The 248819-nt window shown below is 49.1% G+C and overlaps 15 protein-coding genes and 1 long non-coding RNA gene across 38 annotated transcripts; 11 read left to right on the top strand and 5 right to left on the bottom strand.

Annotated features, from left to right (window-relative positions):
• The first annotated feature begins 5723 nt into the window (after nucleotides 1-5723).
• On the top strand, nucleotides 5724-17257 carry BSDC1 (BSD domain containing 1). Of its 3 annotated transcripts, none has more exons than XM_050932677.1 (11): nucleotides 5724-5749; nucleotides 6786-6846; nucleotides 8393-8509; nucleotides 9524-9691; nucleotides 10214-10268; nucleotides 11045-11160; nucleotides 12217-12285; nucleotides 12573-12654; nucleotides 13436-13990; nucleotides 16079-16182; nucleotides 17149-17257. In XM_050932677.1, exons 1-11 carry the CDS (start codon nucleotides 5739-5741, stop codon nucleotides 17179-17181), a joined length of 1371 nt encoding a protein of 456 aa, XP_050788634.1. In that variant the 5' UTR covers nucleotides 5724-5738; the 3' UTR covers nucleotides 17182-17257. The 3 variants fall into 3 exon arrangements, with proteins under 3 accessions (XP_050788634.1, XP_050788633.1, XP_050788635.1); XM_050932676.1 differs by having other exon boundaries at nucleotides 6762-6846; XM_050932678.1 differs by lacking the exon at nucleotides 5724-5749 and adding an exon at nucleotides 6138-6697.
• A 3358-nt stretch (nucleotides 17258-20615) lies between these two features.
• TSSK3 (testis specific serine kinase 3) lies at nucleotides 20616-24298 on the bottom strand. The gene is made up of 2 exons (XM_050932674.1): nucleotides 24127-24298; nucleotides 20616-21892 (listed from the first exon to the last, which is right to left on the bottom strand). Exons 1-2 carry the CDS (start codon nucleotides 24296-24298, stop codon nucleotides 21231-21233), a joined length of 834 nt encoding a protein of 277 aa, XP_050788631.1. The 3' UTR covers nucleotides 20616-21230.
• Nucleotides 24193-28987, top strand: FAM229A (family with sequence similarity 229 member A). 3 transcript variants are annotated; one of them, XM_050932673.1, is made up of 3 exons: nucleotides 24193-24910; nucleotides 26033-26170; nucleotides 28748-28987. In XM_050932673.1, exons 2-3 carry the CDS (start codon nucleotides 26052-26054, stop codon nucleotides 28848-28850), a joined length of 222 nt encoding a protein of 73 aa, XP_050788630.1. In that variant the 5' UTR covers nucleotides 24193-24910; nucleotides 26033-26051; the 3' UTR covers nucleotides 28851-28987. The 3 variants fall into 3 exon arrangements, with proteins under 3 accessions (XP_050788630.1, XP_050788629.1, XP_050788628.1); XM_050932672.1 differs by having other exon boundaries at nucleotides 24193-25489; nucleotides 26037-26170; XM_050932671.1 differs by having other exon boundaries at nucleotides 24193-25489.
• A 5589-nt stretch (nucleotides 28988-34576) lies between these two features.
• On the top strand, nucleotides 34577-78263 carry KPNA6 (karyopherin subunit alpha 6). Its single transcript, XM_050932437.1, has 14 exons — nucleotides 34577-34658; nucleotides 55960-56099; nucleotides 57956-58051; nucleotides 58405-58504; nucleotides 58935-59029; nucleotides 59996-60127; nucleotides 60360-60448; nucleotides 62204-62303; nucleotides 64071-64234; nucleotides 66201-66279; nucleotides 67021-67146; nucleotides 67738-67865; nucleotides 69216-69394; nucleotides 71142-78263. The coding sequence occupies exons 1-14, from the start codon at nucleotides 34655-34657 to the stop codon at nucleotides 71327-71329; spliced, it is 1620 nt and encodes a 539-aa protein (XP_050788394.1). The 5' UTR covers nucleotides 34577-34654; the 3' UTR covers nucleotides 71330-78263.
• Nucleotides 71225-81327, bottom strand: LOC127039192 (uncharacterized). Of its 2 annotated transcripts, XR_007770915.1 has the most exons (4): nucleotides 81310-81327; nucleotides 80592-81041; nucleotides 75272-75393; nucleotides 71225-71323 (listed from the first exon to the last, which is right to left on the bottom strand). It is a non-coding gene; the product is annotated as an uncharacterized LOC127039192 (long non-coding RNA). The 2 variants fall into 2 exon arrangements; XR_007770914.1 differs by lacking the exon at nucleotides 81310-81327 and having other exon boundaries at nucleotides 80592-81077.
• A 549-nt stretch (nucleotides 81328-81876) lies between these two features.
• Nucleotides 81877-94511, top strand: TXLNA (taxilin alpha). 5 transcript variants are annotated; one of them, XM_050932435.1, is made up of 11 exons: nucleotides 81877-81999; nucleotides 83501-83751; nucleotides 84516-84854; nucleotides 86452-86543; nucleotides 87551-87721; nucleotides 88588-88782; nucleotides 89332-89451; nucleotides 89804-89878; nucleotides 90502-90594; nucleotides 91225-91320; nucleotides 91878-94511. In XM_050932435.1, the coding sequence occupies exons 2-11, from the start codon at nucleotides 83535-83537 to the stop codon at nucleotides 92193-92195; spliced, it is 1716 nt and encodes a 571-aa protein (XP_050788392.1). In that variant the 5' UTR covers nucleotides 81877-81999; nucleotides 83501-83534; the 3' UTR covers nucleotides 92196-94511. The 5 variants fall into 5 exon arrangements, with proteins under 5 accessions (XP_050788392.1, XP_050788388.1, XP_050788391.1 ...); XM_050932431.1 differs by having other exon boundaries at nucleotides 81877-82057; XM_050932434.1 differs by having other exon boundaries at nucleotides 81877-82098.
• A 1272-nt stretch (nucleotides 94512-95783) lies between these two features.
• CCDC28B (coiled-coil domain containing 28B) lies at nucleotides 95784-107180 on the top strand. 5 transcript variants are annotated; one of them, XM_050932461.1, is made up of 6 exons: nucleotides 95784-96018; nucleotides 103383-103616; nucleotides 104017-104186; nucleotides 104478-104632; nucleotides 104890-104912; nucleotides 106202-107180. In XM_050932461.1, exons 2-6 carry the CDS (start codon nucleotides 103456-103458, stop codon nucleotides 106254-106256), a joined length of 564 nt encoding a protein of 187 aa, XP_050788418.1. In that variant the 5' UTR covers nucleotides 95784-96018; nucleotides 103383-103455; the 3' UTR covers nucleotides 106257-107180. The 5 variants fall into 5 exon arrangements, with proteins under 5 accessions (XP_050788418.1, XP_050788417.1, XP_050788416.1 ...); XM_050932460.1 differs by lacking the exon at nucleotides 95784-96018 and adding an exon at nucleotides 99426-100687; XM_050932459.1 differs by lacking the exon at nucleotides 95784-96018 and adding an exon at nucleotides 99426-100687 and having other exon boundaries at nucleotides 103278-103616.
• A 728-nt stretch (nucleotides 107181-107908) lies between these two features.
• On the top strand, nucleotides 107909-115735 carry IQCC (IQ motif containing C). Of its 2 annotated transcripts, none has more exons than XM_050932456.1 (5): nucleotides 107909-108093; nucleotides 110336-110479; nucleotides 111174-111516; nucleotides 113070-113191; nucleotides 114706-115735. In XM_050932456.1, the coding sequence occupies exons 1-5, from the start codon at nucleotides 108040-108042 to the stop codon at nucleotides 114745-114747; spliced, it is 705 nt and encodes a 234-aa protein (XP_050788413.1). In that variant the 5' UTR covers nucleotides 107909-108039; the 3' UTR covers nucleotides 114748-115735. The 2 variants fall into 2 exon arrangements, with proteins under 2 accessions (XP_050788413.1, XP_050788412.1); XM_050932455.1 differs by having other exon boundaries at nucleotides 111171-111516.
• On the bottom strand, nucleotides 109668-135867 carry TMEM234 (transmembrane protein 234). Of its 3 annotated transcripts, none has more exons than XM_050932468.1 (6): nucleotides 135779-135867; nucleotides 134035-134186; nucleotides 133127-133193; nucleotides 132469-132561; nucleotides 131182-131292; nucleotides 109668-109750 (listed from the first exon to the last, which is right to left on the bottom strand). In XM_050932468.1, the coding sequence occupies exons 1-5, from the start codon at nucleotides 135789-135791 to the stop codon at nucleotides 131222-131224; spliced, it is 396 nt and encodes a 131-aa protein (XP_050788425.1). In that variant the 5' UTR covers nucleotides 135792-135867; the 3' UTR covers nucleotides 109668-109750; nucleotides 131182-131221. The 3 variants fall into 3 exon arrangements, with proteins under 3 accessions (XP_050788425.1, XP_050788426.1, XP_050788424.1); XM_050932469.1 differs by lacking the exon at nucleotides 109668-109750 and adding an exon at nucleotides 129835-129920; XM_050932467.1 differs by lacking the exon at nucleotides 109668-109750 and having other exon boundaries at nucleotides 130518-131292.
• DCDC2B (doublecortin domain containing 2B) lies at nucleotides 115832-129948 on the top strand. 4 transcript variants are annotated; one of them, XM_050932445.1, is made up of 11 exons: nucleotides 115832-117406; nucleotides 119027-119084; nucleotides 119917-119993; nucleotides 122328-122459; nucleotides 123002-123148; nucleotides 124466-124505; nucleotides 125730-125798; nucleotides 126048-126237; nucleotides 127534-127637; nucleotides 128427-128486; nucleotides 129794-129948. In XM_050932445.1, the coding sequence occupies exons 1-11, from the start codon at nucleotides 117129-117131 to the stop codon at nucleotides 129869-129871; spliced, it is 1233 nt and encodes a 410-aa protein (XP_050788402.1). In that variant the 5' UTR covers nucleotides 115832-117128; the 3' UTR covers nucleotides 129872-129948. The 4 variants fall into 4 exon arrangements, with proteins under 4 accessions (XP_050788402.1, XP_050788401.1, XP_050788403.1 ...); XM_050932444.1 differs by lacking the exons at nucleotides 115832-117406; nucleotides 119027-119084; nucleotides 119917-119993 and adding an exon at nucleotides 120807-121609; XM_050932446.1 differs by lacking the exons at nucleotides 115832-117406; nucleotides 119027-119084; nucleotides 119917-119993; nucleotides 125730-125798 and adding an exon at nucleotides 120807-121609.
• On the top strand, nucleotides 135840-145854 carry EIF3I (eukaryotic translation initiation factor 3 subunit I). The gene is made up of 11 exons (XM_050932450.1): nucleotides 135840-135907; nucleotides 137917-138009; nucleotides 139196-139283; nucleotides 139909-139974; nucleotides 140915-141064; nucleotides 141168-141295; nucleotides 141744-141854; nucleotides 142364-142453; nucleotides 143939-144012; nucleotides 144216-144308; nucleotides 145418-145854. Exons 1-11 carry the CDS (start codon nucleotides 135905-135907, stop codon nucleotides 145497-145499), a joined length of 978 nt encoding a protein of 325 aa, XP_050788407.1. The 5' UTR covers nucleotides 135840-135904; the 3' UTR covers nucleotides 145500-145854.
• Nucleotides 145829-158125, bottom strand: LOC127039170 (myotubularin-related protein 9-like). Of its 4 annotated transcripts, none has more exons than XM_050932428.1 (12): nucleotides 157790-158125; nucleotides 156454-156678; nucleotides 155868-155927; nucleotides 154987-155095; nucleotides 152469-152594; nucleotides 151219-151392; nucleotides 150532-150749; nucleotides 150001-150162; nucleotides 149089-149230; nucleotides 148547-148767; nucleotides 146990-147141; nucleotides 145829-146748 (listed from the first exon to the last, which is right to left on the bottom strand). In XM_050932428.1, the coding sequence occupies exons 2-12, from the start codon at nucleotides 156648-156650 to the stop codon at nucleotides 146570-146572; spliced, it is 1740 nt and encodes a 579-aa protein (XP_050788385.1). In that variant the 5' UTR covers nucleotides 156651-156678; nucleotides 157790-158125; the 3' UTR covers nucleotides 145829-146569. The 4 variants fall into 4 exon arrangements, with proteins under 4 accessions (XP_050788385.1, XP_050788383.1, XP_050788386.1 ...); XM_050932426.1 differs by having other exon boundaries at nucleotides 156454-156780; nucleotides 157790-158124; XM_050932429.1 differs by lacking the exon at nucleotides 155868-155927 and having other exon boundaries at nucleotides 156454-156780; nucleotides 157790-158120.
• Nucleotides 158126-160137: 2012 nt separating this feature from the next.
• FAM167B (family with sequence similarity 167 member B) lies at nucleotides 160138-165369 on the top strand. The gene is given in 2 exon segments (XM_050932457.1): nucleotides 160138-160684; nucleotides 162991-165369. Coding segments are annotated over 2 exon segments (576 nt in total). The 5' UTR covers nucleotides 160138-160369; the 3' UTR covers nucleotides 163252-165369.
• A 3194-nt stretch (nucleotides 165370-168563) lies between these two features.
• LCK (LCK proto-oncogene, Src family tyrosine kinase) lies at nucleotides 168564-198463 on the top strand. Its single transcript, XM_050932438.1, has 13 exons — nucleotides 168564-168987; nucleotides 181537-181643; nucleotides 182021-182102; nucleotides 183261-183351; nucleotides 183853-183951; nucleotides 184247-184350; nucleotides 185075-185224; nucleotides 185641-185793; nucleotides 189597-189776; nucleotides 192192-192268; nucleotides 192938-193091; nucleotides 196040-196171; nucleotides 196626-198463. The coding sequence occupies exons 2-13, from the start codon at nucleotides 181542-181544 to the stop codon at nucleotides 196826-196828; spliced, it is 1527 nt and encodes a 508-aa protein (XP_050788395.1). The 5' UTR covers nucleotides 168564-168987; nucleotides 181537-181541; the 3' UTR covers nucleotides 196829-198463.
• Nucleotides 198464-201059: 2596 nt separating this feature from the next.
• On the top strand, nucleotides 201060-221788 carry HDAC1 (histone deacetylase 1). The gene is made up of 14 exons (XM_050932442.1): nucleotides 201060-201174; nucleotides 205328-205440; nucleotides 206627-206744; nucleotides 210348-210422; nucleotides 213162-213300; nucleotides 213941-214082; nucleotides 215677-215769; nucleotides 216065-216173; nucleotides 216357-216497; nucleotides 216978-217086; nucleotides 217208-217338; nucleotides 217955-218101; nucleotides 219724-219772; nucleotides 220192-221788. Exons 1-14 carry the CDS (start codon nucleotides 201126-201128, stop codon nucleotides 220217-220219), a joined length of 1443 nt encoding a protein of 480 aa, XP_050788399.1. The 5' UTR covers nucleotides 201060-201125; the 3' UTR covers nucleotides 220220-221788.
• A 1879-nt stretch (nucleotides 221789-223667) lies between these two features.
• Nucleotides 223668-227352, bottom strand: MARCKSL1 (MARCKS like 1). Its single transcript, XM_050932454.1, has 2 exons — nucleotides 226960-227352; nucleotides 223668-225003 (listed from the first exon to the last, which is right to left on the bottom strand). Exons 1-2 carry the CDS (start codon nucleotides 227053-227055, stop codon nucleotides 224371-224373), a joined length of 729 nt encoding a protein of 242 aa, XP_050788411.1. The 5' UTR covers nucleotides 227056-227352; the 3' UTR covers nucleotides 223668-224370.
• Between the last annotated feature and the right edge of the window lie 21467 nt (nucleotides 227353-248819).

Raw genomic sequence — 248819 nt, 5'->3', positions numbered from 1 at the left:
CTTCACACAATAACTATTTTCTTTATAAAAATGGCTTTGCAGTCTGATTCCATGCTGCTGAAAAGGCCCTTGGAATATCACATTGAGGTCTGCTCAGCTTCACTTTGGGACCCGGTAATCATCTCCTGAAATGCTCACAAAACACCCTGATGATTCAATTCTAACTACTATACGTGCATCATATAATCATCTGTTATATTTCTGTAGCACCTTTCATCCTGAAGACTCCCAAACCACTTTACAAAAATATATAAACTATACATACATTGCACCCACCTCTGAAATTCAGCCATCTCTGGGGTAGAACAAGCAAGGTGTTTAACACTGAACAGGAACTCTACATGACAGATTAGTGCAGAAAGTGCAGGAGATAAACGTGAAGTTACGGGGGGATTCAGGGAAGCGGACAGTAATTGCTTGATCTGGAATTTGACCAGGGTACTGCGATTAAACACTCCTACTCTTGCAGAAATGGGATTACAAGATAGCAGTTTTACATCTCATCGGTAAAGACAGTTCCTCCAGCATGGCCCTTGATGCTGTTCTGGCTATTGGTTTAATACTTACTCAAAGGAAACAATGCTTCCTGTTGAATCACCAGCACCAAATCCTGCAAAACTAGATAGTTCTCAACCTTACATTGCATGTGGTATAAAAGTATCATAACATTAGATGGCTATAAGGCCTTTTCCCACTTACTGTTTCCCTTTCATACATCACCCAAGAGAGAGTGATTTTAAAATGCTGCTGCATTCAGTGCTAATGATCCAAATCACCACACTTTACACTAGTGTTTTGGGCCACTACTGTACAACACCACAGTACTGTTGTTGCAGGAGGGGTCTGCATGTAGTACAGAGAAAGAAGTGTGGTGAAATTGAGGCAGAATTTGAACACTGGGGGGGCATTTCTGATTTAACACATTTTTGGAAATGCATAGGTGTCATGGTAGGAGTGGGCTAGGAGGAATTATACTGGTGTTCAAATCACTCCTGGCAAATATATAGAAATACTATGTAAATCTTTATTTTCTTGTTGTTTTATAGCCATTTCCAATGCCCTTAGAGTCCATGATAGTTCTCCCACTCAAATGCTAATAGCCAAGGGGGTGTCTTAACATATCCTTTAGAACAGGGAGCCCTCGGTTTGATGGGTTTTCTCTGACTTTCATCGTGGTGTCCAGCTATTCTCCGCTTTACTCTGGCTTCCCTACCCCACCATTATCTCTGGCGCTTAGTTTGTCTGATCCATGAGGATATGAGTGTCTTCCTTAGAAGCCCAAACAGATGTCACACACTGCATCTGAGAAGGAGTAATGTGGGATGATCTTTCCTTCTGCAATGGAAGGAGTGCCAATAGAAGTGAAATGGTATTTTTCTTCATGGCCCATTCTTGTCCCTGGAATCTAATAGAAAAAAAGGTACAATAGCTGGAAGTTGAAGTTAGATAAATTCAGATTGGAAATAAGGTGTACATTTTTAACAGTGAGGGTAATTAACTATTGGAACAATTTACCAAGGGTCGTGGATAGATTCTCCATCACTGGCAATTTTTAAATCAAGACTGGATGTTTTTCTAAAAGACCTGATCTAGGAATTATTTTGGGACTGTTCTATGGTTGTGTTATACAGGTCAGACTAGATTATCAGAATGGTCCTTTCTGGCCTTGGAATCTCTGAATCAATCTCTGTGGCAGTCGTGAGCACATGTCCACTAGCAATCGTTCTGAGACCCAATTCTTTCTGGCACAGATCCACCAAACAGCCAACAGCTGGTAATAACTCAGTAACCATTGACATATACCATCTTCAGACCAGCATCCTAGAAGAGGAGACTCCTTAGCCAATTATCTATTTCCTGAGTCAGTCAGCCACCCAAACCCAGAATTGGATTATTGCTTGTTCAAGAGCCAACGTATTCAGTGCTATGCAGGACAGAAGAATAAAAACAGTCCCATCCCTGGAGAGCCTCTGGGGTTTCTTCTACCTTGGCCAAGATATAGACGTTATAGGGAAAAAGCATGTCTTTTAATTAGTATTAATTTTATCTTGACTTCAGATTCTTCAGGTCATTGCCATATCCCTGAGCTCAAATTTGCCTGGGAAAAAACCTAGCTAGTGCAGGAATAGCTGGTTTTGAGAACTGACCAAACTTCATACCTCGATTACAGAGACTTCTGCTTCAAATCAATGGTTGGGGGTGGGAAGGAAAGAGAAAAACCTGCTAATGATGGACTGGGGACAATAGTTATTTGCAGGGCTTATGTATCATACAAGCAACAACTGTTTCCAAAAAGGCTTCATTTTTATTAACGAGCCCTAGGCCAGCCAAGGGACTGATGTCTCCAGAACAAAAGCTGTTAAAAGGCAAATTTATGGACTGGTTTTGATAGTGTGCACATGGACGCCTGCCTCCTTTTGTAAACCATGGCTCTTTAATAAATCACGCGAGTGAGCCTGAAAAGCAAAAGCCACGGGTGGCAGCTGGGAGAGATGGCCTAAAGGCCCCTTTGCGGACTCAGCAATTCAGATGTCACCTGGTTCCTTTGCATCTCCCAGTCACCTCTCCAGAATCATCCCATGAGAGAAGAAAAACGAGGAGACATGATGCCCAAGCATAGGAAGGTTCTGGGATAAACATGCTCAGTTAGTTTTTACAGTAAAATGACACTCAGTTCTCACCAGCTTTAGGATACAGGTCGGGGGAGACTGTAGCAGGAATGACTTAATAACTTGCATGATAAAGAGCATGGCCCCTGGGAATCTGCCAGCATCTAATAGAACCACATGGTCTTTGAAACACAAACATTGTGCAATCCAGCATTCAACATGTCCCCAAATGTCCAGTGAACTAGTCCCCATCCCCCCTAAATTCACCCAGATGGGCAGAGGATGAAATCACTAGTTAATCAGCAGTGTAAAAATTAAGCACAATTCCTGACATGCAGGCACATGGCAGCCTCTTGTTGGGATAATAAGAGTCACTCAGCTAGTAATCTGAAGCAGATGGCATGAATTCATTGGCCATTTAATAGCCAAGCATGTCACCTGTTCTGCATGAGGCATTCCCTCTGGAGCAGAGCATGTGCATGCATGAATATAGACAGAGAGGGAGCACAAACGTCAACATGTTCTCCTCTGTTACCAGCATAGGACAGCCTTGCTCCTTACGCATCATCCCACCACCTGAACTCAGATGGGACATATTACTAGCAGCCCCCAGGTCTGAATTCCTTTTGGGGGGCTGGAAGAAGGGCTTTATCAGTGGGGTGAGGGTGGGCTTGGCTCTGGAATCCAATTCCTCCATTGGTTTGACAGAGCCAATTTGTTGATCTGCGGGGTATGTTGTAAGACTTACCTGTTTGCTCAGGCTTGCCCTGGCTCAGTTGAGTTCCTTTGCAAGTTCGGGGGAGGAAGGAATCCTTTCCTAAACTGACCTTTTTTAGTTTTGTTCTGTTATTTGTGGTGTTGCGAGACAGTTGTAAATGCAGCCAGCAATTGTGACGGACACATAGAACTGAGTTAGTAACCATTCTATTGTGCATAAACTGGTGCCTATGAAGGAGCAGCTGGGAATGAACGTATACTGTATGTAGGGACATTTTGTAGTTTGCGCTGTAGATTCCCTGGCCCTCTTTGCTACTTTTCTGGGGCCAGAACAGTGTGTGAAAAAGAGAACCCAATGGAGATGAGCTATTTGAAGTATGCTTCTCTCTTTTTGAGAAAACCTGGGATGCTGCTTCGCAACATTTGAGGGGAGGGTAAGATACATCCTGTCTTCATATTTTGCAGAGGAGTTTTTTGATCCCCAGCACAATATGACCATAATTCTTCCACTTTATGGTGTCTCAGACTGTTCCATCTTGGGGCACAAAGTTAAAAGACTTGGTCTCAACCCTTAAGAACATAAGTGGAAAAAAAAATCACTTACGTTCTTAACTCTTCCAGGCTACTGCAGCTGAACTCAATGTATGTATGTGAGAATGCATTGGACAGTTGTGCCCAAGTGATGAGGACACAGCAATGGGCTTTCTGGACACAGTGACCACAGAGCCATTTCTACTGGGCACAATACTGAAGCAACCAGAGAATAGCCAGTAGGTCACAGCAAAATTGGTCCAATCACCATTGCAATAGAAATGTTTATGAAGCATCATCCTTCTCCCTTTTCTCTCCCTCATTCCTAACCCAAGAACCCAGTGTCCATAAGTACAGGATGCAAAAATTCACTTGTAAGCTGAAACCAAAAGTCAGATCCTGAGACCACAAACACCGCAACTCTTGTGCTTAGCACTGCAGGATCAGACCTCAGGCCCTTCATGAGGATGTACTGAATAGGAGTAATTAGTGAATCAAACATTTTGTGGGTGCTGGGAGGTTTGTCTTCATCACAGCCTCACTGTCGGGGGTGGTTTTTCTATGACTTTCTTTTCACTCAAGGTTGTGCTTCTGAACTAATTATTAGGACCACAGCTGTGCTCTTGCTGACACAGAAGCACTGCCATTGAAGTCACCCCCCTGAGGGAAGATGGAACATGAGGTTTGCCTGCAGCAAAGAGAGAGTAGAAAGCTGTACAGTGGAAACAGCACAACATCATCGCCACCATCCTAACCTCTGGCAAGCTAGTTCCTGTGGGGAGGCACATGCTGCTGGATTCCTTCTTGATTTTGGCAGCTTGCTGCTGTAAGGAAGCACCCGTAGCTGGGATCATAACTCTGCTCAGAGGACGCGCACTCAGCTGAGGCCCTGGCTACCCGGCACAGAGGATGCTGCTGAAAGAAATCTCACACTGCCAGAGTCCTAGATGATGCTGTGACACATCAACTTCACTCTACCAGTAATTATGGCCAGTATAAAGTTGTATTACTGTTAAGCAAACTAGAGAGATAAGGTGGGTGAGGTAATATCTTTTACTGGGCCAATTTCTGTTGGTGAGAGCCGCTAACCAGCTTAGGCCGAGCTCTTCGGAAGCAGATTGCAGGACTACCTGGGCCCTCTCTCTTTACACCCAGACGTAGGGGTGCCAGGTGGGACAGTTAAGAGGCAAACGCACGGACCTTGCGTTAGAAGAAGAGGAGTCAGCCCCGAGAGGGGGAGACACGGACCGGGGCTGTTTTCCCAAGAGCCGGGATTACCCAAGCGAACGGCTTGAGAAAGCACAGCCCGGCCAGGGCAGAGCCTTGCCCCACCTCTGCGGGGACCCGCGGGGGGGCCTGTGAGGGGAACAAACCAGGCAACACCCCAAAGCGGATCCGCGCGAGGTCCCGCAGCAGGGGGCTGCGCCAGGGGCTCCCCGCCAGGGCTCGGCGCAGCGCTGTCCGGGGGCCCGGGCCGGGCACCCCAGCGGCGGGGGGAGGAGGACCCCGGGGCAGCGCCCGGAGTGGGGCTGGGTGCTCAGGGCCGGCGGGGGGGGAGAGAGACGCCCCCTGCCCCCCGCTGCAGCACCGGGCGGCGCTGGGGACCGGAGGCCCCACCTCCCTGGGGCGGCCGGGTGGGGGTCGCAGGCTCTAGCTCCCGGGGTGGGACGGGCTAATCTTGAGCGCTCGAGCACTCTCGACCCTCCGCAGCCACCGTCCCCGTTCTGGGCGGAGCCCCGCGTGAAAAAGGAAGTGACGTCATGTCTGCGTTACGACGCCCATCGCCCGCCCCCACTGGGCGGTGGCTTAAAAGAGCCCGCCCAGAAGGCGGGGCTTCTGGCGTCAAAGGTCAGTAAATATTGGTGACGTCAGGCGTCCAAAATGGCGGAAGGGTGAGAGTAACGCAGAGCGGGGGCGGTGCCTTGGCGGGGGGGAAGGGATGTGAGGGGGGCGCCCTAGTGCGGGGGGGCGGAGGGGTTGGGGTGGGACGGGATTGGTCTGTACGGGGAAGGGAGCAGAGGGGGGTGGGAAGGGAGCTGGCTGGGCGGGGTTGGGGGGCAGAGGGGGTGGGAAGGGAGCTGGCTGGGTGGGGGGGCAGAACGTAGTGTGGGAAGGTGGCTGGGTGGGGGGGACACAGGAGATGGGAAGGGGGCTGGCGGGGTGGGGTTGGGCAGGGGATGGGTGGGGCTAGGGGCTAGAGGGAATGGTGATGGGAATGGGTCTGGGTCGGGAGGGCACAGAAGGTGGGAATGGGGCTGGGTGCGGGGGTTGGGGGCAGAGGGTAGGAAGGAGGCTGTATGGAGGATAGTGGGGGTGGGAAGGGAACTGGCTGGGTGGGGTTGGAGGGGTGGGTTAAAAGTGGCAGGGAATTTGGCTGTATAGGGGAAAGAGTGTTATGGTGTAGCAGAAACCATGGGGAAAATGGAGAGTGTGTCTTGTGATTGGGGTTGTTTCTCTGGGTTGGGAACAGGAGAAGCTTAGAAACATGGTCTGGTTAAAATCCCATAGTTTAAAAACCAACCAAGTCTCACTGTTCTGGATCTCCCTGCGATGATTAAACTAAGGGGGACTGACCCCCTAATTTCCCTGCTTCCTTTTGGGGTTGGGTTTACTCTGCAAGTCAATGGAGATGGCTTGTTTCATACTGTGGGTCTCGTGCCACAGCCCAGGGGTGCAATGTGTAGGCTGGAAATGCTGCAGGATGGTTTGCATTTAATTGCAACCCCTTTGGAGCTTAAACCTTTGAAAGAAGAGTTGCTGGGTGGGAGAGAGAGGTTCTCTGAGGGCCCAAAGGGTTTGAATTCAGAGAAGCGGTGGCTGTAGCTCGTTCACGTGGTGGAGTATGTATGTATGTTTTAATTGACTCCTTGGTGTGAGTTTATAATGGGAAATTCACAATTTCAGCTTCATATGTTTATCCTGTAACAGGGAAGATGGAGGCTGGTGGAGAAGCTGGTTGCAGCAAAGCTACCAGACTGTCAAAGAGAAGGTAGGAGGTTGCTTGTATGGAACAGGACAAGCTATTGCTTAAGGAAATCTTGCATCTTCCCATAGAAAAAACACAATCATTTACTTGGATTTCTCACTCTTCTTGTGGGCTGTTCTGTAACCTGAGCAGACCAGACCCAGTAAGGAGCCTCTCTTAGGGTGTTTTCTGTTTTGCTGTGTAATCCTCTTCCCTTTGGAAATTCTTCCTGATTTCTACATTGTTTTTTAAAGTAATCTATGGGGCTGAGTCATTCTGTGAATGCCCTTTTCTCCCAGTGGATTGTAGCCTGGTGTTTAACATAAACTGGGCATTAGCCATGATGTGGGTGTTGTCTTCAATCTGCCTACATGCTCTCTGTTGTGTTCTAAAAATGCACTTTTTAAGCAACTGTGCAGCTCTGGGGTAAGGTAGCAGTGTTGCAGTGCAGAACTTTATTCCATCACTTATGATTAGTTTAAAATAAGCTGTGAAATGTTGGTTGAGCCCCTGCTAGCAGAGAGCGTGGCTGCTCTGCAAAGATATGAATTATCTAGTGGCACTTAACCTAAAAGGAGCTGTTGGACAGAGGCCTTAGCCAAAATTTCCCTTCATAACAATGTTGTGTGAGATGCCCTGTACTAGTCAGTTGCTGCAGTTCCCCCCAGAGCTTTGTTATGAGAGGCTTTGGGATCCTTTGGCATGAAGAGTCCTGTGTAAATGTAAAGTGTTATTGCTCTAATAATGGTTCAGTTCATTACTTCTATGTTACCATCTACTCTTGGGGAAATCTGTTTACTGGAAAGTCTTAACTCTGTCTTATTCAGACAGAAACCATGTCCTCAGATGTGAGCTGTGAAAAGCCACGCTGCACTTTGGAAAGGCCTCTTGTACTGCAGGCAGTAGAAAGAAGAATGCCCAGAGCATACTGCCCCCCCCCCCCAATTGCAATTCACAGAGGCATGAGACTGAGAAGTTCAGCTACACTAAGATTGAAACTAGGCAATGTGACTCATCCAGATATTTGCAGCTTTCATTCAAAGGCTATTGGAACAATAATGAAGGAGCCAAGAAAGTGTGGATAAAAAATAATCTGATTGCTTTGCTACGTCTAAAGTTATCCCTGTAGATCTGTGCACTAATGACAGCTTTTATTAAGGCCCTGTCGGCACTATGGCATCCATCACCTCTAAATAGTCTGGAAACATGATTACAGTATTGCTGTTAGAATGTGCGCTGGCGTGTCCATGACCAGTAAGGAGTCAGGTTTTAGCCTAATTGTCTTCCAGAGTTAAAACGTCATTTTTCTATCCGCACTGGCAAGGAGAGAACATATTGTAACGTGGTTTGGGCATAGTTGTGTTTCCTGGCTATGTTGTAAACATGACTATTTCTATGGTGTTGGTAGAGCCTCACCTGCGAGAGCACTGTCATCTCCATATACAGAATAGTCCCTCAGGTTAGAGGCTTCTGTTGCTCCAGGGTTTGTGATACCTCAGATATTCCTAGGTGAAGATGGACTTGTGTGAGAATCCGAGGTTGATATACTTTATGTCCCTCTGTCTTGTAGTCCACGGAAGCATTGGAGTTCATGAAGCGGGACCTGACTGAGTTCACCCAGGTGGTGCAGCATGATACAGCATGCACTATTGCTGCCACCGCCAGCGTGGTCAAGGAGAAACTGGTTGTAAGTAATAGCAGGCAAGCCAGGATTCTGTCTCCTGCTCTCATTGGAGAGAGTGGAACTAGCTGTCAAACGGGATTCTGGCAGCACACAGACGAATCCTTTCAGGAAATGTCTTTATAGCATGACCTGAATTCACATCGCTCTTGGACTTTAAATTTGAACTCTCTTCCCCAGTGCAAAGTGTCTGTGATGACCCTAAGTGATTCGCTTGTTATGGCTGCCAGGAATGTTTGATGTCAGTGCCCCATTCACAGTTGTCAAGATGGGACGGGACAAGGGCCTGCTGTGGCTCCCAGAAGGGCCAGTTTCTTGCTTTCCATTTGTGACTCTGAGGGCGGGGATCCTTTTGGAGCCACAGGCCAGGTTTCTGCACAGCAGTGGCAGATGCTGCAAGGGGAATCCTGCAGCTCATTTCCATTTGCTTGGGGCTGGGGAAGCTCTTAGCTGAGAGCAGGACTGTGTGATTTTGGGGTGGGAGGAAGGTGGGATATCTAGTTGAATCTGAATTCCCTGCTTGGAAACTGGATGAAACTAATTTATCCCCTGCCCTCTTTGGTTCCCTAATCACTTTGCTGTTGTGAGGCTTGGAATCAGCTTCCTCCTCTGCCCCCCTGTGCCACCAGGTAAGGCACAGAATGTTCTGCCTAGGTGTTGGGATAAGCCTGGAGATGGGTTCCCCTTTCCTACACCTAAAGGAGACTTTTGCCCTGTACAGCTGTTACTATGGCAGCACAGCTCCCTATCCTCTCCCCAACCCAGCCACTCCTACCTGCCCCCCACCCCACAGCCAAGAATTGTTCCCTGCCTATCTGCTGCCATCACCCCGCCTGACCACCCACCACCACCTCTTCATCTCAGGCCAGCCTGGACTGCACAATCCCTCACTACCACCCTTTAAGGAAAGGAGAATTGTCTCTCTTTAAAGGGACACTGACACTGGAAAACGCCACATGGGACTGTCTCTGGTTCAGGCACCACTGTTTAGATCATTCCCTTGTCTTTCTCTTTGCAAAGACGGAAGGCTCCACGGGCACGACTGAAAAGGTGAAGAAAGGACTCGCAGACTTCCTGGGTGTCATCTCAGACACATTCGCTCCTTCCCCAGATAAGACCATTGACTGCGATGTCATAACGCTGATGGCAACACCCTCTGGTACTACAGAACCGTACGACAGCACCAAGGTATGTGCCGAGCAGTGTTCCCTCTTAATTTTTCCCATGCATGAGCGGAATGAATTTTGTTATGTGCACCAGTATGGAGATGATGTGTGACACATTGGTGCATATAACAAAATTCATGTGGCGGGGGTGAGGTCGAGGGGTTCGGAGTACAGGAGGGTGGCTCCGGGCTGGGGCAGAGGACAGGGCTGGGACTGGGTTGGGGCCAGGGAGGGACACTTCTCCCCTGTCCGCGGCAGGTCTGGGCTGGAGCTGGGTTGGGGCCATGGGAGAGGCGCATCTCCCCGGGCTGTGGCAGGTCCGGGGCTGCGTGAGAGGTGCCTCTCCCTGCCGCACCCCTGAGCGCCTGTGTGGCCGTGCAGTTTAGAGGGAACTTAGGTGCCGAATGCCCCTCACTGCCCGCTGGGTGGGAAACGCCTCAGCTCCCACCAGAGATGTGTGTGACAGACTCCACTTAGTCACTGAGCTCAGCCGCTGCCCCTCATGCTAATGGCCGTCCCTTCCTGTATGTGTGCTCTCTTGCAGGCTCGTCTCTACACCCTGCAGTCGGACCCAGCAACCTACTGCAACGAACCGGATGGTAGGACAAGGGCTAGGCTGGAGGGGGAGACACTGAGGTGTTACTGTGTGTGGTGTTTGGCTGGTCTCAGGGTTGGAGTCCCCGTAGACAAGTGCCCCCGTGACCGCCACCAGAGCTGGCTTCATGGGCTGCCTACTGGCAAAGAGGCCACGGCAACTGAGTTAAGTGTGCAGCCTTTGAGCTGACCCTGCCCAGGTGTGGCGGAGGCTCTGTGCCTGGTGCAGTGTGGGAACCTGCAGAGCTGCTGCCTGATTAACCTGTTCTGGGATTTTGGTGCTGGGAATCCAGCAATTTGCCTTGGCAGTTTGCCAAAGAGTGAATGCTGAGCCTCGGTTCCAGTAGAGGGACACATGGGAAGGGCAAGGCAGAGCAAGTGGTGTGTCTGAGATGGGGTGGGGTGTGGGTGGGCATGGATGCAACCCACCCCCCACCTACCTGATGTGCAGTTTTAAAGGGATATTGTCAAGGGCACTTCTAGCTCTTATTCACCTGCTTCCTCACTGTGACCTGCCTCTTGTGGGCAGGGGCTGGCTGTGGATCCCATCAGTGTTTCTGCAGGAGTAAGCACCTTGGGCTCCTTAGCCAGTGAGGTGTGCTTCCTGCTCCCTTCCTTGGGACTCAGGTTGTTGCTTCTATGATACCCCGTGCTGTCTTAGCCTGGCTCCTTCACTCCAATGGCATCTGATTGCACCAGACGCCATGCTTCCCCTTAACTCCCTGTTTTTCTATCCCTGTCACATTTGTTTCAAGGACCTCTCTCTGCTTCCCCCGTGCAGGCCCCACTGAGCTCTTTGAGTCCTGGCTCTCACAGTTTCACCTAGAGGAGAAGAAAGGGGAGATCTCGGAGCTGCTGGTGACCAGCCCCTCCATCCGGGCTCTCTACACCAAGATGGTGAGGCGCTGCCTGGCTCCTGCACTCTCTCATGGTTGGGCAAGCTCAGACCTTCCTGAAGTCTCCAGCATTTGGGAGGCAGGGGAGATATGAGTAGGAAACTGAACTTCTTGGGCTCTAGGGCCTGGGATGGAGGGGGATGGCAATGTGCTTTAACCAAGCAGGGCAGCCTGTGCATTTTTGCTGCCAAGTAACTCATTGGGCTCTTCTCTGCCTGTGAACCGCAGCATCACAGGTCCAGAGCCAGTTGTCATGTGCTGCTCTGGAGCTGTCTGGCCTCTGTCTGTCTAAGCATCTTGGTGAATTTTGGGTAATGAGTCTCCAGCAGATGTTTGACAACAAGTCATCTGCATTCTGAAAACGCAGGTTGCTTATGTAGGGCACAGTCTCACCCAGGAGTGGTTGAACCTGGGGGAGTATGGGCACAGTGGCAAAGTCATAGGGCAGTTGAATGAGCAGAGGGAAATCAGTGTTGTTGAGTGGTTAGAGCAGGCAATTGTGAGTCTGGATCCCTGGGTTCTATTCCCTGTACAACTGGTTAAGCCGCCCCACCTCTGAACGGAGTGATGGTCAGCCCAGAGAGAGCGAGCAGTTGCTGATGTTGGTGGATTGGCAGCCCTTGCCCGAAGAGACTCAGAGTGGTGCCTGGTGATCTAAGAAGAGATTTTGAGTATTGTCTTATTCAGGGAGATGGGATTGGGTTATGCCAATCAAGGACCTGTGGGTGGGAGAAGTGGCCTAGTGTGGGAGATCTGGGTTTCCCTGCTGTTCTCTCCCCAGGTCAGCAGGGCTGGGAGTGTTGAGGCGGTGCAGGTGTCCTGTCATAGGTGGAAGGGCTGCTCACTAGCGACCGTTTTACAGTGGCTGCTTCATCAGTCAGTGGGTTCCAGTGGGAGCCCCTGGAGTTGTTCTCTGCCAGAAGGATAAAGGGTTTGCAGTGTCAGGCCTTGCCAAGAAGGCATAGAAACCCCAAGGAGAGTGAGATCAGAGATTGCAGCATCCCCAGGCCCTCCTCACTGAATCCTTCCCTCTCTTCTTTCCTTCCAATGGTCCCAGGTCCCAGTGGCTGTTTCTCATTCCGAATTCTGGCAGCGCTACTTCTATAAGGTCCATCACCTGGAGCAGGTGGGTTCAGGGCGAGAAATGTCTCCCCTGCAAGGAAGCTGAAGTGGAGGGTGAAGTGTGGTGAGGAGCTGTGCGAAGAGACTGTTACTCAACGTGCATCTCTGGTCAGAGGGAGAGTTGCTATCCCCTGAACAGCAGCAGAGAACTGGGCTCCCTTCCCCAAGTCCCTGCCATTAGTGACAATGGTGTAGGGAACGTGCAGGGGTTGGAGCTCTGCACGCCAGGGCTGGGATCTGGGGGGAGATGGTGTGGCGCTGCTCCTGACTGCAGCTGTGAATTCCCTGCAGGAGGAGGTTCGGAGGGAAGCTCTGAAGCAGAGGGCGGAGCAGAGCGTGCATCGCGAGGAGCCAGGTTGGGAAGAGGAAGAGGGTAAGTCAGATGTCCGGGAAGCTGAGAGACCCCCATGGTGGGTTTGGGAAGGAGAAAGGGTGCTGTAGAATGGTTCCTGCTAATTGTCATGAAACCAGCTTCCCAGTCCAGCTGAAACACGCCCCCATGGACTGTGTCTGTATTCGGCTTTGTGGCCCAGAATAACCCACTGCCACTATCAGCTGCACCATGCTAATGCCAGTGGGAGCCCTGGCACGGGCGAGGTGAATGCTCCTGGCACCACTGTGCTGTCTGGACCTGCTCTGAAGAGTTGGAGGGAAGGCTGGTTAAAACGCTGGGGCTGCCTACTTTATAGGTGTGGCTCCTGTCGCAGTAGTTTCAGAATGGTTCCCAAACCTGAACGGTTTGATCCTCTCAGCTCCCCTGTGGGATCATTCCCACATTACAGCTAGGGAAGCACAGAGAGGCGAAGTGACATGCCCAGGGTCACAGCGAAAGTTTTGGGATGGAGCTGGGCATTGAGGACTATCTCCTGTGTGCTTTAGCTCCAAGCTGGGCCTGCTGCTCTGGAGTTTTGCCTACCAGAGCGCACGCTGGCAGGAAATATCTGGCAGAGAGGCTTAGCGGGGCCTATCCCCAGAGTTGGCGGGGGGGGGAACAAGCCGACTTGCTAGGCTGTGGTGCTGGTGCTGCTCCCAGCAGTGGCTGGAGGCTCTGATGCCCGTGGTTGGGGAGGGAGGTGCTCCTTTCAGCAGCAGTTCTCTGCCTGTTTGTGCTTCATACAGAGGTGCTGAAATCCTTTTCCACTCTCCCCCCACAGAGGAATTTTTGGGGATGTCTCCCCTACCTTGTGTGAATTTGAAATCTCCAGAAGTGGGAAAGCAAACAACATCTGTCCCAGCAGCAGCTGCTCCCCCAACCCTGGAGGAAAGTCCCATCCCCAGCATAAAGGAGCCAGCAGAGGAAAGCTGGTCTGGTCTTGCTGCAGTCCCAGCCCAGGTGACCCCGTCTGAGAGCAGCGAGAGTGTCTCCCTTGTGACTCAGATTGCAAACCCTGCCTCTGTGCCTGATGCACAGTTACAGACTGGAGCACAGCTGTCTGGGGCCAGGGACCTCTCCCAAAGGTTACTGGAAGCCACTTCTGAAGAGCAGGGCTCCCAGCCAAAACCAGCAGAATCTGCACATCGTCCTACAGCCACTCGAGAGCTGGCAGTGTCTTCAGAGCAACTGGGCTCTGCGGGGCTCAAGGAGCAGACAGAGAGCAAGCCAACGGGCCAGATAAAGACTCTGAAAGAGGATGGGCTGACAGATTTACGAGTCTTTGAGCTGAACTCCGACAGTGGAAAATCCACTCCCTCCAACAATGGGAAGAAAGGTGGGTAACTGCTATCAGCACTGAGGCATCACCGGGGACCGTCCCCTAGGGAACGAAGCTCTCGGGGGTATGGGGCCTGATTGATAATGGACACGCTTTATTCCTCTGTCCTGGGTTCAGCCTACGTGGGCCTTGAGCTGTGACTCGTGGGTGAAAGGCCTGTGAGCTGGAGAGCACGCTGAACTGGTGAGCGGTGTCTGATGATCCCACGTTGGGAGCCTTTGATTATTCATGTTCCGTGTGTTGCTAACATATCCAACCCCCAAGCTAAACCCATCTAGGGATGCCCCCACAGGCAGATCCTGTAGTGGAGCAAGTTCTAGACCAGCCAAGTACATGATTTCTGCGTCGGTCCTGAACAAACCTTTCCCAGTTCACTGTCCAAAGCATACCGAGGGGCGGCTGTGGATTCTCTGGCTTTGTAGTGTCTGTAGGGAGCTCTGGGAGGGAGAAGGGTTTGCTGGATCTGACCCTTCAGCGTGATGAATGGTGACGGGCTGGATTGCCTCACTTCTTATTTAGAATCAGTAATACACAATTTTGCCACTTGGGGGCGGCAGACTTTGCAACTCAGGTTACTGACAATCTGTGGTCAGGGTGTCCTGGGATCCTGGTGTAGCTGTGGTTTGTTCGTCTCATTCTGAAAGCCTTAACTCTGCTTATCTCTTTGAGGCTTCTAAAAAGCCAGAGCACAGGGTCTGGGGTGTCAACAGTTAGTGATGGTAAGAGTCTCAGCAGTAAGCCAGACACAGGCATGGGGGTACACACACCACCCTCAAGTGAGCTGCATGTCCCCTAACTGTGTTTGCCTGGCCCTAAAGGTACTGGTGCTGCTGGAAATGCCTCTGAGCTCCAGGCAGCAGGACTGGGGAAGGAGGCTTAGTACGTTAGATGTGGGTTTATATTGGGAAAGGGAGTCAAATTAGAAGAAGAAATCAGAGTTTCCCAACAGGACACAGTGGGGTACCCTCTTCCCCTCCTGGTTACCCCTGGGGCTACAGAGTGCCAGGATGGTGGCAAGTACTTAGTGATGGTGTGAAATTCTTCCTTCCTGAGAATCCTCATTAGTAACCTGGCCTCTGGTCAGCTGGGAGCAGCCCTCTCAGCCCAGAGCACACGGGGGAGAGGAGGTGTTAGCTGGGTCATGGTAACATCGAATGCCTATGTAGCTCTTGTCCCCTTTTACCTGCTGCATTTGCTCTGTGACTAAAGCTTGGCTCTTGTTTGGGAGTGGGGCTGGGCAGAGGTCCGCTTTGCTCTCACCCCCCAGCAAACAGAAGTGACTCTGAACACAGGGGAAATCTGAGTCTGGTTCGGTCCAGACCTACTCTCTACCCTCCTCCTCCTGCCAGTAGTGAGCTCAGGAGGGCATGGCAGACTTCCCCCTCCCGCTCATCTGGCTGCTTGTCTGCCTTGTAACCTCCTTGTTGGCATCTCACTGATGGGTCAGAAATCCACGTACGCAAATGCTGAAGAAGCTCATCCTCAGCATGCATGTGCTTTGAAGAGGCTTCACCTGGAGACCCTGGGCATTGTCGGTATCATCTGGGAGTTTGCAAAGACTTGGTCATGTTCTTTTACCTCAGGTACCTGCTAGTTAGCAGTTAGTCAAGCCTGGAGGTAGATGGCCTTAGCATTCCTCAATCTTGCTGATATCTTGTGGCTAGGTTGAGTTGGATTCTGTGTTACTTTGGGCCTGCGGATGCCCTTTGCCATGAGCCAAGTCTTCAGCTCTCAGAACACTTGAGCCAGGAGACCATGTCTGTTTAGTGGTGTCTGGGGTCAGCTGTTTCAGGGACCCTGCTTTGCCCTTATTAACATCTCACTGAGGAATGGTGGGGCCAGAGGAGGGGAGGGGTCTTTTTGCTAACCCCAAATCTTGGGCCCCCAAAGCTGGGGCAGTGAGCTGGCAGGAGCCAAGTAGGATGATCTTGGGCTGGTGAAATCTGCTTCACTCTAAAGGGCCAGGGACCCTGATGTAAAATATTTGAGAAACACAATGCATCATCAGGTCCCACCAAAGCCTTTAGAGTTCCCGTTTTCCCTTTGCCTTCTAGAGGGCTTAACCTCAGTGTCATGTGATTTCAGGCTCCAGCACCGACATCAGTGAGGACTGGGAGAAAGACTTTGATTTGGACATGACAGAAGAAGAAGTGCAGCTGGCGCTCTCGAAGGTGGAGGTGTCTGGAGAGGTAAGCAGCACAGTGCGCTGGGTGTGGCGGTGCTGACTTGGTAGAAGGGCCCTCCCAGAACAGAATCCACCCTGCACTGTTGTTTTCAGAGGCTTCTCATTGCCCCTGTGCATGAGCACTACCGCCTGGAGTCAGCTACCAACTTCCTGTGTCACAAGAGCTGAGAGGAGAGTAATCCCAGCATGTAGGAACTAAGGGGAAATTCCTAGGCTTCAGAACAACACCCATCCTCTCTGCAGACAGCAAGGCAGTGCAGCACAATGTGCTTTAGAGAGCCACGGGGTTTCTTGCCTCTCCTCCCAAAGAGAAGCTGGGCTTGGTGGCCAGTAGCAGCTGAATAACCAGAACTCTTCGTGCTCCAACAGTGAGGACCCTGAGCACAATAGAACAGCCTTGTGGGAGCCAGATGTGGATCTGGGCTCTTTCCCACAAAAGTCATGCAGGGACTAGCTAGAGAGAGGGAGGGGATTAACCCTTAAACCCTACTAGGACAGTTACTGAGAAAAGAACACTTGTTTCCCAGAACAGTGAAACTGGAGCAGTCAAAGTATGTTCTGTGTCTGCCAGGCTTTGCACGGACGTGGTTGCCTTGTCTGGCCACCAAGGTCTAGTCAACGTTACTGTGCTACATCGGTGCAGCTCCAGTGTGTCTGGTGAAGACGTCCTGTGCCGACAGGAGAGCGCTCTCCCATCAGCGTAATTACTCCACCTCTTGCTGAGCTGGAAGCTATATCAGCAGGAGAGCATCTCCCACTGACTTAGCGCCGGTGTAGACAGCGCTTAGTTGGCTGTAACTTGTGTCGCTCCAGGGGGTGACTTTTTCACACCCATGGGCAACATAAATTACATTGACTTAAGTGGTAGTGTAGACAAGCCCTAAGTGTCCAGTGCTACCAAAAGCGCCTGGAGGCGGATGGCTGGTGTGTTGTCTAAACCGACTAATAGATGTCTCTCTCCTGTTTACAGCTGGAAGACGAAGAATGGGAGGACTGGGAATAAGGCGATTGCTTCCTCTGTGTGTGTCACAGGCTCATTCCCACCATCCAATGTGAATTAAATCACAGATCGACTATTCCTTTCATGTGTAACTGTGCTGGGGTTTTCGGTTCCAGGCTGGAAGAGTTCCATCCCTGCTAAATCCTAGGGGTAGCTCAAACTCATGACCCATTCAGATGCTGGAAGAGGTAGTAGCGGGTGTTACACTCATATGCATAGGGGTGCTAGGGAGGGGGTCCATCTTCTCATAGGTCCTAGAGACCAACAGAGTTGAAACTGGCTGCCAGATTGAGGCCTGGGGTGGTGGCAGGTCAGGTGGGGCCAGCGGGGCCCTGGGATCGAACCGGACACTAAAACACCTGGCGGGATTGGTCTGCATTGGCAGGATGTCAGTTGGCTGACTGTCTACGTGTGTGTGAATATAACCTACAGTACAGCCGTTTAGAAGGCTCCTCAGTGTGAATTGTTCCTGTTGCTCATTACTCCAGGCCAGACTAACTCTGAGAGAGACCCCCAAAGTGGGACTGACCAGAGGTTGGAGATGCAGCACTGGAAGCCCCTTTGTATTGCTACACTTGCCACTGTGAGGAAAGGCAATTGGCTGGAGGCTTTGATCTAGAGCCAGGCTTCTCTAGAGGGAACTAAATGTCTCTCTGCCTCTTCCTGAACCATAGCCTGGCCTGTTGTCTTAAAAGCTGCTACAGAAATCCCGGCACTTCCTTCTGTTTTCTTGGGATGCAGCTTTTCAGTTGTAAACCCAAACTCCCAGCTGTGGGAGCAGCAGCCTGCCTCTGAAGGGAGTCACTTCACCATCCCCCGCTCTATCTGCACTGCCTCTCTCTGCTCTGCTGGGCGATGAGCACTTTTATTTGTCGTCCTTAATTCCTCAGGCAGCATCCTGATGCTTGTAGTTTTTCTCCTGAATGGGCTTTTCTGGACAGGTAGTGGACCTGGGTCAGACCCAGGGCAGAACTGCCCCTATCTGTGTGCACCAGCCTCTCGGCTTGGTCACTTAAAAAGCCCAACGTAGGTATGGTGGCCACGACTTCAACATCAGCCTTTGCCAGCAGGTCCCACCACTCTTTGCTGTTTTGTGTAAAGCAGGAGGCAAAAGCATCTTGCACAACAGATGGTACCTGGTGGCAGGGACTGGTCACTGTAGCTACTGACTTTGCTGCTTGAATCCCTCTCCTGAAATCCACCCCTCCCTTTCACCTCCTTGGCAGGACCTGCCTGTCCCCCATGCACTCCAAATATTGCTAGATCATCTCTGCTCCTATTCAGCTGAGCCCCCTGCAAGGCTTCAACTCCTCGCACCCCTTTTCGGTCTGTGGTCTCTGTCCGGGGTGGGAGGGGAGTTCCCTTCTTTGTCCTTCTGATCTGTCACAAAATGCTGCTTCCCAGTGGATGTCACCAGTACACAGTTATCTTAAAGGGACAACGTCTACCCCCTGTCTCTGGCCTTCAAAGTATTGGTTTTATCCATAGTTTCTTTAGGTCATTCTGCTTCTTTAAGGGCCAATTTACTGGGCCTATGGGTTTCCCTATATTTTTAGACAGCACTAGCCTTCCGGGGCATTGGAGTGTCAATTTTCCCATGGGGAGATTCTCCAGTGGCAGCAGCAGCTGATGTAGGTACATTGAAAGTGGCTGTGTGATCCAGATCCCTGTCTGAGAGCCTGTCTATGCCACAAAACCCACCAGGTCCAGGGACCAGCCTGCAGCATGACTCCAGCTTGTCATTGTAGAATTGATTCAAAGGGTCTCAGCCATGCTACAGCCTAGCTCTCCTAGGCTACGGTACATCTCAGGGACACAGGAAAAATGCAGCTAGGTCCCCTCTCTACTGAGATGGTGCCAAGTCAGAAGACATCCCTGTCGTAACTAGGTCCCCCAATGTAGTTGGACCCTTGTGTAGCTGGGCCCTTTGCCAGGAGACTGGTGTCTATCTGGAAGTGTCTGAGACCATGTCGTTTGTGCTTCGTGCTGTGCCTGGCGAGGACCCCCTTGTATATACTCCAGTCTCATTTAAAGGTATGGTTCCCAGCTGGAAGCTCATGTCCCAAGGTTGGAGCTGGGAGAAAGCGTGGAGCTTGCCTTTCTCTTTGTAACTCTCTCTTTTTCATTAGTTAATTAACCTCTTGGTTATTTGTGCAATATTCTCTATTTTAAATTATACTGCATCTCCTGGGAGCATTTTATAGCTGGGCAAAAGAGAGATTCTAACAGCTGTTAGTTTTGTAATGACAACTTTCTCCTGAACCTTTTACAGACTTGCAGTTAACAGAAATTAAAGGAATTCTACACAATGAGCTGCCTGCGTTGGGTTGTCTTTATTTCCACCACCTACAGGGCCACGTGTGGCCATCCTTCTGAAATGGGTCTGGGTGTGGTTTGCTGCCCAGTGGCAGCCCCTGCTTTGGGCATGAGTCTAGTTTGGGAGCGGGCTGGACAGTCCATTCAGAACAATTTTCCAGTTTGTCTAGTTTGTTTTTAATTGTAAGTAGATGACCTACACTTTCCTTCATCCTTCTCTTGCTCCTCATGTATTTAAAGAACCTCTTTTCTCATTGCCTGTTTTGTCCTTTGCTTGGTGTAACTCATTTTGTGTCTTTGCCGTGCTGAATTTGTCCCTATATGCTTGTGCTATTGTTCTGGACTCCTCCTTAGTATTTTGTCCATGTTGCCAATTTCGGTAGGATTCCTTTTTGATTTTCAGGTCATTAAAGAGCTCCTTTGAGAGCCGTATTGGCCTCTTATTATTCTTCCTATTTTTCCTTTTCCTCGAGATAGGTTGAAGTTGTGCCTTTTAATATTGTCTCCTTGAGAAACTGCCAGCCCCCCTGAACTCCTTTTTCCCTTAGATTTTCTTCCCATGGGACCTTACCTATCAGTTCTCTGAGTTTGTTAAAGTCTGCTTTTCTGAAGTCCGCTGTCCTCATTTTGCTGATCTCACTCCTTCCTTTCCACAGAACCATTAAATCTATCATTTCATAGTAACTTTCACCCACACTGCCTTCCACCTTCAGATTTGCTACCAAGTCTTCCCTTTCGGTCAGAATCAAGTATTGGCTCTCCTTGATTACTTCCTCTGCTTTCTGAAAGTGTGTGGTCTGCCCAACACATCCAAGAACTTACTGGAAATTTTGTGTTTTGCCATGTTACTTTTCCAACAGATGTCTGGGTAGTTAGTTTCCTGTTACTACCAGGTCTTGTGTTTTGGATAGTTCTGTGACTTGTTCTATAAAATGACTTATCCACCCCCTCCTCCTGATTTGGTAGTCTATAGTAGACCCCTGCTGTGACATTCCTATTGTTTACCCCTTCTATCTTTACCCAGAGACTCACAACTGGTCTGCCTCTCACCTCCTTCAGGACCTCAGATCAAGTGTGTATACATTGCTATATAATGCAATACTGCCTTTATCCTGGTACCCTTCTGTACCATTATTCCAGTCATGACACTTCTCCCCCCTTGTCTCTGTGATGGAAATTAAGTGATAATTTAGCTTCCAGTTCCTCCTGTTGATTCCCCTTACTCCTTTCATTTGTATATAGATGACTAAGATGTTGAGCAGATATTTTTTCCACACTGATTTCCCCTTGTTGCTCCATAACCCTACTGTAACTTTCCATGTTTCCCCCACCCCCAGCATGGAGGAGCCAACTTCTCTGCTTGCTCTCTCCTCTCAGTTGGGGTGTTCTGTGGAGGTGCCATCACTAGAGATGTCTTGGGAAGGTGGCCAGACACTATCCCAGGTTTCCCCACTTCACTGAGGTGCCTAGCTACAAAGGAAACAGCACAAACACTGTTATGTTTCTTCAAACCATGTGGTTTGTTTGAATGAGTAAAGTCCCTGATGAAGGTGTGAAATGGAACAACCCCCCAATCCTCCCCTGCAGGCCAGCCATCCTCTGCATAAGGCACTGGGAGGAGGAGAAGAGGTGGGATGGAAGGATAGACTGGAAACCAAGCATAACATTAAAATATATGTAAGCATTTTGGAAGCAATCTGTCCCCTTTATTTGGGGAGAGCGTGACATGGTCTTTATCAGGAGTTTGCCAGCCATGAGTGCCAACCAACTTCTTCAATGGAAGGTCTCAGGATCATGTCTGGTTCCAAGAGGCTTTTCAGGAGATCCTGGCATTCGTCTGAGATCTCCAGGTGCCCAGGAATGGAGACCCCTTTCTGCTGGTGGCACAGCATCTTGGGGATGTCGGTGTCATCAAAGGGGAGGCTAGCGCACAGCATAACGTACAGAATAACACCCATGCTCCAGATGTCCCCTTTCCGGCTGTCGTGGGGCACGCCCTGGAGCACCTCGGGTGCAGCGTAGGCAGTGCTGCCGCAGAACGTTTGACTCAGCTCCTTACGATTCTTTGGGAGCAATTTTGCGAATCCAAAGTCAGTCAGCTTCAAATTAAAGCCTTGCAGCAAGGCATTCTCACACTTTAGGTCTCGATGTGCCACGCCACAACTGTGGCAGTAACGGATCGCGTCTACCAGCTGGTGGAAGAGCACCTTGGCGCGGCTCTCGGGCAAAGGACCTCCCTGCAGAACGCAGTCAAAAACATCCCCGTCTTCTGCCAGCTCCATCACCAAGTAGATTTTCCCATCCGCAGACTCCAGCATCTCATACACCCGGATGATGTTCTTGTGATCCAAGCGCCTGACGATCTGGAGCTCTCGAGGCAGGAATCTCTGGATAAATTCTGAAGAGAGAAAAGACATTCATTCAAGGCATGGGAAATCTCAAGGGAGCTGCTAGCTACCGAGAAGAGTGTGTATCATCTTTCATGGATGTGGTATCTCTGCAGTGCCTGGGGCTGTTGGTCATTCAGTGGAGACAGGGGCTCTGTTTGTCACAAACGAGGGCTAAAAGGAAGCGCTTTCCCATTCAGAACCCTAGGAACTTGTCTGGTTGTAAAGTGATCACGGGGTCAGCACTGTAACATAATTACTTTCAGTTGGCTTCATAGATCTTAGGGCTAGAAGGCATAATTCTGATCTTCTCAACCAACCTCCTGCATATTGATTTCACATCTGATTCCTGCCTCCAGCCTCATCTTTTGTAGCTGAACTAGAGCAGATCTTTCAATTGATTAATGAACGATGACAACAAAACTATAGAACTTATGCCCCTTATCAGCTTTCTGCTTTCCACAGGGAAAATCCTGTTTTAATGGTTTTACTCCGCTTTGCGAGGAGGTGTAGTTGTTAGAATCTTTTATCTGATTGTGGCTTTAGTCTAGGACACAGATCTGGCCAAGTAAACACCATTATGTGCTATAGGAGGTGATCTGAAAGGCACTGTGGTTACCCGAACCTACGAGCCTGGTGAGCTGGCTAGAGAAGGGTCTGGGCTGAATTTTTGTACATATGTTCTACAAGGAAATCAGAGCCATCTAAGTGAATCCAGCCCCCTTTGCATCCACTAAGCTACTGCACCATCCACCAGTTGGTGGGAAGATGAAGAGTGGATAGTCTGAGAAATACTGGCAGCAGATCCTCCAAGTGAATTAGAGAGAATAGCTTCCCCTAGGAACCCACCTCCTAGTCAACCTTTTATATTTTAGTTTAATGCAGAGGTAGGCAACCTATGGCATACGTGCCAAAGTCAGCACACGAGCTGATTTTCAGTGGCACTCACACTGCCCAGTCCTGGCCACTGGACTAGGGGGCTCTGCATTTTAATTTAATGAAGCTTGTTAAACATTTTAAAAGCCTTATAACTTTACATACAACAATAGTTTAGTTATATATTATAGACTTATAGAAAGACCTTCTAAAAATGCTAAAATGTATCACTGGCATGCTAAACCTTAAATCAGAGTGAATAAATGAAGAGTCAGCACACCGCTTCTGGAAGATTGCCGACCCCTGGTTTAATACATCCAGTAGGGAAACCTGAAATGTATTTGGTAGGAATGAAAAGTTTGTGGCAAGTCACCATTCCTCCGCTGATGAGATAATGTGGAAAACAATGTGAGAAGATTCTCACAGTACTTCTCAGGTAAGTTTTTCCCCTCCGGAGGGTTTTTCTGCATAAAGAGAAAAGTAGGCCCTAAGCAAAGCAGTGGAGATATTTGGTACTATGCACAGTTAAGTGCGCCAATACCTTGATGCCTGGCAAAATACAAGACGACTAGTTCAAACCGGAATTATTTTGGGGAAGTTCTCTAGCCTGTGTTACAGAGAAGGTCATAGATTCTAAGGCCAGAAGGGACCATTGTGATCATCTAGTCTGACTTCCTGTATGGTACTGGCCAGAGAACTTCACCAAAATAATTCCTAGAGCAGAGCTTTCAAAAAACATCCAAACTTGTTTTAAAAATTGTCAGTGATGGAGAATCCACCGTGACCCTGGGTAAATTGTGCCAATGGTTCATTACTCTCTTAAAAAATGTATGTCTTATTTCCAGTCTGATTTCTCTAGCTTCAACTTCCAGCCGTTGGATCATGTTAGACCTTTCTCGGATAGACTGAAGGAGCCCATTATTATTAAATATTTGCTCCCCATATAGGTACTTATAGACTGTGATCAAGTCACCACCTAACCTTTTTGTTAAACTAACTGGAGTGCACTCTTAAGAGTCTATCACTAGGCAGGTTTTCTAATGATTTCATCATTCTCATGGCTGTTCTCTGAACCCTCTCCAATTTATCAACATCCTTCTGAAATTGTGGGCATCAGACCTGGACACAGCATTCCAGCTGCGTCTGCACCAGTTCCAAATACAAAGGTAAAATAACTTCCCTACTGTTACTCGAGAGTCCCCTGTTTACGCATCCCAGGATCACACCAGCTTTTTTGGGCACAGCATCACACTGGGAGCTCATGTTTAGTGGTTATCCCCTGACTGGATGATCAGAGTGGTCCCTTCTCGCCTTCGAGAATATTCCTCAACCGTCTAACCCAGAACCGTCTCCCAGAACTGCCTCTTACCTTCCGGGCCCCCCATCTTATCAATAATTTTAACTGCCACTTTCTGCTGGTGCTTTTTTGAGAAGGCCTCTTTCACTTTTGAGTACGTCCCCTCTCCAATGGTCTTGCCCAGCTGGTAGCCATTGGAGAATAAAAACTCCTCCATCTCCTCTCTGAATTTTGGACTGGTCATTCTCTCAGGTCATCCTGTAGACGCTGGGAGATGACATCTCTGTGCTCTGCTTCTCTCCCTAACCAGGGCCTGCAAGAGTTGCAGCCCTGGGCACTAGATCATTTTCCTGCCTAGACAAAGTCCCGTGATGACAGGGGCAGCTGGGGCAGGACATTTTAAAACTTTCAGCCCCTATTATGATGTAACCTTGTGTTGCATGGGTCAAAGGCGTTGGATTTGCACCAATCGGGGGCTGAACACCCCAAATGGGCAGTTACTTAACCTGCACACAACCTTGTACCGAGTCACTCCAGGCGCAGCGATGGGATAAATCTCCAGAGACCTATTGGCGGGGATCGTGGGTAAGGGACTTCTATAGCATAGCATTACACAGGCTTTGGCATAACGAAAGGACCCCAAATAGTCCCCAGCCTGCTGCTGTATTCACTAATGTGCAGCTCTGACCAAGTTTTCAAGGCTGGATCCAAGTGAATTTGAGGGTGGGGGAGGGAGGGATCAGACCTCAGATGAATACAAGGGATGGGATGTCTGTTGTTTGCATTACATAGCGCTTAACAAAACTACCTAGCTCTCATCTAGCACTCTTCATAGATCTCAAAGTGCCTTACAAAGGTCAGTATAATGAACCTCATTTTACAGATGGGGAAACTGAGGCAGAAAAGGGCAGTGACTTGTCCAAGGTCACCCAGAAACTTAGTGGCAGAGCCAAGAGTTTAACTCAGGCCTTCTGAAACCCAGTCCAGTGATCCAGCCAATAGGCAACACTGCTTCCTTTCTCTAGGGACCCTTTGTCCTGGGCATTGCACAGACATGGAACAAGTGACAGTCCCCGTCTCAAAGAGCTCACAAGCTGAGTTTGATCAGATGGATCTGGTTGGTCAAACAAATTGGCCAGACGGCTTTATTTGTTTAGTTTCAGTTTCCAGGACAGGGTAAGAGCCCAGGGTGAGGGGCTACCCCAAATCCAGCTCTGAACCCCACATTATATCCCCACAGGGATCAGCTTCCAGGAGGGAGCAAAGATCAACCCCAGATACGTTTCTAATCTGGGCACGGTCAGGGAAGAGCCCTCCTCATCATGAGACCCAGAGCCTTTTGGGGGAAAACCTGGGGCTGGCAGAGGCAGTTCCTCCGTTCACCTTCACAGCACAGTGGGGCTTTGTCCCAAGACTAGCCCTAGATGTGAACTAGGTCAGTCTTTTGTGCTGATGCCGCTGCCCCTCATGCTGACCAGTATTGTCTCATGGTTTCCTCGTGCTCCCCCATTGGTCATAATCTTGTGTTATACTTCGATTGTAAGCTTGGGGAGGCAGGGCCTAGCTTTTTGTTGTGTATTTGTACAGTGCCTTGCACAGGGTCCAGTACTGGGGCTCCTAGCTGCCACTGCAGTCCAAATAATAAATGATAAGCAAGAAGGCCTGGGCCTGAGTCTTGTGCCTGGGAGAAGGGAGAAGGTCGTACCCTGTCACTCACGGGTTGTGTTGTGATGTCAGAGCAGCCCTTCCGTGTCACAATGTAACAGCCTCCGTGCCTCCCACTGGCCCCCATCACATCTTGCCCTTTGCACTAGGCACTGCCGGCTGCCAGGTTTATTCCTGGGAACTCTCTTGAGCCTTCAAGAGGTGAGCCTAGGCCAGAGAAGGAGGTGGCAGCTTGGGGCAGGGGTGGGCCTGAAATCGTGGGCTCACCGTGCCCAGTCACACAGACTCTGACCTTGGTCCTTTTTTTACTCAGACAGGTCTGGGGCTAGGACATGAGCTCCCAGGAGACCCCACAAGCTCGGAGATTCCCCATAGAGGCCGGAGATTCTCCCAGCCTGGCAGCTGCTCCAGAGACCCAGGAGCCAGTTGCCACTGAGCACACTGCAGCAAGGTAAGGGCAGCTGCATCAGCTGTCGTTGCTGAGCACAGCAAATGAGTCAGCTGGTGCCCAGTGCTTGGGAGGAAGGCAGACACCCTCCAGAGCGATACAGGGGGAGTGAGATGCTTACTTCCTGACCCCAGTTAGCAATCGCGTTATGCTCTGAAGCATGAGCACTGATGCACTTTCTAAACCTTCCTTTTGATGCTGTAATGGCAGCTGCTGTGCTTAGATGTTGCTATGAACGGCCCCCCTTTGGGCTGGTCTGGTCCTCCTGCTTCCATGTCTTACAGCAACAAATTCTCCTGGGAAAGTGAAGCTTTCAAGCCTTAGAAATAGGTGTGTTGCCCTTCTAATCTTTCCAAGTTCCCTCTTTGTGCCTGTTTTAGAGGGCAGAGTGAATAGGAGCCGTGGTCTCTTCTCTCCCCCTTTCGCTAATCTCTGCACCTCCTCCAGGTCGCCACGATGCGTCCCTGCCAGGGCCGGCTCACCAGCCTATTCCACTTGGAACACGCTGGGCTTCTGTAAAGGGCCACGGATAAGCCCAGAGAGCTGAGGCCTTGCAGGGCTGCGTTCAGGAGCCGGTGGAACTGCACCCCTCTTTCTCCAGGCCCACCCTGGCGTGTGATCTCTACAAATCAGGCTTTGAGAGATGATAAAAGCTGCTGCCGTAGTCATCTTGCCCCAGTTCAGTGTCCCAGCAAGTTCCACACCCTGTGCCCAAGGGAAAAGGAAGGAAACCTGCCTCCCCCAACACCTGCTCCCTGTGGCGTAGGGTTAGGATGGCTGTCAGCTGGCGAAACCATTCCGGGCGGCACCAGAAGCTGAGGCTGTCACACGGCCTGGCTTGGAATATGCAGCCAGACTCAGAGCCTGTTGGTCAGAAGAGTTTGTTGGCATCTGATTTGGCCCCAGGGATGACTTTAGGCAACTGTGGGCTGAATCCTGTACAATGAGGCTGAGGCAGGGGCCCTAAATAAAGTCAAAATGAGGAAACTGGTTTGCTGCCTCCCCTCCATCAGAGAGCGAAGGCTGGGGAGTCAGACACTTCTATTGAGGCCAAGGCACCTCCCTATAATTAACTCAAAGCCAGACCTCCCTGCGCTGTAACAGGGCTGTACCCTCTAGCTCTCCCTAGGGCGCAAGCCTTGTACCTCAAGGTTTGCTTGCTTGCTGCTGCTGCACTTCATTCTGGTGGAATTTCTGGCCCTGCCTCTCCCCTCCTTATAGCTGACTGGACAAGGGGAAAATCAAACCCACCTCCTGCCGTAACTGGTGCCTCTGGGGGAATTGGGGCTACAATGCAGTGGCCTCTATAGGCTGCAGCAAGCAGAGAGATGCTCAGCTAGAGTGAGGAGCAGAGTGGGGGACAAATCGGGCAGAGGCTGCTGGGTTAGTGAGGGGTATGTGGGCCAGAGGGTCCGTTTATGAAGAGAGCTGGGTGCAGAACCAATTTTCTGCTTTGCTGGTAATTCCACAAAGTAAAAAACAAACTGTTTTGGGTCAAACAAGAAGTTTTGTTTTGATACTGACCCTGTTTTACCAGGTGTGATCATTTAAAATGCAATTACAGGACATTTTGAAGAGAAAAGTGGTTTTGAACTGAAAAGTTTAAACCTTTTCATTCAGAAAATGTCGAAACAAAACAGCTGGGTTTGTCTGAAATGGTTTCTATTTCTTCCCACTCCGGCATCGGGGTGAAATCCACAGGGAGTCACAAAATAGTTCAGTGTCACAGGAGCGCATTTAGCACCAAAAAAAATGTTGTGCAATTTTTTTTGCCTGGCTCGGTCTGTAAACTTAACAGATGGATCATGAGTGAAACCCTCTTCTCTACTGGCCAGGTCTTTAATCACTGGACAACAACCAATACTGTAATTAGCACCCCATCTCTATGGAAACAAGCAGTTCCACTGGAACCCGTAACACATCTATGACTCTACTGTGCACTTTGCCTCTTACTAGTTTATAATATTGAGGACATGGCCCAGGTTGGGCATTTCTGGGCTGAGGGCCATCACCATGCTGAGATCGCCGCCTGGAAGAGGCTCTCTCATTACTGCCCAGCGCTGGCCTCCTCCCACTGATTGCCAACCATCAGGGCTTGGCCGTGACCCCTTGGTTGTTATCTCTTCAGGCACATGGTCTCTGTGCAGGACCTGCATCCTATCTAGGGCTGACTTCTGCATTCAGGGCCCTTGTTAAGGGGAGCATTGGGGGGGGGGGTTGTCCTTTTTCTCCCAGAAGATTCCTAAGGCAGAAAATTCCAGAGTGGCCTTCAATTACTGCTCCAGGCTGCTAGCAGCTGACAGAGAAGCTGGATATGAGGGGAAGAAATTTATCCTCCTAAATCTTCCCTCCCTGCATAAAGCTGGAGGAGGACAAGAGCACTGAAGGACCCTTTGTGGAGTATATTCAACTAGCCAGATAGGTTCTGATCCCTGGGCAGCTGGCCTAGGGCTCTCGGGATCTGTACCCCTCATGGCAGGTGGCTATTCAACCATGCACCTGTGACGCTGAGGGGCTCAATCTGTGGCTTTGCACAGCTCTCCTGGGAAACAGGACTAACCCCTCTCTCTCATTGCGCAGGCAGCTGAGAAGATGCCCTGGGTGCCACTGCCTGACCCTGCCGAACGTTCCTATTGACGTTTACATTGCCATGGGCGGGAACGAGAGGCCACGGACCACCTAACGGTTCCCCAAGTTGGGCTCAAGTGCTGAGACCACCGAGCTGGTCACCCGAAACTCTCTGACAGCTGGAGAACTGCAAAGGACGCCGCCACACAAAACAGTGACGCACATTTTAATAAAAGGACATCTTAGAATGTTTCTGTGGGTGTTGTTCCTTCGCTGCGGCTCGGCTCACTGTGCTGCCCCAGACTGCGCCTGGAGAGCAGGAATTCTCTCTTCTTGCTATGGAATTGCATGGGCCCCCCTCACTTGGAAAGGGTTCACAACAAAACAAGGGGTTTGGTCTGGGTTTGCAGAATGGGGTCACTGCATTACCCCTCAGCCCAGCAGAGGGTGCTGTGGTCCTAGCTCACTGGAGAGGGTCTTAAATGAAGGGGTATGGGTGCTCTGCCTAGGTGTATCCCCCCACAGAGTGTTTCTCTCCCCTGCAGCACCAGCTGTGGGGTGCAAGGGAGACCTGCCTACTCTGACTCTTAGCCTCAGGCTCCAGCTTTCTCCTTTCCTGTCCAGCCAAAGTAAGGCTGGGTTTGGCTGGGTGGCAGCAGCAGCAGCTGCCTCCTCCATCCCTAAGTCTGACCCAGCTCCTAGCAGGTTGGTGGGGAGGGCCAGGGGGAGACTAACTTGGTTTTTGTTGGAGGGCCTGATTTGGAGATGAGACACCTTTGGAGGGGTTTGATTTAGGGGAAGGAAAGAGGCTGGATGTGGGAGGAGGTTGGGGTGGGGAATGAGTGATGGGATGGGGTTGATTTTGGAGAAGAGGAGCATGGATTGCAGGGTGAGCTGTGCCATGGGGGAGCCCTCCCCAAATCATCTCCACAGGGGCACTGCCAAATTAGCTTCAGCATCCGGGGTGGGACAGCGAGGCAGAGGGGGCCTTGGTGCTAAGTGACTGTCCTATGCAAACTACTTCTCCCAGGCTTTTTCATGGGTCACAGCAGGCAGATCTTGCTGCTGGTAATGGGTGGAGGTGAGGGTGGGGGTCACACAGCCCAGCTTGTCCTGGGCAGGAGATGCATTAGCGGGGCCTTTCCCTTAAGGTGGCATGTGATGCCTGTCATGTCCTGCCTCCAAAGTCACATGACTTAGCAGAGAGGGTGCACTCTGGGTGTCATGCCTCCGTCCTTGGGAAGTTTGAGACCAAAGGGCAGAGTGGATTTCCCCCCTCTCTGGGACCCAGCTGCTTCTCCCACAGCCCAGCAGGGTCTCCCTCCCTGCTCTGCCCTGATGTATTTGAGTAACTGCAAAGAGTTGATTAAAGGCACCCATGAGTGGCTGGAGCAGAGAGGATCCCACTCCTCCACCCCAGGCCGGGCTTAGTGAAACACCCAGGGCTGGATGGAGCCAGCCCAGGTGCTGGCCCAGCTGACATGGGCTCGTTTTTCCTCTAATCTTGGCTTGTTTAATTTTATAGAAACAACCAACTGGGCAGAAAGAACAGAGCAAATCCAGCTGCCTCTGCCCAGCAGCTTGCAGGCTCCCTGCAGAATGGAGAAAGGGTCCCCTGGGTTGGGCACGCCCCTCAGCCCTCACCTTTCCCAGCTCTTGAGAAGACCCTCTGGCCTCCATTCTCTGGCCTCACTTGCCTTCCCCTGCTGTGTGCACCTGAGCAGGCTGTGCAGGAAGTTGCTACCTTGGCTCTGTAACAGAACTTGCTATGCGTAGCTTTCACAGAGATGCAGGAAAGTGGGTGGACACTGGCTTTCCCCCGGCCCTACCAGCCTGGAACTAACACTGAACTTCTGTGCTCGGCCACAACAAAACTTTGCTTTTAAGCCTCATGTTAGTCCAATCAGCTGTGAGAGTTCACTGTGTTCTGGGCTCCCCTAATGGATGACTGGCCACAGTCCAGGCTAGCTCTGTGTATGTCTGTGGCATTTCCATTCTACTATCTTTGATAGAGCTATGCCCTGCGACGGCTGCCCTGCGACACTTAGGAACAGAACTTCTCCCTTCCTGCCAAATGTGAAATCTTTATTTTTGTTCTTCACTCTCCTGAACAAGCTGGTTTTGGAAAATGGTGGAAGCAAACATGTACCTGGGATGTGTCTTTGCTTTAATCCAGGGCTAGCCAGTGGTTGGGATTTTAATATTTAATCTTCCGTACACAAGAGGGGGTCAGATTCGCTCCTGCCTTGCGCATGGGATAGACCCTTACAGCTGTGCAAAATGGGTGTAACTAGCATTCTGATTCGGAAGCAGTTAAGTGACATATTCCAGATGAAAGGCAGGGGGGAATCAGGACCCTGGACAATCCCATTCTTGACCTAAGAAGCCTCCTGTGAAGATAATAAACAGAAGTGACATAAGTAGACTGTACATACGGAACTACTCAACCATCTTCTCAAGGAACAATAATAGTTTATCAGTGCTTTTGGGCAGGGCCGGTGCTTCCATTTAGGCGACCTAGGCGCTCGCCTAGGGTGCTAGGATTTGGGGGGCGGCATTTTGCCACCCTCGGCAGCAATTCGGCGGCGGGGGGTCCTTCCACGCTCCGGGTCTTTGGCGGCAATTCTGCAGCGGGTCCTTCACTCGTTCCTGGACTCGCCGCCAAAGTGCCCCGAAGACCAGGAGCCGCGGAAGGACCCCCCCGCCACAGAATTGCCACCAACGACCGGGAGCATGGAGGGACCCCCACCTAGGGCGCCAAAAACCCTGGCGCCGCTCCTGGTTTTGGGTGAGGCTTTGCTCCTGTTCCTCTAATTCCTTCACTGCCAATCCCGCCCTTTGTCAGGTTGTTTTTTTTTTCAGCAGGTTATTTAACTGGGGATCTCTGTGTGTGTTTGCATTGTGATAAGAACAGGCTGCTTGGTCTCCATGAAGAAAGAGGTGAGTAAGAGAAGAGAGAACAATCAGCCCCCAGCTCACAGAAAATTGACCAGCAGAGCTTCGTGGGAGGAGATGTTGACTTGTGCTCCAGCAGTGTATTGGTAAAGTTTGCTGGAGCATGTGAGGCTAGCTTCCAAGCTGGGATGTGTAGCTGACCCATTCTGCAGGGCCTGGCTTGCGTACAGTACAGCCAGACGGTGACACTGGGGGCTGGGGATGTCATGCTGTCCCAGGAACCATAAGCTTGTCCTCTGAGACAACCACTCTGACATTGATTAAGGATGTTTGGCCAGTGGAACTCTACATTGTTATCACATTGCATAGAGATCATGCTCCTCTCTAAGCAACGGAGGATGCAAAAACCTGGAGTGACTAGATGGCACCTGGGCCCCCAGCCCTTCTCCTTCCATGTCTAATAGAGCCGGAGGAAGGATCATCTTAATGCTGATTTCCTGAGGGGCAGGAGAGGGAAGTGCCCCCAGCAACTCTATGAATGGGAGGTACATGTGGATCGTATGTCACTTATCCTTGGCAGAGCCATGACAAAGCCCTTCATTGGGAATGGCTGAGCAGCCAGGGCTGGAGAGAGGGACTGATACACAGTGGAAGGGTGCAAGCAGCAGCTGTGCCTCTTCAACGGGGAAGCCATAAAAAAAATTAAGGCTGCCCATGGGACAGAGTCCATGGGAAGGAGGAGGAGAGCTTCCTCCCATGCAAGAGGAGATGGCAAATCTGAAGCTGGATTGTCTCCTTTATGTGCTCCCCCCAACCTCCTCTCCCTTTGAAGGTTAGAGCAACACAACAGGAAAGGCGCTGCCTCCTCCAGCTAGGGTCAATATTCTTGGGAATAATTTTATTCTGTACAGGTTCTGTACCACTGCCAGCAACTTCCTTTTCTCTTCACTCTATTAGACAAGAGGAGAACAAACATCAGCCATTTCCCCGTGTTCTTTCTACAGGATGCCCTAAGCGCTCTATGAAATCACTCCCACCTCCCTTAGTGACTCAGCAGAAGCCACTTAATCCTTTCCCAGCAGGTTTGATGCTGCTAGCATAACACACAGCTGTTTTTTGGGAGGGGGGGTACCAGCAGGCTCAGTCCTGCACTCGCTGCAGCATGGAATCATACACTTAACAATACTTGCAACCACAGACAGCAAGAAAATGTCATTTGCCTGGATGTGTAAATCTCCCTTGCCCGCAGAGAAAAGCAAACAGGCTGTAAACAGGCTTCAAACACATCAGGACATAAGAGCTCTCTCCTGCCATCCATCTCCACCCTCTGACAAACAGAGACTAGGGACACCATTCCTTACCCCTGCCTAATAGCCGTTAATGGACTTAACCTCCATGAATGTATCTAGTTCTCTTTTAAACCCTGTTATAGTCCAAGCCTTCACAACCTCCTCAGGCAAGGAGTTCCACAGGTTGACTGTGCACTGTGCGAAGAACTTCCTTTTATTTGTTTCAAACCTGCTGCCCATCAATATCATTTGGTGGCCCCTAGTTCTTATATTATGGGAACAAGTAAATAACTTTTCCTCATTTACTTTCACTCACACATTTCCTAGGGCTGGGTGGGTAGTGATGCTGGAGGAACAGTTACTGGGCGCAGTCAGAATTGCAACAGGATGGATCAGAGAATAAGTCATGGGATATGGAGCCTTTCACCTCTGGGTCCCAGCTCCAGCCTGGGTCAGGTGGCAGGTAGCAGAAAGTCGTTGCACAGAAGTCTGTTGGGACATGTGCTCTGGGACCAGCTTCGGGTGGATGAGAGCGGCCAGGCCTAGGCTATGCAGAGGGGGATGCTGGTGCTGGAGTGAAGGGGAGGTTCTGATTGGCCAGATTCAGCCAGCCTGGTCCATAGGAGGAATTGGAGGAAGCAGGATGTCAGCCAAGGCTGGCAGGAGCAGGGGGCAGGGCAGCATCTCCTGGTCTGGCAGGAGAAAGGGTTGGGGCTGGTGGGACCATAGGACAGGGCGGCGGTCAGGGCTGGAAGGAGCAGGGGTCAATGTGGCCAGGGCCAGCAGGAGCAGGGGGCAGGGCAGGAGAAGGGGTTAGTCCCAGCGGGGGCAGGGGGCAGGGCAGGAGAAGGGGTCAGGGCCAGCGGGAGCAGGGGTCAGGGCGGGAGAAGGGGTCAGGGGCAGGGGGAGCAGGGGGCAGGGCAGAGGAAGGGGTCAGCCCCAGCGGCAGCAGGGGGCAGGGCGGGGGAAGGGGTCAGGGCCAGCGGGGGCAGGGGGCAGGGCAGGAGAAGGGGTCAGCCCCAGCGGGAGCAGGGGGCAGGGCAGGAGAAGGGGTTAGCCCCAGCGGGGGCAGGGGGCAGGGCAGGAGAAGGGGTTAGCCCCAGCGGGGGCAGGGGGCAGGGCGAGAGAAGGGGGCAGGGGCAGGGGGGGCAGGGGGCAGGGCAGGAGAAGGGGGCAGGGCAGGGGAAGGGGGCAGGGGGGGCAGGGGGCAGGGCAGGAGAAGGGGTCAGGGCCGGCGGGGGCAGGGGGCAGGGCAGGAGAAGGGGGCAGGGCAGGGGAAGGGGGCAGGGCCAGCGGGAGCAGGGGGCAGGGCAGGAGAAGGGGTCAGCCCCAGCGGGAGCAGCGGGCAGGGCGGGGGGCAGGCTGGCACCCTGCCACCTCCAGCCGAAGCCCGTGGGCGCTGTGGGGCCCCGGCCCTGGGCTCCCAGCACCAGCCCCCCATGAGCCCAGACCTGACCCCTCTGGGCAGCTCTGGGAGCCCTGGCGCCTTATTCCCCCTGCCCAGCCGCAGGAGGGCGCCCAGGAGCGCAGACACCTGCCGCGGGCGGGAGGCGGCACCTCGTTCCCCCCGGCGGTGTCTCTACCCCTTTAAAGGGCGGGGCGCGTTCTGGGGAAGTTTGTCCCTTCCCGGCCGCCGTTCTCCGCTCTCCCTCCCTCCCCTCCCCCGTCCCCGTCCGCCATATTGTGGCCGCCGCAGCTCGAGCCGGAGCCTGGTGACGAGCCGCCGGAGCCGGAGATGGGTGAGGAGGCCGCTGCGGTCCTGCTGCGCCCTGCGGGGGGTGGGAGGCTCCAGCCCGGCGGGTCCGCCCGCCCGCCCGGCTCTGCCCCCTCACCCTGGTACCCGAGCGTGTCTGGGGCTGGGCGGCCCCGGGCTGCCCTGCCGCCCGCAGCCCCCGGGTGTCTGTCCCCTGCCAGCCCCGCTGCCCGCTCTGTCCCCCGGGCTTTAGCGGCGGGTCTGGGCCGCCCGCTCCCGGGCAGCGTTTCCCGGCTCCCCGGAGGGTCTGCGGGCGGCGTCGCGGGGCGGCCGGTGTTTGACTCCCGGGGGGGGGCGGGGCTGCTCGTGGGGCCCGAGTCTCTGGTGGGGGGTGACTCCAGGGCCGGGCTGGGTGTCAGCGCCCGCCCGTCGCTCTGGAGACGCTTCTGCTTATTCATTCTGAGCGCAGGTCGCTTGGCACTTCCCCCCCCCGCCCCCATCTGCCTGTTCGGGCTTTCGGTGACCCCCCCCCCCCAGCGTGGTGAGCAGCATCGTGCGTGCGGATGCGCTGCAGTTAGGGCCCTTGGCTCGGATGCAGTTCAAGGGGCTGTGCAGGTTTTCAGGGAGACCAGGCGACGCAGTCCCGTGTTGCTGCAGCCTGCCCTATGGGGGAGGCACAAAACCCCATAGACCTTTTTCCATACTAGGGGGTTAATCCCAGTGTCCTAGCCAAAATTTTACCGCTTTCACTTTTGTTTTAATTAGTTGTTGGCTGACACAGTGGTAGCGTTTCAGAGGCATTGCCCTTTTCGTTTAGAAAGGAAGGTGCTGTATTGTGCTGCAGGGTAAAGAGTATTTGGTTGGGCTTTATCAGCAGTACTTGGAAGAGAGGAAACGAACAACCACAGTCATTTTGTTGTTCCTCAAAAATCATTGCAGCAATGGGATAGTTTGCCAGCTGTGGGCCTGTTCAGCTGGCTGTCAGGCTGGTATGCCAGCCATCGAATGCACAGGGTGGGGAGGAATCACTTTATCTCTTGACTTATAAAATGTGCTTACCTAACCAGCTCTTTGGAGCTGGGCATTGTCTATTTGCATGTCTGGGAAGCACCTAGCACACTGTGGCCTCTGTCTAAATAATACTCAGGGCATACGTATGAAGATTAAAACATAAGCTACTCGCTATCTGCTACTTTCTGCAAAATGCTGCTGACCAATCCCTTCCCCTTTCTCATTGACTAGATGAGCCGTATACACTTCCTGAAGGTCAGTGGACCAATTCTTCCCTAATCCAAGGCACCCTAGCTCTGTGTGTGCTTTTTACCAGTGTCCAGTTCTGAGGCAAAACTATCACTGTGTATGTGGGATCAGTCTAGGACTGTTTCGTAGTGACTTAGTAGGGGAGAGATCCTGAGGTAGCCAGGAGTGAGACTTAAAAATGCTTCTCTGTTCTGCAGATCTATTTAATCCTTTCTGAGAGAAACGGGCTGCTGAGTAGGGGCCCGTATAGCTCTGCACACATGTTCAGCTTGTGGGTGCCCTGTCCTTGGTTTCAAGCTAACTAGCAACAGGTGTTTGAATGTGAGTGTTGCTTACAGGTTTCTAGCACTGTTCTCTGAGCAGTATGAAGAGGAACTACTTTTCTGATACTTTAACTATATAGCTGATCTCTCCTGCCTCTCAGTGCTGGTTATGTAGTACTGTTATATTGTTTTTGGGTTGGGGCAGGGGAAGCCTGGTTCTGCCTTCAAGGAAACTGTGCCAAAACCTTCCAGCAGCAACAATGTTCAAATCCGACTGTTGCTAGCAAATCTTCATCCACAGTATGAATATAGTCTAGTGTCAGGTCTCATTAATCAACGTGTATCTAGGGGTCTTCGACTGCTTTACACTTTAAGCTTCATAGAAGGTGAAGATTGGATTAGCAGAGGATTCTACGGAATGGACTGTCATGGTTGCAAACCTCCGGTAATGGAGATGCCACATAAGAAGGTGATGACTGGAGAAAACTGAGCTGTCCCTAGGGGCCTGTTTTCCCTTGCTGTGTTAAGGAATTAAAGTTTTTCAGTGTAGTGCTGCAGTCATGTTAAACATATCTGGGTCTTCCATGGGTAGCCAGGATCAAACGGTTGTAACAGCACTCTATTAAGATGATTAAGACTGTGCTCTAAACACCTGAGTAGAGTGCTGCTCAGATTCTGATTTAGGTTTAAATACAATCCTATTTAACTGTAACCACTCTGTTTGAATGTAATATGTAGCCCATAGTGGTGGTAGACAAGTACAGTGACTTACTCAGTTCTATAGGCAGCAGCAACAGAACTGACATGTTTGTTTTAGGGAACTGCAGTCCTAGAGTTCAAGTGCTGGTCATGGACTTCACAGAAACTTGATTTGATTCTTCTGTCTACAGCAGAATAGGCTGTCCTCTGGTGTTGTGTAGAGAATGAGAGGAAACTCTCCTAACTGGGCTATTGTCTGGTCCTAAGCAGTGTAGTAAATATGGTTTATAGCTGTGGCAAACCGACATCTACAAACAAATGACAACTGAACATTGCCTTTCAAAGACTACTTTAGTGGCATCCTGAGAAGCTCTGATCTTCTCTCATTGGGCCTGCTATGAAGACTTCCTACCCAGAAAAATGTGAGACTCTTTTCTTGGGTTTTAACTAGCAGGGTATGTTTTGAATTGGAGAGGGGGGAAGAAAGGACAAACTATACAACAGACTAAAGATGCTTTTGTAAAAGCAAGGACTAGCATCTTGTTGGAGTTGACTGCTGATATTGTCTAGTAAGCCAGCTCTAGCTAAATGTCCTTCATGCTAGGATACAATTAGCACACCATGACCTTGCCACAAGCTTTTACTCCACCTCCAAATACTTCTTCTGTGGCACACCACAAAAATACTACTTAAGGTGGCCACAAGTCTGTCTGGGGAAGATGATGCTTAAAGATGTTCTAGACTGTGCAATTCTATAAGGACTCATGATAGAGCTTGGAATGTAGAATCCTGACCAGAGAGTTAGATATTAGATTTAAAAAAATCACAGTAGAAAAGTGAACAATGAATTTAAAAACATATATATTTTGTCCTCAATCTAAGATTAATGGTTCAATTCAAAGATCACTTTCCCTTCCCTTTAATGTCTCTTACTCTTATTTTAAAGAGACATACAGTTTTGTGACAATTATTTAATTAAAAAAAGACCATTTATTAAAATCCTACACTGATAGAATATTAAGGTAGCATGGCATGCTGGGACTGGACAATGGGATGGTTCACTCAATAATTGCCCTGCTATGTTCTTCCCTCTGAAGCCTCTGGCACTGGCTGATCGGAAGATAAGATATTGGGATGGATGGGCCACTGGTCTGACCCAATATGTCTGTTTGTATGTTAAGTGCTCAAAAGTCAGAAACTGCCAAAGTTGAGGTGGTGCAGATGGTGTTAACTCTGCCTCTTTATGTATCTACAACACTGGGCCAATGATTTGGCCGTGTATGTTTGTCAAATACAGTATTACTCTTAGTACTCTAATATGTGCAGTGTTAGAGAAGAGCTCAGACGCAAGTGTTCGTTCATTTACTACGCAACTTGGATATATAAATGATGATCTTGGATGGTTTATTAGCATACCAAGTAGCACCAAGCGTTGTTACTAAGACAGTACTGTTTGGATCCCAGAGTTGGGAAGTTTAAGTAGCTAGGCGGCTGCTTTGGCTTGTTTGTACATATTGGTCTGGATGCAGCGAGCATGTATTTAGTATTTGGGATAATTGAATGTGTGCTAAAATGATTAGTGTAATAAAGGTAATGAGGATACTAATTCCTCTACCTACAGTTAAAAATTAGGGTTTGTTTTTTTAAAATATCTGTACAAGTAAGCTTCACATGCACCTAAAATCTCGTATTGAGGGAAAAAATATACAATACTATCTGACTCTTAACAAAGAGCACATGTTAGCAAAGATGGGAATGCCCAGATTTTATATACCTCATTGCCTTGAAACTCCTCTTGCAAGAAGGCTATCTGGAATGGTGCAATTGTCAAGAGTATTTCAAACACTGAGTTTAACTGTTTGACTTCGTCAGATGCCTAATCCTCTTGTTTAAGCACTTCCTAGCTGATCTTAGCTGGGGTAATATTACACATTGTAGATTTTCAACTCCATTTTTGCTGGGGAACTGTCCATAACATACAAGGAGAACTGCACTTCTTCAGGTGAGAAGGCTGCTGAAAACTTGAGAATCTTGGTTGGGGGGTGGCTTGCAAGCAAAACTGAAGCTGGAAAGTGGTTTTGGAAGGCAGCTGAAGAATGGATGGATGGCTACCTTCCCATGGAGATATGGGGAGAATAAATGCAATCTTAAAAGGATTGAATTTAGTGAAAAACCAATATAACAAGTGACTGCTGATTCCCCAGAAGAAAATCTTTGCTTTTTCCCTCTCTCTAAGCAGCCAGTTCCATGAGTAGACTGGCTGCATGTTCCAGTAATGATGTCACATCAGGCTCTTGGTAGCTAAAACAGAAGGGAATGAGCCAATGGTGACTGGTGCACCAGACAGCCAAAAGAACTGCGTGGATAAGCATTTTACTAGCACAGAGTGTACTGTGTGCAAAGCACACAGTTATGGGATCTAAAGCAGGCTATGTTAAGACAGATCTCAGCGTTCACTGTATTTGTTTTTATTTGTGTTAAACATTCAGGAACATTTTTGTTCAAGTAAAATACCTACCAGTAGAAAATGTAAAGGTTGCAGAGTTGAACGTTTTACACAGAAAATATCCTAGTTAAAAGAACATTCTTAAGTCATACTCTTTGCGGAACTGTTTCCCAATTAGTGTTTGTAAGTAACACTTAAAAATACTAACTAAAATCAGAAGGAATATTTTCAGTTTAATCTGGACATTTGATAATACTTTCCAGTACAGTCAACTTCGCTCCTTTGTGTCTTCCACTAGGGGACAAAGACAACTTGAAAAAGTCAGTGTAAAACTGCACAAATTATCAGGGAGACTGAATGGCAGATGCAATACAAGAAACCATTTTTAACAAGTTATTAACTAATTTCAAGTTGTTGCTGTTCTTTTAAGGTTTGTATGCAACACTGACTCAATCCCTTTGTGCACGTGCGTTACGACAGCTAAAACAAACTTAGTTTTTTCCCCTATAATTATAAACATCCTGCAAATTCTCTTGGTTTTTAGTTATGAACTCTTGAAGAAGGGAGTTCCTAAGACAAATGTTGACAGGTCCTTATCTGTAGCTGCTGCTGGTAAACCTGTTTGTGGAGGAATCTCTTTGCCAGCTTGTAAAGCAAGAGACTGTTTGTTTAAAAAGCAGTTCAGTTTCTACAGAAGGACACTATCCAATTGAGTTCTTTAAAAGAATTGTTCAGAATCCACTTCGATAGCACATACTTTGAAATAGTGTCCTGAATTTTACAAGGGTTTTTGTTTGTTCCCCATTAAGATAAGTCTCCCTTCAACTAGGGAGAAACTAACTCTAGAAGAAGCAGTGAAACAGGCCATATACCATGTGCTGTCCGTTACACAAAGTAAATGGAAAGAAACAATATTTTTGCTAATTTACTTCAGTTACAGTAATCTCTGGTAGGTACAAAAATCTTCCTTCTGTGGGTTTTGGTTTTCAAATTGAATGTGTTTCTTTAAACTTTCTAATATAGTGGCTAGATTGAAGGATGGAAGAGAAGGGAGAGGGATTAAAATGAAATTCCAAAATATGTTAGACATACCTCTTGCCGTTTTCATTAGCTCCATAATGTTGAATGATTTAGTTTTCTAACTGAATGAGACAATTTTTCTGCTACTTCCTAGCAGGAAGTTGGTCTAGTTTGTGATGAAGGAAGTGTCAATTAGCAGATGAAAGCAGAAGAGAGGCTGGAGACTTTCATTTATATTATGTTAGTGTATTTAGTAGAAAATTGTATTCAAAACTATTGCGCATTCATAACTCCTTTCATTCAAGGATCTCAAAGCACTTTATAAATATTGAGTTAATCCTAGCAACCTTGTAGGTGCTGTACAGATCCATAGTAGTATCTGATGCAGCAGCAGTGCATACTACTCACACTGAAGCAGGTTTCCATGATTTAACATACTTGCAGACACATCAGTCACTTAAGATGTTAATGAATAGTCCAAATATTGTATGGTGATGTTCCACTTCATTGTTTGTTTTTTGCCTGTCTTGGTTTCCAGCATCATTAAATAGCCATTAACTCATCCTTCTAACCCAGTGGGTGTCTCACTTTTTTACTGGCAACCCCTTTCACATTGCAAGCCTCTGAGTGCGATTTCCCCGCCCCCCCCCGCCTCCCAGTAAATTAAACACACGTTTAAATATATTTAACACCATTCTAAATGCTGGAGGCAAAGCGGAGTTTGGGGGGGAGGCTTACAACCCGTGATCCCCCATGTAATAACCTCACGACCCCTGTTCTAACCCATGAAATGCTTATCCCTTTGGGATGAAGGAGGTGTGTATTCTGCAGGAGGTTTGCTTGATTTTTAAACCTAAGCCATTCTTTCGGAGCACAGTCTGTGGAAAGGCAAGCATTTCATTGGAAACAATCCCTTCAAAGACAGGAACCTACTGAGTTTGTCACCCTAGTGATTATTAAAATTGATCTGTTTCCTGTTGTGTATGTGGGCTTGTTGACCTCCTTGAAGATAATTGTGTAGTTAGCTGAAAATATATGTTAATTCCTTATCTGCTGCAGGCAGCTGTTCAGGAGTCTGTAAAATGAAACTGGGCTTGGAAGACAAACTTCTAGACAGGCGTAGAAACTTCAGAGAAATGGGGAAGAAAACTTTTTTTTCCATTGAAGCTTGCAGAGCTTGATTTGTCCTTGAGATGCACATGCAGTGCAGTCCATTTGTGTGTCTGCTGGCAAATACATGCCAAGCTGTATTGTAAAGCCTTGGCCACCCTATAATGAAAATCTCTGCTAGCCACCACACACACAGTGTTTTGTATATATAGCCATTATGAGACAGATCCTAAATTTAGAGGTGAATGATGTTGTAAATCAGGTGTCTAGTCCACTGATTTGCCTGTTAATATTGCCCTTTGTGCTACAGTTTCAATTCAGTAATACTTCATTGGCATGACAAATCAGGCAAATGTTGACAATATATAAAGGGCATTCGCTATCTGTCAGAAGTGGGTATGAATTGTGTTCTGTGCTTTAGCTTGTGTGCCTTTGTTGTTACCATTTCTGCTCCAGAGACAAGGTGAGAACATAGATGGCAGAGATGGCCTAGTGCTTTCTCCTTTCTCCCAGGCCTGGGTACAGGTTCCATTGCCCCCTCTTGCTTTTTGCTGGAAAGTTTTCATTCTTGATAACTTGAGTATTGGTCTCACTGACTGGCTTAGTAGGCAAGTCTGCTAGAGGTCAGGTGGGGGCTTTTGGTTGCTGTGAGATTGTCACATCCTAACATCTGATATAGCTGATAAAGTAAGAAGAGGAAACCATGTTAGTTGCATTTCATCTAGGTTTGAAGTGTTGGATTGAAATGCTCCAAAACCAGACAATAGGTTCAGCCAGGTTGTTATCCATACTGTGGTTGAGGCCCCTCTGATTTCATAATATAGGAAGAGTTTTTTCCTTTGGGACCGTTCACTGTCCTGAGCCCCTGTCTATTCTGGATGGCCATATAGAGATCATATAAGGAGGCAGAGGGAAGGGACTGTCCCTTGTTCCACTATTGTGTTCTGGGCAGCTTGACTAGTGCCTTCTTTCCCAGGGTGGCCATGTTTGTGGTGCTGTAGCCGTATACTCTAATGTGCCCTGGGATGGCCAGAGCTATGGATGTGTACGGTTTATTCTTTGGGGTGGAGTATTTCAATGTTTAAATGTGATTCTTTTTTGAAAACCCCAAACATCTGACAACTTTCCTTGTCAAGGATGCTCTGTGTTCAGGGATGTACAAAACATGAGCGTGGAGTGGGGAAAGTGAGCAGGAGACACACTTCATCACTGACAGGTCACAAGTCTGTAGCGAGGGAAATCTGAGGGGAATTTATGCAAACTCCAGGGTGGCTTTTGTTACACCTCTGCAAGTTAGTCATTCTGACAAAACTGTTTCAATGTGTAAGTCAATAAAATACCAAGAGACTGAGGTCAGCAGTGACCAGGCATTTTTCTGCTGTGGGTTTTCTGGGAGCAAGGAATGGCTACAATGCAGCAGGAGTCCTCATGTGAGCAAACTCTGAGTTGAGAAACAAGGAGGTAGGTCAGAAATTTTGAGCGATTCTTTGGAATTTGCAGACAAGTCTCAGAAAGGGAGTAACTCAACTAAGACTGGAAAATATAACTAAAACAAAGAACATAGTGAGATTGAGTGGTACTTGGCAGTTATTAGTCGAATTTTTGTGGTATTTGTCAAATGACTTATTTGGTGCCATTTCAAGGTAATTGACCAGCTTCACAGCTGGTCAGTACTGTTGGGCAAATATATTAGTTTGATACCAATGGAATCCATCACACATTCAATGAAATTCTCTACTGCAGTTGTAGAAATCTAACACTTTTTTTTTTAAATTTAACTAAGCTGATGATGCTACAGTTAAATACAGCATATAATAAACTTGACACAACTGTTCTGTTTTTAAATCTGAAGACGTGGCCTCTTGTGGTGGGGGTGTAGCGGCACATGTCTATTTCACCTTGGTTATTAGGCTGTCTGAGGGTATGGCTACACTTATATTTGTACAACATTGGGAGTTACAGCTGTCTTCGTACAGCTGTGTAGGGAAAGCGCTGCAGTGTGGCCACATTTGCAGCATTTGCAGCGCTATTGGGAGTGATGCATTGTGGGCAGCTATCCCACAGAGCACCTCATCCCATTTTGGCGCTGTGGGTTGTGGGAAGGGGACGGAAGGGTGTGGGTCATTCCACTTCCTGTCCCAAGGCCACGTGGTGCATCGCTACCCATCCCAGCAGTTTGGCGCCATTGTGAGTCTGCAGCGCGATTTCTGTTAGAAATGGAGCCCGAGCTGCTGAGGACTTTGATGAATGACGCCAGCACATCACGTTTGGCAGTTGAGCTATTCCTTCAGCTCCAAAGTGACAGCGAGGAGTCCGATGATGATATCTAGTCGCCTGACACACGTGACAATACATTGCTTGTGGCAGTAACGGACATGCTCAGCACCGTGGAACGCTGCCTTTGGGCTTGGAAAACAAGCACTGAGTGGTGGGATCACATCGTCCTGCAAGTCTGGGATGACGAGCAGTGGCTGCAGAACTTTTGGATGAGAGAAGCCACTTTCACGGGACTGTGTGCTGAGCTCGCCCCAACCCTGTGGCACAAGGACACGAGATTGAGAGCTGCCCTGTCAGTGGAGAAGCGGGTGGGCTATTGCAATTTGGAAGATGGCAACTCCAGACAGCTACCGATCGGTCGTGACCCAGTTTGGAGTGGGAAAGTCAACCGTTGGAATAGTGTTGATGCAAGTTTGCAGGGCCATTAATCACATCCTGCTAAGAAGAACTGCGACTGGGGAACGAGCAGGACATTCTGGATGGCTTTGCACAAATGGGTTTCCCTAACTGTGGAGGGGCGATAGATGGGACACACATTCCTATTCTGGCACCACCTCACCTGGCCTCCGAGTACATTAATTGGAAGGGGTATTTCTCTGTGGTTCTCCAAGTGCTTGTGGATCACCATAGGCGTTTCATTGACATTTACACAGGATGGTCTGGAAAGGTGCATGATGCACGCATCTTTCAGAACAGCAGCCTGTTCAGGAAGCTGCAGGCCGGGACTGTTTTCCCAGACCGCAAGATCACAGTAGGGAACGTCGAAATGCCCATTGTGATCCTTGGAGACCCCGCTTACCCGTTAATGCAATGGCTCATGAAACCGTATGCAGGGAAGCTTGACAGGAGTAAGGATGGGTTCAGCTACAGGCTGAGCTGGTGCAGAATGACTGTGGAGTGTGCTTTTGGCCGTTTAAAAGGGCGCTGGAGATGTCTTTATGGGAAGCTAGACTTGGGGGAAAGTAGCATCCCTGCGGTTATATCCACGTACTGTACCCTCCATAATATTTGTGAAGGGAAGGGTGAAACATTCAGTGAGGGAATGGACCTCCGAGGTTCAACACCTGGAGGCTGAATTTGCAGGGCTACTAGAGAGGCCCAGCACAGGGCTACAAGGATTAGGGATGCCTTAAGGGAGCAATTTGAGGCTGAAAGCCAACAGTAATGTTTGGTGCCTTTCACGGGAGTGAAGTGCAGTGGTTACAATGATTTGCAGTGCCTGTTTTTCCCTTGGGGTACAGTATGTCTCACTTTCTGCAATAATAACTGTTTTAAAAGCCAAGAAATCACTTATTCAAAATACAGTACCTAAAAGGGCAGGGGGGTAGGGTGCTGAACTGTACATTCAGAGGTTTGAATATGTCCTGCCTGGAGTGCTGTGCAATGCCTGCTGCACTTCAGGATTAATATGCTGCATGGTGATGGGAGTTGAATGCATAGGGTAAGGGTCGTAGTTCTTAGGGCTGGTAGGCGAACGTACAGGTGTTGGGGGCAGCTGGTGGTGGTAAGAACCAGGATGCTGGAGAAGGGGGTTTTGAGCAAACAGTGGGGCACAAGGGAGAGAGCTTTGGGATGTGGGGGGGGAGGTTAGCACAGTAGTGATCTGCCTGCATGGCTACTAGTGACTGCATACAGTCCGTTTGGCGTGCCAGGAGGCTTATCAGCTGCTTTGTGCTTTTCTTGGTAGCCAGTTCCTTTCTCCTGCTTTGTGTTTCCCTCCACTGATGCATTTTCTCTCTAGTCCTGCAGCCTCTTATTCTCTCTGGCATATTGATTCATAACTGCTTTCACCAAATCATCTTTGCTTTTCCTTGGTTTCCTCCTCAAGTTCTGTAGTCTTTCAGCAGGCTGTGATAGGGCCAGAGGATTCAAGGACACTTAAAAAAAAACAGAACTAGAAACATTTATTACAGAGGCTGCAATGTTTATAATCACAGTGAAGGAGTTTGTAGACTATTTGTAGTATCATTTACACATAGCAAACATAGTACAGAGAGGCCACAGCAGCGAAGACATGGTGAGTAATGGGGAATGAGTGATTAATGAAGCCATGTTTTTGCCGCGGCTCACCTGGGAAGGGGAGCTGCTTGAGTCAGGGCTCATTGGGGTTTCTGTGCATTGGGGAAAGCAGAGAGCAGCTGGGAGGGATCTGCACTGAACACTATCCCTACATTTTCCACAGGATTTTATCCTGCCAGATATATTGCTGCTGCGGGTTACCTGGGAAGAGAGGGAGGGTCTTCTACAGCAATGTGGATTCCGCCCTGGTCCCTATGCAGCTTGCCTGTGTGCAGCAATGGTCCCCCCACCCCTCACGGCACAGTGGCGCGGACACGTTAGCCTGACTGGGACAAGGACCACAGTGGCTCTCCCTATAAACTTGCGCAAGCGCATTGCCCACACTCTGGCTGAAACTTTTGAAGAGATTAGAGGCTCATTACCGCGATGTGATAGACCAAATCAATGGGCGATTCCACATCTAGGCATGCATGCATGCAGCCATAAACCCCCCTCCTCCCCCAAAATATTTCCATCCTTAAAATAAAAGCTGCTTACCAGGAACCCACTCCTCTGCTTCTTCACCAACAAGTTCCAGCTGCTGCGGCTGGCTAGCTTCCTCCTGGCTTGAGAAGAGCTCCTAGCTGCATGCCTCCTGGGACTCCAGGGTGTCTCCCACCACCTCAGTAGCCTCACTCTCGGTTTCCTCTACACCCTGCCCCTCCTCTCCCTGCTTTGAACTGTCCATCGTGGTCCTAGGATTGGCAGTGGGGTCACCCCCAAGTATCGCATCCAGCTCCTTGTAAAAACGGCAAGTCGTGGAGGCAGCACCTGAGCGGCGGTTTCCCTCACGGGCTTTGCAATAGGCACTCCGCAGCTCCTTTACTTTAACACTGCACTGCATCCCGTTCATGGCCCCTTTCCAGCATGGACTTTGATACCTGGCCATAGGTATCATCATTTCTATGGCTGGAGCGCAGCTGTGACTGCAGCTTCCTCACCCCAAACACTGATGAGGTCCTGCAGATAGCAAGTGTTCCATGCTGGGGCTCGTTTGGGGCGTGGAGGCATGGTCACTGATTGATTGATTGATTGCACTCCACACCTGGCTGAGCAAACAGGAAGGGGATTTTTAAAATTCCTGGGGCATTTAAAGGGCGGGTCACTGAGCCCAGGGCAGTGGAGTGCAAAACAATGAGCAGAGTGGCTGAAAAGGTATGCTGGGATACCTCCTAATACCCTGGAGGCCAATAAAAGCACTTTTGCTGACCACACTTGATGAGCAGCGCTGCATCACCAGCGCTGGAATCCTTACACCCCAAGCAGACCAGGTGTACAGCCAGCGCTGCAGCCAGGGGGTTGCAGCGCTGGCTGTGCTTTGCAAGTGTGGACACAGAGTAAGTTGCAGCACTGTAACCCCATCACCAGTGCTGCAACTCTCAAGTGTAGCCAAGCCCTCAGACAGTAGGTGTCAGGTGTGGTTTCCCCTTTGCCCTGCCCAGCAGCAGAACTGCTTTCATATTCCATTTTAGTTATAGAAACTTTATTCCAATGCTGCCTTTGTGAAAGGGTGTTTGGGCTTAAAAAAAATCCATGCTATCAAATTTGCTAATGTAATTGTTTCCCTTATCTGTCTGCTTTTGCCTCTGACTCAGCAGCCCAAGTCCTGATTTAACTGTGTGAGTCCCTGCAATGACTCAGCTAGGAGGCTTTTAACCAGCTGCCAGAAGGGAAACTATTTGAAGCAGGCATGTTCTGTAACGTAGGGGGTGGGTGAATAACAGCATGAAAATTCCTAGTTGGGTTTCTGATCCAGAAGCACTAGACATTCACACAGGAGGTTTGCAATGACCACAGATAAGTCGAGCGGGAAAGTGGAGATTGTAGCCCATGTTGGCCTGCTTTGGAGGGGTCAGAATGGACAGTCATTAGACCAATGTTATGTAAAAATTTCAGGGATTCTCCTTCCATTTTAATTTGGTAAAATTATTTACCTCTAGCATTGGGTATGATTAGGGTTGGGGTGTTTGGGGGATGCGAAGAGAGATGAGCTGCTCCTCTAAAATTGTAACAGCACATTTTAAATTAGCTTTACAGAGCCTCAATGGGACCTAAATCAATTACTTTAGAAAAGTAAAACATGATTTAAATCCTTCTACCCCATTCCCAGCTATGAGAGAGAATCACTGGCTAACAGGGTATGGTTTTTGTAATGCATCACTTAGGCTGAGGATACACTTAATTTTAGTGAGGTGGTTGGATACCATGATGTTGAGCATGGTATTAAAAACCTAGGTAGGATTTTAACAGATCTTTTGGTAATTCTCCATGGGTTTCCTGGCAGAAATGATCTTACAAAAGGAAATGAAAAATCAATCTCATCTGCTAGTCTACTGCCAGCCTCTCACTGGGAAGAGAAAAATGGTCCAACCGTAGAGGAATGATTATATTAAAAAAAAAAAAAAAAAAAAAAGGAAGGTCATTATGGAAAAATTAACACCAATTATGTATCCTGCAAAATAAGACTTGTACTTAGATATTTGGTTATAATTTATTCAATACTCAAAAAACATTCAGCCGAAAAAAAGAAAGCAGACCTGTCCATTTTTTGTGTATTAACATTTGACAGACATGCCTGGTCTCTTAAATATGCTTAATTGGATGTCACTTAGTAAAATCACTAGAAACCTGTCATAGGTGTCATAATGATGATCACTCTGTCATATGGGTAACACCCAGTTAAATAGAGATCTGATGACTGTTACAGTATAGTGTCTCTCTAAACAAAAGCTACACAGTTGTAATTGTTTTGTTTCTGATATTTTTCTGGCAAGAAAGGATTTGTAAACATGTTACTACTCCTTAAATAGTGAAAACCCACACCCCACCTCCAAAAAGCTCTCGGATAGGATTTTAAAACCACTTCCATTCTCTCTTTCTCATTCTGTTGCCAGAATGGAAAGGTGGGATAGTGAAAAGAAGTCACTTACTTGTAATCCAAGCAACCACTAGTCTTATATTTTGTGCCACAATCCTCTGAAAAGACATGACATACAGTGTAGAAATAGCATGAGCATCCAGTTAACGCTTTGATTAGCTGAATGCCTTACAGTCATGTAAAACGCATAACCTTTATTCACTGTTCAATTTCAATGCATATTCAGAATTAATTTGGAAAGGCTTTTTATACATTATATACTTACATTCATTCTGTGAAGGGTGTGCTATAACTTCTCCCTTAGTCTTCAGTGAACTGAGCTGCTAGTCTCTAGATGGGTTTTTTTTCGTCTAACTGTAACCTCACTAATGTTAATCCAGTCTCATCAATCTTTGAATCTGAATCCTTGTTCGGTTTCTGCACCTGTTTGCGGTCTTTTAATGGATTCATCTGTTTCCCACTGGAATTCAAATACAGCTTGAATTTGAGATGCTGTGCTGCAGTCATGTCCCTCTTGGTCAAGAAATTAGTTTGGTTTCTGACTGGAGATTATAGCACTGGTCCCTCAGTTAGCCTTGGGGTGGGGAGTGGTCACTTCCCCTCCTTTCCTGTGTTGCCAAACTCACAGATTGGACTCTACATCTTCCCTAGACTGGGGACAGCTATCCTTCCAGCCCACCCAAGGACTACATTCAGGACTAGTAATCTAATGTGTTTTTTTTTAATGTCTCTACTGATCCCTGCCACTGCCTGGTCTCCTTGATCAAAGCTTCATGCAGCCTTGCTCCATCGTACATATTGAACCGTATGCTGTATACACGGTACTTGGATTTTCTGAAATATCGGTGTGGCCTATTGAGCTAGGGCTGCTTGCTTTTAGGCATTCAGGCTGTAAATGAACATTTACTATTTGATATGCACAGCCTGTTTCTTAAATGTATTAATGCGTCATTTTAGCACAGTTTATTTGATATGTTTGATTTAGCATCTTGGGGGCTAATAGCAGATTTGATTTGGAGGTACAGAGCTCTGGGATTCTTGAGGAAGGAGCTCTATATCAAGGCAAATAGTAGCCCTTCTAGTCAATGGAATTGCTGTGTATAAACTTTATTTCAGTAAGAAGCTTCTTAACTATGGAACGCATCAGCCTATGAATGAGCATGACATCAAAGAGGAATACTTCCAGCCAGGAAGAAGTGAAATCTGTCCCAGACTTGGCCAGAATGATGTGATTAAACTGAGACTAACGAGACTGAGACCCACCTGCATGTTCCTCTTTTAAAGGAAGAGTGTGAGCTATATTTCCTGTGATGAATGAGGAGAAGCTTCTCAAATGGGCTTCATCCTCTGAAAGGGAAAGAGCCAGAAGTTCTTAAAGGTTAACGGATTTGGGTTTTGTCGTGCCTGCTCAGAGGTGCTGTAGTGACAGCCCTCCAGACCGATATTCTTTAGCCACAGAACAAGCATTGTCTAGGCAGAAGCAGTGCAAGCTTCACCTATGCTGCCTTGCCAGTGACTGTCATCCCTGCCTGGACATGTGCCACCTGGGAATTAGATATACTTTAGTTCAAGCAACAGTTAAATCAGGGAAGTCCTGTGGGCTGTGCTGTCTAGGGGGTCAGACTAGGTGATCACAATGGTCCCTTATGGCTTTATAATCTATTAATTGAGCTAACTTCCCAACTCCTTTTGTACAGGTCAGTGATCAGCCATCAAATGACTTAGTGGTCTTCTAGTTGTTATGAAACTAACTGGAACATTAGTGCCTGTAAATTAGGGAAAATCACTTGTGGTGCTGGACCTCTGGGGTGGAGTCTGTAGGTTACTGTGCTGTTTTTTATAATAGGTGTCAGAGGTTTAGGTGTGTTGATGAGGTACATCTCTATACGTAAGACTGGCTGCACATCAGTTGTTAGAACTACTTATGCTATGGACCTAATTATACCAGCATGAGGGAGAAAATGACTCGAGGCACACGAACTTGGCCCACGAGAGGGCAGCTAGGACACTGGTAACGTGCACTCTTCATAGCCATTTTTTTTAGGCAAGTGGTAATACTTAACCAGTCCGTAACACCTGCCATCCAAAGATCTTATATCTTCAAACACTGACTCCCTGCCTCACAGGAGTGCTGTGAGGCTTAATTTTCTCCTTTTTACTGATAATATTTTCACCTCAAGGTCCTAGGGACACAGACCAGGTTTTCATCTCAAGACCAAAAATATCAAGACACTTGATCATGGCCTTGCATAGGCCAAGAGACTACTGACACTTGATCTTAGCCATGGCAGGCAGAAAGGCAAAACTGAACTGGAGAGGCTGTGACATGCTGGGGTAATGCAGCGTGATGCAAGAAGATCCCCAGACAACTAGAGTGGTTGCTGCCCTTGGCAACATGAGATGAGTGATGATGACCAAGGGCAAGCTGCTGAAATGAAGTACAGTAGGCTGGATGTGCTGCTGCCTTGCTGTCCTGTGAAAAGGATGTTCATGGTCCCCTTTGCAGGAGTTTTCTGTATTCAGGCTCTTATGTCTATGTTTTCCGTTTGAGTCTTCTCCAATCCCAAGACAAGCATGTTGCCGGAGGAGGGCAGGACATGGCTCTTGTCAGCTAATGCTGCTGCCAAAAGGGCCAGAGGGTTTGCTACCAAATGTAGAGGCCATTCCGCCCTCTGGGGAGCAATTGGGCGAGCTGAGCATGTTGCTTGAGCAGCATTCCAGAGCAGAGACTTGCTCTTCTGAAGTGTTCCATGAGGAGGATAGTTTGCTTTTAATTAGCTCTTTGCATTTGCTTTCCTTGAAACAAGCACCGTAGTTAAGCTGGGAATCCCACACTCCTGACTGGTTCACTACCCAATACATTTTTTTGGCATAGCACAGACACGACTTGATTTTTGGGCAGTGATCTCATCAGATCTTGACTTAATGGGCAGGACTGAATCAGTGCTTGTAGAGGGGAAACCCTCTGCTAAGGAGAACTCATGGTGACTAATTAGGTGGCACCCTTGTAGTGTGTCAGAACAATTTATCTTGTAAAATGGTTTGGGATCCTCCAAATTCAGAGCAGCCATATAAATGCAAAATTTCTAGATGATCAACATCTAAAACTCTAGAGCAGTTTTTTTAAAAGAAAATGTGCTGATATTCAGGTTTACCTTAAACTACAGCCCTTCTAGTTGTGAGAAATGCAGCATTTTAAAGCACCGACTCAGGACATTAAAATACCAAGTGGAAGTGTGTGGTTGGAGTGGCATTTAAACATCTGTCTTCAATATATTAGGCCATCTTGGAGCTTTAACAGATGATAGCTCTTCCTAGCAGCTAAAGATCTTAAACTGTGTGACTAACATTACTCAGTGGGGCTGTCCTTCAAGTATTTGAGCAGTGGTAAAGTTTGGGTTAATAGTTAACATTGACACAGCTTGACTTGCAGGTAGGTTGGGTTCATAGGGACTCTTTCACTGGACAAACTTAAGAAGCAACTTGTGCACAAAGCATTTTTCCTTGGCAAGGTGCTGTGTTCCATATATCTGCATTTGCTGAAGAGCTTGTACTTCACAGTCCATCTTCTGCTGCTGCCTGAGCTTGTAGTGAAATCCTAATCCTCAATTTGTGACATCTGTTGCCAAGGAAATGGGATGGAATGTCACAAATTCAGCATTACGACTGCACTAGAGGATCAAGTAGAAGACACCTCAGAAAAGAGTCAGATGAAAGCACCTGAACTAGTGAATGTGTACAAGAGGTAATGGAAAATGAAGTGCCAGCTAAATTAATGTCTGAAGTCTGCTGTGCTTTGTTTTAGCCAGTATGAAAATCCCTCTTGAATGGCTTGCTGAATCTACAGGGCCTCCCAGCAGTAGCCCAGCATTTGTAGCACGCTCAGATCCATAAGGCCTCTTTTGGGTGAGGTACATGGCAAACTTGGCACATTCTAAGAACTTGGATCCTGATGAGACTTCCATCTGGTGCTGGTCTCATTGTGCTGTTTTCCTGGCATCCTGAACCTAAGAGCTGCCCAGAACACCAAGGCATGCCCAGCCAGGAACAGAGATTGGGATTGTGCAAGTTTCCAGGCAGCTGAACTGTCATGTGTCATTTGGCTATTTATATGACTAACAGGCTAGTAATCCTGTATGTTGTACTAAGCCCCTTCACTGTTTCCCTCCTCCCTTTTTGTTTTATTTTGTTCTGTTTGTTAAAACTGCCTTTAGCTTGAGCTATCACCTTTTGAAGGGGAAGTCTTGACCTGGAATTTTCTAGGATGCCTTTGTAATCTTACAGAACACAACTAGTTGCAGTTACTGTTTTCCTTACCTTATGCAGCTGTAATAGAGCCATTAATGTTAAGATAGCAATTTGATCACTTATAGGAGTGGTACTAATGCTGGTGCTGTTGGATTGTTTCATCTCAATTAGTTTGTGCTGACCACTTACCTTGGTATTTCTAATGTGCCTATTTTGACATCTTGGTACAATATGCATAAGGATCTTAATAGGTTTCAATCAGCTCTACCCTCTGATTCAGCTGCTATTACTTAATTCTTGCCTCCTTTCTAAGTGCACCATAATAATTGGGCTGGGGGGAGGCAGGTGGGAGAAGTTAATTTCCACAGGGTCTTGACTTTCATCTTTAGTGATGAAAATCCATCTTCAGTGACTAGTCATGCATAACTGGTGACATTCAGAATAAGGAAAACTGCTACATTAAGTATATTCTTGGGAAATTGCCAGTTATTCCTCTGAACTTCAAATATGAGACAGACCCAAACCAAATCAGTGACCATATATCCAGCCTTCATTTCAGGCCCTTTTATAATCTTTTTATGAGGCTTTTTGCCAAGTGTAAACTACATTGGTTTGAAGTACAGAGCAAAAGCCCCATCCCTAGAACAACTATATAGTAACCTGGGGGCGGGCAATTTGTCTGTGACACAGATTAGTAGTGCAGAACTATATCGCCCTAACTGAGTGAAACCCCTAGACAGTCCAAGGCTTTGTCCGAGTCATAGGAACTTGGTTAGGCCTTGCCTGTTAGAAGAGGTAACTGTTGTAGTTAAGCTCCCTGCAGGAGTAGTCAATAGATGGACTGCAGGCCAAGTCTGGACCACTAGATGCTTTTGAACACACTGTGAAATCTTTTTATTTACTTACTTTTTTATCACTACTGTTGCATTTTGTATTTTCTCTGGAGTATGCACCTTGACTAACTTTGACCAAGAAATTTGGACCTTGACACACAAATAATAGATTACCCCTGGGTCCCTGACTTAGCTGGAGTATAAACAGGGCCTTTGGTAAGTGAAAATGCACTTCCATTTAGAAGAGGGATCAATGATCATTCTTGTATGATCTGCCAGGTCTAGAAACGCTTGGAACTATTACAAATGTTTTCAGGCTGTATAAACTCTTCCAAGCAGTGATCCAGGATCAATGCTCACTAAAAGACATTTTAGTCCTTGACTTACTGTTTCTGAGAAGGTAAGCAGGGACTGTTGTACCAAGGCAGAGCAAGCCCTTTTTTAAGGGTTTTCATTCTTCAGTTTAACTAAACTTGTACCAATGAGGAACTGCCTTCTTTCTGGACTTTGAGATGTTAAGCAGAGTTAGAAGTAAATAATTTGTACCATATTGTAACCCATCCTGCCAGTCATTCCATCTCTTCATGCATCTTTTGTTCTCTGGCCCTCAGTTGTCTTGCTGGTCCATTTCACAACAAGGAACGAGAAGTACTTGTGGCACCTTAGGGACTAACAAATTTATTTGGGCATAAGCTTTCGTGGGCTAAAACCCACTTCATCAGATGGATGGAGTGGAAAATACAGTAGGAAGAGAGATAATACAGAGTGTGTGTGTGTGTGTCGTCCTGCTGGAAAACCTTGAATGGGTTCTCCTGACTCAAAGGCTTCTGGCTTTAATTCATCTGGATATAAAGGAGGAGGGAGAACCTCTAGAGAGGACTTGGGTGTGGGTGGAGTAGTCCTGAGGTAGGAATCCTAGGAGCAGCCAAGCTTTTGGGGGTAGGGAGACTTGTACTGAACTCTGTTGTGTGTTTGTTCTCCTGGGAAGGGATGCATGTTTTTACCCTACACTCTGTAAATTGTATCTTAAAACAGGGTTGGGAATAACACCTGCTCATGTATGATTTGAAACACTAAACACATGGCTTGGCTGAATCTGTACTTGAATACCAAAACCTCTTTTTTTTTTTTTTTAACCCTGTTGAGGCAGTACTATGTTTGCATAAACTGGATACCACTGAGAAATTTACATGGTCTTACTTCTGAGTTCCTCTTTTGCCACTAATTAGCAATAATTGCTCTTCCTGTGCCAAATACAAGGATGTTTTTCTGTGACTCTAGAGTGGAATGTGCAGGCACCAAAGTTTTTAAAATATTGATTTGAAACATGACAAAATAATTAGCAGTGCTTCTCAGAGAGCTGAACACCATCAAAATAGTCTAGTTCTCTGGACAAGCCTGGCCTACATGCCATTCCCAGCTGAATGGTCTGTTGCATGCTTGTAATATTTTCTTTTAAAGGGCCTGGAATTAGGCTGAAGTTTTGTTTGAAGTGAATTTTGTTGGATTGTTTTATGCCCTGTCTGGACTTCAGACCTACACATGTTCACCTCTGAATGGTTTGGAGCTGTGATTGTGCTGTGTTTAAATTTATGGAAGTGTGAACTTCATAAATTGCAAAGTCTTCCTACATTACAACATAAAATGGGTCAGAATGAAATTTCTTTAACTCTTAACTCAGTGTAACACCTTCTGCACAGACCAGGCTGCTCTGAAATGTCTGAATACGTTGTGGTTACTGGTCATCAAATTCTTGACCTGTTGGCCTGCTCTAGAGAACGTGGGGTGGGGAGGAGAGGAAGAATAATCTTCTTTGAAGGTGCTGCTTACACCTGTGATTGTAGTACAGTGCAGGTACTCTTGGCACAGTCTAAAGTGTTGAAAATCCAGGTAGCTTCAGGCTTGCTGTCTCCTGAGGACAATGGTATTAGTTCAGTGAGTACTAACCTCACGCAGGGAGAAGTGTGCCTCATACAGTGACGTACAGGTCCAGGTTGCTTTTCAGAGTTGTAGATATGTTTGTGTTAAGCTTCTAGCTTAGAACATTCTCACACTGTAAAACAATAACACACTAGTTGTAGATCAGTACTGCACTTTCTAAGTTGGATATCTCAACTGCATCTTATGTTCTTAAGAGATTGTTAAACTGAACTGTTCTGTGCAATGGCATGTGCCCATTTTCCTTGAGGGAGAAGGACAGTGACTGACTGCAGTGAAATCTGATCCTACTTTTCTGGTTTCTTCTTCTTTCATAGAAACCATGGCAAGTCCCGCAAAGGATAAGGATAACTATCGAATGAAGAGTTACAAAAACAAAGCCCTAAACCCTGAGGAAATGCGTCGGAGAAGGGAAGAGGAAGGGATCCAACTACGCAAACAAAAACGAGAGCAACAGGTAACCTGTGTGGAGGGGGATGTTCAGGGGCTTAATTCAACCAGAAATGCTGTTACCCAACAGTTGCTCCTTAAGGGGGCCAGCTGATGAAGACTTGATGGGTCATTTTTTCTCCCCCCCCCTCCCCCCCCCCGCCGCCGCCCATGGGGATGCTTCAGCATATGGATGTGGAATGTTGCTGGTTTTTTCCACACCTTTGCTCAGAATGTGGCTCCTTTGGAGAACTCTCTGCTCCTTGTGGGTTTCACAGGTATTGCACATGCTGCAAATGCAGTGTTCCAGATACCACAGTGGAAATCTGTCTGGCTTTCTGTGATCATGGATAAGGGGAAGACTTCCTGGATCTCATATCTTTGGGGGGAGATCTAAGGACTTCACAGCCAGCTAAAAAAATGGCACTGCCTGCTCTTGAGCAGGAAGAACAAGTAAATGAATGGGCTGCAGCTTTTCCTTGTCCTTGGTATTTTTTAGTTGGAGTATGTGAAAATGAGATACAGTAACTCCTCATTTAATCACCCCGGTTAAAGTTGTTTTCTGAAGTCACTATTCTATTAGAGAACATGCACGTTTAAATTTGCGCAATGTTCTAATGCCCTCCAGTCCCCCTCTCCCCAGCGCCTCCTGTCCGCCAGCAGACCCCATGGATCAGCACCTCCTCCCTCTGTCTCCATGCCTCCTGCCAGCTGCAATCGGCTGTTTTGTAGCATGCAGGGAGGTTGGGAGGGAGGGGGGATGAGTGAGAACACAGCATGCTCCGGGGAGGGGGCAGAACTGGGTGGGAAGAGGTGGGATGGGAATGGAGCTGAGGGCGGGGCCTTAGGGGAAGGGGTGGAATGGGGGCAGGGCCTGGGGCAGAGCTAGGGGTCAAGCACCTGCCCCTGGCAGTTTGAAAAATCAGTGCTTGTGGCCCAAGAAGCCCATGGCTGTCTCCAGCTCTGCAGGGATCTAGAGGCCCAATGTCTCTGTGTTGTGTGTCCCAAGTGTATCATGCGACCTGGCAGATTGGTCTCCCCAGCACCCTGGTGGGGTGGGGGGGGACATTAATTGACTGACTGGAGCAGGCATTTGTGTGATCATCTGCTCCGAGGCCAGCAGAGACATCTCCATTGGGTGCTGCGGAAGGATGCAGCACAATGTCCCTTCTTATGTGCTGCTGCTTGCCTGCTCTGCCTCGCTCCCATGTCCAGCCGAAACCCACAGAGCTTGCTCGGGGAGGACTCTGCAGGCCTAGGAGTGGGCGTGTTGTTGGCCCACACCCTCACCAGAGCTCTGGGGCCAGAGGATATTCACTCACTTAGTCACAGCTGAGAGTCAAACCACATATGTCTTTTGTCTGGTGAAAAAAATTTCCCTGGAGTCTAACACCCCCATCCCCCTTTACGTTAATTCTTATGGGGAAATTGGATTCACTTAACACTGTTTCTCTTAGTCACATTTTTCAGGAACATAACTACAATGTTAAGTGAGAAGTTCCTGTAGATAGAACCACATGTAGAACTGGCAAATGCTGCAGGCTTCCCACACAGCTCTACCTGTGCCTCGGCCCTGGTCCACAACCTGGCTCTTCTTTTCTAAACTCATTGGGCCAAGTTCTGCACTTGCCTACGCCATACAGCCCCAGGGAGACCCATGGATACTACTAAGGGTAGAACTTGGTCCACTCTTACCAGGATTCATAGGTCAAACTATTCTGCAGAGGTGCTCAGCTGGTGTGTTAAGCGGCCACTCCCCTATTAAGTTGCACTTGGTCTAGCACGTGCTTGGTTTGTGGAACCAGACTGCTCAGTTGTGATGGCTCTAAGTCAGGCATTGCCTTGTGACAGATACCACTCACTCTGGTTGTAATCTCTTTTCAGCTATTTAAAAGGAGAAATGTGGAACTTATTAATGAAGATGCTGCCATGTTTGATAGCCTCCTCATGGATTCCTATGTCAGCACTGCCACAGCTGGGGTAAGGCTTCTTGAGTAATGTAGTCCCTCCCTTACACAGACTCTTAATTCTGGGGATCACAAAATCAACAAACTTTAACCCTTTACAAATGCATAGGTACCATGCCCTAGTACTCCTTAATTCACTACCCTTCGTAACCCCATGCACTCATCACTTCTATGAATATTGCAGATGAGGTTTTTTTAAAAGCCTTCCAGGATTAGACTTTCAAGAGTAGTGTGGTCCTGACTTAGATTAGTCTTCAGATCAAAAGGATGAGCACAGGATTCTGGTGGTACTAAGTTCTGATTTTTGAGGTCTGCAACCATAAGGTTGGAGTTGTGGTTCTGACATTGCTTTTCCTGCCATCGTAGGAGGGAGTGATCACGAGAGAAATGGTAGAGATGCTTTTCTCAGAGGACCCTGATCTGCAGCTAGCGACCACCCAGAAATTCAGGAAACTGCTCTCCAAAGGTAAAAGCAGAGCTCCTTTTCTTAGCTAGCTCATAAGCTCTCACAGGTAACTGTCTTAGCTGTCTGAAGCAGTTAGCACAGTCTTGGTGCTGTACAGAGAGTTAATAACTTTGGGTTTGGGGACAGAAGAATTCCATCTAATGTCACTTATGCCCATTGCCACGTCTGTTCCTGATTAACACTGGATGGGGAGGGAATACCAAACCTATATTGACTATTAGTATTGTATCTTACTGGCTTTACAGCATTTAGGAAATGCTTCTGTGACTTACAGCTGGGTGAACTGTGGAAAAAGGCGCCTTCTGGCTAGTTGCCTTGTCAGCCCAAGTACAAATTAAAATTGTTGGAGTGGATTTAATGCAATGAACTAGACCTCTGCATTAAATTTAAATGCCGCTACTGAGTTTTGACCCTGCCTCCTTCTTCCTAGAGCCGAATCCTCCGATAGATGAAGTGATAAATACTCAGGGAGTGGTGGACAGGTTTGTTGAATTCCTGAAGAGAAGTGAAAATTGCACACTACAGGTAAAGGAGAGTACCATGAAGGATTCATATTGTGAATAAAAAGCACTTCAGAGCTGAGCAGTGTGAATCTTTCAGCAGCGAGCAAGCAAAGGTGGTATCTTAAAGTTGTAGAGCATGAGCCTCTTTTCTTTGAGGAGACTACATTTTCTCACATCCAACCCAACTGAGGGTGTTAGGAAGATGGTCTACTTCCTTTTCCTCCAGGAGGTCTCATTTTATAGAGATCAGTCTCCAAGGAGAATTTAATGGGAGCTTAGCCATTAAAATCGCTCATGAAAGCTTGCAGCAAAGGGAGATAAAGAGCGAAATATGCAGCTCTGCCTCACCTAGGGCTCAGAATAACAAATGCCAAACCTGTACTGGTATCCAGGGGAGTGGCATGGCATAGAGTTGGCTGTTCGCTTTCCACCCAATACAAAGATCTGGTCAGGAACTCTTCTGGGCCACCTTGAGACTGCATTCCTCCTAGTGGGGAATGGTCTGAGGCTTTGGGGTGTAGTGGTGGTGAGATAGTACTTTCTGGCCTGACCACTGAAAAGTGGAAGTGAGCTGCAGCCTTGTTAATCCCATACTGAGAAGAACTGCAGTCTTGGCAGAGAGATGAGACACGTGTGCAACTACTTCATTTTATAGGTCTTTGACCCTGAAAAACTGATATTCCCTTTGCTTCAGGTGGGTGTGGGCTGGATCTACCCTGGGTATCCCAAAGTCCACCCCACTCCTAAAAAAGCTGTAGATTTCCCTAGAACTACCATTGTTGTGCCAAAACTAGCATGCTCAGTGAGCAGCCAGATTGTGGAGGAAGACTTGTTGCCTCGTAAAACAATTCCCCCTGTAGACATGAGAGCACAAGAAGAAAGGAGGATTAGCTATTGATTTTGGCCTATGTTTTGCTCTGGTTAAGGTTGTTGGGCTTATGCCATTGTGCAGCTGTTCAGTAACTTATTACCAATCTGCTTGTTTCAGTTTGAAGCGGCGTGGGCTTTGACGAATATTGCATCAGGAACCTCCCAACAAACAAAAATTGTCATTGAGGCTGGGGCAGTTCCTATCTTCATAGAACTGTTAAACTCTGACTTTGAGGATGTCCAAGAACAGGTATGGTTCATTACAGTTTTCTGGGGATAGTTGAAACCCACTGTCTATAACGCTCAGCCTAAGTGCTTAACATGCATGAAAGTGTTTGTTTGGCAAGCGGCTCCAGAGCAAGAGCGTCTGTTGGTTTGGCCTACTTACTTGGAGTCATAGAAACATTTTCCTAGGACAGTGCTACCTTCTTCCTGTAGTCCAAGACTGTGTGAATGCTAAAACTGCTGCTCTTTCCTTCCAGGCTGTCTGGGCGTTGGGGAACATCGCTGGAGACAGCTCTGTGTGTAGAGATTATGTTCTTAACTGCTCTATTCTTCCTCCCTTGTTACTGTGAGTAGCCATGAACACTTGGCAATACAGTTCTTAAAGCTTGAATGTACTAAAGCAGAGTATCCTCTTAGGTAGGTCTGTTCACCCAACTTGGACACCAAGAGTGTGTGTTAGTTGGGAGTCAGCTTAGCCTGCAAATGGCATCAGATGGGTTAGCAGATGAGACTGGTGTCTGATACACGTCAGGACTTGCTAGATAACTCACCTTCTCTCACATTCTTACGCTTGCTGTGCACAGCATGAGCCCATTACAGAGTATACCAGACAGTCCTTTCTGAAGTCACAGGGCCTGTTCAGAAGTGCATATACAGTAAGTGCTGAGAACCCAAAGTAGGGTGACCAGATGTTCCGATTTTTATAGGGACAGTCTTGATATTTGGGGCTTTTTCTTACGTAGGCTGCTATTATGCCCCACCTCCTGTCCTGATTTTTCACACTTGCTATCTGATCATCCTAACCCAAAGAGATACAGCTACAGACTAACAGATTCCTCCTGTTTATACTGAAGTCTTCCCAGGGTTGAGGAGAAGAAGGTGTTTGCACTGTGCCCTCTGCCTCTGTTTTAACACTCGAGTCCTGACAGCTGCTTCAGCACACTAGAAATGGAGATGGGAAGATTCACCTAGATAGTGCTTTCAAGTACTAGCCATATTAATTAAACTCAAAACTGTCTAAATTGCCCCATCCTATTCTGGGTGAACTGATGCTTTTTCTAGTGGCAAGATAAGTGCTTTGCCACAGACGGTGCGAGCAAGTCAACAGACTCTTATAATAGTTGCTCACTTCAGGCTCCTAGAGGCTAAGCTGGTGACTTTGCTGTCCAAGAGTTAAGGGATTGGTTTTATTCGTGGTGGTGATTGTGACAGGTGCACAGAGCTGCTCATGGTCCAAGAGGAAAGCACCACATTGCCCCATCTTATTTCATGCAGAGTCCTAAGAGCCGGGTGGTAACTTCTCGCTCTGTATAAACCATGAAGTGTTAAAGAACAAAGCTTCTAATTTCAACTGGAATTGCTGGGCCCTCTATGAAGGTCAATGACTTAGCAATCTGAAAGCTGGTTTTCTCCTGAAATGCACTTTACCACAGGATAAATCTTCCATACTGTCAGTGTTGGCAATGAGGTTGCTACCAGCAGAAATCCCAGTTTGTTGAAAGCATTATCAAATCTTTCACCATAATTTCTATACAGTTGTGTAGTCAGGGAGGGGGGGAAACCCACACAAGAAGTGGCATTGATTGTATTGCTAATAGCTCTGTTCCTGGGTCAGTACTGAACTAGTATTCTGGAGGCCTAAAGCTGTTGATCTCATCTGAAGAGATCTAAAAATGAGGTCCTGATCATTTGTGGTCACTGAATATCCCATGGACCTCTTCATAAGAGTGTGGGCGTATCTGGATGTCTTAGCCACATTCAATCATGGGAAATTGCATTCTACCGACCTAAATTCCCCCCCCTGCAATTTTAGTTGAAGACAGTATGTGCTTCCTGTTCAGAGTTGTGCTGTTAACCAGCTATTGTTTCTGCCCTTGGGGTAGCCACAGTTCATCTTTCTTCATGATCCATGCGTGAGGCTCATGAAATATACATTAGCATCATCTGAATTTTTCAGACCTAGGCTTAGCAAGTGCATGCAGCTGTCTCGAACCTCTTGGACTCTTATTGCGTTCCTTCATATTGAATCATGCTGGTTTACAGGCAACTCAAACTGACTTAACCTGGGAGTATAATAGCTGGTGGTTCTCTTTTTTTCAAGGCTCCTCACCAAGTCCACCAGGTTGACAATGACTCGAAATGCTGTCTGGGCCTTGTCAAACTTGTGCAGAGGGAAGAACCCACCACCTGAATTTGACAAGGTGAGGAATGGATCTTTTCCTGTTAATGGAAACAGAAGCTGTTCTGGAGAGGGAACCTCAGCAAGACCCTGAGGTCTGCTACCTCTAGAGGTTGTCAGCGACATTCAGACTAAACAGTTCTTGGAGTTTGCTGATTCCCATCTAAACATCTGATGGGGATGGATGAAATTCTGCTGGGAATAAGGCAGGGGCCTGATGGGACATGGGCTGCTAGGCAGCTTTTGCAACCTGCCTGTTTGTTTCCTGATAGCTTTCCATCCGTGGGCTCCTTGGCAGTCCACTTGCTGGACTGACTCTGAGTCAGAGACCCCAAGGTCTATACCAGGGGGTGGGGAAACTTTTTGGACCAAGGGCCACATTTGGGTATAGAAATTATATGGCGGGCCATGAATGCTCACAAAATTGGGGTTGAGGGGTGGGAGGGTGGCTCCAGGTGGCGCTTACCTTAAATGGCTCCCAGAAGCAGTGACATGTCTGTCCCTCTCCCCCACCCTCGCTCCTACGCAGAGGTGTGGCTGGGTGGCTCTGCTATGCACTACCCCGTCCACAGGCACCACCCCTGCAGCTCCTGGGGTTGGCTGTGGTTCCTGGGCAATGGGAGCTGTGCGGGTGGTGCTTGGGGTAGGGGCAGCAAGCGGAGCCACCTGGCTGCTGCTGTGCATAGGAGCCAGAGGGGGGCTATGCAGCTGCTTTCGGGAGCCGCACAGAGCAGCCCCCAACCCTGCTCCCTGGCTGGAGCGCGGCAAGCCCCAGATCCCACTCCCCAACAAGAGCTTGAGGGCTGGATTAAAATGGCTCGGGGTCCAATCCAGCCCACAGGCCGTAGTTTGCCCACCCCTGGTCTAGGCCATGCAGGCTGCCCCAGAGCTGGGGCTCCATTCTTTTCAGTGAGAACTCAAAACTTTGGAATTTGTTCCAATTTGGAACAAACTCTGAACTTCAAAATATAGAAATCCTTCACAGCAGATTGACTTATTACCCATAGAAGGCCTTCTCTTCTCTGCACCCCTTCCCTTTGGGGCCCCTGTCCTCTACATTAAGTAGGACTGGAGGACCTTTGCTCCCTATTTTGGTTAACACTGTGGTTAAGGTCTGTTACTTGACAACTCCCTTGATAAGGCTGGAGAAGCTGCTGTGATGGATAGTTAGAAATATGTGTAAGGCTGTGCACTGTTACATAGGTTACCAAGTATGGTGGTGGCTGGCTGTTCAAGATTATCAAAGGGGCAGGGAATGAGGTGGCTTTCTTATATGAGGAGTGCTTGTCATCCAAGCTGCTAACAGTCCAGCTGTTACTCATTTTATAAAGAATGGTAAAAAGCTTAGAACTGGATATTTAGTTTTGGAGAGGGATGACCCCTTATGCTGAGTTAGTGACCATTGGAGAGGCCCTGTTGTAACTTGAATCTCCTTTGCTACAAGGTTATGTGAACTATGTAGGAACCTGTGTATCCAAAACTACCCCTATTATATCAACAACTGTCAACACTTTGTCAGACAACTGAACAATATCTGTAAGGTCCTACGTATCAAAAGTATGAATGGGAACTTTGGTTTCTGATGTTACTTGAACCAGTTCTTTGGTGCTGTTAATTGTGGTGGATTTAGAAATATAGGTGAGAACCCCACCTACCCACAGGATGGTATCCAGTTCATTCAAACACACTGACATTTGGCATAGCTTGCACACAAAGCTGCCATGCCTCTTCTCAAGGAACCTTTTCTAAACTCTTTCTCTGGGGTGGGGGTTGGTTATTCTTATTTTAGGTGTCTCCTTGCTTGCCAGTATTATCCCGATTATTATTCAGCAGTGACTCCGACTTGCTGGCAGATGCCTGCTGGGCACTCTCCTACCTATCAGATGGCCCCAATGAGAAAATCCAAGCAGTAATAGACTCCGGGGTGTGTCGGCGACTGGTAGAGCTGTTAATGTAAGTGTCATCCTGCATAAGAGGCGAAGACCTTGGACCAAACAGCCCATGTGAATATGGGTTTGTCTTGTTAACCTTTGCTTATCACGGTAAAGCTCACCACAGCACTAATGTTTCCAAACTGGTGCCCAATCGGGAGAAAACTAAGGCTGCTTGTGTCAGAGGGATTATCTATCTAGTATCCTTGGGTATGTGGGAATATGTGACATGGGTTGTGTTGGTCTATCAGACGAGGGGAAAGGTCTCTGTATAGTGCTGGAAGAGTAGCTGTAGTGCCTTATGCTAGGAAGAGCATGATACACCAAGACAATTCTGGTCCTGAGATTAGTCTAACCCATGAATGGGCAAAGGCTGTGGTATTGATGCCAGAGTAAGACAGTACACTTTGTGCTGCTCTAATGCTTTAAAACTCCTCTATGGAAGCTTAAAGTAATCTTTTGGTTGGCTCGATTCTAATGTTAGAAAAGGATCAATAACGGAATAAATACAGCACATTCCGAATAAACTTGTCTTTTGACACTCTTGTAATATTTATCCATTGAACTCTCTGTAGAGTCACTGCTCTTTTAGATCTGTTGATGAATTTGTGTGGTGTTATGGTATAATTCCCCACTCTGAACCTTAGCGTCCAAAAGATGGGGTACCAGCATGAATTCCTCTAAGCTCAATTACCAGCTTAGTACTTGTAGCGCTGCCACCAACCAGGAATTCCAGTGCCTGGTACACTCCGGTCCCTCCCAAAACCTTGCCCGGGGACCCCCAAGACCCAGTCCCTCTGGATCTTAACCCAAGGAAAGTAAACCCTTTCCCTCACCGTTGCCTCTCCCAGGCTTCCCCTCCCTGGGTTACCCTGGAAGATCACTGTGATTCAAACTCCTTGAATCTTAAAACAGAGAGGAAAATTCACCTTCCCCCCTCCTTCTCTCTCCTCCTCCCAGACTCTCCCTGAGAGAGAAAGTAATCCTAACACAGAGAGAAAATTAACCTCTCTCTCTCTCCCCCTTCCCTCCTTTCTCCCCACCAGTTCCCTGGTGAATCCAGACCCAGTCCCCTGGGGTCTCACCAGAATAAAAAAACAATCAGGTTCTTAAACAAGAAAAGCTTTTAATTAAAGGGAAAAAAACAGTAAAAATTATCCTTGTAAATTTGAGATGGAATATGTTACAGGGTCTTTCAGCTATAGACACTGGGAATACCCTCCCAGCCTAAGTATACAAGAACAAATTAAAATCCTTTCAGCAAAATACAAATTTGAACTCCTTCCAGCCAAATACACATTTGCAAATAAAGAAAACAAACATAAGCCTAACTCACTTTATCTACCTAGTACTTACTATTCTGGATATATAAGAGACTGTATCAAAGAGATTGGAGAGAAACCTGACTGCACATCTGGTCACTCTCAGAACCCAGAGAGAACAATCACCAAACACTAACAGCACACATAAAAACCTTCCTCCCTCAAGATTTGAAAGTATCCTGTCCCGATTGGTCCTCTGGTCAGGTAACAGCCAGGCTCACTGAACTTAACCCTTTACAGGCAAAAGAGACATGAAGTACTTTTTGTTCTATTAACCCTTGACCATCTGTCTGACAGTTGTCTAACGCAGATGGCTTTCATTTGCATTGCATCTTGAGGGTTTGCAAAATAAATGCATTTTCAGGAGTGTTCTGGCTACTGTTAATTGGATGCCACAACAGTGAGGAGGGGCATGGAAGACTAAAGTTAGGAGTGATTTGAAGGTGACAGGAAGTGGTCCATGATGAAGCTTATGGTTGTAAGAGGACAAAGGCTGTTCTTATGGTGACACAGTCTTTGCTCTTTCAGTGACAGTCTTTGATTTGGACACATTTTGCTGTGTGCTTCTGATGTTGGAATTTTAACTAAATGGGGGGTGAAGAGGGTGGAGGGTTTCTGTTACCAAGGGCTTGGACTGATGTTCCTTTCCCATCCTATTTCTTGTAGGCACAATGATTATAAAGTAGCTTCCCCAGCTTTGCGAGCTGTAGGCAACATTGTGACGGGTGATGACATCCAGACCCAGGTGAGTGGGATGTGACTAGGTAACTTCTCAAATTCAGCATTTGAGCAGGAGGAAGCGTTTAAAATGTCTCCGATTTAAAAACCCAGATCATCACTAACAGGAGGGGGTAATGTTCTGCACTCCGATTTCTAGGTTTGCCACTAGAAGATGAAATCTAGCTTAGAACACCCACCCCTTAATCAAAACAGGAATGGCTCAACCTGCAAGGTTGCCCATAAGATGAATTGAGCCATGATGGCATGGCTCAGGATTTAGCTACAACAACAAAAGTCCCTTCTGTGTATTGGTGCTTGTGAAAAATATAGTGTGTACAAGCATCTCGTTATAGCCAATGTTTGTATAGGGAGACAAGTCTCAGAACTCCAGTCATTGAAATTTCTCGTTTCCAGCATCCAAGAACTAGGGATGGATGACTCATTCTGTCGCCTCCTTGAGGAGCAGGATGCAGTGGAGGGAGGCTTGTCTTCTGTCTGCCTCCTGAACCACACAGAGCGCATTCCTGGAAGGACACTTTGCAACTGGGATGTCTGATCCTACACATGCCTCTCTAGGATAGGAAAAGCATTCTCTTCCTGCTGCTGCCTAATGGAACACCTCCATTCAGTGGCAGGAGTTTCTGGAAAATGTTGGAAGAAAATATTTTTCCCCATAAGAATCTAGTAAAGATGTGCTGAAAGTATCCACTATATGGAAGTGGAGGAGGGCGAATGGTGTCATCCTATCCTGTACTCTTCTCTTAAGGTGATCCTGAACTGCTCAGCTCTGCCTTGCCTGCTTCATTTATTAAGCAGCCCCAAAGAGTCTATCCGGAAGGAAGCTTGCTGGACCATTTCTAACATCACAGCTGGAAACAGGGCTCAGATACAGGTACAGTTTCTAGAATCCTCACCAGGCCCACCTGCAACACTCTTGGATCCATGCAGCACCATTAAATCAAAGCTTATGTGATTCTTAGTTGGTGTTTAAAGGCCACATTTTACCCCCTGGACTTCCCTTTTCTCTGGTTGTTTGCAGGCCCAATTAGTTGTCCATTGTTCTACTTGACTGCCCCCACAATGATCATGAGAGATCTTGATGATGCTAATTGTGCCCACAAATGGCGCCTGGTCTGAAATCACTGAGTGAGCTTGGGGAGATGGGGATTAATCTGCCTCTTCATTGTGGTTCCAAAGTTCAGATGTACACCTAGAATAATGCCTTTCAATTGGTGTACGGCATTTGATTGTAATTATCCTTTCCAAGGGCCTGTATCCAAACAGATGCACACAGTGACCAAAGACTTCCTTTGGTATTGGTGCAATAATAATAAAGTTCTTGGATAGTAAACTTAATCTTACACTTGGTAGGAAAAGCAGGTGAGGATTACTGAAAAGGTTATAGGTTTCTGTTCCCGGAGACTGCTAGCCTTTTAGGAGTCGCTTGGCCTGTTCTAAATGCTGCTTCTCTCGCTTCCTTCAGGCAGTCATAGATGCAAACATTTTCCCAGTGCTGATAGAAATCTTACAGAAAGCAGAATTCCGCACGAGGAAAGAGGCAGCCTGGGCCATCACGAATGCGACATCAGGAGGAACCCCAGAGCAGATCAGGTACATTGGGAAGCTGTTTTTATCTGTACTTTGACTCCATAAACTATATAGCAACTTTGGACAATCTATTTGCCATCAGCATTTGTGGCCATCCATCAACTCCTCTGGCCACCTTGGCCTTGAAAGAAGCTCGAAGATATATTCAAAGATCCAGCATGTATTTATAGCTTTCCCTAGGCTCTAATTCTTTCAATGAAGAGAATACCCTTTTGCTGTAAAGCCATTCAAGTAGGGATAACTTACTGGTGCTGCTTCTGTATTCACCATCGAGACTGTAGCTGTTGAGAACCAGAAGAGTCACTGTTCATAGTTCAACGTCTGAGCTATAGATTAGTGAACTGTTTTATATAACTAAAACACACCTCAAAGGTAGCATAAACAGTATTTATTTAAAAATCTTGTGCCACTCAAAGGATGCACTTACAAGTCTAGCATCTTGGCCGTGCAGTCTAATTCTGGAACTGTCTGGTCTGCGTCATGTACCTGACATGCATATGCTCACAGTCTGGCTCTGATACAATTCAGAACCCAGTGAAGCACTCTAATTTCCTAATCCATCAATACTTGCACTTGGGTTTAAAGCCCTTTGATTTGGTTCATTCAAAGTACATTTCTATGTCTTTAAAATTCTAAGTGTGCATCTAATAGAAGCAGCAGCATTACAAGGTGCCCCTATAACTTGCCAGTATTGTGTACTTTACACAGGAAAAAATGTAATATGGACCCTATGCAGGTGAGTTAGTGGTGTTAACTTTGTTTTTCTGCAACCTATGTAGGAAATCTAAATTTAAACAGATGTTGGGTATACATCTCTCACTCTCTCTCTATCAAAGAATAGAAATACCTGGCTAATTATAGGCTAAATAATTAATTTAAAGAGAGATGCTGCAAAATTTAAGACCCAGGGGAATGTCTGTCTTTTTTTTTAATTCCAGTGAAGTTTTTTGGTGGGATTTCAAATAGTGCATGTGACTGTAAGCAAGCAATACAGACTCCTCCAGTTTCATAGTTTACTTTGTGTCGTTCAATCAGTTTGGACAAACCAGACTAGAATGTCAAAACTTGCCTGCTTATAAAGATCTGGATTCTGACTTCAATGGGAGTTGAGTGCTAACACATTGTAAATAAGGGCCCTGGTTGTTAGCTTCAAGATACAGGTTAAAGTGCTTAATTTAAATACCCAGCTTCGAGAGCTAATGATGAAAAGGATGTTACCTGCTAGGCAATATTTAAAATACACATTTCCTTAAACCTGACAGTGTCCCTTTAAACCTAAATGCATGCCACAATGTTACTTAACCTTCCCTCTTGATGAATTGAATGTTTATCTTCCCTGTGCCTTCTCTTCAGGTACTTGGTAAACCTAGGCTGTATCAAACCTCTGTGTGACCTGCTGACTGTCATGGACTCCAAGATTGTTCAAGTGGCCCTGAATGGCCTGGAGAATATCCTGCGGCTCGGTGAGCAGGAGGCCAAGCAAAGTGGCACAGGCATCAACCCCTACTGCAGCCTCATTGAGGAAGCCTATGGTAAGTGGCTCTCACTGGCCTTGCTCCTGTGACTTATTCCCAGGAGGAAGTAATGCAGGATGTGTTAGAGCAGAGGTTCTCAAATTATGGTCTGTGGACCACCAGTGGTCCATGAGTTCTATTCAGGTGGTCCACATATAGTTCCCTCTAAGGTGTGCCTGGGCAACCATACATAGATCATAGAATGTTAGGGTTGGAAGGGACCTCAGGAGGTATCTAGTGCAAACCCCTGCTCAAAGCAGGACTAATCCCCAGACAGATTTTTTTGCCCCAGATTCCTAAATGGCCCTCTCAAGGATTGAACTCACAACCCTGGGACATGAGAGAACAAAGGGCCACCCACCTTATTATGAAGCCCCGCAAGCATGGCTCCACTGATTAGGTGTCTGGACCCTGGAGAAGATGCACGTGTAAAGTGAGGTGGTGGCCTGGGGGCGGGGGGGGGGGGAAGAGAAGGGGTAGGTGGGAAGGGGCAGTGGGGTGAGAAGTGGGGATGGGGCAAATTTGGGACATACAGGGCTGTGGTGGCCAGAGACGGAGACTTTCCCCAGCTCCGGGGCTGCAACTGCTGGGGAGAGACATTCCTTCCCAGCCTCAGCTTGGGGGCTGCCATGGCAGGGGAGAAGGCACATCCATTGCCGTAGAAAGATAAGACTACTGATATTAAAATATGAGTTATGAGCTTTTATTTGTAGAACAAAAAATGTTTAAGGTTTTTTAATATAGTGCTCTTTATCCAAAGCGCTTTACAATAGTTAGCTAACAGTACAAACAACATTTGGAAAGATCATTAAGTGGTCTGCCAAGACCCTCTTCAATTTTCAAGTGGTCCGTGGGGTGGTGGGGGGAGTTCGAGAACCACTGTATTAGAGGCTGCTTACGCTCTATTGCTGAAAGTGTTGGTCAACTTCCTCTGAACTTCAAATAGGTATGAGAGAGGGGATGCTAGAAGTTCTGGATTAACTGCTGTTTACCCCAATAGTTAATTTAGTCTGTATAAGCACACGCTCTGTGGCATGTTGCATTCTGTGATTATGGATAGCTAGGATGAGTACCAAGGAAGGTCCAAGTGCCAAATGGATTCCTTGGACTAGAAGTCTCTTGCATCCAAGATGCTGGAGGTGATTGAAGATAAAGTTGGGGCTCTCACAAATTGGTATCATTGATGTCCCAAGTTAGGGCTGCCCCTCAGGAAAACGAATGACAATTCCATAATTACCTTTTTAGGTACTAACAAGACACTTGCATAAAAATCACTGTTTTTACAGGGCCCAAAGGTGTGCTAGTCACTTAATAGAAAACAAGAGAAGCGCAGTTCCTACCCTGGAGAGATCAGTCTAGTCTTGTCACTTCCCTTCTCTTCCCACTTCCTCTTCTGTCTCTCCAGAATGTGAGCTGCTTGGGGCAAGGACCTGTCTTCCTTTAGTCTGAAGTGGCTCTTGCACTGTTTGGTGCTCTGTAAATGATCTGGCCAATGAGACTTCTGATTTGTGGTGTATCTCCAAATAGGAACAACTCTTCATCTTACTAAGTTTTAATTGGGCTGGGAGAGAGTCAATCCAAAAGCTCTTCTGGAGTAATGGAGCTAGTGGGTCTTTAAGATATTCTAACGCTGGGCAAAATGCAAGCTGAACAAATGGTGGTCTTGTGGCCCCAAACAGTTGAAAGGGTGAAGGCTGGATGGAGGCAGGGAATAGTATGGATGTTCTGATCAGTCTTGCCACATTGCATTTTTCTCTTTCCCAAGGCTTGGATAAAATAGAGTTCCTGCAGAGCCATGAGAACCAGGAAATCTACCAGAAGGCCTTTGATTTGATTGAGCACTACTTTGGAGCCGAGGATGACGACTCCAGCCTGGCTCCCCAGGTAGACGAGAACCAGCAGCAATTCATCTTCCAGCAGCCTGAGGCCCCTATGGAAGGCTTCCAGCTATAATGTGTTCAGATGGGGAAGAACATCACAAACTTGCCAGAAATCAACTGGGAGCAGCCAGAGTTAGAGTCCCATTTTCCCCCTCCTTACAAACAGAAGGCGCAAATACCCACGCCACCCATTAGGAAACAGTTCCTCCTTCGAGAACAGCTAGAAGCAATGCTTTGCTCTCATGGAAAGAAGGGGACTTTATTTTTTACACTTTTTTTTTTGCTGCTGCATACATGTCTCTAAAGCAGGCACCAAGGTGGAGGAAGGACACAGAGGTAACAAATTGCACCTCTTGTTTTAAGTTGTGGTGATCTTTCAGAAATATTGTCACTTGTTACCTCGGGTACTTAAATGAGATTTCAGTGGGAGGGTGGGGAAAAAACACAAATCAAAAGATAAGCGTTTTCTTCTCTGACAACATTAATCCTGGAAGCTAGGGTTGATCTATTTAATTTTTTTTTTTTTTTTTGCACATCATACTCTTTGTTAAAGACTCTCTAATCTGCCAAGAGCAATGTTTAGTCCCTCCCCTTTTCGCAGCTCTCCTTCAGTGGACCGCACCATTGGACATGGGCCAAGTTCCCCTTGAAACATACTGTAAATGGACAAAGGAGAAGTGGGAAGACTTTTCCTGGAGAGGGATTTTTCCCTTTGTTTAAAAATATTTTTTTCTTTTTTAAAGAACTGTTATTGGTATTTAAAAAAAAAACAAAACAACAAAACCCCAAAGATGGTAATTGTGAAGAGGTGGGGAAGATGTTTTTGGTGGTCTTTTGAACAGAGGAAGCACAGCTGCTGTTGCACGGGCTTCACTTGCATTGCTACTGATTGAAGTCACAGAACTGTTGAAATCCATCTTCATCTTTACTTGAAAAATTTTTCATGAAAACATGTATTAAGATTTGGATTTTTTTCTGAATGGATGGGGTGGGGGTGGATTGTTGTATGGGTGGGGAGGAAGGAGGGCATAGCTACACTTGACAGGAGCATTGTGTGCGGTGTTAACTCCAGTAGCAAAGGGCCTGAGTTTTCAGGATTACTTTCTGCTCACAGTTGGATCATGTACATTTTACTTCAAAAGGAAGAGTCAAAGCTCTGTATTTTTTATATATTATATATAGGTAGATATTTGTCTAATTGGCTTCAGAGAAAAATATATATGAAAATTCTGTAATTTATGTAAATAGAATACTGTGAGGCAGGTACACCTGGAAATGATGGTCTATGAACTCACTCACTGGTTGTCCTGCTGCTTTTCCTCTGTTTACTCACGTACTGTACAAGCAAACATAGATTTGTCTTAAACTCCTTTTCCGGATTGAGTTTACTTAGCCAAGAGTGATATAAAACACAATAGGCTATGGAAAACCCAAACAATTTTGGGATTTGAGGGAAGGGGATGGGAAAACATGGTTCACCAAGGTGTCTAATAGGCTTGCTGTGTGCATCCCCTCCCTGTTCTTGCTGTCCTAAGCAAGTGCAAGTTTGGAAGCATTTGGGACTGGGAATTTCAAGAGGGTAAGAAACAAAGCATGGTGCCAGTTGTTGTATGAAATCAAGAAATCCAATTTCACAAGTCCTTCACGTTTAAAAAAAAATAATAAACAACATCTGTGCATTTGACTGGTGGCTGGCTGTAGCTAGAGTTATCTCTAAATGGTAAAGTTCCTTTATCACTTGCTGCAGTACAAGTTTGGGGTGGATTATTTAACATTAGATATAGCCTTGTGGCTCGTGTGGAAAGCTTAGCCATGGAGTACTGGAGTGCTGTGCCACTGGAGTATCTGGAGAAACCTACCAGGGAGCTTGGACTCCTAGCAAGCATGTTAAAATTGGAACCTTTGCTTATCTGTGAAGAATGAAACTGAACATTGTATTTTTAAAAAATGTATTAAGGTTTGAGAGTTAACTTGTCAAGCCACTTACATTAGCCCAGTGGCTCACTCACATGCCTCTGGCTAGTGTGCATCCCCTCCTTCTCTTTAAACAGAGTGGGGAGAAATGTTTTTGTCTGTCCTCTAAAGCAGTGGTTCTCAAACTCGGGCTGCTGCTTGTTCAGGGAAAGCCCCTGGCAGGCTGGGCAGGTTTGTTTACCTGCCATGTCTGCAGGTTCAGTCAATTGTGGCTCCAGGCCAGTGGGGGCTGCAGGAAGGGTGCCCAGCATGTCCCTCAGCCCATGCTGCTTCCTGCAGCCCCCAGTGGCCTGGCCAGTGGGAGCTGCAATCTGCTGAATCTGCAGACGCAGCAAGTAAACAAACCAGCCTGGCCCGGCAGGGGCTTTCCCTGAACAAGTAGTGGTGCTAGTTTGAGAACCACTGCTCTAAAGCTTGGGTTAGCTGCTGAGAAGGCTTGTGTACTGAGGCTTTTATGAAAGAAAGGTTCATTGTGTAGTTCAGTGTAATATGTATTGGGGTAGCTTGTTAAAGGAGAGCATACAAATTAAAATCTCTTCTAATGGATCCTTATGCAGTTGATGGAAGACCAAGAAATTTAAGAGATCTGGATTTATATTCAAATTCAAGCCTTAAGCAGAAGGCTAGGTCTCAAATATCATCAGTATGATGGCAGAGTATATTCCCAGAATCTGGGATGATCCAGGGGTCAGCCTACCTACAATCTAACTGGTCCAGTCTCATTCAAGAGTCTTGCTTGCCTCGAGCTTTTTTTATTCCCTGCATTAAAAATATCAGTGAGCAACTGAGGGTTAAGTGACACTTACACACATGGGTGTTCTATCTTTCTCTTAATTTTTTTTTGTGGGGAGGTGTGTGTGTATGGGTTGCTGCTATTTTTCCTTCTGCTTATAGGCCTTTCAGCACTAGCATCAATGATGTTTTCCATGGCCATGCATACGGTACTTTAGGTTCTAGGACGTACCCTAAAGCTCGATTGTTGCACTGACACCTTTCCCTCACCTCTTCTCTTCCTGTATCTGCATATAATCCAGCAGTGGATTTGGAAGAGAATCAGATGCTGTAGCAAACTGCTTTGCAGGGATCATTGAAACTAAAAAATTCTGCCCTAAATCAATGTATAAGCAGGCACCTACTTTGTAGAGTAGGTAAAGAATGTGGGTGGGTAAAAAGAGTTGTTCTGCATGGTTGTTTGGGAGACCTTCAGGGGCTGGATGTGGTAGCCAGGCTGCCTGAAAGCCTGCAGGGGGGAGGGTGGGCTAAATCTGCAGAATCAAGCTGTTTATCTGCAGAAAATACCCAGTTGTTGACTAGGAACTGTTTCCAAGTGAAGGGCTTCAGAGGAACAAAATTCATATGATCTGCTTTATGGAGACAGTGAAATTCACTATGGAATTGAACAGTTCTCCAATCAATAAAACCTTATTTTAAGCTTAGGGTAAACATATTCAGTGTCTAATTTTTTTTACCAATTAGTCTCTGGATATTAATATTCTATTTGAAATTTGGATCTACAGCCAAGGGAAGTTTAATAACTTTGAAACCCAGAACTGGAGAAGACTTGTGTGGGACTGTCCTGTTTCCCTCCTCCTCAGCTCTGTCTCCCATCAGGCTAAGTCTTTCTGTGATATCTGGTCAATACTAAGCCCATCTTGCTTTTACCCTTCCAAAAAGGCTCCCTCTTTGGCAAATGAAAAGCAGTAAGCTATCCCTTCTATTGACAGGTTCTGTGTGGAAGGCCTTATGAGGTATGTTTCAAAGCCATCTGTGACCCCATGATCCCTTAACTCATGAGGAAGACATTCTTGGAGCTGCTATTCCACCAGTCAGCTATCTGAGGTGTTATATTCACCAGAGTACTATATTAGGTCTGTGGTGAAGAGAACATATCCTTCAAGGATAGAGCCCGATACCCCCATGGCTTTAGGACTGCATCTCTGTAGCAAAAAGGTAACCAAACTAGGTAAGATCTTGATTCATCCACAATCTTAGTCTTCTGATGTAAATCACTTAAGCTACAGTTTTGTGTTCTATGCATTACCTCAGGACCATGCAAAAGAAATGAAGCTCTTCGCTCCATTGGAGCTTCTTCCATTCATGGCAGCACGAAGAAGCATTTGGATCTGCTTTGCAAGGTTGCTTTTTAAATGAGACTTTTGGCTCCTGAAATAAGATTGAAGCGAAATGATGAACTACCTAACAAACTTGTGGCAAAAGCTGCAGAGGTAGTAAGGATGGCTTTTTGTTTAGAGTGGGCCTACTATCTTCCTGCTGTGAGGAAGCTTGCTTCTTTCCTTGATGGCAAGAGCCATTCTTACACATAGCTGTGAACTATGGTCTGGGTTAAAACTCCAGCCTTCCCTTAAGAACCACATAAGTGAATTCTTAAGCCCAAGCCACCTGTTGAGGTATTGCTCCTTATAATTAGCTTGACAGCTTTTTATAGAAAATGGTGGATAATTAGGTTACCAAAAAAACCTTGCACCCTGCTGTCCCTCTCCTTCCCCCCCAACAACAAAAAAAAAACAAAAAAAACACAAAACAAATCTTAAGGCATCACTTCCTGCTGTCTTCTGAATCTGAACTTTACAACTGGTATTAGGGAACAAGTTTTTGGCTTTTGGAAAGCTGCTCTTGCAGAGTGCAGGAGAATCCATGCTGATGTCAACCTTGTTGAATTTATGCTAAATATCTGTAGATAAGCTCTCTCTCCAGAACCTCCACAAATGCTGTTCTGGGGTGTGCCATTTGATTTTTAACCAACATTCATCTCTTCCCTTCCCTGCCCCCCTGCATTTAAGCTACTTCTATTTTTGTCAGCTCACAAGTGCCACTTAGATCTACAAGAGATGTTGAAATTTAAGCATTCATCTTGTAGGTCTACTTTTATTTGAATATTACTGTTTTGTTAAGAAAAAAAGGCCATACATTGTTTATCAGTATTGCATACAGTGACTGCACTACAGACTGCGCCAACCCCTTCAGTTAACCTTAGTGCTACTTTTGTGCTGTCAGCAACTGGGGCATCATAAATCCCCCTAGGTCTGGTATCTACTTCATACACTTATCTTCTGGGACCACCATATCTTAACCTCCAAAGTGTTTTGGGAGCACCTATTATTTCCTGCATACTATATTGCTCAGTAATTGTGCACATCTAGCATACCTCCAAGTGTGGTATACCCAGTGGATGCTAGCTATAAAAACTAGCTCTACTATTCTCATGTAGGGACTTCTGCCTGTTGGCAGTACCTCCTTTTTATTGGTTACCTAGAACAATAGCACTACAACCCAGCAGGAAAGCAATATCCACACACAACATGTTGGGGATAATTTGAGGAAGGGTCCTCAAGCAAGCATGCAATTACAGTTAACTGCTAGTGTTTGGGGTTCTCTGGTCTCTAGTACATGACTAGGGTAGATAACTGATACAATTAACTCTAAGTATTTAGCAGAAGTTTAATCTGTGCAGTTATACTGGATCCCTTGCCTGATAATTCTGTCAGAACTCTGCATGTATCATAACCTGAAGCACTGAGGTTTTCTTTTAATTCCTAGACCAGCCTCTTCAACACTATACTGCATTAAACAGCACAATCTCTTCTCTCATTAGCTGTCTTGGTATGTTTTCACAATCCAGTTAGGTCAACATTCATGAGTTCTTCTTTAAAGGTGCAGTAAAGCTTCAACTACAACAGTGTCGAACCAAGGAGTCCCAAAGGGGATTATAACACTGATGTAGCAAAAAATGGAAGATCCATTGATGCAGAGGCCTTGTATAATACTAAAAACTGATCCAAATTCTAGTGTTAAAATGGTCTAAATCCAGACTGACTTCAGTTTGGCTCTATATTTAGCCAGGTTACAGATACTTGCTAATATGTTGCAAATTACCAGTGATGTCTAAGCAAATTACTACTTTCTCTTGACTAAAGTAAAATTCTTTGGTGATCAGAAAACAGTCTTAAGGCTGCCCACAGTAGGTACCATTCTGTTGTCCTGTCACATACAAATGTGAGGACCATATCTCAGTGGAGTTTAGGATCTTCTCAGCCAGATGTGGAGATTAAAATCTCCACTGTTAGATTTCCTAATCCAGAAACATTGGGGCCTGTATGGCATGCTGTAGAGCAGCACTAGTGCTGAGCTTGCATTCCCAACAGCAGTCTCATTCTGAAAGCTGAATTGCCTCAGACTGGTGTGGCAGACTTCTCCAGATTAAGGTGGTGAGGGGGCTAAAGGCTGCTGGTTCATATCAAAATGATCCCTTTCGAATTACTCACTTTAGGGCAAAGCATCCCAAGCTTATAGTATCTCCATCGGTTAGAGCATTAGAATTAGCTAGTCAGTCTAAACTTCTAGTCTTTCTCCTTTGGCCCTGTGTTAATGTCATCTTGAATACTTTATTGCTTCAGTTTGGGGTGAAGATTTCATCCTTTTACTGTGTGGAGCTTGGGCTACTTCAGTTAACCTAGAGCAAATAAGCTCTCGGTATTGTCTGAATTTGATCATAGGATGTGTTATATATCCTCCTTCAGGCAGCAGCAGTCAGAACACCCAGCAGCTGTCTGCACAACAGAACTGGTGCAGTGACATCAAAAGAGGCCTAAAGGAGGTGGAGCTCTTCATCTGAATCCTACTTTCCTTTCCTTCACTGGAGGTGCAGAACTAGTTTCTCTAGTAAATCTGAACTCTTGCTTGCCACTTACCCTTCATTTATTACAGATATGGTAAACTCCTGAGTGAACAAGCCTTTTATCAGCACAGCTCTCTGCAAACTCCAGTATAATCTAACTGAATTTGTTTTAAGAAATGACCACCTACAGCCAGTGTTGTGACTGATCAGGATTTTAAAATCCCTTCTGGGGAGCACAGGAGGAGAAGAGATGGGTACAGCTGTCAGACCTCTAGCTACAATACTGGGCTGGAGAAGACTACTGAAGAATTAATAGTATTTTGGAAACTTTCCTCATCAGTTCTGGATCCTTCCTTGGAACAATCCAGGGACCCAAAAACTGAAGATGTCTATTTTTTTGTTTTTAAAAAGAAGCAAACTGTTACAGGCCCTAGGAATGGCACCTTAAGAGGCTTATTCTGCTGCAGTAACAGTGCTCAAAGCACTAAATCATATGAAGCCAAACCCTTGAGGGTGGAGCTGGTGCTGTGTTCTGACTTTTTTTTGGTTTATTTATCAGCTCATATGTGGGTTGTGTTATGAAACCACTAGTGGGCATGGCACAAAGGGGAGGAATACTATGTGGCTGTTAGTTTACCCAAATCAAAAGTCTGGGAACGGGACTTCAGGATGTAGCCACATCAACAGCCAAGAGTGATTCAACCTATTTTTTTTCAAACATTTTTTATAAAAGTCAAACAACTCTGGCTATTTTTCCAATGTGTGGCCCTTTAGAGGTACATTATAACCGTACCTTGGTTGGTTGGTAGGCCTTGTGAGGATACTCACCTGACTCTAGTGTGGACTAGTGTGGTGTGTACAGATTTAGAGATCTATACACATTCAGAGTTGAAAATGTATCAGTTTCCAACACTGTAATAGATACAATGCAAAATAAAGAATCTGTTCCAAAGCTGCTCTAGGTGCTCAATCTGTCTGGATTATTGAGTTTGTCAAAATGTAGGGCTCCTGGCATCTCTGAAAATGTACCAACAGGATGCCCACGTATGAACAGAACATCCCAGTACCAAACAGCTTACATGCCAATATACTAGTAAAATCATTGCCAATAAATGAGTCACTAACTGCAAGGAAAACTCTCCAAAAGCTTGGAGATGCATAAATGTTCAAGATGTAAAAAGCTGACATGGGCAAAGGACCACTTTCTAGGGCATGCACATTTCCTTCGGTCAACCAATGAATTTCAACTATGCCACCCCAATCCTTGTCTATTACTATATTGGGATCAGCCTGTCATTCCTATTTCACTCTTTAACCATAGAGCAGGAGGAGGAAAAAGTACTAAACAAAGCAGTCTTCAAACTCTGCATTGTATCCTTTCCACTCAGCTGGGACTGAGGTGCAGCTGAAGGTCTGAGCATTTCTAGCTGTAGGAGACCATTTGTAGTAAGTTTAAGCCCAGACTGCAAAAGGTAGTAAACACTACTTTACCTATCCTCTATCCCACACTGTTGTAGATGGCATGTAGGCAGTACTGTGGAAATGGAGAAGGGTCCCTGCCTCAACATGCTTACACTTTAGTTACCCAACTAACTCATTCACAGGGGGCAAGGTTTAATTAAACCACATCATACTGGAGAAATTTTCATACAGGTTACCTGCTCCAGCAGTAATTAATCCATGAATGTGCTCTTACATGTTAAGTGTTTAGAGTTGCAATTTTCATCCAACCTTAGCACAGTAGAACCTCAGTTATGAACTGAGCAGTCAACACCACACTTCATTTGGAATCAGAAGTACACAATCAGCAGCAAAAAAACAAATACAGTACAAGTACTGTTGAATGTGAACTACAAAATCTAAAGGTTTCAAAAAATTGACAAGGTAAGAACTTTCTGTGCTTGTTTCATTTCGTCTGCCTAGTAAAGTTTCAAAGCCATATTAAGTCAATGTTCAGTTGTAAACTTTTGAAAACCTGAGGTGTTAACAAGAGGTTCTACTGTATGCCAAGACTGATGTCGTCTTTAGACAAAATGTGGCCCTTTATTCTCTTGGTTACTGCTTACTCAGCAAGGGTCTATTGCAGCCCAGACCTATGGTTCCTGGGGATCAAGTGTACAACTCCGCCTGCCATAGTTGCAGAACCAACATGTAAAGGGTATGGAATGCAATTTCCACCTTAGCTAACATCAGTTCCATGTTTGTGTGGAAGGGGGCAGCTGTTCCCAAACAGCTTAACAGCCACTCATATAACTCAAACGTCCTTTGTGTAGGTGCTAGGGCTACAGGGCCTAGCCTATGTCTGTTTCCATTAGGTCATTTTCTGGACTTTATCAGTGGCACACATCTGCTCCAGACCACTGCTGCCCCTCTACCTGCAGTGCAGCTTAGGACATTTGAATCTGTGCTGGGGTGTAGGTAAACTCTTAATATTAAGGTGGCAAAGTAGCCTCTGCCTGTCCTTTAGGATTGCCACCTTTTAAATTGCACAAAACCAGTAACCTTTGCCACAGCAACTGTCCCACCCCTTCTCTAAAGCCCACTCTCACGCTCTCTACACTCACCCAGCTATGCTTTCACTGGGCTGAGGCAGGGGATTGGGAGGGGGTGCAGGCTCTGTGGTGGAGCTGGGGATGAAGGGTTTGGGGTGTAGGAGGGGATTCTCACCTCGTACAGGGGGCTTTGGTGTGGGAGGAAGTTCAGGCTCCAGCTGGGCAGCACTTACCTCAGGTACCGCCCACTCAGTGGTGCAGTGGGACTAAAGCAGGCTGACTGCCTGCCCTAGCTCCCTGCTGCTCCAGGACGGGGCCAGCAGTTCTGGCCCCTAGGCAGACACACAGACAGGCAGCAGTGCACAGTGCAGGCACCACCCCTGCAGCTCCCGTTCTGCGGAGCCAGTGCTTGGGCAGGGAGTGCACACAGCAAGAAGCCTGCCTTTTAACAGCCTGGTCAGCAATGCTGCTGGGAGCTTCCAGGGTCCCTTTCTGACCAGGTGTTCTAGCTGAAAACCAGATGCCTAGTACCCCTGTCCTCAAGCCAACAAAAAAGCTGCCTTTGCCACTGCCCTTGGGGAAGGGGGGAGAGGAGAACCTGCTGCTGAAGTTATGGTTAAGAGACATTGCAGCAGCCAGGCTAGTGCATGAGACCTCCCCTCTCCTCACAGCTTCCCCCCCACCTCTAGTCCCTCCCTGCCCCCTCTCCTCACAGCCCCCTCACCCCACCACTTGTCTCCCTGCCCCCTCTCCTCACAGCTTCCCCCCCACCTCTAGTCCCTCCCTGCCCCCTCTCCTCACAGCCCCCCTACCCCACCACTTGTGTCTCCCTGCCCCCTCTCCTCACAGCTTCCCCCCCACCTCTAGTCCCTCCCTGCCCCCTCTCCTCACAGCCCCCTCACCCCACCACTTGTGTCTCCCTGCCCCCTCTCCTCACAGCTTCCCCCCCACCTCTAGTCCCTCCCTGTCCCCTCTCCTCACAGCCCCCCACCCCACCACTTGTGTCTCCCTGCCCCCTCTTCTCCCAGCCCCCCCACCCCACCACTTGTGTCTCCCTGCCCCCTCTCCTCACAGCTTCCCCGCCACCACCCCCCGGGCTAGTGCCTCCCTGACTCCTCTCCTCACAGCCCCTGTGTCATCACTCCGCCCCCGCCCCCGGGCTAGTGCCTCCCTCTCCTCACAGCTCCCCTGCCCTCTCTCAGTTCTAGCCCCCGCCGCTTAGGACATGAGGAGGGGGTTCCCACCGCCCCGCCCATGCCCTTCCTGGCGCGAGGCACGCCGGGAGATGTAGTGTCACCCCCTGGCGCGAGGCACGCCGGGAGATGTTGTATCACCCCCCTGGCGCGAGGCACGCCGGGAGATGTAGTATCGCCCCCCCGGCGCGAGGCACGCCGGGAGATGTAGTCGCACCGGCTGCCCGCCTCGAATGCCGCCGCTGAGCTGTATTTCCCGGCAGGCCCCGCGCCGCCCCGCTCGCGGATTGGTTGGTGGGCCCGGCGGGTGGCGACGCATGCGCTCTCTGTACCCAGCTCAGCGGCTCGGCCTGGAGGCTGCGACCGCTTGTCCCGTCCCGGAGCGCCGCCGCGGGGAAGCAGGGCCGCCGAGCGCCGAGGAGGAGCTGGGGGCAGTGAGATCCCGAATGTAGGGGGCTCTCCAATCCGCCGGAGTGCGGCCGGGGGTCGCTCCTGATTGGCTGAGGGTAGGGAGCCACGTCAAGCTACTCGGCGGTGACGTCACGTGGTACGTCGGTGATGTCATTGCAGGGTAGGGGTGACATCCCTGCCTGCCTCCTTCGGGGCAGAGGGAGCCCGCGGGGGGGGGGGGGGGTGACGTGTGTGTGAATGGGGCAGGGCTGGGTGCTGTGCGGGGAATCGCGGGGTGTCTAGGGCAGCTGGGGGGGCATAGGGGCAATGGAGCCTGTGGGCTCTGTAGAGTTGGGTGTGGCACCACAGGGCACACTGGGTAGCGTCGTGATGTGTGCAGAGCGTGGGGTGCTACCGGGAAAGGGAGCATTTGGGACAAAGGGGCTGAATGCACTGTGGGAAAGCAGTGCTGCTAGGCCTGCATGTGAGAGATGGGTCCATCTTGGTGCCTGTGCATGAACAGATGCCGTGCTTGCCTGGCCCCCATTACTTTTTAACTTCCTCTCCTGGCTTCACGTGGCTGGTTGTGCCCTGTGTTGCCCTCTGAGAAGAGGCGTAGATTAACTATGTGTAACTATGCCCAAATTTGAGACACAGTTTTTCTCTTGTTGTATGTGGGATCTAGATTTCCCTGGGACAGATAAACTGCCTGTGTTTCATAATTATAAGTGTCTCTGAAATGGGAGACTGCAGAGTTGCTGCAGCAATTGATTTTCCTGTCACCTGAGTGGTGAATGAGAGATTGAGGGTGAGAGAGAGAGAGAGAGAGTATCCCTGGAGGGGCATGAAACTAGAAAGAAGGTGGAATCTGGCTTGCATCTGTCAGTTGTGTTTATGGAGCTGTTGATAAATCTCTTTGTTGCTGACCACCATCTCTTCTTGGAAATTGCATGCTTTCCTTCCAGCCAAATGCACCGGTTGTTTTCATAGACACAGGTCCCTTTTCTGTCTTGAGGGTCCTGATTCAAGATTTTGGCCTCCATCCATCACTCTTGAGCTAGAAGGGCCTGTGTGCTTAGTAAAGACAAAGCCTTCCCTGGTGGCTTGTGGAATGAAATGTTCTGAGAGCAAAGCATGAAGTGAGGGGTGGGGACATGGCTCTATCAGAAGGCTGCGGTCTGCAGAATACAGACGTGAGAGAACCATTTAATTGAGGGGTTTGGAGGAACAGTTTACTCAGCTGGAGGAACAGTTATCCTGACATGAACCCTTTATGGCCAGAGGGATAGCTTGGAGATATAAGAGAGAGGATGCATGCGCTTTCCAATAGCAGAGTGGGGTTAACAAAGCTGCTGTTGAGTAAGAAGCAGTGTATGAGTCTTCCAGCTAGTAGGAGATGGGGAGGGTCAGTGAAGAACCTTGTTCTCCCAGTTCTGAATGTTTCTATCCCTGTTGATTTCACCTCGCAGTCAGGCTGTTGCAGGGTGGTGATTTCTGCTAAAATCCCATGAATTCTCATTTCTTAAAACTAAACTCAGGTGACATTTCTCTTTCGCTAGGGTTTACTGAGACTGAGAGGGGAGAAAAGCCTTGATGAAGAACCAAGGTGGGGAGAACAAAGCTGCTCTGCTGCCTGCCAGTCCTCTCAAAATGAACAGCAATCTGGTGCTAGAGGAAGGAGACTTAGCCGAGGCTGCAGCACCCCTTGAATCTGGGGACTCCACAAGCCAGTCTGAGACATGCAACTCTGAGCCTTCTGCTGCTGGCAATGTTGAGAGCCTGACCAGTGAGGAGCAGGATAAGAATGAGGGTGTGTTTCTGTTTTGAACTGACTGGCCAAGTCTGGCCGTGGCTTTCTCTCTGGGGTAGCTGTTGTAACAAATTTCCATTCACTCACATGCGGGAGGCCTGTGGCTTTAGAAGCAGAGTCCTGGGTTTCATATCAGGTGTGTGTAATATCTGTATATGTGCAGTCCCAAAGTAGTAACCATGTGTATGGGATGGTGGATACAAAGGGGTGAAGATGCATCCACTACTGGTTCTGACCTGGCTGTATTGAATTATTTACTGTTCATCCATTGCTCTGACCTCTAGGACCTTCGGGTCAAAAAAATCAAACAGACCTGCTGTATTGGGCATTATTATTAGCAGTCCCCTCACCACCACCACCCCTGAGCCTATGCATTTGCTCTGCTGTTGGTGCTATAGATACAACAAAAATAACCCTCCAGCTGGGGAAAGCCCTCTAATTAAGTAAGTAGTTAGTTGAAATTAACCCTGCCATCCACACTGATGACCAGTAAATTTGGGGTCTGGTGAGATGTTGGGAGCCTGGTGATGCTCCCTAGATCGGAAGGGAACTCAGCCAGAAGTGCAGCTCCATTGTCAGAGCAGCTAGCTAGAGATGCAGTACCCGGGGAGAGTGCATGTTGCTGAAAGTTTGCTGGCCCTGATAGGAAGCCTTTCCACTGCACTCTGGTTATTACAGAGGGCAACTGCAGAGAGGAGCTAGCAGGATAGACAGTGTTAGAGAAAGTGTCATGCGTTTGTCCTCGCCTCTCCTGTCTCCCATAGCTTCTCATGTGGAGGAGGAGACAAAATCCTCCCAGCCTGCCATGTGTGATGTCTCTGAAGAGCTGAGCAGGCAGCTGGAGGACATCTTGAACACATACTGTGTGGATGCCAGCCAGGAAGGGCCAGGAGATGATGGTGGGCAGAGCGAGCCCACGGAGCCAGACGAAGCAGACAAGTGCCGGAGTGAATCCCCCAGGAATGGAGAGCAGGAGCCAGGCTGCTCTGAGATGAATGGAGAGAAGGAGGGCTCTAAGGGAACTGAAGAGTTCCGAGCCAATGACGAGTGTGGGGAGCGTGATCAGAAACGGGCCCAAGAGAAGAAAAAAGCCAAGGGTCTCGGTAGGGGTTCCCAGCCTTCGCCTGTGGCCTGCCTGGGGTGGGGAACTTTCCTCCTGGGACCTTCCATTTTCATAGTGATTTAACTGCCCTATGCTAAAGCCAGTGAAATAAGCATCCTAACCAAGCCCTGCACAGCAATATTACAAAAATGATATGGCTCCATGGGATGTGAAGAAATATACCCTGTGCTCAGGCACAGACCAACCCTGAGCACTGACGGAATCTCTGAATTCCGGGTGCACACAGTTTTGGCAGGGCATGTACAGCTTTGCACTTTGGGCCAGGCTGAGTGCATGGCTTCTGAAAACTGTTTTCCCTCCCCACCCCTCAATAAAAGAGAAGGATGCAGGTAAGATCCTACAGAGACCATCAGTCTTTCCTGCATTTGGGTAAGCAAGTAAATTGCCCTCTTTGATCTGCATAAGCTGACAACAGAGGATTTCCAAATAGGGTGCACATGCAAAACAAGTATACAATTGCCTGTCTAATTTACATCTATGTTTATTGTAATTACATGTACAAATTAGGCATGAAATTGAACGCACAACTATGCACTAAACTTCTTTCCTCCGCTGCATTTACCGGAGGTTGGGGTAGTTTAACAGTTAAACCTGGACGTGTGAGTCCAAGACTCCCAAGTTCTATTTCCTGCTGAGCCACATGCTGTCTGTGCGGCCTAGGTCAAGTTGCTTATCCAGCCATCTAGCTTAGTATTGATATGAGCCCCCACTACTGTAATATCTGAGCATCTCATTGATTTAATGTACTTATTCTCATGGGACCCTTGTGCAGATGGGGAACTAAGACTGAGGCTCAGATCTTCAAAAGTATTTAGCTATAGAGCCCTGCAACCTGACCCGAACCCCATGGGATTTGACTACAGGTGCCAAGTCTGGGTCAGGTAGGAAAAAAACCGGACTGGCTCTGGTCAGCACTTCTCCTGCCTGGTTGCAGCACTCGGGTGGCTGCATGTCCTGCTCATACCGAGCACCACCACTTCACTGCACTGTGTGTGCTGCAGACTGGTTGTGCTGAGGAGTCACAGTGCTTGCAGGCACTTGCAGCTGGCCCCATAGGCCTGAGGAGCAGATCCAGCCCCCCAGCAGGAGATGGCAGTGATGCTGATGCAGGTTCGGGGGTGGGGAAGTGTTGGGGTCAGGTTGGGAAACAACTTAACCTTCTTGGGCTTATGTCAGGTGGGCTTGGGTCTGGGTCAGGCTTAAAAATTGGGCCTGGGAAGGTATCTGTTTAGACACCCACCTCTCACTGAAATCAATGAGGTGCCTAAATTCCTTTGAGGACTGGACCTAAGTAACTTTCCCAAGGTCTCACAAGAAGTCAGTGGCGGAGCAGGGAATTGAACCTAGGTCTCTGGAGTCCATCCTCCCAAGGAAACCACCCCAAACTAAATTACACTGGTGGTTCAAATTCACGTGGAGAATCTGGGAAGTGCATCCGGGATCCTAGCTGTGGTTTTGTGTGTATTTGGAGCAGGGAATTTAGCAGCTTCTGGTTTCCACCTGGGTGCTTCCCATTTGTCTTGTGACTCAGAGCTCTGTGTGAAAGAGCTGTTTCTGCTTTATGTCTTGCATTCCAGGCAAGGAGATCACTTTGCTGATGCAGACACTGAACACGCTGAGCACCCCAGAGGAGAAGCTGGCAGCACTGTGCAAGAAATACGCTGAGCTGGTCAGTTCCTAGCACTACAGGCTTTAGGGCGGGAGACATCTCTCGCTGCCGAGAGATCAAGATTGTTTGGCAACATAGGAGACCTAGGTTGAGGGGGACAGCCCATGCATACGCTGCAGTTATTAAACCTGGGGCCTAGCTGCATTTTTTGAACCCAGGTGTCCAGAGAGTTTTTAAATCCACATTGGATATTCTTCTAAAAGATCTGCTCTAGGAATTATTTGGGGGAAGTTTTATGGCCTGTGCCATACAGGAGATCAGACTAGATGATCACAATGGTCCCTTCTGGCCTTCTGAGAATCTGGAGCAGGAGATGATGATACCGATCCATCTCTCATGGAGTTTGTGAGGTTGATTAATACTGAGCATGTCTACAGCACCTTCCATGCAAGAAGCCTCACAGTCCCTCTACAAGGTGGGTAGCCTCATCACCATTTTACAGGTGTGGAAACTGAGGCACAAAGAGGGAAAATCACTGCCCCCGTATCACTGACACAGCCACAAATGGGATCCAGGAGTCCTGACTCCCAATTTCCCCTTCATCACTCCCTCTCCACGATATAAGAGCTATTGTAATACCTGAAAGAGGCACATGGATATGGACTAGCTGTACAGGGAACAGCCTGACTCAGAGCCGTCCTTACAGAAATAAGTTCCATCGGAATCCAGAGTAGCAAATGGTGCCCCAAGAAGTTCTTCTAGAGTGATGAATCCAGGGATAGACCCCCACCCGCATCTAAGCCTAGGACAGTATTTAGTGCTAGAGCCAGCCCCTGGCTGCAGGAAAGGTGGTGTGCCCAGCAAGAGCTCTTGCTGGAATAGGGGATGCTGTATAAGCCATGGATTTCTCCAGGCCTCATTACTGCAGTGACTGTTTGCACTGTGATGCTATTGTTATTCTCCTTGGGGCTAGAACATTCTCCCCCTGAACCCAGAACCCTCTCCCTGGGGTGCAGCTGGAGTTTGCTTTGCTGCATCTTTCCCTCTCTGCTTCTCCCTCCCTCCAGCTGGAAGAGCACAGGAACTCCCAGAAGCAGATGAAGATCCTTCAGAAGAAGCAGACGCAGCTGGTGCAGGAGAAGGACCATCTGAGGAGTGAACATAGCAAGGCCATCCTGGCCCGCAGCAAGCTGGAGAGCTTGTGCCGCGAGCTCCAAAGACACAACCGTACCCTGAAGGCAAGAGCCTCCTCGCTTCCCACCTCGGGGGCTCTGAACCTGAGAGAAAGGCACCAGCAGGACAGTACTCTGCTTTATCTCTCTTCCTCAGATCCGTGGTTGCCAACCTGTTAGGGCAACTGTACTCATTTACCAGAGTGAGGGCTTGGCCGTACCTGCCATTTATTAGTGTGCTAACCTTGCACTGCTTCTTAGCTTGCACAGACAGTGAGAGACTGGGGATTTGGCATGTCTAGTGAGACTGTCAGACAGTTTAGAGCAACTGGTGCTTTGTGATGGGCTAGAGCATCCTAGATGAAGGAAGTGTGCAGTGGCAATGCCCTGGCATCCAGCACAGAGGCTCTTCGGTAAGGTGGGGAGCTGGGAGCCAGGACTACCAGTCGCACTCTTGAGTTTTGATAGCTGGGAACCCCTGGGTAGGAAGCAGTATCTGGCGTTCAGCCTTACCCCACATGGGAGGTAAGTGTGGTCTATGTGAGACTGTCTGAGGGCAGCCCACTTTCTGCATAGCCCTGTGTTAGATTTCACTCCACGATACTGCCCATCTCTTCCCCGTCGCTAAACCTACCCAGTGCAGGACAGCTGAAATGGGCAGATCCATTGTCCATTGTCTGCCTTTTGTCTCAGGTGGATGGATAGTTGGAGATGGGGGAAAAGGGCACCAGGGTGGGCTGGGGGATGGGAGGATGCAGGGCAGGGGCCACACAAACCTCTTTCCTTTTTGGCCTAAACGATAGCACCTGTGCCCTGGAGGGCAGGGTGGTTTGGGTAAGTTGCTCTGTGGTTTCAGCTGGTCCAGATGTTCCCTGTGCCTTACACGGGGGATTGACCTGGGTCCCTCTGTTCCTTTTCTCCTTCTCCCATAGGAGGAAGGCGTCCAGCGCGCACGGGAGGAGGAGGAGAAGCGGAAGGAAGTGACGTCGCATTTCCAAGTGACGCTGAATGACATCCAGTTGCAGATGGAGCAGCACAACGAGCGGAACTCCAAGCTGCGCCAGGAGAACATGGAGCTGGCAGAGAGGCTGAAAAAACTCATTGAGCAGTACGAGCTGCGGGAGGAGGTGGGGCACCCATCGGAGGAGAAAAACGGGGGCGTAGCGGGGATAGGGTGGGGGCTCTGCAGAGCAGATGGAATCCTGGGGCAGCTGGGAGGGGGATGTTTCCTCCACTTCTCTCTCTCTCACACACGCACACGCATTGCTGTTGGCTGCACAGAGCTAGTCACCCCAGACCTGCCTGATACTCCTTATCGCCATTTTACAAATGGGAAACAGGCTTAGAGCTGTGAAGTGACTTGCCCCACGCAGCGAGCCAGTGGCAGAGGGGATTAGAATGGAGGAGCCTTGTGCTCTAAGCACCAGACTGCTGCCTCCCCCATGCAGTCACGTGGGTTATTGGAACTGAAAACATTGAGATCCCTCCTTTGCTAACCCAGATACTATGAACTAGTGGGCATGTCCCACATAGAATGCACAGAGCCACTGGGTGGCCTGTGGAAGTGTCCTCCGGGGTTATATGCCCATCTGCTCCTGCAGAATCACTGACGTGCGATGTGGGGAGCAGAGCGTAGGTGACCATGTTAGTAACAGCCCCTGTATTTCCCTTGGCAGCATATCGATAAGGTGTTCAAACACAAGGACTTGCAGCAGCAGCTGGTGGATGCCAAGCTCCAGCAGGCCCAGGAGATGTTGAAGGAGGCAGAGGAGAGACACCAGCGGGAGAAGGACTTTGTAAGTCTTCAGCTTTGGCAACTATTTTAGCAAATCCTGTTGAACCTTTTAGCTCTCACCTCCCTGCTAAGGCTTTCCTAAGAGCAGCTGGCCTGTTGGGAGGTAAGGAATTGCCCAGCCAGATGAGGCTGTCCCAGTCCAGTATCCTCTGCAGTGGCCATCCCCAGCAATAGAAGCCCTAGTCTGTTCTTCAGCACTGGCTGTGCTTTGCTACTGGATCAGTGCCAAGATCCTGCCTTGCAGGTGTGTCTGATTCTGACCCAGCTGCTCCTACCTGAGCTAGGATGGACTCAAACTCTTCCCTGGAGTCCAGTTAGCTCACTGCATTCCCATCTCCCTTATTCTCCTCTAGCTGCTGAAAGAGGCCGTGGAGTCTCAGAGAATGTGTGAGCTGATGAAGCAGCAGGAGACCCATCTCAAGCAGCAGGTGAAGTAGCACGGCCCAGGCTGTCTGGCTCTTATGGTTCCCTTCATCCTGCAAAGAGGTGGAAGGGAACCTGGTTCCCTGGCGGGGAGGGGACAGTCTGCATCAGTGTGTTGGCTCCTCGATTTCAAAGCTTGGAAGGTCTCCATCAGCACAGGAGGTACAATGCAGGGTGGGGTCTCCCTGTGCCCTTTAAGCTCTCTGCTTCCTTGGAGGAAGGAAGAGGCCCTGGTTTTACCAGCATCTTTCTCAGTGCTGGGGTTAGGCTGTCCTTTCACACGGGACAGAAGGCCTGATCCTGCGAGGTGCTGAAGTCAGTGGAAGTTGAGGGCATGCACCACCTTGCAGGATTGGGCCTAAGCAAGATGGGAGGATTGTGCCCCTCTGTCTAGTCTAGGACTCTGAGCATAGCAGCTTGGTGCTGTGAGTTATACCATAGAGCTCTGAGTTCTACTGAACCACAAAGGTTTGAACCCTAAGAGTCAGCTCAGTTCTTCGCAGAAATCCAGCCTCTCCCGTGCTGGGCACTGAACTGTGGCGGAATGGGGAAGGGAGGCTGAAACAACAAGATGTCTGCTGTCCAGTGTCAAGGTACTTGGCGCTGAGCTGTAATTCTCTCTCCCTAGCTGGCCCTCTACACAGAGAAGTTTGAGGAGTTTCAGAACACGCTTTCCAAAAGCAGTGAGGTGTTCACTACATTCAAACAGGAGATGGAAAAGGTACGGTGGCTGTCACCCCTGTTGGCCAGAGAGCTGGCATGGGCCTCCCTGATGTGTTAGAGCCACTTTCTGCCACCATCCCCACTGGGTTTCCAAGCTGGTAAAACAGCAACTCCTTGATTACTTGGAGCCCAGCTTTCACCATCCTCAGAAATCCTCCAGGAGCCACCTACTCCTAGGAAGTCAACCAGCTGGATTCAGCAACCATTAGCAGAAGGAGTCTTCCTGTGGAACGGGATGGGTGGAGTTGGTCTGGGATGGGGTGGGAGAGGTTGGTCTGGGGTTAGCAGTGATAGGCAGATCCTGCACCTGAGCCTTCCCAAAGGTTATTAAGGGAGTTTTGGAGCTGGGCGTGGGAGTGGCTTAGTCCCATCTCTTATTTAGGTTTGTTGTGCCCTGGTCGATGGGTGGCTTGGGGAGGCCTGGTCAATATATTCCCTCTCAGTGAAACTGACCCCAGTAGGTGGGATGAGGCAAGGCGGAAGGGCTGCTGCACTTTCCTGGGCTGGCTGGCATCTGACCCCTTGCTCGGGGAATGTCCATGCCCCCTCGAGGGTGCTGTAGAAACTGGCCAATTGTGACGCTCTGTGTCGCTGTTTCACTTTTCCTTTTATTACTGTATTTCTGCAGATGACAAAAAAGATCAAGAAGCTGGAGAAAGAGACCACTGTGTATCGGTCTCGCTGGGAGAGCAGCAACAAGGCTCTGCTGGAGATGGCCGAGGAGGTAAGCCCCATCCTTGGTACCATGCTGCAGCACCTAGTCAGGCATCTGGTTCAGTTCTGCATTTTATTGGGTACACCGAGACTGGCAAATAGCCAATGGCGAATGCGTCAGAGCGATCTAGTGGTTAGAACAGGCGACTGGGAGTCAGTACCAAGAGTCTGGTTCCTGGCTTTGTCACTGACTCATTGTGTGATCTTGGGCAAGTCCCTTCCCCTCAATGTACAGAGGGGCAAATTAAGGCAAAGGGGATAACAAGACTCACCAGACTTATGGTGGGGAAGCAAGGGTTAATGATGATGCTTGAAAGGAAGGTGCTACCGAGATGGACAGTCACTCCTTGCGCCCCGGGGAACAGGTAGGTTGAAAAGGATGCTGACAGCATAGGAGTGTTGGGTCCTTCGCTGACTGTTGATGTGTTTGCCTGTGAACTTGGCTTGTTTCTTCCAGGAGTTTCCCTTTGCCTCTCTTCCCCGCCTCAGACCCTTGGTTGCTGTATTAGCTGTAAGACTCTCAATTCCTCACCTTCACTGCTTAGGGACCGTTGACTCTTTTTGCAGAAAACCCTTCGGGACAAAGAGCTGGAAGGGCTTCAGGTGAAAATCCAGCGTCTGGAGAAGCTGTGCCGAGCCCTTCAGACCGAGCGCAATGACCTGAACAAGAAGGTGCAGGACCTGTGTGCCCATACGCCCCAGGCTGAAGCAGACACGCTGGAACCCCTAAAGGACCCGTCTCGAGACAGCTCTGGTGAGCCAGCACTAGGGGGCGCTGTAGTACAGCAGTGCCCCAGGGAGGATTGTCTTCGCTCAGCAAAGCCCATGCACTGCACAGAACCTGCGGAGAACCCTGGAGAACTGAGCTTAGGAGCTTTGGGTTAGGTTGGGACTGAGGAATGCCCTCGCTGTGCTGACTAAGCCCTTGGATCAGCAGGTGGAGATAGAGGAAGGGATGGTAACATATGAATGGTTCCACAGACTGACCTAATGTCCTTTCCTTAGTCCCAGGACTGGGGGCTTTGAGATTTTCCAGTTTAGGCTTTTGGAGAATTTTTTTTTTAATATATACATATATATATATATGATATATAAAACGATGTGCAGGGCAACATATGCTTTTATATATGGATATATATAAACTAGATTGACCCATTTCCCTGCGTGTGCATGGGTATCTAATACACGGATTTTCAACTGATTGGCCCTTTTGCTAAAAGACCTTGTTAGTAGTGGGCTGTGATGCCCTTTTAAAAGCTAGTGCAGCCCAGGGGGCCAGATGGGCGAACTGTCTCCAGTCCCTCCTGCCAGCTCATAGCATCCAAACAACTGGAAATGTCACGGGTGCGGTCTATAGCCATTCTGCTTTCAACGTGACTTTAAAGCAGAGAGTGGAAATGGGGAGAATTTGAAGCATTTCCCAGCCTTGGATGCTCCTTTTTCTCCTTCCTGGTTTTAAACTAACCTGGCTGTAGGCAGGCTGCTGGGGTTGCTGGCTTATTTTTTCCTGGATAGCACGTTCTCTTTCCCTTAGAAGAAAGAAGGAAGAGGCTGTTTTTCTTTGTCATACAGTCCATATATTGTATGGGAGCAAAAGGAAATGGAGAAACAGTGGGGGGTTTGGACACATCAGAAAGCACCCTAGTGACTGTCCCTCTGGGCCTTTGATATTTCCAGAACCTGCCAATATCCCAATAGCCTTATAATTCACAGTTGCCTCTATGCTATACGCACACATGCAGAAGTGTATTAAAGAGTTAATCCAAAGGTCTACTTCCTACTTGTTTTGCACATGAATACCGTGAGGGGGGTGAAGAGGTCCTCCAGGTTATTGTCTAGATTCCTTTCCCTGTGGAAGGCCTCTGTGCTGCCCCACGGTAGGTGTTTACAAAGCAGTGGTTCCATAAAGACAAAACCTCAGCTTTCTCCTTGGCTGAATAGTTGGACCCATGAGCAATGTGCTCTGGGCTGAGCCCCGAGAAGGGAGCTGTGTCCACATGGATATTCTACTGGCTGTGACGTGTTGCTGCTGCTCCAGTGCTCTGGCAGGCTCCTTTTGACTTTGTCATAACAGCACCTCATTCACAAGTACCCTTCCCCAGTAACATACCCATCTGACCGTCTTTCTGGCTGTCAGACTGACAGCTGCTCTGCAGGGAAAGATTGCTGAGAGAAAGGGATGCATGTAATCTCTCCCTTCAGCAGAGTGTAGGAGAAGCGCACAATTTGTCCATCCTGTCAGTCCCATGAGATGGGGAATTCGTTGCTTTAACAGGTCCTTTATGGGGGTAAAATCCCACTGACTTCAGTTTGGGAGTCTTGCCTGAGCAAGGACTTCTGGGTTTTGCCCTCACATAACCATTTCTCTAAACTCGTCCACTCATGTAAATCTCCCCATTTTGGAGGGCAGTCCTCTGGTAGTTTTGAAGCAGGCCTCACTAAAACTTTAGTTCACAATATACTTTATTTTCAGTACCATCCTCCTTTGCTTAAAACCAAACATGATCAGCTCAAGTAAATTTCAGTCACTCTCCGCTCTGTTATCTTACTTGGACTGGATCTGTTTGGTGGGGAACATTAATTTTTCTTCCCACTGTTTCTCTTCTGGTAACACTGTTTAGCAGCTTCTCTCTAGGCAGCTACACAGGGCCTTGTAAACCATCCACAGTGCTGTTTTGGGGATCAGCCAGCAAAAGGTGCTACTGTACACTTGTCCTGTCTCCACTTGAGTTCAAACAGTATTGAACCAGTATGACTTTTCTGATTAATGCACTAAGTCTCTAGTGGAGACAGGACCTAACAAGCTGGAATCTTTCTGGTCTTCACAGAGCAGAAGATCTTAGCCTGCTGATTAGCCTGGGTCTCTCCTTCAGTCAGTGAAACGTACTCCATGGAGCTTGGCTTTGGTTTTGTCTTCTGGCCCCCTTGCTTGAAGTATCACTACTGTCAGCTCAAGGAAGTCTCTCTCTGCCTCTCAATGCAAACTGGGACTTACTGAGCAAGAGAATGTATTTATGACCTGACGGGACCATGCCTCGTTTTTGGAAGGTTAGTTAAGGTGAAGGGCTGCAGCCTGTATCCGGACTTTCCTCAGCTCCTGCTGTTTAGAAATCCACAAACTCTTTTTGCGATGGTCCAGATAACCTGTGTCTGGGATCTGTTGTATGTATCTTCATATCCAATAGAAATGCACATAAACTACTTTCTGGTGTGTCTGTACTTCTTTCCCCCTACACCGTGAGCCAAGTTTTCTGTATCGTTCTAGAGAGAATGATGTTCTTCTCTTGTATCCTAATTACAGGCTGCATCCACCATGGAGTGTGCATAAAATATTTGCAAGTAACCAGGGAGAGCAGGAAATGCTGAGCATGGGGAGGGTCAGTGCTCTGACGCTGATGAGTCACTAGATCCATATGGCTACTTGTAGGGCTGCACCATAACAGGGCCCTCCTTTGTGTGTTAGGAGGAAGCATTGATGAGCTGGGAGCCAGTTCAGCATTTTAGCAAGAGCTGGGGGCAAGGTGCAGTACATTGTACCCTTTTCACACAAGGATGCTGATGCTATGTCTACACTACGGACTTCTGCCAGCAGAGCTTGTCAGTCTGGAGTGTGAAGAGCAATGATCACTGACCGACTGAGCTGTACCAACCAAAGCCACTAGTGTAGATATAGCTATCCCACAAAACAGAACTTTAGCTTATCTTGCTCAGGGCGGCTGGAATAAGCAATGTCAGCAGAAGTGCAGTTTTGCTGGTTTTAAGCTGCATTCACACTAGGAGTATTTTGCCTGTGCAGTGCTCTGTTACAGTATAGTGTAGACATGGCCTGAGCCTGCCAGCCTCAAACAGTACTCAAGGAATCGACTGCTTTACCTCAGGCCCGTCCCTTTGTTCATCGCTTGCCAAACACTGGCACGGGGTCTTGTCCCCTGTTCCTCCTCTCCATGCTCTTCTCCTTGGTGCCATGTAACCTCAGTGGCACTGAGCTGCAGTTTTGATTTTTGCCCTTGTGGGGATGTGTCATTCCAGATGAGCCCAATTTTACACAGGTCTTGTGGCTGTCGTGAGTTGGGCTTGCACTGTATCCTGTCCCCAGGCAGAACAACCGCTCCTGCTCCTGGTGAAGCTGGGGGTGGCAAGGAACCAGCCTACCCAAGTCAGGATTGTCTTTGAGCGTCTCTCCAGGCTGGAAGAGGTGCCTACGGTCTCTCAAGGAGAGCTAGAAGCAGGGATTTCCATTAATGAGATGTAAAGGGATGAGATCTCAATGGAAGCACAGCTTCTCCCTGGGCTGCTAGGCAAAGAATTGAGTAATGCACCAGCCCACGGAGCCGGAGGCCTTTGGGTGCTGAAAACTGCCAGGCTTGGCTTTAAATGTAAGGCATCAGAGGGAAATTGACAACTCTTGATGCCATCCCAACAGCCTCCCCCTTATGAGGGCCTTTTTTCCTCAGCTTGATGTGTGACTGACCCTGACGATCTCCCCAAATGGTACCTCTGAAGCACCAGTCCTGGCATGGCTGTTAATGATCAGCTGGAAGGGACTGACGACTGGAGGGCAAAAAGCGGGTGGTGTCTTTTGAAAGAGAAAGGGCTTGGCAGGAAGCACCTATCAGGAGATGGTGCCCAACCTCCACAGCTGTCCTGGAAATGGATCCTACTGCTGAAGCCTGTCAGCACTGCGAGGTTGGGAGGCAGCATCCATAAGGTTAGTATTGCACCTGTGGTGAACCCCTGCAGGAGACAGACCACTGTGTCCTTGCCAAGCAGCTGGGCTGCTGCAGGCTCTGGCATATGGTGTTCCAAGAGGGGGATTACGTTCACCCAGCTGGGCCCAAGCCCTCCTTTACAGCTAGCTTTTAACATTTCCTTACCAAATAGAATGTGGTTCTTTAACTGGACAGTGCACTGTTACTACAGCAGGCCTCAGTCACAGCACATGTGAGTTGTGTGGTAGTTAAAGGTAAAATTTCACTCCTGTAAATAGCTTGGTGGGACACCTGCCATGGGAGCACCTATGCAGTTTGCTACCATTTCCTGATAACCATAGTTCAGGCCATCTGGAAGAAGGACATGCTGAAGAGGTAGCTCCTTTGGTTTGATGTGCTGTGTGTTACAAGTCATGTGCAGGAAGGAAAGGGGCTGTGATCTTCATAGAAATGTAAGGCTGGAAGGGACCTCAAGAATTCACCCAAGTCCAGCCCCCTGCGCTGTGGCAGGACCACTGCTCACTGCAGTCTCACACAGCCCAAGGTTCCCCCCCAAACGGCAGCAGGACCCCTTCCATGCTGCTTTCATCTCCCTGCACATGTTCCGTTTTCTGACAGCCTCATCTAAAGCAGTGGCGCCATGAAGGGTCAGCCTGTTCTCTGGACTCCCGTTGGAGAAGGGTTTGTTACAGGCTGAGCCATTGCCATCTCAAAATCAGAAACATATTTGGTGAGAATTAAATGGCAGGCAACCTCCAGATACCTGCTGGTTTGTAGCCCCCTTTGTTGAGGAATGGAAGGGATGGCTGTGTAAATCATCTGGGACCCACAGGCTTTTACTCCGCTCTTTATACATCCAAGACAGATACAATGAGTTCTGGGCAATTAATATGTGGGAATCTTTCCAACAACGCCATAAAAGCCCAGATCCCATCTGCTCTGCATGGATTTAAGGACATTAGACTAGCTGAAATTCTTAGAGCATTTTCTGTGAGGAAATGGGTTGGTCGTCTCATCCCTGAGCCAGCAGTCAAATTAGGAAAATGGTGGTGCTTTTCCAGACTCCAGACACAAAGGCAGCTTTGCCTGCGTGAATCACCCAGGCAACGTCACTCAGGATACGTCTATGCTGCAGGTGGGACTTGTGCTAGCTCAGCCCAAGTTAGAGTGCTAAAAGTAACCATCTACTTCAGTCTTTTACAGTATGTGTTAACCCCTTAAGAACATCTATGCTGGGTCAGACCAAAGATCCATCTAGCCCAGGGGTTCTCAAACGGGGGGTTGGGACCTCTCAGGGGGTCATGAGGTTATTACATGGGTTGTCGCGAGCTGTCAACCTTCACCCCAAACCCCACTTGCCTCCAGCATTTATAATGGTGTTAAATATATTTTAAAGGGTGTTTAATTTATTAGGGGGGGGTCACACTCAGAGGCTTGCTGTGTGAAAGGGTTTACCAGTAAAAAAGTTTGAGACCCACTGATCTAGGCCATATCCTGTCTTCCAACAGTGGCCAATGGCAGGTGCTTCAGAGAGAATGAACAGAACAGGTAATCATCAAGTGATCTATCTCCTGTTGCCCATTCCCTTATGCCTAACAATCTGTTCCATCTTGTATTTAACTGGTTTCAGAGTAGCAGCCATGTTAAGACTGTATCTGCAAAAAGAACAGGAGTACTTGTGGCACCTTAGAGACTAACAAATTTATTTGAGCATAAGCTTTTGTGGGCTACAGCCCACTTCATCAGATGCACAGAATGGAACATTTAGTAAGGAGATATGTATACACATATGGAGAACATGAAAAGGTGGGAGTTGCCTTATCAACTCTAAGAGGCTAATTAATTAAGATGAGCAATTATCAGCAGGAGAAAAAAAAAACTTTTCTAGTGATAATCAAGATGGACCATTTCAGACAGTTTGAAAAGAAGATGTGAGGATACTTAACATGGGGAATAGACACTGAGGACCTTTCCCAGACCTGAAGAATAGCTCTGTAAGTTGGAAAGCTTGTCTCTTTCACCAACAGAGATTGGTCCAATAAAAGCTATTACCTCACTCAGCTAGTCTCTCTTAGGTGAATGACGTAGTTCATACCTCTCCGAGCCATTGTTCCAGGCTCTGCAGATTTCTCTCTGCTGTAGATATGCTTGGTTCACACGTTTGAGATTTTATTCACAACCATAACCGTTAGAGACTTACTTATTATGATGATTTTATTTTATATATGAAAGCTGAGATTGTGGAGAACAAGATGACAGATTGAGACAGGTGCCACGCCACTGTCCCACTGCATACTAGCCCATTCTGGGCCCTGTCAGGAGCAATATTTCCCCTCTCTATATCATTATGTGCACCTACCCACTACCCTGCGAGGGCTCACAGGCAATTCCTATATGACACAGCATACAGCAGGGTTTTGCCATCAATGTCAGTGGGAGCAGGATCCAGATCCATGAGGATGGAAGGTTCAAGAGAAACGGCAGAATCAGTTTTAGCATGGTCAATATTTTAATAATTTTTTCAACATTAAAAGTCTGTTTAAAATCATGATATAAAGGGATTATATTAATGCTACAGCACATGTGTAGTAAAAGTATTAATAGCTTTCAAGAATAATTTTACCAATACAACATATAACATGGATATTTTATATATATATATATTTTTTAATATGTAATTTAGTATTATCCTACATCCGTTCAGGGCAACTGCACCTGCATTCCTCCTCTATGGTTCAGCAGGGCACCCACTCTAGGCTGCCAGCTCCCCAGCTGTGGCCTCTCTTGGGTGGAGACCCATGGTTCTCTCCCTTCCGATCAGGGTATTTCCAAGCTGAACATGTTTTCGTCTCAAGGTAAAAGCAATACAGACAAAACATATTAAAGACAATCAAAGAACCGCCACACATGCTAATAAGCTTTCCAGAGATCACCCCAACTCCAACATGGGTTCTGGCTGGTGAGCAGCCCTTCAAATCCCCACACAGGTGTTTTCCAGTGGTTTCAGTTTTGTTAACACCCTTTGCTCAGACCAAGAGCCATCGTGGATCGGTGAGTGAGTCCTTTATCCACAATGGGGGTCTTCAAAGAGACCATGAAAAGGTAATCAGCCAGACAATGGGTCCTCTCCTGGAGGCAAAACTTCCAAAAGATGAGTTATTGACTAATTGGAGGAATTATATTAGCATACTACTCCTGTCTCCTAGGGATTTCCCGGGAAACCCACTTAATTTTAAAAGTTCATATTGTTTCAAAAAGTCATTTGAAGGTCCTACCATTTCCCAAGATTTACATTAGTCGTGCCTCCTAGGAAAATTACATACAATCCCATAATGACCTATAAACAACTGTATTTTAATACTATCAACACCAAAGGTATTGAATTTTAATTCAGTAAGGTTCATCCAGGAGATTGCCCTGTTTGCCACAGTGAACTTTAAATATATGTCTACACAGTATTTGGGCCCAAGCCTTCCAGCCTGGGTCAACAGACATATGACCCCATCCCCCCATGCTTCAAAGCCTAAACTCCGGCTCAAACTGAAACTTCAAAGCACTGTCAACACTGGTATTTTTAGTGTTCTAGCACAAGCCTCCCGGCCCATGTCTCTAGACCCCAGGCTCGGAGGCTCACTCCAAAATGCTATATAGACATTCCTTAAGCATTAAAAAAATCATGAGTCAGGCCCCAAAAGTCAGGACAATGGCTTAATTTTTTAAAATAGTAAATGTTGAATATTGTGCTTTTAGGGGGTCATATTTTCAAGCTTTTCTCTGCAGCCAGGAAGGCTAGAAGCTGACTTTTCTTTTAAGCTGAGATAATCACATGACTCCCTGAGCTGGGGCTTGGGGAAAAAAAGACCCTATGTTGTGAGACTCAAGATAAAATTGTGAGGCCCAGCAACACCATCTCATTTTAATGAGCCTAGAGGTTTCAATACACATTTCTGCTAAAAGGAAAATTGGAATATATTCCATATAGGAAAAGAAAGGTTGAGAGTGTGATAGAGCAGGGATTCACAAACTGGGGATCAGGACCCCTCGGGGGTTGTGAGGTTATTTCATGGGGGGGTCATGAGCTGTCAGCCTCCACCCCCAACCCCGCTTTGCCTCCAGCATTTATAATAGTGTTAAATATATAAAAAAGTGTTTTTAATTTATAGGGGGGGTCGCACTCAGAGGCTTGCTGTGCGAAAGGGGTCACCAGGACAAAAGTTTGAGAACCCCTGCCATAGAGGCTCTGAGCCAGATCTTCAGCAGCTGTGAAGTGACACTGGCGGCGCCCCGTGCCTGTGACAGAGAGACAGTGATCCTGTCTCACACCAGTTTCCACGCCACTGGAGCTGGTCTAGGTGGCACCCATCTCCCTGACAATGAAATCAGGCAGGAGACCCCAAGGGCATGAAATCCAACCGCTGGGCTTGAACTCCGCTCTCATGAAACGGGTGGCACTCAGCCGCTGCCCCACTGAAGTCAGGGTAGGGGAGAAGTTACAGGGGAAATAAGTCAAAATCTGTCCCTCGTCGTGTGAATGACCCTAGCTCCGGACTTCTCCCTGCCCTCGCCTTCCCCTTTAAATGCAAATTATTGCGTGGGCCTGGCTGCTGTTGACACCGAGTCTTGCAGGGCGCTGCGCCGCTGGGAGCAGCACGGGGGGGTTCCTCTCAGGTCAGTTTTACCTCTTACGGCTCTTGGCATGGCACGGCACGGCACGGCACGGGAAGGGAGGGGTGGTGGAACGGAGGGGGGGCCGAACGTTCCGTTTTGGAACGCTGCCCGGCTGCATTGTTGCTCTGCGAGTTCTTTTTGCGTGCACGGGGCTTGTGCAGCTTTATTCTGCAGCTGCTTCTGCTGTGGGGTTTTGAGGGGTTGGAGGGGGGAACAGGGAGGTTGGAGACCATGGTGCGGGAGTCCTGCAATTTTCTGGGAAGAGGGGAGGGGAGGCTGGTGGTGTCATCTAGATCTCACACTGTGACATTTCTCTGGACGTTGGCTTCCTGGGTGCAGGTAACTCCCCAGGCTTGTAACGCTAGGGTGGAAATGAAAAAAGGTTCTGAATCTGCTAATTGACTGTCCAGTGTCTGGGGAATGGAGCTAAATGGAGTGAATATCCTGCTAATTTTTTTTTAATGGGATACTCTGAAATAACTGTCTGGGTAACTTATGAATCACAGCCATTTTCATACTGAACAAAGAGGGATCTGTTTCCACAGTCTAGGACTGGGCTTTGATCAGACCTAGCAGCTAACCCTTCAGCTGAGGTGCCATCGTAGAGAACAATGGGAAATGAGTATGGAGGAAGACTAGCAGGAGCCCTGCTATGTTTTATTAAAGCTTGATCAATGGTGCAGGTATAAAAGTCGGAAGGAACCCCCTGTTCTGCTGAGATATCACCACAGGGCTGGGTTTGGGCTTGTTGGTTCGATCTGCCAAAGTGTTCCCATGCTAAATCTGCTCCTAGAAGCAATGCAGAGTAATTAGGAATCCTAGACTGCAGTAGTGCCTACAGGCCTTGATTGGGATCTGGGCTCCATTGTGAACACACAAAAGCCCTGCACTGAAATGTACAGTCTCTAAAGAATTATAGCAAGAGAGTTCTGCACAGCTTAGAGTGATGAGATAGAGCCCTTCATGTCTTGGTCACAGGTTCAAATCCCATGTCAGCAGTACATTAAAGCTGTCATCATTCGTGACCTCCTATCAGGTGTATGTTTAAAACAAAACAAACCCTTTCAGTTGGAACTAATTAGCCCCCGGCTGATAGTCCTTGCTGAGGCTGGAGATCCAAATAATTTTTCCCTGCCTGATGTGATTTCCCCTCCACTGCAGACTTCTGGAATGTTGGGGTGTGTGAATCTTGCCCTGCCCCATCTCTGGGGGGTGTGCACAGTTTGCTCCCCGGGGCCCGTTTTGCCTAATTCTTAACAAATAACAGACAAAATGACTGAACAGTCTTTCATTTGTTCATTTAAATATAAAATGTTGTTTATAAATAATACTAGCTTGTGCATGTCAAAAATCACTGCAGGTAAAAAATTAAATAGAGATAAACCCAGAGCAAGGGTCATCAACACCCTCATCTAATTCCTCTTGCCTTTAAAAACCCCCAAAATGTCATTGACCCTCTCTTCTTGACCTGGACTCTTACTCTGAGCTTCAGCCCGCTTTTCCAGCCTGGCCTTTTCTGTTTGAATGTAGTGGGCCAGATCCCAAGCTAGTGTAAATCAATATAGCTCCATGGATGTCAATGGGCTGGGTCCCCCGCTGGTGTAAATTGTCCAACTCCTGACTTCAATGGAGCTATGCTGATTTAGGCCCTCTGAGGATCCATAGTAGGAAGATACAATCTGCTGGTTGAGATTACAACTGATCAGTGTTAAATGCTTGCTTGAGAATGTCACTTTTAAAAACCAGGATTTTGATTCTTAAACACGGACATCTTTATAGAACACTTGGAGAAAAATTGAATAGCTGCTTCATTTCCTTGCCCCCACCTCCCTGTCTTGTTAGATACAAAGAGAGCCTTGAAATGTACAAATATACTCACACATAGAGTGCATTTTAATATTTTAGGGGACAGATGTAGAAAGAAGAGAAAGTAAAACTTTGGGAAAGGCACCAGGGGGAGAGGGAGAGAGAGAGACGCAGGGTATGTACTTGTTTGGATATGTGGGTATCTAAATATTTCTTCTCAAGCCTTGAGAACCAAATACATCCCCTCAGGCTGTGATCTCATCTGATCTTGTTAAGCAGGGTCAGGCTGGGTAAGTGCAACAGGTCCCGCTCAACATAGTGACTGGTTTGAAAATGATATTGTGGTTACTGCAGCTTGCTGGGGCAGTGACTTGTCAGTGATCTGTGGCCCGCACTGTACTCTGATAGGAGACCTCCAGTGGTAACGCAGGGGCCTGTGGGTGAAAGTAATACTGACCCCAGTGCCTCAGCGTGGTGGTAGGGGTCCTATGCCACCAGGGGGCTGTCCTCTTCTGGATGAGATGCAAAACCAAAATAGTGACCTTCAGCTCGGACCGAACTGGCGACCTAAGAGCAAGAGCCACTACAGGCCTGAGTCTTCCAGCTGAGACCTGCAGCTGAGGCCTGTCATCAGTGGAATGGTCAAGGTCCAAATTTCTCAGTCCAGATTCCAGAGAAAATAATAATAAAAAAAAGTAAATTAAAAAGATTTTGGGGGTCTGTTCAAAAGCATCTGGCAGTCTGGCTTGGCTCGCGGTCCGCTGATTGATTACCCCTGTTGTAGGTGATCCACACGGGAGCAGCTTCTGTCTGCACTTGAATAGCTGAAGCTGGAGAAAGGGGGTGAAAGAGGGGCTTTGTCTCCTTTGTTAACAGTGTCTCCTTTTAGTGCCCAGAGGTTCCTTGCTGCAGTGGGTTACTGAGCCTGCGACTGGCCCCAGCCTGGGGATCGTGTTCTCAAGATGGAAGACAAGAAGAAGAAGAGGAGTCCAAAGCCTGGCCTAGCTCAGCCTGTGTCATCCAGCGCTCTGCGCAAACTGCCCGTCCCCACCAGCAAAAGCACCACCTTCTCTCTGGGGCTGCCTCACCTGCCCTCACCAAAGCAACGGGCCAAATTCAAAAGGTCAGTGCGGGGGGCTGGGATGACAGGGAGCCTGCATTACAAATGCTGCATGTCCCCAGGTATTAAACCTGAGATTGCAAGCACCCAAACCACACAGGTCACTCCTGCTTGAGCTACCCAGGGCTCGAGTTGTGCCCGAGTGCTCTGCGATGCTGGCCAGGCACTTTTGTGGAAGGTGAAGCAGTGTTCCAGTACAATCACTTACTGCAAATGCTGGGAACACGCTCCAGAAATTGTTTTTTAGGACTGGAGCTGCAGCACTAGCTCCCTTTATCTGTAAATAGCAGGCTGCTGTACTTACAAAGAACCATGAGCTCCTTGGAAGAAAGACAAGGGCTGCATCTCTTGGCATAGAAAGGCCTCCAGCCAATGTTCATGTGGGTTTGTATTTTCTATCTAGGGTGAACAAGGAGAAATCTCGTCTGCCTCAGCCTGGGGGCAGTGGGGGCGCAGCACTGGGGGCCCCTCTGCAGCACTCCTTCCTGACCGACGTCTCGGACGTTTATGAGATGGAGGGTGGGCTGCTGAACCTGCTCAATGACTTCCACTCGGGCAAACTGCAGGCCTTTGGTAAGCAGGAGGCAATTCCTCTAAAGGGGGGTTCATCAGCCTGAATGGCGTCCCCAAAGCATCAGTGCCTGGCCCTGGGGTGCTGGGAGCTAGGGCCACCCAGAGCCACCATGGCTGGCACTGGAAGATCTGGCTAATCTGGGAGGCTCCTGCTAGCAGTTGTGTGATGCCTGGGGCAAGCCCAGCCTATCTGTAATGGGAAACCCCAGGAGAGCTGGTTAGGAATCTCTACTGCAAGGGGATGTGTCTTGGTGATTGAGTGTAACCAGGTCCCCCTCCTGGGCGGCACAGGGAAGGAGTGCTCCTTCGAGCAGCTGGAGCACGTCCGGGAGATGCAGGAGAAGCTGGCGCGCCTGCACTTCAGCCTGGATGTCTATGTAGAGGAGCTCTCTGAGGACCAGAAGAAGACGGTGGCAGATAGTAACCTAGATCAGCTGCTGACTAATGTGAGTACCAGAGAGTTCTCTCCTGGTGGGCTGATCCCTGAGTCGTCCCTTGAGAACAAATCCCTGCTCCCTCCAAGCCCTGCACTTAGACCGTGCTGCTCTTAGTGACTAGCGCAACAGGGCCCTGACCCCTTCTGGGGGCTACCACAATACAGATAATGCCCCCTAAGGATCTTCAAAGGCAAGTAGGGCCCTGTTCCCTTTATTGTCAGAGCTGCTTGTGCTTGTTCTAATGATGCTTCTGTTTCCCTTTTCAGTTGGAAGAGCTCAGCAACTCCATGTATCCTTCTGCCGGGGCCTATGGGGCCATGGGATTCTTCAGGAGGCCTGTTCTGTATGTGCACAGCTGGGTGACCCCCCTCAGGCAGGGAAGGGAAGAGGGAATCCGCTTTGAGACACTTGATCATCACTCTCCAATATCTCCCCAGACCCTGGCATTGGATCTGAGATGCCATTAGTAGATGCTGATCATCTTCTGCCAGAGACTCTAGGCAGGGAGCCCTGTAGAGCTTGGAGGCTTCTTGGGAATTGGCAGGGGTTTCAAAGACACCAGGACTCTGCTGGTGCCAAAGGTTTCCAGGCAAGCCTGTCATGAAGACATCTGTAGGACACCGTTTTAGAGGAAGGGTTGGGTTGGAAGGAGGAGCCTGAGGGTGGGATCTGGAGGTCTGAGTAACATCTCTGAGCGGCACAAGCCACGCTTTGCCCATCAGTGGGCAAGAGGTTAGAGGGAGCCCTAATGCATTGAGATGGATCGGTGATGGATGCTGGTTGGAATCCACTTCTAAGGGTAACCAGGCACCACCAATGGAGTGAGTAATGCAGCTGAGTCTATGAAGGAGCTGGATAACTGTGGGACCAGTTTGAATTAGCATGTGGTACTGGCCACTCTTGAAGACAGAATCCCAGCCAGGGTGGCTCGGTGGGCTGATCCAGTATGGGAAATCCTGCGTCACCGTCTGTGCAGGATAAGAGGGAGAAGAATCTTGTGCTTCGGGGTGTTGGCGATCTCCGTAGAGGTCAGGAAGGAACCCTTCCCCCATCTCTGCCATGCACAGACTATGGCTGGAGGGAGAAGACCAGACTTTTTATTGGACCATTGGTCTGTCCTGATGCTATATTCTATTGATCATTGGTCTGATGAGGCGAGATACTGCATGGTACAAACCATTGCCAAATCCTACGTTCCTGTGCTGCACAGGCTACCAACAAGGGTGCCAGAACCTTTGTACAAGTGGGGGCAGGGGCACTGGTGCTGGACTGGTGGGGCTATGGGGCCATGCCCATAACTTTTTAACATGGATGTAGTTTGGGCCGGGGAGGGTGGTGTGCCTGCCCAAGGCTTGCAGTTTAGGGGGGCAACACTGCCCCCCACCTCCGCAAACCATGCCCATGTTAAAAAGCCATGGCCCCTGGGTTCTCCTGGTTCTGGTGCTGTTGCTACTGGGTACAGAGACTGGCTCAGTTAGAAGGTTTGTGTTAGGAGCTCCAGCCTCTCCTCCCAGGGATCTGGTCAGTGATGAGGCTGCAGCTTGATCAATTATTCTTCTTCCTTAACATAAAACTCAGCCAAAAGCTGCACCTAGCGGAGAATCCAGACCTGGAGGATGCTGCCACTGCCTAGCTGGCTGCCTGATCCCTCCATAGGCAACAGAGGGCAGCATTGAGGATTCTGGAGCCAAGGGAAAGCTCCACCAGCTCGACTCTGTCATGGCCCCTCTGAACAGTAGGAGTATAAAAGGAAGGACACCCCTAAGAGAAGGGGTTTGGGGGGTGGGCTGGGGGAGGGGCATGTTGTCTAATAATTTTGTATCAAAATCCAGGATTTTTAGAGCATCCGAAAAGGCCAAACACTGTCAAGGTAACTTGAAAAGTAAACAAGAAAATCCTAGAGGAAAGACGGGGAATCAGCAGTGCTGGGTTCTCTCTCTCCTGATCTCTTCCCAGCTCACCATGTGACCTTGGGCAAGTAGCTGTACCTCTCTGTGCCTGAGTTTTTTCCTCCCCCTTCTTTTTAAAAATGGGGTTAGTGATACTTGAGCAACCTTGTATAAAGCTTTTTGAGATTCCTGGATAAGAAGTGCCATAGCAAACAAAGCATTGTTAATGGGAGATAGAACATTTCATTTTCAGGCTGTGGGATTCAGTTTGGACCATTCGAGGGGCTGTGAGTGAAATGAGTTTGGTGGGTTTCAGTCTGGTTCCTAGTGGACAAACAGCTACATCACAAAATCTTGCAAAATACCCCAGGCCTTTTGTAGAAATTCTTTCTGTGGGGGTTGGGTAATATTTCCATTCCAACAAGGATAGAAGTGGTGGCTTTGCTAGACCAGACACCAAATGTAAGAAGAGAGGAGTTTAAACAACTAACATTTCTACACTTACACACACGTCCACTTTTTAACAGCTAAGCTGCTCCAATTTGACACTGAAGGTGAATAGATGAGTGTATGTTTACATGTCAGAATGTTTTTCTAGTAGTAGAATGTAGCACTAAATAATGAAATTGTAATGTAAATAAACTAGGTGTGGTATTTTGCTGTTTTCACCACCGCTTTAATTAATGTGTAAAGAAGGAAAAATGGACAGAAGTTTAAAACGGAGGCATGAGTAGCCAGGACTCCTGGGTTCAGTTCCTGCATCTGCCCTAGGCTTGTGATTTTCAGAAGTGACTAATGGTATTGGGTGTCCAATGTGAGACACCTGCATGGGGCCTGATTTCCAGAAAAGGCTGAGCATGTTCCACCTCCTTTACAATGTCTTGGATTAGGCTCATAAATAGTGAGGCTTGCTCCTGTTTTGCAAATCGTGTATATTAACCGCTCTCTGCCTCAGTTAGCCCATCTGTAACATGGGGATGAGGATGAATGGAGGAGGCATGTGGGTAAAGCACTGGGAGATACTTTACCACAGAGCGAGGCAAAGTTTCCCTTGGAAAGCAGTGGGTTCCGAGCAGGGGTGCACCCAGAATTTTGCTAAGGAGGGGGCCAAGTTACTGGCCCAGCTACCCCAAATCTGAGGGGCAGAGTGATGCCCTGTGCTTGGTCACAATACCACACGCTTGCATTTGGCCTGGCCACCCCTCCAGCCTGCCAGCAGGAATGGGGCTCTGCTGTTACATCACCCAGCTGCTCGGGGGGCTTGGGCCCCCTTGTGCCCCTCCAGAGGGTCACTACTTCCAGGGGTTAGGGGTTGAGAGGGGGAGCCCCCAGCCTGCGTGGCACGTGGCCATGGGGCCACTCACTGCCCTTCCCCTGCCAGCCCTGGGTGGGGCCGCCAGAGGGCAGACACTGCAGGGCGGCAGGGAAGGAGGCGGAAGAGCCCCTCCCCTGCCTGCTGTCGCCACGCGATGACGCCATCGGTCGCAGCCCGGTTGCCAGGCAGCGCCCGCGCCCGCGCCGGTTCGGATGGAGATGGCGCCGGAGCAGCAACGGCTGGTGAAGGGGGTGACGACGCTGCAGGTGAGGCGCGCGGGCGGGGCGGGTATTGGGGATAAGGGGGGGGCAGGCCTGGGGGGGGTTGTATGTCTGGGGGGGGTGTACATCTGGGGTAGGCTTGAGGGGGGCGCAGCTGGGGCAGGCCGGGGGTGTGTGTGTGGGGCGGGGTGTGCAGCTGGGGCAGGTCTCGGGCGAGGGGCTGTATATCTGAGCAGTGGGGGAGTGCATCTGGGGCAGGTCTCGGGGGGTGGGGGGGCTGTATATCTGAGGAGTGTGAGGTGGTGCATCTGGGGGGAGAGGGGCTGTATATCTGAGGAGTGTGTGAGGGGTGCATCTAGGGGGAGGGGGGCTGTATATCTGAGGAGTGTGCGGGGGGTGCATCTGGGGCAGGTCTCGGGGGGTGGGGGGGCTGTATATCTGAGGAGTGGGGCGATGCATCTGGGGCAGGTCTGGGGGGCTGTATATCTAATAAGTGGGGGGGTGCATCGGGGGAGGGGGGCTGTATATCTGAAGGGTGGAGTGATGTATCTGGGGCAGGTCTCGAAGGGGCTGTATATCTGAGCAGTGGGGCGATGCATCTGGGGCAGGTCTAGGGGGCTGTATATCTGAGGAGTGGGGTGATGCATCTGGGGCTAGGGCAGGACCCGGTGGGGATGACTGTATATCTGGGGTGGTACATCTGGGTGTAGGCACATCTTGGGGCGACAAGGGACAAAATTCTCTTAATCTATTTCTGCTGCCCCAGCTCCTGCTGTTTCTTGTGCTTATGCTTAGTCCCTGCTGTAAGCGGGTGCAGCACCACTGAAGGCAGTGGGCTGTTCTCTTACTCCAGGGCTGAGTTTGCCCCTCTGCTCTAGTTTCACTGAGGGTATCACAGCTCCTTGGTGCTCCTGTCTTGAGTGTTTTTTCCTGTGTGTTTCATAGAAGCAGGCACAATATACAAATAACGTTAGGGGCCTTGATCCTGCACTACTGATGTCAGTGGCAAAATTCCCATCCACTTCAAAGTGGACGTATTCCGAGTTTGTTTGCAGTTGAAAGTTAATTTGGACTAAGGTAGGGTGTGAATTTAAAGCACAGTAGCAGTTCCTGAGTAGCTCCATGGTATGAGACATTATAGAAAAGCCCCAATATGGTATGAATAAATCACATGTTCCTTAAAGAGTGGATGCCTTTCTCGGACACTGTCATCATTGGAGCTTTGCTTATTCTCTCTCTCTCTCTCTCTCTCTCTTTTTTTTTTCCTCTTCAGATTAATCACTTTCATCTAGAAAGTGACACTGACTAGAAACACAGTGAAATTAATGGGCGGTTTTCCCTGCCTTAGCCAGAAGAAATACAAAAATAATCCAACAAGTTGCCTAAGCAGTGACAATAAGTTAGGGCCTGATCCTGCAAATATTCACTACCAAATATAATGCTCATGGCCATGGGTAGTCTGTCTGACTGAAGTGGGACTACCGTGGTAGTTAGCATCGTGCTTTATAGCGTTTGCAGTGTTGGGCCCTAATATTTTATTAATGATTGTTTCCCTTCTAATAATCTAAGATGTTGTGAAGTAATAGTAATGTTAGGAACCATTAGGAAATGGATAGATAAAACAGAAAATATCATAATGCCACTATATAAACCATTGGTATGCCCACACCTTGAATGTTGCATGTAGTTCTGATCACCTCATCTGAAAAAAGATATAGCAGAATTGGAAGAGGCACATAGAAGGACAACAAGAATGACTGGAACAGCGTCCATACAAGGAGAGATTAAAAAGATTAGGGTTGTTGAAAAGAGCTGAGTAGAGGGGAGGATATGATAGAGGTTTGTAAAATCACAAATGATGTAGAGAAGGTGAACAGGGATGTGTTATTTACCGGTGTCATAACACAATAACTAGGGGGTCACTCAAATTAATAGGCAGCAGGTTTAAAACAAACATAAGGAAGTATTTCTTCACACAACACACAGTCAACCTGTGGAGCTCGTTGCCATGGGACAGAGTGAAGGCCAAAAGTATAACTGGGGTCAAAAAAGAATTAGATGAGTTAATGGAGAATAGGCCCATGAATGGCTATTAACCAAGATGGTCAGGGACACAACCCGATGCTCTGGGTAGCCCTACCTCTAATGCCAGAAGCTGGGAGTGAACAACAGGGAAGTTCCCTGTTCTGTTCATTCCCTCTGAAGCATCTGCAAATCTTCTCTCTGTTGGGAAACCTGGTCAACCATCTCTAAGACTATTTAGGGATCTCTGTCTTATCCTTCGTAGGCCTATGTCAGGGGTTATCTTGTGAGGAAGAGGTTCCAAAGCTTACAGGAGGACTATGAGAACATGGTAAAGGAGATTGAAGGGGATTTGGGTCCGTTGCAGTGGAAAGGACGCTTCGTACCAATGCCTGTCTTTCCTCAAAAGGTATGGTCCATTCAGTTCTTGGTACGCAGTCGCTCCTGGCAAAGGCTGGCATTGTTGATATGATCGGCATGTTCTGTGTGAATAGGGATTTCTTACAAAAAATGGTGTAGCTAAAACAGAATTTAGCACTTCTGCATGTAGCAGGTAGTTTCTGGATTTCATTATCACAATTTTTGCTTGGATTCAAAGTATGGTCTGGCTAAATGCTATAAATGCAGCCATGATTGGGGGAAACCTGCTTGTCCTCTGACACAATTAAAGCGTCCATCTCACACTGTACACTGACCTAGCCATGCGTTAACCACTTGAATCATGGTGCTGAAGCCTGGAAAGAACAAACTCTCTTCTCCATGACAGACCTCATCTGTCCATAATACAACCAGGCACTATCTGAGACTTGCTCTCTTGTAGTGTTTGAACATGGCTCATAAACAAGCTTTATAAAAAAAAAAAAAATGTAGCTTGGAAATAAACTGTTAACCATTTCCCAAACCATGATCATTTAAAACTCTTTTGTGGGCAGAGTGAATTTCTGGAAAGTAGTGAGGAAAGTTATCAGAGCTGGTTACAAACATCTACTAAGCAAGATCATCTTAGCCAGGAAGAGCCTAACCTTGCTGAATTTTTTTATTACGTCCCTCTGTTCATTAACTCTCCTCCATGTTTAACTTCTCAAACATTGTTTCTCCAGAAGCAGATGAAAGTAAAGCGATTAATTGATCAAGAGTCTGGATCCAAAGACCATAACAACACAGCTAAAGGGCAGCAAAAGCATTGTCCTCTTGAGACACTAGAACCAGAAAAGGATTGTGACTCTAGGAGTTGCATGAAACCTACAGCCCAGCTTCAAGATGAGCAGATGGTCTCAAGAGGTGAAAGCAAGAGAGTGAAGCAAAATTTAGAGTGTGATGCAGATAAATCCACTGGACAGGACTGCAGCTTATCAGGAGAGAATACGGAATGGAAGAACAGTAGCAATGCCTCATCTGTATGGAGCAACACTGTTCCGGAGATAGGATCTACTGTAGCCAGTCAAGGTAAGAAACAGGAATAGGGATATACATTATAGCCAGCACCTCTGAACCCTTCCAGCATGGCATGTGTAACCTGGCAACATGCTCACCCACCTGAGCTAGGTTGTTGAGGAGACAAAAGCCTCAGGAATACAATAGAGAGACTAGAGCAATGAATCTCATCCAAGAGATCGCATAAAATGGAGTCTGGGCCCCCCTCGCATGAGTTTCCTGTTTAAATAATATCTCCTCTCCAAGGTCTTGTCTACACTAGGAAATTATCCATTGCAGATATACATTATTTAACTGCAAGGACAAACTAAACTTGGTTCCACACCAGCTCAGAAACCTTGATCAACCCCTGTTTGGGGCAGGGTTCCAGGTTTCTCACCTGGAAACACCTATTATCCAAATCCTCCCATTTTCTAAATGTTCTGCTTCCCAGTGAGCATCAATTGCAGGGGAAAGTACACCCTCTTATCCAAACCTTTGTTTGCCTAAATAAATTCCATGTCACCTCTTCCATTAGCATAGGGGAAGGGAGAGGCCCTTGGTGTATTTGAGATCAGATTAAAGATTTTTCTGCAAAACTTTGATCGCAAGCAAGCTAGATTTTTTCTATTCCAAGCAGCTTTATGCATACCCTTCAAGCTCATAGTCTTGCCTGGGCTGCTTAAGTTAGGAACAAGCTTTATGTAGCTCTCCTTTCTTTGTAGGTCCTAGAGACTAACTGCAGATCTTCAAAGCGGGCAATATCTCAGTATTATAACCCCTCTACGTAGGCACCATGATCAATTATAGAGCAGAGTCCAGGAAACACTGTCTTGAAAAGACTGTAGGCTGTAGCCCTAGAAAACTAAGATAGTCCATCAGGATGGATTTTGTTCAAGAGCGTAGGGCTTGTACCCAGAAAAGTGTTTGTTTTTTATCCTGTTTGTGGACATGTGTTTGTTCTGACGCAGTTGGAAGTAGGTTAGTATCCAAGGTCTCTCTTTCTTGATGTACCTGACACAAGAAAATAAACAGCCTCTCATGGAGCCAGAAGGTGAATAATACAAATGGATTGGCCCAGCTTTGGCAGCAGTAACCAAACAGGAAAATTAACACACTAGCTTCTGTATAGTATAACTCTGCACACCAGGGAAGATGATTGATTGCATTCCCCACATTCTATGAAAGATGCATTAAAGGTAAATTTTCTAAATAGCTTGTTCCGAGTCTGTGTGCACTGGCTTGGGTTAACAGTCATGTGTTCTTGGTTACTACAGTGACGATGGCAATATGAGAAGCTAGAATAGTACAAAGTAGAGTTCTGGTTCCAAATGGGGAGACCTGCCTCTCTTCGTTGCAATGGATTGTTGACTTTGAAATCTGTATGTTAAGGTGGTTAACTGTTTCACTGCTGATTGTTCTACCAAAACATTCAGTTCCCCTGGGATGGTAGGTGGAATTTGGGAAGAGTACCACCCGCCCCGTCTGGCCTCTGAACACGAGAGGACTAAAGGGAACATGGCTAGGCTATAAAATCAAATAACCCCTTAAATAGAATTAATCTCTGTTTTTCCATTTCTGTGCAGAGCTTCCATTCAAGAGCATAAAACAGGAGCTGCCTCAAACTCTTTCTGACCTTCGGTGCTATCGAAATCACTTGGCCATGGAGCTGCTGTGGCTGCAACAAGCTATTGTGAGCCGTAAGAATGTAAGAGCTTCTCCTTGCCTCTTGCTGTGTTCAAAGGCTGGCTTGTCCAGACAAACATTTGCAAGAGGAATCTTCAGTTAATCACTGTGGTGGGGATTGGATTTCCATTCAGTTACATAAGAGTTTAATCAGATGGTGGAGGTGCATTTCTCTTCTCTGGAGGAGATGATAATGCTTAACGCTTGTACAGCACTTTCCATGTGTAAACATCAGCTAATTAGAGGAAGATATGGCTGAGGTTAGCTATTGGCGTGTTACAAAGACTTCACTGCTCTTCTAGAATGTACTGCAGTCCATATTCTAAACCACACTTGTTCATCTAGTTTATCCAAATACATTTGTAAGGTAGGGTCTGTTGTTTCTTTATTGTTCTCTTTATTATTCTCTCACTTACATGCTAATCTGTCTTCAGTGCTAATCTCCAGGCATGAGTGTGAATTAGCAATGATCAGTTAGTAAAGAAATAAGGATAGAATAATGCTTATATTGTACCTCCCATCTCAAAGTGCTTTACAGATTTGGGTCAGTGTTATCACATCCATTTTATGAATAGGGAAACGAGGCATGGTGAGGTTTGGAGACTTGCCTGAGGTCAGACAGTTAAGTCAGTGGCAGAGCAGAGGTAGAATGCAGGAATACTGACTCTCCTGGAAGTCCTTTGCTTCAACCACTAGACCTCTACCTCAGTTTCCCTCACTTTCCTACCAAGATGTGCATACAGAATTCTGTGTTTTCCCTGCAACAGTGGATGGGACTAGTAATGCAGTCATCAGTGTGTTTCTTAGTAAGAGTTCCTGCTGCTGAAGGACACTGAGGGTTGACAATCTTACACCATAACCTACTCTGAAACAATTAAATATGGAGGATGTTGTCTAAAATGCCTGTTACTCTGCTAGGCACCTCAACACTGGTAAACCTGGCACGCTGGGGCTTATTTCTAACTGTAGGCACAAAGGGGGAGAGATTTCTAATTGCCTAAACCTAGGACTAAGGGTGAGGTATTGCTGACTTTGTTCCTGACTTGCTGTGGGACCTTGCAATTTGTGCCTCGGGTTCTGCATCTATAAAATGGGGATTAGGATATTCACCTATTGTGTGCGTGCATGTGTACACACAGGTTGGGTGGGCACGCCCAGATGGGTGTACATGCATGCATGGCTTTATTAAGTTTGTAAAGTGCTTGGTTGCATGTGACTATTGCTGTGTGTATACTTATCAACATCCCTCTGCTCTGTCCACTTGCTCCTCTTGCAAATAGGCAACATCCAAAGGACAGATCCTTTGCATGTTAGAGCACTCTGCCTGGCCATGAGCAAGTAGCCAGCAGAGGGAGGAAGATGCCTAAATCTGGCCCTACAAGCCTCAGTTGCATTCCTTTCAATGTTTAAGGATTTCTCACCACATATGAGGACTCCAGTGGTAGCTGGGTAACCTGCAGAGACAGATGCTCCTCTGGTTTCAAGTCTGGCAGGATTTAAGCAATATCATCATTTGATTTCCTTTTTGTCTTGTAGTATTTGATCCTGAAACAAAGGCTGGGGACTCCTGAGCGATAGGAAACTGTTTCAGGGGGATGCGGAGTATGCTCATCTTGTTGTGGAGGAGCAGCGTTCTCTGGGACTAGCTGGACTGTGTCCGATCCACTGCAGGAGAGGAATCATCATGTGAGCTGCCTGGGAAAGCACTAGCTCCACTGTGGCATAGACATTTCTCATGGTTAACTTGTGACTTCCACTGGGACTTTTATTTGTCACATTCATCCGAATAAGAGTTAGTTACAGTGAAGAGGTTTATTTTTAAACTTGAAACCTCTTGGTGAAGTAACATGTTCAATATCTGCCCCATGCTAAGGAGGACATTATATGTACTGAAGGGGTTATTACCCAGCCCTCACCCAGAAGAACTCCATTTCTGCTGACTGAGCCTGAGAGGGAAATTGCAGCCAGACTGATTTTTTTTGTTTTATGTACTTTTCTTTAAAAGATTAGTTGATAATTTGTGGCTGAACTGAGTGGCAGGGAAGCAGCCTGGTGCTTTGAACACCAGGAATGGGCTCCCCTCCACAGAGCAGGAATGACTTTTTGTTGTCAGCTTGCTGAGCCATGTATTTGGAAAGAGTCTGTCTCCCACATACCATGACTCTGTTCCCATGACTTGGAGATCCCAAAATACTCCATGGCCAAACCCTGCAGACTTCACTCCAGCAGAACGCCGGCTGAGTGAGAACCACAAGGTTTGGCCCTGTGTGTACAGAATGTATTATATAATCAGATGTGTTTCCTAGTGGGCTTTATTGACTGTTTTGTTCTAATGGGCAACCTGTGAACATCAGAAAAGGGACTTTTCCCCATGGCACGGTTGATCCCTATCCCACACCCGTAACGCTTTGTGAGTGCAGATGCTCTGGGTTCTGTCTCTTTCCATGTGCAGTCATACACATATTTAATGTACAGTCTGGAACCATTCCAATGAAAGCCTGTGTCAGTTCCTGAACATACTCATTTGTTCCTCATTTTTGTTTTTGAATAAAGTATTGTCTCTGCCATTGGCTGCGCCATGTCTTGATCCCGCCACCTAGCACAGATGCTATCCAGTGAAAAGTAAAGCAAGCCTAACCTCAGTTGTAGTGTCAAATGCTCGGGATGGGCAGAGGCTATTGCTTCAGGTGACAGGGTATATGTTGAAGGAAAGCTCTCCAGGTGTAACCAGTTCACAATGTAAATAAAGCTCTTGGGTGCATCCTTTAATGCATACGTCTTTCTGGCCAACTCACTTGACTCCATTTATTACAGACTAGCCCTGTAAACATATGGAGGGGTACTTCAGAATTTGATGGGTCCAGCCAATGTAAACTTTGAAACTCTCTGGGCTGGTCCCATTGAAGGCTAATGAGCTACTAACTTGAGCAGGATGAAGGTTTGGCCCTCTGTGTTCAAGAGCAGGAGAGGAGCTGTCATAGGCTGGTCTCATCACTTCACCCCCTCTGCAGAGATGGGGAAATCAGTAACTTTGGGAATCAGGCTGGTATCTATGCTCTCAGCAGTGGAATAGAGAGCAGGGGAAGACAGGTAAGTATAGCTTTGTTTGCACTGAAATATTTTTTTAATAGCTGGCATGTGAGTAAGAGATGTTTGGCTTGAATTCCTCTGTAAACTGGTCTGCAGTAGTTCAGGCTTCCCCCCTCCCAGTCCTGCTACCATCTTTCTACTGTAGGTACTTTTCTGGCCTCCCACTTACTACAGGAAACCTGTGGCAGAGCAGGGAATTGAACCTGGGTCTCCCTGGTTGTGGGCTAACACCCTAATCACTGGCCTATCCTTCCTCTCCTGTAGGCCAGCAGGTTAGTTCAGTCCCATAGTCCATTTTGATGACGGTAGCTATGGAGCTAATTAATGCAAATGCGGGGGGGGGTTGCTTTGTGATGCAGAGGATAGTCAACTAGGCACTGCATTGGCACCTGCCAAACTCCTATCACACAGGCCACTGAGCAGTTATCAGAGAGTGACAACTTTTCAGACACCTCCACTTGGCTGGATTTGAATCGCCACTGCAGAGGTAATCAGCCTTGTCTGCTCTCCTGAGCCATCCAGTCTCCTGATTTCGGAGCTGTGCTGGGCTGTGAGGGAGCTTTTGGTGCTGTTTGTTGTAGTAGAGGAGAGGTACTGAGGAGCTGTTTGGTTCTCGGTTTGAGTGACTCAGCCTCCAGGCCGGCTCACAAAACTCCCTCCTCTTGCTGGGCCTGCAGCCATGGAAACGGCAAGAGTCCCTTTTAGAACACAGCTCTGAGAAGGGAGAGAGAGCACAAAGGCAGTCAGCCAGCAAGGGCTTGTGCTTAGCACAAGGGTCCCTGGGGTTTTCCTCTTCCAGCCTTTGCCCTGTGCTGATCGCTGATCGGCTTGTCTCTCTCTGATCAGTGAGGTGGACGCAGCTCAAGAGGATGAGCTCTAGCACAATAGCTCTGGCCCCTGTGGCCAAGAACGTGATGGTATATCGCAATGGGGACTCCTTCTTCCATGGAAGGAAGTTTGTGGTGAACCAGCGCCAGTTCCTGACCTTTGAAGCGTTTCTGAATGAGGTGACCAGCACAATCCATGCCTCTGTGGCTGTGAGGAACATCTACACCCCCAGGCAGGGCCACCGGGTCACTGAGCTGGAGGAGTTGCAGAATGGATGCCCGTATGTGGCAGCTGGCTTTGAGCGGTTCAAAAGGCTAGAGTGAGTAGATCAAACTGTTAACTTCAGTCTCGGGACTTAGATACCTATCCCTATTTGGGTATTGGGGAAGGAAGAGGTAACTGCAGGTGAAAACAGACAGCACTTCTGGGTGTGTTCTGTAGCGAGTCTGAGGCAGAATGTGGAAAGAAATTGGAGGCTGAGCGAGTAATGGGGGGTACGTGAGAAATTCATGCAGTGTGTTTGATTTGCCATAAATATGGCTGACGGCGCTGAGCTTAGAGTCCCCCCCTTGTTTTGACTGACAGAGCCAGCTCACTAAGGAGCTCATTCCTGCTCTCGTGCATGCCTCACTCACCATCAATAAGAACCAGTCTTTATCAAAAGAAAACCTTAGTGTAGCCAGTTGGATGTTAAATTCTTTTGTGCCACACAACTTGTCAGTAATCTTGGTTTTCACTTCCCATCAGATTATCCGCCTTAAAATTAATAGTTGGGGAAGTTCAAAGGACTTTAATATTCGGGATTTTAAAGGGCATGCAACAATCAGCTGTGTGTTAGCCTGAAACTGGGAAGGACGAGATCTGTCCTTTTAATTGCTTCACTCATTGGAATCAGTTGTGAATATTCCTAGATGTGCTGGATGAGACTGGAAATGTAAATCAAGGTGATCTTTCACATTAGAGGAATACAAAAATATCTGCAGAGAAATGTATGTTCTGGCAGGGTGTTGGTATGTGCTGTGCAGTATTATGTTGCGTTATACACAGCTCTGTGTCTTAGGGAGTTCAGTGGGAGTTAGCTGGGGCTCTCTGCTGTGGCCTTCCATCACAAGTGTCCCTAGAAATGTCAGCTACTGATGAATCATCCTCATTCTACCAGGTTTCTTGTGTTCTGCATGGAGCGGGCATTTCCAAATGCGTATTTGTTTTTTTAAATGCAGCCTAAAATATAGTGGGCCAGATTCATTCCTGGCATAACTTCTTTGGAATCAGTGAAGTTTCATGGGGGATGAATTATACTCGGTAAGTAAATATTGTGGAGGAAACCGTCAAGCTGTATTTATTGAGCAACACTGGCCAGTGCTTGGAGTCTTGGTCAAAGTCCCGCTCAAGGGATAAAACATGATGTTCACCAAAACGTGAAGTTGGCATATGTGGTATCTGGAACTCCGCCGTTTTGGCTGAGAATTGTTTCATTATAAGAGTTGTTGGTTAGACTAGCCTTCTGGAGGGCAAATGAGAGGAGTCCAGAAGAAATGATGATTTTGTGCTGATATGCACTTGGGAAGCGGAGAGTTTTATATACAATGGGAATGGCTGCAGCGTGAATTTAGGCAAGACTATTCTTGACTTCTGCAAATATCTGTATGCCGATCAGCTGAGAAGTGACCAAACCAGTTAACGTTGGTCCAGTTCTTGCAGATATTGACCTAAAGAAGTAAACACTAGACATAATCCTCTTGTGATTGTAACCAGTTAAAAACCAGCTAGAATTTTGTTCTTGTAGCCTGACCAGTCCACAGTTTCACGTCTATTCATGCTGATGAGACGTAGAATAAGGTATTAAGTTTATTATATACAAATGAAGTTCTTTCCGGGTTAGGCTGGTGGAGGTTAGAAGAGGTGTGTATTGATCATTTTCTTGCCTCCGTTTTTACAGCTATTTAAACCCTGGAATGAAGCAGCTCAGTGGGAGCAGGAAAAAAAATGGCTTGCAGGTGAGTCCGTGGGGGAGACAGGTGGTTGCCTTGTTCAAAGAGTGAGCAGAATGTAAGGCTTGGTCAGGGATTAGGACACCTGCCTGCTACTAGCAGAGAACCAGAGAACTTTGTCAGGAATGACTTTCTACAAGGCCAATTGCATGTGTTTCTCTAACCACTCCCCGCATAGGGGTCGGGGGAAGGGGGTGGCAGTGTGAGAGCTACCTGGGTATGTGCTATTCTTCCCACCATGACTAATGCAGTAGAGAAAGCAGTGCTCTCCTGCCAGTCTCTTCAAAATGTCCACAGCTCCTAAATAAGTTTGTCAGAACAGCAGCTGGCTGCAGTGGAAATGGGCTGTGGGTGCGCCCCCCACCCCACCCCCATTGAAACATGAATGGAACTGAGAATGTCAATCCTAAACTGTGCAGGGGAGGCAGTTGTGCAAAATGCAGAATGCGCAGGAGTCAGGAAGAAGTGGGTGACAGGAATAATTGTGGCTGCCTAAGAACGCAGGCCCTGAAAGCGCTTTGGGAGTCAATGGGGACATCCCCTGTGTGACTGCCAGCGGGGCTCAACCCTTTGTTTACATTCTATCACCACCATTAGCACTTAGACCTGTACACAGACTTAACCCTGGCAACCTTGGTATGCACCTGGCCTTGCCAACCCATTTGTTGATGATGTGGAGGGTGGGGGTGTGTGTAAAGAGGCTCTCCAGGACTTGCCTGCAAACAAGCCCCACCTAGCAGCAATGAGACCATGCAGCAAGTTGGGACGTCCCACCTGGCAGGCCGCTCCTAAGTTCTGCGTTTGAGTGACATTTGTGTGTGCTGAATCTGGCCTGTAGATCCGCCCCATGGTTCCCCAGAAGCTGAACTTGGCAGCACGATGGCAGAAGCACGTCCACCTGCCCTGCATTATACAGTGAGCGCCTTTTGACTTTGCTCTAAAGATTCCCTTGGGGAGCAGGAGGTCTGGGGAGGCTGGAGGCAGAGTCCTTGAGCTCAGAAACTGGGGGAAGCTGGCTTTGGAGGGGTGTATTCCTGCCCCAGTCCCTCCCAGAGCTAGTTGCTATTTCTATCTATGCCTCCTTCATTCAGAGCAAGCTCCTCCCTGACAGGACAGAGTCATTCTGTAGAAGTAAGGGACCCTTCCTCTTCAATGACCAGCCCTCTGTAGCTGGATATATTCTGGGCCCCTGCTCCTCTAGCCCTGGGTTAAATGAATCTTGCAGTTTTATGTGTGGATTGGTTTTCTATGAGCACAATCATTTCATCTTCTGAAACAGAACAAGCACGGAAAACCGCATTAGTACCAGAGTTTCCTGGGCTTCTAACTGATTGGACCAGATACTGATTTAGTGTAAATCCAGTGTAACCACATTGGCTTCAACTGGGTTAACTCTGAATGTACAACAGTGTAAACCGAGAGCACAGTTTGGTCCAATATACGAAGCACTGGCTGTGCATATGGATTATTACAGGCCAAGATCTGACTGTTAAGTTCTGAATCCAGTGTGCTGTGCCTTGGGATGATCTGTCTTGACTGGGAGGAAATTTGTGACATGCTAGCTGGAGATCACACTATCTGTACATCTGACCTCAAGGGTCTGGCATTATAGGCCATCTCCAGTCCATTCAGAGGGTTCCTGCTGAGATAATAGTCTTTGTCTGTAGCTCTGACCACATCACTCCTCGGTTTGCAATCCTCCACTGACGTCACCTGTTTAAAGTTCAAGCCTCTTCTCCTCATCTTTAAGGTTCTTCGCAACTCTGCCACGCTGTTTATCCGCTCTTGTCTCTTCTGCTTCCTCTGCCAGCGGTGCCAGCCTTTTTTTATTGCTCCCCCCACAACCATCTCTGTGCTTCCTTTCATGCTGCCCCTTGAGCTTGGCGTGTTCTCCCCAGGCTGATCCATAAAGCCACCACCTTCCAATCCCTCCTCAAGGCCCACTTCTTCCATGGCGTCTACAATTAAAGCCCAGCTGATAATGGACAGAGGGAGGGGCTGTTGGCTATAATTGATATATATCTTTAAAAGAAACATTTGATATGTGCACGTGTGAACATTGTCTATATTTTGATGGGCTCCCTTTCCTCCACACTTCATACATTGTCTGTTCCTAGGGGTAAAGGCGAGATAAGTACATGTATTGCTCTCCTCTATCATTGCCTTGTTCACGCTGCTTCTACGTTGTCTTCTGTTCCTGCCTCTTCATCTGTTGTTTTAGATCAGGGGTCTCAAACTCCCGACCCGTGGGCCATCTGTAGCCCAAGAACCTCCCCAGTGTGGCCTGTGGGGCTCCAGCAGTTTTGGGGCTGGGTCTCTCCCTTGACCCCACCTGCTGCCCCTGGGGGTTCCCTCTCCCCTGGGCAATTTACAATGGCCCAGGGCCCTGGCCACCACTGGCAGTGCAGTGGAGCTGAGCAGCGACTGCCAGCTCACTCCACATGTCTGCTGGCCCTTCCCTGCGGCCTCCACGGTGCCTGGGGGCAGCAGCGTCTGGAGGACCCCTGGCCCACGCTGTCTTGGAGCCCCAGGTAAGCGCCACACCCTCTCCCCCTCACTGCACCTCCCAGCCTCAAACTCCCTCCCAGAGCCTGCACTCCCACCCCATTCCCACAGAGCCCCTCCTGCCCCCAAACTCCCTCCCAGAGCCTGCAACCAGCACCCAAACTCGATCCCAGAGCCTGTACCCCAGACCACCTCCCCCACCCAAACTTCTCCCAGAGTCTGCACCTCAATCCCCTACTCCAGACCTCCTCCCCCACCCAAACTTCCTCCCAGAGTCTGCACCTCAATCCCCTACCCCAGACCTCCTCCTCCACTCAAATTCCCTCCCCGAGCCTTAGGCAGGTGTGGGGCAGAGTTGGTGGGGTGGGGGGAAGAGTTTTGGTGGGGTGGGTTCTGGGTGGCATGAGTGACATTATTGGCCCACTGGGAGGATTTAAGGACTGGCACTGGCTCTAAGGTAAAAACTGAGTTTGAGACCCGTTAGATGATAAACTCTTTGGTGAAAGAACCATGTCATATGTTTGTACAACACCAAGATCCAATCCCGGTTGGGACGCTTCGGCTCTACCACTACGCTCCCAATAATAATGAGCTGTTTAATCGTGTGGCTGTTGGAGAGCTACGGCTTGGATGTGTGGAAAGTTCTAGAGGAGTTGGCTCTTTGTTCTTGGGGGCTGGGGGTACAGATACAGGGGGCTGGGAACACAGGCTCATCACATATTTTTCTTGGCCCTTTTATTGAAGTGTTTTCCGGAATGGGGATTTGCTGAGCCCCCCTTTCCGACTGCTGCTCTCCAAGAGCATCCTGCAGGAGTGGGACGCCATCCTGGGCCTGCTGACGGAGAAAGCCAACCTGCACAGTGGAGCTGTTCGAAAGTGGGTATCCATGAGAGGCACTGCTGGCTTTTCCTTATGTCCATCTGGTCTATGCTGTGTCCCCTTACACTGTTTAATGCTTAGTGCAAGAGGACCTGTTTCTGCCACTAATGTGCTGTTTGGCCCTGGTACTCAAGTTTTACCTTCTGTAAAATGGGGCTAATACTTACCTCTTGGGGGCTTGGTGAGAGTTAATGTTCATTATGCTCCAGTGAGAATAGCTATAAGCAAATCATTGTCCTTATATTATGTTGTATGTGTATGGGGGTAGGGGAATCTTACTGAACAAGTATAGTTTACCAGTAAATTAACTTATGCCGAAACACACTGGGCCACATTCACCACGGTGTAGTAACTCCACTGACTTCAGCAGACCTTCCCCAACAGTGAGCTTGGCCCATTCTCTGGCCTGTTTTCTATATTCTGCTCCCATTTTCTTGATCACAGGGTGTACTTCCACCCAAGCAAGATCATTTGCTGCTCCTCCCTCACCCGCCCCACTCCCATGCTTTTTCTAACCCCCTTGCCATCTTCTCCCATAGACTCTGCCAACTGGATGGAGTCCCGGTCTCCAGTGGCAAGGAGTTGGTGAACGGTGAATACTATGTGGCGGTTGGGGTGGAGAAGTACAAAAATCTGCCCTACTTTGAACTGCTGGTGCCTAAGAATTCTGGGCACCAGGCATTACGGTAGGTAGGCAGGCATGTATCTGTGGTCTAAAGATAAGCTTAAAAGTTATATTTATGCATGGGAGTGAGGAGAGAGGGGAAATAAGGGAACAAATGACTAGTTCTTCCTGTAACTTAATAATCACTCAAGCCCCAATTTTCAAAACTGTCTGACTTTTTGGGTGCCCAGTTTGAGACATGCAAGGGCCTGATTTTTCAGAGCTGCTGAGTCACCTCAGCACTTAGGTGTCTCAAACTGGGCACCTAAAACTGGAGATGCTCAAAGTCTGTGACCACCTTTGAAAACGGTGGATGGAACTAACCCAAAATCACTTCAAAAAGAAATGTCTCAATGTTGAGCCAAATTTCACCAATGCTCTCCTGGTGTGATTGGAACCTGGCAAAGAGCACTTAAAGGTGTTCACCTGGAAAGACAGGGAGCACTTCCCCCCCATCCCCTGGCAAAAGTGTGTTTGAACCTTGGAAACAACTTTCACAGCTTTTATTGAGTTTGCATATTAAGTTTCCCAACTTAAAATGGGAACATTTAAACAAATCCATTTCTTTATTATTAGGATTCTGTTGTGAGAGTGTTTTAAGGCTTGGATTAAAATAATCTGAATTATGATAGAAGTTGGGGTACAAAATTGTTTTTTTTTTTTTTTTAAGCGTTTTAGTGTCAGGGGCTGTTTTTAACATGTACAAACCACCCTATGAAATCCCTGTGCCCAGCACCAGAAAAAGAAGTAGCTTGGCTGAGTTTCCCAGTAGTCCTGTAGCAAGGGCCAAAGAGCAGTTGTCAGTTGGGAATAGCAGCAGATTTGGACGGTCTGGGATAGGCAATGGGATAGATCCTTCCATCCCTAGGATGGTGCTTCAAATCTAGCCTAGGTCAGCAGTGACTAAGAACTTTTTTCTTTTAATCACCTGCTGGCTGTTTAGTGGCCTGTGTGAAATGAGTGGTGGGTATTGGTTCAGTTTAGAGTCAAACAGCTCTTCACAAGCATCACGAATTCTCATTTCTGTGGATCATCTCCGCAGAGCAGTACAGGATTGACTAGGTCCCGGAGACAGCTCCCTCGTCAGGTTAGGGCTGAGGCACATTGGAGGGGGAGCCTGCACTGATGCTACCTGCACTCTGCCTGCTGTAAGAATAGAGATTTCCCGAGCTGTCAATCCAGCACCTTTCACCAGCACTGCACTCGCTTGTGAATGTGGAAAAGGGGGGAAAAAAAATACCAGGGTGAATATTTGTGCATGCGCATCCCATGGACGCACGCCCTGTCTCTGAAATATGTTGGATCACGACATGCTGAGGTTTGTTTTTTTGTGTTTCAGGAACCATCCAAACAACAGACGCAGGATCCACAATCAGGGGGTAGGTAGCTCAGCCTGCGTAGGCTGCTACATTTATACTACAGACCAGCCATCAAGCTGGTTTAGATATAAATTTGTACATAGTGGACATGTGTAAATGGATGCAGCAGAAAAGCTGCCCCAAACACCGATTCTGATACAGTATCCTCTGGATGTGAGCAATGGGACCTGGCTGGAAATGCCCATCTTTGCTTCATTTCTCTCTGTTTAAAGCAGTAGCGGGGTTCTCTACAGCTGCCCTGTGAAGGCACCCTACTTGCCTGCTCTTTCTAGTATAATAATAACTGGCTGAGCTTGTGAGGCCTTTACATCAACTCGATGGCATTTTTCTGTTTGGACATTCCAGCCTAATAATACTGCTCATTTTAGCTCTGTGTTGGCTGGGTTTAAAATGTTGACAATCCTGAACAGGGGAGAGAAGCGGGGGAGAGAGAGAGAGAGAGAGAAAGAATAAGAATGAGAATGGTAGGGGAAATGGGTAGCCCTCACACGGGGGAAGAATGGGGTTGCACACAGAACCTCTGTTGGGGGCAGGGGGAGAATGAAGGGGTCTGATATAGGGGAGAAGAGGAGAGGGCTGCAGGGAGTCCCTGAAATAAAGGAGGGTGGCAATGGGGAGAATGGAGGGATGCAAGGAGCGTCTGGTGTGTGCTGTACGCCCAGCCTACAGAAGCAACCAAGTGTGCAGCCCTCTTGTAAGATTGTTAGTAGATCTTAGTGTTTTGCCATTGTGTATTATCTCCACCAACAGAAGCTGCTCCAGAGCAGGCCTTAAACATCCCCTTCTTTCGTAATTTTGAGACCTTGATGTTGACTTCTTCAGATCTTATTTTCTGATGGTCCTGATTGCGGCGTCCTTTCCTCTGGTATGCCAGTGCCCAGTAGTGACCAGCAGGAGACATTTGTGTAGCCAATGACCATCTGGTTCTCCCTTCTGTTGCACGGTGCCCCATAGCGCTGGCTTGCAAATTTGGGCTCATGCCCTTCTTTTAGCCACTTCATGATCAGTAAAGGCAGCTGCTCTGAGAATCCATCTTGGAATGGACAGGAGAGAGTTCTTGTGTGAGTAGGAAGTGGTCGTACAGGGATCTCAGCTACAGGAGTTGGGTTCAGCTGGGCACTCCACTGAAAATGAACTGTCCCAACAAGTCCAGGCTGCCATGTCCTTTTCGAGGGGTGTCTGTCTTGTTACATTTGTTGAAACATTTCCTGTTCTTGTTCTCAGTTTGGTAAAAGCTATGCCACCTCCCAGGATGGAGCTAGCGACTCTGCCCTCATTGATCCACCTCAGCAGGTAATGAATATAGCAAGCACTGCGTGTGACCCATTATAGTTAAGCTGCATAGTAGTTTGCATTAAAACCTTTTTTCCAGAACTGATATCATATGGGATCCTGCCAGTCAGCTCTGAGGTGTGCTGGCGGGGCCATTCTGGGCAGATGGCCTAGTGTCTCTATAACTAATGCTGTAGAATCAGTCTCTCATTCTCACAAGCCCTAGGATAAGAAACACACTAAGGAAGTTATTGTGAATGTTAATTTCAGCCAGACTATCGCAGAGTGCAGTCCACAGGAGCCGCAGAGAAAGACAAAACCCCCGTTCCTTCTCCAGCAGTGCGCAGACAAGCGAGGAAATATCCACGCAAAGAGGAAGAGTCTGTTTTCCACGCCAAGCCTGTCCATGCAGGGCAAAACAGGACAAATAGCAGGAACTTGCAACACTGGCCTGACCAAGGTAAAGAACGTCACTAGGGATGTTTAGAAATGACAGGGAATGGCCTTAATTTGATGCTAAGGGAGCAGTCTAACTCTGAGGTGCTAAAGGGGAACAGTCGCTAGTGTATCTCCTAACTGCCGTTGTAATTCCATTCCTTCCTCTCCTCAACAAACACCCCATGAATGAAACTTTCTTGAGACCTGAGTCGCCATGAAGCTGAGATACTGAACTCTGTCTGCAGTTGCCTGGAGCTGCACTCCACTATATTTGTTGGGGCAATAATTAAAGAGCATAAAAGGAGAAAAGCAAATATGCGTCTGAACGCCCAGCAGCAACCCAGGGAAGGAACTGTGGTGGATGTGCAGCTGCTCTGCAATAACTTATGAATCCTGGATGTTTACTCTGTGACTATATTGGTTTAGTTTAATAGGGGGCTGCAAGGAAAACAAGCAGGAAGGAAACACAGTGGTTCAAGATAAGACACCAGGCCCCCTTAGGAAACACCTGAGGTGTGTTAAGAGACAATGCCAGGATGGGAAAAGGCTGGGAATTACAGATCAAAAGCACTATAGGAGTTTAAAAAGGAACTCTCTCTCTCTCAGGTGTGGGAGGAGTTGTTGGGGAGCTATTTGGGGAAACCAGACTGACACAGACTCCTCTGTGGTGTCAGGAGTAGTTAGGCCTGCCTCAGTTACCGTCAGGGGATGGTAAATGTGTAGGTAAGATAGACTGATGTCTTAAAATCATTTTTCTGTAAGTGCTTTGTTCCTCCTGTTAAACAATACTTTTGGCTTAAGAAGCCTATATGATAACTCTATTCACCACTGGTCACAGGCTCCAAAAAGGAAGAACCACAGGTACCAAACCCAGTTGGACCTGCTGGATAACTATGGTCAGTGCCCAGGCCTGGTCTAAGAGTGGGAGAAATGTATGATTCCACCCCAGGAGATATGAAGGCGTAAGGTCTAACAGGGCAGGAGGGGTAGTCTGGGAGACATAGAAAGGTGACAGAGGTGCAGCTCAGCCTGTAACTATGTCAGGAACACTTTTTAAATGAGATTTTTTTTTTTAACGTGCCAGCATCTCCGTAATGAATCAACCCAATGTTCTTAATCTGATTTGCTGTATAAAATCAAGCTCTAAACGTGGTTAACAGCTTATTAATGTTATTTCCTCGGTGCCAGCAACATGGCAGGTGGTGATGAAAGGCCCCCAGGGACACTAGACTGGACCTAGCCATTCCTATAGCTTAAGCTGCATTAAGTCACAGCTAGTGTCTGGGATACCCTCTTAAGATCTTTCTTCTCCTCACAGAAGAGGGAAGTGTCTATAAAGTGAAAGACCCGAGAAAGGAGATGCAAGGTGCCCGGGAAGTAATGGAGGATGAATACACAAAGATGGAGCTACCTGTTGATCAGGTATGAGGTGTAACTCTCTCTGGTAAATTACTAAAAGGCCTTTTCTCTCCTGCATTACTAACTGTCCAGGAGTTCAGGCTGCTGCTGTGAGAGACAAATAGTTCCCGCTGGGGTCCATGGGAGTTAATCGTATCTTGCAGCAGGAGAACCTGGCCCCAGGAGACAAGCCTTCCAAGGAAACTGTCTCATCAAAACTTTTCTTAAATATTGAGAAACAAAACCCCATAGAGCTATCGGAGGCTCCTCTCTGCAATACAAACTATGTAATACTAAACGCTGGAATCTGAGAACATGTTTGGTGACTCAATAGTCTAGCAGTGGCCTAAGTAGCTTCTTCAGTTTTATTACTTCTTTTAAAGCAAACTCTCTTCTTTTCTATTTTATTGGTGCCACCACAATTTCCCTCTTCAGAATGTGTGAAAGTGGAAATAACCACAGGGGAGGATTGGATGCATTTCCTGGAGATGGCTAGAGTCCTGCAAATCTGTTTTTTGTGGATCGGATACGGATACAAATTTTGCATCCGTGCAGGGCTCTAAATACAGGATCTCAAAGGCAGAGAATCAGCTGTTTGTAGCCCATAGCCTATGAGACCGCTTCCCCACCTTCCAGAGCCTATATTCTTGTGGATGAGGATCAGATGTGGATCCACATTTTTGTGTCAGCACAGGACTCTACAGATGGCCTTTCTACAGGGCTGTAAGAGTCATACAGTTCTCCAAGAGAATGGAGACTTGGAGATAAGGTAGGTTTCCCCTGATTTTTGTCCTTATTTTCTCCCTTCTCCAGAGAGCTGCAGAGACTGTGGAAGAAGTTATACCAAAACACAAAATGACTCCTCATAGCAAGGTACTGCTAAAGAGTCCAGTATACTTGTAAAGTATGTGTGTGTTTAGACAGAGTGTGAAAGTAAGCAAGTTAAGATTAGATATCTAAGACACAACTAGCTTTAATTTAACAGGAAGGTACTCAGTATAAATTCTTAGACTGACACAAATTTGCTATCCCCTAATTTGTGACTTTATAAAACAACTGATACAATAAACTCTGAAAACGAAAATAACTGCACACAATATTAAGGAAATGCTATGCCACTTACTGTGTGATAGTGTCTCACCTTGTGTAACTGTAGTTGTGGTTAAAACCTTCACTGTAAAAACCTTTTTTATCAAAGGCTTAGATTCTGAATGTTTAAAAAGATTGACAGATGAATTTTGGCATCCTCCAAGAGTGGATGTTTGGCCTCTGCTGCTGAATGTCACCACCTGCAGCTGCCCTAATCTTTAATACTATAATGCAGCCTGTTAAGACTACTGGGATTCTGATGGTACAGTGCATGCTGGGACCAGGTTTGTGCAGGTTGCACCTCTATTAAATATGGAGGTAGAAGTATTTTTATTTCATATAAATTAGGCATTGCCAGTGGTGCTTTTAGACGTGCAAAGTATGGATGCGTGTGGAACACACAGAATCAGCTGCTCAACACATTTATAACCAATCTCTTCAATCACTAAACAGCAACAGTCTGAAACTTTTTTCTTTTGCAATGAAAAATCCCAGTTTTGTGGGAGGTTTTTAAGGGTGCCTGCTCTTTGGGGCAGTAACTTTTCTTATACCAGTTTTCATAAGAATTTGTAGAGGTAATGCATTTTGTCCCATTGCATATGTTATGGGACTGCTCCTGTTCCCTTTTAAGATCAAAGGTAAAATTCTGACTTAAATCGGAGCAGTTCATAGCTAAAGTCAGAATTACCTAATGGAGCACTCTGCCCTTTGGGGTGAATTTGGATCCGTGTATTCTGTATTTACTTCAGAGGATGGGGCTGTATTTCTCTGTCTGCAAAGAGTACCCTGCTGTCTCCTGCAAATGCTGATGTTGTAGTTGGTCTTTCATCCACAGACCTCAAATTGCTATATAAACACTTATTATTTGAGCCACATAGCCTTCCAGTGCTATAGGCAAGAATCACTAGGCCTATTTTAAAGATGTTTAGATTGAGGCACGCGGAAGTCTGCAGTCATATAGCAAGGCCATGGCATAGCTGGGAACAGTACCCAGAAATTCTTAATGCCAGACCCTGGCTGTAACCACTATACAACACCACGTTCGTTACATTAAAAGTCACTTGTATTGTTTTGTCTTTAAATGGGACAAGGTTGAGAGCACTGACAGATCGCGGAAGGCCTTGACAATGCGAAATTACACCAGTGACTCAGAGGAGGAAGAGAACTGAAAGAGCCATTTCTCTGACAGTGTGAAGCTCTGAAGAGTTTATGAAGTGACTGTGATGAAATGGAGACCAAGTTAGCTTTACTCTCTGTGCAGTGGTAGATAACATAAGCACCTTGATCAAATCCAAGGACTTTGAAAAATGCTTGTTTTAAACAATACGAATGCCTTCATTATTTGGGCTTTGTATAGCAGGCCTCAAGTGAACAATGAATCAGATAAATTCATAATATATTTTAAAAAATATAAATTTAATTTAAACCCTTTTTTTCTTCCTTTCTCGGAATATGTTTGGGGAGGAAGATGAGAAATGCCTGGGCCTACATTTTTTAAATTTCAACAGTCAAGGAGCTGGTTTGTATCTGAAATGGGGGGAAGGAAATAATTTTTACTGTATAGAATAAGTTTTACTCTTCCATGAAAGGGGCGTCCTTCCAAACACCTCTGCATCTGAGACACTAGCTGGGTTCTCAGTTAAGTAGTAAGTCTCAATCCAGGAGGGATATTGGCTCAGAGCAGTTGGTAGTAATTTATTATCCAGTAAGTGCTGAATAAGACAAGTTAAGGATAGTCCCTGCTCTGAAGAGCTTACAGTCTAAGAGGCACACACGGAAGAAAAGACATTTTGGAAAAACTGAGGAGGAGATAAGTATGAACCATTTAGTTTATTCAGCCTTTGTGTTCTAGAAATACTGTGATGTAGCAATTAGAGTATAGGTGGGAGTCTTAGTGCGGTAGCTACCTCTGTAAATAAGCTTGGTGAACCATTTTCTGCTGTCCTGTGTCAAATATTCCCCTGATATATGAAGGTTTTTTTTTTGTTTTTTTTTTAGATTTTAAAATGTTCTGTCTAGTGATGAGATGACCCTTCAACTCTGCAACCCGGTTGTTTACGTTTCTTTTACATAGTAAACTCTGGTTCCAAATCCCTCACTGTGTGGGTGGGAATGTCAACATCTCCATCATGGGGCTGTACACTAAATGGAGATTACACCATGGACTCCAGCAGTGTGGAACTTTGGGAGACCTAGAAGGGAGGTCAGAGGAAGATCAGGACACTCATTTTTTGCATAGGGTTCTGTACCTAAATTAAGTATTGGGGGCTCAAACCCCAAATATTCGAGGCTTAGTGCCTCAAAACAACAAGACCTAAACCTTGAAAAGGCAAAGAGACTCCAACAACTGTTTTCAGAAATTTTCTTCTTTAGGGACCAAAATTCACCCTTCCACGTTGCCTTGGTTCTATCCCACACCGCTGGTGTCTGATTTGGGTCCAGAGCGGCAGGGGTGCCCATCCCCAAACAGCGGCATTACCTTCTGCACATTCGTTCTTCTTCCACTCTCACAGTGTTTCTCACTCGTTCACGGAACCAGCTATACATAGAGCAACTCCCAAGATAGTAAGCAGCATTCCTACCACGGCTCCTAAGGAGACAGGACATACAAAAATGGGAGGAATCATGAGCACTCACCACTAATCAGTTAGGCCTTGTCCTCTATTCAGATGCTACAGTGATGATGTGGTCTGAGTAGCTAGATAGAGAGGATCAGAAACATGCTAGTTCCAGATGAATTTCGGCAGTGTTGTTAATAGCAGGTTCTAAGACACTTTTCCTCATATCTGTGCAGAGATTTATTTTTTTAAACTATTAACTATATTATAAAACTACCACGGCCAGCATAGCTGTAGAGCATAGTTCTTAGGAAAATAGTCCTTGTTTGCTCTAGTCAGGGAAACTTTGTTAACGCTGTGCTAACAATAGCTGTGTTTAAAGACAAATGTAGCTATTAGCATGGGCCTATGGAGCTGGACTTCATCCCAATCAGTTACAAACAATCTCAACCTTGCAGCCATTTTATGAAATTATCTAGTGTCACACAGTGGACTGAGGGAGGGGATGAGGAAGAAGAATCTTCATTGGTATTTTAGGTTTTTATAGAACATCTTTCTGGCCTAGAAGGGTGTTCACCAGTTCTGTTCTGCTCATGTCTTTATTGTGTAAAGGCCCGAACCTGATGTACGCATATCCTTAACTCCCATTGACTTGAAGCGTACAGGATGGCTCTAAATCTACAGATTTCACTCTCTCTCAATGATAATCTTAGAAAGCTGAATAAGCTGTTGTTAGAACAAAATGCCATCACGCTTTCAATTTGCTTGGTTTCTTCCTCCCCTAAAGCCCTCACAGGACAACATTCTTACCTTCTGCAGCTTCCCCACCGTGTAGCTCCTTAATGTAAAAATATTAAGTTACTACTAGCAGAGTAGAGTTGTCCAAAACCTAGTTTCAAATCCCTCAGTGAGACAACAGCAACTGATGATCACACACAGACTAGTGCTATCTAATATCCATCCATGAGAAGGTAGGATTAACCAGATCATCACTCTGTGCACACCTAGGGGAGGGGACCTCAATAAATCCATCCCCAACTATGATAAGATGAACTATTTAACTAACCACACATCTTGCCCCTAGAATTACATGATCTAGCTAGACCTCACACCAAACAATGGTAATCTAGATGTTCAAGGTATGGTGCTGAATGCCAAGCTGTGTGCAGAGCACATCTATAAAAGCATTGCACTGAAGTCTGACTTACTTTTACCACCAATGTCCTCCCCAAGAATCTTCCCAGTTACAACTGTGACTATCAAAGCCAGAGAGTTACAGAGAGGCACCACCAGGGACAGGTCTGAAATTGAACAGGGAATGTTGACATGGTCAGTTAAACACAGTTAAAAAACTAAATCTTGTAAAAATCACTTTCTGATCACCAATGCAAAACTGCTCTATCCTGTTATGTGTAGGCTTGGAAGGCTTAGATTTGTGTTGGTAAACACTGATTTCATGGTACACACAAACCAACAAAAATTATTTACAGAGGCAAAGGGAGAAAAATGCTGCTTGAGAACTTATATTTTAGGAAATTTACTTTGTATATTTTAACATGTGATGTGACCATTTGTGTGTTAATGATTACAAATATTTAATTTTTTTGCATCTCAATGGCTGTCATTAAATAATGGCTGTCTCCCACCATAATTTCTTGCAACTTTGAAAATGTAAATTGATAAAAATACAAAAAAATTGTAATAAAAAACATTGATGTTATGTCAAAATTAAAAAAAAAAAACATTCTACCAAGCCTTGATATGTGTAATTGATTTCTTGGCTGGGCCACAGAACTTCTCAAGGATGAAATTGTCTGTGTAGCCCCAGCTATCCCACTACACTGACACATAATAGCAAGGACTAACCTATGGATGCCAATGTGAGATAGTAGATTATTGATCCACACTGGTTAAACAGAAATGGCACCATGCACTACAAGGAAAACACAACATATTCAGTCACTGCACATGAAACAACAATATACACAGCATGAATGTTATGTGAGGACATGAAGCTAGTTAGAGTGGGGGATTAGGAGCCAGGACTCATTTGTTCTGTTCCTCACTCTAGAAGGAATTGTGGTCTAGCAGTTAAATCACAGGGCTCTGTTTATGGTTGTGCCACTGACTCCTTGTGTGAATTTGAGTAAGTCACATAACGTCTCAGTTTCTTAGTAAAAGGGAGAGAATGCTTATTTCACAGGAATGATATGAGGCTTAATTAACTAATGCAGGGGTAGGCAACCTATGGCACGCGTGCCGAAGGTGGCACTCGAGCTGATTTTCAGTGGCACTCACACTGGCCAGGTCCTGGCCACCAGTCCGGGGGGCTCTGCATTTTAATTTAATTTTAAATGAAGCTTCTTAAACATTTTAAAAACCTTATTTACTTTACATACAACAATAGTTTAGGTATATATTATAGACTTATAGAGACCTTCTAAAAAATGTTAAAATGTGTTACCGGCACGCGAAACCTTAAATTAGAGTGAATAAATGAAGACTCGGCACAGCTCTTCTGAAAGGTTGCCGACCCCTGAACTAATGTGTGTAAAGTGCTTTGAAATCCTCATGGGAAAAGTGGTACCATATGCAAGCTAAATGGAATATCACAAAAGATAAAAATCAAATTTCCAATAAAAACCATCAAGCCCAAAGCAGATATAATTAAATGTTCACGAAAATTAATGTTAAAGCCAGATTAAGCCACAGACATTCCCATCCAGGAGGCCCCCTTGGCACTACCTGAAATGGTTTGGAGGGGGTTCTAATACCTTATAATTGAGGCACAGGAATTTCATCTCTGCAAGCAGCTGCAGCACTCGGTTCCTTTGCTTCACCTTCTCCAGTCCCTCTGTCCCTGTCTTCAAAAACGGGTTTGTTCCTCCCCACAGAATAGCCACTAGGACCAGTGCAGACACTTCCCCTTCAACACAATCACAAATCACCACACTTCAGGGATTATTTGTGCCCTGTAATATGAGTTTCTCACTTTAGTCTTACATTATCCCAACTCCATGGCTGCATGTAGTGCAGGGTGGAACTTGCCATTTGCTCTGCGACTAATCTTGTGTTCTGAACATCAATCTTGCGTCTGACATTGTGACCATCACAAATTCCTTCATTTTTTCCCCTCTCTCCTCCTGTGTTAAAAGCCCAGTTGTGGAAAGTGCTGAGCACCTAGAACTCCCCTTCTACTCTCTCTAACTCAATGCATTCCCACCTGTTTGGAAAAGTCTCTCCCTCCATGTGTCAAACTATGAAATCCTTTAAACCTCACTTCTTCCACAAAGCCTCCTAGCAATGATCTTACCAACCAACTCTCACAAAAGAACTATTGTCCCCAGCATACTGTTTGTCTGAGGTCAACTATAAGCTTCTAGGTGTATGGGCCTTTTCTTATGATATCTTCTATAATATAGCCAGTACATTTAGTGCATAACAGTGTTATTAACATCGTGTTATTTAGTAAATAATAATCAAGCTTAATGATGATGTGACCAGCTCCAGTACAATAAATGCAACCCAATCATCACATTTGCAAAGCACTAAAGAATGAGAGATGTTAAACAGTTCTGAGCTTTTATGGTGCATTAAGTATTTTAGAATAGTGCAAAACACTGAACAGTCGTTTGAATGCTGCTGACAGCACAGTATTTTGCAATAAATGTTACTATGTAATGTTCACGCAGGTTTATTACACACATTTAGTTGTGCTGCAGTTCTTTTTCTGTCCATTTACTATTTCAGATTATTCCAGTCCATGAAAGCAGGTTAAATAAACTATCAGTGAGAAAATTGAGCTCTACGTTACTGTATGGGTCTTGTTAGCAGTGTGCTGTGGCCAAGGGAGTGCTGGTTTGAGATGTGTTGGCACCAAACACAAACCAGTTTACATTTTTGGCACTCCCCCGATGCCACCAGCCTGGAACTACGTGGCATTTGTGCTTTGGACCTAGGGTGACCAGATAGCAAGTGTAAAAAATCGGGACAGGCGGGGGGGAAATAGATGCCTATATACAAAAAAGTCCCCAAAATCGAGACTGTCCCTATAAAATTGGAACATCTGGTCACCCTATTTGGACCACAACCTGCAGAGTGTGGTGAGCAAAAGAGAGCTGAGGAGTTTTTAAAAACCTGCCTACATCACGTCCTGGGAGGCAGCTGCCACTGGCTCAACGAACAACTGGGCATGTCTGCGTACACAAGGCCCGTGAAGCGACTGTCTTAGGCCCTTCTGTGGTCCCATTACAGACCGGAAACCTTGCCAACCGCATGGTGGAGGGGGAGCGAACTGCTTCCCCCTTCCTACGTGGAGCCCCTGGGAACCCCCGACCCTGAGGACAAAGGAGCCGAACCCTCCCCAGTGGGGAGCCCCCACACTGGAAATCCCCTTCCCCTGGGCCCACACCACGGGGCCTTCTGGCACAGCGACCCCCACGTGGGACCCTCGCCCCCCCGCGGGCACTGCGAGCCGAGCACTGTCCTGGGGGGTGACCCCGGAAACGGGAAACTCACCCCCGGAAGCCATCGTAGCGCCCGTTCACTTCCGGCCCGGCCGCGCCCCCTGACCCGGATGTGGTTCCTCCCCCTTCCCTTCACGCGGAGCGCGGCGCAGGCTGTTGCCGGGGCTGAGCGGTCGCCATGGTGAGTGCGGGGCCGGGAGCTTGGGAGGGGAGACCAGGCCGGGGGAGGCTGACGGGCGGCGGCTCTGTAGGGAGTCTGGATTCCTCGCCCCCTCGGCCGGCCCGGAGCCCCTCCCCCGCGGTGTCATTCCGCCCCTGCTCCCCCCGAGCCGGGCCCGGAGCCCCTCCCCCGCGGTGTCATTCCGCCCCCCGAGCCGGGCCCGGAGCCCCTCCCCCGCGGTGTCATTCCGCCCCTGCTCCCCCCGAGCTGGGCCCGGAGCCCCTCCCCCGCGGTGTCATTCCGCCCCCCCCCCCCCGAGCCGGGCCCGGAGCCCCTCCCCCGCGGTGTCATTCCGCCCCCCGAGCCGGGCCCGGAGCCCCTCCCCCGCGGTGTCATTCCGCCCCTGCTCCCCCCGAGCCGGGCCCGGAGCCCCTCCCCCGCGGTGTCATTCCGCCCCCCGAGCCGGGCCCGGAGCCCCTCCCCCGCGGTGTCATTCCGCCCCTGCTCCCCCCGAGCCGGGCCCGGAGCCCCTCCCCCGCGGTGTCATTCCGCCCCCCGAGCCGGGCCCGGAGCCCCTCCCCCGCGGTGTCATTCCGCCCCTGCTCCCCCCGAGCCGGGCCCGGAGCCCCTCCCCCGCGGTGTCATTCCGCCCCTGCTCCCCCCGAGCCGGGCCCGGAGCCCCTCCCCCGCGGTGTCATTCCGCCCCTGCTCCCCCCGAGCCGGGCCCGGAGCCCCTCCCCGCGGTGTCATTCCGCCCCTGCTCCCCCCGAGCCGGGCCCGGAGCCCCTCCCCGCGGTGTCATTCCGCCCCTGCTCCCCCCGAGCCGGGCCCGGAGCCCCTCCCCCGCGGTGTCATTCTGCCCCTGCTCCCCCCGAGCCGGGCCCGGAGCCCCTCCCCCGCGGTGTCATTCTGCCCCTGCTCCCCCCGAGCCGGGCCCGGAGCCCCTCCCCCGCGGTGTCATTCTGCCCCTGCTCCCCCCGAGCCGGGCCCGGAGCCCCTCCCCCGCGGTGTCATTCTGCCCCTGCTCCTCCCGAGCCGGGCCCGGAGCCCCTCCCCCGCGGTGTCATTCTGCCCCTGCTCCCTCCGAGCCGGGCCCGGAGCCCCTCCCCGCGGTGTCATTCTGCCCCTGCTCCCTCCGAGCCGGGCCCGGAGCCCCTCCCCCGCGGTGTCATTCTGCCCCTGCTCCCTCCGAGCCGGGCCCGGAGCCCCTCCCCGCGGTGTCATTCTGCCCCTGCTCCCCCCGAGCCGGGCCCGGAGCCCCTCCCCCGCGGTGTCACGCCACGGTGCTCCCTTTCTTCCCAGCCTGGAGCCTGTCCCCCTGGCATCATGGTCCTTTCTTCTCTCTGGTCCGGAGCGCATCCACCAGGCTTGGGCCCTAGTGCGCCTCATTATCCCTCTCCCGCTGAGAGCCCCTCTGGGGGGTGTGTGTGTGTTTTCCCAGGGTAACGTGGCACCTGACGCCACTCCAGTGCAGTGCTGGGTTCCCGTGTGAGGAGCCTCCTGGGCCCTGTGGCACAGGGATCTCCACCCTCAAGCTGAGGAAATGCTTGGCACAGCCAGTGGTGTGGGGATAAAGCCCCCCTATTGGGTGGGATCAGCAACCTCCCGCATGTCTTTCTGGCCCTGTGAGTCGAATTCAATCCCAAGTCCTCATTGTTTCAGCCTGCTGGGCTCAGAAGTGTTAGGGTTTGTGAGATGACAGGTTCCCTTCAAGGGCTACTCAGTGAGACCTGGCAGCCTGGGAACATAAACAGCCAGTAATGCTGTGTGGTTTGGGGAGTCTGGACTCTGCTAAAGTTGACTAACAGGCTCACACCAGGGATGAATTTAGCTCCATCTCTTTGGGGAGATGAGGTTTTCTTATGCTGGTTTCACAGTGTAAAAAGGTAGAAACAGGAGCAAATGGACTAGCTCTGGTTGTGTTTGATGGAAACTCTGTACTTGTTTGTTTGCACAAATCGTGAAGCTCGAAGGCTTGTAGTTTTGCTTTAAAATACTGGATTTTTTTTAAATGATCTATTTCCCTTTAGAAACCTATACTGTTGCAAGGTCATGAGAGGTCCATTACTCAAATCAAATATAACCGTGAAGGAGACCTACTCTTTACAGTAGCCAAAGATCCTGTAAGTATTTCAGAGGCTTTGTGTGAAGTGTTTCATGTCTCTCAAACTTTTTTTGGGGGCTGGGGGGTGGGAAGAGAACTTAAACAGGATTCTAAAAACATGAAAGTTCTTGCAACCTGTTTAATATTTTGGTGAGGGGTCACACAACCATACCTGAGATGGGGTCAGTTTTTAGTTTAGCAAGTTATTATAGTGACTCCCTTTTGCAAGAGGCTGAGACTTGGGAATACCTATTGGGTTTCCATCTTTCTAACCTATCCCACAGAAAGTTCTCTGTCCTGCATGGTGGCACTATACAGCGTTTGGCTTTTACAGAGACTTTGTATAAAAATTAGTAATTTAAACTGTATTTTATGATCTGTATAGTCTGAAAATCCATTTTGTCCAGGGTGTTTGTTGTACCTCTCTTCTCCTGTACCTGGAAACAATTATTTCCATTCCTAGAAACCTTTGTTTCCAGTTCAGTTCGAGATCTAGCATAAAACCAACCTGCCTCCTCTTCAGGATCCCTCACAGAATTGTTTTTCCACCTCTAGCACTTCTTTGTGTTCTCAGTGTGTCCTCTGTCTTACCTGAACAGCATATATTTCTTTCTCCTTTCCCTGTGTTCCCTTCCCTGTGTTCCCCGTAGGCAATAAAATCCCACTGCCAAATCTGGGCCAGCCTTTTTCCCTCCTTTTCAAATCCTATTTCCAGCCCCATGTAGAGAGCTATTTCTGCCTCGTTTTCAGCATCTATTCTGTCTAGTTGCATTTATAAAGTACCTGTTGCCATACCATCTAGACATAGCATCTCTTAATACAAAAATTGTACCATACTCCCGGTGAATCCATGCTCATTCATTCTCTACATAATTTGACCTTTCCACCCTTTAACATTCCTGTCTGACTACCTCTAGTGATGTTGCCCATTAGCTATATTATACTGCATATGCTCCTGTTTGTATGTGCAGTGATGTAGACTTGAGATACTCCAAGATGAGACCATGTGGAAATAAATTGCATTCGTTTATTCAGCAACTTGATCTAAAGTACAGCCCACTTCTCCACAAAAGCATATGCCCAAATTTGTTAGTCTCTAAGGTGCCACAAGTACTCCTGTTTTTTTTGCTGATACAGACTAACACAGCTGCTACTCTGAAACTTGATCTAAAGTGGATGCTTGACTAATTGTTTTGCTTTCCCAGATTGTCAATGTCTGGTACTCAATCAATGGAGAGAGGCTTGGCACTTACAATGGCCACACTGGAGCTGTCTGGTGTGTGGATGCAGATTGTATCCTTTGGTGACTGAAACCTGTCTGCTTGTTTATGATGATTCTTCTCATGTGTGAAGTGGGGTGTTTTTATTGTGGACACTAGGTGGCAGGCGCTACAATGAGTGGTTTGTTTTTTTTTTATTGCTTGTATCCTGGCCTTTCAATTACTCTCCACTGGCTTCTCTCTCCTCCACCCCCCACTCCAATTTGAAATAGTAAATGAACTGCAGGCTGTTGTGTTCCACCCTCACTTATTCAGACATCACTTTTTACTGACTTACTGTGCTCAGGTTCACAGTGCTCTGGAGTTCTTAGAAGATGCCTGAATTTCTAAGTGACCTTCTGTCACCAATACAGATAGCTGATAAAATAGTTACATTAATGCAGGTTTCTTGCATTTAAGAGTTGAACTCAGTGCCCCAGAGCAGGAAATTCAAAGTTATGGTTCCCTCAGAAGTGCCTGGACATAGTATGTTGGAATGAAAGTTATTTCACCTGCATGATTTTTTTTCTGATTCTAGATAAATACTGTAGCTACTGCATATCTTGTGTATTTATATATCCTACGACAAAATGTGGATATTGGCCTTTTGGGGTGATGGGGTGTGAGAATTTGTTGGCATTCCCTAACTGGTGATGCAGGGGACACAAGACATGTGCTTACTGGCTCTGCAGACAACTCCTGCCGGCTCTGGGACTGTGAAACAGGTAAGACAAGAATATTGGGGTGAGGGGGCGTGTTAAACTCTCTCATTAGAGAATAGTTCTGTCTATGAAATCTATTTGCCTTGAGCTGTGTTGCAGGGAAATAAGGTAGGATTCTAATTCTACTTTAGGACCAATGGTGAAGATGTGTTTGGTCTCATTCTGACCCTTACGAAAGAATATTCATTGGTTGGTAATTCCCTCACTATCCAAACTGGCAGGAAGTAACAGTGTCTGCCTTGAAGAGGCCAGGGACTGCTGGTGCAGGTTAGGATTGAGGTGCGTTGGCAGAGTGGTGTGTGGGTAGCTTGTGCAAAATAATTTGCTTTCTCTGGCCAGTATCCTAACTTTCACGAGTGCCTAATTCATCCAGAATTTTAAAGAAAACCATATATGTGCACACATGGGTTTCCCGGTCTTGTAAATCATATTTCAGTGGATGAACTGGTGTCATCCTATGAGTAGGAAAGTTGTCCAGCAGGAGGTCCACATAGAATGTTTCTTTGCCCTATAGCATTGAGACTCACTTCTTACCAATTAAAGGGATGACTGTGGGGCACTTGTCACAGCTCAGAACAGAACTTGCTGGCCTAGCGAAATACTCAGTGGGAAGGTGAGCAATGAGAATAGACAGATATGTGCGTTAAGCGGTTGACAGATTGATCATAGCTGATGGCAAGACACAGGCCAAGTTTCCGGTCTTTGCTTAGCGAAATTTATGTGATGAAATGGATGGTATTCACTAATCTTATGACTTGTAAAGATTGGTCCAGGGGAGGATTTTTCACAAGCACTTCAGAAAATTAAGAAATGCTTTGTACAGACTCTAGCCCACTCTTGATCCGAGCATTGCATACGGGCTAGCTCAGCACTACGATTCACCCTGCAGAAGGGGGAGGTGAGGATGTCCGGTGCAATCTAACAGGTTCTGTCCTGTGTCTAGGAAAGCAGCTTGCGCTGGTGAAGACTAACTCAGCTGTGCGAACCTGCGGCTTTGACTTTGGAGGAAACATCATCATGTTCTCCACAGATAAGCAGATGGGGTATCAGTGTTTTGTTAGCTTCTTTGACCTTCGTGACCCCAGCCAGATTGGTAAGGAATTCAGGCAAATACCTGCATGGAAGATGGGGACTGTGGGAAAACTTGGATCACCTGCAAATAGTCATTTGTCTAACTCTTCCCTTCTTCTCTGCAGAAAGCGATGAGCCTTACATGAAAATCCCATGCAATGAGTCTAAAATCACTAGCGCCGTGTGGGGCCCCCTGGGTGAATTCGTCATCGCGGGGCACGAGAATGGAGAGCTAAACCAGTTCAGTGCCAAGGTTATTGTCATGAGAAGCAGTGCTCCCCTCTTCTTTAACTGAGGACAGAGGGGCTGGGTGCCACAAGATACACATAGTGTTGAGCCAGAAGACAAACCTGCAGCTGTTTGGTGTAGCCAGAAGGCCGCCAGCTGAAGTACACAGCTGTGGCGGACTGGTCTAAACTACTGCTTAAGTTGATGTAATGCACATTGCTCAGGGGTGTGAAAGATGTAGTGCTCTAGTGCAGACTTGCCCTGAGTGTCAGTCTGGGCTGCAGTCCAGAAATGGATGAGGAGACCATTGCAGAGTGGTGGTTTAGAGCCATAGAGTTTAAGGCCAGAAAGGACCACCATATAATTCACTGGGGATGCTGGGTGTAACTGGGACCTCTGTGCATGAGGGATGGTTTGCACCTCTCTCAGCAATGGCGCAGTAGCATTAATTTTGTCATGTGTTTATGCCCCAGTCAGGGGAGCTCCTTGTGAATGTCAAGGAGCACACCAAGCAGATCAATGACATCCAGACCTCCAGGGACATGACCATGTTTATCACTGCCTCCAAGGACAACTCAGCCAAGGTGAGACCTCCCTTCCCTGCCTAGTGAACCTCACTGACTGATGGCCCTGAGAGCAAAAGCAAAAGATATTGCTGCCTTGAATGTCTATTTCCCTCTCCCTAGAAACTTATGGGTAACTATGGAGCCAAGTTTTCTCTGTCTCAAAGTAGACACCTGCTTAGTGGGACAAGCCCAGTAAAGAAGGGGGGGCTTACCTTGGCCAGATGAACAGGCACAGATGATGCAGTGATTTCAAGTGTGCTGTCTCAGGCACAAGGGGCAGGGGGGCTTGGGTGCTCCAAGTTGTGTGCTCAGACGTGTTTGGGCCTTTTGCAAGAGTTGGGAACCCTGTCGCTAACTGTTTCAGAGGTGATGGAGTTGCCTGGCACCTGTGGAGGCAAGGCAGAGCTCCAGGGCTTTAGGAGGGGGTTGGCTTTCCATTCTATGCTCCCAGCGTTGGGAGCCTGCTTGTAAATGGCTGTTCCTCCCCGTCAGCATCAGAATAACTAGTTTTGCCTCTTGCCTTCTAGCTGTTTGACTCCACGACTCTCGAGCATCAGAAGTCGTTCCGGACCGAGCGGCCTGTCAACTCTGCAGCTCTTTCTCCCATCTTTGATCACGTAAGCTAACTGATACGAATGGCATTAGTTTCATTGCGGTCATGTTATACGTGACTTTTTCTTTCCCCTGGCCCCCACGTTGTTCCAGGGGGTGGGATTCTAGAACAGTATCAAAGTGGGGTGACAGGATAGGATTTTAGAGTGTAGTGTGTGGGGAGGGGATTGGCGTGGATGCAAGGCATAGATGGGTTTTGGATGGCTTTCCAGGGAGGCTGTGGGGGCGAGTGTTCAAATCTAGGAATCTTGTAATTAGCTCCTATGACTGGGTCATCTCCATCCTTCAGGGATTAATGCAGGACTGTTCTCCACAGTGCACACTTCATTCTAGTTCTGTGCATCACTCATGAAGTGTGCGAGGGTTTATGGCTCATTCATGCATCATCTTCCCTCTGTATGCACCCCTGGTTTGGGTTTAATTATGCCTTTAGTATTGCATCCTAAAGCTTCTTCCCTTCCCCCTCGCCCATCTAAATTCTGGTATTACATTCCCTCTATGTCGCCTCTGAGATGTTAGGTGAGATCAGAAAGTGCTCATCACGTGTTTGTGGTGGACCTCTCCATTATACACCATCCTGTATGGGGGAGGTGTGAACTGAAAGAAGACACTCCTCAATTAAAATAGTTTACTCCGGTCTTGCTTCTGACAAAGACAACGTGGAGAGGAGGAGGGAGATCATTTCAGTTTCTGGAGCGCTGAAATCTGCAGCAGCAACCAGGCAGCTGGGAACCGCTCTCTATCTCAGTCTGTCAGGGGAGCGGAGAGCACTTATGAGCCTGGCCTGCCCTGTGTTTATGCTGGTAACAGCTAAAAACATCTCTGATATCACAGCACTGGCAAGCAGTACTAGCTAGAGGTCAGCTGATGTTTCTGTAATATCCCTTCCCTGCCACCAACCCATCTATCTGCAGGGAGTAGGAGTGTTAAGGGGAGAGAAGCATTGCAGGACTGGAGTGTGCAGTGTGAGAATGGAGACTGGGGTTTTTGAAGAAGCCTAAGGGATTTGGGCACCCAGCACTCACTGAATTCCAATGGGAGCTGTGTGCTGAATTCCCTTAGGCACCTTTGCAAATCCCAGCTGAACAGGGTTCCCATGCCTCTGGCTGGATCGGGAAGTGTGTGTATAAAACAGGTAACATGAGAACACACAGAGCTGAGACACTGAACATTGGACAGGTGACAACCTTACTTCTAGTGCACAAAGAGCCCAGGAACTAACACCATCTCTTGCACTGTGCTGCTGAGTGCTAAGCCTCCAGTTCACAGCTTATTAAATGATCCCCTTTTAGCAAATGTGTCTTGGAGGCAAGAAATCCCATGGGAGCTCTTAATAGTACCACTCCAGCCACAGATACCAGCTGGGATAGGAGAAAATTTCCCACTAGTCTTTGCTCTGGCTGCTATACTGAGTTTCTAGATCCTGGCTCCCGCCAAGCGAGAGTGACTGGAGCAGCATCTGAGACTGTTTGGCTTCTTCCTATTTGCAGGTAGTATTGGGTGGTGGACAAGAAGCCATGGATGTGACCACAACCTCTACCAGGATTGGCAAATTCGAGGCAAGGTTGGTCCTTCTTGTTCCTTCAATGAGGAGGGAGATTTGGGTGTGTTCGTAGCAGCCTGAAGACACCTTTCCTGGTACAGCTGGAGTAGTGTCACTTGAATGGAAGAGTTACTCTTGGGGTGAAATGCAGGCCAGACTCTGTTCTGACATAATTGGAGCTCTGAGCCTCTTGGAATAACCCAAACCATCTTCATTGTTCCTAGGTTCTTCCACTTGGGTGTTGAAGAAGAGTTTGGGAGAATCAAGGGTCATTTTGGTCCAATAAACAGTGTTGCTTTCCATCCTGACGGAAAGAGGTAGGGATCTCGCTAGGGTTCCCTGGGCTTTTGAAAACCAATGGTGGTGCTGACTGAAATGCTGGCTAGGGTCAGGCATGTGCTAGATGCATTTTCCCCCCTACAGTACAATTAGGCCTTGCCCGCTTTCCCTGTAGCACCCAGCTAAACTCTGCCAATAGACCTCAGTTCTGACCTGCAGCACCCCCAGCTTGGTCACATCATGGACTCCTCATGCTGACGCACACCATCCCTGCTGTTCCAATACCAATCCCCCTCCTCTTGAGAAGTAGAGAACCCAAGGCCAACTAGTGCACTCTCCCTGCCCTGTAGGGGGACCGCCAGCCTCTTTGGAAGTATTGGCTCTTAGTTAAGATCTTGTGTAGGTGGTCCAGAAACATCTACACAGAACACATCACGGGACATCGCCAGTACCAGGTCGAGTAACTGAGACCACCAGCCAGGGGAAATAACCCACTTCCTTCCCTGATGAACCAAGGGACACACCCCACCCATACTTATTCCCTACACCGATACTGACTTGGACTCTTAATACATTCCATGGGTGGTGTACCCGAGCCCACTTATCCACTGACACTTTAAAAACTCCCGCATCCCAATCTGGATCTGTGCTGGTTATGTGATATGTATATATCTCATGAACCTTGTAGCTGATACTTGCAATCCCCCATAACCCAAGCCCAACCCCAGATGTACAGTACCTTCTTCTTAACTTGTGTAAATTTGATTTTAAACATTAACTTTAATTTCTTAGTATGGGAGACAACCTGCCGTAGCAGAGAGGACAGATGATTCCAACAGGTCTCTTCTGTCTTTATCTGCTGATCCTATACATCCAGTAATAGCTTTCTGCAAATATCCATCCTAGGCACAGACTCACTAGCTCTTAGCTCCCACATCCTCGTAGAGGTGAGACCCTCTGAGATCTGCTAACCCAAAATCTTTACTGGGTTACAGCCCCGAGTATACCGTTGTCCCATATAAAAATCCTTTACTAGATGAAGTTGGGGTTACTAGCCTGGGTTTTTGAAGGGGTGTCATTGACCTCAAACTCTTGAGGTCCCAGTGCGGGACAGTGGTTTCATCTGGCTTTCTCTCCCCCCTTGCAGTTACAGCAGTGGCGGTGAAGATGGTTACGTTCGCATCCATTACTTTGACCCACAGTACTTTGAGTTCGAATTTGAAGCTTGAAGCAGCTCCTGTTTCTTCCCCCACCCTCTTTATTTTATTTTTTTCCCCCACTTTCACTTGGCTCCTCTCCTGGAGTTTTGTCTGGGCTTAAAGTTAGTCTGTTTCAGTGGGTGGCAGCATAGAGCTCTTGGGATTGAGTGCTGAGGGTGTGAGCCTAAAAGAGAAACCAGCCTGGAATGGTCGGATCAGCTGCTTTGTCTGAGGTGGTCTGACTGGTGTGAGACCAGAGGGAAGAATGGGCCAGCTTGCTCCCTGCTGCTGTGGACACTAACTTCCTGCCTTGCTGGAGATATTTATAAGTCTTGGAAAAATAAACTCAAAAGGCAATGGTAAATATAAATCTTTTTTATAACCAGATGAGTTAAAGCGTATCAGTCCTTGCGGTGGCTGTGGGTAAACTCAGCTTGGTTATCTCTGTTTCTCTGGTTACCCTGGATAAAATCTCCTACCCACCCATCACTGTCCAATGGCATCTCCCCTTCATTAATACCCAGAATCACTGAATCTGTAAACAAGCCAGAAACCAATTACTGGCTGCTATGTTTCCAGCTGACAAATGCACGTGACCCCATTGCTTTGTGCAGAAAGTGAGACTGAGCTGACTTTCCTCATGGAACAGTTACTTCCCGCACTAGGAAGGTTTTGGTGCTGAATATCTTCTTTTTTTAGCTCTGCGACCCCACATCAGCTGACCCGGCTCTGAGGCTCAGAGCCGTGGGTTTTTTATTGCCGTGTAGACATGCCCTGAATGTTCTCCCTTGAAAGGAGATGTCATGAGTAGAGACCATTTTACTGTAACAAACCTAATCTGCACTATGTAACTGCTCAAAGCGTTGTGCCACGAGGTTGGGTCCATGCCTGCCCCGTGTCTCCTCTGTTCTCTGTGTGCCTAGTGCGTTCGGCTCAGAGCCTGGCCTGCTGTCAACAGAGCCCGGGTGACCAGCACAAAGCCCTACTCCCTAAGAGGCAGTGTCTGTCCTCGCTGCCTCTGGAGCAGTCTGAGCGATAGGTGGGATATGTGGCCGAGCCTGAGCCAGCAGCTGTTCTGTTGCAGTCGCCGATGTCCTGGTTCATCCTTCGTTTGCGGTCCCTGTGATTGTCAGTGGGTAAGCAGCATCTGGTTGTGAGTGGCACAGCGTGCGCCCTGCCCTCTCTTCTGGGGCATCTTCGCAGCTTGTCACTAGTCGCTGGATTTCTGCCCAGGCCTCATCTAAGTATTGAGAGGATTGGATCCACCGGAGGAACAAACCTGCCAGACACATGCAGTGTGTGTTAGTGTGTAGCCCCCAGCTCCTACGCTCAGCCCTGCAGGAAGAGGCTGGAACTGGAGCAGCTGTCCCCAGCCTGTGCTCCTATGTTCTTCTCTGCAGTGACTGAGGGGAGCAGTCAGGGTTCCTGCTGCTTGAATGCAAGGCCCTTGCAGTGTGGTTTAGGAGACCTCTGTATTTCACGAGTAGCTGGCTAAAGGCCAATGCCTGGACAGCACTTACCTTGCCAGAGCTGCAGGCTCTGAGGCTCCACGGACGGCCAGATGACCAGGGCATTGTACGTGTACAGGGGATTCAGGTGTTTCTTCAACTCGCTGGGTTGATTCAGCCTGGACCAGAGGGAGTGAGTTTTCTCCTTCACTTCACACAAGCACCTGCATGAGGACCGAGCAGCATTTTAGTCCTTTCCCTGCAGTTCTGCAGTGCACTGGCAGCCTAAAGGGCTAACCACTCCTCAAGCTAGGGCCGTGCTCTGGCCATGGGCCGGGGTTGATGCTCCTGCCCCCTGGCGAAGCAGGAGCTGGCAGGGCATTGTGAATTTAGCTCTAAAGTCCTTTCATGGGAGTAGCAGAAATCCCATGCTGGACCTGAGCTGTAGGCTGGATGAGGAGCCACCTCACCTTATGCTGGGCTTTGATCCAGCTGGGGCCACGGTGGCTGTACAGCCAGCAGTGGAGGCAGAGAGGGAATAAACTCATCCTGTCCCTTCAGGTGTAGAGACACCAAAGCATGCACGGAGGAGTGGGCTGTCAATGGGAATTTGGTTTGGCTGCTCTATCCCTGTGGGCTGGAGCAGGCGCTGGGCCATCTCTGCAGATTATGCCACTCCTAGTCAACTGCCTAAGGCGGGGCTGAGGCCCCTAGCGGCGGGTAGCCAGGTTTGGAAGTTTTGGCCTATCCCCTCGCATAATGGTTCCCCATCTTTCCAGAATACTGTGCCCCTTTCAAGAGTCTGATCTGTCTTGCATAGCGTGTGGTTCAGCTCACTTTAAAATTCCTTCCTTGCCAAATCAGACACACAAATACACAAGTCCCAGCACACTATTACTGAAAAATTGCTGACTCTCATTTTTACCATATCATAAAAGAAATCAGCGGGACTATAAATATTGTACTTGAGCCTGTTTTCCACTTGTGGGCATTGGCTGAAATCTAATCCCCACCGCCCGGGGTGAGGGATGTAGCTTAGCTTTGTGGGGCTCCCTGTGGCGTAAGGCCCAGGGCAGTTGCCCTTAATGCTACTCCCTAATGCTGGCCCTGCACTTGTTACCCCCCTAAACCTGTCCTGTAACCCCCAGATGGAGAAATGCTGATCTAGATGAGTTGAGTACCCCCTGGAAGGCCTTTGTGTACCCACAGGGGTATGCATACTCCTGGCTGAGGACCACTGCCCCAACAGGTGTGGTCTCCTAAAGCCAGTCTGAGCAGGACATGCAGGGAGGTGATAAGTGCTTGCTAGAGAGACAGGCAAGTCCCGTTTGCTTCACTCTGGTGCCTTGCAAAGCCAGACATACAATCCGTGTGGGATGACTTGGCAGTAACTGGTGAGGTCAAAGAGGGCAGGGGTGATAACCTTCCCCCACCTTACCCCTGAAAACACTAATGTGAGATCACTTATCTGTTGGGTAGGGGCTTCCCCTGAGTCCCAGGAGATTGTAAACTAGAATTGGGAGGGGGCAGGCACAGTTCTGCTAGCTCATCTCCCAGGCCAGGATCCTTTGATCAGTATTGTCCCTGCTCTCCGGATAGCTGTCCCCTCACAGGTCCCTGGGAACTCACCTTTCCTTCTCGCTGTTGCACAGAAAGGTCCCGTAGCAGGATGCGTATGTGTGTTCAAACAGCACCAGCAGGAGGCGCTCGTTAAACTGCAGGGAGAAGGGGAACTGGCGCCCCAGCTGCCAGACACAGTCGAGGAAGAGGAGGAAGATGGGAGCCTCCTGCTTGAGCCGGGCATGGGAGTATGCGGAGTGGGCGCAGCGGAAGTGAAACGGGTGTCCTGCCTGCAAATCAAGGGCAGAAGGAATCCATCCGTGACGGGGTGGGGGAAGGCTGGAATGAGAGGGCACCAGGCACAGGGGGGTGAGCTATACAAAGGAGTTGCCTGTTCCCAAACAGTGGGGCCCTTGGGTGAGGACCAGGGATGAGGGGGAGCTGGTGTAATGGGGCTGATGAGCCAGGGCATCGTCCCTGCACCCATGTTGCTCTGAGATGTGGGCTGGCTGCTCTACCCTCTATTGCGGCTCTCGGGTTCGGGGTCTGGAGCTGCTAGGGCCAGGCTGCTTTGGGATGGTGGCCTGGGGGTGGGTTTGTGGGGGAGTTACCTCTATCCACTCCCGCTCCAGCAGCCCCTGGAACCCAGTCAGCGTCCTGCAGTTGGGGTCTAGGATCACCTGGGCCAGAGCTGTCACCAGCAGGGTGGTATCTGTCCCTTCGGCTCCATGCACCAGGATGCAGGCCTCTTCCCTGAAGGCAAACACAGCATGGCAGTCACCGGAAGGAGAGTGCCTGGGCCCCTGCAGGCCAGTGAATAGTGGGGTCCCAACTTGCCCCCAGTGAGAAAGTGACAGAGCCCCAGGGCTGAAGAGAGCCGGCCGGGGCCAGGGCCGCCTCTAGGTACCAGTCCAGCAAGCAGATGCTTAGGGTGGCCAACGGAGAGGGGCTGTAGAGCAGCTGCTGAAGTGCCGCAGATCGTGGATTTTTTTTTTTTTCTTGGGGCAGCAAAAACCCTGGAGCCAACCCTGGCTGGGGCAGGAGGGGACAGGACTGGTGTTTGAATCACAGCTCAGATGCCTTAGGCTGTCACTGTGGGTGGATCAAGGCTACCAGGGTGCTGACAGTTGTGGTTATTCTGCAGCCAGCTGAGGAGCTTTATCTAATGCTCAGTACCTTCCATCATTAATCCTCCTGTACATTTTTTTTTTTAACACAGATGGGGAAACAGAGGCCCAGAAGGTGGCCGTGACTGTGCTGAAGCTGCATGGATAGTCAGTGGCAAGACTGGGAACAGAAGGGTGTCCTTTGTTCCCTGTTGGGCCCCAGGGGCTAGGCCGGGGACCTCCCAGGAACCCCAGCTCACATACAGCCTGTTGATCTCTTTATAAAGACCTTTTCCAGGGGGAAAGAACTGGCAAGGGCCTGCAGGGGGTAGCAGGGCTCACAGCAGCAGGTGATACAACTCAGCATACTGTCCCCAAAGCAGCTGAGCGCCTGCCCCTTACACCCTCTCCTCTCACCTCTCCATGCACTGGGCGGCCAGGCAGGCGGTGCTCAGGGCTGCTTTGACGTGGGCCAGCCATTTGGAGCCCTCCAGCTTGCTCAGCCAGCGGTCCATGCTGAGGGAAGTGTCGTTGCAGGCTTCTACCAGTTTAATGAAACTCTCCTGGAGCGGGCGGCCTCTGAGAGGGGAAGAGGATGAGAGCTGTCAGGGTGTTGCTTGGGGGGGCGGGGGGAGGAGTGTGTGTGTGTGATGGTTTCTAGGCTCCTTCGATAAGTCTGCACAACCGGAGGAGCCTCTGTCCCAGTCTTCCTGGGGGTGGGGGCTCGGTTGCAGAACTAGCACAACTGGGCCAGTAATCACCAGTGTAATGAGTGGGCCAGGCCTTGGCATAGCACAGCCACAAATATTATGGTGCCAATGGAGATAAAAGGGCAGGGGGTTAACATCGTCAATGCTCCCCGTAAGAGCCGTGCCAGAGATCCCCATGCACTGCAGGTGAAGCCACCGGCCTCCATGCCTGGGGCTTAGAGAGAGCTGCTCCACTTACCTCTCCAGTGGCCTGTGCAGCCTCTTCCAGCGGGGATAGGAGGACTTGGGCTCTGTACCACCCCCCATCATCCGAGCCTGCTTGGCTGCCTGAGCTGAGCGGGTGTCGATGATGAAGCCGCGCTCCCCTCCATCCAGGACGGCGCTGAGCAACAGCTCATCCTCTTGGCAGCTCTTCCTGTTGGGCCCTATCAGTGGCTGGCTGCTACGGAGCATCACCTGCAGGGCGGAGGAGTAAGGTGTTTTTTCCTTGCCTTGTGCATTGCTGCAAACAGACCTTAAGTTACACAGGCTTTGGCTTGTTTGGTACCTGGCTGGGAGACCTCTGAGGGAAAACCCAGCTGCTCTCAGAGTCCTGGCTCAGTTCCAGCTTGGATTCAGTGGTTCTCTTCTGGCTCTTTCATTTCCCCTTGCAGTTTGTTGGAGACAGTGTTCTTTGTTACTTCCAGTACTGAACAGCTGTGCAGTGTTGCTGTGAGCTGCTCAACAGCTGCAGTGCCTCACTCCAGAAGTGGCTCAATTTGTTGGCTAAGTGCGTTGGGATCCTCAGAGAGGAGGTCTCTGATTATAGTGCTATTGGTGGCAGACAGACAGGGGAAGCACTGATCTGCAGAAGCTTTCCCACTCTTTCACCCTCTGAGAGGAAGAGCTGGGAGGGGAGCAAGAAACTAAAGGGAGACAGACTCACCGTCCCATTCTTCTTGTGATAGTAGCTGAGGACAGGGAATCGTCCCCCCTGGCGGAACCGGGCAGCCTTCTGCAAGACCTTATCATCCACCGTGGCTGGTACAATTACAGCTGGTGGATAACTGGAGCAGATGGTGAAATCCCCGTTAATGCAACTCAGCCTCCAAGCACTTGTCTGGGAAGTACAGAAGTGTCAGGCTCTGATTCCTGCAGCTTTCACCCCAGGGGGACAGTGGGTGGGGTGGGGTGTGTCTATCCCAGATGGATATTTTACTCTACCCTGGAGGGCCCACCTCTACGGAAGATATCTCCACAGCCCAGCTAGTCCTTTCCCTCTCTGCTAAGACTGTCAGCGAGGGGGCCTGTTGTGGAGGGTGAGCCTCTATCCCATTTGGGGCTGGAGTGACACTCATCAATTCATCTCCCATAGGCAGGGGTGAAAGTAACTGAAATGACTTAATGATATGCAGGGTAGCCGGGGTCCTGGGCAAGGTTGGGGGGGGTGGGGCGGCTCGGGGTCCCCAGAAGGGGTGGGACCTTGGGCCAAAAATCCCCCAGCCAGCCCTTCTGCACTGCCCAGGCTGCACCACCCAGAGCTCCAGCCGCTGGCATGGTAGGCAGCAGCAGCCAGAAGCCCCGGGCCCTTTAAATCACCACTGGAACCCCAGGGCCCCTAGCCACAGTGGACCCTTTAAATTGCTGCCAGAGCCCTGGGGCAGCTGCCCCTTTTGTCCCTTGCCCCCCATCAGTGGCCCAGCTGGTACAGTTGGCATTTTCTTCCCGATACGCCATACTGCACTGTACCGGCTTACTTTCAGCTCTGCCTACGGGTCACCAGAGCACCAACCAATAACTCAGTTCCTACAGATCCAGGCTGCTTGGGCCTACCAATGTGGAGGGAAAGATGGCAAGTCGCATCTCCACTTCCCAGCCCACCCTCTGTGTTCAGACACTTTATGTGCCATCTGCATCCTGACCAAACCCCTTTTCTGCTACAAGCCTCTCCTTTTACCAGTGCACCTGCCATTAACCACCCCATGAGCCATCCCATCTGCATGGATCTGACACGGTTTCTACCCTGCATGTGGGGTGATGCCCCATGTGTGAAATGATCCACTCCCTCCTTGCCCTATGTGTTGTGTATGGAGTGGCTCAATCCCCCATCCCCCCTTGAAGGACATTTCTGGAGTGATCTCTTCCCCGCCGCCCATTGATCTCGCATTGAAAAGGTTTCTACCCCTCCATACCCACCTCTGAGGCAATTTGCTGGTAGTAATGTTGGAGGGGGTAAAGCTGCCACCCATCCTTGAGCTTCATGCTTTGGGGTCTGTAGAAGAACGGGTACATCATCATCACTGAATCCACAGAAGAGAGGGCCTAAAAGAAAGAACAAGGATGAACACACACATGGAATTGGTCTCTATTCATAGTATATGGACCAGCACCCACACAATACTGATTACGTGCAAGGGAAGGGCTAGAACAGCCCACAAGAGCCATTCTGCATCCAGAATGCAGCTAATGCAAAGACAGCAGCTATTAGAGGGCATAACACCACCCCAACCGGGCCTCAGGGCTTCTTTGCACCCAAATCCAATTTTAAGTCTTAATGGCAGGAAAAATAAGTAGCTGAGCTGGGCTGTGTACCAGCCACAGAGCTAATGCAGCTCACAGCTGTCTTCATCTTTCATACCTAGATTCTAAGGCCCAAAGGGACCAGTGTGGTAATCTAATCTGACCTGTATAACACTGGCCAGAGGACTCCCCCTTCCAAATGCCTCGAGGAGATCTTTTAGAAAAATATCCAATCTTGATTTTAGAAGTGTCAGTGATGGGGAATCCACCACAACCCTGGGTAAATTGGCCCAAGCTTAATCACCCCCACTGTTAAAATGTACGCCTTATTTCCCGTCTGTTTGTCTAGCTTCAACTTCCAGCCATTGGATACTGTTAAGACAGTTCTCTGCGACACTGAAGAGCCTATTAAATATGTGTAGATCTTTATAGACTGTGATCAAGTCACTCCTTAAGCACCTTTTTGCTAAGTTAAATAGATTGAGCGTCTACCACTCTAAGGCAGGTTTCTAATCCTTTTATCATTCTTGTGGCCCTTCTCTGAACCCCCTCAAATTTATCAACATCCTTCTTGAATTGCAGGCATCAAGACTGGACACTATTCCAGCAGCGGCTGTACCGGTGCCAAGCAGAGGTAAAATAACTTCTTGGTTCCTACTTGAGATTCCCCTGTTTATGGCTCCCAGGATCGCATTAGATCTTTTGGCCACAGAGTTCACCCCACGTGCTGACGATTCCCCATTTACAATTACGTTTGAGAGCAATCAATGAGCCAAGTTTTATTCCATTTAATGTGTGCCATGTAAATTTTAGATTGGTCTAGTATTTTAATCAAAATGTCTCTGTAGTACCAAGCCAAACGCTTTAGAGAAGTCTAAGTATATTATGTCAACACTATTATCTTCATCAGACAAACTGGCAATCTCATAAAAAAAAAATAGCAAGTTTATTTGACCGGATCTATTTTCCATACACCCATATTAATTTGCATTAATTACATTATCATTCTTTAATTCTTTATTAATCGACTCCCCATATCAGCTGCTCCATTATCTTGCCAAGGATCGATGTCAGGCTGACAGGCTTATAATTACCCAGGTCATCCCATTTACTCTTTTTAAAAACTGGCACAACATTAGATTTCTTCCTGTCTTCTGGAACTTCCCCAATGCCCCAACACTTATTGAAAATCAACATTAATGGTCCAATGAGCTCCTCAGTCAGCTCTTCTAAAACTCTTGGGTGCAAGTTATCTAGACATGCTGATTTTAAAATGTCTATTAGTAGCTTCTGTTTAATATCCTCCAGTGATACCAGTGGAATGGAGCATCACCATTTGACGAGACTGTTTCCCCCCCGAATACAGAACATAAATATTTATTTAACATTTCTATCTTTTCGGAATTCTTATTGATAATTCTACCATTTCCATTTAATAATGAACCAATACCATTGTCAAGATGCTTTTTGTTCCTCATGCATTTAAAAACCTCCTCACTGTGCTGGCCATAGATTTGTCCTTATGTCCCTTTGATTCCCTTTATCAGTTTTCTACAATTCCCAACTTCTGATTTATATTCATTACTATCAACTTTCTCTTTCTTCGGTATGGAAGTGCATCCCCTGGAAACTACAGGTTCCAGCATGCAATGCAGTCAGCACCTGAATCAAAATGGCATATTGCATGCTGGGAACTGTACTCTCTTTGGGCCACACCTTCACATTAAAGATGAGGGTGTCTTGATCCTACATCCATTCAGGTCAATGGCAAAACTTCCGCTTAGGTGGCTGGGAGCAGGACTGGGTTGCAAGCCAAGGCCTTTGAGCTCCTGGTCAAGTTTTCAGTGTATCAGCTGGGCTACAGGGTGCCCCTAGGTCATCACCATGTGCTAGTGAGATAGACCCAGCAGGTGCCTCCAAAAAGCCCCTAAGATCTGAAAGCAAACAAGGGCCAGAGGGAAGTCAATAATTACCCACGTTAATGATGAACTCAAAGCAAACACCACAGGGGCACTGTGCTTCCTCTTGCCAAATGTCAAAACCTTCCACGCTGGGGAGAGGATCTTTCCAGGAGCTGCACTTGGCTGCCTTCCAATCCCAGCCCAGCCCCCAGCTACACTCTGGGTGGCCAAAAGGCCGTTCCCTTCCCTTCTACAGAGAACGAATCTCGAGCCACCAGTTGGCACTGACTGACCTCAGTGGAGCTGGCGATGTTGAGACATTCCTCCATACCTGGGATCTCCAGCTGCAGCACCTTCAGGTCTTTGCACTTGAGTGTGATTGTGCCCAAGGAACTTGCAATCCTGTGGGGAGATGCCAGACAGGAGCTGGGAGTTAGACCCTATGTCCTTGTCTCTTGGATCAACCACAATCCAAACCCCCCAAGGTGGAGTCCAGCTGCTGCACGTGCGAGCGTGGGTGCATGTGAGCGTAGGTACATGTATGTAAAAAGAGGCAGGTGAGAACTTGAGTGTGCATGAGAGCATACGTGTGTAAGAATATGTCTAGTGGCTTTATTGCCCAGGCTGCTGGAGAGGCGCGTCTGTGCTGGGCAGTTGCGTGCATTGTTTGCCCTCACGGCTACCCTGGAGGATGGGTGAATATGTGATTGTGGAAGCGTGGCTGTGTCTGTGCATGTGTAGGTGCAAATGTGGGAGCACGTGCATGGGAGGGTCTGAAGGGGATGACGGTAAGAAGCATGAGTTAGAGCATGTATTATTCCATTCGTCCCCTGGGTGTAAAGGATGGGGGTTTCCAGTCCTTCCGGAGCAGCTCAGGTGCATTGTCTGTCACCAGAGGAAAGCTGGCTCATCCCTGAATAGTAAGATGGAAGCACCGTTCACTCTGACTGCCCGGCCCCACCTTCTCCCTTGTCTTTCCCCCACTCCTGACAGAAGCAGTGAGACCAGTGTCCTCCCCACCTCTCTGCAGAGAGGATACTAAAGCAAGCATTGCAGACACAGGTCCCTGGTGCCCCAGCCCAGCGCAGCTGTGTGAGAGGGAAGCTGGTCAGCGGTTAGTGCCAAGCCAGGCGTTTTAGGTGGGTTAGAGCCAATACAGGGGTAAAAGCCAAACCTGGTCTCTCGATGGGAGCTGTTAGTCCTGGAGGTTTGGTACCAGCCTAGGTTCTGAACACTAAGTCACAGAAAAGAAGAGAGGTTATTGCACAGGGCTTGAGCTGCACCATCTGGCTAGCCTCAAGGGCAGAGGAGAGAATGGAAAAAGAGGCGAAAGCCTGTTCTGTCCCCTAACCAGCTGCACGCCCCATGCTGGATGCAGCGCTCGACTGGGACACGCAGCAATGTCAGCTGAAGGCAGAGTTCAGTGTCTCGTCCCAGCCCCTGCTCTGTGCTGGGGGCAGAGTTAGTGAGATTCACTCTGTTGTTCTCTGGGTCACCATGGTGGACGGGCACCAAGGGAGGATAAGTGAATGGTGAAGAATGTGAGTGATGCCTGTAAACAGGAGACAGACCCTTGGTTCAACACATGCTCCCCCTCCCCCCCCAGATGTGGGGGCGTGAGCTGCGTGACTCCCACTGACGCCAGTGGGCCCCTCCCAGCTCTGACCACCCACAGACTCTCTCTCTCTCACTCAGAAGGTGAGACTGTCGGACACATGCCTCCCTGGTGGGACATCGTGGAGAGGGCAGGGGAGACTCACCTTTTCTCAACAGCGTCCACGTTCCGGATGAGAAGCCAAAGTTCCACCGTGCCCTGCTCCCCATTGCCCCCGGGCTGGGACGACAGCAGCAGGTGATGGCTGGTAATGCACAGTGTCCCCTTGATCGGTGGGAGCCCAGGGCATGAGAGCTGCACGTTCTCCACCTTCGCTGTCTTGATCAGCTCTGCAAACTCCATGGCGACGGCAGCGGTGCCGAGCTGAACCCTGGCAAGGAGCGCGGGGCACAGAGAGCCCCAAAGAATTGTCACGTGTCCTTCCCAAAGGGCTGACAGGCAACAGTGACCAGGCAAAGTCCTCGGCCAGCACCTAAAATGGCCACCAAAGGAGACGGCGACTCAGCATGAGATGGGGGACAGACCGTGGGAGGCGCAGCGCAACCTCTCTGTGCCATCTCCTTCCTACTCCCTCCTACAGGTTCATGCTTCCCTCTTTCCACTGTACTGTCTTAGGCCAATATAGGGTCATCCCCTGCAGTCTAGTCTCCATTGCTTTATTCGGTCCCTTTTTAAACGACCCACATTTACTACTGTTCAGGGCCCATAGAGCTTTCCATCTGCAAAGCACAGGTGGAGCATTACCTAATTCAGCTCTGGGTCCTATCCTGGGAGTGGGTCGGTGTCATTAGCTCCACTTTACAGATGGAGGCACCGAGAGGCGACGTGACTTACTCAAGGGCTCAGAGGGAGTCAGTGGCAGAGCCGGGGTTAGCACTTGGGGAGGAGTTCCCAGCACCCAGGCCTCTGCTCAGGCTGATGAACCACGCCTCTGTCTCTCCTTGCGTATGTCTACATGGGTGGTGGTGCAGCCATATGCGTCATCCCCAGGGTTATCATTTAAAGGTTATTATTGAAATCTGATATGTTTAGCTGCAGGTCAAAATGCAGCCTCTACCTTGCAAGAGGCTATTGTTATTATTTAGGATTTGCAGTGTGGAAGTGTGGAGGAGCCTAAATGCGCTAGGAGTGGTACAAACCCATCCTTGCCCCAAAGAGCTTCCAATCTATAATTCATCCTTGGGGGCTGAGCGGTTTAGCCCCCTTCTCTGCAGTTAGCTCCCTCCCTCTATTCCCAGGCACGCTGGGCTCCAGAATAGATCCCTTTCTAAAACCAGAGCTGCTCTGCTTGGCCAGGCTCGGTCCGACAGGGACATTAGACAGAACCTGCTTAACCCCCGTTCGCCCCTAAGTAAGGGGTGGAGGCAGGGATGCCTTCTCCATCTTGGGGAACAGGCTTCTCTTTTGGAATAAGCAGCAGCAGGAAGCAAGTGATTAATACCTCCCAACATCTGGCCCCTAGCAACGGCCACTGCCCTTACCTGTTTCTGGAATGGCACCCCTCAGGCTGCAGTCGGAAAGCTGGGTCAGCAGAGGGGGCAGATCCTGCTCAAGCCCAAACCTCTAGCGCTGGGATCAGGGCTGCAAAGGAATTCTTTGGCTGGAAAAGCCATGCCCCAGCGAACAGGGGCGCCCAGGTGCTGGCAGCAGGGAATGCGCCACAGAGATGGGCACAGTGGCTTCTGCAGTGGGCATGCAGTACCTTGCAGTCCCTGGTGAGAAGCTGGTGATAAGCATGTTCTGATGCAGGGGTTGGGAAACACAGGAACAGGAACTGAGCAGGCTGCCGTGTGGGTGAGGCCCAGAAACAGAGAGGGAGGATGTTGGGTTTAAGGTGGCCTGGCTTCAGTTTTTGATTTAGTTTCTCCCGGGTGTGAGGCTTGTGCAGCTGCAATGAGCCCAGGCTTGGGTCTCGCAGGCCCTGCAGGGACCCAAGAGCTTTGCCTTTGAATCACTGTAGGGGGCTTTTCGCAGGCTCAGGGTCATGATGGGCGGGTAGGGGGGAAATAATCCAGTCTGGAGATGATGGGGACTCTCCTGAGGAGGATGGTGCAGCGGAGGAAGTAAAGTTCTGGGGATACCAGGGTGACAGAGGGCCTCACTTTGGGGGGGCAGGGGAGACAAGGGGAACCTGCCCGTTGGAGGCACAAGGCTCCTGGCTTCGGGCACCTTGGAAAGGCTGAAGAATTGCATCTGTGGAAAGGGGACAGAGTCTTGATCTCTCAGCCGGGGAGGGAGTTGGGGAGATTGAGGCCATTCCGGTCAGAGAGTGCTAGAGACAGCCGGGGAGGGGCGGGAGGTGTGCACCTGGCTGATAGAAATACGCCCACTGAGTCGTGACTGGTAAACAATTCCCCCCCAGACACTGTAGGCTTCTTTACCTAGCCTCAGCGCCACCTTCTCTGTTACCCAGGGCCCTGCCCAGACCCAGCTCTGCAATCTCTGTTACCCAGAATCCCCTAGGCCCACTGCCCGCAACCAGCGCCACAATCTCTATTACCCAGAATCCCCCAGGCCCACTGCCCACAACAAGCGCCACAATCTCTATTACCCAGAATCCCCCAGGCCCACTGCCCGCAACCAGCGCCACAATCTCTATTACCCAGAATCCCCCAGGCCCACTGCCCGCAACCAGCGCCACAATCTCTATTACCCAGAATCCCCCAGGCCCACTGCCCACAACCAGCGCCACAATCTCTATTACCCAGAATCCCCCAGGCCCACTGCCCGCAACCAGCGCCACAATCTCTATTACCCAGAATCCCCCAGGCCCACTGCCCGCAACCAGCGCCACAATCTCTATTACTTAGAAGCCTCCAGGGCCCCTGCCCAGACCCACCACCACATTCCCTGTTCCCCATATACCCCACGTTTCCTTCTCGGTCCCTGGCTAAGCATTTTTTTACCTGTCACCCTGTCCTGAATAGTCTTTGTTTTTCTGTATGGAGTGGGAAATGCTCCATTCTGCCTTTGCACTGCAATCTCCTTAGGTTGTCCATTCTCTCCAGGGCCCCTGGGCTCCACCTTAAATGCAGCACAGCTGTGGAGAAGTGAATAAGCCACTGGTTAAAGTGACCTGGCCAGAAGCCCTGAGCACGGATGAGAGGGGGGTGACCAATGAGAGCCCTCAAAGGGTGGGATTTATTAGCAGAATTGTGGATCTAGGAGGCCCTATAGCTGAGATGCTGGGGAGAGACCCCCCTAGGGGGCACAGAACAAACCCACACACCCCAGCTTGGCCTTCCCTCTGAAGGTATCACAACGGCGTGCGTGGCTGATTCAGCATGGCCCAAACAGTGACCCGCAGATGCCACATGCCCATTCAGATCTCACATGGGATATCAGCCATGTGGCTAAGGATGCAGAACAGCATCATGCTGCCTGCAGGGGTCCTTTGCTGTTCTTCCCTGGTGTGGCCGAGGGGTTTCTCAGGGACTCTGAACAGAACCCCCTGCTGCAGTGAACTCCAATGTTTCTTGGGGACTCTACACCAGCCCCTCCATGCCAGGCCTTTCCTTCCTCTAACATCTCCTCTCCTGCACGATCTGCACTGTATGATTTGCTCTGGGGCTGTATAAGTGCCTAGGGGTGGGACAGGAAAAGCCATGAACAGAGCTTCTTTCTTTTTTTCTTTCTTTTTCTTTCTATGGCTCTGGAGCAGCCCTGAATCTCAAGTGACCTTTCAGCCTCCCTTGATCTCGGAGCTGGGTGGAGAAGCAGTTTCATTTCTATCCCAATAATAGACCGGGAAGGGAAGGCGCGTCCGTGGGATAAATTACTTTTTGCTCCTACAGTCCTTTATGTCCCCATTGAAACTTCCTTTCAAAGAACAGGGTGTCTCCTCCCAGCTGGAGACAATAATCTATTTTTTTTTTAAAAAAACACCTCCCCAGGCCTCCAGGCAATTAAAGTTCCTGCTCGTTTATAATCATCACCAAGTTCCAAGGCTTTATTGTTCATTCCAGAAATAAATAGTTCTCCTGCTGACATGCACATACGCAGAGCGAGCCAGCTCTGCCAGAGGCAAACGCTCCTCACTCTTGCACCTTGCGAGCACAACCATGTCCTTCAGCCACCTGAAATTTAAGGAGCTAGGGGAAGAGGAGTCGAACTGAGACAAGGAGAACCTGGACAGCGTGAAGGCCCTGACGGCCAAGCTGAAGCTGCAGACTAGGAGGCCTTCCTACTTGGAATGGAAGGCCCGCGTGCAGAGCCAGTCCTGGAGGAACGGGGTCAAGGAGGGAGCCATCAGCTCACTGAAGGAAGAGCAGGGCAGAGAGGTGTTTCTGGAGAGGACTCAAGCCGACACGCCGTCCAGGAGCATCTGTGGGTTTGCCACCATGGATGATGCCCTGGAGTGGCTCAGGAAGGAGCTGGTGAGTATCCCCTGGTAGCTCTGTTGGGAGCAAGGCCTCTGTGGGAGAAGAGCAAGGGACAGAGAAGGCAAGAGATCTTAAACCATTATCCCAGGCCCCACAGCAGGAGGGCTCCTGGGCTGCGGAGCTCAGGTTGACATCCCCAGGGCTAAAGAGAACTCCTGGGGGAAGGGGAGGGACTAAGAAGATGCTGGGGAGGAGGAGAGAGCCCCTGCCATGGGCTAGATGCTCAGCGGTTCAATTTGTACCTGGCTTGGGTGTCACATCCATGGCCCAGGGGGGTCAGTTTTGAAGGTGGAATGAGGCTTGTTTGTTCTCCATTACCCTGCTTACTTCAGCCCTCGGCATCTCGAGCAGGGCTCATTCCCTGGGTTAGTATCCCTGGAATCCCAGCTGGTGTTTGGCATTGTCTTGTCCATGTACAAAGGAGCCATTTCGACGCCAACATGCCCATTTCGGTGCCTACCTTTCTCCCTAACTCTGGTGTTTATAGGCCTTGATTGACATTGTCTTTGAGCATTTGTGTGTGTGTGTGTGTGTGAGCTGTCTCTCTTTGCAGGGGGACCCCCTGCCAGGAAGGGCTGGTTGCTTTACCCTTGCAGTGAGTCAGGGCGGATTCATGGCAACATGGTTCTTCCCTGAACCAGTCTGGTGCATCCACAAGCATCACATCTCACAGCTGTGGCTGGCCCAGTGCTGTCTGGGACTCCTGGAGCACCTCTTCCCTAGTGCCCTGTTGTAGGCATGAAGGCTTCACGGATTTCCAAGCGTGCGACACTGCTTTGTGGGCTGGAGTTTGGGGGGCCAGCTGACCTGTGGCAGCTGCAAGGGTCATGGCTTCCTCTCCGTGCTAAGGGGAAGCCTCAGTAGCCAGCACCGGCTCAGCTGGACCCAAAGGAAACACCTCACTCCTGGGGTTGCAACCAACTGTTACAGTCAATAGTTCAAGGTGTTCCAGGCACCATTTGTTGCAATGCATCTTTGCTTAGTGTAGACACGGCCTGCGTGTGTGTGTGTGTGTATGTGCGTGTGTCAGTGCAACTGTGTGTTTGTATGTTTGTCCCCAGCTCGGTCCACGAGTCTGTAAGTGCTCGCACACGTCTGTCTTTCTGATTGTCTCCACATTTCAATGTGTTTGTGCCTCTGCGTTTGTTTGTCTGTCTGTACCTCTGTGTGTGTCTCTGTCTCTGTCCAGATATCTCCGTGGGTGTCTGTCTCTGTCTATGCATCTCTGTATATTTGTGCCTCCATCTGTATGTCTCTCTCAGTCCATGCGTGTCATTGTGTCTGTGTATCTCTATCTCTATCCGTGTGTCTTTCTGTCCATCTGTTGCTGGGTGTCTACGTGTCTGTGTGTGTTCGCATGTCTCTGGGTTTCCTTTGGCAGTGTGTCTCCATGTGTCCATGTCTCTATCTCTGTCCATGAGTCTGTGTGACCGCATGTCTTGAGGTTGTCTCTGGTGGTATGTGTCTCTGTCTGTCCGTGTCTCTCTGTGTTTGCATGTCTCGGAGTCGTCTCTGGTAGTGTGTGTCTGTCCGTCCGTGTGTCTCTGTGTGACTGCATGTCTCGGGGTTGTCCCTGGTGGAGTGTGTCTCTGTCTGTATGTCTCTGTGTGTTTGCATGTCTCAGTGTTGTCACTGGTGGTGTGTGTCTCTGTCTGTCCGTGTGTCTCTTGTGTGTTCAAATATCTTGAGGTTGTCTCTGGTAGTATATGTCTCCGTGTGTTTGCATGTCTCGGGGTTGTCTCTGGTGGCGTGTCTCTGTCTGTGTGTCTCTGTGTGTTCACATGTCTCGGGGTTGTCTCTGGTGGCGTGTGTCTCTGTCTGTGTGTCTCTGTGTGTTCACATGTCTCGGGGTTGTCTCTGGCCGTGTGTCTCCATGTGTCCGTGTGTGTCTAGCTGCGTGTCTCCATAGGCCTGTCTACACAGCAAACGGCAACCTGCAGCAGCAACTCTCAGAGCCAGGCTACCGCACTAAAAATAGCTGTGCAGATAGTGCAGCCTGGGCTGGAGCTTGGGCTCTTAAGCCCACCCCCTCCCTAGACTTCAAAGCCTGAGCTCCAGCCCCTGCCATATCATCTACATGGCTACTCTTAGCATGGTGGCCCGACCCTTGCAAGCCGGGCGGTGTTGAGCCGGACTCTGAGATGCATTGCCGCAGGCTGCCACTCGACACACCTCACGTGTCTGTACCTCTGTCTGTGTGTCTCCGCATGTCTGGGACTCTGCATTAGGGCTGCGCGCTGGCTCAGTGAGCTGTGCGCCGGCTGGGCCCCTAAAGGCTCCCCTTTCCCTCTGCACAGCAGGAGATGCAGGCTGTGGATCACCAGCTGGCGCGGCAGCTGATGCGGCTGCGGGGGCAGATTCACCAGCTGAAAGTGGAGCAGGTGTGCCACCAGCACAAGGAGATGCTGGACAATGCCACCTTTGGCCTGGAGGGCTGTGAGGAGGACACAGACCTGCTCTGCAACATTCCTCCCAAGGCTGCCTTCTTGCTCTCCACGCCACTCAAGCACATTGGTGTCACACGCATGAACATCAACTCCCGGCGCTTCTCCCTCTGCTGAGGGCCCTGGCCTCCTGCCCAGGGCTGTTTGGGCTGGGCACCTCTTCACGGCCCATCCACAGCTGGGAGCATTAGCAGGCACCACTTGCCGCGCCCCAACCCTGGCCCATGTGCATGCACATACCTAGACGCTCAGGCTGAAGGCTCAGGTCCTGAGCGAGTGGGTCGGGTTATATACAGGCCAGCGTAGCAGTCAGCCCAGTTACGGCGGCCGAGGGAAGTGGTGAGTGTACAGCGTACTCCCCCCTCCCTGATGACTGGCGTTGCAGGTCTGTGGGCTAGCAGAGCTGCCACCTCTCGTGAGATGCCGCAGCCTGTGGCCTGACCCTCTCCTGCCATTCACAGCCGCCTCTGGTCAGTCCCTGCAGTGTCCTGCGCTGGATACAGCAGCCAGCTAGAAACCAAACCTGACCGAACTGAGGCTGGGCTAACATGCTGCATGGATTGCCTGGCACCAGAGGGGCAGAGACCTGCCAAGTCAATGCAGCGCTGAGCCCTCCCGGCCCAGGTTGAGCTCAGCGTGGCCCCTTGAGGAACTGGAGCCTGTGACTGGTTTCAGGCCCCGCAGCAGCCATGCTACCCCTTCTGGGCCTGCCTTGCAAAGACAGGTGAGTGTGCTCTGTGAAGCCAGTGCTGCTCACATACCCCACCCCTCCTCCAGTAGCATAGCTCTGGCCAGGGGCCAGTCCCTCCTCAGCCAGTTCTGTCCTAGCTTAGGAAGCAGTGTCTGTAATGCACAGTGCTATGCACTTATGTGAACCCCGGAGTCACCCTTCCCTGAGCTGAAACGCTAGCGCTGCAGGGCCAGAGGTGCACAGGCAGCAGTGGCAGGTGCTTGCAGAGAGGGGGCAGGGTTTGGTGAGCAGCTCGGTAAATTCTCCCCAGCCTGTGAGCCTCGTGGCTCAGCTAGGTGGGGGAGAGGGCGAGGACTAGGGCATTTGAGATGCACGTCATGCTGCTGGGTTCCATTCGCTGCTGCAGAAACCCCAAGAAAAAAGTTTCCGTGCAGAAATAAAAGACGGCGTCTGCAAAGGTGTCCCTGTTTCCTTCTGTCTCTCACACACAGTTCAGCCTGGCTCCATCCCCAGACACATCTGATCAGGGACATACACACAGTCAGCTCCCTTTGACCTGCAGACACATGTATGATCTAGGACACTGACAAACGGGGCCTCCTCGCTCAGACTCACACACCCACCCACCCACAGACAGAAACACACAGGTCAGGTGGAAACACACAACGAGGCAGAACTGCCTTGACTCTCAGCCTCTGACCAGCCGTCTCTTCCAATTCGGGCTGCTCAGCCTATCCGTCCTTGACCGTGCTGGCAAGTGGTTTTGCGCCCTCGCCTGTCCCCCTTCAGCGTTGCTGGTTTGGGTTGCCTTCTAACGAGCGCTGAGAACATTGGGTTTGTCGCTCTCACTTCCGCTGGGTGTTGTTGTTTCCACTCGGTTTAGCTGAGGCCTCAGATGAGGCAGGCGCCCTCTTCACAGTGAACCTATGAGCAGCCCTGCCGAGCCAGGTGCCTTTTCTTCTCTTTGTGCAAATAGGCATGTTGGTTGTGCTCCATGTTTCACCTTCTTGCTGTCTCCTCGTGTGATCATCCCTGAAGACATTTGCAGTTTTCTCCTGGAACTTTTTACAGGAGCGTCTGGAAATCGCCTCCGTGAGGGTAATTTTCAGGGGAACGTTAGTTTTTACAATCACAATGGATAAAAAATTTGCACTCATCCAAGGATCTCAGAGCACCTTACAAATTCTATTCAAACCAGCTGAGATTGGTCAATATCATTCTGCCTATTTTAGAAATGGGAAGAATGAGGCACAGAGATAGGGCATGACTTGCTCCAAAGACACGCAGCAAACCAGTGACAGAACTGGGAGGAGAATCTAGGAGCTGGTCCTCTTCTCAAACTATTAAACTACCCTCTCTTCCCAGAGCCAGGAATTGAAACCAGGTGTCCTGACTCCAAGTTCCCCGCTCAAAACATAACAGCACATTACCTCTGTTAGAACCAAGAGCTCTGAGTTGCACTGAAGGATCCCATTAAGTGATCATTATACTCACAATATTCAACAGAAATAAAGGAAGATTTCCTGGATTGAATAATAATTAGACCCAGTTGAAATTTTTAATACAATAAGTTTTTTTTTTAATTAAAATGTTGGGTTGTTCTTTTTAAATCTTTTGCAAAAAAATTTGGTAATGTTAGTGACATTTTTAGTTTTATGGGAAAGCCTAGTTTTGACAGTTTTTCTCAAAATTGTTATCAGTAAATAAAGTATGTTGCTCACCATTTTGCTAATCTTTTCAATAATGTTTTCCATTAAAAAACAAAATCAGGACAAGTTCTGAAAAAGTGGGTCCATTTCAAACCCTTCCAAAACAAAACAGAAAAACACACGGAAAACTTGCAATTTTTTCAAAACTACTGTTTCATTTTTTTGACCGGCAATAAATAATAATAATGAATTGGCATTAGCTGTTTTTACAGCACCTTTTGTTCTGAAAGCTCCTTAAAGCCCTTTGCAACCAACCCATATCCAAGAGAAGAGCACTCCAACCACCACTGAATTGCAGCCATCTTTGGGGTGGGGCCAGGACTTCAGGCAGCAATATTACACAATTCTTTAGGACAGGAAGTCAAGATCTTGTCACCCTTGCAGAGGAAATTAGGGCTGCAGAATGTAATTATATCAGCTGGAATCTGGCCAGAGCTCAATGTTAGCATCTCTGTTGGGTAAGAGAGCTTAACTGTAGAAGTTTAAGCATTTTCTCTTGTCCTGTCTCTTGTGAACATCTTAGATTTCCCTCCATCGCTTTGCACTATGCTCTGCAGGGATTCTCTAGTCTCCAGGGACAGAGTCCCAACCCAGGATATCCTGAGATCCTCATGCACAGTGCAGTTAATTCCAACACACCAAATTAGCTGAAGTTGAATGACGAGCATGAGGAATGCAAGGTGCCAGAGCCTGCGCTGTGATGAGACTGCCAAAGGCTCCTTATTGCTGTTACAAGTGTATATGGAAATGGCTCTGTGCTGGGCTTGGCCTATCTGCCCTACGCCCCGGCAACAACCCCCTCTTCAAACTGCTCTGCCACAGATTCAGCTTCCTGTCTTCCCCTCCCCCTGCCCAGCGCAGGCTGTTCATACCTGTGGCTTCACATTTGATCTAACAAGCCAAGACAATAGCTTTGCGGTTCCTCTGCTGTCTCCAGCAACTGAACGCGCAGGTCTGCTGGAGAGGGGCTGAAAGTGAAGCTTCATGACTCCGCTCCTCTTTGTCTGGATGAGAGAGAAAGGATCAAAGCCCTTGTTTTCTTCCAGAGACTCTTTCACTCCAGCTTGGTTAATGGTGTTGCTGGATGCTGGGTCTTACGGCACCGTGTCTTGTGGCAAGGCAGTGTGGTCCAGTGGCTGGGCCATTGGCCTGTGACTTTGCTGAGCTGTGTCCGCGTCACACCTGGGACCCTGCGCAGGTCACTTCCCCTCTGTTTCCACCCCCCGGCTCTCTGTCTATTTAGAGTGTTAGCACGTCAGGACAGGGACCGTCACTTGCTAGGTGTATGTACAGCACCAAGCACAGTGGGGCCACTGGGGCTACCGTGAAAAAAAGAATCAGTGTGAGGAGTAGAGCCGCTGGGCTGAAATAGGAACAAAGGCTCCACCTAAGGTTTAACTCCACCAGTTTAGCAAGTGTTAAAGGCTGCCCAGGCTTATCTACTCTGGCCTTTCAGAAGGCAAATACAACACTCCTTTAAATAGACAAACCCTTTCAGCTCCCCCACCCCCCCTCTCCCTGGCCCAGTCAACACAAAGAAATTGGCTTCAATTCTCCTGGAGTATTTCCCAGGGCCACTGGGGCTTCACTCAGCCCCGGGATCAGGATTGTGACGCGCTCAGATATGATGGGGATTGGGACCATGGCAGGGGCAGTGAGTTGTATGGGTCTGTGGTGCCCAGACTCCAGCAGATTCAGGGCCCAGGGAGTCCAGCTCCACCGATGTTTGGGGCCGGATCTCTCCCTTCGCCCCCTCCCCCAAGTATCCCTGCCTGCCCTGGGCCACAGGCAGCTGCTCCCTGCAGATCCATGCCTCGCCAGACACTGCCAGCTACAAGGGTTGGTACTGGGGGCAGGCTGAGGCGGCTGCTGTGCCTGAGGAGGGAGGAGGGGAGGAGGTGCATGGCAGCCCCCAGCCCCCCGGCAGGGAACTCCAAGGGGGGGTCCTATCCTGGCTGGACCTCCAGAGCAGCAGCCAGGGGTGGCCTGGGTGAGTGTTGTGCCCAGGGAGGGCCCTCCCCCCACACCTTGGAGCTCACTTCTGCTGGTGGGGAGAGGGATGGGGGGAGTCCTCCTCCCTGGCCCCCAACCCCAGGGCAGCCTGCCTGCTGCATCCCAAACTCTTCATCCCCGGCCCAGGCCCCTGCACTGCACCCCCTCCCACACCCCAACCCTCTGTCCCAGTCCAGAGCCTGCACCCAGCACCGAAACACCCTCCCAGAGCCTGGCCCCCAACTCCCTGCCCCAGCCCAGAGCCTGCAGCCAGCACCCAAACTCCGTCCTAGAGTCCACACTCCTCCCGCACCCATACTTCCTCCCAGAGCCTGCACCCACCACCCAACCCCCCTCCCAAAGCCTACATCCACCACCCAACCCCCCCTTCTGCACACAGCACTTCCACTCAACCCCCTGCACCCCCAAGCCCCTGTCCCAGCCCAGAGCCCACACCCAGCACGCAAACTCCCTCCCAGAGCCTGTACCCCAACCCCCCTCCTGCACCCCAATATGCGCCCCAGCCCAGAGCCTGCACCCAGCACCCAAACTCTGTCCCAGACTCATACCCCTCCTGCACCCAAACTCCATCCCAGAGCCTGCACCCCAAACTGCCTCCTGCACCCAAACTCCCTCCCAGAGCCTTAGGCAGGTGCAGGAGGGTGGGAGTGGGGGGTGGGGACTTGGTCCTGTTCTGGGCACCACCAAAAATTATACAAACCTGCCTCCCCTGAACCACCGATAGGTTGCCAGTTGCTGCACAGACTGACCAGCTGCTAGTCATCCTGGTGACCATGGTTTTTGGGGAGAGGGGCAGGAGGGGCAAAAAGGTTGTTTTTTTTCCTTTCTCCTCAGTTTCCCCTGCAGAGATGTGCAACATTTGAGCTTGTCACCCAATGAGAACACAAGTCAAAGTCCTCCCCTTCCCCTTCCTTGCCCTCCCCTCCCCCCACCCCCCCCATTTTCTTAACACCCTCTCCCCAGAAGACCGGTGTAGAACAGCAGCAGGGCCCTGGAGCTGCTTGCCCCTCTCAGGGCTTCCCTGGGGTCCCTGGAGACACCTGTGCAAATGTCAGGCATGTGACATCCAAGCAATGTGGGTTACGGTGCCACACTGTACCAACTGCTTTCATCTCTGGAGCCACTAGTCCAGGGCTGGCAGGAAACCCCTGAGTGTCTCATTAGCTCTGTTCATTTTGTGGTTATAGCAAGTGCTGAGAACAGACTTCTCAAGTTTGCTTATGATACATCAGAGGGCAGGAAATCAGGGAAAACAGACACCGAGTGAGAACAAGTGCTCTTGCAATTCCCTGATGTGAAGGACCGTTTGGCTGCCCTCTGGGAGGTGAGAGCCTAGCTCTGGATGAGGCGGATGGAAATGATAATGTGACTGGGAAGGGAGTGGTTGCTCTCCGGCCATGGAAATCTAAGAGCTGCTGGAGTCCATCTCACTGCAAACAGGTAAGGGAAGGGCAGGGGCTGTGGGCAGCCCTGGAATGGTGTCTTGGGGTGGGAGTCAGGGTTTGCCACCGTGTCGGGTGGCATGAGGGGTCTGCGCTGGCTCTTTCAGAGCCCTGCTTGGGGAGTAATGGGTTCTTTGTGGGAGGGATGACCCGCAAATCTATACCCGCTTACCTCCTTGGAGGGAATGAAGTGAGCACTGCTGTGAGTCCGTCAAGGATCTATGACCATGGCATCTGGGCAATACATCTGGGGAGGGAGAGAGGAAGACTCTATCTCCTTGGCCTCTCTTGGGGCACACTGTGTTGGTTTGGGGATATTTGGACAGACAGACCCACGTTTTAGTCTGAGTAGATCATGGACAGGCTTCCTCCAAAACAAAGCTTCTCCAAAGTGCCCTATCTCCTCACATACTAGGAATGGCTAATTCAGAGGGGTTCCCCTTAGCATACCAGGCATCTGGTGACCCCGTTGCTCCAAAAACCTTAACTTCCCAGGCAAAGCTAAAAGATGTGTCCTGAGCCAGCAGCCTTGAAACTGGACTGAAAATATGCTGGAGGGTCTGTTTGCTGCTGGGTTGTTTTGTCCCTCGGAGCAGCTCTCTGAGGTACCATAAGTCTCAAGAATCAGGGAAAATCCATCTCTGCAGTGAAGAGTCACTGAATTACTTCTGGATGGTATTGTTCAACTTCGGTGGCTCTGATATGAACTTCTTTGGTGCAGACGCCATGGCAGGGCTGGCTTCTTGCCTCACGTGGCTGCAGAAAGAGCTCTGTGTCCCATTCCCCTCTAAGATGCATCCTTCAATACCTAATTAGAGCAGTACGACTCTTTGCTCTGTAAAGCCACCCCAGGAGCCACAAGTAACCAGAGAGGGGCCCAAGATGCAAAGGGCAGGGTGCTTGGAAGCCAGGTTTTGTTCCCTCTCTGTAAGAAATGGGAAGGATCAGACATGGGTAGTTTGGCTGCTCTGAGCTTAAGGCCGTTTGGGCCATTGTCCACCCTCCTTCCATCTTGCATTCTTCCCCTTGAAACAGAGCAGCTGGACTATGTGTCTGCTGGTGCTGGTTTGACTGGCCTCTTGAAACACAAGGGTCTCTCCTATGGGCTGGTCAGCAGTGATTGGGCTGAGCGTTCGCTTTTGCGGTGAGTGGCGACATTGTTGGATACCACATGTTCTATCTAAATTTAGCCCCTGTGGTCCCTGTTAAAACAAGACTCTATTGCATCCTGCTCCAGCAGGCATGTAGGGTCAGTGCTGTAAACTGAGGGACTGGAGCCTGAGTGATGAACCCTGGAATATTTTCAGAGATGGGGTTGCCACTGTTCTTTTCACAACAGCTATCCCCAACACACCCACCCACACGCCTCCCAAACTGCGTGGCACAAAACCATGAGAGGAAAATATGCATGCACACACACAAACACATACACAAAGCCAGACACAGATGCACAGATACAGACACACAAACAGAAGCACCCAAACACGCAGTCACTCAGACACACACACAGAGAAAGCTTAGACAGATGCACACTGACACACAAACTGATAAACAGGTACCAACATATGTAGGCAGACTGACACATTCAGTCACACAGCCAACCACCCAAAGACACTGACATACACTCATCGACAAACCCATAGGGAGACACACAGACACAAATTCACACAAGCACACAGAGGCAAATAAGTGCAGACACACACACGCCGACCAACACAAATGTTCAGTCACATAGACAAACACAGTCACCAAAGAGAGGCAAAAACAACTTCAGAGCCAAAATCCTCTTTGGCCTCAGATGTTGCTCAGATGATACCGATTTTTGGTGGAAATTGCTTTGTGGCTTGAGCGTGAACACCTCCTACCTCGCCCAGGATTCTTGTAGGAAGGAAAAAACACAACCCTGGCATCTTTTGCCTTTTGCTAATGCAGCATATTTTAAATGTTTGATATTATCTCCAGGCAATGGTATTTGGGACAGTTTGAGGTTTTTCTTCCATGAGAATGGAAATTTCTTTTTAATTTATTTGTTTCCTTCTTGTTAATGGGAGATGCACGATGCTAAACTTCCCTGTCACATCGGAAGGCCATAGGATGCTATTTAAAATACAACAAGGCAGCACCTCGCACAGTTCACTTTACCCCTCTTTGGAAGTGGCCTTGCCGAAAATAATCAGGCGCCAGCCTTTTGGTTTCTTTAGGAAGCAAAGGCCTGAAAGCATTTTTCCTCAGGCAAGTCTACACTACAACCGATGCATCGGTGCAGCTGCATTGTGCACTTTGCTAAAGATGCTCTAAGCCGACGGGAGAGAGTGAGCTTCTCCCATCTGCTTAGTTATTCCACCTCCCGACATAGTGCTGTCTACCCAGGGGTTACGATCTGTAACTTGGTCACTCAAGGGGCTGGATTTTTCACACCCGTGGGACTTAGTTATACTGAAGTAAGTGTGTAGTGTAGACCTGGCCTTTGCAACCTTGGAAATATGGGTAGTTTCTTCCTGGTCTTGGTGGCGAATGTCTTGTGGATGTCGGAGATACAGATTCGGGTTTGGCTGCCTTAGCTGAAAGGTTTGGAGGGGCTGACTACCAAAGGGAGGGTTTATCCCCAGTGTTAAATAGGTGATCATGAAAAAGAAACAAACCCCAGAGAGTTTTAAACATCTGGGGAGTCAGGCCCTGCGTGGACTCAAGCTTTATCTGGAGCAGGGGTTCGCAAACTTTTTCTTCTGCCCCCACCCCACCCCCAACATGGCCCACCTGTGCCACAGCAGCTGTTTTTCTGCATAACCAGTAGATTAAAAGCCAGAGCCGGCAGTAGGGGGTAGCAAGCAGGGCAATTGCTGTGGCCCCACACCACAGGGAACCCATGAAGCTGAATTTCTTGGGCTTTGGCCTCATCCTGGGGAGGAGGGGCTCGGGCTTCCGCTTTCTGCCCTGGGCCCCAGCAAGTCTAACACAGGCCCTGCTCTCTGGTTTATTTTGGGAGACCCCCTGAAACCTGCTCGTGGTCTCCCAGGGGGCCCCAGACCCCTGGCTGAGAAACACTGATTTTGGGCTCGAGACGGATTGTTCCCTCTAGCTCCCCCACCCCATCCAAACCCAGAACTCCCTCAGACCTGTGCTGCTTGTGACAGAAGTCAGGGCAGTCACCCTAGGCTGTGACCTACATCCAGCCTGGGTTGAGCAGAGCATTTGTAGTTCATTTGGGGTCATGCCAGCTGGGCAGAGCCATGAAACAACGATTGATGCAAGCTAGTCCTCCGGTGCTGGCCCACAGTGACCTAGAAATGCTTCCATGGCGTTCTGTTTTCACTTCTTTGGTATTTGTGATCTCACACCGGGGAGTTCTCCAGCCATTGCAGGAGACTTGCAGGGTAGACAAGACCTGAAATTCTCATATTACGGTCCCCCGAGCCAAATAAAAACTATTTAGAAGGGGAGAGTGAGGAAGCTTTCAGGCCTTTCTCTCTGAAGCAAAGAAAGGGAACAACAATCCCTAGTATTTTTCCACTTTCTAGGTCTCCATTAAGAAACATCCCTTCTAAGTGCTGTTAGCATCTCTGAAACTTCCAAGCCAAGCGACAAAGGTTTTGCCAGCCCATCTTTGCTCTAACTTCTGTCCACCTCATTTGGGCAGGAGCATCCGCTTAGTTTCTGATAACACAGGTTTCTGTTTTAACCATACCTAGATCACGTCCAGCTCACCAGCCAACAAGATCAAATGTAACATTTAAAATTGATACAATAGGGCCCGTTGACAACACACTTCTCTGTTCATGAACAAGGGTGTGTGGGCACATGCGTTCACATAACCTCGCACAGATCTACATGCACACACACATCCTGTAATAAGAGTCATGTGGGCGACCTCTGTGCAACCTAAGAGCCCCTTAACTTCCGTGGGGCTCTGCACAGGTACAAGGTTTCTGGTGTATGGACGCCATTGCAGGATCAGGACCGTGGAAACAATCACACACAGTCATATTTACGCACACACACACATTCAGTCACCCAGATGTATAGGCCACATCCTCACAACAAAATCTACATTGCGGATGTGTTAAGGATACAACAGAAAGCAATGAACCCCTGGAAATTCACGGTTAGCTGAGCAATGCATCCTGTGCTTCCCAACACAAGGACACACATGGGGCCCACTCCAATACCCGCGGAAGGCACTGACAAATCTCCCATTGACTCTAACACAGCAGGACCCAGCCCAGGGTGATGGTTCACAGGCCAGAATCGATAAAGTAAGAAGATGGGCTACTGCAGGCCCTAGGTGTGGGCACTAAATGGACTCTGTGCTGATTCATTCTAATGCCGCACAGGGATATAGTCTAAGACGATTCAGAAGCATTTGCAGAAGTACCTGCGGAGACCTCTTTCTCATGACCACGAGAAGTGCCGGGGTGACTCAGTGAGAGCCACTGTTTCACTGATGCTTCCCAGCCCTCCGATGTGTCCTTGCATTCGTCGGCTACTTGCCTTTATGGGAAGAAAATCTAAGGGAAAAGGAGTTCAGGGGAGCTGGCCGGTTCTCAAGAAGACAATATTAAACACACAACTGCAAACTATCCCTCTGCAAAGGAAAGCGCGGAAGAATAGTAAGAGGCCAATATGGCTCCATCGGGAGTTCTCTAATGATCTGAAAATCGAAAAGGAATCCTACAAAAATTGGAAACATGGACAAATTGCTAAGGAGTTACAAAAGAATAGCATGAACATGCGGGACAAAATCAGAAAGGCTAAGGCACAAAATGACTTTTACCTTGCAAGGGACATAAGAGGCAATTGGAAGAGGTTTTATAAATACGTTGGGAGAAAGAGAAAGATGAAGAAAAGTGTAGGTCCTCTACTTAGCGGGGAAGGAGATCTAATAACTCGGCTGAGATGTTAAACGCCTATTTTGCTTCAGTCTTCACTAAAAAGTGTAATGGTGACTCAACACAATTAATATTAATAACAAGGGGAAAGGAGCACAAGCCAAAATAGGAAACAAACATGTTAAAGAATATTTAGATAAGTTAGATCTATTCAAGTTGGCAGGGCCTGATGAAACTCATCCTATGGTACTTAACAAACTAGCTGAAGCAATCTTGGAACCATTATCTTTGTGAACTCCTGGAGGATGGGTGAAGTCCCAGAGTACTGGAGAAGGGCAAACATAGAATATAGCTTTTAAAAGGAGAACATAGAGGATCTGGGAATTATAGAACAGTCAGTCTAACTTCGATACGTGGAAAGGTACTGGAACAAATTATTAAAACAATCAATTCATAAGCACTCTGAGTTATAACAGAGTTATAAGGAAAAGCCAGCGTGGATTTGTCCAGAACAAATCATGCCAAGCCAGCCTAATTTCCTTCTTTGACAGGGTTACTGGCCTTGTGGATAGGGGTGGAGCAATAGACATGATCCATCTTGATTTTAGTAAGGCTTTTGACCCAGTCCCACATGACAATCTCATAAGCAAAGTAGACAAAATAAACATAAGGTGGCTGCACAACTGGTTGAAAGACCATACCAAGAGTAGTTATCAATGGTCCGTAGTCAAATTGGGTGGACATAGAATCATAGAATATCAGGGTTGGAAGGGACCTCAGGCGGTCATCTAGTCCAACCCCCTGCTATCTAGTGGGGTCCCATATGGGTCAGTCCTAGGTCCAGTATCAGTCAATATTCTTATTAATGATTTGGATACTGGAGTAGGGAGTATGATTATTAAATCTGCATATGACACCAAACTGGGAGAGGTTGCAAGCACTTTGGAGGACAGGATTAGCATTCAAAACGACCTTGACAAATTGGAGAATTGGCCTGAAATCAACAAGTTTAAATTTAATAGTAACAAGTGCAAAATACTTCATTTAGGAAGAAAAAATCAGCTACAAAGTGGAGACTAACTGGCTAGGCGGTAGTACTGCTCAAAAGGATCTGGGAGTTATAGTGAATCACAAACTGAATATGAATCAACAATGTGATGCGGTTGTGAAAGAGGGTAATATCATTCTGGGTGTGAATTAACGGAAGACATGGGAGGTAATTGTTCCTCTCCCCTTAGCACTGGGGAGGCCTCATCTGGAGTACTGTGTGAAATTCACAGTGCCACACCATAAGGAAGATGGGGACAAACTGGAGAGAGTCTGGAAGAGAGCAACACAAATGACAAAAGGTTAAGAAAAATCTGACTTAGAAGGAAAGGGTCATGTTTAGTCTTGTGAAAAGAAGACTGAGAGGGGATCTGCTCCAGTCTTCAGATATATTTTACAAAGAGGACTGTGATCAGTTGTTCTGAAGGTAGTACAAGAAGGTAGGACAAGGAGTTACGGGCTTAATTGGCAGCAAGGGAGATTTAGGTTAGATATTAGGAAAAAACTTTCTAACTATAGGGGTAATTAAGTTCTGGAATAGGCTTCCATGAGAGGTTGTGAAAACTCCATCATTGGAGATTTTTAAGAACAGGTTGGACAAACACCTGCAGGGCTGGTCTCGGTCAGGGATCAGAAACCTTTGGCACGCGGCCCTTCAGGGAAATCCGCTGGCGGGATGGGATGGTTTGTTTACCTGCAATGTCCACAGGTTCGGCTGATTGCAGCTCCCACTGGCTGTGGTTCGCCGTTCCAGGCCGATGGGGGCTGCAGGAAGTGACAGCCGGCACATCCTTCGGCCTGCGCGGCTTCCCACAGCCCCCATTGGCCTGGAACAGCATACCATGGCCAGTGGGAGCTGCAGTCGGCCGAACCTGCGGACACTGTAGGTAAATGAACAAGCCTGGCCTGCCAGCGGATTTCCCTGACGGGCCATGTGCCCAAGGTTGCCGATCCTGGTCTTGGTTTACTAGGTCCTGCCTCGGCACGAGGGGCTGGACTGGATGACTTCTCATGGTCCCTTCCAGCCCAACATTTCAATGATTTTGTGATTTATACAAAAACAGGCTTTGCTTGGTGGCAAGTTTGATCATTTCTCCCCACAAAGCAAATGTGGAGAATTTAAAAATGGACAAAACCCTTTGAAAAGAACCAGAAGAGAGGAAAAAATATGAGTAATATTTATTTCTGTCTCCGTTATTGATTTAGTAGAACTTAGCTGACAGCTTGGAAAATCTCCTGCTTTCCCATGGATTCAGGTGGGAGTTGAACACTCTCCATCATCAGTCATCTTATCACCAATGACATCAATGGAAAGACTCCAGTTAATTTCAATAGGCCTGGGATAGGGCCCCCGTCTGACAAGACAGCAGCTTCCCAGTTTTTTAGTAATTATTCTTTTCCATTCTATTTAACCCTTTATAGCTTGTTACCCTTCTCTGCAGCATAATTACATTGGGGCTGTAAAACTGGAGTTCTCATAGTCACAGTTTCAGGCCAGAAGGCACTAGTACACTGTCTTCTCTGTATTCCTGTATATCATGGGCCTTTAAACACCAGCCAGCCACTCCGCCACCAGAGTCAGACCAAAGTATTACAGCCCTCAGGAGACCAAACTGCTGAGTGCCACAGGCGGAGAACAGGAGGGACCAAGGTGAACCATTCCCCAAGGCTTCTGCCATGGCAGGAAATTGATGAAGTGAGCTATACCCAGATAATCCTGGCAAGCGCCCCGTGCCCCATGCTGTAGAGGAGGATGAAAAAACCCCAAGGTCCCTGCCAATCTGACCTAGGGGGAAATTCCTTCTTGATCTTGAATATGATGATCGATTAGGCCCTGAGCATGTGAGCAAAATCCTCCAGTTAAGTACCCGAGAGAGAGAATTCTTAGTGCCAGCTCAGCCCCTTTCAGCCAGTGTCCCATCTTGTTGGGAGGAGATTTTTAAGAGCACGAAAGACAAGTAAGTGTCTGGGTCCCATTGAAAATTGCTGAGCGTTGGGTGCTTAATTGCTGTTTGTGCCTTTGAAAAGCCACCTCCTTGTGCCTGCCTGCTGCCTACTTAAACAGACATTAGCACAGGGCTGCGCCAGGGAGGGGAAAAGAACAATTACAAATGTACTCGGCGCACCAGCTGCACCACTTTGTTTTAGGACAGATGCACTCGCTGATAACAGATCAAGGTTAGCATTTTCAGAAGCAGCCTCTGATTGTGAGTACCCCAGCCGGAGACACCTGGGTCCTGGTGTTGAGTACACACAGCTCCCATTGACGTCATTCCAGTTGTGGGTGCTGAATATCTGGTCCCAGGTGTCTCCAGTTGGGTTCCCAAGAAAGGAGGCTTCCAACGTAAGTGGCCATTTTTGACAAATTGATCCGAATACACAGGGACCCAGAGCATAGCCTGGGAAAAACCAGTTCACAGGCCAGAGCCTCAGCTGGCATCCATTGCAATGTGGCCAACTCACAATTTTATCTCCACTCGCGTGATATTTAGTGTTCTTAAAGTCCCAGGTTGGGAAATCCTGATATGGCCTGAGGATCTCGGGTTTCATTAAAAACAAACAAGCAAAAATGATACGTTTCTAGTTCTCATGATTGCAGAAAAAAATCCCTAAAGGCTCAGAAACCCAAAAGACAAAGAGAAAAACCTCATGACTTTAAGCCCATCTCATGCTATTTAGTGGCCCGATTCATGATTTTGGAATGCTCATGGCTGACAATATTGAAATTGCCTGTCAGTGGCGCTACTCAGGCTGAGGCGCTGCCCATCTGCTCCAGCCCGAAATACTTTGCCAACTTAAATAATGCCAATGTGAAGTTAAAGGGAAACTCTCAATGGCAAAAGCCACATTTCAGTCATTCCCCCCAGCCCCTGCTGTTATTACAAGTGAAGTCTAAGATTAGCAGAGATTAAATATGCTAGAAAGAAAATAATTCATTGGGCCTGATTTTTCATCCCGGTTGATGCAAAGAGAAGGAACTATGCTGGTGTGAAGCCAGTTTGACTGAGTGGAGAATCAAGCTTCTCAGTTTGTTCCCTTTGTGCGTTTCATACCATAACAAAGGGCAGGGGGACTCAGGGGCTGGTGTATTACCTGTGACTGCTGTGAACTCATTCTTACACACTAGGACTGTGTCTACACTGCCACTTTCAGCGCTCAAACTTTTGTCATTCAGGGAGTGTGAAAAAACTCCTCCCGAGCGACAAAAGTTTTCCAGCACGTCGTCACTGGCAACATTAAAGCGCTGCCGCAGCACCAGCGCTTTAACATGGCTTGTGTAGTCGCAGCACCAGCTATTCCAGGAGGGGAATAGCTGCCAGTGCTGGGAGCCAGTGCCAGGGCTAACCGATAGGTGCTCAGAGCAGGAGCGGCGCCAGGGTTTTTGGTGCCTAGGCGCAGGGCCGGCTCGCCAGTCCTGCAGCTCCGGTGGACCTCCCGCAGGCGTGCCTGCGGATGCTCCACCAGAGCCGCGGGACCAGCGGACCCTCCACAGGCACACCTGCGGGAGGTCCACCAGAGCAGTCTGCTGCCCTCTCAAATCCTGGTGCCCTAAGCAACTGCCTAGGTCCCCTAAATGGAAGCGCTGGCCCTGGCTCAGAGGAAGAATGGAAAACAAATGGTGAGTTGATGAGACAGTGAGATACAGGCAGGCTGTTCCAGGGGGCAAGAGGAGAGGCTCTCATATCGCTAGAGACAAGGTTATATGTCAGGTGCAGATGGTCACGCAAGGTGCAAGCACTGAGAGACAAAGGCTGCTCTCGTGGTTAGGGCACTAACCTAGGACTAGAGAGACACAGATGTGATTCCCTGCTCTGCCACAGATGCCCTGTGTGATCTCTGGCAAGTCACTTAATCTCTCTGGGCCATAGTTCCCTATCCCCAGAGAACATTCCCGGGCCATTGCAGACATGGGATTGGTGTGTGCCACTGGGCTCTCCCCTCGCAGCACCCATTCCATGCCCACCTGAAATGAACGAAGCTGACAGTCTCTATGAAAGGAGCCATCTCTCATCTTAGCTTCCGCAGTTGTCTGGCATCTATAAACATGAAGCCTTAGCGACAGGCAAGGCCCCTCAGCACAAATTCCAAACCACTAGGGCCCAGCGCCTGTGAGTTCTGAGCTCTCTCACCCTTAATAGATTTCAAAGGGAACCGGGGTGCTCGGCACCGTGTGAGGCAGACCAATGGCGAGGGAGGCAGAGGAGGGAGATGCCCTAAGCCAGGCTTTTCCGTGGCTGTGGGCTGATCTTTCCAGACTGACTCACCGGGCGGCGTTTCCTCCCCCCCACCCCCCCCGATTTATGCTGTGATCAGCATTTGTGGGAGGGCCATGCTTTCCAGATGGCTTGTGCGGCTAACGTGAAAAGGGCGCTTTCCGCTGGCAAGGCCCACATTTGCCAGCCCGTCCCTGAAACCCCCGCCTGCTGTTTTGCACATACCACATGTTTGTATGTATGTGCCACCCACACTCCTGGGTGTGCCATTCCAGGAGCACTTCAGCATTCGTAGTCTCAAACGCCGGGTCCGGGTCAGTCTGTTTGCTGGGGCGATTCTGCCCGTTCGGCTGATTCTTTATTACGAGGAACCGGTCGTACGTGTTGAAACCATTGAGAATGGTGGGTGCTCTGCATCTCTGAAAATCACGCCTCCGGGGTCTCAAGTTGTGCTCCTGAAAACAGGAGCCATCCAAAAGTTGTGGCCCTGTTGGAAACTTGTCCCAAAGGGCAGAAGGACTTGGAGTACATCTTGGGAACAAACAGTGCCCCCGCCAGTGCTTCAGCTAGTAACTCTCGTCCGTCCTTAGCGGATGGAGAAGCTGGAAATGGGAGTGAATGAAGAAGTGGGGTCGCCCCAGCAGAGATAATGTGAAGCACACGCCGGGCCTGTGTATTGTCCATCCTCTGCATGGATGCCGATGAGAGCAGCATGCAAAGATCAGGCCCCTGAGATGAGAGAGGGGATGAAGATGCAAATTCCCAAGGTTGGGCACTCTAGCTGGTTCTGCTGGCTGGGGCAGCTTGTCTTGTTCTGTCTTCCCAGCTAGGGTGACCAGATGTCCCGATTTTATAGGGACAGTCCCGATTTTTGGGTCTTTTTCTTATATACGCTCCTATTACCTCTCACCTCCTGTCCTGATTTTTCACATTTGCTGTCTGGTCACCCTATTCCCAGGTCTTGTTCCTGGCATCAGGGACCTCTCTGGGGAATGGGCTTTTCAAGGGCTGAATGGCTGGAGTTCCTAAACTCCTCTCTGCATCAGCAGTGCTCCTTTGAACGGCAGACAGTTACTTGGGACTAATCTGCAGCTGCGCCACTTGGGGCCGTGATTTCTGTGCGATCTCCGGGGCTGTGCAGGGTTAAACTAGGTCAGTACTGGAGGGGGACAAAAGATGACACTGGTGCTTTAGGAGACGGACTCTGTTCACCTTTGAGCCAATGTCTTTGTGTGGTGTTAAGGGCCCTGTCATGCTGTATTTAGGCATAACACCAAGGACCTGCTTCCTTATGGTCATTAATGAGTCAGTCGTGTTGTTTGCATGATCAGGGGTGTTCCTTCCAATGTCCTGGCCAGATTCCAACGTGGATAATTACGTTCGGCCTCCCTCAATTCCCTTCACAGTCCTGGCTCCATCACTTCCTGTCCTAAACTCTTGTGCAAATGTTGCTGTGGTCTGATAAACGGCAGCTGCGTTCTATCCCAGAGATGGCTGCGTTTCTGTGGTGGTAGGCGAAGCAGTGAATATGCAGTTAATATCTCAGGCTGTGAAGTCTGTAAAGCACTTTGTCTGGCTTGTGATGGGAAGTGCAGTTGAAGTGTAAGAGGATATTACCACTGATTAACTCCCCTCCACTCCTCAGATAGATGGAGCTAATTACTGTGAGTGTGAGGATCTGGGGCACGCATGAAGCCACCAGTCAATGCTGCCCCCTTCTTTGCTCGATGCACAGAGGCTGAGAGTCTGTGCGGCCACCTGCCATAGAGATTGTCTCTTTAGCTCAAGCTGTAAAGGCTCACGCTTTTAGCTTTGGAGAGCCTGGGTTTAACTCCCCAACCACGATGGCAGCTGTCACTCGTGTACAGGCTCTCTCAGCCCTTTGCACATCCTGCAGGAGGGCTGGTCACAGTCATGCTCTGGAGAGCTTGAGAGACTGCTCCTCCGGGGGACATATATTGTGGCGTCGAAGGGGCCTGCGCCTTTAAGGGCTGAACTTCCCAGAAAGAGAGGCTGGGTGGGGCACTGGGAAGCTCTTGGTACGCATAGGAGAGCTCTGGCAAGTACCTTAAGCACTGAGTGACAACTGAAGGCCACACATCAACCTAGAAAGGGAGGGGAGGCCAAGAGGCATAATTTCCTCCTTCAATGCCCCCTGGGTGGGGATGGCCCCATGCTATGCCTCAGCCCCACAACTGAGCCCTGTGCCTATGGAGGAGCCAACACCTAGTTCTTCCCTGTCCTCTGGGGTCTGATGCCATTGAGGCCTCCTTTAGAACCAGGGAGGAGACTGGATTCCAACCAGACCTGTTGCTTGTGGCAAGGCTGTCGCCTGCATTCCAGGGACGTGCCTGTTTGCATTTGGTTTGTGCTGGGATGTTCAGTTCCCTCTGGGTGAGGAATGAAGACCCGGATTCTCCCTTTTCACATCTTCTGGCTCTTGTCCCCCTCTTCCTGCAGGGACCATGGGCTGTTGCTGCAGTTCTGACTATGACGAAGATTGGATCGAGAACATTGACATCTGTGAGCGCTGCAATTACCCCATAGATCCAGCTAGTAAATCCCAGGTGAGGATGGGGGAGAGCTCTCCTCTCATCACAGCTTTGGGGTGGGGCCTTTCCTTGGGATCGTGCCCTTTTGGACTGGCATGGGTGGAGGAAATGGCTAAGACTTGCAGAAGCTCCACAGTGCCGAGCGTTTGGGATCCAGTATGCAAGGGTCTTGTATAGCTAAGGAGGAACCTGTGAACCCAAAGCACAGAGAAACTCCTCACTCAGGCAGATGGAAGGGGAAACCCTTGGTTATGCCCTGCTGGGGAGGAAGTGAAGCTGAGAGGACGGTGTGAAGGGGAGACTGGAAGAAACTGGGTGCGGGGGTGGGAGTTCCTTCTAGAAGAGAAAATCAGAGAAATCCCCTTCATTCTGGTCTCTTTTCTTCCCTCCAGAGGCTGATACACAATGGCTCCGAGGTGCGTGATCCTTTGGTGTCCTATGAAATTCCTTCTCCGCCTTGCTCTCCTATGCAAGGTTGGTACCTGCAGACCAGAACACTACGGGAAGAGGGGTCTCCGGTGCTGGGGAAGCAGCCCACCAGTGGGTTCTGTGCCACCAGTGGGTTCTGTGCAAATGAGTCAGTCCCAGCTAGTGGAACAATAGCACATCGGTGGGAAAGGAAAAGTGCATGTTAGCGACGTGACTTCCAAAGGTGAAGTCTTTCCAGTAACTCACCTATTGCCGTTCATAGAGACACCTTGGGCCAGACCCTCTCTCGCCTGCACCTTGTGCCATCACTCACCTCCATGCAAAAGGAGGGTAGAATTTTTACTCCCACTCTGCACGGGGGTAACAGACAATGCAAGGTGTAGAGCTGGGGAGAGTCGAGCCCGTCATCTTCCTCATTCTCTTTGCTTTTCTTCCCCTCTCAGTCCTCCCTTTAGCTTGTGTGGATCTAAACTGAGAGCTCTTGGATGGTACCTGAGCAACGGCCCATGGGGCACAGAGTCCTCTCTTGTGCACACAGCCCCAGTGCAAGTTTCACCCCCTCCTCGAGCAGGTTGAAAATGTTCCAGCGGAAGCGTCCGCCGTCGGCAAACGCTGATTTGTACAAAATCAAACCCTTTCGCGGGAATGGGTCCATTTCATCGTTGTTTCTTGTGGGAAATGATCACCTTCATAATAGAATAGAATGTAACCGTGAAAAGGATCAGTGCCAAAATGGAATGCTTCCCTAAGGCTGAAATGGAAGATTTGTGGAATATTTTGTTTCATGGAAAATTCTGGACTTTTCAACTTTTCCTCCTGATTCAGGGCAGAACCCGATTTCGAATTCTCAGCATTTCCCGTAGGACAGAAATTCTGAATTCCCCCCAGTTCTGCCCCCAACCACGGGCTTCTTCCAGTCTAACCCAGAGGGGCCACCACTCGGGCTCTAGCCTTTATAACCATTCCACTTTCAGGTCTCTGCGAAGACTTCCAATTAGCGCTCATTGGACGCTGGGTTGAGCCCTATCGAACTCATTTCATGTAAGCCACCAAACAGCCATCAGGTGGCAATAGCTAATTGACAGGAGCTGGGACCAAACTAGCACCCTGGAGGTGAAAGGCTCCACAGGCCACTGTCAGGCCCCTGATGCACCTCGCCTCTGTCCAGCCACCTCTAAAGAGATCTCTTGCTTTTCTTTCCAGATAAACTAGTGGTCGCTTTGTATGACTATGAACCAACTCACGATGGTGACCTGGGGCTCCAGAAGGGGGAAACACTCCGACTTCTGGAGGAGTAAGTCTGTTGCCTTTTCCCCGCTCACACTAAGCCATGCATTGGAGAGCAACTTGGAGCATGTTCTCTCCAGCCAGCCGTGCGGGCTCATGGGCCGGTCCGTGCTGCCGGACAAGCACCTGCCAGGGAGGGGTCCTGCTGCCAGCCGATTGCCTGCAGTTTCCTGGTGGGACCCCAGAACTGGAGGCAGGCAGGACCCTCAGTGCCCTGCACTCCTGCCTTGGGGAGGGAGAAGGGGACGAGGCTGCATCTAGCAATAAACTACAAGTGAGAGGGAAGTGCCCATTGGGCACTAAGGTAAGAAGTGGGGGGAAGGATGACCCTCAAATGAGCCAGCATCACCAGGCAGTCTGCCACCTTCCCAGTCAGCTGGGAGCATCTTCCCCTGCCAGTCTGAGGCCCCGCTGGCCTCTTTCCACCCAGACCTCTGTGTCCGTGGAACCGCCCCTCCCCAGCAGGACTGGGGGGCTGAGGTTGGCCTTTCTTCTGGTCTCGTTTCAGGACCGGGGAGTGGTGGAAGGCCCAGTCGCTCACCACTGGCCAGGAAGGGTACATTCCCTATAACTTCGTCGCCCGGGTGAACAGCCTGGAGCCAGAACCGTGAGTGGATGTGTCGTCTGGGTTCGGTATTCTGCCCCCAGCCCATGGCCCCCCCCAGAGGGAAGTCTCAGCCCTGGCCATATTTGCCCTGAGCCTGGCTGCAGGGCTAGGAAACATGCCCCTGGTCCTAGGGGAGGAGGGGACTGGGCGATGCGAGCCCCAATGGATCTCTGATTCCTGTCCTCCTCAGGAGCACAGCAAGGCATCTCTGGTTTGTCTCTGCTGGCGTGGGGGTAGGCAGTGGGGTAGGGAAGCACAAGTCTGCATGGCACTAATTCTGTCTTGGTCCATGCAGCTGGTTCTTCAAAAACCTAAGCCGGAAGGACGCTGAGCGACAGCTCCTGGCCTCCGGGAACACACATGGCTCCTTCCTGATCCGGGAGAGCGAATCCACCAAAGGTAACTTGCAGCCAGTGAGTGGAGGGCCAGGGCGGATGCCCGTGTCTGGCACCTCTGAGCCTGCCTCCTACCTGGTGCTCTGAATGCACAATGTTAACACTGTCTGCTACTCTACGGGGAATCCAATTCTTTTGTAGCCTGATTGTACCACTAAGGCTACCGTCAGCGTGAGCTTCCCCATAGCAGTGCCCTGACAGTGCCAGATGGGCCTCTGGCAGTGGGTTTCCTCCCAGCAAACCAGGAACTGTACCACACTTCTTCCTATAGGGGTGTGTGTGCACGTTTGCATACCTGGGCTGTGTGTGGGGATGCTCCCCTCCTCCTGGCATTCAGCTGCTCAGGTTATAAAGCAGAGGGGCAGATACTTGCTATTCTGCACTGTCTTACCCTGGCTATAGGGATGGCGCAAACAGCCCAGAACACAAGACTGTCTTGTGCCAGTTGTGGTGCTGTGGTGACAGCCATGGGAGCAGGATTTGGCCTTCTATTGGCCAGCATTCCCCGGCCTCTCTCCAATGGACTCAGCATGGGCCTGAAGAGAAGCCACCTCTTATGGCATGTTGGTGCACCTCTTCCAATGCCTGGCACGGTCCAGCTTTGCTCCGGGAGTCCCCTGGGGGAGGGTGGGCTGGGAGCAGGAACTGTGGGGCAGGAGTCTTCAAGGTGAGAAAAGGAGACCAAGCCTGCAGCGACCTCATTCCTTATTTCATGTTGGCCTCGCTAGGTTCCTTCTCCCTGTCAGTGAGGGACTTCGACCAAAACCAAGGCGAGATGGTGAAGCACTACAAGATCCGGAACATGGACAATGGGGGGTATTACATCTCCCCGCGCATCACCTTCAGCAGCCTGCACGACCTGGTGGAGCATTACACACGTAAGCCCCGGGTGCTGCCAGGAGAGGTCACAGCAACCCAAGGGAGAGAGGGCACTGAAACGTCCACTTATCACTGCTGGAACCACTGCGGTTCCATCTCCCATGGACACGTACAACAGCTCTCAGATCCCGTGCCCCACAGCACCTCCTTCAGGGAGAAGCTGGCACAGGGGGAACTGTGCAGTCTGTCTCTGAGGCTGAGTTGTGTTTTGTCTCCTCTCGTGAAGGCGAATGAGCTTTCGCTCTGGACAAATGGATCTGCAAAAGCTGGTCGCAAGTCACTGACAGCACAGCCGCACTTGTAGTGCCTGGCCATGGCCACACTCCCTCACCCCGTCCTGCATGCACCCCCTTTGCTCTTCCATGCAGCCTCATGTTTACCCCTTGATTTGCCTCCCCTGCTTCCCACCCTGCAGGCAATATAGATGGGTTATGCACCCGCCTGGGCAAGCCCTGCCAGAACCAGAAGCCGCAGAAGCCCTGGTGGCAGGACGAATGGGAGGTGCCTCGGGAGACGCTCAAGCTGGTGGAAAAGCTGGGAGCGGGGCAGTTTGGAGAGGTCTGGATGGGTGAGTAAAGCAGCAGCCATGACACCAGCCAAGAGGTGGGTGACGCTGACAGGCAGGCCAGTCACTGGGTGTGGGGTGGCACTGGTGGGCTCAGCTCCCAGGCATGGCCAGGGAAATGTCTGGTTATGTGCAGAATCCCTCTCCAGCTGGCTTTTAGGAATGGCCCTGACAGGCTTCCAAAAGCTGCCTGCAGGCGTCTCCAGCCAAGGGCTGGAGGAAGGGTCCCGGGGTGCAGCGAAAGGACAGCAGGACCCCCAGCATCCAAACAATGTCACATTGTGAATAAACATGGATCTCAGCTACATTTAGGGGATGGGTTTAATACTGTGACTGACTAGTGTGCAACGCCGCTGCCCTTTGCTGGATAGAAACAAAACTCATCAGTTGTGAGTCATAGGCCCTATACTGCCACTAGGGAACGGAGAGTCTCCTGCAGCTCGAGCAGGCTTGTGCTTTTGGTGCAGAGGGATCAGGGTTCTATCCTTGCTGGTGCCCAGGGGGTGAAGAATAGTGACCGCTAGGGCATTCCTTAGTGGCCCTGGGTTTATTACAGTATATTTAACAATACCAAGGAGAGGCCCGGAGGGAGGCCCTCTGCTCGGCTCTCTGGCCCCTTGCCTTCCGCTGTCACTCTCGCCTGCATCTGACTGGCACTGTGGTTGCAGTTCCTCAGGGCACCTGATTGCTGACTCAGCTCCTCTCCTTGTATCTGCGTCCTGGGAGGAAGTTCTCCCCAGGGCTGTGGCCAGCGGGAGAAGGGAGAGGAGGTGAGGGGGTTAGACTTGTTTCAGGACTGTCTTCGGGCACTTTGTCTTCCAGGGGAATGGTGCAAGGCAGGAACTGAATGAAAATCCTGGGGAGGGGCAGGCTTTCGACCCCCCCAGGGCAGTGATGATGGGTGCTGGACGGTTAGCGGGACTCTGCCAGGCAGGCTGTGGTTGAAAGGAGCTGCTGGGATTAGTGGGCGTGTGGAGTCTGCCCTACACAGCGTCGGATGGTGTGGGGAAGGGAGGTTCAGGGGCCTGGTAGGAGGATAGTCCTAGGTTGCTGGTCCTACTCCAGCCCTTGTGTGTAGGGATCCAACGTCATTCCCTTTGGATGGCTCTTTGCTGCCTCATGTGAGATGAGTTGGGCAGGGTCTCAGGCCAGTTGCTAGCAGGGCAAATGTCTATGTTGCAAAAGCCCCCTCAGCCCTTGGCTAATTGCGTTGTTGGGCCTGGCTCCCCGGTGCCTCACGCTGTCATTTACATTCAGGCACAGTGCAGCGGGATTGGAACAACGAGGCTGGACCCCCTCGCTGCACCGGCCTGCGGGATAGGTTGAGGCCCATGGGCAGGGGACCGATGGAAGCCCTTCCCTGCCCGCCTCTGGGGCTGTGCCTGTCCTGTGGGTAAATAGAGGCTGCCAGTGCCTCCCAGCCACAAAGCCAGCCCTGATTCACAAGCCCAGCTCCCAAACTCAGCGCAGCCTCTTCCCGCTCCCGCCAGGGCGAAGGGCTGGCCCAGGGTGAAAAGAGACAGAAACAGACCTTGGGGCTCAGTGGCACAACAGGGAGGAGACTTGCCCAGAGACTGGGTCCCAGGCCCAGCCCAGGTGTCTGTTCTTTCTTTTGGCTTCTCCCTCACAGCCGAGGCTGCACTGGCCAGAGGCCCAGCTGCATCCTGTCCCACACAGCATGTGGGATGCAAAGGGGAGGCGGCTCTGCCCATCACCAGGCCTTTGGTGCCATGGAGGGAGGTGGTCAGAGTTCCCTCCTTGTGGCTAGGTTCCCCCCCACACACACTCTACTTGCCCTGCCTGCTGCTTTACTTTCGGCTCGCCCCTGACCCTGGCTGCCAAGAAGAGGAAGGGAGGGGTGGTGCCATTATCACTGGCTAGCAAGGCAGGCCAAGCCTGCTTCCTTCTTCTCTCACCCCGGGTGCTCTGGCCCAGCGCCTGCAACTTCCACCCCAGTGCACAGCTGCAAATCTTGGCTCTTGCGAGGCTGCACTAGCAAAAAGAGCCTGTCGGCCTCAGTGCTCCTGTGGTGTGCAGGGTGGCTGGCACTCCAGGTGGTGTGTGCCGGGGGGCATGACCCCAGGGGTCAGTCTGGCTAACACTCCAGGGGGAGCAATCCCAGTGGAAAGCCACGTCAGTCCTGCTCCAGGGACTTCAGCTTTCAAAGGAAATTCAACGTGGTCCAGGGATTTTTAGGTAAACAGCAGCCAGCGCTGCCAAGGCAGTGGAGCTTCCTGTCTGAGGGCATTTCTCATCCAGCGTCCAAGGGCTGCCAAGCGAATAATCCAGGACAGCACACGGCAGCACAGAGCCACATGGGAGCTGGACCTCAAAGCACCTGAGTTCCGGTTTCAGTCCGGAACTCACATGCTCCGAGTGGGCCCTGGATCTGCTCAGCACTTCCTAGCTTCTTTCCCCTCCTTTCTGGGGACCTTCCCCTGAGGCCTGTTGTATTGCCGTGGTGAAAAGGAGGTTCAGTGTCCCCCCAGCCTCTTCCCCCTCCACTCTCGTCCTGGCCTCATGCGCTGGTGCCCAGAACCCCTGGTGGAAACAGGCCTGAGTCCCAGTGCTCGGACAGAGAACTCAGCTTCCTTTGGGTTTGGGCTGCCCGGTCCCAGGCAGGGGGTGGAGAGTGGGTGCGTAGAGGGCCTGGCTCTGTGTTCTGGGCATGTGGAGTCCCGCCTGGCATAGGAGCTGTTGGCAGTTTTGTGCTGTGCTGATAAGAATCGTGCGCACCAGAAAGGCCCTTGTTGTGGCTGTCGTTCTGGTATCCGGGCCCAGCTGCTGCTCCGAGGGCTTGTGTCTCTGAGCTGCACTGTGACAAAAAGAGCAAATCGTGAAACTGCCCGGTGGTGCAGCAGCTGGAGGGAGAGCAGGAGGGTGCAGTCTCCTGTCTCACCCTGGCACCTTTTGGCGGGGGCTTCCCTCAGACACCTAGGGCAGGCCTGGTGCCTGAGCTTGTCTGTCCCTCCCCGTGCCAGCGAGGAACACCCTTGGAGGCTCTAAGCTCCCCGCTGTGGCTGCTGTCCTCTCCCCTGGCCGGAAGGGAGGGGTTGCCATGGTGCAGGGTGGCAGGGGGTCCTGTCACAGCACCATAACCCATGGATTGAGCCTGCCATTGCAATGGGCCCTCCCCACTCTAAGTACCCTTGATCGTGAGTTCAGACAATGGCATGGGCCCTGCTGGGCTGCCCTGCTCCTGTGTGCTCCATCACTGCAGCCTGGCTGAGGAGGGGTTTGCAGGATGGGGGTGAGGACTGAGGACAGAGATGGCTATTGGGAATGGAGGAGAGGGGGAGAGGTGGGGTTAGCTATCCTGGTCCAGGAGCTTGTGGCTCTGAAGGGCAGGGTATCAAAGGTCAGACCCCAGCGGGTTCCTTTCTCTCGTTGACCGAGAACCATGAGTAACTCCCCTGCCCCCGGGTCGAAATGTGACTAGAGATTCCCCCTCAAGGGAGTAAGTGCAGATCGCGAAGCTGCATCTCCCACACACAGTTGCTTTGTACCTGCTGTCTCCTCTCTCTGGGCATAGACTGGAGGGGCTGCCTGGTCTTTGCATCTCCAACGCCCCCCACTCACAGCTCTGTGAGACCCCAGCTATGTGCGAGCACCCTTGGGGGAGGGCAATTCAATGGCGTCACACCAGAGATGGCTTGGCCCCAAGTCCCCGCTGTTCTGAGCTCCCTCTCAGCAGTGCCGGCTAGGCCCCAGGCTGACAGCGTAGTGGCAGGAGGATCATGCTAGCCACTCACTGCGGTAACACGGGCCTCCTCTCCCTCCTTGCCCCCTGCCCCATCTCTCCGCAGGTTACTATAACGGTCACACCAAAGTGGCCATTAAGAATCTGAAGCAGGGCAGCATGTCCCCCAGCGCCTTCCTGGCAGAAGCCAACCTCATGAAGAGCCTGCAGCACCCCAAGCTGGTGCGGCTCTATGCTGTGGTGACTCAGGAGCCCATCTACATCATCACGGAGTACATGGAGAAAGGTGAGCCCCCGGGAGCGACCCTGCCATCCTGAGCCGCGCACTCCCCAGGAGACTTGCGGAGTGGGGAGCCAGGCCCAGCCTGGCCTGCTGAGGAACTGCCATCAGTTTGGGGAGATCCACCAGCCAGTACCCCTGCAGCTCCCTGCTACCCTCCTGCTTTGTGCAGAGACCTTCAGCTGTGGAGCATCTGAAGCAAGAACTGGCAGAGAGCCCAGAGCAGAGAACGAGACCTGGGGGAGGCCAGTAAAGCCCTACAGGTTCATCCAGAGGCTTCCATCCCTTCCTCCAGGCTTGTGCTCAGCTTGGGGGTGCCTACAGCTCTTGCTCGATTCCCAGTGCCCCCCCCCCCGCCCCCAGACGGTGCTCTACTGAGAGACTGGGTAGGCAGAAGTGTGGTCCAGCTGTTAGAACAGTGACAGAGGAGCCAGGATGCACGGGTTCTGTTCCCAGCCCTGACACTTTCTCACTGTGTGACCTTTGGTGAGTCACTCCAATGCCTTGTGCCTCGGTTTTCCCAGCCTTAGCATGGGGATGAATGCAGCCAGCTGGTGGTTACAGGGTTTGGCGCTTATCCACTGGCTGTTTGCAGAGCACTGCATGGTGGAAGTGGTCCCAAGGGGGGCACTGTTACTGCAAAGCCTTTCAAATGCCCTGTCTTGCTTTTCCCCCTGGAACTGGGCCTGAGGAACAGCTCCATCTGAACTTCCCAGTCCCTTGGAGAGCTGACCTTGAGCCTGGCGTTCCCCTGCCTCATTACTAATGAGACAGGAAACCACCCTGGGCTCGTGGCGCTGGGGCTATTCTGGTCCCTCCGACAGGCGCTGCCTATTGTCTCATGCAGTCTTTCATTTCCTTCGCCTGCTCTGAGAGCCAAGAGCAGCGGGTTCGGGTCACGACTTCCATTATCCAGAGTGTGTGACAGTGAACCTGGACAAACTAATCCTGGCAGAGGAGGAGGGAGGCCGGCTGGATAGAATAGGGAGAGACAAGACCTACAGACAGCTCTCCCTTTCCTGCCTGCCTCCACTCCATGCCAAGCTTCAGCAGAGCTGTGAGCTTCCTGGCAAGAACTGAAATGATCAGGGGTTTAGAATGGGTCCCATATGAGGAGAGATTAAAGAGGCTAGGACTTTTCAGCTTGGAAAAGAGAAGTCTAAGGGGGGATAGGATAGAGGTCTATAAAATCATGAGTGGTGTGGAGAAAGTGAATAAGGAAAAGTTATTTACTTGTTCCCATCATATAAGAACTAGGGGCCACCAAATGAAATTAATGGGCAGCAGGTTTAAAACAAATAAAAGGAAGTTCTTCCTCGCACAGCACACAGTCAACCTGTGGAACTCCTTGCCTGAGGAGGTTGTGAAGGCTAGGACTATAACAGGGTTTAAAAGAGAACTAGATACATTCATGGAGGTTAAGTCCATTAATGGCTATTAGGCAGGATGGGTAAGGAATGATGTCCCTAGCCTCTGTTCGTCAGAGGGTGGAGGTGGATGGCAGGAGAGAGATCACTTGATCATTGCCTGTTAGCTTCACTCCCTCTGAGACACCTGGCATTGGCCACTGTCGGAAGACAGGATACTGGGCTGGATGGACCTTTGGCCTGACCCAGTATGGCCATTCTTATGTTCTTAAGAGTGTCGTAGAAGGCAGGAATCCAGTTCTCTGAGGGCTGCTAAGCAAGAGTCACAAGGAGCAAATCCCAAGGGTGCAGCATGGCCCTTCTCTGTCTCACCGGCTCCATGCCAGAGTCACGCTCCCTTCCTCTGAGAGTTGGCGGCTCTGCCAGAGGAAACACGCCTGCCTGTTATGTTTGGCTGTTGAGCAGAAAGGCTGATGGGACCCAGGTAGCCCAGCCAACTCCAGGGTTGTTCAGGTCTATTTTTAGACCTGGGTCAAGAAGTTTGCAAGGAGCTGATTTCTCAGGATGAGCCTCCCATGGGACAATGGGGGCTTATGGGGTCTTTGGGGAATGTTTCTCAGAGGGTGCCAGGTCTGGCGTTACGGGAACAGTTCACACTGCATGGTGCCTGTGTGTGTGAATTGATTGTGGAGCAATTGAGGGGGAGGAGGGGTTATATTGGGCAAGCTCATGGCTTCAGAGGGAAATCACATGATGGCAAACCAGCAAAGGGAGCAGTAACCTCCTTCCCAACCCCGTGAACCCAACCCAGCCTGGTCCTGCACTGGCTCATTGTTCATCCAACCGGGCCAGGTGGAGTTTTAGCAAATCAGTCCCTGCTCCTGTCTGAACAACCCAGGCCATATGGAGGCCTTGGATCTGCTCGCACCTTTGAGATGCCCTGCCCTGATGGATGGAGACTGTCCGGTGCTGGGTCTGAGGGCGGCCAAGCTGGTTCCCAAGAGGGCTGCCCTCAGGGCAGGGTTGGCATTGACTGGGACTGGTCCTGTTGCAGGGAGCCTGGTGGATTTTCTCAAGACCCCCGAAGGAATCGGACTCACCATTAACAAATTGCTGGATATGGCAGCGCAGGTGAGGAGGGGAAGTGCCGGGAACCAGAAGCCGAGTTGGGCTGATGCCAGGCTGGGGACGAGCTGGCAGAGTCTGTCTCCAGGGGCACGGGGGGGTAATTTTCCCTAGGGTTTTGTGCTCAAGTGATGGGTGCAGGTCTCAGCCTGATACCCTGGGAATGGATGGGCCCATCCAACCAGAACCCTGCATTTTGACACACTTCACCATGACTGAGAGGTTGAGGGCTGGACAGTGCGGGGGCTGCACGTCAGGATGGAGGGACATTGGCAGAGCTGTGGGGTAGGGGCAGGGCAGGAATAGCAGCAGGCTGCTGGTCAGAACCGAGGGGCATGGGCAGCACTAGAGTGGAAGGAGTTTGTCCAGCACCTGCCTGCCCTGCACCTGGCGCTAGCCCTAGTGGCCATCACTCCCTCATGTTTACTGTCAGTAACCCCTCCCCCCCATCCAATGGAGTAGGAATCTCCCCTCTGTCTCTTTCCTTCTCCTCTGCATCCCACGCCCGACTCTGGCCACCACATGCCCCCCAGCCCTGAGATCTGCAGGACATGCTTGACTAGCTGAGGAGAGAGCAACCAGTGTGGGGGTGGAACTGAGATAGCAGGAGCAGAGCCTCAGTCTCCCCTGCACCCCTGCCATGTGTAACACCCCCTCTGTGCCCTGCCACCCCAGATCGCAGAGGGAATGGCCTTCATCGAGGAGAAAAATTACATCCACCGCGACCTGCGAGCTGCCAACATCCTGGTATCAGAGACCCTCTGCTGTAAGATCGCTGACTTTGGGCTGGCTCGGCTCATCGAGGACAACGAGTACACGGCCCGTGAGGGTGCGTCCGCCACCTTCCCTGCTCCACCCTGTCAGCTGGGGTGTCCCTCTCTGGAAAGCAGGGTGGTGGGGTTCCCCGGGCGGGTGTGGGCCCTGACAGCAGGGGGACAGAGATCTCAAGGCTGGAATGGGACCTCGCAGCAGGGCAGCGGTGTTGTGTTTGATGTGCCCAGTGAGAGGTTGCAGGGACAATTGCCCCAGCTTCTTTCTCAATCTGATCCTCCAATTCCAGTTTAGGGGAGTCTCCTGCCCCCATGAAACCCCTGGTTGCTGCTGACTTCCCCCTCCTGTAGCACCGCTCCTCTGCTGGCTGATCAGAGGAGTGGGGTGGATTTCACACCTCCCTGATCGCCCTGGTTCTGCCCTGGGGGAGCAGGATGGGGAGGAGGATCTGGAAAAGCTAGAAGGGTGGAGGAATCCTCTCAGCTCCCCCTAAACAGGAGCATTCACAGGTGGCCAGGTTTGAAACAGGCTCCTGCAGCTGTGAGTTCAAACCCCTCCAGAGCTGACTAATATCTACCAACAACAGCAATCGGATTTCATGCCATTTACCCTGGGTGGGTCATCGGGGGGAATCTAGAAATCCTCCTCTCTGCAGGGATATTAAAGACCCCAGGGCACTTCTGGAGAGTCAGGGTTTTGCTCCACGTGACTACCCTCCACCTCACAGACAGCTGCATTTCAGTGAGACTGTGCGGCTCTGCTGTGGAAAGTGCTTGAGGGACGCACGAGGTTACCGGCCAAGGTACTGATCACTGCTTGTGAATGCCTTGCACAGTGGGTGAGCTGTAGTGAACCTCTTCCCCCGCCACCCGCCCATGTAGCGTTGGAACCTCTAACTCGTGGCAGGATGCCGGCCTGACGCGTTTCTCTGCGTCTCTCTCCTCCTGCAGGGGGTAGAGCAGACGCAGGCTCGATATAGACACCCACAGCCTCGCAGTAACATCCCAGCCCTGTGAGGAAGTGGGAGCCCACCACAAGCAACCTGTCGCCCCTGTGCATCTGAGCTCTTTGCAGCTCTTGGTGAGCCCGAGCTACACAGGATGCTGCAGCGTTGACTGAGCGGGCCTGGTGGGTGGGTCCTGCAGAGGCGAGCTGGGACCTGGAGCTGCCTCAGCCAGAAGCTCCAAGCATCATGCAGCAGAGAACATCTCCTGGCCGTTTCTGGTAGAAACAGGCTGGCGCCTCCCAGAGCCGGGAGCGGGGCTGAGACCTGGCACTAGCCAGGATGGGCAGGAGGCGCTGCTCAAATGTTCTAGTGTAACTGAAGTGTGAGGGAAAGGGTTCAGGGGTGCAGAGACAGCCCTCCACTCACGGTAGGCTGCGGGGGGGAGTTCTGGGGGAGAGCGTATGACCTGAGGGCAAGGGCTATGGAAATAATCCCCATCCAAAGTGGGATGGGGCAGAGGGAGTTTGAGGTCTGGACACAGCCCCTCCCAGTGTGAGAGCAGGACCTTTACAGGTTATGGGGTCATGACTGTTTTCCTCAGTAAGGGACCTAGACACATGTGGAGAGAACAATTTGGCTGCCCCCTGCACCGGCCAGCAAAAGCAGCAGGGCGAAACATTTGTAACCTCTCTAGAGCAGAGGGGCTGCTCCACCGGACACTGACTGCCCTGTAACTCACATCAGTCCTGTAGGATTAGAGCCCTCTCTGCTGGCTCCTGCAGGAACAACCAGCGCTAAAAGGCCGGTGTTGGCATCTGTTCTAGGGTTGGGTGGGGACCCACTGGTTCCATCGCTCAGGTCATTTTCAGTAACTCTGGGGCCGTGTTGAGATGTGCAGATGACGCCCAGGTCTGCACATCAACGCTCTGTGATGTGTGTCTCGGGTATCTTTCTCGGTGCCAAAGCAGGTTTTTATACCCTGGGTCCTTGTGTGATTCACTGGTTCAGGTGTGCCATTGGCTCTTGCTACCTCCTCCTTCCTTTCTCCGAGGATAGGCACAGCTTTCGCGCTGGCTCGGGGCCACACCATTTTGTGCAGGGAAAAAGAGCGTGTCTTTCGGTTTGTTTCCCTTGGTTACAAAGTCAGGCTTCGTGAGTTTCCTGTAGCATTTAGGCTTCTCAGTTTCTCCTTCCAGCTTGTGACCATCGTGGGTTCTGGACTGGCTCTGACAGGAGTGAGTGTGTGGATCACAAACCATGGCACGAGCCCAGTGTAGAAAGCTGGGAGCATGGAAAGAGTCAGCCAGCCTGATGCAACAGTGCAGGGATCTATAGCTAATAATCTTGTAGTCAGCTGTCCTTAGCACTCATCATACTGTCCCCGTATGTTCTGCTTTAGAGTCTTGAGCATGCTTGTTCTCTTTTCTCCCCTTATCCCTCTGGACTCGGAGTCACTGTTTAAAACCCTGTGCAAGGTTTTAGCTCTGCAGTGCTGGGAGCTGTGCGGCCTCAAAAACCCGCATAACACCTTGACAAGGGCACTGCTCACACGTCCCCTGGATTAAAGCTTTTCTTTACTGATGGCTGGAATGGTGGCGTTTGTAGAAATGGATAAAACTGCCCATAACCCTGCAGTTTGGACAAACGAGAACTGCGCTTCCAAATAATAAAACCTCTGACAGTGCCAGTGTAGAATCTAGTTAGGGGCCTTTTGGGAGCGGGGGTTGATTCCTGTGAATATTGTCAGAGATTTTTCCAGGGGGGCTGGAGGTGTTGGGTCTGGGGATTCTGTTTTTTCTGCCCCTGCAGGCTGAGCAGGGATGGGAATTAAAACAACAAGCAACCAGTCTCCCAATTGCTGCCCCGAGCATGGGCTGCCCAGGGCATTGTGAAGCTCCCAAAAGCCATTGAGTGTGCTGATACATCTCTGAGATGGGCAGTGCTGGGGAAGGAAGGGGATGAGTCTAAGTGATGGGAGAAGATGTAAGTGATGAGGGCAGGTGGGGAAGGCCCCAGGTCACCCTTAACCTTTTTTTTTTTAATCCTTTTGTGTATTTCAGGAGCTAAGTTCCCCATTAAGTGGACAGCACCAGAAGCCATTAATTATGGGACGTTCACTATCAAGTCTGATGTTTGGTCATTTGGAATCCTTCTGACTGAGATTGTCACCTATGGACGGATCCCTTATCCAGGTCAGGATTCACAGCAGCACACCCAGTCCCATCAGCATCAGCAGAAAGGGGTCATGTGCACGTGTGCGTGTGTGTGTGTGTGTGTGTGTGTACACACACTCTGCTGTTTCACCCTGTGTATCTCTCTAGGTTAATAGTGCAGGACCATTTTGACCTAATTCTAATTTATTTTATCAGTCACATAAAGTTGGAAAAATAGTAGGATCCCTGACTGTCAAGGGATGGATCCATCTCCTATGCCCCAGCACCCGCCAGGAGGGGCTGTTGCAGGGCACGGTGAAGACGCACCCAGCTATTCCAGTCCCATATTGGCTTAGCCAGAGGTGCGGCAGGGAATAGTGCAGGATCACAGGCTGTGGGAAGGGCACAGCTACCCCTCTCCCAGCACTGGGGTATGTAAATTGCACTCTGTCTCGGTTGGTTCCTAATTCGGGGCTGTGTGTTGTGACCACAGGGATGACTAACCCAGAAGTGATACAGAACTTGGAGCGTGGTTACCGAATGCCTCAGCCCGACAACTGCCCAGAGGAGCTGTATGCACTGATGATGCACTGCTGGAAGGAGAGGCCAGAGGAGCGCCCCACCTTCGAGTACATGAAGAGCGTTCTTGAGGACTTTTTCACTGCCACAGAGGGCCAGTACCAGCAGCAGCCGTGACGAGACCCTGAGCCAGGGTTGGCGGCGTCCTCACTTTGGGATGTGCGGGGTGGGGGGGAATGGTCCCTGTACATTAGCTCCTCAGAGACTCACAGCTCAGGCCCAGGCCTTTGGATCACAGCCTAACCCCGGCAGAAACTCGTCTCTCTCCTTCACGCCAGTGATGGTGTTTATGTGTTTCTGGAGCACACACTCATGCAGCTGATTCTTCTTGATTCTCCGAGCACAGGTGACGTGTGTTTTATGAGTGCTGACGAAAGAGCTGCGTGACCCAGAGGGCTGCGAGGTTTCACACATGCCAGAGCACCCACACAAACACCGGGGGCACACATGTATGCCTACAGCACTGTACATGGGCACGCTCAATGCACACATACCCAATATTTGTGTGTGTGTGTGTGTGCGTGCGTGCGCACGGGCCATAAACACACAAATATTCAGCTATGCAGACGCACACAAAGGCTTAGGCGTGTAGACACACCCACACGGTAGAGACACAAACGGACATGCAGCGTGCATAGCGCAGAGAGCTGCACTGTGAACATTCGGACTCATATCTCTGGCAACTAAAATAATCTTTTGGCCCCAGTGTGATGCAGAAGCCAAGTTCTCTCGCAGCCCCAGGCTACGGGTAAGGTTCAGAACCCACCACAAATTGCACTAGAACCAAAGAACCCCTTATCAGCTCTGATCTTCCAGCATGAGAGGCTCAGAGAACTGCAGGGTGGAGCACCTACTGTCCCTTCCATCTCTACCCATGGGTTCCCAATGCAGGATTTCCCCAGTGTGTTTTCTTTCCCCAATGAAGATGGATGGTGTATCAGCAGCAAGGGGTTCTTCCAGCCTTGTGACAGAACGGTTCACACACAGGGCTGTGATCAAGGCACACAAATCCCTGCACTCACCACAGCTGCTCCAAGGGGATGCAGGGCCCCCTTGTGCAATGTAACAGAGGCAAAAACCTCTTCACATCAGAGCCAGACTGTCCCTGGGACACCACTGCCCACATCTATGTGTCCCAGTGCCCGTGAAGCAGCCACTCTCTGTCCTACTCGCTTGCTCATTTTCACTCTGAAACCACACGGCTGGACTCTGACCAGCGGCTGTTGCACACAATGGGTCCCGGAACCCTTAGAAAGTTTGATAGAGCAGTCACCCAGTTCAAACGTTAGCAAAGGGAGAGAGGAATGACCAGGCAGGAGGGAAAGGAGAGGATTTCAGCTCAGACTGCAAAGGACCCGGTGAGTCCAAGATGTGTGGAGAGATGCAGAAGGCTGTTTCAACCGGCAGGTGCTGCAGAGGCAAAAGCTCTTCTAGTTTCTCTGCACTGTTGAACATGACATTAGTGTCCTGGAAAGTCGACAGAGACGGGTTCAAACCACAACATTTAGATCCAGAAGTGGTCTCAGCATTTGACTTGGCAGGTGTTGGCTCTAGTCTGGACCAATCCCTACAATCAGGGGTTCTGCATAGTCTCACAAAAGGCTTGTTTGAGAGAAACCCTCCCAACTCCCTGTTTTAGGAACAAGCCACCCTGGATAACCAGCCCGTGCAGGACTCTTATTTCCCATTGTACTTTAAAGTCTGTCTTCTGTTGCTCTTTGATTTTCAGTAAATAAACACCTTTGAAATGGACCCTGCTTCCTCCACTCCGGGGTGGGGAGAGCTGCTCTTCTTAACTTGATATGTGTACACAGAGTTGAAGGTGGGCTACTGGCTCTCCTCAGAACCTCACAGGGGAAGCCCAACGGGGAACTTGCAGGATTGGGCCCTAAGCTAGGCCCAATAGGAGGTCAGGGCCCTTGGTGAGGAGCAGGATCCGAGGCAGCATTTCTCAGGGGGCAAGGGGTGCACTTGGCACCAGCTGCCAGTCGGCAGGGGGCTCAGGAGGGATGTGCTTACTGCCTGACAGGGTCAATGGGAGCACTCAGGCAGTGGGTGTAGGTATCACAGTTTCAGGATAGCTGTACCAGCTCTCCCCATGCATGGTCCATGTTAGCTTCCAGTTCCCAGTCATCATGTCTCTTGGGCGGAGACCCGTGTCTCACGCCTTCCTAACCAGGAATTTTAAGGCTACACAGTCCCCTGGTTTACCATGTCAAATTCCCAGCAAGCCAGTCTGCCTAAAAGGACAGCATCTGTGCTTTGCTTTCTCTCTAGAGGCTATGCCCAGTGTATTGCCCAGAGGTGTAAGTTACCACCCAGTTCTGGCTCAGCAAGCACATTTGTTCTTAAGGTAAAAGCATTCCAGCGAAAGTGCATTAAAACAATAAAAGAACCTACATGCATGCCAGAAAGCTTACCAGAGGTCATCCCCCCAACTCCAACATAGGGCTCCGGTAGGTGTCAGTCCTTCAAAATCCACAACTGGGTTTTTCCTGTGGTTACAAGTTCATATCCAACAAAGAACCAGAACCCAGGCTGGGAAGACGAGCTGTTTCTGTATATCGCTCATGCCTTTGATCTTGGCCTTCCGTAACCGGTAATCAGCAGGCACTCACCTTCTCCTTAGGGCATAAAAGGCTGGGTTTGTGCATAAGCAGAGCTGAGGAATTTGCATTAACCTTTCCCTAAGTATTCCCAGGAAATCCACTTAACATTTATTGTCCCAACTGTCTACACTTGTCTGGCCCATTTTCAATATAGTATTTTGAACTCCCAGGTTTCATACATCACATCCCCCCAAAGAGGTTACATATAGTCTCAGCCCAAGATAAAACATAAACTTAATAGAACTAAGTCTTGCAAGGATATAGCAGGAACTTGTCGCAACTGGCATGCGGGGGAGCTAGGGTGACACCTGTCAGGGAGTCCCTAGGTGTGGGATCTGGGGCTGTGACATGACTAGGGCCCTATCAAATTCATGGCCATGAAAAACGTGTCATGGACCGGGAAAGCTGGTGTTTTGTGTACTTTTACCCTATAGACTATACTACAGGGGGAAAGTATGCAGAAGTACAGTGTTTCTCAAACTGGGGTCTTGACCCAAAAAGAACTGCAAAGCTATTGTAGGGGCACTGCGATATTGCCACCCTTACTTTTGCACTGCCTTCAGAGCTGAGCAGCTAGAGAGTATGGTGTACTGCCACCCTTACTTCTATGCCGCTGCTGGTGGCAGCACTGCCTTCAGAACTTGGCATCCAGACAGCTGCTCTCTAGCCACCCCGTCTGAAGGCAGTGCAGAAGCAAAGGTAACAATACTGCAACCCCCCTCCCCACAATAGCCTTGCAACCCCTTCTTGGGTTGAGAACCCCACTTGGAGGAATGCTGACATAAGGGCTTTATATGTTAATAGGTTGCTGTTTTTAAGTATATATTCAGGCTTTGTTACAACACCGTGAAATTTAAGATTTAAATCTGAAACCATTAAATTCAAGATTTTTAAAATGCTATGACCGTGAAATTTACAAAAATGGACCATGAATTTGATAGGGCCTTAGGCATGACCAAACAGCTGCCCCTTGTGCTTGTCAATGTGTCCTAGGGCGATGGCAAGCGTGAAAAATTGGATATTTTTTTGGGGTGGAGGGAGGAGAGGGATAGTTGCTCTATATAAGACAAAGTCCCAATATGGGGCTGTCTGGTCACCCTAATGTGCACCCTGCAGCTGGGGCAGACACATCATGCCCCCCCTCCCAGGTCCCCTGTAGCTATGCTGGCCCCAGTGCATTCTGGGACTTCTGCTACCCCCATCCCATTGTAGCCCTGTCCTACAGGGCTGCAGACAGGCCCGCGGGCGCGTCCAGACCCTGGGCAGTGCATTGTGGGCCAGCACCAGCCGGGGACCAAATGGCAATGTGGGTACAGCCATGTGGCACGTGATGTCGTGGCAGCAAAGGTCAAGTGGTTTAGCCCTAGCTGCCCAGATCACTCTCCTGTTAGAATGGTTCAGTCCTGTCAGCCCTCCTGGGAATGGTACATGCCTGCGTGATCCTCCCCCATTCTCTGAGAAATGGTACTTTCCCTTTACCTCCCCTCTCCCCCAATGGTAAACTCCTGTCTGACCAGACCCCCATTCTTCAGAATGGTACAGTCCCGCCAACCCGTTCCTCCTCTTCTCCCCCTTCTCTGGGAATGGTACAGTCCAGGAACCCTTGCGCTCTACCTACACTGCTAATCCTATCGCCCCGCCCTACCTGACTGCTCATTGGCTGCTCCGAGGGAAGTGGGAACAAGCCACTCCCCGATAGGTCTGCTGCCCCGCGGGGGCGGGAGGAACTACTCGCGGGGCGCTTGGCCCCCGGGGCGGGTTCGGTTGCGCTGCGGGAGGGTTTGGTGCGGTCGGGCGGCAGGAAAATGGCGCTGACACAGGGGACCAAGCGGAAAGTCTGTTACTACTATGATGGTGAGAGCCCCGCGCCGGCCCGGGGGGGAGGGAGACGTGGGGTGGGGTCTGGGGGACTCCGGGAGGGGCCTTGGAGGGGGGCGAGGAGGAGGAGGGGGCGCTGGGGAAGGGCCAGTGGAGGGGGGGCGAGGAGGAGGAGGGGGCGCTGGGGAAGGGCCAGTGGAGGGGGGGCGAGGAGGAGGAGGGGGCGCTGGGGAAGGGCCAGTGGAGGGGGGGCGAGGAGGAGGAGGGGGCGCTGGGGAAGGGCCAGTGGAGGGGGGGCGAGGAGGAGGAGGGGGCGCTGGGGAAGGGCCAGTGGAGGGGGGACGAGGAGGAGGGGGTGCTGGGGAAGGGCCAGTGGAGAGGGGGGTGAGGAGGAGGAGGAGGGGGCGCTGGGGAAGGGCCAGTGGAGGGGGGGGTGAGGAGGAGGAGGGGGTGCTGGGGAAGGGCCAGTGGAGGGGGGGGTGAGGAGGAGGAGAGGGGGCGAGGAGGAGGAGGGGGCGCTGGGGAAGGGCCAGTGGAGGGGGGGCGAGGAGGAGGAGGCGGCACTGGGGAAGGGCCAGTGGAGGGGGGGGTGAGGAGGAGGAGGGGGCGCTGGGGAAGGGCCAGTGGAGGGAGGGGCGAGGAGGAGAGGTCACTGGGGGAGGGCCAGTGGAGGGGGGAATGAGGAGGAGGAGAAGGGGGTGCTGGGGAAGAGCCAGTGGAGGGGGGGACGAGGAGGAGGAGAAGGGGGTGCTGGGGAAGGGCCAGTGGAGGGGGGGACGAGGAGGAGGAGAAGGGGGCGCTGGGGAAGGGCCAGTGGAGGGGGGGACGAGGAGGAGGAGAAGGGGGCGCTGGGGAAGGGCCAGTGGAGGGGGGGACGAGGAGGAGGAGAAGGGGGCCCTGAGGAAGGGCCAGTGGAGGGGGGGACGAGGAGGAGGAGAAGGGGGCCCTGAGGAAGGGCCAGTGGAGGGGGGGACGAGGAGGAGGAGGGGGTGCTGGGAAGAGCCAGTGGAGGGGGGGCGAGGAGGGGGCGCTGGGGAAGGGCCAGTGGAGGGGGGACGAGGAGGAGGAGGGGGCACTGGGGAAGGGGGCTCCTTCTCCATGCTTTTGAAAACTCTTTCAGATCTATAGTAATATCAGTCAGACCTTTCTCTTTCTGTCTTTCTTCAGACCAGCTGCTTGTTTTTAGTCGGGAATGTTCTGTGGTCAGGGGTATTGTTTAATACCAGGCGTGTGCTTGGTTGGATTGTGGGTGTAGGTACTGGGTATGGGGGGCAATGCTTTGTATTTGTTTAATCATTCCATGACACTTACCGAAATGTTGGGTGTTAGCTCCTGGTGCCCTGGCCAAATTGCAACCTGGGTAATTCTACTCTGTCTCTCTTTCTTCCCCCTGTAGTTCAGTGGGAGAAATCGCAATTGCATAACTGCTGTTTCCTGTTCCACTCTTACTGCTGTGTTACTTGCCAGCAGGGGGTGTCCTTTTTGCACACTGCACTCCCTCCCACACTTCAGCCTCCTGCCTCAGCCCTACATTCATGGCTTTGCATATATTTTCCCCGCTCAGATGTGGCCTTTGGGCCAAAGAGTTTTCCCATTCCTTGGTTAGGAGGTGCTTATAGTGATCATTTAGGCATTTTAGTATGGTTAATTTCAGTGCTCTGCTCCATCAGGTATATATCAGTGACTTTTATCTCTTCCATGCAGTAACTTGCAATGTTAGGCCCTGGTTCTAAAATGAGATCCGCCCCTGCATGCGCACAGTACCCATTGATTTCAGTGGAGTGCTAGACAGGGGTCGACCCCTGCAAAACTTGTTGCTGGATTGGGACCTTACGTTAGGCCATTTACCACGATATGGCAAGTCTGACTTTCATCCTTGTAATATCCACAGGTGATATGTGCACATTAGACATAAAATCAAAGTGTTTGTGATCTATCAGTGCCACATTAATGCCCTGAGGTTTTTGATGCATCCTTCAGGGTTCCTGGAAATACTGGTTTGTGGTGGTGATAGTTGTGGGCATGCTGTACCTATGTCAGTGACTGTCAGATGGTGAATGAAAGCTCTGTCTGAGGGTCCACAGTGCCCCTCGGGTCTGGAGACACAATTTTCACACGTGTATTCACGCATGGGTGATTGATGATAAACTAGGGCTTTGTCATTGCGGACACAAAGGTGGTGTTTTTTGTTTTTATTGGTTTTGTTTTTTTACAGAGGATAGCTAATGCGTTAGTTTTATCGCTGTAAAACCTGAAGTGGGAACAATGCACTTGTAGTTTTTATAACAAAGTAGCTAGGCAAAGTCAGTGCTCTCGCTCCTCCACCGCCTGCCTATGCTTGATCTAACAGTAAAATTAGGGTGCTTTGTCTCCAACATGTTTTTACAGCGGGATAGGTAATGCCTGTTAGTGACGATAAAACTTTTTTTAATCAGTATATGCATAGACCAGGATGCTCGTAGAGTCCAACTTGTAATAGCATTTTAGGGTATGTTTACACAGCCAAAATAAAAAAAAAAAAAGGAGCGGGAGTTTGCTCTTAATTTACTTTAATCTGAGTTAGGTAGTTTGGTTTAAAATAAAGTGAAGATACAGCAACTCAGGTTAGCAGCTCAAATTCAGCCACAGGCTCCCTGCAGACTTTAACTTGAGCCCATAACCCAATTTAAAAGCAGAATTGCCATGTCTTCACTGCTGTTTTAACCTGATTTGGCTAACCAAGTTAACACTCCTTTTTTTTTTGCAATGGAGACATGCCCTTAGAGGCTGCAAAGATATTCCCACTGCTTATGAAAAGAGAGCTGGTAAATAACCTGGTTTATCAAAATAAACTCAAGATAGACTGGTCAGTTCAAATCACTTGTGAGTTGCCCACTGCATTTCATTGGATGGTAGAAGACAAGTGACCGTTCTCTCCTGGGCTGCTGTTAGTTTGGTATTTAGAAGGTGCTATCTGCCAGATGATACCCTTGCTAGGCTCTTCATCTTTCTCTGTGATTGTTTCAGGTCTTGTTAATGCTTGGAATTAACCTAATTTTCGGCATTGATATTGCTGCACCAGTGCAAAGTTCTGTGATAGGAAGGAAAGCTGCAGTCTACCCCAGTTTTAAGCAGAGTTAAATTCTACCAGTGGCAATTGTGGTTTTACTCTGTCTACACTAGGGGAAATGTAGAAAAGGTTTGTCTCTGCAGGCTGCGGGAGCAGTGAAAATTACTCCTGAATGTTGAGATCTATGACGAAACATTAGACTCTCAACTGAGTTACCCGCCAGGCCAGATTGCCTTTCTTACCTCCTAGGATGGTTTAGGGTTGTGAAACTAGTTGACTCTTTTTTGTCAATGTTTAGTGTGAATCACCCATAGGACAGGGCTTGATGCACAGCCTGGTAAGGATGGATGAATTAAAATAATTGGGGCCATAAAATTTTAGGATTTTGTTGATCTTCAAAGTGCATTGCAGGCATTAGCTGTCTTAGCATCACAATACACATACACGCCTGCCCCTGCAAGTGAGGAAACATTATTGCCATTTTACAGACGAGGAAGCCGAGGCAAAGAGTCCGAGTGATTTGCTTGGGGCTATTAGACAAGACATTGTCTGAGCTGGCATTAGAACTCAAGAGTTCCTGGCTCCAGACCAGAACTTAGGCTACACAGTAGTTTCTCAAGGAAACGTGTACCTTCATTAAATCCAGCAGAGTTCAAATTGATCCTAATCGTATGGAGGTGACCCTAGAAGGTTTCTGATTTTGGGAGATGATGGCACTAAGGGACAATTGTGTGTAATGTCTGTCAATGCTGTTCTTGCCCCACAGAAGCTGCAGCCTTTTCATTTTAGCTTTTGTACATGGTAGGTCCTTTCCATGTATGGTACAAACTAGATTAACCAAACCTCAGTGATTTGCAACAGTGTCATGTTCCCCAACATCTGTTAATTGCACTGAAAACTTCCTTGGTTTTCCAAGACATCAATTATTCAGTCTCCCATGAAACTGTGATAGAGTTGGTCTAAATCTGTGAAGAGGGGAGGGGGAGGATACATACGTATTGCTGTAGAAAAGAGAAAATGACAAAATAAAGGTCAGATGGGACTGAACTACCGGTGACTCCTGTCATCTTCCTCTTCAGTGATGTTGCTCAGAGGAGAAAATGTTCTTTTCCACTATAACCAAATGCTTATCGCTCTCAGGGGATGTTGGAAACTACTATTATGGCCAGGGCCATCCAATGAAACCCCACAGGATCCGAATGACCCACAACCTACTGCTGAACTACGGCCTTTACAGAAAAATGGAGATCTATGTAAGTATAGGCCCAGACACGGAGAGAGAAGTAGGAAGCTTGTATGGAGAGACTTGATCCACTTCCCGAGCTGTCACTGTATTGCAATGGCACAGGGTCTTGCAGACTCTCGCGTGTTTTATTGGGAAATTGTGGAGAAACAAGATGGAGGAAAAACAGTTGGAAAATATTCCTGGGGAATAGGTCAGGGTGAAGGTAATTCAGAGAGATTGTTGCTTTTAAGACTTCCATTAGTCTTGTGTTTAGCAGGGTGTTCCTTGTTTTGTTCCAAAGTTCAGGTAATCTATATATAGGAAATGTTTCTCCCTATACTGTGACTGTTTCCTATGCCTAGGCATATAATAAAAAGCCCCAGTCTCCTATCATAACATTCCTCTTCCCCTTAGAACAGAGGTGGGCAAACTTTTTGGGCCAAGGGCCAAATCTGGGTGGGGAAATTGTATGCTGGGCTGGGGCAGGGGGTTGGGGTGTGGGAGGGGGGGCGTTGTGCAGGAAGGGGCTCAGGGCAAGGGATTGGGGCAGAGGAGTGGTGCGGGGTGTATGAGAGGGCTCAGAGAAGGGAGTTGGAGTGTGAGGTGCAGGCAGGGGGCTTAGGGCAGGGATTTGTGGGGTGGGGTTCAGGCTCTGGCCCGGCACCACTTACCTAAAGCAGCTCCAGGGTGGCAGTGGCGCGCACCGGGGACAGGGCAGTCTCCCTGCATGCCTGCTCAGGCCCCACGCCGCACCACTCCAGGAAGCACTGTGGCCCCTGGGGGATGGTGGGGGGCGGAGGGTTCTCTGCGCGCTGCCCTTGCTGTGCCTTCAGGTACCTTCCGTTAAGCTCCCATTGGCCGCAGTTTCCCGTTCCCAGCCAATGGGAGCTGTGAGGGGCGATGCCTGGAGGCAAGGGCAATGCACAGAGCCCTCTGCCCCCGTGCCCGGGGGCCACAGGGATGTGGTGCCGGCCGCTTCCGAGAGCTGCGCAGGGCTCGCAGTGCCACGGGCGATGATCCCGCAGGCTGGATCCAAAGCCCTGAGCGGCTGGATCTGATCCACAGGCTGTAGTTTGCCTACCCCTGCCTTAGAAAGTAGACTTACTTTTGCTTTAATAGCACTGGCTTTAGCTGCTGCTATTGAGAGTAGGCAGGCATTGGAGTGGGAGAAGGAATATATGTCAAATAAACCTTGTTTTGTTCTCTCCTTGCAGCGCCCCCACAAAGCAAATGCAGAAGAAATGACCAAGTATCATAGTGATGACTACATTAAATTTCTGAGATCTATTCGCCCTGATAACATGTCTGAGTACAGCAAGCAGATGCAGAGATGTAAGCTATGCGTATGGTATTGCAGCTTCTAACCTGAATAGCTGTAGTCCTGGGAACCCTGGTTAGTTCTTAGAGCTCATTGTCGAAAGAGTAGGGAGAAACTTATGAAACTTGTTTTTTTATTATTATAATTATTATTATTATTTTCATGTTCACCTAACCACTTAGATTATTTTTTTGCCAGAGTCCCACACTGTTTTTCTCCGTTGGGGTTCTGTCCTTAACTCCTTTGATCTTGAGATTGGTGGAAGCTCTTTCATCTTCTTTTCTAATTTATAAATGTAACAGTGTGAACATACCTGTACAACAGGTATTCTGCATAAGCAACTTGTAACCTAAGGTTCTGGGGTTGTTAATAATGGTAATGTTCTGGGGACCAACTTTCCCAGATATCGGGAGGATGGGTTTTTTTGAAGCAGGAGTACTGTTGTTGGTCACAGCATGGTAGATATGCAGAGAGCTGGTCTTTATTTTAGAATCTGTAGATCTATGTAATATTTTCATAATCTGGGAACACTAGTGTCACTATTTCCTATTGTAATAGGAGATATATTGTTGGTAACTGTCTTCCTTTTGGGGATATTTCTAGAGATCTGTGGAATTCATGTCCTTACCAGTATAAAATATTCTGTGATTTTTATCAGCATCGAGAAATCTGGCTGCTTAAATTGTGGCCGCACAATTTGTTCTAGTCTGACTAAGATTTAGATCCTGCAAGCCCTGAATTCAAATTGACGTCAGCTGAAGTTCTGTGCACTGAGAGCTTTGAGAACCAGGCCCTCAATGCTGAAAGTGGTGTTGGTTTCAGTTCTGATGTCATACCTGACAGGCAACTTCATCTGTATTATGCAGGATGTTGGACTAAATGTCTAAAGATCTTTCTGGCCTTAGAATATCCTTAGATGCGTGGATATTTTTTTTTTCTCCATGTGGAAGAATCTTTTGCAGCTTTCAAGCTATAGAATCTTAAATACCTTTTCAGACTTTCTGCAGCTCCGTGCTAACATTTTTCAGCAATTAATAGGTAATGAACTATAGTTTTCTGGTTGATTTGGACAAATAAAATGGGTAGGAGTTCACTACAACAGTACATTGGTTGTGTGCGCTCTCTTCATTCCTGAAATCTGTAGAATTGTTGGGCCGTGGGGCTTATTTTTATGACATGTATATGTAATCCGCTGTTAACTCTTTCAAGAGTTATGGTCTAGAGGGTGAATTATATGCACTTTTAAACTGTAGTGAGCCAAAATGCCCACTGTATTTAGGCACCTGAGTATAACAACTAAAAGAATGAGTAATATGTGTAATGTGTACCAAAGTACTTCCTGGGGTAAATAATATGCCTTAACATACTAAAGTACCTATTTACACAAACCTAACTGCTTACCGCTGAGACTAGAATGGCTCATAAACACCCACACTGGTCTCCTTCTGCTCAGCTTGGCATTTTCTATCCTGTACTTCCAAGCAAGGGTTTTACTTCAAGGAAATTAAATGTGAAAAATTTTCAATACATATGGAGGTGAGACAAAAGCCAATTCACAATTCAGTCTAATGACCCCTCCTTAACAGGGCTTGCAAAATATATCCACCACTACCTAGCCAGAGGACTATTCCTATGAGCCAGAAATAGAGATTAAAGATGGAGGTGATGGGGCCCACGACCCAAGTGCAAGGACAGTGCCTGGTGAAGAGCCTAGCCTCCTTTCTGTTCTTAGCCGTTGAGAAAGGAGTGGGTGCTGGGATTTCCTCAGTGGTGCTATCGTGGGGACTCCCATCTTTGATATGAGTGGCATAGTGGCCTAATGGGTAGGGCACTGGACTAGGGCACCTGTGTTCTATTCCTGGCTCTGGCACTGGCTTGCTGGGTGCCGATGGGCAAGTCACTTTGCCACTCCATGCCTCAGTTTTCCCATCTATACAATGGTGATAATGATACTGACCACCTTTGTAAAGTGCTCTGAGGTCTGTTGAGGAAAAATGACATATAAGAGCTGGGTAATATTATATTGGGCTCTGACTAGTGGGCATATCATACATAGGACATTCCTGACCCTGCTCTAGCTGTTGGAAATGAGAGAGAACTTTTTCTCTTCCCTGTCCAGAGCCACATATTGCTGTAAAAGGCTTGATCTCCTGGCTGTTTTGAAGGGCTTGGTGAAAAGAGGTCTCTGTATGAATGAATAGCTCCACGATTTGCTTCTGCTTATACAGAGGGCTACATCTTTGCCAAGCAGAAGCAGAGTCACACTATTAAAAATTGTCCGTTTTACTGCTGCCCACAAGGTTCTGAATGGTAGCAGTGATACTAAATGGTATCTTTAGTCTCAGTCCATCGATAGATACTCTGTCTGAAGACTCAAGAAGATTATACTGCAGCCGTAAGGGCTAGAAATTTAATTTGTTATAATGGGAAGCTTACATTCTGCAGCAACTGATAACAGACCTTGTCACTTGCTGGGAATAGATTCCCACGCATCTCTGAGGGAACTATTCAACCACTGCTAATTACCATGCCCCACTGGAACAGTTATACAAATTGGAACATTTCGTTTTGACTCTTCTGATTCTTGCAGTCCATAAGAAACAAGTTCCATTTAAATCTGGAAACTGCTTAAATTTGCTCATTCAACTGTACTGTCTCCATGATTTTTCACTAGCCTTTTTGGAGGCAAAGAATTGAATGAAAACAGCATTTTTCATGCTGAAAAGATTCAAGCGAGATTGGTCCTGCTTAAGTACACAAGGGAAAAGTTCCGCTCAACCTCATTACAACATAGAGATTTTTGTAAAAACAGGTTTTGCAAAACATAGGCCCTATGAAACTTTTTAAAAATCATGTAAACATTTCTAATAGCAAAAATTCTTTGGAAATAAATGGTTTCCCTGCAGTGTTTCCAACCCAAACATGCTGCAGGATTGAGAACCTAGAAGAAAAATTGGCTTTTTTTTTTTTTTTAATCCAAGCTATGAAATGCGCAAAGTAAATGAACAACATACCTCATGAGAATCAAACTGAACTTTTGAAATGTTCAGTCTTGATAATCTAAGGTGATGTTAGTAACATATGGAAGGAGACCTGTTTAGAACGTGTGATTTTTTTTAAAATTGATAGTGTCACGACTCTCACTTTCTAACACAATTAAATGACAATTGGGTTTTATTATCGTTTATTCCACTAGGTGGTGCAACTCTAGTGTAGATCCACTGTACATGGGAAATGCTGGTTTCATTCTTTAGTGTCTTCTCAAAGTGCAGCAGGGGCCTTGCACTTACAGCAGCTCTCTGTACCAACTGAGAGCTTTTACAAACTGAAGTGCGGGTTCTGTCCTTTCCTGCAAGCTGCCAGGATAATGGCAGTGGGCTGCGCAAAGACTGAAAGGAAGGTTGCAACAACTGAGTACTGATACAATGAAGTCTTTAGCGAAGGGATGACTGTCTACTTCTCATTGTACATTTTATTTATTATATACATGTAAACTAAATAAATGATGCTAATATACTTGATCTCCTGAGTCTATGTCCTTAAGTTAGATTTACGACATAAACTTTGCCTCTGGTATGCAGGCTAGACCTGCTAACACTTTATCTTTCTTTTTCAAGTCAACGTTGGGGAAGATTGCCCGGTGTTTGATGGGTTGTTTGAGTTTTGTCAACTGTCTGCAGGAGGCTCTGTTGGTAAGCACAAGAATACTAGATGCTTTCTCTTTTTAGGAGAATGTCCATAATGTCGCTCTGTCAAAAAAGAAACATGATGTTGGAGACGTTTCTAGATTCCGTAAAACAATTGTTCTGAAATGTTGTGATCATACTCAAGCCCCGATGCACTGGAATGAGATTGGTCGGTGGTTGCGAATGCTTTATGACTGTATGTATGGTCTGGCTCTTCAACGATAGCCATATTCTCACTCCTCCAAAGATGACTTAAGTGGTCACATTGAGGAATTTCTGTGTATGGAATGAAAGCATCGTGAATGATGTTGTTTCAATAAAGCTAGTCCTCTGTCATGGTATAATTCCCCACTCTGAACCTTGGCGTCCAAAAGATGGGATACCAGCATGAATTCCTCTAAGCTCAATTACCAGCTTAGTACTTGTAGCACTGCCACCAAACAGGAATTCCAGTGCCTGGTAAACTCTGGTCCCCCCAAAACCTTGCCCGGGGACCCCCAAGACCCAGACCCTCTGGATCTTAACACAAGGAAAGTAAACCCTTTCCCCTACCTTTGCCTCTCCCAGGCTTCCCCTCCCTGGGTTACCCTGGAAGATCACTGTGATTCAAACTCCTTGAATCTTTAAACAGAGAGGAAATTTTACCTTCCCCCCTCCTTCTCTCTGCCCCTCCTGGATTCTCCCTGAGAGAGAAAGTAATCCTAACACAGAGAGAAATTAACCTTCCTCTCCCCCTTCCCTCCTTTCTCCCCACCAATTCCCTGGTGAATCCAGACCCAGTCCCCTGGGGTCTCACCAGAATAAAAAAACAATCAGGTTCTTAAACAAGAAAAGCTTTTAATTGAAGAAAGAAAACAGTAAAAATTATCTTTGTAAATTTAAAATGTAATAGGTACAGGGTCTTTCAGCTATAGACACTGGGAATACCCTCCCAGCCTAAGTATACAAGTACAAATTAAAATCTTTTCAGCAAAATACCAATTTGAACTCCTCCCAGCCAAATACACATTTGCAAATAAAGAAAACAAGCATAAGCCTAACTCACTTTATCTACCTCGTACTCACTATTTTGAATCTATAAGAACCTGTATCGGAGAGATTGGAGAGAAACCTGGTTGCACGTCTGGTCCCTCTGAGCCCCCAGAGTGAACAACAACGAAACACTAACAGCACACACACAAACTTCCCTCCCTCAAGATTTGAAAGTATCCTGTCCTCTGATTGGTCCTCTGGTCAGGTGACAGCCAGGCTCACTGTTCTTGTTAACTCTTTCCAGGCAAAAGAGATATGAAGCACTTTTGTTCTATTAACTCTTACTTATCTGTTTATGACACCATCTGTTGTTAAAACCTTGGTTTATTTAAAAATATCTTGCTTTTTTAATAAAAACTCGCTCCAGATCTGTGTAACCACAGCCTTGGAGCAGGTGTTTTGTTTTACAAAAAGAAATCCACTTGTGTGTCTCTTTTGAGAAGAAGGAAGAACAAAAGCAGGAAGATTTCAACAAACTCTGTAAAACCTGTATCATTTAAAATAAAATGGCATCCTTGTTCATGAGTTTTTTGCTGCAGACTAATGCAGTGTTGAGAGACTTTTACTGTGCACCTGTTTAAAAGCTTTGCGGCTTATTTGACATATTCAAGGCATATGTCAGTGCTCTGCATCTGTTTTGCTTAGAGACTCCAAAGAGACACAGCAAGTTGGTAACCATAAACCCCGGGATTAGCACCAAGTTCTTTGCTCTTCTCCCATTTGCTCTGCTGGTGAAGACCGTTTCCATTCTGAAGAAATGCAGCATTTTGACTCCCTTCTGATAGATATCCTTATTTTCTGAAATATAAAGTCTGACTACACTCAAACGCCAAAAAGATAAACATATGCTTGTCCAGCTGACAGACACATCTGAAGTACCTAGTCCGGTCTCTTGTCACTAAGGCTCTGATCCTACAAAATGATTCATCTGTGCTGACCCTTAGATCCATGCAAGTGGCACTGAACATAAGAATGGCCATACTGGGCCAGATGGACCTTTGGTCTGACCCAGTATGCTGTCTTCAGGCAGTGCCCAATGCCAGGTGCCCTAGAGGGAATGAACAGAACAGGTAATCGCCAAATGATCCATCCTCTTTTGCCCATCCCCAGCTTCTGGCAAAAAAAAATTTTAGATTCTACCGAGATTTAAACCATCTGAACCGCATGGAACCACACAGTGGAATTGTGTGCAGGCTGTAGGGTTTGTGGGAGAACTCTTTGCCTAGTTATCTGTACAAAGGACTAAACAAAGCTAACTGTAAGTGAGATAAAACTATCCATGAAATGTTCTCTTTAGGAAATTGATAAATAAAACTAAACTGTACTCTAACCATGACTCGAGCTAGCAGGCTGTGGACTTATTTTCAAATCAGGCTCCACAATTCTGTTCTGAACTACAGATGTGATATGGGAGCAAGACTGTACTGTAAAAATAGATGCTTAATTTGAGCTCTCCCAGCACCTTTATGTTACACTGATCTCTCTTCTACAGAGAGATTACAGCAGTGTCACCCCCTAGCTGAGAGTCTTCTGCCTTACTGGTTTGTATGAGAAATCCAGTGTTTAAACCTTTGATATTTGTACTGTTATACATGCAGGCACATGGAATGACACATGTGACCCCACAGGGCATGTTGCCTCTGTGTTCTCCAGAGTTTGTCAGGGCTCCATTCTGTCTTTCATGCTAATGTTCTGCAATTCTTCTCCCTGCAGCGAGCGCTGTGAAGCTGAACAAGCAACAGACAGATATTGCTGTGAATTGGGCAGGAGGCCTTCACCACGCTAAGAAATCAGAGGCTTCTGGCTTCTGTTATGTCAACGACATTGTCTTAGCCATTTTGGAGCTACTAAAGTACGTGCCGTACTTCTTATCCCTTTTCTTTGTCTGTTCTGCTGCATTTTCTTGGAGTTCTTCCCACTTTCTCCCTAATTTGCTCCTTTTTGTTACCTTGTTAGGTGTGTCTTTTCTTGGGAGGGCTTAATCAGACATGTTTTTTGGATGCAGTGCCCTCTCTTCAGCAGGGGTTTCTGTACTTATGGTATGATGCAGTAGATGAAAGGCCTGGAGGCACTGTGTGATCACTCTTTGGTGCTTCTTCCTTGGCACAAAAAAGTGGCACCCCTGTAATTTGTGTCCTGATGGTTACCATCCTGGTGACTTTTGGCATGAGGCAGCTCTAAGTAGGAGGCTTGGATGTAAAATGTGCAATTCACTGGTTGAGTCTGTATAAACTGAATTGATCAAAGATCAGTTGCTGCAGCAATAGCTGCTTTGATTTCCTCAGTGATTCTTTTCTGCTGTCAACCAATTCAAGGCATATGTCAGTGCTCCGCATCTGTTTTGCTTAGAGACTCCAAAGAGACACAGCAAGTTGGTAACCATAAGCCTCAGGATTAGCACCAAGTTCTTTGCTCTCCTCCCATTTGCTCTGCTGGTGAAGACAGTTTCCATTCTGAAGAAATGCAGCATTTTGACTCCCTTCTGATTCTAGGTACCACCAGAGGGTGCTGTATATTGACATTGATATTCACCATGGAGATGGCGTGGAGGAAGCCTTTTACACTACAGACCGTGTCATGACTGCATCCTTTCACAAGTACGGAGAATACTTCCCAGGAACAGGGGATCTGCGGGTGAGAATGGAGGCTTAGTAGAGTCTTCCCCTGGAATTTGATTTGTTCCATCTATTCACTGTCCAACTAATTTCACCAAAACGCTGTTTCTGTGTTTACTGGTTTAGATGGACTCTCTCAAAACAGCAACCTTTGCTTAATAAGAAATGTGTGTGACAATTTAACTTTGTTCTTTGAGTTGGTGCTGAGTCTCTGTGGTGTTATATCTGTTCTACAGTAACAATGCCCAGACATCAGATGTCAGTTACTCTACAGCCTCATAGTGTGGGACTCTGAACATCACATCTTGGTGGGCCGTATTTATTGGCAAACTGACTTCCATGCTCCCCTTGTGGCCCTATTGCTTTGATCTCACAAGTTACGCATGGTCTAGCCATGCCAGTACTTGAATGGGAGACCTACAGAGGAACACCTTGAGCTGCAGAAATGGTATTGGTGATTCAGCAGGTGGCATTCCTTCCTCTGAGTTGGTACTGAGCCTCATGGCCCATGCTGGGACATGGTTATCTGGTGGTGCTGTCTTTCAAATGAAACACAACTGTGGTCCTGCCTGCTTCTCAGGAGGTAGGGATGTTAACCCTAGGGTCATGGTCTGATGCCAGCTAGTGTAATGGCATTCTTCTGACCTAAATTCCCCCTTGAGTTTTAGCTGGGTGTAGAATTGTCACTGACTGTCCTAAGTTAAAGTGCTTTGGTATGGCAGTGTGCTTTGTAGATAGAAGTTATTTAATTGTTTTTAAAAATCAAAACTAAAAATCTTATAAGATTCCTCCAACTGTCAATACTGCAGGCTCAGCCTGGTATCGGACTGCAGCCTGATTCGCATTTTGCTCTGTACGTCCTTGCCAACAGTGTAGAGTCTGGAACTGGAAACTTGACGGCCAGTTTTCCGCTTTCCTTGATGCAGGAGAGAATAAAATCTGGCTTTTCTGCAGCGCTACTGGATCTGCACGACATACAGTTTTTACTAGCAGAATGTGCAACTGAGAACTCTCAGACCCAGAGTGAGACTGTAGATGTCAGTAGGGATTGTTCATTCCCATGTATCCTATCACAGCAAGATGCTCTTCGTGTCTTCCTGGGATTGAACTTTCTGAGGCAAGCAATAAAGTATTCTCAGTAGAGCGTCCTTGCTTGTGGAACCCATTTCCTCTAAGAATCTGCTAATGGCTTGTAACTGGGGCTGGTACATGGCCCACCTGTTGGGACTTTTTAATGACCCTCTCAACAAGGCCCAAGTTTCATAGAACTTGTGACTCCAGTTTGACTAGATGCTGAGGCAAGGGCTGTCATGTCAATTCCAAGGTGCTGCTTTACTCTTTCTTGACTATAACCTCGCGTTATTCTCCATTATCAATCTAGACATTACATAGCTTAGTTGAATGCAAAGGCCAAATGTACCCACGTTCCCCACGCTAATCCTCTGAAGTCACTGGAATCATGCCCGCTTATGCCAAGACTGAATTTGTCCCCAAGTGCCTTGGCTTGGATTCTGATAACCCTGGTGGAATCTCACTTTCCTTTCTGCGTTGGCACATGTATGTTGGCGTTTCTCTGGTGACCCTGTGGTCTTTCCTGTCTCTCACTCTAATAGGATATTGGTGCAGGCAAAGGCAAGTATTATGCTGTCAACTACCCTCTCCGGGACGGAATTGATGATGAATCCTATGAGGCAATATTTAAGCCGGTAAGCCTCTTTCTCTGAGTGAGTCTGGGATGCTGCTTTGTCTTTTTCTAGTGATACTCTGAGGGGAGATGCAATCCTGTGCTGTAAGATTCCCTAGTGTTTATTCCTACTTGACAGTTACAGCCAGTCATTTGTAGACTCTTATCTGTAAGAGCTTCAGTGTCACCAATATGTGGGGGAGGCAACACCCATTGAAGCATCAGGGAATATCTCCATGTCAGCTGCTGACATGGATTTCATTGTGTTGCTGTGACACCATCCCAAGGGAGTATGTAACAATGGAGTTCTTGTCCAGGTGATATCTAAAGTGATGGAGACGTTCCAGCCTAGTGCAGTTGCCTTACAGTGTGGATCGGATTCTCTGTCGGGGGACAGATTGGGCTGTTTTAATCTGACCATCAAAGGTAAGAGAACGCTGCTTCTAGCAAAGCAGTTAAACCAGAGCAGTGGCCTTGAGGAAAGCTCAGACGTGTAAAATACAGTATCTGTGGTGGCACTTGTGTGATTGATGAAATCACTGTGTTGAAAAGCTTCCTGTCCAGTTAGCCAGTGAGGTTATGAACTTTCTCCCATTCCCTGTGCTGCAGGTCATGCCAAGTGTGTGGAGTTCGTAAAGAGTTTTAACTTGCCTATGCTGATGCTAGGAGGGGGTGGCTACACAATCCGCAACGTGGCTAGATGCTGGACTTATGAGACTGCCGTGGCTTTGGACACGGAAATTCCAAATGGTAAGACTGTCCTGTACTGTATTGAGAGGCTGGGTGTCTAGTAATAGAGCTTGGGGGAAATTTAAATTGCTCTGAGTAGGTGTAGGAGACCTGTGAAGTAGCCTGGACACTTCACTAGCTGCTGCTTTTTATTGTGTTGGAGTTCTCTGAGCTACCACTGTGTATGTGGTGTATTCTAGTCCTCTAGTGCATCCTGATAAACCATTTTTCCCATACAGCACACAGTGGTTGGTGTGTCTTGCTATCTCACTGAAACGAAAAGGCCTGTTGTGGGCACCATGGCGTTAAAGCAGCGAATAGTCTTTGGCCCCATTGTCACAAGGTTATGGTTTTCTGAGCATCCCAGGAGAGTCCCAGTCACCCCCAAAAGGGAAATGTTCCATTTATTCTCATAGCACATTGAAGCTCATGTGATATTTGCTGTTTCAATACCAGGTCAGTAACCAATCAAGGTTATTCTGTGCTCTAATCTTTATGCAGAGCTTCCATATAATGACTATTTTGAATACTTTGGACCAGACTTTAAGCTCCACATCAGTCCTTCAAACATGACCAACCAGAACACCAATGAGTATCTTGAGAAGATTAAGTAAGTGTTGTCTGTTACTCCTAGCAAAATTGGCCCCTTACACTGAGGGCTTGTTTCTGTTAATGCTTTTTAGATCACCAGCGTGTGGGGTTTTTGGTTTTTGTTTTTCTGCTGGTTGTAGGCAGCGGCTATTTGAGAATCTACGCATGCTCCCTCATGCCCCTGGTGTCCAGATGCAGCCGATTCCCGAGGATGCTGTGCAGGAGGACAGTGGAGATGAAGATGAAGAGGATCCTGACAAACGCATTTCGAGTAGGTGCCCGGCTGTGGGCATAGGTTGCCTTGCGTGAGCACGGACCATGCTGCTGAACCTTCCCTTGGTGAAGCAGTGCTGTTGCTAGAGAACTTTCTTAATGAAGGAATCTAGATTTAATATTGGAGCTCGAACTATTGCCAAAGCCTCCTGTGGGAAAATGACTGACAAAACACTGAAAGCGGCACTGTCTGTTTATGCTGCCAGAAGACAGGCTCCCGCTGTTCTAGCAAAAGTCACCCTTCAGCTGTGAAAACACTAGCTTATATCCAGGCTGTCTTATGCCCTTTGGGTCTGGGAGTCAGATTTTCCCAGTGTGAAGTTAGTTAACCTGTTTGTGCTGGCAGCTCTAGACATCCTGCTGTAAACCTAATTCAAGATACGTATACTTGTTACACTGAGAGATCTCCGGTTCTGACCTTGGCTGCTGAAAGTAGCTGGCTTAGCCGTGATTCTAGTAGGATTGTTGTATTGCTGCACAGTAGTAAAGATTTTTGGCATGGCAGAGCATTCCACATGTACGCATGTACCTTCCTAAATACGTTTACTGCCTTACGGACCCCTGGGGAAAAGACTCCAGTGTGACTGAGGTAGCTTCTCTCTCTTTGCTCTCAGTGCGCTCTGCTGACAAGAGAATAGCCTGTGATGAAGAATTCTCCGACTCTGAAGATGAAGGGGAAGGTGGTCGCAAAAATGTTGCCAATTTTAAGAAGTCCAAGCGCGTAAAAGCAGAAGATGATAAGGAGGAGGAAGAGAAGAAAGGTAGGTGTAAAACTGGAACTAGCCGTATGTTGGACTGCTTCCTAGAGCAGGACTCGGTAATGTGAGGGATGAGGAAAGTTGCGTTTTTGTTGCAGAAGTTGATTGTTTCTGCAGTTCATCTTATATTGCTGATGATTGATGTGTGAGAGATGAGGTTTGAACCACTCCACCATCAATGGGAACCCTGAAGAGCTGCCAGAGTTAAACCCGGGTTGCCTGGCAGGCTAATAGAGAACAGGATTTTAGTAACAACACTCCAGTGACACATGGGACTAATCACAGTGCTTAACGTAGTCTGGAAAGAGCGGGTTGGCGTGGGGTCTCATCCTCTGGGGCAGCTGCTTTGATAAGACAGCGCTTAAAGTGCGACCTGGCTTAATTAAAGCTAACAAAAACAAATGTTGCCAGGTCTGTGACCTCATCTAACTGTCTCCATCCTCATATTTTAAGCACGGACTGACTGGTGTACTCTCCACGAGTGCTCAAACTTCACCAAGGCTTGGGAAGTTTCTTCTTCCCCAAGGCAAAAAAAGACTCTGCTCTCCCCGATTCTGGTTCTAGGTGGGTTTACCAAGCTCGGCTCTGGTCTGGCAACTGTTAAAATGTCCTTGTGTCACCATCTCAATAATTACCACGAAGATGGAAAAACAAAGTCTAGTGCTTCTGTGCTATTGCCCTCATCGCTCTGCTCCAGCAGGCGTAATGATGATCATCCCTCTGCTAAAGCTGCAATGTGAGGCTTTAGGTATTTTGGGAAGGGAAGGAACAAACATCTGAGTCATCTGGTTCCTTGGGATTATAGGCTTCATAACCCCAAACTCCTTCAGAATACCACAGTGTCTAGCCACTAGCCTTAATTACCTTTGCACTGACTTGCTGCAGGGGGACCCTCCCAGTGTCTCTATTTCATCAGCAAGGCATTGGTGACAGCTCTCCTCATTGGTAGAGTGGGCACAGTGCTGTGAATCAGTGGCTAGTCTATCTTTAACAAACCACAGGCCACATGTCTCCAAATGCAGCCTGAGCCACTGACCGTTCTAGCCTCTTCCAAAGTGAAATACGCATGTAACAAGCTTACAACGAGGTGACCATTAGTGGAGTCCTCAGAACAACTACATAAAGGCTACAACCTGAACTGTATCACTGCGGGCTCCTGAGATCTGGTATAATACAGCGTGTTGCCAGATTTGCAAAAATCCTTGTCACTGCCACCCAAAAACATTCTGCGGCTTAGCTGACCTCAAACACAAGCTGTCTGAGTCTCTGTTGGCCTGTTCTTTCTTTTCTTGTTGCTGGGACAACTGCTGTAGTTACTGTGAAGATTTGACTCAGATTGGAGGACAATAGAATACAGAGCTTCAGGGTGCCACAAGTGGCTCAAAACAGGCTGCTGCCCCAGACTGTGGCTTCAAGTGTGGATACCTGAAGGGTTTGCCAGTTTCCAGACTCTGCCCCACACATGCAGAGTAGCTGGCATTATCTGTTTTTCCACTGTAACTGCCTCACCAGTGATTTCTAATGTAATTGTACCTCCCTGACTGGTGTCTGATTCTGCCAGGTGGGGCTGGTGAGTGGTAGCTATTTCTCTGCCTCTTTGCTATTTGGGATTTTTTCTTTTCTAGATGAGAAAGAAGAGGAAAAAGCCAAAGAGGAGAAAGCAGAACCCAAAGGGTGAGACCTACTTCTGCCTTACGGATTTTCTCTCTTCTCTTTTCCCCATCCCCCATTTAGGATGCAATGTGACTTAGATGCTTGGGAGTTGAGCAGGATGGTTTTCTAGGTGCTCCCTGTAGCTGACTGTTTCTGAGTTTCTCCATCTCTCAATTATAGATAATACCCAAGGCCCTCTTTTGGTAAAGCACTTTGAGGTCCTTGGATGAAAGGTGCTAGAGAAGTGCTTAAAAATATTTTGCAATGTGTGTAAAACTTCAGTGTGTGTGTAAGATAAGGATAGATGTTAGTGCATCTGTTAGGACAGAACCTAAGGGTAAAGTCTTTAACATGCTACTCGACTGTTTTGCTGCAGCTTGATCACAATCTAATTCTTTTGTCAGTTCCTTAACACAAGCTTTCCGCTCTTGGCTCTGCAGGGTAAAAGAAGAGACTAAATCGACCTAAGATGACTGCAGCCGGACAATACCTTTCAGTACATAGTTATAAGTTTGCTTCTCTGGTAGCCTCCCATTTCACAGGATTTATATTTTATATGTTTCTGTATATATTTCTATATAAATATATAAATGACTTAACTGTAAATTATTCTTGCTGCATTCCGCTGAGAGCAGATGCGGAGGATTCTGAGTAGACAGACCTGCACTACTTAGAATTAGTGACAGGGAAGTTTCATTCTTGCCTTCCACTGCCTCTTTGGTGTGTTTTTTAAAAATCATTTTCCTCTTCTCTATCCTCTCTTTGAAATAGCCCTTTGGAGAATACTGGGTTTTTTTTTTTGTTTAATATAAACTAGAAATAGTGTCTGACTTTTAGGTCAGGTGGAAATATGGCCATGAAACTTTGGGAGAACTTTGAGTTCCCAACTTATGCCTGTGAGAGAAACTGCTCCTATGGTCTTTGGTCCAATGACACCATAGTAAGTAACTGCAAGCCAATGCCAGTTCTCAGGGTCAAATAGTGCAGTTCTTGAATAAAGTTGGCTGTCTACCTGCAGTGGATTTGTGGAAGGAGTTGAAGCAGTTTTAAAGTAAATATGTAAAGTTCCCTGGTGTGTCAGCCCACGGTGCCCTGCTCTAAGGTATAGATCTGGATAGCACAAAATGAAAACTGCCAGCTAGCTGATGTTTTAAATAAAACTTTCTAAAGTGGATTCTTTTAAGTCAAGTTAGTGTGGCAGTGTTATTCATCTCATATGAGAGAGAAGGGCTCAAAAGAATATTTTTCTTCGTATACCAAAACCCCTATGTGGGGGAAATGCATTACTGCCTATTGTCGTCCTGCGTAGCTCTCCCTGCTTTTTCCCCCACTCGGCTACCCGTGATTACATAATGTGCATTCTGAGTGCTGATCTAGGTCTTACACCGAAGCCACTACAGAAATCCCAAGTCAGCTAAAGACCAGATTGCGAAGAGCCTGGTTGAAGCTGCTTGTCAATGTGGCACTTGCTGAAAATTCTCATGTGATGTGAAGCACAGATGTTTTTAGATAAGACCTTTCTCCTTGTTGTCCAGGCCAGTAACTGGGGGGAATCTTTTGAACCTGCAACTTAAGCTGCTCTTTGTAATGGAACAGCAGCACCCCCTGTTGCTTGAGAACAGAACTGGCCTTTACCTCACATCTCACTTCTCATAACTGATCATTGGATGAGCTTTCTGTGAAATGCATCGAGCTCCAGCCTTGCAGAAGTTCTGCAGGCAGCTTTCACTTGCTGTTTTCTCAGGGGGATACCTCTGTCCACTAGAGCATCTGTACCTCCCACAGAGCACTGCTGATGGTTTCAACTCCAGTAATGCTGCTAACTTAACACAGGTTATTTTTAAATTTTTTTTTTTTTTTTTTTTAAGTACTCTTCTTTCCCACCAAATCTAGTCTCTTGAGGCTGACTGCGGCTCCTCCTGCTCTTTTATGTTTTTGTGAAGTGGGAGATCACTGTATCTGGGGGGAAAATATATTGTGGTTTTTTAAAAGATGCTTTTTATTTTGAAAATCTTTGTAATAAAAATGACATTTCTATGTTGGTGTGAATTGTTACCCTTCTTTGTGGTCAGAGGACATAAAGGGAGGGGGTCTACTTGTTTTGTAGATCACTATTGAAAAACTTAACCATTCAAATTAGAGGCTTTGGGCAATTGGTTAGTGTGTCCTCTATCCCTATTGGTAATAAAACTGGCCTGTATTTATAGCAGGACTGAATTTACTCTGTTGCTCATTTCATTTACAGGTTTGGGCCTTACTTTAAACAAAAGTTGAAAAGAAGGTATCTTAATTCTCCAGCTGCACCTTTGATGAATGGCTGAAATACATTAATGCAAGGGGGATACGATGTCTACACTGCAACTGGGGTGTGTACCTTGGTTTGGATTTCCCCTGGAGTAGGTCAAGTCTTTCTCATTGCTTAGAATGTTGTTTCAGTCCTTCCTGAAGTTGATTATCTTCAGTTTGCTGAAAAATGGGCTCAGGTATAGCACTGTTGTTCATCTGAAATCTAGAAACATCTTAAATAAGATGTGTGGGTTATTGTACTTGATTCAGTTGTAGGACTCCTACTTGCTGTTGTGTAAGGTGGAGAAAATCTGAGAGGTTCATAAACTAGTATTTCCCTATACAGGGAGCAACCTATTCCAGCAGCAAGCCTACTAGTGATGGGTCATAATTAATCCTTTTAACTCCCTTTCATTTATCCCCTTTGTCATTTAATTAATTTGAAGGGGGAGGTGGGCATCTCTTCATTTCCAAGGGATGAGACAGTGCCTACAACTCATGTTGTATTGTCAGCTTGTGCACATTAGCATGCAAGTCTCCCTGTGGTTCAGCAGTACTCAAAATGGCTGCCACACAGCTCTCCAGTACTGGTAGTTAACCCTATAGCAGCACATACCATTGCATGTGTAAGAACATATGTTGTAGAATGATCCCTACTGGCTAAGTGCAGCTGTGCCCATTTCCATGGACCAGCAGCATGTACCACCTTCAAAAGGTTAGAGGTGACAACTTTAATTCTGCAGGACACCACCAGCTGTGCTGAAGGTACCAGTTTCATAACCAGATCTTATGCAGTAGAGATGAGACTTGAGCTAGAGATAGTACCTAGTTACAAGATCAGTCAAGTTTTAGCCTCATAGCACTGAGGGTAGGGTGAATACTCTACCATAGGATAGTTAATGGGGATAGCTGTTATAGTAGAATCAATGTCAGTCATTACACGGGAGGCCAATAGCTGCACATTCTCCTCCCCATCTCATTGACTGGAGGACCCCTCACACAAGACTTATCTAGAAGTTTATTAACAAGCACTCGCAAATGAGAATCAGACTACAGCCCCAGTAGAATTCTGTAAGGTGAGACTTTAAAAGCTGCAGCCTTGTCATATCATTGCTCCTGACCTCTGGTTTTACAGAAGAAGCCTAGCCTCTTAAATGAATGGAAAAGACTCCACTTGTCTAGTTTCCAGCTGTACTACAGGCTCCTAGGTGAGTTTGGACAAGCCACTTAATCTGTGGCTGAATTCTGACTAGAATGTTTACTTCCTTACCTCAAGGGCTCTAGATTAAATTCACTACCAAGTGCTCCCCCTCTCCCACTGATCAGTCATGCATGTCACACACAACCCCAGTCAAGTCAGTACAGGCTTTGTCTATCAATCTAGATCTTTTAGAATGAGCTCATTACCTGAAGCTAAATCCAATACTGTGCACACCTAGAAGACTAGGGTTTAAAAGATCAATAAGTTGTAAAGGCCATCAAGTAAAGGATTCCATTTAGGGAGCAGAGTCAGGTTCACACAAAAGTTAAACAGCATGGGGCAGTCTGGGACATTAGACCCTACAGAACAGGGTGTGTATCTTGTTCAGCTTTAGATGTGCTCAACAGTATCCCAGACAGAGTCAACAAGTATACCCAGAAAGGGGTCACCCTTTATTCCTTTCAAATGTTACAAGGAAACCCAGAGTTTGTTCTTTAGAGTTAGAAAATTGCAAATCATGTTTTGGCCATTAAAAATTATTTACAGAGAAAACAAAAACCTTCACATTATACAGTTTGCACTCTCCTTCCCCCACCCCAGAAAAGTTACCCCTTAGAAGTAAAATTAAACACAGCGGACTTACAAGCTTATGGTTTTAAGCCAATAGTAAGACATTATAAAAAACTAACCAGATTAGCTTTTAAACTGTTTCTATAAAAAGCCCAAAATACTTTAAATGAAGTCAGAACCAGGAATTTAAACCAAGAAAAAAAAAATCCATTGAACAGTCAGTGGCTTATTGGACTTTGAAAGCTGCTTGGAGGATTAGTGGAAGAGGCAGTAGGTCAGCAGAGAGCCTAGAGTTTGGTGTAATAGATGGAGTCTGACTAGATTCCTGTTATGTCCAGGATCATCTTCCTCCAGTTTTAAAGGATTCAGGCAAACTAGTGCCAAGTTGTGGTGGTGGGTAACAGTGAGCTGCATGGAGGGAAATAATTCAGGCATCTTAATTGTAGGTGTTGTCAGTTCTACTTTGAACATACAGGTGTGTGGGCAAGGCAGCAAGTCCACGGTGTTATTGGGATGAGGATGGCACAAAAAGTCTTTAAGTTATGACAATGTCAGGTGGGCTCTACTCTTCCTTCTGCTCAGTTGCTGCAGGTGTTGTACTGGCCTCAGGCTCCACAGGTTTTGAGGACTCCTCTGGCTTAGCTGTAGCCTCCTGGCTTTCCCCCAGCTGCTGCTCCTGGTCCTCTCTCTCCTTGGCTTCCCCTGCTTCTGCATCTTCCCTTTTAGGCTCAGCTTCCTGCTGCCCCTCAGCAGCAGGAGGACTGTTGTCCACTGCAGCAGCTTTCTCCTCCACTTTCCCTTCCTGTGTTATACTGGTCTGCTCAGTTTCATTGGCAGAGCAGGTAGGGTTCTCCTCTCCTTTGGCTTCTGCTTTGGCCTGGTCATCTGTGGGAGAGGACACAGCAGAATCCCCAGCCTCTTTCTTGTTCTTCCTGAAGGAGATCCCACTCAGTTTGAAGGGCTTCTTGAAAGAGAACTTCTTCTTCTTCTTGGGGGTCTCCTTGCAGGCTGCAGCACCATCAGGCTTGGCCTCCCCACCTTCAGCAGCTGGGGCTGGCTCAATGGCATCTGCACTGCCAGACTCTGCCTTGGCCTCATCTTTGACTGGCTCAGCAGATCCATTGCCATTCAGTGGTGGGGCTTCTCCATCAGCCTTTGGTGAGACATCCCCATTTATCTTTACATGGCCATTCTCCTAGTGGAAGAGGGAACCATGACATATTAGATTTATCTCTAGTCCCTGGAGATCCAAAATACCACCACTTTCCCCCAGACCTCAGTGACTTTAGCTGGTAGGATTAAACAAAGAATCCTGTGGCACCTTATAGGTAACAGACGTTTTGGAGCATGAGCTTTTGTGGGTGAATACCTACTTGAAGTAGGTATTCACCCACAAAAGCTCATGCTCCAAAACGTCTGTTAGTCTATAAGGTGCCACAGGATTCTTTGCTGTTTTTACAGATCCAGACTAACACGGCTACCCCTCTGATACTAGGATTAAACAGTGTCTTCACCTCCCAGAGATGAGTTGGCCATGGCTATAAAACCCAGTTCTTGGGAAGATGGATCAGGAGGCAAAAAGATAGGTCAGGAGCATGCCCCATGAGATGTCAGTCTCCTGGCAGAGCAGGGTGAGGAGTGGAAGCATCCCCCCGTGGCTAATGCGCAAGGCTGGAGCTAGGTTCTCTTCCCACAGCGTTCAGGCAAAGGAGCCTTGGCTCCTGTTCCAGTCCAGGGGCTCTATGGCTGATCGGGCGTTGGGGGGGGAGAGAAAGAAGGGGGCACCGTTGGCAGATGGGGAGGAATGTGCTGTGTGGGGGGGGCAGGTATAAGCTAGCTAACCCCCCAGCCTAACGGAGCAGGCGCGCCCCGCAACTAACCCAGTGCTGGAGAGCCCGGCAGAAACAGCCCCAGCTGGCCGGTTGCCCGCGCAGGTGAGCCCGGCCCTAAATTCAGTAGGATTAAAAAGGGGCGGGGGGGGGCAATGTCCGCCTAAGAGGAAGCGCTACTGCGCCGCCACCAGCTGGCGCTCGCGCTCCACCTCCGGAGCCGGGCGGGGGGGCTTGCTGCCGCGAGAGGCATTGTTGCACGATGCAAGCATGGGGGGGGGGGGGGGGGGGGCTTGAGCCGTGATTTTAAACACGCACCGCCGCCTTCCATTTAAAAAAGCCACCCCTGTCCCTCCCTGGGGAGCAGCCCTGCAATCCCCCCCCCCCCGATAAAGCCGCAAGAGGGTGTGGGGGGGGTCCACTCCCAGGGAAGAAAAGCCTCAGTGATTGGAATTGCAAAGGTCCTTAGCCAGGCTGCATTCATTGTCCTCCTCAGCAGCGTCTCTTCTCCTCGCCCCCTCCCGCATGCACCCTAGTGAACAGCCCCCCACCCCCGTGTGATCCCCTGGGGCTTCGGTCACATGTATCTGGGGCGGGGTAGAGGAACGTGGTCCCCCCCCCCCCAATTAACTGGAGGCGCTTAGAACACGCGTGAGAAGCTCTCGCCCCCCCAACCAGACACCTCGCGCCGCCCGGGTCCGCCCGCGGGAGCTCGCCGGGTTCGCCCTGGAATGCGGCCATCGCCCTTCCCCCCCCCCCCCACCCCCCCAAGCGCGTCCTGGACCCGGATCCTTCCTTTGTTTCCCTCCAGGCACTCGGGGCTGCCCGGGGGGGTTGCTGGGGCTTGAGCGCCGAACAAAGGCAGCCCCACGCCGCGGTCTCCAGCAAGAACCGGGGAGGGGCACAGGGAATGGGCGGTGTGTGTGTGTGTGTGGGGGGGGGGAACATGGCAGTAAAACGCGCGGGGAGGGGTAACTGGAGATTGCAGGGAGGGGTCGCACCCCTCCTCCCCTCCGTTTGGGGCGCGATCCCCCCACAAAGCGGGTTTCGGGGGGGCTCACTCGCGCCAGGGACCACGCTTTCAGTAGAGAAAGGAGCCAGCTGGCGAGGGGACAGCGCCTAATTAGCCTCCGCAGAGCCGGAGGGGGGGTCCCCCCCCCCAACTCCGGGGCGGGGGCGAAGGCTTTCCAGTAGCCCTTAGCCCAATCCTAAGGATTCCAGGGGGGCTTAAACCGCCCTCTCCCTCCGAGAGCCCCCTTCTTATACGGGGGGAAGGGAACAAAGCAAAGATCCAAACTCCCTCCCCGAGCCCCCCAACTCACCTGGCCGTTTGATTTAGAGGGAGACACCGCAGCAGCATCGGCCGATTTCTGAGCCACCACGTCTCCTTTGGCCGCCTTGGAGCCCTGGCTGCCCATGGTGGCTGGAGGGGGCTGGCAGGGGATGTAGACGCACGGAACAAAAAGGATGGTTAAGCTCCTAAAATCCTGAGATGTGGGGGGGGGGGGGGTTAAAGCCGCTCCCTGCTGCCCCAAACTTCTGGGCCAAGTCCTAGCTGCACAAAAAGCAAAGCGACAAATCCGAGGAGCGAGGAAGACGCGCCCCCACCAGGGAGATCAGATCGGCACCCCCCGGCTGCAGGGTCCCAGCCTTGGCTCAGCAGCCAGCTCCGCGCACTGGACTAGGGACCGACCAAGCGGATCACTACACCCCTCCCCGCCCCAAGCGCCCGCTAATAAGCGCGCAAAAGCAAGGGGGGCGTGTCGGTCATTTAAATACCCACCCAATGGCAGGCGTGGGGAGGGCACGGGCAGGAGCCGCGCCCCCCGCATAATGGGGAGCACGCCCGGGGTGGTTGATGTACTGTGGGAAGATGGGCCTTTCCCCCCTCCTTGCAGTGTTTGCAAAAGGGGGGCTTGCAGGGATGAGGGGGTTTGCGTGGGTAGTAAGAGGGTGGGCACAAGCTAGGGGTGTGTCTGGGGGGGGGGCAATGCAAGAGAGGCCCTGCATCTTGCCAGCCCTGCTCAGTTCTTATTTGGAGAATCTTCTATTGGCTTCCTGGCTGGAGGAAGCAGTGCAAGGTCTGGCCCAATGGGCTACAAGACTTCAGAGCCTCAAGGGAGTTTTTCCTGGCGAGGGGAGGGGAGAGATTGGCGTGGTAATCAGATTGTTTCCCACCACCAGCAGTGTGAAAATGAAACTGATTGGAAACAAAAATGAAACCGACCAGTCTGTTTTCACTCTACAAGGTGAGTCAAAGGCAGAAATAAACACATACAGGGTGGGAAATGAATTGGATTGTTGCACTGGTTTTAGTTCTCCAAGTTAGTCCATCTGCTTAAACGTCCCTTCTGTCTGAAGTTTCTACAGTGGGGTCTTACAAATCAATCCCCCCTTAAAATGTCTAGCGCTCCAAGAAGTCATTTTTCTCCATTTTCTTCCTCACTTTGTCTATGTTGTGCATTTGACAGCACTTAGTGTCAAGTTAGTTTCCCTGTTTCTTTGGTTTCCCCTTGCTGTTTGTGCGGGACTTTCATGCAGCAACAGGGGAGAGAAAGATCTTGAGCAAAATAGGAAAAGGTCATTGTAAAACCACAACAATTTCAAGGCAGATGTAACATCTGAAACAACATCCAGCTCTTTCTTTTTTTTTTAATTTGACTAGATTTCAAATGGACAGTGTCCCTATCATAGGAAGAAGGTGGTGTTTATAACACAGAAGAGAATTTTCTTTTAGAACCTTTGCACTGGCTTCATTTTCATAAGTGCTGAGCATATGCAGCTCTCCTTAATGTCAGCTGGAGTTATCTGTGCTCAGCGTTGCTGAAAATCAGGCCCCTATGATGTTTAACTTGGCTGTGTCCATATTAATACATCAATAATTTCATACATAGGCCTTGGTCCTGCTAGTTCTTGCCCATGGCACAGCAGGGACACCAAAGATTTCATGATCCAGGGAAAACAGCATATGGGCACACGTAAGGGCATTGTGGTCCACATGCATCTGCTGCTGTAGCAAAGGGATGGGATACAGATGGAGGTGGGTATGTCTAAGGAGACATGATTTTAACCATGATCATTCAAATAACGTCCTTGGCTACTGGCTGTCCATGGTGCCCTCATTCCTAGTATGACATGAATGGCACAGCACTGTTTCATTCTTGCAGGACTGGGATCCACTGTGCTCCCATCCTGTTCATCTCTTACCTTGGGCTTGTAGGTGCATCGCTCCTCCCCAGCTCCTAGTTACCCTGCCGTCTTGGGAGTCAGTGGGCTTGAGGCTCAATGCAAACCATGAATGCTTGGCTTTAACTGCCCCATATGTAGCTTTGCGGGAGCGCAAGAGCCTAGCGCACCCAGCTGCGGTCTGCACAAGGCCAGCAGCATCTAGGATGAAAAACAATGGGTTGTTGTGTTTGTTTTACCAACAAGGTCATGTTTTGTCTTCCCCCTGCTGGAGCAATATTTCTGTGTTAATTATATTGGGCCACAGTTGTCCTTATTGACTCCTGGTTTCCAGTTGATAAAGCCTTTGAATGGCTGCCATGCGGCTTCTTATTTGTCTTCCTGATCTTTAATCCATATCTCAAATCTGGAGTTGCCCAATGGGTTGCAAAGGAGCCACTGAGGATTTACAGGGGTTAAATAATGCATACTTTCACAATTAGCACATGTAGCTACCCCCCCCCCCTTTGCTGGAAAGAGGAGAGTGGGTCTAGTGAATCCATACCCTGTGTTGAGTAAACACACTGTGATGTTTGAGTTCAGCATGAAAGATTTTGTTCTTAAACAAAGAATTTGAGAGCAACCCCCACCCGCTCTCTTTATCTGCTGGGACACAAAGAGAAAACAGCCAGGGAATTGGAAGTTACAGTTGTTGCTCTTTTCCACAAAACAAGGCGTGTCAATCTTGTTTGATGTTTTCTGGCTTTGGTCAGTTTTAATGCAATCCCTAATGTTGTTAAACCGTAGCTAATTAATTTTCTTTTTGAGTGGTTGGAGTGACTTTACTGTAGTGCTCATGAAAGGGACCATCTTGACAGCTGTGGAGACTAATTGTCTTCTGTTTATCTACAAAACAGGTACAGCACGGGGAGCCCCATAGCTCATGACCAGTATTTCTCTCCCCATAACTGGAGTAGAGAGAGGAGAATTCAGTCTTTGGAGTCCGTTCGTTCCTTGGCCTCTCTCCTGATGCTGCCAACACGGAGACCAACGGCAGTGCCAGTTTTTGTGGACACCACCGAATATTCGCTTGACGGTCCTGACTTCGCTACACCTAGAACCTTGGTAAGCACGAGTAATCTCTGATGTGCACAATGATGCAGGGCTACAACTGATCCATTCAGAGTGCCCCATCTCAAGTGTGGCCACCCTTTGGGCCTCTCCAGACCAGCAATCTCACCTTGTTGGTACTGGTGCATTCTGGGAAAATGTGGACACTAAGCTATCCCATGCTGTCTCAGCTACCTGTGCAAAGGGCAGAGAGCTGTAGGGTGCTTTTCACAGGGTGTAATACGCTTTCCAATGTCCTCCTTGTGCAGAGATCTGGGAGACAGGAAAACGGGCCAACCCAGTTACACAGACAGAGGTATATGGGACTGGATTCCCGACATAAGAACTGTGTTAGATCCCAAATACAGCCTGTTTGTTATATTAATGAAAGCCCAGTTCCAGGGCATGGGCCAAATGCATTCTCCATATGGTGAGGATCTACGTATATGAGCTATGTTGTTTGACGACCCAGACTGGGTGCAGATGTAAGATCACTTACAGTTCATAGTCCACCTTTCTGGGTCACCACTAAATTCAGCTGGGTTTGAAACTGGCATAGAATGAACTGCTCCAATCTTCTGAGCCATCCAGCCTCCCCCATATGGTCGTTATAGCAGATTAATGTGATTTCCACACCTAGCATGACTGTCTGTCTGTTGTGCAAAACCTGTACAAACCTGTGTCTATCTCTCTAGCGATAGGAAGTGCCTGGGAGAGCAGAGGTGGGCAAACTATGGGCCGCGGGCCGTCCTGCCTGGCCCTTGAGCTCCTGGCTGGGGAGGCTGGCCCCAGCCCTCCCCTGCTGTCCCCCCTGTCCAGCAGCCTCAGCTCACTGTGCCACCAGTACTCTGGGCGGTGGGACTGTGAGCTCCTGCTGGGCAGCGCGGCTGCGAGAGCCACCGGCCTGTCCCAGTGCTCTAGACTGTGGCCGGGTGGCTGGCTCTGGTCGGGCGGCATGGCTGCCAGTCCTGGTGCTCTGAGTGGTATGGTAAGGGGGCTGGGGGGGTTGGATAGGCTTGGGCTCCTGGGGGGCCTGTCAGGGAGCAGGGGTGTGGATAGGGGTCAGGAGGCAGGCAGGGGACTGGGAGCAGGGGGGTTGGATAGGGGGTGGAATTCCAGGGGGAAAGTTAGGGGTAGGGGGTCCTGGGAGGGGGATAGTTGGGGGGCTGGATGGGTCAGGGGTTCTGAGGGGGGCAGTCAGGGGTGGGAAGTGGGAGGGAACGGATGGGGACAGGGGACAGGCTGTTTGGGGAGGCACAGCTTTCCCCACCCAGCCCTCCATGCAGTTTCGGAACCCTGATGTGGCCCTCAGGCCAAAAAGTTTGCCCACCCCTGTGGTAGAGGATCGAGGGTTTCTGAAAATGCAACTACAGTCATAGAAAGAAAAGCCAAAGCCAGGGCTGGAAACGGGCATGGGAGGAAAATGTCCATCAAACCATGCTGGCCAATGCTCTGCTTGTCCAGTGTTTGCAGAGATAAAGTGGTGTCCTGTCCTAGGTGCGGTTTAGTTTAGTCTGCATTAGGTGCTGTGTGTGTTATCATTTTGTGGGGGGGAACCAAACACACAAACCTTCATCTTCCTACGAGCCTGCTCCGTAACAGCGAGCTCTGTGGAGCAGTTGTATTCCCCCCAACACCGCTGTTCTGTGTAGCATGTTATGTCTCATCTACTCCAGTGAAAGTCTGGGGTTGTCTTTGCCAGTCTGTCAGAGCAGGGGTTTGCTGCCGAATGCATTAATGACTGGAATGCTGTATGGGATCTCAGTGGAGCGGGAGCCCTAGCTGTGTGTTATCAAACACAGTCTGTACACTCTTCTCCCCATGGCTGTTTGCTAGGCAGGGATTTTCCTCCCTGAAGGAACAGGCTGATATTATATGGACGACGGGCTTGTTTATTGGGAAGAGGGGATTTTGCGGGGGATAAGAGGGAAACCTGCTCCACCAAAGCTGCCCTGGGCACATTGTGCAGCTGCACGAATGCTACTCAGCCTGCCCCACCAGATCTTGGATAGCAGAGTTTTCCATCTGTGATTTCCCCTGTGCAGAACCTGTCTCTCTTTCATTTTGCTTGAGGGGTGAAAGTGCTTGACACCCCACTGCTCTTCTGCCACAGCAATCATGGGCCAGAGCTGAAGTGATGGGAGGCAGATGTGATGTTTCGAAAGGGCAAACTGTGGCATGATGAGACAGGTCAAGATGCAAACCTGCAGGGGAGAGGGAAAAAAGTCTCTTTTTCTCATTGTAAGAAATACGATAAATCTCACTGGTGTTTCTGTAGATTTCATCCCAAAAGATCTCCAATCACCAACTCTCTCTCAATCCCAGTCCTTTAAACCCCTAGTCTTCAGTGAGGCCACCAACGAATCTGTTTGTAAATAAAGGAAGTCCCCTCTGGATTTCCAAGTGTGCCTGGACTTCTAAGGATTGGTGAACATTACTGAATGTCTATCCTTTATCCAGAACTGATCCTAGCAATGGTGGACTTGCTGGATTAGACCAGGAGCAGGCCTGTTTACCTCTGTGTCAGGAAACCCTGCTGTTGTGTAGATGTCCCAATCCTTAACCCAGATGTGCATGGGATTCTGGGGGCAGTAGTCCATCTGTGCAGATCTGGGACCTAGTCTTCTGACCTTTCAACTGTATACTTTTTTAGGGGAAGGGACTGTGTGGGTTTCTGTTTTGTACCTTGCTGGTACAAGGCAAATGATATGTGACAAATCTCTGCATGCATGTAATCACAATACTGCTGAAGTGCAGCTGCTTCTGGGGTGGAGGTCAGCAGCAGCACAGCACCCTGCACAACAGTGGGGTTTACAACTTATATTGGAAAAAATCCTTTTGTTTAAAAAGGTGTGATTCTATAAAATTACTGTAATAAATGTAGAGGAGAGAAGATGGATGAGCGTAAACGGCCTCCATGGAAAACTCACTGAAGTCAATAGGAGTTTTTCCTTTGATTTCAGCAATCTTTGGATAAGCTCCCAGTTGCAAAACTTCTAGGGATTTCTAGGGTGCAGGAAAAGCAGACTCGCAGTCTATCTGCTTTTCTACCAGACAGCCAGATGAGTCTGGCTGCTTTTCTGAGTACTGTTTGCAATGTTATTGTAGCTGCATTGGTCTCGGGATATGAGAGAGACAAGGTGGGTGAGGTCATATCATTTATGGGACCAACTACTTCTGTTGGTGAAAGCAACAAGCTTTCAGGTTCTGTGGAGTTGAAGAGCAAGAAGAAGAGCTCTGTGTAAGCTGGTTAGCTTGTTTCTGTCATCAGCAGAAGTTGGTCCAGTAAAAGATGTTACCTCACCTACCTTGTCATTCCTCCTACTGATCACTCCTAAAAGAGGTCATGGAAGCCTGCCTGCCTCTGTCGTTTTCCACTTTCAGAGCCTAGTTAAGATGTTGATGATGATGAAGAATTTATTATGTGTTAAGTGTCAACAGCCTGCAAGACAAAGAAGCAAATATTGTCCCTGCCTGGAGGAGCTTAGAATCTAAGCAAATAAGCAACACACCCTGACCATCCCACCTTTGTTATGCCTTCAATTTGCATGTAAGAATTAGTTTGGTATCTCTCTCTGAGGAGGGAATTCCAGCAGGGAGAATCTGGCCAAAGCTTCACTAGGCCATTGGGAAAGGATGGGTTGTAACAGATTCTGACACCGGCATAGCCGGAATGTGGAGAACAGCTCCTTCAAACATCCCTTGGCCCTTTCAGCGTCTTTGCCTAGTGTTAGGCTACTAAATCCATATTTAGGGCTTGCCTGCGCTCCCAAGCTGTACCATTTTCAATATAGTTAAAGGATAGTTAACTCTGTCCATACTGTACTGCTTTAGCTCAGTAGAAAGGTGTTTATCCTGGTCTAGTTCCAAGGAGGAAGAATATTAAAGTTAATATTTAAAATTAAATAGACACAAGTTAAGAGGGGTACATCTGGGGTCAGGCTTGAGTTATGAGGGATTACGGGTATCGGCTGCAAGGGTGAAGAGATACATAAATATCACATAACCGGCATAGACCCTAGCACTATATGAGAGCAAGGTGCTATTATTATACTGGTGTATTTGCATCTACACTTGGGGTTGTATACCTTTAAAAAAAAAAAAAATCACAACCCCACCGACATAGCTATTCCAATGCAAAAACTATGTGTGGACCAGGATTCCTAGATAATTGACCTGATCTTCAGACATCTTCAGCACTCAGCAGCTCTCACTGGTGGTGACAGGTCTGGTTTTTATCATGCCCTCTGTTTGTGTGAATGATTGAATGGCAGGGTAATAGTGTGAGAGTGATGAGGGCAGTGTAGATCGGAAGGTAAAGAGTGGACGGAGTAAATGGGAGAGCAGCCAGGTGGCAACTGTAGGAATTAGTGAATTACACCCTGCAACCCCCTAGACTTCAAAGCACTGTTTGTATTTGTAGCAGAGGCATAGGAACAGAAGGTGACTTGCCAAGGGTCCATGGTGGATCTGGGACTAGAACCCAGCCTCCTGATTCCTGATCCCACACCTGACCACTGGAACAGGTGCCGTGCTGTATAAGTTACTGTAGTGACTGCGACAGGGGTGGTGAAATTGAGAGCAGACTTGCCAAGGGTCCATGGTGGATCTGGGACTAGAACCCAGCCTCCTGATTCCTGATCCCACACCTGACCACTGGAACAGGTGCCGTGCTGTATAAGTTACTGTAGTGACTGCGACAGGGGTGGTGAAATTGAGAGCAGACTGTTGCCTATTCAAATCAAAGTTGCCTATTCAACACTAGCGTGACTGGGGACTGTCACCTTGATGAATTACTGAGGGGGGTCTGCATGGTGCTGCTCAGGAAAGTTAAGCCAAATTAACTAACAGTGTGAATTTAAAATGCGCTAGTTAAACCCTGTGCGGATGCTCTCACTCAGAAGCAAAGTGGCTTTCGTTTGCTTTAGCTTCATTCACGTCCACTTTGGAAGAGAGTGTCCACACCGGAGTTTAATGCTCTAAATACACACCATTAGCTAATTCAGGATGACTTTCCTGAATCCTGAGCGTTTCGGTGTAGACATGCCCAGAGCGGCCAGACAGCAGGGTGGGTGGAGATGCCACAAGGAGAGCGAGAGAGTGAGCAAATCAAAACAGTAGAAAGCTTCCATTTCAGGCACCTGGTTGTGAGGTCATTGTCTGCCGGAGTCACTAAAACACTCAGCCTGGCACTAGGTGTGAACCAAACCTTGCTGAAGTCTTGGATCTTGCAGACCTGTGGCATGGCTCAGGAATGTGGTTAAAACGTGATTCCAGGTCTGAACTGTGCTTTAACCATATTGTACCTGGCACCTGTCATGCCATTGTTTGTACAGCGCAGGCTTCTATAAGGGTGCATTTGTAGAAATGTGCTTTCTTGGATGGGATCGCTCCGTACTTCCTAGTCAGTCTGTCAGGGTGGCTGGATATTGCTAGTGGGGTATAATGAGGCAGGGCCACAAATAACCATAAGTGCCCAGGTGAGGAGCCTGAGATGCGAGTGGGTTCACGTGAGAAAAATCTATTGATTATACAGCGTCAGTGGGCCCGAGCAATTGTCTGACACCCCCACGGATAAAATGGGCCTGGGTCCAAACCATCCCTAATTTTGGAAAACCAAAGCCGGAATGATGAGATTTTGCTCAGCCAGCCCCAGCGTTGTCCCTCTCCACTGTACAGTGTTGGGTTACTCAGTTCTGCTGCAGCATTTAACTAGAGACACGGCACTCAGGAGCCCTCCAGCTTTGGCTCACGGTGTCTGGTACAGAGCATCCTTGGCGACCTTTATGTTCTGGGCAATTTGCATGGGATTGAAAAGATTAAGCGGGGAGGAGGAATCAACCCTGTGTGTTGTGCAATCCCAACACACTCTCTCTTCTGTGTTATACGCAAGGAAAGAGATTACAGCCAAACCAACAATGGCCAGTTTGTGAGCCCTTGAAACACACCTGGATGTGGGGCAGGTTTGATTTCCATAGAATACGATCAATGTTGGGGGCTGGGGAGGAGAGTTTGAAGATTGGAGGCTTTCAGGAGTGGAGGTGGCTTCAAAGATGATGTTTCCTGGTTTCATCAGCTGATAATACCAGTGGGGTTTGTGCAGAGGAAGATTGCTGAGAGGGTGCTGGCAGCATGGCAGATGGCTGCTTCTCCATGGTCGGGGCCGGGGAGTGACTCTTGATTGGACAGCAGCTTGTTGGGTGCTTTGGGATCTGTAGATGAAAAGAAAACTGTTGTATTCTCTATTTTTAATTGGGATCTTTATGTTGTTGCTGCTACTTGACTGGATAAGGAATGATTGGCCTTGAACTGGGTGATCTTGTATCTAGCGATGCTTTGTAAAGAACCCATCCCTGGAAGCACTTTTGAAGAGAAATCAGTGTCTTGTATTACAGAACCTGCTATTTACACAGATGTTTGGTTCTGTAACATGCTTATGACATGGGTTGGTCCTATCTACACAGGCATGACCAAGTCATGAGCAGATCCCATCAGGGCACCACAACCTTTGGGGCAGTGTGTTGTAGCATGATAAATGTTGTCATGCAAGCCACTCCTAAGAGAAAGAAACTGAGGGCCTGATCTCCCTAGTCACCTGCAACTCCATTGAGTCGACCGGAGTGACTCCTGATTTGCAGCAGCGTGAGAAGAGAGCTGAGGCTAGAGAGACTAGCAACTGTGAGTCAAGAGGGGAGAAAGAGAGAGACACTTTGGCTCTGACCTCTGAGGCCATTTACCACCTTCTAGGACAAGCGTTTGAACATGACCCAACCCCAATCAGATAGCTACTGTGTACCAGATGGGCCAAGGGACAAGGCTGCAGCCAGTGTCTTTTCTGCAGCCCCTTCTCTTCCTTCTGTGGCCACGAATGGTGCCAAGCTGGCACCTCAGGAGCTCAGAGACTTCTACTTCTCCACAGAACCGGCACAGCAGCATCATGCCAGCTTTCCCTGCGCACAGCCCACCTCCTGCCAGAGAGCCTCAGCCTTCACCTGCAGGGACCCCTGCTCGATGGGAGAAGGGAATTCAGTTTCCAGGGCCCGTACAGTCCCTGAGCCCTCTGCTGAGGCTCCCAGCTGTGGCGATCTTTGTGCTACAGACAGAGAACTGTCCCCTGGGAATTAGACTGGGGCCTACCCAGTGCCTTGCTATCAGTTGCGTTTCATCTGGGACAGATTTGACCCAACATGCTGGAGGGGAAAGACTCTGTATCTCATGGCCCATCCAGTTCAACCCAAGAGAACAGAAGCTTGTTGCATACTCTCACCAGCGCAGGATGCTCACCCCACACATCTTATCTCTCTCGTAGGCTGCACTTGAGCTCTGATAATGGGCTTCCTGACTCTGACCAGCCAGTATGTTGCTGGTTCCGTGACGTTACGGCAACAGGCCGGCTGCCAACACTTCTCCGGGGAGAAACCGGGCCATGATTTCCAGCTGGCAGCCGAGGGTGGGAGGGCAGCATGAGAGGGCGTCAGGGTGCTCTGGAGCATTGGGCAGAGCTCTCTGCCCAGCACAGTCAAGGCTGCTGCTCAGTCAGCTTTTGGCACAAACATCACGGACAGGGGCTGAGGAGGGAGCTCATTTTCAGAATCTCCTCCTCATTAAATGGGAAGTTTATAATGGAAACAAACGTGACTTTCAGTCCCAGGGGAGCTCGTCCCACTCAATTTCCTTTAGAGCCTCAATGGAGGTGCAGAGAGGGTCTTCCTGTACTCCACGCACTATCACGTGGTGGGGGGTGGGCTGTGTTAGAAGGGGGGGTTGGATTCGCCCCCCCAAACCATGGGAGAACCATGCAATGAAGCGTGTGAGAGCCCTGCGGAGTACCTGCAACTCCATTGCTTCAGCGCTGCAAGCCCTGCGACAGACACCCATCCCTTCTCTGGATCCTGCCCCAGGATTTTGGATATGGTTATACCGTGTGGTAGTGGATTAGCCACTGGGTCACCAGGGCCCATGCCCACCAGGCCCTGGCCAATTGGGGCACCCCATGCCCTGCTCCACCCCATGCCCCTTCACCCCAACTCCAGTCCTTGGCAGGAGTGCTGGGCGGGGAAGCCCCCACGCCCCGAGCCCATTTCCCCACCACGAGCGCCATGGGGGGTGGCTGGGGGGGATTGCAGGTGGAAGAGGTGGGGAGGAGCCCCCAGTTGCTCTGGCCCAGGGCCCCACAAACCCTTAATCCGCCTCTGATACCGCGGTTTTGTCCCATCTGCACAGGCAAGGCCAAAAGCAGGTAGGTTTGGTGCTCCTGCTCCCATTGGAGTTGGAGGCAAAGCTCCCACTAAGCCCAAGCAAAAGCAGACCTGCCTAGTAATGACCTGTCTGGAGCTGCTGATGTGAATGCTGCTCTCTCCTATGGAGAACACCCAGAGAAAAGCTCTCCCTGCAGGGAGAATGCCCTAGGAAAGCCCTGGATCAATACAGCAAGGAAGTCACTGGTGTGAGGTGATGCAGCTGAATCTGAAGCAGATGGCCAACGGGGAGTGCAGTGCTGGCCAGTCACTGCAGGTTGTTTTCCAGTTTGTTTTCCGCTCTGTCCAAGACATGATGCTACAGGCAATGGTGCTGGAGTGTGCATGAGAGCCACTGGGGCACCAGGGAAAAGATCTCGTGTTCCTTTTAGGCTGGAATAGGTCGTGGGGTCTTCTGCTTGTGTCGTGTTTACTCCGGTGGAGCCTCTATTGAACTTGGTGGGAGTTGTGCCCGAGTAAGGCCCTCGGGTTTGTCAGTGCTGTCATGTGCCGGCCAGGAATCAGTTCCTTTCCGTTGGGTCTCTGCTCCAGGCCCATGACTGACCAGCCTCCAAGGCTATGTCTGTGCTACACTCTTTGGGACAATCTTTCATCGTTGCACTACCTGCGCTCCATGGGTGGTAGCCAGAGGCCAGACCAGGGTACTCATGTTACTCCTGCCCTGCTCGGAGCAAGGCAAGAGGACACAGGGATAAAAATGATGGTGCCCTGTCTGCACAAGTGCCCCCCCTCGCCCTCCTCACTGGAGGAGCTGCACTGGTGCTTGTGTAATGGTGGGAGATTCCCTAGGACAGTCCAGTGCACCCAAGGCCTGCATGGTTGGAGCAGACACACTGCACCTCCTGACCAGCAAATTCCCCCTGCTTCCTGCTGATCTCCACTCGGCTCCTGCTGCCCAGGAGTAAAACCAGCTTTTTGCCCCAGTGGAAATAATCATGAAACGAAGCTGCTGAGACCTAGAGCAGAGAGTTGCAGACTCTGGGGCAACCACCGACCTGACCCTCCTTTGGGATCACGTTACACCCTGGCTCCGGGGAACCAGAAACCCCCAGAAATGGGCTCGAGAACTACAGACTTGCAGCCATTGGAAAAAGGCCCCTTCCCAGATGAGGTGGCATCTGTCCCGGGTGTGTAGTTCTACTGATTGGGGCACGGGAAAATCACTCTCTGATGCTCCCTTTGGCACGCTAGGCCCCCACCTCCCCCAAAGGCAGCTCTGCAATGTATGGGCCTCTTTCTCCAGGCCAGTCAATGTGTCTTTTTGTTGTGCTGCTGGGGTTTGATGCCTGTGAGCAGAGAGGGACAATACGTGGTATTGTTTCCTTTCAGCAACATCTGATGATCCCGGAGAGAGTGAGAGAGAGCGCGCCAGCGTGCGCAGAGGATGGAGATGGGGGGGAGGGGATTTGACCAGGGCAGGGATGGGGAAAGAGCTAGCCAGTGGCGTGGGCTGCACTAGAGTCTGCCAGGGAGAGGATAGAGAATTACAGCTCCAGAAAGTGTGTGCGTGTAGGAGAGTGAGGGGGGGAGCAAGTGGCAAAACATCCGTTGACTTCAACTAGGAGCAAGATGAGGCTGGAAGCATGCCATGCAGAACAGCAGCGTTTTGTGTCTGACTGGGGGAGCTCTGCACTTTGCACCCTAATGGCCTGGGTGTTCTGGGAGTGTTTGAGGGGGGCAGCGGTGTTGGGGCAGGTCTCCTCTGCCATTTCCTCTTCTGGGAACAGGGCAACATTCTTGTGGGAGAACCTGCTGGATCTTTTCTGTGCTTGCTCCTTCCTGAGAAACGGCACGAAGCTCCATTGGGGCAGGAAGGCTTTGTCCATACTCTGGCCTTTACCCTGAGCGAGCAAGTGGCGTTGCTCCTGTTTATTCTTCACTGCCAGCTCACCAGTCTTTGGAGAGCAGCTGGACGTGACTCTCCTGCGGCTTCTGCAGAATGACGAGTAAAGGTCAGGTAGAAGAAAGAGGAAGCCCAGGGCAGAACTGCAGGAATCTCTTGAGGTTTCCACCAAAGGGGCTTTTCCTGGTCTCTGCAGTTTGCTGCAGCTATTGGATGAGTCTGAGATGAGTGGAACAAAACCCTGCCTCCAAAGAGCTGGATTGGAGGTTCGCGGCTTAGGCCCTCTGGCAATGAGAGGCTAATGCTGATGTTTATGGGGGAGGGTAGCAGTCTGTCTGGAGAAGATGGAGGTTGTCCTTAATGTAGCCTCCTCCAGTAAGATGAGATGATGATGAGGTGAAGACAGGGCTTGTGTAGAAAATTAATATCAGGGAGGAGGAGAACAAACCTGTGGCAGAGGATAGATGCCTTGCCTGATGCCCAGCTAAAGCCACTCAGATGCTGTGGTGATGAGCATGGTGTGAGAACCTAGCTGGACGAAGGCAGGCAGAGTGGCTAGCGTCACATCCCCCTGTGCGACCCATGGCTCTCTCGACCTTGTTCTGTCTCAGTCACGTTGTTTCTGTTCTCCCCGAAACCAAGGCTCTTGGTGCAGTACAGCCAGCGTCCACCTCTGAGAACCACCATCGCCAGCGGCACTGCTTGGCCCAATGGTCAGCAGCCTCAGCAAAGAGGTTGTGGGGTCTGGATTCGCTTCCATCTCCAAGGGGTGGCTTCTCCGTGGAAGCACATTGGTGGGGCAGCATGGAGGGGCCTGTGTTGCCCGATTGCATGAGGCATCTGTAGATGCCTGTAGGACTAGGGATGTCTGTCTGGCACCCTCCACTGGCATGGCATTGACTTTAAAATAGCCCTACGCATGAGAGAAAAAAACATGTAAAGAAGTTCATGTTACTGTTGCATTAAAGGTGACTTTTAACTGGCTGGTGATTTACAGGCTGGTGCCAATTCTCTTTGGTCAGGTCAGTGGGCACAGAGCTCCAGGGGCTCAGCCCTGGCTTTGCTAGTGTCAGTGAGGCCAGACAGGTCCCCTGTGTCTGCAGATCCCGGCCCAGGGAGGAGGGGGAACTGGGGTCTCTCTAGAATGGATTGTTTTCTCTGGAGTGGCAGTGACACAATGGATGGCCAGACCTCAGGGGTGGGAGGCCGCGTGCTGTTGTCTTTTTGCAGCCTCTTCCCAAACAGCCTGAAACAACAGCCCTGAGAGGTGCAAACTCCCCCATTCACGGTAATGGGCTGTTAACTTTAAAGCCTAATTAGGAGCCCTTAAGTGTCAACACCATTAACCTTTTCACTGCGGCTCCCTCTACCAGAAAATCTCAGCGAATTTGCAGGGTTAATTCACTTGGGTCAGCATGGGCCCCACGCACAGGGCAGGGGACTGGAAATCAGGATCTGCCATTGCTGGCTGATCTTCACCTCGAGCAAGTCACTTCAGCTTTCTGTGCCCTGCTTTCCTCGCCTGCAGAATGGGAGGGATGATCCAGACCCGCCTTTGTGAAGTGATCAAAGGGCGGCGGATGAGAAGTGTGAGATAAATGCGGAGGATTATTTATGATTGCTGGGAAAGGATCATTCCAGACAAACCACCATGTATCCTAGAGCTTAGAAACGGAAAAGTCCCTCCCTGCTATGGCCCATCCAATGGGTTTCCTGACCAGGGAAAATCCCCTAAATTCTCAATGCAGCATGTTTTAAATACACTGGCAACGCTATTTCAGCTCTTCGGGCAACAGAGTTGTTTGCTATTAGTCTTTGAAAGATAAGGGGAAAGTTTACAGCTTGCTTTTAGGCAGGGCTGGCCAAGAAATAAGGCAGGAGTAATCAATTATTTCTGTCAAGGTCCAAATTTCCTGGTCAAGGTCCAGACTCGAGAAATGTTTTTCACACCACAACAATAATGATGATAATAAGGAAATAAAAAGAGCTTGCCGTCCATTCAACAGCATCAGGTGGTCTGGATTTGACCCGCGATCTGCCTTTTGACTACACCACACCTGAAATAAGGTTTCTGTTTGCTTTGCAAACACCAAACCAAACCAATAATAATAATAAAATTAAAAATGGAGGGTTTGAGCTTTGAATTTGTTCCAAGCAGAAGGAAATCCAGACCTTTAGAAATCTGCAAAAAAGCAGAGAGGGAAAGAGACTCCAGAAGGGCATTTACATGGGATGTGGAAATCCATTTCTGCTTGATTAAGAGGACTTGAACCTGCATCTCCTGTATCCTAGGTCACAGAGTCGGGGGAGGGATAGCTCAGTGGTAAACCCAGGTTGTGAGGGGTTCATTTGGGGTTGGTCCTGCTTTGAGCAGGGGGTTGGACTAGATACCTCCTGAGGTCTCTTCCAGCCCTGATATTCTATGATAGAGTGTAAGACCAGAAGGGACCACCAGAGCATCTAAGCTGACCCCCTGTAGATCCCAACACCTCCCAGCACCCACACCCGAAATTAGACCAAAGTATTACAGCCCCCAGGAAACTAGAGTGTGCCCCAGCTATTGGCTAGTCCGGGCTCTTTCACTCACTCACCAGAAATGCCACCCTGGATGTGAGAAACCTACATTGCAACCAATCAATGAAAACTGTCATAGGAGAATTCCCAACCGGCCCTATTTATAGTGTCACCAGTGAGGTGGCTGCTTGTCAGCCCCTGGCTGCTGCTCGCGGGGCTTGGTGGATTTCTATCAAGCCTGATTCAGCAGCACTGGAGTCCGTTGACTTTAATATGCTACCCAGTCTGCGACGTTGAGGCGCTGATGTTCTCCATGTAAATCCCAGTTCGTGACAGGGCTGCTGCCCTCAAGCCCACCCAGACCAAAAAGGCCAGCATTTTGCTCTGTTTGCTAGGTGTAGCATGGGCTGGCTTTGGCAGAGCAAACCTCCCAACGGTCCCGGCTTTTGTGGGACTGTCCTGCTTTGACCCCTAACCCTCTTAGCCCGATTGAAGCAAAACTTTTCCTGCATTCAGGTCGTCTGGGGGGACAGGGAGCAATGTTTAATTTGTGCCCTGGCAGGTCGGAGCCTGCTGGGAGGCACGGGAAGGTGTGGCTCCAGGGGGAGGAGTAGGGGCAGCAGGTGGGCTCTCTTCCTCCCCTGGTGCTGGGGAATCACGTGCCAGCCTGACCAGATGGAGGGATTGTTTGCAACTTTCCACCAGAAATCCCCGCCCCCCCGCCCCAGCCCACTATCAGCGATTGCTTATTTACCAGGAACAAAATTCCCCTCTCTCAAAACAAAACTGAAAGTGCTGTCACCATGACAGCAGCAAGCAGGCAGGAGCCCATGAAGGGCTGCCATTGCGGGGCAGATCCCTGATACAGAGCAGGGTCGAGACACCATGGCGATGGGTGTGTTTGAAAACTCTTTGCGTGGGCGTCTCATTCTCGCCTCCCAGGTCCTGAGCTCAGATCTCTGGCTCCCACCTCTTTCTGGGCAACCAGGAGCGCCCGGAGCCCTTGGAGCGATGCATGTGACTTTGATCCCCGGCTGAGCTCTCTGCTTGGCGTATGTCAGCCCAGCCACATTTCTGCTGGCCCGCCTTAGCGGCCCTGCTCTCTCTCTCGTTTGTCTCAGCTGACCCCGAGAGCAAAACCCTGCTGCTCCCTGTGCCTGACAGGTCACAGGGGAAGGTGATCTGTTGGCCGCGGAGGGTATTGCTGGTGGCAGAGAATAGTGTAGGTGACAGCAGCTTAGCACTAGCTGAATGTCAAGCTGTTCCTCTGTCTTTCCTGTATCCTGAGGGGCATAGTGTGGGTCAGTGAATTGTGACACTGGCAGGGCATGACGGGACAGCAGTTGTAGCTTGCGTCTGCTGAAGATCAGGGTTAGAATTTGCTAAAGAAGCACGAGCAGGGGCGGCCTACCTGTGGCTCTGGAGCTGCGTGCGACTTTTCGGAAGTTAATATGCGGCTTCTTGCAGAGGTGCCAACTGGGGCTGGAGCTACAAGTGCCAACTTTCCATTGTGCAGGGGTGCTCACTGCTCAACCCCCGGCTCTGCCCCAGGTCCTGACCCCACTCCACCCCTTCCCGCAAAGCTTCTGCCCCTTCCCCTGAGCCTGCCGTGCCCTCGCTTCTCCCGCTTTCCCCCCCAGAGCCTCCTGCATGCCGTGATTGTGGTGGTCAGGAAGCATGGGGCGGGGGGGGGAGACACTGGTTGGTGGGGCAGGCGGGAGGCGCTGGGAGTGGCAGGGGGAGCTGCTGACATATTACTGTGGCTCTTTGGCAATGTGCACTGTTAGATTCTGGCTCCTCTGAGGCTCAGGTTGGCCACCCCTGACCAAGAGGAATCTTCGGGGTTGAGGGTTTCAGTCTAAACCATCGTGGCTGTTAGTCCATAATACAAACCCAGACCAATATTTAATTAGTAGTAGACTCAATCCAGGGCTGGGCCAGCAGAGGGGCTGCAGGTCAGGATTGTGGGGCATTAGCAGAGCTGTGTGCAGGAGCCAGGACTGGAACAACCTGGGTTTGAGAGGCAGAGCAGAGCTCTCCTGGGGAGATGGGCCAGGTCAGGCAATCCTGCAGATTCAGAGTTGGGTGCTTTGTCAGGGCTGTGCTGTGTGACTGACTCCAGGACCGGCTGGCGTGGGGGGCTGCAGGATGGACGACGGAGAATCATTACAGTAGGATTATGAGTGATCTTGCTGCAGCCAGAGGAGGAGTGGGAACATGTCCAGGCCCTGTCCCCAGCACCGGCCTTGCTAACTTACCAGCATGGAGCTCAAATACCCTGACGGCATGTGCCTGGGACCTGTGCCGTCATCTTAGGCACAGACTTAGAGCGTGACCAGAGGCATGTCTGCAAACGCTGTAGCACTTTTTCAGCGTAGACACTCCCTGCGCTGATGGGAAGGTTCTCCCATTGCTGGCGTTAACTCACCTCCCCGAGAATGTGCTGTCAGTACTGGAGGGTTAGGTCGGCTTAACGACATCGCTCCTGGGAGCGAATTTTTCACCCCTCTGAGAGACGTTGCTGGGTGGACCTTGCTTTTTAGTGTGGACCTGGCCCAGGAGTTTGCTGGCTGTGCTCAGCAGGCCCCTCAGGTAGTGAGAGCAAAATCCTCCAGTCTAAGGAGACTGAATGTAGCTGCTGTCACACCAAGAATCTGTCCCCCCCGCCACTGGCGCTCTCTGGCGATGGCTAGCTGGGCTCTGCCATGGGACTGGGTAAAGAGAAAGCAGCGTTTACTCCAGAATCCGGAACCAGCAACCTTGGGTTGTTTCTTAGCTCCATGGGAAAGCGTTTGGACTTTGACAGGAACAATTTCCATACACGACAGAGCATAGCTGCACACAGACATAGCTGCCCCTCCCCACCTCACACGCACAGAGGGACTTGGCTATGCAGCACACAGGGTGCACACACGCTAACATGCATGGGCACACATCTACATACATGTGCATGCAAGCACACAAACGTGCACAAGATGCACATAAAACAGGCCCATACAATCCATGCGTGCTGGGTTACTTAAACATATAGGCATGTACAAAGGTATTATACAGACATACAGATCCATAGACACACAGACTAACATGCACACACATACGGAAATCTTGAACAAACATTCTCACACAGACACATGTATACGCAAATTGTGTGATTGTGTGCAATCTAACACATCATCCAGAACACAGAGACACATACACTGTACCCCCTACAAGCAAATACACGGTGTGCACATACCCTCCACCCCCACACTTCCCCCCTCCCCCCACATCCACACCTTTTCAGGGAATTGGTAACTGGCATTACCTTCAGGTATTTAGATCACATGTGTACACACACACACACACGTGCAGCAAACACACGCTGTGGACACCATGCACACTCACAAACCCCTCCCAGCCACACCGGATGCATACGACACAGGGCGACCGCCCTTTTGTTACCATCATCAACCCCTTTTGCCCCCAAAGAGCCAAGAAACAGCCTGTAATTAGGGACAAATCGGGGCTACAAAAGCTCTTCCAAATCTGAGCCTAATGTGACCATTGTGCGGGTCTCCATGGAAACAAGGCCTGAGAACACAGGGCCCTAGCTTGTACTGTGGGGGACCCCTCTCTCTTTCTGCCCTCCCCCCCCACAATCCAGGGCTTGCATCCTCATTCGCTCTCTGCCTGGCTGCTGCAGAATGAGGTGGAGTGGAGAAGCCCCTGGGGAACCAGTGAGTGTCCTATGCTGCTAAGGCTGGCTGCGCTTGGTGCCTCTAGCCCCCGGCTCTTATCGGCTACCCCCAGTGCCTGCGGGGGGTGGAGAGGCCCCCTTTCTGAGGGGCACTGGTCTCTGAAAGACATGTTGCAGAGGGGGAGGCCCCTGGGCTTGGACCCTGCACCCTGCCAAACTCATCTTGTTTGGGATGGGACAGCTTTGGATAAACTGGTTTGAAGTGCGAATGCAAGAGCCCAGTGGGGGATGCAATGGGCTGTTGGCTCAGGTAAGGAGGTAAGGGCAAGATAGCGCTCCCCCTGCAGGGCACTTGGGCCCTGATCCTGGCTGCTCCTGCGGGGATGTGCCAAGAGAGCCCCGTGACCAGACAGCCACAATGCCAGTGCTTGTTTGCCTTGAACAAGAGGTAGGTGGGTGGGGGTGGGGGTCGCTGTCATGGTCAGAGGTGATGCACCCAAAGGGGGACGGAGTTGTGACCAGTGCCACCTCCCTGGCATGCTATAGCAGCTTGCTTCTGAATGTGCTTTTCCAGAGACATGTCTCCTGCCTCAGCACTGCAGCGGCTCTCACCACACCCAGCGCCTTCCACGCTTTAAATATCAATCTGTCTGGCTCTTGATTTTAGCCAGGAGGACATGGGGAGATTTGCCCACGCTACCTTTTCTTCTCTCCCTCCCCCACATCACAGTGGTGCAAAGGCTAGTTTAAAGAAAGCACCAGTGGCCACCAGTGGTGTGGTGCTGCCCTGCTCTGAGCAGGACTAGACAACATCATTCAAATACCAATGCTCCCAGCATCACTACCACTTGCTGGAGCTGCCCTGAGGCTAGCAACATTGGGATACTTTAACCAGGGACACTATCAATCTGCAGATGCAGAAAACCCACAGCTCTGAGGAGTCTGGGCCCTCCCTTGTAGAGCTTCAGTTGCTGTTACAGACCTCACTTATGCTGGAAAAGTGGTAAATCAGGTTTTTTTTCTGTTGATCTGGTTAAACCAATGCAACTCCCCAATGTAGACGCACCTACACCAGTTGTGTTAGCTTAATTTGATCTAGCCCAATTTAAGGGAGAGTTAAAATGGTTTTTCCATTGGGAGGGTACAAATGATTTAACTAGATCACTTAAAAACTGATTTAAACTGGTCCAGTCAGGACCTAAGATTTCATTTGAAAGACAATACAGCCCTTGAGGCTGTCTCCCCAATGCTATTGATTCCCCCCCAACAGGGCGCTAAGTGTACCATCTAATTATTGCCATTAAAATGCTAATGTCATTATCCATTTCATTCCTGATTCTCCAAAAGGCCTTGTCCAGGAGGAGGTTCTGTGCTTTGAATATGCAAAGAACTGGCTATTACAGCAGCTTCTTTTGATTATTCAAACGATTGGGATGCCTTATGCGGTCCTTAGGTAGGAGGGTCCTATTTGTTTTTACACTGTGAGCAGAAATATGTTGGGCGTTGGTTGTGTGGATCTCAGGATTCTGTGGGATTTCAATGGGCCCCTCCTGCAGGACAGTAACAATTGACCCCAACCAGGCTGAGCCACAAACTGAGCAAAGGATTCAGTTGTGATCTAGAAACAGTGAAAGGCCTTCACTTACAACCATTTGAGCATGGCTTCCCTGGTTTTATAAGATCTGGTATGGGGAGGTGAGTGTATCTGAACAGGAAAGAAATCAAACATTACCAGCTCAGAAATTCTACCAGTTGAGAGGGAAAATCATTGGAGATCTTGCCGCAGTTCCTATAGATTCCTGCTTTCCCAGCCCTGCAGGGAAGAAGAGACTGGTATGTCTACACAGGGATAAAAGAACCATGGCACAGTCATGACTGGCCCGTGTCAGTTGACTCGGGCTCGTGGGGCTCAGGCTGTGGGGTGAAAAATGGCTATGTAGACATTTGGACCCTTCACCCTCACAAGGTCCCTCCCAGTGCTCAGGCTCCAGCCCGAGCCCAAAGGTCTACACAGCAGTTTTTCAGCCCTGGACTCTGAGTCCCATGAGCCCAAGTCAGCTGAGCCAGGCCAGCCGCGGCTTTTGTGTCCCCATGTAGATGTACAGTAGAGACCAGTCAGGAAGGACTGAGGGCAGCTGTGGCACTGTGTGCTGATTAACGGGTCCAGAATGCATCTTGGCTCTTGTGCAATCTTCACACTGGTGAGCCACTCCAAGGCCTTGTAACCACCAGGGAATTTTTACTAAACTTTGTCCAATCAGCTCCACTGATGATGGCAGTGGTGGAAGCATCAGGTTCAAGGTGGCTCCCTGCCATTTAGCCACCGTGTCATGTGTCCTGCTCTGAGCAGGTTTAGATGGACATGGTGCATCCTCCTCTGGCCAGAGACATGTCTACACCAGCACGCCTACCCTGCTCCCGCCAGTGGAACTAACCAGGCAGTAGTTAACGGTGAGAAATCCTAGGGTACACACAGTCCATGGGGCTGACATATATCGAGGGCATCCATGTCCTCATGTCCTGGTAAGATCTGTTCTCTAATTCTCTGGTGGGGACATGCTGCCTTTACCTGTGCCCTGTTTCCTGTCCTAGCCACTAAGGAAGCCTCGGGCTAGC

Source organism: Gopherus flavomarginatus, chromosome 22 (genome assembly GCF_025201925.1).
Source record: "Gopherus flavomarginatus isolate rGopFla2 chromosome 22, rGopFla2.mat.asm, whole genome shotgun sequence".
In the NCBI taxonomy this organism is placed as follows: Eukaryota; Metazoa; Chordata; order Testudines; family Testudinidae; genus Gopherus; species Gopherus flavomarginatus.
The sequence above is the reverse complement of the archived record's forward strand: the minus strand, read 5'-3'. Positions and strand labels throughout refer to the sequence as shown.

Coding starts and splice junctions, on each gene's coding strand:
- MARCKSL1 (XM_050932454.1), bottom strand. CDS start 227,055: ATGGGCAGCCAGGGCTCCAAGGCGGCCAAAGGAGACGTGGTGGCTCAG. Junction 225,004..226,959: donor CCTCTAAATCAAACGGCCAG/GTGAGTTGGGGG, acceptor CTCTTCCACTAG/GAGAATGGCCATGTAAAGAT.
- TXLNA (XM_050932435.1), top strand. CDS start 83,535: ATGAAGAACCAAGGTGGGGAGAACAAAGCTGCTCTGCTGCCTGCCAGT. Junction 83,752..84,515: donor GGAGCAGGATAAGAATGAGG/GTGTGTTTCTGT, acceptor TGTCTCCCATAG/CTTCTCATGTGGAGGAGGAG. Junction 91,321..91,877: donor TGCTGGAGATGGCCGAGGAG/GTAAGCCCCATC, acceptor CTCTTTTTGCAG/AAAACCCTTCGGGACAAAGA.
- HDAC1 (XM_050932442.1), top strand. CDS start 201,126: ATGGCGCTGACACAGGGGACCAAGCGGAAAGTCTGTTACTACTATGAT. Junction 213,301..213,940: donor GCCATTTTGGAGCTACTAAA/GTACGTGCCGTA, acceptor TTCTGATTCTAG/GTACCACCAGAGGGTGCTGT. Junction 217,339..217,954: donor TCCTGACAAACGCATTTCGA/GTAGGTGCCCGG, acceptor CTTTGCTCTCAG/TGCGCTCTGCTGACAAGAGA.
- DCDC2B (XM_050932444.1), top strand. CDS start 121,152: ATGGGCTCCCTTTCCTCCACACTTCATACATTGTCTGTTCCTAGGGGT. Junction 123,149..124,465: donor TCTGGGCACCAGGCATTACG/GTAGGTAGGCAG, acceptor TTTGTGTTTCAG/GAACCATCCAAACAACAGAC. Junction 128,487..129,793: donor AAATGACTCCTCATAGCAAG/GTACTGCTAAAG, acceptor AAATGGGACAAG/GTTGAGAGCACTGACAGATC.
- LOC127039170 (XM_050932428.1), bottom strand. CDS start 156,650: ATGGAGTTTGCAGAGCTGATCAAGACAGCGAAGGTGGAGAACGTGCAG. Junction 155,928..156,453: donor GTGGACGCTGTTGAGAAAAG/GTGAGTCTCCCC, acceptor TCTGTGACTTAG/TGTTCAGAACCTAGGCTGGT. Junction 150,750..151,218: donor ATCACAAGAAGAATGGGACG/GTGAGTCTGTCT, acceptor TCCGCCCTGCAG/GTGATGCTCCGTAGCAGCCA.
- IQCC (XM_050932455.1), top strand. CDS start 108,040: ATGGAGATGGCGCCGGAGCAGCAACGGCTGGTGAAGGGGGTGACGACG. Junction 110,480..111,170: donor TGCCTGTCTTTCCTCAAAAG/GTATGGTCCATT, acceptor TTGTTTCTCCAG/AAGCAGATGAAAGTAAAGCG. Junction 111,517..113,069: donor ATCTACTGTAGCCAGTCAAG/GTAAGAAACAGG, acceptor ATTTCTGTGCAG/AGCTTCCATTCAAGAGCATA.
- CCDC28B (XM_050932461.1), top strand. CDS start 103,456: ATGGAAGACAAGAAGAAGAAGAGGAGTCCAAAGCCTGGCCTAGCTCAG. Junction 103,617..104,016: donor CAACGGGCCAAATTCAAAAG/GTCAGTGCGGGG, acceptor TTTTCTATCTAG/GGTGAACAAGGAGAAATCTC. Junction 104,913..106,201: donor GAAGAGCTCAGCAACTCCAT/GTATCCTTCTGC, acceptor CATAAAACTCAG/CCAAAAGCTGCACCTAGCGG.
- EIF3I (XM_050932450.1), top strand. Junction 139,284..139,908: donor CTGGTGTGTGGATGCAGATT/GTATCCTTTGGT, acceptor CTGGTGATGCAG/GGGACACAAGACATGTGCTT. Junction 142,454..143,938: donor TTTCTCCCATCTTTGATCAC/GTAAGCTAACTG, acceptor TCCTATTTGCAG/GTAGTATTGGGTGGTGGACA.
- BSDC1 (XM_050932676.1), top strand. Junction 11,161..12,216: donor GGGCTCTCTACACCAAGATG/GTGAGGCGCTGC, acceptor CAATGGTCCCAG/GTCCCAGTGGCTGTTTCTCA. Junction 12,286..12,572: donor AGGTCCATCACCTGGAGCAG/GTGGGTTCAGGG, acceptor AATTCCCTGCAG/GAGGAGGTTCGGAGGGAAGC.
- KPNA6 (XM_050932437.1), top strand. Junction 67,147..67,737: donor GAAACAGGGCTCAGATACAG/GTACAGTTTCTA, acceptor CGCTTCCTTCAG/GCAGTCATAGATGCAAACAT. Junction 69,395..71,141: donor CCTCATTGAGGAAGCCTATG/GTAAGTGGCTCT, acceptor CTCTTTCCCAAG/GCTTGGATAAAATAGAGTTC.
- LCK (XM_050932438.1), top strand. CDS start 181,542: ATGGGCTGTTGCTGCAGTTCTGACTATGACGAAGATTGGATCGAGAAC. Junction 183,952..184,246: donor AACAGCCTGGAGCCAGAACC/GTGAGTGGATGT, acceptor TGGTCCATGCAG/CTGGTTCTTCAAAAACCTAA. Junction 185,225..185,640: donor CCTGGTGGAGCATTACACAC/GTAAGCCCCGGG, acceptor CCCACCCTGCAG/GCAATATAGATGGGTTATGC.
- TMEM234 (XM_050932468.1), bottom strand. Junction 133,194..134,034: donor TCCTGTGCCTCAATTATAAG/GTATTAGAACCC, acceptor TTTTCCTTGTAG/TGCATGGTGCCATTTCTGTT. Junction 132,562..133,126: donor TCTCACATTGGCATCCATAG/GTTAGTCCTTGC, acceptor GTTCAATTTCAG/ACCTGTCCCTGGTGGTGCCT.
- FAM229A (XM_050932673.1), top strand. CDS start 26,052: ATGAGCTCCCAGGAGACCCCACAAGCTCGGAGATTCCCCATAGAGGCC. Junction 26,171..28,747: donor ACTGAGCACACTGCAGCAAG/GTAAGGGCAGCT, acceptor CTCATTGCGCAG/GCAGCTGAGAAGATGCCCTG.
- TSSK3 (XM_050932674.1), bottom strand. CDS start 24,298: ATGACCAGTCCAAAATTCAGAGAGGAGATGGAGGAGTTTTTATTCTCC. Junction 21,893..24,126: donor TAAGATGGGGGGCCCGGAAG/GTAAGAGGCAGT, acceptor TTCTCTCTTCAG/AATTTATCCAGAGATTCCTG.